Source organism: Artemia sp. Qi Xiang Cuo, chromosome 1, assembly GCF_049724085.1.
Source record: "Artemia sp. Qi Xiang Cuo chromosome 1, ASM4972408v1, whole genome shotgun sequence".
Classification (NCBI taxonomy): Eukaryota; Metazoa; Arthropoda; class Branchiopoda; order Anostraca; family Artemiidae; genus Artemia; species Artemia sp. Qi Xiang Cuo.
This window is the reverse complement of record NC_142794.1, coordinates 79,156,996-79,395,839: the sequence shown is the minus strand read 5'-3', so window position 1 is coordinate 79,395,839 and position 238,844 is coordinate 79,156,996. Positions and strand designations below refer to the sequence as shown.

The 238,844-nt window shown below is 34.2% G+C and overlaps 6 protein-coding genes, 1 non-coding gene and 3 pseudogenes across 14 annotated transcripts; 1 reads left to right on the top strand and 9 right to left on the bottom strand.

Moving 5' to 3' along the window:
* Positions 1 to 21,508: 21,508 nt before the first annotated feature.
* Positions 21,509 to 49,969, top strand: CNPYb (FGF signaling regulator protein canopy b). Its single transcript, XM_089087259.1, has 4 exons — positions 21,509 to 21,620; positions 37,751 to 37,871; positions 43,191 to 43,325; positions 48,893 to 49,969. The coding sequence occupies exons 1-4, from the start codon at positions 21,521 to 21,523 to the stop codon at positions 49,215 to 49,217; spliced, it is 681 nt and encodes a 226-aa protein (XP_088943385.1). The 5' UTR covers positions 21,509 to 21,520; the 3' UTR covers positions 49,218 to 49,969.
* A 2,039-nt stretch (positions 49,970 to 52,008) lies between these two features.
* On the bottom strand, positions 52,009 to 64,072 carry LOC148956769 (uncharacterized). The gene is made up of 2 exons (XM_089087250.1): positions 63,982 to 64,072; positions 52,009 to 53,557 (listed from the first exon to the last, which is right to left on the bottom strand). The coding sequence occupies exons 1-2, from the start codon at positions 63,987 to 63,989 to the stop codon at positions 52,033 to 52,035; spliced, it is 1,533 nt and encodes a 510-aa protein (XP_088943376.1). The 5' UTR covers positions 63,990 to 64,072; the 3' UTR covers positions 52,009 to 52,032.
* Positions 64,073 to 74,476: 10,404 nt separating this feature from the next.
* On the bottom strand, positions 74,477 to 149,531 carry dare (NADPH:adrenodoxin oxidoreductase, mitochondrial). Of its 5 annotated transcripts, none has more exons than XM_089096370.1 (8): positions 149,411 to 149,531; positions 109,346 to 109,545; positions 107,061 to 107,279; positions 101,797 to 102,012; positions 97,591 to 97,783; positions 96,097 to 96,447; positions 87,121 to 87,288; positions 74,481 to 75,760 (listed from the first exon to the last, which is right to left on the bottom strand). In XM_089096370.1, the coding sequence occupies exons 2-8, from the start codon at positions 109,511 to 109,513 to the stop codon at positions 75,615 to 75,617; spliced, it is 1,461 nt and encodes a 486-aa protein (XP_088952496.1). In that variant the 5' UTR covers positions 109,514 to 109,545; positions 149,411 to 149,531; the 3' UTR covers positions 74,481 to 75,614. The 5 variants fall into 5 exon arrangements, with proteins under 5 accessions (XP_088952518.1, XP_088952496.1, XP_088952513.1 ...); XM_089096387.1 differs by having other exon boundaries at positions 149,457 to 149,478; XM_089096376.1 differs by lacking the exon at positions 149,411 to 149,531 and adding an exon at positions 149,182 to 149,291.
* LOC148956768 (uncharacterized) lies at positions 125,162 to 125,599 on the bottom strand. The gene has a single exon (XM_089091930.1). The coding sequence runs from the start codon at positions 125,597 to 125,599 to the stop codon at positions 125,162 to 125,164; it is 438 nt and encodes a 145-aa protein (XP_088948056.1).
* LOC148956767 (uncharacterized) lies at positions 125,812 to 127,599 on the bottom strand. Its single transcript, XM_089091924.1, has one exon. The coding sequence runs from the start codon at positions 127,597 to 127,599 to the stop codon at positions 125,812 to 125,814; it is 1,788 nt and encodes a 595-aa protein (XP_088948050.1).
* Positions 133,988 to 134,567, bottom strand: LOC148956766 (protein transport protein Sec61 subunit gamma pseudogene; annotated as a pseudogene).
* Positions 149,532 to 152,981: 3,450 nt separating the features above from the next.
* Positions 152,982 to 224,704, bottom strand: LOC148956764 (adipocyte plasma membrane-associated protein-like). Of its 4 annotated transcripts, none has more exons than XM_089096341.1 (12): positions 212,383 to 212,491; positions 202,091 to 202,237; positions 201,715 to 201,882; positions 198,114 to 198,237; positions 194,270 to 194,372; positions 192,988 to 193,104; positions 181,390 to 181,555; positions 179,141 to 179,275; positions 177,856 to 177,955; positions 156,809 to 156,994; positions 154,149 to 154,289; positions 152,982 to 153,238 (listed from the first exon to the last, which is right to left on the bottom strand). In XM_089096341.1, the coding sequence occupies exons 3-12, from the start codon at positions 201,813 to 201,815 to the stop codon at positions 153,125 to 153,127; spliced, it is 1,287 nt and encodes a 428-aa protein (XP_088952467.1). In that variant the 5' UTR covers positions 201,816 to 201,882; positions 202,091 to 202,237; positions 212,383 to 212,491; the 3' UTR covers positions 152,982 to 153,124. The 4 variants fall into 4 exon arrangements, with proteins under 4 accessions (XP_088952467.1, XP_088952458.1, XP_088952475.1 ...); XM_089096332.1 differs by lacking the exon at positions 202,091 to 202,237 and adding an exon at positions 209,502 to 209,644 and having other exon boundaries at positions 212,383 to 212,485; XM_089096349.1 differs by lacking the exons at positions 202,091 to 202,237; positions 212,383 to 212,491 and adding an exon at positions 224,681 to 224,704.
* A 7,125-nt stretch (positions 224,705 to 231,829) lies between these two features.
* On the bottom strand, positions 231,830 to 231,988 carry LOC148956763 (U2 spliceosomal RNA; annotated as a pseudogene).
* A 4,447-nt stretch (positions 231,989 to 236,435) lies between these two features.
* On the bottom strand, positions 236,436 to 236,552 carry LOC148956762 (U5 spliceosomal RNA; annotated as a pseudogene).
* Positions 236,553 to 237,636: 1,084 nt separating this feature from the next.
* LOC148956761 (U2 spliceosomal RNA) lies at positions 237,637 to 237,825 on the bottom strand. Its single transcript, XR_016142639.1, has one exon. It is a non-coding gene; the product is annotated as a U2 spliceosomal RNA (small nuclear RNA).
* Between the last annotated feature and the right edge of the window lie 1,019 nt (positions 237,826 to 238,844).

The window sequence follows — 238,844 nt, the reverse complement described above, 5'->3', positions numbered from 1 at the left end:
CCATTTTTCCATACCATCCATAAAACTCAATTCCTCCTAGAATTATTTAAACTAAATAGTTACCACCGCCCTAGAAAGTCCGGAAAAACATGATAGCCTTATTTATAGTGAAGCGTTTCTTAGTCGTATGTTTACCCGAATATTTAACAAGTATCATTTTTCCACACCAGCCACAAAACTCCATTCCTCGTAGAATTATTTAAACTAAATAGTTACCCCCGCCCTAGAAAGTTCGGAAAAACACGATAGCCTTGTTTATAGTGAAGCGTTTCTTAGTCGTATGTTTACCTCGAATATTTAACAAGTACCATTTTTCCATACCATCCGCATTAATTCAAAAACGTTCAAAAATTAAATAAAGAAAAACAAGTTTTTTTTTAACTTAGTAGTAAGGAACGACGTTAAAACCTTAAAACGAACAGAAATTATTCTGTATATGAAAGGGGCTGCCCCCTCCTCAACACCTCGCTTTTTACGCAAAAGTTTGACTTTCTCACGACTCTTTTTTAAAACAATAAAAAACTTTAGCGTAAAGAGCGAGGCGTTGAGGAGGGGACAGCCCCTTTCATATACGGAATAATTTCTGTTCGGTTTAAGTTTTACCGTCGTTCCTTGCTTTAATTTAAAAAAACTTGTTTTTTTTTAATTAATCTACATTATAATTTAAAACAAAATTATTGTTTTAAGTTATTGTAGAAATTATAAACATAACGTAGATAAGAGCATTAGCTTTAGAATGAGCCATTAAACGTCAATCTAAAAGTGCTGGTAGTCCACTAGCCCCAGCTTTTCCACTTGAGACATTGCACCAAAAGTGCCGTTTTTAGTGCCGTTTTGAAGTTGCTGATTGTTGAATTTATAGGAAGAAAGTAGATATTAGTAATATATTTTATAAGAGCGACTAAAAATATTTATATATAACATCGATACCAATAAGCCCAAAAATAATAAGTCCGATAACGATACACTGTGCAGCCCTTTCACCAGGGGACTTGGAGGGTCATAATATCACCAACACCAAATATATTTGACTCTAGCAATGTCTCTTGTAAGCGTCAAATCTATTAAGTATCTGATGTAAGCACCCCATTCTTTAATTACCCGTGAGGCATTCTTAACCATCGCAATACCTTTACGCTAATACCTCTTCGCAAAAAATTCACAAATCTCGTAAACTAAAGAAGTAATTACATCACTGTTGTTAGCTCCAACATTAATCTCCAATAATGTAAATGCACCACTCATTTTTTCCTCTACTAATATCCTTGCAAATAAAAACTATTCTCTTTGAATTCAATTCTCTTACTAATATGAATTGTAAAGAAAACTAAAAAGATACACCGGTTTTTCCGACACGGATCTAACCTAAAAAAAAAACTTGTATATCATGAAATAGAAATTCAGTTAATTGTGTCAGAAAAAACTTGAAACAGAACAGATTATACCCAACCTGTTTGCTATGGGCGAGCACGCACAGTGTATAGCTTCAAGCAAATTCCATATGATATTTCAAATTACTATAGCTTCTATAGAAATGGTGCCTCTTTGCAAATGACCCTGGTAACCCCAATTTGTTTAAAATATACCCGCAAATGCCTCAGGCGTATATTTGCATGTATATTTTTAATATATAGATGCCTTACAGGCGTAAGTTTGAATGTAAGTTTCAAATATATAGATGCCTTATTACTAACATTGGGTAAAGTTCATAACTTTTAGCCCTCCCTCTGGGAACTTCGGGGGATTAAGTCATCCTAAAAGACATATTTATCATTTTTTCGACCATGCTGAACAAAATGGCTATCTCAAAATTTTGATCGGGTGACTTTGGGAAAAAAATAAGCGTGGGAGGTGGCCTAGTTGCCCTCCATTTTTTTGGTAACTTAGAAAGGGCACTAGAAATTTCAATTTAATTTCCAATGAGCGCTCACAGAATATTCTAGGACTACTAGATCAATACGATCCACCCTGGGAAAAAAACAAACAAAAAAACAAATAAACACGCATCCGTCATCTTTTTTCTGCCAAAAGATACAAAATTCCACATTTTTGCATACAGAAGCTTGAAAACTCTTCAGTAGGGTTTTCTTATACGCTGAATATGATGGTGTGATTTTCATTAAGGTTCTATAACTTTTAGGGGGTATTTCCCCCTTTTTTTGAAAATCAGCCAAATTTTCTCAGGCCAATCAGCCAATTTTCTTCAAATTTAATCAGCCAAATTTTCGCGTAACTTTTGATAGGTAGCACTAAACTTGATGAAAGTTATATATTTGAAATCAGCATTGAAATCTGATTCTTTTGATGTATCTATTTGTATCAAAATTCCGTTTTCTAGAGTTTCGGTTACCATTGAGCCGGGTCGCTCCTTACTTACACTTCGTTACCACGAACTGTTTGATTCGTTTCATTTATTTGTGGGTTCTAATTTCATTAATCAAGTATTATATTTTCATCATATTTTGTGATATTTCTTAAGAAATGAGCGTCAAAGAAACAGGTTCTATTTAGCTTCTATATACATGGACGCTATAACAGATAAATACCCTCAATAAATTTGAAAACGAACAAAAATCACTAAAAAAAGAGTTAGGGTCCTGATTCCTTCCCTGACTGTAAAAGTCCTAACTGTAAAATGACTTGCTGCGTCACTGGTGCTTTACTGAAAACTATATGTGTCTTGAACAGTCTTGGAAAGAACTAATAAAATCAAACTGAATAGTTGATATATAATGGACATCAATTGCGTAAAGCTCAGCAGTTCAAGATTTAATTTCACTGTAATTTTTATTTTCCTTTTCAATGCTGTAATAACTGGAAAAGAAAATGTCTGTAGTAAAATTTGTTTTCAGTGAAGCGTCAATCACGCAGTAGGCTTTAGACTTTTACAACTAGGGAAAGGGGCAGTATCGGAACTATTGTTTGTAGTGAAGCTATATTTGTCTTGAACAGTCTTGGAAAAAAACTCAAAAATTAAACTAAATCTTTGATACATAGTTATATTAATTGCTGAAAGGTGATCAGTTCCAAATTTACTTTTACTGTAATTTTTATGTTGCTACTTTTTAATTATACAGAACACACCCAAGATGTGAAATTATGTTAATCCTAATGAAATGTACCAAAAATTGATGAAATTATAATACTTTAGAAACAAAATTATGGAAGCTACGACAAAGAATTATGAAATCTGGCCGCCCAGAACGCATTATATTAAATACCTCCTATTAATGTCTTTATAATAAATATTTAATTAAATTACACGTACATTGTAGTTTCTCTCACTCAGTCTCGAAGCTAATTTTAACCTATAGCAGACAAACAAACGAGTTTTTCTCTGATGAACACAGCAGAACTTCTCGAGTGTGTTTTGGATGATTCACAATTACCTTTGGATTTATTTTCAGTTTTGCACTAAATACGAAAGAAAATATTGGTAGTATATTTCGTTTTCAGTAAAGCGCCAATGACACAGTTGGCTTAAGACTATTGCAGTAGGGAAGGAGGCAGTAGCCAAAGTCTTGTTTATAGTTATTGTTGTTCATTTTAAGCTAAATGTTCATTTTCAGTGTAAGTTTTTCTCGTCAATATTTATTTATTCATTTATATAGGTACCTGTATTCCTACACTCCACGGGTAGAGGCCTCTAAGTTGTGAATTATGTCCATTGTTTACAAATAGTACTTGTTATTGGGAAGTATACAGATATTTTTTTTTTTGGGGGAGGGGGGGTAGTGCTTGGGGCGGATTTTCAATAGGACAATCTTCCTTGGGGAGGGAAGTTTCCGTGGGGGGTTGAGATTCCAGGGGAAATTTTACACTGGGGGAATTTGACAGAATGCCCACACGAAGTTAGTGTTAATTCTATTAAATTATATTTTCCTATTAAACTTTGTAGGTAGATCTATTCCGGAGGAATTATCCGGGGGCTATTTTTTGCGTGTTTTGATTTCCGAAAAAAAAGTCTACGGAAGGGGGCATTTTCGGAGTGATCGAGAAACCAATTAGAGATTGAAGGCTTTTCAAACGAAAGTATGATAAGGACAATCTTTTAGGCTGAATCGTCCGCAAGAAATTTTATACGGAGGGGGAATTTTCAGCGAGGATGAAACTGTCTGGAGGAAACTCGACAGGGAGGCGTGTATTTTACTTTGGATGAAATTTTCACTGAAGTTTCCCGTGACTGGGGGGGGGGGTATATTTCATGGTGGCTGAGCCAGTCTTAGCTGCATTATTTGAAAAACGAAAAGAAATTCAATTTAAAAATCATATTTTTTTAACTGAAAATTAGGAGCACAATAAAACCCAAAACGACCAAAAATGTTCCCTTATGTGAAAGGTTTTCCCCTCCTCAAGATCTTGCTTTTGACGATTAAGTTTGACCGTTTGTCCTAATTTGAATGAACTTCTACTGAAACTCAGGGTCCTTCTAATTAATATGATATTTTATTAAATATAAATACTCCGAAAATAATAAATCCACTGTGATAGTCCCCCAAAGGGTCCTTTGACTTTAATAAGTAATTATATACTAATCACAAAATCAGAGAACAATATACAATTACTTACTGAGAAAAAAAAACCCAAACATCAATAAATAATAAACTAATTAATTTTTATACATATTATTAACAAATAAAAAAGGTTATCTTCATATTCTTATACAATCCAATGGTAACAATAATATTATACATGAAAAAGAAGAAAAGAAAAACAAACAAAAATCGATAACATGAAAAAATATTCCCAAATCTACAAAACACACCAGAAAGCCACGAGAAAGTTTGCGAATAAGGTAAAAAAAAATCTCTCGCACGCTGTAACATACAGAAGATCAAACATAATAATGGAAGAAAATATAGATACATAACAAATCGAAATTAAAGTTTATTCAGGAAAAATTAAAAATAAATTCAGGAAAAAGTAAGGAAAAATTTATCACATGAAAACAAAAAAAAAGTCTTTTGAAGGTGCCAAACAAGTGGTATTCTTAAACCAAATCGGGAAGGGTGCTCCATGTGAACTGGCACGTAACAATAGAATTAAAGTCGGATCTGATTGTTGGTTTATACGGACTTTTGATATTTAGAGAGCTACGGAGCTGAAAATCTGACCAATCAGATACAAAAGAAGACGTAAATATAAAGGACCTGAGAATATCACTATGGAGCCGAAGAAAAGTGAAAGACGCACAGGAAAGAATATAAAGTTTTTCAATATCAAGTAACGGTTTAGTTGCCGAACGATTTACGTCCTGGATAATATTTATAGCTTTATCGTAAGTATTCGAAAGTAGTTTGAGAAAAGATGGGAAAGTAGACATCCATATGACTCAGCAATAGGAAACATAAGAATGAATTTAGCTATGAAATAGTATACTTAGAATTGGTCCATGAAAATTATGTTTGAGTTCTCTTAGAATTAGAATAGGAAGCTTCTTCTAAAGTTATACCATCTTATTAACTGTATCGAAAAAACAAAAAGAATCACCAACTCTACATAATGTCAGAAAAAGGTATTATTTAAATTCACGCACAAAAAACATTAGTTCGTAAACGTCTTCATAATTAGTTATAGCTGTTAAGTCATTGACCGAGTTTGCAAAAACTATGAGTTCAGTGTCATCCTTGCAACAATTACAATATAGGATCTTCATATAAACGCACATTAGTTCCCAGAGAATAAATAATATAAAGGGCCCAGCCCAGGGCCCTGGGGTACACCACCCTTCACTGGAATAGACGAGGAGACTAATTGATTTAAAACGACTTTAAGAGACCTATCGTAAAGATAACTCTGAAACCATCTCAGCCAAAATCCCTTTATTCCAAGACTTCCCATTCGATCAACATTTGGTAGTCAACAGTGTCAAACGCTTTTCTAATGTCAATGAAACTAGACATAGGTGCGTCATCTGAGTTTAATTTATAGCTAACAGTTTAACCCAGGTGCTGTACGGAGTACGGTATGGACTAACCCTTAAGAAATCCACCCTCTGTCTGACTAAAGGCTTATTCATCAGAAAGACATTATGGACCCGTGTATTTACCGCTTTCTTCAGTCATAGGCAGTTCAATAGTGCTGCCTAAGTAAAGAATTATGTTGGCAGAATGTATTATTTATTTATTTTTTTGGCTTGTTTAAGACCAGGGTCGTGGTTAGAATCAATTGAATAGGAGACAAAATTCTACTCAAACGACAGACATAGATGTCAGTGAGCAATCGTTTCCTCTAGAAAAGGTTAGAAAATACATTTTTATTCATGTTTTCATAGAAAAAAATAATAAAATAAAATAAAAAGGCTCTTTCCTGAATTTCGAAATGTACTTAATATCTTCATTAAAAAAAAATCTGTCACATTTTAGTTTTTTCATTGAACAAAACTGAACAAAATTGACATCTGAATCAAACTGACGTCATTATTGAGGGGTTTCTGGCTCTTTGAAATTCCTGCAAATTTGTTTACATAGTAAAAAAAAAAATAATTACCATTTCTAAATCAGCTACAAATTTTAAGCTTTTCTCAATCTACAGTTTTTTTTTAGGACTTCTGTGTTTTCTCAAATGCAAGTAAAGGGCAACAATCAAAATCTAAACGAACAGAAATCATTCCGTATACAAGTGTGCTACCCCCATCTGAACTCACAGCTTAGTGAAAGTAGATTCATAGTATGTTTAAAGCAATTCACATTCAAAGTCCACGCCCCGGGGGTATCATAAGATGTTCTCAAAGAATTTGGACAAAAAGTCAAACTTAGCGTATAGAGCAGAAAATAAGAAATTCTTTACTGTTGGTTGAGGAGAGGGTAGCTCCCCTTATATACGGAATATTTATTGCTCTTTTCCGGTTTTAATGTCGCTCCTTACTTTCATTTGAGAAATCTTGCCTTCTTTATTAGATAGACCTCATTTGACAATGACTACAAGAATTAAACTAACTCAATCAAATTTTTAAACTTGGATTACTAATTGACAAGTGTCTGAATAACAACCTTTACCCATTTGTCCTTTTTTTTCTTGACATCATATTCTGAATCTGATTAAGTTCTCTTCTAGTCTCATAGAGAAACATTCTTGACAAAAAATAAAACTGGCTAAAGAGTTTGCTGTCCACTGCATCAAAACGCACTGTGTATCTTCTGCCAGTCTTTTGCCGCGTCTGCTTTTCACCTTGATTGGGATAAGTTTTGCAGCCTGAGCAAAGCTTGTCTTTCCCCACGTCAACTGACTAGGCTTTTTCATATTTCTTGCCCTTTTTCTTTGCTTCTGAGTACCTTTGCCAATAGTACTGGTAACAACATTAAAAATAATCCCCTCGCCCTCTAAAATTGTTATTTAAACAATAGATGCGTTCTTGAACATTATTTTGTGAGAAGATTTTTCTATGTTTTTTTGTCCTATTTTTATATGATCATTTCATTTTGGTGGCCAGATGTTTAAATTGTCAATTCATCTTACATTTAACTCTTGCAACAACAAGTTGGTATCAAAGATCAATCGAAATCTTACAACTCACAAAATGCAACAGGCAACGGGCGCGTAACCGTCCCTTTGACTAGGGCCACCTCTGATTGGCCAACGGATATCGACGTTTAGTGTCAATCACGTCCTTGACAACTGTTCCAAATTCCTTGCGCATGCGAAACAGTGAGCCAGATGATCGCCAGATGCGGTAATTCGATAGCAATCACGGCCGTGTTACAATTATATTAAACAAAATAGTAGGGGGGGGATGGGAACCGGGATAATGGGGGACAGGCCACACCACAAAAAAGCAGGAGCGGGATCCGGAAGGGTTCAAAAGAGTCGGGGATAGTGGGAGTCAGATGTTGCACAAAAGAGTATTTTATGAGGGAACACGTCCAGGTATCTCTGGGGAGGGGGGCTTCGACAAAACATCGACAGATAGGAGAATTACATAGAAAATATACAAAATTATTCGATGATTATACATAGATCTGAGATTGTGGTGATACCACTTGTCTCCTACTTGAAATCGCCCACACTAGCTTTGGTCCTGGTCCAATCTCTTATCCCGTGGGAACTAATCCAAATTATTGAATTTTATTAAAAATATTTGATTAATCTATTCAGTTAATCTGTTTTTATCAAATTAATTAAATAGTAAATATTTTTAAAATCAAATAACTAATACTAAATAGTAAAATTTAATTTAGTATGTTACATTAGCCAATAAATTATTAATTAAATTTGATTGATTTAATTAATTAAATTAATTAAAAACTCAAAAAGAATAAGTAATAAAAATTTTTTTTAAATATGAAAAATATGGATAACATATTATTTTGTTTAATATTTAAAAATTCCAGGTTTACTGCTGACCCAAATGTCTGTGAATTTTGTGGATTTAAGGCTTTAAAACGAATCCTCATGGTCTATCATCAATACGTTGTTCACCATGTTCCTACGGACGATAGCGTCCACTTTGCTCACTGTTGCCAGTGTGACTATATTGGAGTCAATCAGGGTTGCCAACTTTTGGGTCAATGAATATGTCCCTTGAGCATCCAAAAATGTGTCCTTTTTAGCCAAATTATGTCCATATTTGTCTATAATATGTCCATAGTATGTCCATCTTGAAATCTCAGATGCAAGTTTTTTTTACGACTAGTAAACCTCGTTCAAAGTGATCAGTTAACATCGAATATATGAATGAATGATTTTTATTACCCATCTTTAACAATACAAAAAAAAAGTAAAAATGGAGTAGAGAGAAAATGAAAAGAAAACAACAGCACATCAAACAAACGAGCAACTTAAATTAATACTTCAAAAACCAATGACGAAACTATTTACATAAAAAGACAACCATTACACAGTACTAACTATAGCTACAAACATACTATGCGTTGGGTTTAAAGATTTCAGGAACTTTTCCCTCCTGGTCATGATCACGACGAAGGGGTCATCGAGTCCGTAACGTGCTGAAATCTGGCGGTTTCTTTGCCAGGGGGGAAGGCTAAGCAGATATTTTGCAAACTTATAGAACACTGTACGGATTGTTTTTTTATCATCAACAGTGAACAAAGACCAGAAAGGTGACAAAGCTAAGATATGAAGGGTGGCAAAGGAATTGAACATCCGTGCTAGAATGTGGCGGTTATATAAGCGTTTCCATGACAAAATTATCCAATACGCTTTTCGGATTTTCTGTTTGAAATCATTTATTAGACTGGACCAGGTAGCTTTAAGATTAAACCCAATTGGCAAACCAAAGTAAGTCATTGATGCTGCTGCAGTAACAGTATTACTACCTGGTGCAAATATGACAGGTGCCAACTCTTTCTTACGACAATTAAAGACGACCACCTCGCTTTTGCTGGAGTTGAATTCTAGGCCTATGTTAGCATATTCATTAGACAAAACTCTGAAATTACTCTCTATGCCACTGACGGATCTACTCAGATTTAAAATGTCATCGGCATAATTATCAAGAGACAAATCAATTCCACGAAAAATAAAGCACGTTTTCACCGTCTTCTGAGCCTCGATAATACTGTTATTATAAAGAGGCGGTGATGATAAAACCCCTTGGCGAATGCCTTTTCGTACTGGTATGAGGAAATCAGATACAGTTGGGCTCTGGTTTTTTAGTACCCTTACTCTAACCTTCAACTTAAAATACATGTTCCTATAAGTAGCAATTATAGATCTGTCAAGACAAAAAATATCTGGCACTAGACCACAACTAAAAATCATTTGGAACATAAGTGCTAGATGTACTTTTAACAGTTCACTACCGAGAATCAGGTGCATACCACAGATATTATCTACTCCTTTAGAGTACTTCTTTTTTAGTTTAAGGATAGCCGAACGAACATCCGACACACTCACTGAGGGGCCAAGATCCGGTTCCAAAGATTCTAAACAGAGATCAAGATCTCTCTCAAATTTGCACTTCAATTCAGGATCAGATGCAGCAAACTTGCTCGTGAAATACCTATTCCATTCACTTTCACTAGGGGCGGATTCGTTACTAGGCGCTTTAGCAGATTGATTCTTTTTGATGAACTTCCAAATTTTATTTGGATCGACTCGTAGTGACTCACTATTTTCATCAATCACACGAGAGCGATGCAAGGCGAGACATTTGGAGAACTGCCGCTTTGTATACAATCGAACACTGTTTACAACACCATGTTTAAGAGGACCCGAATCAATCCATACACTATACCACATTTTAGCTTGTTGAAACACATTAACCAAAGCTGGCTTTTCCGACCATCCTGGAACTTCTGACCCAATTCTCACTTTACGAATAGGAACCGCGGTTTTTTCTGCACAGCGCAAGGCGTGAGTTATTTCACTACAGTAGATATTTTGAAGTATTTGTTTCTCATCACATGCAATTGGTGAGCTTTGGAGTAGTAGCTGGAAAGGGACCTTAATCTCTTCCAGGATTCCATCACACACAGACCTGAACATGGCTAAATTATCTTTTTGCCATTCAGTCTTCTGGAACCACTTTTTCTCCTTTGGAGCATCATTTGGGGCATTATTCAGGAGGTAATTAATAATGAAGGTATTAGCCACTGGAAGATGATCAGAAACACAAAAGCCGATATCTACCTCACAGACACCGTGAGTCCTCAAGTCGGGAGAGCAGAGCAGAAAGTCGAGCGAGGACGTGGAACCGGAATTATGCACATACGTGAAGTCTACTCTGTTTCTCAGTACCCTCAGACTTGGGCAGGCGTCGAGCAGGATTTGACCTCTCGGATCATTAGCATCAGAGAGGTTAGAGTTCATATCTCCGGCAATAATACATGAAAGTATTATTGTATTATTATTTTATTATTATATAGTATTATTTCATTATAATAATAATGAAAACGAAAAAGATCCATTTAGTCCATCCATAAAAAATGAACTTGTGTGAAAGCACAAAAGTCATAAAAACATGTAAACAGTAAAAAACTATTAGTGGAGCTCACAGTTTAGCATCCTTTGAAGACTCAGCTTAACAGGTATGGTTAGAATGAGGTTCCGCATTTTCATATCTTGGGTTGACCATGCACAATTCAAATCAATTGTTGTTCTTTTCAAAATATGAATTCCAAAAGTCGATTGAAGCTGCGGAACATGAATTCTGCTGGGTTGCCTTTCAACCGGGGGGATGCTAGCCCCAAAGATGAATCTATTGAACATTTGAAAAATGCGCAACAAAATAGATGCCAACAAATGCTGATTGGATGCTGGCTTTCGGAGCTGATAGGCGCGGGGAGGGGGCGGTTGCCCTCAAGTCACTTTTGACTCCTATAAAGGGCACTAAACTTCAATCAAATGAGTCCCATCTGAATTTTATACGACTACCCTTTCCATAAAATCTTATATGCCCCTGGGGCATAACTTACAACCCTTGCCCCAGGGCTCTAATGGGTTGTGTAAACGCTGAGGACATTGTTATATGTTCCTTGGACCATTTTTAAGAGCATTTATATCTCAAAATTTTTGTGGGATGCATCTAGGGAAAATAATATGTGTGTTGAGGGAGTGGCTCCATCCCTCTCCACCAAGGGTGGAGGGGGGCTTACTCCAAGGGTGGCACGGCCTTTGTGTTTCAAGAATCGTTCTTAAAAAAAAGGTAGACAAAAGGTCAAACATTAGCGTAGAGGGGGGTTATTAAGGAAGGAGTAGCCCCCGTCATGTACGGAATAATTTCTGTATGTTTTAAGTTTTAATGTCACTCCTTACTTCCGGTAGAAAAAAACTAGTTTTTGCCTTTATTTCTGATCATTTTTCAGATAACACCAAAAAATCCACTCCCTCTGTGGAAATTTCCCCATAAAAAATTCCTCTAAATAAAGGTCCACCCATTTGAAATTTATTCGCCGGCAAACTATCCCCGAATAAGCCCATCTCTTCTACGAACCTTTCTCAGAAATTTTTGCTTAAGAGTCTTCCTGAAAAATACTCCTTAACATAGATTCGTTTGAAGAAATACTTGTATTCATTTAGTTTTTAATCCCTTTAGAGGTCATTGGGGAATATCCCTCCTTGGAAAATACCCCCCCCCCCCCCGAAAAGTTTATCCCCTAGAAATTTTTCATGGAGAATTTCTCCGGGTGATAATTCCTCCATAGGATTTTCTCAAGTGGAATATCCCCCCCCCCCCAAAAAAAAAAATCCTAAGTGAATCCCAACTCCACTAAAAACTTCCCCTTTAGAGTTCCCTCAGAGCGTCTCTACATGTACAATGGAATCAACAATGAGAAAAAATAAAAATAAAAAACATACAGTATACAAATTCTGGTAAATTCTCCCCATGTAAAATTTCCTCTGAAAAGTTCACTCCCAGGAACTTCCATCCCAGTCGGAAATTCTCCCCATAGAAAATCCATCCCCAAGAAGATCTCCTTCCTCCCTTGGAAAATGTTGGTATACTTCCCTATAAAAAATACTATATGTAAACAATGGGCAGATTTCATAACTTGCGGCCCTTTCTCTGGTGGTTCTGAGGGATCATGTTATCTCCGAAGACATATCTATTGTACCTTTCAACAATACCGAACAAAATGGCTATCTCAAAATTTTGATCAGACGACTTTCAGGAAAAAAGGCGTGGGACGGTGGCTAGTTGTCCTCCAATTTTTTGGTCACTTGAAAAGGATAGTTTTTAATTTTCGTTTGAACGAGCCCTCTTGCGAAATTATAGTACCATTGGTTCGATATGATCACCCCTGGAAAAAGCAACAACAACAAATAAACACGAATCCGTGATGCTTCTTCTGGCAAACACTATAAAATTTTATTTTTATAGATAGGAGCTTGGAACCTCTACAGTAGGGTTCTCTGATGGCGTGCTCTTCATTAAAATTCTTCGAGTTTTATAGGGTGTTTTTCCCCTTTTTCAAATGTTCGGCTAATTTTTCCAGGCCAGCTAATGGATAACACTATACTTAAAAATTATTATATATTTGGATTCAGCATAATAAGTCAATTTTTTGGTACATCTTTCGATATCAAAATTGATTCCAGATCATCAAGAATCTATTTTTTTTCTTTTGCTAACTTTTCATTTTCAGTTAGTAATACTTGATAAATGCCTGACTATTAATGCCTACTAAGATGTTTTTGCCTGACTATTGGAAGCCGAAAGCGATTGTTAACTAAAAAGGTGCCTTATTGCATATTATCTTGACTGTAGCGTAATAGCAAGGATAAATAAAATCGTTTATAGATGAAAGAACACAAACTTAAGAATTTCGAGAGTATTTGCAAATAGTTGTCTGCGGGAAAGAGCAAGCAACTCCGAAAAATAACAACGTGTGTAAAAAAAATTTGCAGAAAATACTGATTTGGTGAAAAATGACATTTTTTTTACAAAAATATGTATCCAGCGGGGAAATATTCTATTTTATGTCACAGATTTGCAAAATATGTCCCTTTTACGTCCCAAATTTCTAAACTGTATCCCTTTTTTGCCCTATTATGTCATTGTGTCATGGCATACAAGAATATGTCCATTGGACACAAAATATGTCCAGTTGGCAACCCTGTTTGTCAGTACTTGTTCAGTATGTGTTTAAACTTTGATTAAAATCCTACTGGCAGTAGCAACCCTGATGAACTGAGTAAAGTAATGATGATATTTAAGCTTTAGCTTGAGATCAGAATTACCGTCTCTCAAAAGCTATAAGCCTTTCAAGAATTGTTAAATTAAAATTTTGCTGTTTATCACTTTCCAGTTGAGTGAACAATTTATAACTATTTTGATATAACATTATTCTCAAACTAAAATGATTCATAGAAATACTAGTTATCATAAAATACGTTATTAATAATACTGTTGATGAACTTAGTATTGATGAAATGTTGCTCATAATGCAATTTTACATTATTTATCTCAAATATAAATGGAAAGGATATGAAACGAATATTTTGCCAATAAATTAGCTGAAACTAGGAGTTCCATCACACATATTTTGGCTACATAAATATTTAATAACAAGGGACTTCTATATTATTTAGACTCTTTGTGATTACGGTCTAAAGCATATTTAATAAAAGTAAGTTTACCCTCCATAATGATGAAAAGTTTGATTTTTCACTATGGATCCATATCCGATACATATAGGGACATACAAGTCACGATAGGTCATTAGATTAGATAAGTGTCATCGTCTCAATTGAGGGATGTGGAACTTCTTTTGAAACTTGTTTACCTTTTATCATAGGCAGCCCGATAGCGTTGCCTAAGTAAAGAATGATATTAGCTCAATGTATTATTTATTTATTTTTTTTAGACCAGGGCAATACTTATAGATGGAGTTGTCATAGAAACTTCAAAAAGGGCTCATTCAATTGGGAGTTGACAGAACTAACTAGTGCCCTTTAAAATAGTCGAAAGTGATTGGAGGGCAAATAGCCCCCCCCCTTACACCCATCATAATCCCAAACCCATCCAATCCAAATTTTGAGGTAGCCATTTTGTCCAACATAATTAAAAGTCCGAAAATCATGTCTTTGAGGATGAAAACCCCCCATAGCTCTCAGGGCAACGGTTTCAAGTTGTGCCCTTGGGTATAAAAGGTTTCTATAGAAAGAGTGGTCCTATAGACTTCAGAGGGGGATCATTGGATTCGTAATCAGAAGTTACAGTCCCTTTTTAAGAGTCAAAGTGGTACTTGTGCATTATTCAGTACACATTCGAGAATATGAATCAGCAGATTAGACAACAACCGGTGTTTGGCCGGCAAAATCCGAAGAGAATTAGATTAGGCTCAGTTGAAATCTTTGTTGTGAATATGTTTTTATTAAATATTTGATATACGAGAATTAAAAATTTTCGCATATATAATATTAAATAATTTATTATCATATAATAATAATATTATATAACATTTTATTATATAAAATATATAAATATTAAATATTTAATATTGAATAATTAATATGTCTCGTATAGAGATTATATTTTGATTGGGTTATGTTAGTTCAGGCTAAGTTAGGTGTTTAATAAAATGCGTTCTGTGTGTCCCCTCCCCCTAATTATTCTTTGTTGAAGTTTTCATAGTTTTCTTTTACTAAATTATTGTATTTCCATCATATTTCGGTATATTTCATTATGATTAAACAAACTACATTTCCTGAGTGTGTACCGAATAATGCAAAAGCACTTTCAAAGTGATCGGAGGGCAGCAGCACTCATCGTTGTATTTTCTAGAAATGCATCCAATTGAAATTTTTAGATTGCCGTTTTACTCATAATAGTCATCAAAACATCATATAACAAGGCTTTTGGGGTTGAAACAAACCCCAAAGCCTGGGCAGGTGTTGTATTCTCTGTCCAGGGGGTTTTAAGTTTCTTATGGAAGGAATGGTTGTATAAACTTTAGAGACGGCTCATTTGGTTGAAAATCGGGAGTTCTTGTTTTCTTTTAAGCGTCAAAAGTGTTGGAGGGCAGCTAGTCCCCCCCCCCCCACTACCTCTCTTTTCATCAAACGTACCTGATTGAAATTGTGAGATAGCTATTTTTCAAAATCATCTAAAGAACATGGGGCTCATTTGATATCAAAACGGATGTTATAGTGCCCTTTTTAAGAGACAAAGTGATTTGAGAGCAACCAGCCCCCCCACCCTCCCCCGCACGACCATGATTTCCCAAAACAAACATCCACATAAAGTTTTGAGACATCTATATTTTCAGCATTGTTGGAAAGTTCAGTAATCATGCGTTTGGGATCTCACCCTCTGAGGCCTCAGGCTAGTTAGACAATTTGCCGATTGTTTACAAATAGTATATGTTATTGACAAAAGGCATTTATGTTTGACTTCTACTTTCTCAAAATACAAAGGGAATTAAGTCGAGTCTTTCAGGGAATGTTGAGGGGAGTGTTGAACAAAATCAAAACTTTCTTATGTGTACTTGTTGTTGTCGAAAGGGTGTAACCCAGGAATGACTGAGTATATTAACTTTGAACTTTCAGAAAATGATAAGGGAGATGATAAATTTACGAAAAAGGCAATATTTACACGCTAATACTACTACAACAATCACTGCTTCTACTTCTACCACAGCTACTACTACTACTACTGCTACTATCACTAATACTACTAATTCTGTAGCGAGTACTACTAAGGCTAAGGATATTGAAATAACAATCTGAGGAAACGTTAAGAGGGAAGTTGAACTAAGTCAAAACATACAAAGTGTATGCAGATCGCTGATGCAGGCATATCAGCAATATTTTTGGAGAAGTATTAAGAAGAAACTTCAGGGGCATCATAAGTGGGATGTTCAGTTGACCAAAAGGCAAAAAGTACCTGTTACTTTTGCTGTTGTACTGCTGCTATTACTGTTACATTACTACTAATAATACACTATTACTGCTACCAGGGCCGTCAAGTATGGGGGGAGTGGGACGCCCCCCCCCAATATTTTTGGTCACTGTAAAAAAAATTATTCGGTAAAATCGTAGCGCTTTGCGCCGCGATTCTTCCGACGCCATTAAAATTCTTTGCTCGGTTCAATAAAGACCACGAAAATACTGACATGTCATCTACAAAAATTTCAAACTTCGTCGGTAAACGCAGCGGTTTTACCGACTCCTACCGTGATTCTATAGATGGTGCTACAACTTTCCATTTGGTTAACTAAACAGCATGAAAATAGTGGCATGACATGTTACCAAAATCTCAATTTCGGTCGGTAAATGCAGCGGTTTTACGACTTGTGCAGTGATTTTACGTATTGTTCACGAAACGGACGTTATGCTAATTATTTACAAAAACAGTCGGTAAAAATGACCAGCCAGTCAGTAAAATATCTTACCCCCCCCCCCCCCAAGCATTTTGGCTAGTAACGGCACTGATGCTGTTGATGATAAGTAGGCACAAAAAAGTAATAGTTTTATCAAAAAATCCCTAAACTTTCGTATATAGGCTATGGCCAAGACTGGTATTATCAGGGGTGGGGGAGTTGGAAAATAATTTATATATTGTTTAACAATCTAACACAGTTTGTAAACTGTGTTACACAAAATTGTGTAACACATTTGGAAAGAGTATTAAATGGAGAAAGTGAATATATATATTTTTTTTCTGTCTGGTTTCTGTCCTATGAGTCTACAGAGGCCACTACATTATGTTTCTCGTATAAAGTAGAGCCAAATTTTGATTTTTGTGTTTATTGTAATCAGGGCTGGCGTAACCTATCCTGCCACCCAAGGCAAGATATTTTTTGCCCCCTCCCTCCCCCACAATTATATTTTTTGTTTCCATTTTCACCTCAATTGAACCGTTACACAAAATCACAACTTCTTATGCATTTTTTTTTTTTGGCACTTAACGAGACTTAAATTAATTTACACACACAATCACAAATTACATAATGCAAATACAAACAATGTAAAGAATACTTAACAAGGAAAATCTAACCTGTTGGGCTGCTAGTACAACCATAATTATGATAGATAATTATACGTTAAACCCTTAGTGTCAGGGTATTTATTTCATTAGGTACATAATAGTAACTTATCAAAGAAAACCGATAATTTTGCAGAAGATATAACTTTCCTTCTAAAAGTTTACATAGATTATAGAGTAAATTTAAACGTGAAAAGTTAACAGAAAGAAGTTTTAGAGTTCACAATTTAATTTTTATTAATTTCATCTTTGTGAAAGAAGTCACCAGTTCGTTCAAGTCAATGTCTTTTGCCAAGTCTTGTTCAACTGATAGAGTGGATAATCCATGAAGCCTTTCTTGCGTCATGTTAGATCGAATATAACTTTTGAATAGTTTTAATTTTGAAAAACTACGCTCACCACTAGCAACAGGCACAGGCAGTGTCAGTAAAATCCGTAAAACCTCGAGCAAATTTGGGGCACAATCTTTAAGGCCATTGCTTATGATGAAGCTAATGACATCGTCTGGATTTATGCTCTTGGGGACTCTCGTAGCAATAGCCTGAACTTCATTGCAAAGTTCGTGGTCTTCAATATCTTTAGCTGCATTATTTGAGAGGAAATGTTGTAAATTCATACAATCAGGGACTTTGTTGTTGTGGCATTTACCTTGGATATTTTGTAGAGAAATCTAAATATAGAAGTAATCTCGTCTAACTGTTGAAATCTTTCATCCAGAGAAGAAATTGCAGTATCGAGAATGGCAAAATGGAAATTGACTTTGAAGTGTTCTTGACGGGATACCAAAGATTTATCATCTGCTTTGTAATCAAACTGTTTTTTCTTCTTTTTTAACTGAGTTGGCAGGGTTTCTGTTTCAAATGCTGGTTGAATGTTTAACTCCTCTGCCACTTCTCTAGCTTTAACCAGAATACTTCCAAAGCCATCGACACAACGTAACCTTTGTAAGTACAATTTAGTTTAGTTGATCTTTGGCAGCAGCGAAACCAAATTCTTTGGACTGTAACTGCTTACTTGTTATGTTGATTTCAAAAAGCATACTCTGCCATAAAACTACACTTATAACAAAATTGTATTTTTCAATGTTTTTTTGCCAGAGCTAAAGCTTAAACTCGCGATTTGTTACCTGTTGACCCACTTAAAGAGCGATCTTCATAAATGTCCATTAACGCGTTATGAACATCACCCAGCTGAAATCGAAGAGTTACGAGAGCATCTATTTGACTTTCCCATCTGGTTTAACTAAGGGGCGTGAGCGTCAATTTATTTACATGTTTTTAAGAGTATTCCAATGTTGTGTTGAAGCAGAAAAACAAACATAAATTTCTTGAACCAAAGTAAAGAACTTCGTAGCCTTCAAGGCCACGCGGCTACTCTGAGAGTACGTGGAGGTAGCCACGCCCCCTCCCTGCTTCCTAATCCCCGTATATAGCACAGCAACGGCCCGCGCCTCTTCATCTTCTTCAGTGCTCAACCGACACTGTCGACTACTGTCGAGAGTCGTCTGTCACTCACATCTCTCATGCAGTATGAATCAGTAAGTTGACCTGTGAAACGTAAATCAAGCTAATATTCAAGAAGTTTTATTCTGAAATCATTTTTTTCTAATTTTTCCATTTTTGCCGCCCTCCCCAGGTTGCTGCCCTAGGCGGCCGCCTACTTTGCCTAATGGATGCGCCACCACTGATTGTAATACTTTGGCTTTGTTATTTTCGCAAGTGATTGGTATCGCTAACTTTGGCAATTTTTTGGAAGATTTCTGGTCCAAACTGAACACTATAATATTAAAAAAAAATCTTACTTTATTATCACATTCAAAGAGTTAACACTTGTTGAGTGTTCAGATTTGCATCCAGTATACCTCCACCCTAAATAATTCCGAGATATAGCAGTAGACTACGACCTAATTTTTTTTCAGGTGGGTCTTATTTGGTATCTTGAACGAGCTGTCGACCAGAAATAAATAACTTAGAATTTATGTAAAGCTAGCTCGAGTGGTTGCCCACTTAATGAAGCCTGGTGTTCATCCTTGAAGTGCCACGTTTGCCACAAAGCTCTTCCACGCTTCGCACTGTTCTTCTGTGCATGGCGTAAAGGTTCGAGATTGGGCCTGTTCAGAAGCAGACATGCTAGAACAAAAAGTGACACATTTTTATATTTCTAATTTTTGGCTTACTCCCATGATTTTGTTCATGTTTTTGACAATTCATCCACAGACACCATCTAATGGTCTCATATAGCCCTAGGATATACAAAGAAAATAACCCAAAAAATATAGAATTCTTACTTTATAATATATACCAAGCATCGATGAAACATATTTTCTTGTTTTTCTTTATTTTTTTTTTTAGTTAGTTTTTATCAATTATTACTTTACTTCTCTTTACGTAGTACAAGGGTACAAAAGGCCATTGTAGGGGGGGGGGGCTGAGGATGAAGTACAGAAAACGCGAACCAAACCATGAAAGTAGGGGTAAAATTTGCAATCTAAAAATGTCTCTTTTTGTTCCTGCATATCTCCTTTTGAAGAGGCCCAATTCTAAATCTTTACCACTTATGGCACATTCCTTAAATCCGTTGGTGCATTTCCCAACAATTGACACCTTTTTACAAAAACTTAGTTTAAAAATTTTAAATAAAAATTTTTAAATTCCATTCTATTAAATTGCTAGTTTTTTTCTAATAAAAATGTCCCTGTAAAGCGTAAATTTCACCCTTTGTTAACAGAAAACCTCGAATTTCTATTTTGTGAGGAGCTGTTATGTAATATTTTAAAGATACGAACAATTAGCATTATGTTTTTTGATTTGTTGGAGGAAGCATTAATACTTTAAACATATTCCTTGTATTTGAAATAAGTGAATAGAATTGCTATCTTATTATTTGTCTTTAAACCTCTTTTAAAGCGTTGTAAAGTCCCCTTTTGAACAATAGCACTAATTGTTCACAGGTTCAAGAAACTCGCAAGCAAAGGGCCTCGCATTTTGACTTAAAATAAGGGTTACAAACGCCTGTTCCTCGGGCTGATAGCAACCAGAATGAAATTAACCCTGTTTCCCGTATGAACTGTCAACTGAGTTATGAAAACACTTTCTAAAAGTTAAGTTTTTGTAGTAGCTTTTTCACTCCAGTCACATTTGGCACTCAGAGTAGCCTATCCTGGATGATGGCTGTTTTCACGTCATCAGAGCATCTGAGATTTACAGCTGTTTAGCTCGTTATGATGCTACTGAAATGTATCAATAGTGTAGGTTTCTTTATCAAACATTAAACACATGGCTCAACTTACAATCTCCTCAAGAGTTTTAAATATCATCAAATTCTCATTATGGTTAATTTTAAACTTATTTTTTATTTTGAAACTTTGATTGTCTAGCCTAGTCTGTATTATGTAATAAAGTGCAACCAAAAAGTCCTTTTTTGATTTTTAATTTTTTTTTTTTTTTTTTTTTTTTTTTTTTTATTGGGTTTACCAAAATATCGCCAGTAGTCTCTAGAAATTGATTAGTTTGATTGTGTTTTTGCCAATCTTGGCATTTAATTGTATCTTAAGCATCTACATAACTATGATTTTTATGCAATAATTAACCAAAGATATTGTATGTCTTCGGCTTGTGGTTGATATGGACCAGTATAGACTGGTGTATTCATAGAAATAAGCTATCTTAAGTTCTCGAAGCTAATAAAAAGGTTTCACAGCTGTTTAACGATTATGACGCATAAACATATATCAATAAACATATTAAATTTAGCGGATCACGCAAAATGGTGAACCAAGGATAAGCAAGCAAGGTAAAAGTAATGTTATATTATGGAAAAAACTTTATCTGGCTTTACCAGTAGGTGCTACAATTTGTGCCACTTTCATTATGCAATTTCTTCTTTTTTGTCATGGACAAAATATTGAGGACTTTGAAAAAAGGTAGAGAAATTAACAAAAAGTATGGATCGGATTTTTTTTGTATGTGTTCTGAAAGATTTGCGCAAAGTCCGATACAAACATATAACCAGAACCGCCTTTTTCTTTCGAATTTTTTGTTCCTTTCGAAAGATTAGCGCTAAGTTTGAAATAACCGAATAAAAAAACAATTAAGTTTGACAGTTGGGCTAGTCTCGAGCGTCAAATTTTAAATGATGGATCCGAGTTTTATTGTCATCTTATTTTTTTTGCCATTCCTCGTAAATTGCAAGGAAGACGAAGACGGTGTCAAATTTGCCACAAAGTGTGAAGGTTCGGAACCATAGGCTTTTGATCTACATAAGCTAAGATAGCCTAGTGGAAAAATTCTACTTTTGGCTATCTTGGAAAGGGGTTTGGTTAGGAAAATGAAATTTTGGTAAAATTCTACTTTGGTTACTTTTACCTATCTTGGAAAGGGGTGAAGTTAGGAAAATGAAACTTTCAGGGATAGGTCTACAGGCTAAAATATGTCCTGGGAAGGTATTTTGAAGTACTTATCTCCTCTCCTTCTCCCTCTAGAGGATCCTGAAATTTGCCTACATGACAGGTAGACCTATTGGCTAATCTTGACAAAGCAATATTTGACCTTAATGTTAAGTTATATGATTCATTTTCTAGGGCTATAGTTCTGAGAATACAATTCTGTTATTTAAGTAGTATTTTAAGCCATGGCAATGTTTTTTCAAAATTTAGGAAATGCATTTGCATATCTTTAAAACTCTATAAATCAGGATTGAGCAAAGTTGTGAAGCTGAAAACAATTTTGTTCGACTTCATTTCAGGGACTTTCAGGGATGGGTCCACAGGCTGAAGTATGGCCTGGGAAGGTATTTTGAAGTACCTACCTCCACTCCTTCTCTCTCTAGAGGGTCCTTACGTTTGCCTACATGACAGGTCTAAATACCTATTGAAATTTTGACAAGACAACATTTTATCTTAATCTTAATTTTCAGTTACCAAATTCTTTCCCTCTGATTTTTGTTCTGAAAATTCAGTTCCTCTTATTTGAGCAAAATTTGTTTTTTTTCAAAATTTAGCAAATGTAGGCTAGGCTATTTGCAAATCTTTAAGACCTTATAAATTAGGATTGAGCAAAGTTGTGAAGCTGAAAACAATTTTATTTTACTTTATTTAAGCAGAAGATCCATCAAGGTTTCACTTTTATAACACACAGATTTTTAAAGGTCAGGACCCTCTAGATGGAGAAGGAATGGGAGTAGGTGCTTCAAATTAAGGTAAAATTATAGTTTAGCAACTCTTTTCAATCATGGAATTCTAGGGATAGGGCTAGGAATTTCAATCATAGAATTCAGGGATAGATTTTTAGACTAAAGTATGTCCTGGGAAGCTATTTTGAAGTGCATACCTCTACTACTTCTCCTTCTAGAGGTCACTAATCTCTGATGACCTTTAAACATTTGTGTTATAAAAGCAAAACAAGAACTTATCTGTCATAGCTACAATGCTCAAGAAGTGAAGTTAGTTTAATCCTAATGAAATATACCTAAGTATGATGGAAAACAAATAACACCTCACAATTTTGATTATGCTGAAAAGCAACAATTGGACCTAATCTTGGATCCAGGATGTTAAAGGTAGAACAACATATCAGAGGCAATGCTATAGCATTGCCTATAGTAAAGGACATAGGCCTAGGGCTCCAATGTTTTATTATTATTATTTTTTTCCCCAGAGGCAATTCATATGGAAGGGGTTGTCATATAAACTTCAAAAGGGGCTCATTCAATTGGAAATCAAGAGTTCTATTGCCCTTTTAAGGGTCAAAAGTGATTGGAAGGCAACTACCACTCCTTCCTCAACCACCATTTCCCCAAACACATCCAATAAAAATTTTGAAATTGCCATTTTGTTCTACGTAGTCGATTTCAACATAAAAATTATGCTTTTGACGAGGACACTCCCCCATAGCCCTCAGGGAAAGGGTTATATGTTATGTCCTGGGGGCATATAAGCTTTTTATAGAAAGCTTTGTCGTAGGAACTTCAAAAAGGACTCATTTGATTGGAAATTCAAAGGGCTAGTATCCTTTTTAATAGTCAAAAGTGATAGGAGGGCAACTAACCCTCCTCTCATGCCCACCTTTTCCCCAAACACATTCAATCAAAATTTTGACATAGCCATTTTCTTCAACAGAGTTGAAAATTCTGGAAATTAGGTCTTTGAGGATGAAAATCCCTTGCAGCCCTCAGGGCAAGGGTTGTTATGCCCTGGGGGTATGTAAGGTTTTTATAGACAGCATTGTTGTAGAAACTTCAAAAAGGGCCCAATTGATTGGAAATTTAAATGACTAGTGCCCTTTTTAATAGTTAAAAGTGATTGGAAGGCAACTGACTCCCTTCCACACCACCCTTTCCCCAAACATATCCAATCAAAATTTTGAGATAGCCATTTTGTTCAACATAGTTGAAAGTTTTGGAAATTATATATTTGAGCAGGACACTCCCCTCACAGTCTTCAGGGCAAGCATTATAATTTATGTCCTGGGGGCATATATAGTTCTTATTGAAGTAATGCTTGTATAAACTTCAGAGAGGGCTCATTTGATTGGAAATTGAAAGTTCTAGTTCACTTTTTAAGCATCAAAAGTTATCAGTGGGTAACCAGCCCCCCCCCCCCATGCTCCTTTTTCCCGAATGCATCCGATAAAAGTTTTAGATAGCTATTTTGTTAAAAATAGTTTAGAGATCAAATAACAAAACTCTGGTGTTGACACAACCCCCCAGGGCCTGGGGGCAGGTGTTGTAAGCTGTGGCCTGGGGCATATATGGTTTCTATAAAAGGAATGCTTGTCTAAACTGCAGAGAGGGCTCATTTGATTAGAGATTGAAGGTTTGAGCTCACTTTTTAGTCAAAAGAGATCCAAGGGCAACTAGCCTCCCTTACGCCTTCTTCTTTCAAACTTATCCGATGAAAATTTTGAGATAGACATTTTGTTAAAAATAGTTCAAAGGATAGACAAAAAAAACTCTGGCGTCAATACAGCCCCCCAGGACCTGGGGGAAGGCATTCTAAGTTATGCCCTAAAGGCATATATGGTTCTTATGAAAGGTATGCTTGTATAAACTTCATAGAGGGTTGATTTGATTGGAAATTGAAAGTTCTAGTTCACTCTAAGAGTTAAGAGATTTCAGGGCAACTAGCCCCCATGCCCTTTTTTCCCCAAACCCATCCACTACAAATTTTGAAATAGCCAGTTTTTTTAAAACTGTTCAAAATTAGATAACAAAACTCCAGTGTCAACACAACCCCCCAGGGCCTGGGAATATGCCTTGTAAGTGTTGTCTTGGGGGCGTATATGGTTCTTATAAAAGGGGTGCTCATATAAACTTCAGAGAGGGCTCATTTGGTTGAAAATTGAAAGTTGTAATTCACATTTTAAGAGTCAAAAGATATCCAAGGGTAACTAGCACCCCCTCCCCTCACACACACCCTTTTTTCCCCAAGCCCATCCAATAATTTTAATTCTTTAAATAGCCATTTCATTAAGAATAACATACAACAAGTAATAGTATAAATTAATCATATAAATTATATATAATATAAATTAATAAATTAATTAAAGCAAGTAATGCTTAAATTGAATATGAAAACCAAGCTTAAAACAAAAAAACAATATTTTGCTATTGAAGTATAAATGAAACTTAAAACAAACAGAAATTAAATAAACAATCAATGCAAAAAAATAATATAATAGATATTAATGTAAATGAATAAATAAATCTTAAAACAAGTGAAAATTAAATTGAATATACAAATCAAGCTTGAAACAAACAAAAAGAGAGTTGAGAGTCTAGAGAGTTGCTATTCTTAACCTTCATCACCAGAAAGTTTCCAATTCTATGGTTGGTCAATCCCAACTAGCTTAGCACTAACTAGTAATCCCAATTGTTTAAACCTGTATACCTAATGTTCATGATTAAGAGCCTGTTATTTATGTATTGGAAAGATACTTTTTAATAAGATTTTCTATCCAAGACTAGGCACTGGCCAAGTAGGCTACTGTAAGTCTTACTCTACATAGTCTAGGCTAAAAGATAAACAAGGCTAGGGGATGAACCCCAGCTCTTTTCAATGCTGAATCTTAGAAACAATAGTTGATTAAGATTTATCAATCCTTCAACAGAAGTGATCCTGGACAGCTGACTCCTAGTCTGATTTTGGACACAACATCAATGATTTTAATACCAATAGGTTCCCTTAAGATATAACAAACCTCAAGGAGAGTTGTAATTTCCCTGTTCCCCCCTCCACCCACCCCTAGAAAATTACCCTTCAGAAGATTCACTCCATGAGAAATTCCCTCAATCACAAAATAAGTACCTCAAAATGTTGAGCAGATGTCATAAAGGGTAACAGAAGGACCAAATATCAAAACAGCTTTAGGACCAGACATGATAGGTCTGCAATCACTTTCAATTTATAAAAAGCACTAGAATCCTCAGTTTCTGATTGAATAGGCATCCTCTGAAGTTTGTACAACTGTGAGGGGAGGTTGCGGATGAGGAAGGGACAGCCCTGTTCTATATGGAATAAATTCTGCTCATTTTAGGGTCTAATTTTACTCTTTACTTTCATAATAATAGCATAGACCAGAAATATTCTTGGAAATCAAGAGTGATTAAATATCAATTTCTAACTCTAAGCCTAGCCCCGTCCCCTTTCTTAGAACTAATTCTGTTTTTATATGAAATCTCAATGTGTAAGCTTTCCGCTGGATACCCTCAGAAGTTCCTTAGATATTGTTTATATGCCATTTTGATGAGTAGCTTACACACAGTATGTTTTGTTTGTGTTTGGCATTCCTTTCCAAAGCTGGGGGGTGTTATGCTAACCCCACAGGTACAGTTATTTGACCTCTTCACTCTTTTGAACAAGATGGTTATTCCAGAATTTTAATTGAATATTTCTGGATGGAAGGCAGCTAGAGCATAGAAGGGAAACTGGCAGCCCTCAAAACCACACTAAAATACTCCCTTAACATGTCCTGAAAGTTTGAACTTAATGTCCTTAGCCATTTTTAAGATATTGCAGATCAACCTTTTTAATAAACTGGATTTGATATAGTTTAAAATAGCCTTCAAAATTCTCAAAAGTCTTCAATTCCCTTAGTCTTATTGGATGCACCCAGAATCAAAACCTTCCCCTTTTCTTATTGATAGATCGTGTGTGTAAACAATAGATTAATTGCATAATATGCAATTCTTGTCCTGGGGCTGTGAACATGTCATTCCTGGAGGCATGGCTATTGGATTTTTGGACTAGTTTGAACCAAATGACAATTACAATTTCTTTATCATTGTTAAAAAGAGGGGGCATATGTAAGTGACAAGAAGGGGGGCTGGTTGCCCTCCAATCTCTTTTCAACATACATGGAAAGTTTCAACCTAATACCTTCAGCTGTTGTTTAGGTATTGCTCATATTCCCTTTTTGCAACCAGCAAGGACAGAGTGTGTTTTAATTATGTTTGTTTTCCCTCTCAACATTTCTTTAAAGTTTCACCTTGATACTCTAAGCATGTTTTGTGACCCACAATCAAACACACACTCCTTTTGTAATAAAAAACTTATATTTTAACAATAAGCAACTTGCATAACTTACAGCTTTGGCACCAAGGGCTGCAGTAGTAGTGAGGGTTTCAACCCTGGAGCCATAGTTATTTGACCTTAGGACTATTTTGAGTAAAATGCCTATGTCAAAATTATGACTGGACGTATTTGGGTGCCATCCAATCACTTTTTGAATCTTAAAAAGGGCACCAGAACTTTAAGTTTCCCATTGAATAAGCTCCCTCCAAATTTTATACAAGTACCCTTCCCATAAAAATCTTATATCTTAACAATGGGCAACTTGCATAACTTACAGCCCTTGCCCTAATGACTGGAAGGGGGGTTGTCAACCCTATAGGCATATTTATTTGACCTTTGGACTATTATGAACAAAATGACTATCTCAAAATTTTGACTGGATGTGTATGGGGGAAATTGTCATGGGAAGGGCTGGTTGCCCTTTAATCATTTTTGAGTCTTAAGAAAGGCACTAGAACAACACCTTCTGTATGAAGTGTCTGGAAAAAAAAATCAAAAAAATAAATAAATAATAACAAATTTAAGACTTATGGCTGCTGCTATAGGAAATGCTATAGCATTGCCTCTGACTTAGACAGGTGAGTAGAGCTTTCAATTACCCTTCTAATGAACATCCAAAATTATCCGAGGGAAATATGAACAGTGGTGGGAATTTTGCAGGGGAATTAAATTAATAGAGAAATATATTATTGAGACTATATGGGACGCTTGGTGGGATACATTGTCACAAAAGTGACCCAAATGTTTAAAAATATCTTAAAATAAAGAATCTTGGGTTAAATTATGGGTTGAGTGTTTGTGTTCATCTTCTAATGTAGCCTAGTTGAAGATGGGAGGCAAATGAAACTTCCAGCCAGCAATAGATTCAGAGTCTTAATGATTCTCTGGGAAGGTATCTTGAAATAACTTCCTCCACTCTTTCCTCCTCCAAAGGGGACTGAGTTTACAATCTTTGCATCTTAAAAGTGAAACCTTGAGAAATAGATATAGCCTAGGATACTGTTCAAGTGAGTCACAAGAAAAGGGTTTTTAGCCTTGTATCTTTGCTCAATCATGATTTACAAAGTTTTAAGAATTTGCTCTAGTTGAGGAGCTTCTGTTTTCAGTGAATTAAATTTTCAGGAATGAATTCAGGGCTTTAAAATATATCCAGGAAGGTGTTATCAAGCTGCTATCTCTACCATTTTTCGAGGGATTTCATTATATCTAGGGATATAGCCCTTGAGTAGGGTAAAGGTACCAATGAGTTGACTGTTTTGTAAAAAACACTTTTGCTACTCTGGAAGGCTTAATTTTAAAAGCTTTTGGTTTGAAAAGAGTTTCAGTATGTAGGAAAAACCCCTACAAATGTAACTGTTTGATTAGAATTTGAACTTTTATCAGAAAAGGGTACAAAAATCCCATCTTCTTAAATTGGAGCATTTTCACCTACAAATTCGACAGAACAAAAAAGTTACCATACCTGATTTTGACATAATTCAGAACACAATTTGACACATGTCAAGATACTTGGGGAATACCTTCAGGTGAATCCTGGTGCATTTGACATGCCTATCCTCTTTACTTTATTTCTTTGTTTCTCTACAACTTATTGTAGTGTGTAAATGTATAAAACAATATTCAGATAGTGGAAGCAAAAAAAAACTGAAAAAATTGCCTCAAGTATGAGGACAAAATTGGATAATCATATGGAGTGTAATTGTGTGACCTAGCTCTATATAATTTAATGTGTGATATAATAGTGTGATATAGGTCTCTCTATAAACACTATCTGGAATGGCCCACTTCCTCTCAGCTTTAATGGTCCAGCTAAAGATTTCTTTGCTGTTCACATGAAAGCTGTTGTCAACATTTGGCCATTTCAAAGTTAATCTACCATTTTAATCCACTTTAAAAAAAATTAGTTTGGTTGTTCTTTGTCTGGAAAGTCCAGAATTCTTGAAATATACATGTCCTGCTTAAGATTATTAGAATTTATTGACACAAAGGAGTTTAAAATGTTTCATTAGCATTTGGGGCGAAATAGGGTCTAAGAAAATGGGAGTAGATTTCAAGAAGTTTTAAGAAGTTTGTTGTCATTATATTTAGATAGATAGGTAGATTTGTTTCCTTATAACAGTAAAATTTTTACACAACAATTCACAAATCTCCACAAAGGCTCCATGTCCTGTAATTCACTTCACTTACTGGAATTCACTTTCATATGTAAATTCTTAGCTTTATCCAAAACATGGGTGGGATTTTGATGGGGTCATTTTTGATAGTTCTATGAAATACTTCAAGGATCAGAAGTTCATCTACATATTAACACCTTTGAGGGAATCTTACCAATTTCATTAATCAATACTATTTTAAATATATAAAATTCTTTCAGTTTATTGTTTCCCACCCAAAACTAAAAATATGAGAAAATTTGCCTTATTTTTGAAAAAAGGGAAACATCCCCAAAAATCAAGCGATCTTATTGAAAATCCCTTTATAAGATACATCTTATCAGAGAACCCTACCGTCGAGGTTTCTAGCTCCAATATTCAAAACATGGAGTTTTGCTTTGTTTTTCAGAAGAAACATCGTCTGTGCATGTTTATTTGTTTTGCTTTTTCCCAGGGGGGATTGACTGATTGTATCAAACCGAAGGTCCAAGATAATTGGGAGGGGGCTCGCTCAAACGTAAATTTAAAGCTTTTTAAGTGACCAAACAGGTTGGACCAGGGGAATGTCTTGTTTTCTGCCATTTTAGGGCACCAAACTACGACTTTACCCCGAAGATAGGATGAATTTGCAATCAATTTATTTATTCATTTATTTATTGAAAAACCGGTCAAATAATACAACAAGATGGAGCACTTAAAAGAAGAAAGATAAAAAGACACAAACTATAACAAACTGAACCAACAAAGAAAACGAACCACTGATTCACTGAATGAGCAGATGGGACCATTCGTGTAGATTTCGGCGTATTTTTCTATTATGCTTCGCTATTCGTCTAGCGATGGCGACGTCAGGGTCTGCGACTTTAAAATTTTCAATTAAATGCGAATTCCTATACCACGGACGTGGACAAAGCAAATACTTCGCAAAACGAAAATACATTGCTCTGATTATATTCTGGTCAGTTTTAGCGAGAAGTTTCCAAAAGGGTGTGGCATATAAAATATGAGGAAGAGCGATGGCGTTATACAAGCTATCTAGAAGCAGTCGGTTGAATCAGAGTTTGCACGATACAACTGAAGCGCAAGACGCTGAAATTCGTCGTTTAAGCTGTTCGAGGACAAGTTTTCGGGTGTGACGGATAGACGAACCTATGAGGTGATCTACTGGCTGGACAGAGCTAGAACCAAGGGCAATGGTCGGGACACAAAAATCAGTTTTCCAATTGAATAGGACGATTTCCGATTTTGAAGAGTTGAACTGAAGTCCAACTTTAAGATATTTAGCTTCAAGGATTTCGAAGATATCAATTGCACGCTGAAGGGTTCGGCTAAGGTTCAGGATGTCGTCAGCGTAAAATACCAAAGACAAGTTAGCAGATGACAGAATCAGCGAAGTTGGACATTGATCTTGTGCATCAAGGACACAGTTATTGAAAAGTTCGGGAGAGGTGACTGCTCCTTGACGCCCTCCTTTCTTGACTGGAACTAGTCGGGTGCGCGAAATGGGGGTCAAACCCTTGTCAGGAGGTTGCTTCAGTCGGATCCGAAGTCTAGAATACAGATTTCTGAGAGAACGAATGACAGCTAGATTCAACCCACGTTTACCAGCCTTCAAAAGCATCGCAGCATGGATTAGAGAGTCGAATGCATGTCTAATGTCGTGTCCTGTCAAAGAAAGGCTCTCTCCAGAAGATTCGGCATCTATCAAGACATTAGCAATGACTGTTAAGGCATCAGCACGTCCAGTTCCTCGCTTGAAGCCGAACTGATGCGGAGGCGTGTAGCACACTGTTTCAAGTATGAACAGGAACCCCAAGAGCTTGGACAGTGACGTAGCTACAGTTATCGGACGGAATGCTGTATATTAAGTTTCAGATTTTCCCTTTTTTAAAATGGGAGTCAGATCTCCAATGCAGAAAGAGACAGGAACAATCCCTTGAGAGAAAATCATCGGCATAAGCAGAGAGAGATATGCCGTGAGAAGTTTACCTCCGTGTTTCAAGTGGATCGCACTGACTTCGTCAATGCCCGATGAGACTTTCCATCTGAGTCTACAAATGGCATCTTCAACAGAGTGGGTACTGACGATAAAATCTTCATCGGGATGAGAAGATGGAAACTGATCCAAGGCATCCTCGTAAGGTTTTTCGATGGAGGGGTCAGGAGCTGAGAGCTCCAATTCGTAATGGGCATACCATTCATCTTCAGGAATATCGGCTGGGGATGGTGAAGAAGAATTTTTTGCAGAACGAAAGACAAACTTTAAGATCATATTTCTATCTTGTTTGGCACAGGCAGAATAATGATTGACTAGATTTTTCCGATGCCGAGCCAGGGCCTTGGAAAACTTTCGCTTCGTGAAAATCCGTATGCTGTTCACAAGACCCATATTCGGACGTCCACACTCTTTCCATACTGAAAACCTAAATTTCGCTTGACTACATGAAATGACGAGATCTGGATTTGACGACCACTCGAGAATGATTCCTTTATGAATTCGTTGCAAAGGAACTGCTTGTTTTTCTGCGAAGCGGAGTGCATGGCAGATTTCTGCACAATATATATCTAGACGAATCGAAACCTCTTTTTGAGGTAATGGAGTGACTTCTGAAGGAAATGGGATGCTGACTTTATTCAGGACGGAATCTACCGACTCGATGAATAAGGCGTGATCGATTTTCGACCAGTTACGACAGTGTCGAGGTGCTGAAGGAGCAAGAGGTATGGTTTGGTGACCAGAAAATGACATACTAACAGAGAGAAATTCTGAGAATTTCTCAGAATTCTGAGGATTTCTCAGAATTTAATAAAATTTTTGTAGTGCTTTGAAAAATCTTTTTTTTTCAGTTACACATTTTCTTTAAAAATTTTGATTTCGACATTTCGACTCAGAAATTCTCAGAATTTAAAATTCTGAGAATCTAACTGAATTAAAAGTATCAATAACCACATTTTAGGCTTCCCAGTTGCAAAAGAAGTAATGCCACACGTTGGCAGTGTTGGATTCAGCTTAGTTGACTTGCTTGATTTGTAATGTAATTAGGCTACGTTTGGTGATCTGTAATTGCGTATCATCTATAATAAGGGGGAGGAGTGAGTCATTGTTTAGGTGGGGATAGGGTAGATCCTAAAAAGTACATTTTAATGAACAAGCTGCTTACTCTTGATAAGGCTTTAGATAAATATTGAAAGAGTTATGGGGGGAGTGGAAATTAATTAAAACGTTTCTCTATAAAACTAAAATATCACATTCCCAAATCTACCAGCACAGAGGTGGAAAAGGCAAGGCAGGCCATCATCAGCTTCCGTCAGGAAATTTCTTTGGGGTGGCAAGTACTGCTAGGAACCTAGTTTTCAGGAATTTTAAATGTTAATATTTTTCTTCTTCTATTTATATGAAGTACTTTAATGTATTTAAACGAATGTATGTAATGTATCTATCGATAAGAAAATCCTATTGTAAAAGTTGCAAAGATCAAAAGGTGTTATGTAGAAGATCAAAAGTCTCACAGAATTTGCCTCCATGCAAACAATAATACTCATTTTTATCCAACCGAAATTCTTTAGCAGTAATATTAACAAGGACTTTTTACTAAAATTACTATTCATCACCAATTATTTAAGTATTTTCAAATTTTATTCAAAATTGAAATTGCAAATTTAACCATAGGACAGTACTAATCAACTTGCAATTATTGATTTACACATTTTAAAAGAATCTATCCAGGGATTTAAGGGACCAGTACTTCACATTATATCTTGGTTAGGCCTGGGTATAATTTGGAAAACAATCAGAAATTGAATCAAAAAAGAGCTTTTCAACAGAAAAAGAACAGACTTGAAGCCTTTTTTGAACAGATTATTCTTTATATGAAGGGGGTTGTCTCCTTCAATCAATCAACCTTTTATTTTTAAATAAATGAACAAACGAAACAATTAACATGAACATTTCGACTCAAACCAATGCTTGTGCGAGCTTCTTACTCTTTACTCTGAAGTTTGGTTTTTGTCAAAAATAATATTTTAAATGTGTAAATTAAAAAAAAAGATTTTTCAAAGCACTACAAAAATTTTGTTTAATGAACAAGGTGTTGTTCATCAAGTGTTGTGAATAAGGCTTAATGTTTATAAGTTATAAAATTTGCCCATTGTTCACGTATAGTATTTGTTATTGGGAAGTGTGCATACATTTATTGGGCGGGGAGGGGAGGACATTCATTTTAGTGTGAGGATTTTGCATGGGATTAAGGTTCTATGGAGAAGGAATCCTCAAGGGGGTCAACTTTTTCAGGGTAAATTTTATAACGGTGGAATGTTCCAGAATTCCTATGCGAAATTCCTTTATATGTCTTGCTTTCTCTTTACCGATTCACTTAGGCTGATATTTCAGTGGGGTAGGGAGATCTTTCCGTGGAGGTGGAGACAGATTTCCTGGCGTTATTTGAAAAAACGATCCGAAATTAAATTAAAAAAAAAGTTTTTTCAACTTTAAGTTAGGAGTAACATTAAAACTTAAAGCGAACAGAAATTATTACGTATACGAAAGGGGTTGATCCTCCTCGGTACCTTGCTCTTTACGCTTAAGTTTAAATTTCGTCCAAATTCTTTAAAAACAACTCCTGAAACACAAAGGTCGTTTAATTAGAACAATAAGTAACTTTTTTTTAAAGTGCCGAAAAACTTTAACGTGAAGAGCTAGGTGTTGAGGAGAGGGCAAACCCCTTATGTACCTAATAATTTCTGTTCGTTTTAATTTTTAATGTTGCCCCTTAATTTCAGTTGAAAAAACTTGTTTTTTTTTATTTAATGGTGCTTAGAAACAAACATTTTTTAAAGGCCATGGAAAAATATGTCAATTAAAGTAAAAGTATATAAAAGTGAAAAAAGTAAGTAATTACAAAAAAATACACAAAACAATAGCCTACTTAAAAAAAAACTTAGATATAAACTCCCAGCATTCAGTTCTGTTGAGCAATGCCGAAGCGTCGGACGGATGTTTTTTTAACAGTATTGACAGTTTTGAACTTGGTTATCAAACACCAAAATATTTAATGCCTTTAGAGTATTCATTGTTTTATAAAAAGTATACCATTATCAAAGTGGTTTGTTCAAAGTAAAACATTAAAACTAAGATTAAGAAAATCAAATAGAAATTTTTAATTCATTATTTTTAATTTAATTTTGAATACCAAAACCAATATATTTAACACCTTTATACTTCATAACTGTAAAAAATTAAATCTTTTTCAATGTGACAACTTGATAAATACAATCACTTCTGGAAAAAAAATGATAGTAAAACACAAAGAACGTATCCGTTCACGTGTAAAATACAGAAATTTACAGCATTCCGTTCAAGGGAAACATTTCTGATTATAGTGGCTTATATATCAGCTTAGTGGCTAATATATCAGCTCATGGATACTCTTGCAATGCAAGCAAAAGTTGACGGCATATTTTTACTGACATTGCCCCTTATTAAATTGTTTTCTATAAATATGCAAACTTTCTTGCGCAGTGATAACTATACTAATTACTAATAAACAAATACATATTTAATAACATAATAAAAAGCTGATTCTTCGATTGAATGTTATCTTTATTTAGGCTCTTATACTTTCGTTATTGACAAGTATTTTACCATTCATTACTATGAAGAATTTTATATTTTTTATTTATTTTTTTTTGTTGCTCCAACCAAATCATATAAAAAAATTTAAGTGGTAAAATAGCAAGGGATCACTCAGTCACAACTTCTAACTTATATTTATTTTTCCTTATTAAGGGTCAAAATCTATTGGAAGGCGACCAATAATGGGGCAACATACATTTTTTCCATGGTTTTTCCCTATTCTGCTCTCTTACCTTTTTTTTTTATAAAATTACTTTATAGTCCCAAATTTCCAGGGGGGCATGATCCACCTGCCCCTCCCCCCCCCCCTTGCCAGCGCCCATGGGGGGCATTTTCAAAAGGGAGAATTTTCTATTGGGAGGGGAGTTTTCTGACGAGGAATTTTCAAGGGAAAGTTTTACACATGGGAGTTTGCCAGGATCCCTGTACAAAATTATTTTTATTTGTCTTACTTTCTATTTGGCAACTCAATTTTACATGTGGAGGTTTTTTGGGGAAGTTCTCGAAAGGAAGTTTTGATAGGGGTTGGAATTATCTGAGAAGTTTTTCCGTAGGGGAGGGTTTCTGCTGCATGAATCCTTGATGGATGATTTTTTGCAGGAGAAATTCTCCATGGGATTTCTTTGTGAGAGAGATTTTGCATGGTGAAGTTTTCCATTGGAGAAACATTCCATTGGGAATGGAGAGATTTCCAAAACAAATATTCCATGGAGGAGGATTTCCAGCATGGTTTGAAAACGATCAGAAACTCAAAGAAAAAGAAGTATTTTTTCAAATAAAAATAGGCTAAGGAGAACTTTCAGGTGGAATTTTCTTGAGGAGAGGGATTTTATGTGGGAGGAAATATCCATGGAGGAGTTTTTGTTTGATGAATTTTTCATGGCGGGGGCCGGCAATTTACCAGTACTATTTGAGAAACAATCAGAAATTAAATAAAAAACAAGTTTTTTCAAGTGAAAGTAATGAGTAATATTAAAACTTATTCTGTATGTGAAGGGGAATAACCCCTCATCAATACCTCCCTCTTTTTGCCAAAGTTTAACTTTTTGTCCTGATTCTTTGAGAACGAATCCTGAAACACCAGAGCTGTTTAATTAAAATGAGAAGCTTTTTAAAGTACTTAAAAACTCTAGCATGAAGAGCAAGGTTTTGAGGAGTTGGCATCCACCCTTGCATGACATACTGCTTTTTAGCTTGGCTATCTTTATAACAGAAGTTAAGCTTTTTGGTCAAATAACTATTTAGTGCTGATAAAAGGAAATATTTTTTTCTCTATGAATAGAATGATTGATCTTTTGCACAAAATATGTGCAAAGTGCAAAATTTCCAATTATCTAGGAGTAAATAATTTCAGAACTGCATTATGTTTCAAACAGGCAACAAATTCCAGAATTTAAGCTCAACATGTATATTTTTCCCTTGGATTTTTTTCCATCATCTTGAGGCAAAAAATAGCTGGAGGAAGGCAATATACTAAATGAATGAATTAAAAAATCCAATTTTTAAGCAGCTGTTATTGGAGCGTGCTAATGCAGAAACAAGATACACCTGTATTCTTGAATATTTATTTATTTTTTGATTAGAAATACTGGCATCTTTTCCTGAAATAGAGATTAATTTTTTGTATTTTTATTTTTCAAATTTAAGCTAGATGGTTTGGAGACAAAATTTTCATCACCCTCTATGTCATGTCAGCAGTAACTAGAAATTACTCTCGGGATGACAGCTTTTTATACCTATATGGAGGATCAAATTTCACCTGCCTAAAGATTTTTCCAGAAGACTCCTTCCTCAGTGACGTAATTACAGAGAGGGACCTAGGGATCCCCCTCCCCCGAGATTCCCAAAGAATTTAGTTGTATTAATGAAATAGTTTAATGTATTGCTCTCAGCAGTCCCTTTTGATTTTTGTTGTATGCTTAGATGAAATGCTGCACAGTAATAAAATTTCTTTCTTTACAGACCTTTATATATCTGTCTGTGACTAGGTCTTAAGGTTCTCTCGCGTCTTTAGCCGATAATTATTATTCCATTGGTCATTCCATCCCTTTGCTCGAGTCTCTGCCAAGTCTTATTTCATATTCATTGTGATTATGTTTAGTCTGGTAGAAAGCTGTATAAGCTGCATTGCTAATATTTGAATTGACGTAACTCAGTGATATTTAAAAGGAAAGCACAATATATATAGACAGGTATATGAATCGTGAACGAAACTGTATAGTTGCTTTATCGTTTTTTTTCAAAAACATTGTGTTGATGACGATGGTGCTTTGGCTTTCAGTTGATTAGGTAAGAATAGGAGGTACTAGATTAGTCTCATTCCTGGCAAAACCATTCCAGTCGTTTTGCGAGGATTATTAATTAACTACCGCTGTTTTATACACCATTTTCCTTTTTTTTGTGTTTTTAAAGGCCCAAAAAAGATTGAACATTAAAAATGAAACAGATTAGCCCTGTAACAGCATTGAATTTACGCTAATCGTCCAGACCAGTTTTCTATAGAGTGCAGATCTGCAATTATTGTCAACTATGTTTGCCAACATGATGACCTCGTAACAGTTTAAATGCCTTATTTCACTTCCAATTCTAAAAGAATAGTTTACTTGTAAACCCTAACCATAGTAATGCACTAACTTCCTTTAATACCTCAGAAAAATAACGAAATCCTTAAAACTTTTTTTGTAGTTTCAAAGCGGCCGTAATAAGTAAGTAACTCTATCAGAGAAGTTACACTGTGCAGCAGAGAAGTTTTTTTGACAGATTTTTTTATTTACTGAGTAGTTTTAGGAAAAGAAACATATTGATCCTTTATTTTGTCTTTTTCCTTCAAATCCGAAACATAGAGAAAGTGGTGAATTTTAATTTATTGGGAAAGATTGGATGATATGAAGACGGAGGCAAGAACTAGAATTGCAATGGCTGCTTTATAATTACCAACAACAACAAAAAATAATTGCAGCATGATAAGATCCCTAATTTTTAGTGGTTTTAATGCAGTTTTCTTTTAGTTTGTAAGATTACATCATTTGAATTAGAAGAAAAGCTGAAAGAAACAGGAAAAAGTCACCAGGTTATTGAAAGTTGCTATAGTTTGGATGCCTGCAATAAAAAGACGAAGTACAGAGTTTCGTAAGTAAATACGTTACAAATTTGACTTTAAAGTTTACAGTATCTAAATGAAAGTTATCAATGGTAAGTAATTTGTTAAGGCTGTTATTTTGACCCTGATTTCATTGCACTTTCACTCAATTTGGATCATGATCGGTCAAAATGACTAGCTACTCATTGAGACTACCCCACCCCCTCTTTCACTGTTTTGACCAATAACACATCTGATTAGGGAAATAAGCTTTCGAATGTTGAAATGACCCTTTCTACAGTTAAAACTCCTATAATTTATTTTGAAAATGCTCATCGGTAATTCTATCAGTAGGTACTATAATCTTTTATTTTTCTCCCTCCTCCTCCTGCTCTAAATAAATTTGTGTGTGACTCTCGGATCTATTTTTAGTTTTTCGTATTTTTCATATTTTTAGTCTTTATCTTATACCAAGTTACTTAAAATCAATGTTTGTTGCTTTCTCTTTTATGAAATACTGTGCATTTCCAGAGTCGACTGATTTTTTTATAACTCATAATTTCACCTATTCAAATGTGTTTTTTTTCTATATTTTGTTTTCACATCTTTGAATAAAAGAAAGGAAGTTGAAAAATTTTTACTAAAAACGATACTGCTCAAAGGAAAAACATGTAGCAAAAATAAATCCTGAGGGTAAATTCACCTATAATTATGACAACAAAGTTTGACATTTGCTGTGTATTGAAATTGGGTGAAGGCTAATGAATATTGAGAAAAGAATGACATTTCACTTTTTCATCTAATTTTTTTTTTTTTTTTTAGTGTCGGCTCTGAAAGAAAATTGTGAATTTCGTTTGCTATAAGATTTTTTTTTTTTTTTTTTTTTTTTTTTTTTGTATACCAGGAAAGAAAATATCCATAACAAGGTGATATTCAGCCTTGTGTTCCGAGCTTCAAGTCGAAAGGGACTTTATAAAGAAATTCCAGATGCTCACTTCATGAAAAATAGGAAGCCCTTAAATCGTGGGATTTTTCTCTACCATGGAGAGTGCGAAGCTTCAAAAAGCTGCATGTTTAAATTCTTATTTCTCTTTGGCAAGTTTATTCAGGGATGAAATTTTTTTTTTTTTTTTACCCGAACAAGAAAATACCCCTGTGTATTTAAGTATTGATCTGTGATGTCTTTAAACATTGACAGCTTTTATCAAACAGTTCGTGGTAACGAACTGTAAGTAAGGAGCGGCATGGCTCAATGGTAACCGAAACTCTAAAAAACGGCATTTTTATACCAATAGATACATCAAAAGAATTAGATTTTAATGCTGATTTAAAATATATAAGTTTCATCAAGTTTAGTCTTACCCATCAAAAGTTACGCGCCTGAGAAAATTTGGATGATTTTAGAAAAAAGGGGGAAAGACCCCCTAAAAGCTATAGAACCTTAATAAAAATCACACCATTATATTCAGCATATCAGAGAACCCCATTGTAGAGGTTTCAAGCACCTATCTACAAAAATGTGGAACTTTGCTTTTTTGCCAGAAGAAAGATCACGGATGCGTGTTTATTTGTTTTTTTTTTGTTTTTTTGTTTTTCCAGGGGTGATCATATCGACCCAGTGGTCCTAGAATATCGTGGGGGGGCTCATTGGAACGGAAATTAAAAGTTCTAGTGCCCTTTTTAAGTGACCAAAAAAGAGGGCAACTAGGCCCCCTCCCACGCTCATTTTTTTCCAAAGTCACCCGATCAAAATTTTTGAGATAACCATTTTGTTCAGCATGGTCGAAAATATGATAACTATGTCTTTTAGGATGACTTAATCCCCCGAAGTCCCCGGGGGGAGGGCTGAAAGTTGTTAACTTTACCCAATGTTAACGTATAGTACTGGTTACTGGGAAGTATACAGACGTTTTCAGGGGGATTCTTTCTGTTATATTGGGAGGGGGGTCGGGGTTTATATGGGAGGATCTTCCCATGGGGGAAGCGACATTGCTATGAAGGGGGTGCCGGATTTCCCAGCATTATTAAAGAAAAAGATCAGAAATTAAATAATAAAAAAAACAAGTTTTTCAACTGAAAGTAAGGAGCATCATCAAAACTTAAAACAAACAGAAAATATTACGTATATGATTGGGTTCACCCCCTAGTCAATACCTCGCTCTTTAAGCCAAAGATCTTTTAGTACTTTCATAAGAGCTATTTATTCTAATTAACGGCTTCTGTTATTAAGGGGTCATTTTTAAGTATTTTGAAAAAAATTCGAACTTTAGCTTAAAGAGCGAGGTATTGACTAGGGGGCGAACCCCCTAATATATGTATTAAAAGTATATGAATATAAAAGTTCTTTACGTAAGTTAATTTGTAAGTTACGTATATTTATTACTAATAAAAACGTCCGTAAATAAAATTAAACAAGTTTCGAAAAAGCCATTTAACCACATAAAATTAAAATTAACATCCACTTTTTTATTATTATTATTATTATTCATGTACGGTGAGCCAAAATCAAAACCTACATTAATTCAAAAACGTTCAAAAATTAAATAAAAAAAAGTTTTTTTAACTGAAAGTAAGGAGTGACGTTAAGACTTAAACGAACAGAAATTATTCTGTATATGAAAGGGGATGTCCCCTACTCAACGCCTTACTCGTTGCGCTAAAGTTTGACTTTCTCCCAACTCTATTTTTTTTAAACAATAAAAAACTTTAGCGTTAAGAGCGAGGCGTTGAAAAGGGGACAGCCCCTTTCATATACGGAATAATTTCTGTTCGTTTTAAGTTTTACCGTCGTTCCTTACTTTCAGTTTAAAAAACTTGTTTTTTTATTTAATTTTCGTAAGAGAGATAGAGGACGTATCTCCTCTTAGTAAGAGAGATAGGGAACGAGTCGAGAAAGTCTAACGGTTTCTCGCCCAACCCATACCGTATCTGAAACACCTAGCTTACCTCCACAGAATGCCGAGTCCACGTTTGACTTGTTTTTCAGTTCCAATGTAACAAAACTTATTTAATAGATACATACTATATCGTTGAGAAAAATTGATAATACCATTCCATGCCTCTCCTTCACTTTCCAAGAATACAATAGTCCCCTCTAGTCTGACCCAGGATTTACCCACCATGTCAACAAAACAGAATAGGACAGAACTCTTCATCCACACAGTTGAAGATTAATATACTTTATTATAAATAAATCAGCCGAATTTGTGGAAAGTTTAATTGCTATTGCGGAGAGTAAGGACAAGTCACCTTGCTTGCTTTGGAGACCAAAATAAATTGTTTAGACTGTTACATACAATTAATGTACGTTATTATGCAATGTAAAATATATTTTTGTTTATAATAAAGATTTCATATGTAATATTCATTATGAAATATTTAGAAACTAAATAATTTATGTTTTAAAATTGTCTGTGGTTTGCATTTGTTCATTAGCAAACTTTTTACGTAAAACTAGTTAAATTGCCATGAAGTTCCTATAATTCTTTGAAGAATGAGCCTGTTGGTTGCCGTTTGCTCTTTAATGGGTTTCAACAATTTTTGAAGCGCTCTTAAATCATAAGAGTGCGCCCTACCGCATTCAACTTTCCTTATCATGTACTATGTATTCTACAATTTCTTATTTTGATGCAAGAAAGCTTCGAATTTTCAAGAAAAAAAAAGTTGCATAGATTTTATTCATGTATTTAATTTTAGATATCGGATACAGCTTATGGATAAACTGTTCTGTTTTCATTTTTGATCTAAAAAAAATTGAGTCTGATGTGTCATGTCTATTATAGTTTGTCCACTTTTCATATTGCTGTTTATAATAGTGTCTTTATAAGATTAAATTTTTAAAAAAACAAGTTTTTTAACTGAAAGTAAGGAACGACGATAAAACTTAAAATGAACAGAAATTATTCCGTATATGAAAGGGGCTTTCCCCTCCTCAACACCTTGCTCGTTACGCTAAAGTGTTTTATTGTTTAGAAAAAATAGAGTTGTGAGAAAGTCAAACTTTAGTATAAAGAGCGAGGCGGAGACAGGGGACAGCCCCACTCATATACGGAATAATTTCTGTTCGTTTTAAGTTTTAACGTCGTTCCTTACTTTCAGTTAAAAAAACTTGTTTTTTTTTATTTAATCTCTTCAAACTTGATTTAAAGCAAAAGAAAAAAACGGGTTTGCCTTTCTAAAACCCTGGAAGTACAAATATTTATAGTATTTCTTAAAACTGAAGCACTAATAATTGAAACTGAACACTAATATTATATTAAATTTGTTAATAAATAGACTTGTTAATAAATGGGTATAATATATGCCCTAGTGCTATGATTATTAAAATAAGACTAAAGGGTATGCGGTACTTAAATACAAAAGAATAAATTGGAGCATGAAAGCTCAATAATATTTATATGTTGTTCTAATATATTTTTAATATTATTAGTTAGATGCCAGGCCATATCCAGGATTTTGTTCAGGGAGTGGGGGTACCAATACCATATTAAAAACACCTCAAAAATGTGTTTTAACGCATTTTCCTTACGTTTTTATGAGTCTGATAAATATTTCGGGGGGGGGGAAGGTTAAAACTGCCTAGCCTCTCCCTCTGAACATGACCATGGGTAGATGGAATCCGGGTTATATATATGGGGGGAAGTATATGTTGATTTACCTGGATGATGAGTAGGAGGAAGGAATAGAAATGCTGTAAAAGTAAATTTTTCTTCGAAGGGAAGGGGAACGGTCTTGGCAGGAAGAAATAGGAAGCTCCTCACCACTTTTTAAAGCGTGAACCTAACGCTTGCTTTTATTGCTTATTTCTTACCGCACGTCTTTATATATCTCTTACTTTATTTTTCTTTTGTCATTCAATTTGCTTTTGCCAGTTTTTGATTCACTATTAAAGTCAATAAGGCCTAATCATGATGGTATAATCATGATGGTATAATCATGATAAGGCTTAATCATATCATGATGGTGATGATGGATTTTTATTTCTCATTTTGAAAAAATTTTGAAAAAAATTTTGAAAAAAATTTCTCATTTTGAAAAAATATTCCGCTCTAATTGGTTACACTGATCTTGAAGAAGCTCTTGTTATTGTTTTTTCATCTGGACTTGCTCGTATTAGCTAGAGCTCATAAATTGATCGCTCATAAATAAATCATAGTAGATATAAATCATAGTAGATATAAATCATAGAGCTCATAAATAAATCTAGCTCGTATTAGCTAGAGCATCATAAATCATGATGGTATAAATTTTGTCTTGAAAATATCACTGTCGCGAGGATTTTGATTTAAGAAATTTCAATATTGGTTTTTTGTAGACAGATTTACAATAAAAAAAATGCATTTATTTAAAACTGCTTTTGGAATTTACAGGCAGACGAGACTAGAAGATAGTCTAGACGGGCTTTGTGAGAGAATGCTTCAGTACAATATTCACAAGGAGAGGACTGACTCAACTCGATTTGCAAGAGGAATGAGTCAGACATTTGAAACGCTTCATGGTTTAGTGTAAGTATCTCGAGCGTTTAACTGAAGCTTTTCACTTTTCAAAACGATTTCAAAGAAGAACGATATTGTTAGCAGGAATGACTACTGATCTTCTTCTGCAAAGACTTTAACCATAATTAATATTAAAGGACTGTTTCGGCTATGTATCTAGCATCCACCATCAGCGAAGAATAAAATCAAATTAAAAACATTAAATGGGCGGTAATTGAAAATTTTTTTCAGATAAATTAAAAAAAATACTAAATAATGACTGTAATCATGACCAAACAAGTTCAGACAAGTACAGATTGCTCAGCTTCCTTAGGTTACTTCCACTAACGTTTTACTTTTATTATTATTAGGTCCAAATTTAAGTCCATTGCCATCTAGAGAAAAATTTATTGTCTTTGAAGTTGTAACATAGAAAAATAGTTTCTGATGGCGATTCAGGTAGTGTTCTAGTGACTGGACATCTTCCAAAATAATGGTCGAATTGTCAGAAATGAAATGGTGAAAAGTATAGAATGTTGGAAAAGTATTTAAATTACATACCAACTGCCACAGCAGAAGAGTCATAGCCAGCAATATAGTCGTGCAACTGATGATGTTAATATTATCAAAGCAAAGGGTAAACAAGCTCTTGACAATTTCTAAAGCGTATCTCCAGACTTATCATTTTTGTTTAGTAAACTTCTTCAACATGTGGATAAGTAAGCAGTTTGCCCGAAATTTAGTTATTGAAAGAAGCATGAAAACTAGTACAATTGGTTTAGCTAGCTGAAGGTGCCACTTGGATGTACTCTGACCTGAGTTTCGCATGACAGGGTTTTCAGAGTCACGGTTCCGTGGGACTTATTTAATAGATAAAAAAGGGATCAAATAAAATTAAAATTCACTGGTCTTTGATGAAACGCACGTTGAGACCCATAAAAATAAAAGATTCTTCATGCTCTTTGACACACTTAAATGCTTCCTCAATAAATAAAATAGCCTTAACAATGGATTTTTTTTTCATTCTTCTCGGATGTACAACTACCTCAACTAATTATAGTAAAAAAATAATGATATTTGCTGTAAAAAAGAAAAATAGTCTCACCAAAATTGCATTTTATATTTTTTTTTCTAACTTTTGAATGTTTAACTAAATATTTCTTAAACTTTTTTTTTTTGAAAAACTAGGAATATTTACTTTTTGGCTCAGTATCTTCAGCTAGTGAAAAAGTTAAACCAGCCGGAATGGCAATATTTCTGGATATAAAATGCCGCCCGCATGAAATGCTATATGTTAGGCTGGTGCAAACTGAAAGAGTACATACATTCACAACGCGAAGCCTGAATAGTATTTTCAAAGAGCCAAAAAATTCCAAAGCAATTCCAAAGGACAATTAAAGTTACAAAAAGGTTTTCCAGTTTCATAAGACACTTCTGAACTTATTCATATAACATCATTCAAAAACTTGAAAAACAGAAATAGCCTTGCATCTCCTGGTAAAAATGTTTTAAACGGAAGAATAGTGCATAAGTAATATGTTCACCTTTATTGATTTATTGCTGTTTTCATTACATGGCCCATTTACTTTCATGTCCCATGAGAGTATATTCAAGCTCTTTTATTAGGTTTTCAAGTAGTAGATGTCAGCCTGAATCTTATACGTCTTAAATTTATTGTCTAAAAAATGCCATAAATATTATGTTCCATTATGCTATTTTAAATTAAAAAAGAAAACTTTTTTCAAAAGAAATTAAAGAGCAACATTGGAACCTAAAACGAACAGAACTTATACCGTATGTGGGGGTACACCCCCTCCTCAGCCTCCATTCTTTGCACTAAAGTTTTATAATGCTTTACAAATACTTGTTTTTCAATTCAACTGTGTTTGAGAAGGAGTATCCTATCCTCATATACGAAACAATTTCAGGTCTTTTCAGGTTTTAATGTCAGTTTTTACTTCTATTAAAAAAAGCTTTTTTATTTAAATTCTTTTAGTTTTTAATACTATCCAGGATTGTCTTATGGTTGAGGAGCTTTAGCACCCTCCAGAACATGATTTTTCAATCAGAAACTAATTTTTGGAAGGAAATTATTCGCGGAAAAAGCTCATTTAGTGTAATTACTTTCTGAAGTAAAGTATAATTATTAAGGAGAGTTTAATTCCTGTTATTGAAACGGCAATGTTAAAATCAATGCATTTTGCACATTTAGGATCACCATGAGTAATATACTGTATTTTGTTGTTACACATATTGTAATCATAACTTTGTTGCTTTGATTTTCCATTGACATGGGTCACTCCTTAAATGCAGTTTTTTCTACTACGATCTGTTTAATCTAAGGCTCTTCTAAATGTGAAGGAAACTCTTACTCCCTCAATGAACCCTCGTTTTTTGTATTGCTGTTTAATGTTCGTAAAACAATGCTCTCCAGAAAAATCATCTGACGGCACTCATAATATCCCCCCATCCCCCACGTTCCTTATTCTGGACCGGTGAGCCTGCAAATGTAAGTAGAAAAATAACTTTTAGTCCGAATCACTACTGCAGGGAAACCTAGCCCCTCGCAGCAAAGTAGAAAGGTGCTAATGAGTTTTTGCAACCGCTACTAAAATCTGTCAGTTAACACGACAATTTACTACAATTTCTATCAATTCCAAGAAACATTACAATAGCTAGGGATATGTCCTGACGAGATTGCCGCTAGAAACCTATCATTTCTCCCGAGTTTTCTTATGTCTAGTTCTTAAGCCATCTTTCAGGTGCATTGAAACACGTAGATTTCCCCAAGAGTTTTGTTTTCTGCACCTTGAACATGTTCAGACCTGATTTACATCCCTAACCCTGTATGCAGCCTCCGTGCCTGCTTGTTTTGCAATAAACAATAATTCAATAAGATAATAGTTGAAATCTTGATCAATCAAACAGTTCGTGGTAAACCGTAAGTAAGGAGCGACGCGGCTCTATAATGACCGAAACTATAAAAAATGGGATTTCGATACCAATAGATATATCAAAATGGGTTTATTTTTCTGATTCCAAATATTTAAGTTTAGTAAACAGTCAGTTTAGTGTTACCCATCAAAGACTATGAGTCTGAGAAAATTTGCTTGGTTTATAAAAAGGGGGAAACAACCCCTACCGGTCAATAAATCTTAGTGAGAATCATACCTTCAGATTCAGTGTATCAGAGAATCCTATTGTAGAGATTACAAGCTCCTATTTGCAAAAAAAAAATTATTTTGTTTTTTTTTGCCACATAAAAGATCACGGGTGCTTTTTTTCAGGGGTGATCGTATCGACCCAGTGGCCCTATAGTATCGAGAGTGGGCTCATTCGAACGGGAAGCTATAGTGCAATTTTTAAGTGACCAACAAGATTCGAGGCCAACTAGGCCCCCTCTTACGCCCCTTTTTCCCCAAAATTTTGAGCTAGGTATTTTGTTCAGCATAGTTGAAAGACCCAATAACTGTGCCTTTGAAAATTGGCCCGTTGTTTTTGTATAGTATTTGTTAATGGAAAGTATGCATACATTTTTCGGGTGGGGGGAGACAAATTTTCTGCTGTGGGTATTTTCCATGGAGAGGGAAGTTTCCAGGGGGTGAAATTTTCAGGGGAAATTTTTCCCTGGGGGAATTTGCCAGAATTCTTATACGAAATTATTTTTTTGTGTCTTGTTTTCTCTTTGACGACCCAATTTTACGCTTGGAGGTATTAAGGGTAATTGTCCGGGGTAAATTTTCACCGGAATTGAATTGTTTAGATGACATTTCCGTGGGGAAGGGGGATTTTTCTGTCGAGGTGGAGCCAGATTTCTTGGCATTATTTGAAAAACAATCAGAAATTAAATAAAAAACAAGTTTTTGCAACTGAAAATAAGGAGCAACAATAAAACTTAAAAGGAACAGGAATTATTACATATATGAGGTGTGTTGTCCCCTCTTCAACACCTCGCTCTTTACGCTAAAGTTTGAATTTTGTCCCAATTCTTTAAGATCGGCTCCTGAAACACAAGGGTCGTTTAATTTTAACAATAAGGAGCTTTTTAAAAATTTCTATGAAGCTTTAACGTGAAGAGCGTGGTGTTGAGGGAGGATGGGGGGGGGGCAAAACCCCTCATATTCGTAATAACTTCTGTTCGTTTCAAATTTTAATGTTGCTCCTTACTTTCAGTTGAAACAACTTGTTTGTTTTTTTATTTAATCTTACATAAGGAGACCAGATGTATCGATTGCACCTGCATGGTTGGGAGAGGTCTGAATATTCTTAAGGTTGAGGAATCAAAACTGGGGGGGGGGGATCCAGTTGTTTCACTGCACCTAACAGATGGCTTAAAAACTAGACAAATAAAAACTCGTGAGAAATAATAGGTTTCTTGGGCCGATCTTGTCAAGGCGTATTCCTAGCTATTGTGATTTTCTCGGAACTGACAGAAATTGTAGCATTTTGTCGTGTGATGTGATAGATTCTAGTAGCTGTTCCAAAAACTTATTAGCACCATTCTACTTTGCTAATAAGCAAAGGGAAACCTTGTGAGGAAGCTATAGAGAAACCTGTGAGGGAAGCTATAGGGAAACCCTGTGAGGTTTCCCTATAGCTGTGATTTAGAGCAAAAGTCACACTTCTTCTAATTTAATCTTATATGTTATTTAGAAAAAGATTGTCTGTTATAATTGCGGTGCTTTGACCCCGCAACACCCATTTTATAGGTAAATTCTAACAAAATCTTGGGAATCCAAAGGGGATTAAAGATTTGTTCATACACCTTCTGAGGGCTGAAGAAGAGTTAGGAATCTCGTATAAAAGACCCTTTTTGAGGCTGAGGCACAGTCCCATCGCCTCCTCAAACAGCCCCTGGCCCTCTCCCATAACTACTGATGTACTGTCATGCACCGCCATAGGTAATTCTATTTTGCCCTAAATGATCCATGTGAGCTAAATGAAATAAATGTCTGTGTGGGCCTTTTATTTTTTATTGAATTCATGCATCTTTAGAGATGGAAGCGCCAACTTGCGGCCACTTTTTTCAAAAATGGAGTAAATTTTCTCAGGCGCGTAACTTTTGAGTAGCTTTTGGGTAGGACTAAACTTGATGAAACTTATATATTTGAAATCAGTATTAAAATCTGATTCTTTTGATGTATCTATCGGTATCAAAATCCCGTTCTTTTAGAGTTTTGGTTACTATTGAGCCGGGTCGCTCCTTACTTACAGTTCGTTCCCACAAACTGTTTGAAAACTCAAAAGACCCGAAAAGACAAAGATTCCCTTCTATAATCACGACACAAGGATGATTTACGTTGCTGGAAAGGTGAGATAAAAAAGAAGAAGAAAAAAAAGCAGTCCTACTTTCACTACTTTCACTTAGTTGGTCCAGGAAGAAGTGTCATCTTAATGCTTGAAACCATGAAATAATTTAATGAAACAGAAAAATTCTAGATATTCGATTATTCAGATGGATGGAGCAAATGAAATCTTTAAAATGGAGTAAATGAAATCTCTTTAGAGTTTTGATGGCTGTTAGCCTAAGTCGCTTCGTAGTCCATGGCCCCAAAGGCCTGACCTTCAAATGTTTTAATTTTATGTTCATTTTTCAGGGCAAAAGGAGTCAAGGTAGATCTCGGTATACCTTTTGAGCTCTGGAATAATACGTCAGCTGAAATATCCAATTTGAAGTCTCAATGTGAGTCGCTACTGGAAGACCATGAAGAGGATATATCTAACTGGTTTTTTAAGCACCAAGAAACGGTTGACCTTCGAACTTATTTGTGTAAGGACAAATATTTGAAAGATAGCGATGCTACTTGTTTGACAGAGCCGATGGGTCTTCCGCCTCCGCCGGAGCAACGGCCTAAAGAGTCAAAGGCAAAGAGCAAGAAGACTAAACAAAAGAATAAGAACAAGGATGAAGGGGAACTTTAGAAAGTATTAAATCGGGCAAGACTTTCTAATGACCTTTTTTTTTTACAAAAGAGAGTGAGGGGAAGATGGCAACCAATCTAATTTTCAATCTTAGTTTTACTTATTTTGTGTAGATATTTCATCGTTCAATAGCAGAATGCAAATGTGTTTTAAGAAAGGGGAAGACAATTTGAATTCGATATTAATAAATGTATTGCTTGAAAACACAATTTTCAGGTCTTATAATTTCTGTAATGGCCCATTTTATTTTCAAAGAAGTAATACTTTCAAAATAGTGGACGCAACAAGTAACTTGACGTTTTGAATTTAATCATGTTAATAGTAAATTATCCCTATGATAAGCAACTTTTACTTTGTCCTGTGCATTTTAACTCTCTTGATATGAGAGGTACTGTAATTGGAGCCAATGGCTAATTTACAGTTTTGTTGAATTGATTGATACAATTCTCAATGGTCAGAATATGTGGAAAGTGATTTTTTTTTTTTTTTCATTTGGGATTAAAAATGGTTCTATGCTTTGAGTTGCTCTTTTTATGTGTCTATGTGGATGTTTATTTATTTTATTTTTTTAGTTGTTCTAATGGCCTTGCAATTTTGGATTATGGATATTTTTCTTCCATTTACATATTTTTTTTTTTATTGCTCATTATTATTTGTCTTTTTTCATTTTGGCCAATTCCTAGTCCTGACTTCTATTATATTTGAAACTTGGATTTATTTGTTTTTGTCTAATTTATTTGAAATTTGTTTAACACTAACTAAAATTATTTCTAGTTTTTATTCAAATGTACTGTGCTGAAATAAGACCTTGCATTTCATTTCGTGTTGAAAAATCTGTTTTTTTTTCACACCATTCTTATTACTTTGCTCTGCAGACATTCCAGGTGCACCAGGCTCCTCAAGTTTCAGTCTTGACTCTTGATTTAATAATTCAAAAAATGTTTGCTTTAACTCAATATTGATTGTAATCATTGCTCACACAAGTGTAATCCTTTGGGGGGAAGGGAAGAGTGAGCCGGAGCATAGACAGAACAATTTTTTCTCTGCAGTCACATTTCCTGTTGGTTGCAGAAGAAATATGTATTTATAAGGGCGACTATTTGGTCTTTATTTTTTCTGATTGGAGCTGAAACGTTCGCTTCTCCGGCCGGCAAAACTTTTTTTGTAATGACATTCAATGAGTGTTTTTATGGCAATATTTTTTGGAAAACGCGTTTCCCAATCACATTTTGGAGTACAAAAAAAAGGAAAGAAAAAAATAATACATCAAAACATGAAATGGTTTAAAAACACATGAACTAAAATTAACAGAATGAATGATCATTAATCGAATACTAGATATAATCGTTGTTTGATATGATGCATCAAAAAATAAAAATTAACATTAGTAGGCCATGTAAAAAGATTAAAACAAACGAAACTTGTAGAATTTACAAAGAAATGAAAGACGCTAATAAAAACACAAGGAAGGGGATAAAGAAGAGAAGTGGCATAGATAAGAAGGAAGAGAGAAACTATTAGGATGGTTTTCTAATCTTTCCAATAATGTAGGGGACAAAAGTTTATTTTTCATATTTTGAAGTAAGGCCGCACCTTGTGCGCTGGTATTTGAAAAATATGATAGCCAAGCTTTGACAGCGCCATTGGTGGAATTATGTCGGAATTTGCGTTAGAGCTTTCCAAACAAATGGAATAGAGGGGTGCACTGGATACTTCTGATTCGACCTATTGCTTTCTAAATAAGTTAAACTAACTTTGATATCTTTCAATTGAATGACACCCTTTTTTATAATTTAGAAAGCATAATTTTTCCAATCCCTACTTACAGTGTCTAATGTTAATGTTTTTTGTGATAAAGCTCTACACGTTCAAGTCATTAATCTATTTTAACAATGTAACATGTTTAAACGCTTCTTTGTTATATTTCTTAAGACTTACGAATCAATAAAACAGTAAGGTATAGAAATGATCATATTCTGTACTTTAAATATTACTTACGTTTATTTGTTCTACTTGAGCTTCTGTTACATTAAAGTGCAATTAAAAAATTTCTTGGGGTTTGTCTTAGTCTAAGAGTAGAGGTTATGTTGGTAAATGTATGAAATACCCCCTACCACTCAAGTTGTTCATTCATTTACGCATTGCAGAACCGGTTTTTTGTTGGTTTATTTCAGCTTAGAGTGAGACAAGACAAAGAGAAGTGACAGAATAAATGGAAAATATATGATTTGGGCTGTATATTTGTCCATTAATGAGGGTGTGGGGGGGAGTAAAGTGTTTGGACAGTGTGAAGTTAGAAAACAATTCTTACTACATAATATGCAGAATAATTGTACCTAACACATTAGGCATGGAGACCCGTTGTACTTTACCCCCCCTAATGTGCAAACATATAGCCCAAATTTTTTCCTAAAGTATTAAATTTTTATCTTACTTTGGTATATTTCATTAGGATTGAGCGTCAGAAAAAATTATTAGAAGAATATTAGGTAGGAGTTATTTCACACAACTACTGTTTTGTCACTAAGAGATAAGCCGTTTTATCCTATAGGAGACTTGAAATTTGCTTGAGTGATTAAGACTGTTTTGTGACTATTTCTGTGTGTTTTGTTGGATTTTACGACTCAAGTCCGTTGGTGTTGGTGTTGTTGGTGTTGTTTGACTCAAGTCCGGAAAGGATGATTAATTCGGTAAGAGGCCAACCCCCCCCCCGCCATCTCAGTTGAGCTAATGATCCTGCTTGTAAAATAAAGCTACTATTTAGCAACCAATTTATTCACTAATTTTATTATATTTATAGAAAAAAAAAAAACAGTTAGTTGTCTGTAATAAGGCTGGTTTCAGTTGAATCCATGACGTTTGTATTTTCTGGCTCCAGATTTAATGGATATGGTCGGAGCAAAGGTTGTTTCACCTCCTTCTGTGTCAGCTCTTGTACCTGATCTGCCTGGGACTGAGTTTCAGCCAAAGTTATAGGAACAACAATACCTTGGCCCACTGGTTTTGGTTCGATTATATTTGGGACAGGGAATGGTTTTGTTTTTGGAAAATCTATGACTTTAGTTGCTATGGCTTGCTCTTGGTCGTCACTGTCTTTCTCCGTGATTGATTCCTTGTCGGGCTTATCATTTACAAAGATACCTTCTCCAACAGGCTTAGGTTCTATGGAACCAGGAACTGTGAAAGGTTTGGTTTTGGGGAAGTTTTTTATAGGTTCATTAATACCTTCATTGTTTTCACTATTTATGACAGGCTTTAAAGGAGTAATTCCGTCACCCACTGGTTTAGGTTCAATAAAATTAGGTACTGCGAAAGGCTTTGATTTTGGGAATTCTTTAATGATGTCAGATTGCAGTTCGTCCTGTAGAACACTGGACGTATCTCTTTTTAGTATGGGAAATGGTCCAAGAGCAACAGCCTGTGCTGTATTTCCTCTCACAGGAAAAGGTCTAGTCTGAGTTCCGACGGGACGAGGAATTCCTGTATTAGTGCCAGGAACTGGAAAGGGTCTTGTAAGTCTCTGTGGATTTGCCGCCCTTGTGACTATTTTCCCTTCGTGGGCCGCGTTTTCTTGCTCTGCAATCTGTGCGGGAACTAAGATGCCTTCACCCACTGGCCTTGGATGCCCAAATCCTGTCCCAGGTACAGGGAATGGTTTTGTTTTGGGAAAAACTTTTACGGACTCTTCTAAATTATTTTGTTTTTGATTTTCATCTTCCGTGTTCACAAAGTTTATTGGTACTGGTCCTAGAAGAACAGGAGTTGCGATTGGTTTCTTTATTATCACATCATCAGATCCTGCATCGGGATCTTCAACTTGTGGCAAGTTTTCCACTATTGATTCTACTTGTCTTGCTGATATCCGGAATGGCCGGAGGGCTGATTGAACAAAACCAGCATTTGGGTCTTCAACTTGAGGTGCCTGGTTTAGTGGGAACGGTCCACTGCTAACAGGTCTGTTCGCTCCACCACCTATTGGCCTTGGCCTAAAGGGTCTATTAAACTGTGGTACTGGCTGAACAGCAGGTTGAAGTGGGAAGGGACCTCCAGAAACTGGGATATTAGCAGCACCTCCGAACTGTGTCTGTCGCTCTATTCTTCCAGAGCTGTATACTGGGACCATAATTGGTCCTGTTTCTGTTTCCACACCAGCATAATACAAAGGGGTTTCAACAAAGGATCTTTGGTTATAGTAAGGGTGACTCTTGGGGTAGTACTGAATTATTTCAGGAAATGCAGATCTAAATTGAGCTTGTTGTTGGACGAAAGGGTCTTCGTCATTATTTGAGCAAGCGTATCCGAAGTTTGTCAATGAAAACAATGCAACCAAAAGCAAGGACCTGAAAGAAAAGATTTGTTGAAAGTGCATTCTTTGAACAAAGGCACGAAATATTTTTCGTTGCTTTTCTTATTCTGGAAAGGACGAACATTATGCTTTATTATTATGTAAAATGAAATAGAATCTGCCAGATAAACTATCTTTTCGTCTTCTGCTTTGCATGAAAGCAGTTTCTAATAAAGGAGAGCAGGGAAAGAGCAAGCCTTTCTTTAAATAAACATGAATTTCAGTTCATTTAAATATAATGAGTTTTGTTTCAGACTCTAAAAAATAAAATACAGATCTTCTGGTAGTTCAGGTTTCCTGGCATTCTTCCTTGTTAGTCGAGTGTAGCATTTAGTTTCGGATTTTTCTTGGTGGGTGAAAGTCGGACTATAGGTATTTCAGTCTGAGGCCCATTGTGAGTTCCTATTGTCTGATTTCTAAAGAAGTCAAATGATTTAAACTCTCCTCATGAGTAGTGAAGAAAGAACCAAGAATAATTTTTAAGCCCCTGTTTTGAATATTCTCAGTTATAGATGTCTGATCTTTGCTTGAATGATATGTTGAGCTTTCTGTGCTTTCCTGACTTCTCGATTTTCAAGACAAAAAAGGAAGGAATATATGCTCAACATTCCATGCCACAAAGATTTTCACCTCACTATACTGTGTCAATAAGGCGTTCCCTTGGTAAGCTAACTTCGCTTATATGCAGAAGAGGCAGCAGAATATCCAAGGGGAATCTTTGGGGGTTTTAACTCTTCCCAAAATCTAAAACAATATTTAAAAACATGTTTCTTTTATAGCTTTGAAAAAAACCTTTTTACTTAAACGAATCCCATTTCCCGAAGTGAAATCCTGTTTACCCCCCTAGTCAATACCTGTACTGTGACCTGAAATCGTAGTATTTCTTCTTATTCAGGCCTTTGCCTAAGGTTTTTCTGTCACATGGTCATTCTAAAGATCAGGAGGAGGAGGTCCCCAATGCGTCCATAAAATTGTCTCCATGGCAAAACCCGTGCCCATTCTAAGTTTTGTCTTGAACGTGACTCAATCGGTCCATATTTTAAAGATGATGAAATTTTAGTTTTTTCCTTTCTATTTTTTTTTCTAAAGCAGATGACGCAGAGCCTGCTGGGATATGGAAATTTCGACGAGAGACAGGGACGAATATTTCTTCTAAATAAGTGGATAGTGAAACTTTAAATTTGGTTAAGAGTTTATATCACTGTGCAAGTTCTCGGTATGTTATTTTCTTTAGTTCCACGATTTTAACGTTGCAACATAAGACGACAACTTTGCTATCATTTAATAACTGAGATTCAGCTCTATCCATTTATTGAATATTATTTTTGAAGTTTGCTTGGTATTTTTTAAAGATTAAAAAATCCGTTGAAAGTACTCGAGAAAGTGAAAAAAGTAAAACTTTTCGACTTCTCAAGTAGGTTTCGATCTTGTTGTGAGAATAAGTAATATCAGTGAATGGATAGATCTAAACTAATAAATCCAATCACAAGAACAACATGACCATTGGGTACAAATTACATTCATTGGCTTGTCGTAAAAGCAGCGTATTTCACAGGGGACAAGAACTTCATTCAATAAGCAAACAATCACTTTTTAGGAACAATTTTGTTTCAGCACCCGGAATTTTTATTAAAAATAAGATATGAAATAAATTATATACTTTGGTTCTGTAATATTAAAACCTGTTTTAGGTGGTTCGATATGAGAAGATATGAAACATCATTCAGAGATTTAAAGTTCTTAGGAAGACATATTCTTTTATAAAGATACAATTATGATAAAGCTTATAATATAATAACAAAAATTACAATATTTTATTTAAAATTACTATAGAGGATAAACCTTGAAATTCCAAAATCAAAAACATAACTGACAAAAACGAATAATTAAAATTGAGACTCAAAAATCTTAAACGACAACCAAGTAAGACGAAAATCAAAAGAATAAAATGTAAGTTTTCGCTGTAAAAATAGGAGTGTATCTAAAATTTTGCCCATTCTAAGGAATCATAAACCGTATCCAATGATGCCAATAGATGTCGATTGTGATAAACAAAAATATGACTTTGTGGTACAGATTGGATATGAGAAGTAATTTAGCTTTTTGTTTTCGCAATTCATACACATGAATAACAAGCGAAATAAAAGAAATCGATGCATGAGAATTTTCATAAGAAAGCGAATAAAATACAACCTAAGCAAATGTCTTCCAGTATGACTAATTTCAGTTTTCAGCGAAATATAAAACATGTACTGAAACGAAGAAATCAATAAGAATCTAAACCTTCATAGAGAATCACCGGTGGCCAGATAGGACGTTCAGCACGAATTTCTTTTCAAGCGGAACTACAAACTAATAAGAATTCACATCTTTTAAAAGTTATATTTATTTGTATGATGGAAAGGCCTTTTTCATTATTTCTAAATAACACGGTAAGCTAATAGCTGGTATGAGGACAAGAACCTTTTGTTGAGTCTTTACGTTATACCCCTTACTTTACAATGTAATCTTTAGTATTATGTCTGTTTTGTGCTAAGAAAACTTTTAAGCTCATGAAGAGCTTAGTGGCAGTTTTCTTGTGCTTTTCAGATATCCTATAATTGTATTCTACGATATCTTATATATCATATCTTTGTGAAGCAGTAGATTCAAATCGATTGGTGAATTTTGAGTAACTCCCAAGATGTGTCTCTATTTCGCTTTGCCACAATTCAAAATCATTTTCATGTAGCTCAGTAGCTTCCAACTGTAATTGTGGAAATCTGGTTTAGTCGGGGTTGTGTTTTGATTTCGGATGATCCGTATATAAGTGGGGACTTGGTTGCCACAACTTTAACTTATTTGATTTTTAGTGCGGTAGAGAAAACGCGCAATGATGGCCAAGATAGTTTTTTTTAGAAAAAAAAAACAGTTTCTTAAGCTTTTTATACCCTACATAATATGCTTTTTTTGACAAGCCCACATCTAAAAATTGCACCAAAAAAACGAGATACCTATGTCGTAGGATTCACCAGTTTAAGAACTATCCATTCATTAAGCGAGAATTATGATACTACTTATGATTTTTCCTTGAGAATGATCTAAAACTGCTTGAATAGGAAGTTTTCCTTTTCCCAACAAATTTTCAACAGATTTTACCCTAGAAAAAGCCAAACCATATTTTTTAAATGTAATACGACAAATGGACAAAGGGAACTTAGGCCTATAGTTGAATTAATATGATAATGGGATTTTTTTGTAATATTAATTTACTATGTTTCAAGAATACGATTTCATGTAAAAAAAAAAAAAAAAAAAAAAAAAAAAAAAAAAAAAAAACTAAAGAATGAAGGCACAGCATGACCAATTAAGCAGACTTAAATGACGTTAGGTACGTACACAGAATGGAGTACGTACTCTGTTACTCTTTTAACAATTTATTAAGAAATATTTGGCCAATGTTATTGTTTAAAGCAAATGCAAATGAATAAGCTTCCATATAAAATATATATATATAGGGTGTCGGAGCCAGTGTGCATTTAGGAACTGGGAAAATCAGCTTCTACAAATTTTCTCAATTTAATGGGAAAACAACTTTTCGCTATTTTAAAGTATGAATCCAAAAAGTACCAAGGACATCAAAATGAAACCTTTTTTCTCCTGAACCTATCTTAGGTCTATCCATACCGGAACGATTTTCCATACCATTCCATACCGGCCACGATTTTCAAATATTTTTCTGTTCATTGTCTAAAAGTTATGAAGGTACCACATTTTCGTCTGTACTACTACTACGTTAAACCTTCAAAATTCCGATAATGCTCTTCATCCGTGAAAATTCAGCATTAAAACTGTGTTTATTCTCAAAGATAACTACATCTTCAAAGGGCAGCTACACCCTCACAGACTGTTTGGTACAATTTACTTAGCTTATTTTTTGCTGACTTTTCACCAAAAATTTTTTTTTCTTTCTTTTTTTATCTGAAAACTTTCGATATCTGAAATGGAGGCCTTTTTCATTAAGAATCGAATACCCATTTTTTCACTTGTTCATTTCACTTAAGACAAATATGGTTGTCATCGGCGCCGGCAAGGGGGGGGGGACTGCCTGCTGATAGATTTTTACCCTATAATGAAAGTGTAAGAGCCTAACAACACAAGGAAAACGACTTAATAAGGGGCAATTTCGTTAAAAATATGCCTTCAAATTTTGTTTGTGATTACCAGAGTACCCATGAGCTGATATATGAAGCCACTATAATCAGAAATGTTTCCCCTGAACGAAATGCTGGGAATCTTTGTATTTTTCCCCCTGAACGGATAGGTTTTTTGTGTTTTATTGGCATTTATTTTTTTTTGAGGAGTGATTGTATTTATCTAGTTGTCGCTTTGAAAAAGATTTAATTTTTTACAGTTATGAAGTATAAAGGTGTCAAATATATTGGTTTTTGGTGTTCAAAATTCAACTAAAAATATTGAATTAAAAAAAATTATTTTATCTTTTTAATTTTAGTTTTAAAGTTTTACTTTGAACAAACTACTTTGATAATGCGTTGATTTTTATTAAAAAATTGAGTCCAAAAGCATTAAATATTTTAGTGTTTGATAACCAAGTTCAAAGCTGTCGATATTGTTAAAAAATATCCGTCCAACGCTTTGGCATTGCTCAACAGAACTGAATACTTGGAGTTTATATTTTAGTTTTTGTAAGTAGGCTATTGTTTGCTTAATTTTTTAAATTAATTACTTTTTCCATTTGTATATAGTTTTACTTTAATTGGCATACTTTTTTTCATTGCCTTTAGAAAAATGTTTCTCTGTAAGCTTTATTAAATAAAATAAAAATTTTTTCAACTGAAAGCAAGGAACAACGTTAAAAATTAAAAAGTATTACGTATATGAAGGGGGTTGTCCCCTTCCTCAATACCTTACTCTTTATGCTACAGTTTTTCAGCACTTCAAAAAAAAAGTTACTTATTGTTCTAATTAAACGACCCTTGTGTCTCAGTAGTTTTTTTTAAAGAATTGGGACAAAATTTGAACTTTAGCGTAAAGAGTGAGGTGTTGAGAAGGGGGCAACCCCCCTCATATACGTAATAATTTCTTTTGATATCAAAATTGATTCCAGATCATCAAGAATCTATTTTTTTTTTCTTTTGCTAACTTTCTATTTTCTGTTAGTAATGATTGATAGATAAATGTTTTGCCTTATCTATGAAAGCCGAAAGCAATTTTTGACTAAAAAAGTGCCTCATTGCACGTTACCTTAACTATAGCGTAATAGGGAGAATGCATGAAATCGTCTACAGAAGAAAAAATACAAACTTGTAAAGAATTTCAAGGGTATTTCCATATAGTTGTGTGCGGGAAGCAGCAAGCAACTCCGAAAAATAATAACGTTTGTAAAAAGTCAGTAGTTAAGTAAATTTAGTGCTAGACAAGTGGTTTTTTTATTTATTTGGTGAAAAATTAATTTTTTTTTACAAAAATATAAATCAAGCCGGTAAATCTTTTATGTTATTTCATAAATTTGCAAAATATATCCTTTATGTCCCAAATTTCTAAAATGTGTCCCTTTTTTGCCCTATTATGTCATGGCACACAGGAATATGTCCATTGGACATAAAATATGTCCAGCTGGCAACCCTGTTTGTCAGTACTTGTTCAGTATGTGTTTAAACTTTGATTAAAATCCTACTGGCAGTAGCAACCCTGATGAACTGAGTAAAGTAATGAAGATATTTAAGCTTTAGCTTGAGATCAGAATTACCGTCTCTCAAAAGCTATAAGCCTTTCAAGAATTGTTAAATTAAAATTTTGCTGTTTATCACTTTCCAGTTGAGTGAAAAATTTATAACTATTTTTATATAAAATTATTCACAAATTAAAATGATTTATATAAATACTAATTATCACAAAATGCTTTTTAATAATACTGTTGATGAACTTAGTATTAATGAAATGTTGTTCATAATGCAATTTTACATTATTTATCTCAAATATAAATGGAAAGGATATGAAACGAATATTTTGCAAATAAATTAGCTGAAACTAGGAGTTCCATCACACATATTTTGGCTACATAAATATTTAATAACAAGGGATTTCTATATTATTTAGCCTCTTTGTGAATATGGTCTAAAGCATGTTTAATAAAAGTAAGTTTACCCTCCATAATGATGAAAAGTTTGATTTTTCACTCAAGAAAGACGTTTGGATCCATATCCGATACATATAGGGACATACAAGTCACGATAGGTCATTAGATTAGATAAGTGTCATCGTCTCAATTGAGGGATGTGGAACTTCTTTTGAAACTTGTTTACCTTTTATCATAGGCAGCCCGATAGCGTTGCCTAAGTAAAGAATGATATTAGCTCAATGTATTATTTATTTATTTTTTTTAGACCAGGACAATGCTTTTTTTGACAAGCCCACATCTAAAAATTGCACCAAAAAAACGATATACCTATGTCATAGGATTCACCAGTTTAAGAAATATCCATTCATTAAGCCAGAATTATGATACTACTTATGATTTTTCCTTGAGAATGATCTAAAACTGCTTGAATAGGAAGTTTTCCTTTTCCCAACAAATTTTCAACAGATTTTACCTAGAAAAAGGCAAACCATATTTTTTAAATGTAATACGATAAATGGACAAAGGGAACTTAGGCCTATAGTTGAATTAATATGTTAATGGTATTTTTTCGTAATCTTAATTTACTATGTTTCAAGAATACGATTTCATGTAAAAAAAAAAAAAAAAAAAAAACTAAAGAATGAAGGCACAGCATGACCAATTAAACAGACTTAAATGACGTTAGGTACGTACACAGAATGGAGTACGCACTCTGTTACTCTTTTAACAATTTATTAAGAAATATTTGGCCAATGTTATTGTTTAAAGCAAATGCAGATGAATAAGCTTCCATATAAAATATATATATAGGGTGTCGGAGCCAGTGTGCATTTAGGAACTGGGAAAATCAGCTTCTACAAATTTTCTCAATTTAATGGGAAAACAACTTTTCGCTATTTTAAAGTATGAATCCAAAAAGTACCAAGGACATCAAAATGAAACCTTTTTTCTCCTGAACCTATCTTAGGTCTATCCATACCAGAACGATTTTCCATACCATTCCATACCGGCCACGATTTTCAAATATTTTTCTGTTCGTTGTCTAAAAGTTATGAAGGTACCACATTTTCGTCTGTACTACTACTACGTTAAACCGTCAAAATTCCGATAATGCTCTTCATCCGTGAAAATTCAGCATTAAAACTGTGTTTATTCTCAAAGATAACTACATCTTCAAAGGGCAGCTACACCCTCACAGACTGTTTGGTACAATTTACTTAGCTTATTTTTTGCTGACTTTTCACCAAAAATTTTTTTTTCTTTCTTTTTTTATCTGAAAACTTTCGATATCTGAAATGGAGGCCTTTTTCATTAAGAATCGAATACCCATTTTTTCACTTGTTCATTTCACTTAAGACAAATATGGTTATCATCGGCGCCGGCAAGGGGGGGGGACTGCCTGCTGATAGATTTTTACCCTATAATGAAAGTGTAAGAGCCTAACAACACAAGGAAAACGACTTAATAAGGGGCAATTTCGTTAAAAATATGCCTTCAAATTTTGTTTGTGATTACCAGAGTACCCATGAGCTGATATATGAAGGCACTATAATCAGAAACGTTTCCCCTGAACGAAATGCTGGGAATCTTTGTATTTTTCCCCCTGAATGGATAGGTTTTCTGTGTTTTATTGACATTTATTTATTTTTTGAGGAGTGATTGTATTTATCTAGTTGTCGCTTTGAAAAAGATTTAATTTTTTACAATTACGAAGCATAAAGGTGCCAAATATATTGTTTTTTGGTGTTCAAAATTAAACTAAAAATATTGAATTAAAAAAAAATATTTTATTTTTTTAATTTTAGTTTTAAAGTTTTACTTTGAACAAACTACTTTGATAATGCGTTAATTTTTATTAAAAATTTGAGTCCAAAAGCATTAAATATTTTGGTGTTTGATAACCAAGTTCAAAGCTGTCGATATTGTTAAAAAATATCCGTCCAATGCTTCGGCATTGCTCAACAGGACTGAATGCTGGAGTTTATATCTTAGTTTTTGTAAATAGGCTATTGTTTTGCTTAATTTTTTTAATTAATTACTTTTTCCATTTTTATATACTTTTACTTTAATTGACATACTTTTTTTCATTACCTTTAGAAAAATGTTTCTCAGTAAGCTTTATTAAATAAAATAAAAATTTTTTCAACTGAAAGCAAGGAGCAACGTTAAAACTTAAAACGAACAGAAATTATTACGTATATGAGCGGGGTTGCCCTCCTCGTCAACACCTCACTCTTCATGCTACAGTTTTTCAGCACTTCAAAAAGATGTTACTTATTGTTCTAATTAAACAACTCTTGTGTCTCAGTAGTTGTTTTTATAGAGTTGGGACAAAATTTGAAATTAAGCGTAAAGAGTGAGGTCTTGAGAAGGGGACAACCCCTCTCATATACGTAATAATTTCTTTTCGTTTTAATTTTCAATGTCGCTTTCTTACTTTCAGTTGAAAAAACTTGTTTTTTTAAATTTAATATCTGATTGTTTTTTAATAACGCCAGGATACCTGGCTCCACCTCCATGGAAAAATCCCCCTCCCCACAGAAATATCCTCTGGACAATTCAGTTCTGGCGAAAAATTTAACCCGGACAATTGCCCTTAACACCTCCACTCCTAAGATTGGATCGGTAAAGAAAAATCAAGACATAAAGAACTTTCGTATAGGAATTCTGGCAAATGCACTAAGTGTAAAATTTCCTTTGAAAAGTTCAACCCCTGGAAACTTCCCTCTCCATGTAAAATTTTCCCAGTGCAAAATCCTCCCAGCAGAAAATTCTTCCTTTCCTCCCCACCCGAAAAACTTAAAAAACTTTCCCCAATGGTTGTAGGGGGTCATTTTATCTCTAAAGACATAGTTGTCGGGCCCTTAAAGTATGCTGAAGAAAAAACCTAGCTCAAAATTTTGATCGAACGATTTTGGGAAAAAAGTGGCTGTGGGAGGGGCCCTAGTTGCCCTCCAATTATTTTGGTCACTTAAAGAGGGCACTATAACCTTTCATTTCCATCAAAATGAACCGTCTCTCGATGGTCAAGGCCCACTGGGTCGATACGATCACCCCTAGGGAAAAAACAAATAAACACGTATCCGTGATATTTCTTCTGTAAAAATTACAAAATTCCACATTTTTGCAGATGTGAGCTTGAAACCTCTACATTAGGCTTCTTTGATACACTGAACCTGATGGTGTAATTTTCATTCAAATTCTATGACTTTCTATGACTTTGAGGGGGTATTTCCCCTTTTTTTTAGAACATCAGGCAAACTTTCTCAGGCTCGTAGCTTTTGATAGGTTAAACTAAACTTAATTGAAACTTATATATTTTGAATCAGCATAATAAGCTAATTCTTTTGATATATCAATTGGTATCAAAATTCAGTTTTTCAGAGTTTTGGTTACTATTGAGCCCGCTCGCTCCGTACTTATAGATCATTACCACGAACTGTTTGATTGCCCATCAAAATCCAAACAGAGATCATTGAAATATGAAATATTTTGTTTTCTTTTCGCTATTGTATTTTTTTTAAATGTCTGAATATATAAGGGATTTAAGTTCGAGAAGAAGAATTGTCCTGTTGTGAAACACATACATTTTACATGACTGTTATAAAATCAAAATGTGGTATTTGTGCAGGCAGGAGGATTTTTAGAGTATCTCTACTCCTTCTGTAAACTATTCTAAGGTGCGGGAAATTGCATAAAGACAAGTCTACATTTGTTATAATCTACGGAAGCGATCTTTCTGTAATTTTGGTTTGAGTTTGATTTCTTTTAAGACTAAATACATAATAATTAAATATATTATTGATTAAAGAAATTGATCCCTTTGCCAGGAATCCTTGTGGTTTAAAATTTAGTGTGTTTTGTTTCATTTTGCATGTAATTTCATTGCTATTTTTATTTTAGACTTTTTTCTGAAAGTATTTAAAAATAAACTTATTCCAACATAAAAACAATTCCTGAAATATGTTCCCTGTGACTCAATCACCACTGATATTTTGGGATTTGCCCCCCCCCCTGGAAAATTTTCTGCCGGCACCCTTGATGGTTGTGTAAATTCCCGCCAAACCAATTCAAACAGTCAGGGTTCATTTATACTGTCCTTGATACTTTAGTTTGTCCTTGGTAATAAAGAATATATTTTAGAATTTATAGAATTAATAATCAATCAGGTACTAAAACATCGGCAAATGTAAAAAGTAAGGTTTAATCGATTGCGCCTCTGAACGGCTTATGTATAAAAATAATTAGCCTTTGTATGCATGCAAACATAAACGATATTTAATTCAACATTAATGTACCTTAACATCTTTCCAGTTTGATTTTCTCACTTCAGCGTTCAATTGACAACTGGCGTTTTAATGTTTTGCTTCCTTTATAAAGGGCCACAGGAATGACAGTTAGAAAAAACCATGTTTGAATTGTAAATAAGGAAACGTCTTAAGTCTTCATCAATTTTTCCGAGGACCGCCCCAAACTTATTTGTCCGTCCATTGCACTTTAATGACATTGCAGAATTAAATAATAAAAGATGCTTTAAAAGCTTGTTTCTGTAAATTGCGTCAGAAGAAACCATTAGGTTTTTATGACAAACAGTTGTTTTACCAAGAAAAAAACTATTGCCGAGTATAAATGTCCTTTCGTCAATTATGTCAGTTGGTCTAAAACAGAGTTTATTCACTGTATCGTAGCTATTTGTTTGCAATTTATAGATTTAATTAAATCACAATTGCTAGTGGATGAAAAGATACAACCAAAAGAGATGATAAGAGAATTTTAGGTCAGAGACCTTAAAGCTAACGGTGACTTTGCGAATAAGAAAAAGAAAAGAAACTTCAGTCTCTAACGAGAAGTAATATTAGATAATTTATCACTCATTTTTGCGGGTTGGATTATTTGAAGCAAGTCATGACAGCAAAATTTTAAACCAAGAGCTTAAAACCATTTGAGATCTAAAGTGGTTTCTTCATCAAATTAAATTCACTAGTTTAGCAGGAACCAAAACGGCTGAGTTACTGGCATATGTTCTACACATCCAAGCTTTTGAAAGAACTTTAATTAGAATTATTCGAAGGATTTTAGTCTTCAAAAAGACGATGAGTCTACAATAATTGTGGTAAAATAGCATATATTTTTTCATCTATTTCTTGAAATAAGAGCAATATTTTGTTAATTAATTTGAAAAAAAGAGTGATGTTCTTACAGGAAAACTATACGCAATAAAAGGCATATCTTAAATTAAACTGACTAACCAAAATATGCGGTTTAAAAATAATTAAAAATGATTTTGGGACTGAAATCGACCAAAAAAATAAAAAACCGGGTCTGGTTCACCTGTTATAATTTTTTTTGGAAAGTGCGGCTATCAATAGTTCTAGGCATTCAAGCTCCTAGAAAAAATTATATTTCCTTAACAAAGAAAGGGTTTAGCAGCTCAAACATTAGCTAAGTCTTCATTAATGAAAAAACATTCTAACGGCAAAATTTTTTATTGCGAAGCGTTTCTTCATTTTTCAAAAAGTAGAAGGTACGCCCCTCCCCACCCCATTATTTAGGAAGCGATGGAGGAGCTAAAAAATTTTGAATGGTACCCACTTCAGAATATCTTACGTTCAAAAATATCGTAGATTAGAACAAGGAAAAGGAAGTTTATTTGAAGGTTTCAATGAAAAATTTATTTTCACATTAATAAATCCTTTTACCTAAACTCTAAGATGCTCACAAGTTTATATAGATTTCTCTTTTAAGTTGAAGACAAAACTGACTCCTATTTGCATGTAGATGTCCAAAATTGTAACATTTTACAAGATTTACTATCTGAAATTTCAAAGTTATCTACCTTCATCAAGTACCAAGGTTGTAAATGTGCACCCCCTATTTGCAGAAGAATTAGAAAGTTTTCGACTAAGTCCAACTTCTTGATTAATATTTTCATTATTCAATTGATACTTAACCCATTCTCGGTATATAAAGCTTGCTTTCCTTGAATTTCCAAGGTAATTACCCACAGGATCAAAACGATCAAGACCTTTGAAAAGGGCAGCTCTCTTCCCTAATTCTTAAATGCGGGCTACTATTTGAGACTTCAAAATTAACCCCTTCCTCATTGTCCACTCAATAGAGCAAAATGTACCCCAAAGAGCGGAGTTTTATTATTTCTACCTCCTAAACAAACAAAAAAAGAACAACATTAACCTGAAAATAATTTTCTTGGTTTGATACTCGCTTTCCAAAATACTGATGTGCTAAACTAGACTAGTAATCCTGCATAGATCACCTTAGTTTGGTCACTAAAGGTGAAAAAATTCAAACTTAATTGACAGATATTTATGCTCGGAGTTAGCAGAAGCAATTTTTGGTCGTGGCCATGTTTTTTTTATGTCCTGGTCTATTCGTTTTTGTATATGTAAACATTTCTTCTAATCATATACCGTCTCAGTTTTGTTTTACAGTTTCCGCGCTGTGTTGGGATTTTCACTTTAATACTTCATCTTATTTTGTATTTTCTCCATTGCATTGACAGGCTCATGTTAAAGATGCAGATTAACTATTTACGTTTTGCGTTTTTTTTTTTTTTTTTTTTTTTAATTTCACAAGCTTGAAGTCCATGTTTTCACTTCAGTCTGTTCTTAAATTCAGCATTTTAAGCACTAAAATGCCCAGTGAGAGAAAAAAAAGCCAAAAGTAAGCAACACATTCAGAAGAATGCGTCGTCCATGAGTGAAACATAAATAAAATAGTTTAAGCAATCACAGTTTAAAGTTACCATCTAGAACCTACTATTCTTTGAACAGTGATAAAGTAAAAATCAAATACTAAGTGATTTCACAAATATTTCCAATCAATGCAGGAAGGCTAGCCAAAATAGCTTACCCTAATTAAAAAAAAATCAAAGATGTTCTTAGTTTTTTTTCTATACTGGCGTAACAAAAAAGAAACAACAACATCGAAAACTATTCTTTAAACCAGACAGGGACGGATCCAGGATTTTTTTTTTTTAGGGGGGGAGGGCACAAAACAGGTTGATCCGATAAACTTGCGTTAGGAGCAAGTTTAATTAACGCAAACTTGAGTTAATTAAGTAACTTACACTACTTTAGACTACGCTAGGGGGGCACCCCTCTCGCCCCCTGGATCCGCCACTGAAACCAGATGGGAGAACCTCTAGTTTTTTTTGCCAGTTTCATAAATACAAAGACTATTAATGAGTACTGACAGGCTAGGGAGTCTCCTTACCTGCATATTTATCTGCAAAGTTAAACTATCGTGACCTTGACAGTTTCTTAGCAACAAATGAAGGAGAGGATTACTAAAGTACGTATATGAGCATTGAAGTCGGGATAAAGTTTCCTACTAAACAAACGCTTGTGATTGTTTTCACCTTTGACTGAATGCTAAACCAGAAGACTTTTGGGGTCATAAAAGTTGCTTGCATAATTTGAATAGCCGGTCCTGGTCAAAAGCTCATTGACCTTGTCCGAAATTTTCCACCTTCTTTCGAAAATATAGAGCCCTTGGTAAATAGCCATAAGATGATAGCTAAGTCACAGCAACGGGTTTTCAGTATGGTGCAAATTAAAGTAAACATCTAACTAATGTTCCAAAATAAAGTCAAACAAGAATTTCAACTGAATTCCATCTGCGCAGCTTATCGCATTTATTTTTCTTTATTAAAGTGAAGATTACACATCCAAAAATTCAACTTCTGAGAAAAGTGTTTCAATTAGGCACTCTTCCAAAATCATAATAATAAGAGTCATTCTTTTGGGTATTCTCTGTGTCATTCCTTTTCAATATACCAGATGGTCAAAGTTATATTGGGAAAAAGTTTATAAATCTACAGGTTATCGCTTCAAAAAATCACAAGAGAATCCACTATAGCTCAAAATCTTTTTCCACTGATCCTTTACTTAATTCACTACAAGCAAATTATAAGTCTCATTGCCAAAATCATCCTCATTTAATCCATTTCCATTGCAAAATAACAGGATTAAAGTGTTGTTAAACTAGGATTTAATCTTAGGAGTACAACAAAAAGGAAACGCAATAGTAGGTACATGATTATTATGCTTCCTTCCTCACATTGCCTTTTTTTAAATAAAAAAGGTTTATTTATTTTTCTCAGATAGAATTGCATAAGCAAGAAAAATGAGCCACGTAATAAACGCTAAGAATCCAGATTCGTACTTCTAGATTAAACGTATTTGAACACTCTCAGACAAGTTTCTTTCATCCCCGGAAGCACAAGCACCGATTTGCATCTTCTTCCTTTTCAATTGTAGGACTAATTTCGTCGCATCAAAGCAATTTGTAATCGAGATATTTTATTTTCAAATGAATTCTCAGAAATATTGTTGAGACCCAAGGAGATTTTAACGACTTCATTGTATTTGAGCTAGGTAGAATTTGTTAAATGTTATTATTCGCTGAGAAAAAAACAAATTATTTTTCTACTTTAGGAATTGAGACACATAAGCACTTGAACGAGACCTTGACCCTCTCAACTATCCAATCACCTAGGACAAACAGTATAACCAAACACAATCAACCAAAAAGAAAGTCCTAGACATGCAGCATTGTCATTAATAAATGTAAGACATCATAAACTTAAAAGTAAAATACCTCAAATCTAATGAAATATTCCCAAGTGATCATCTTCCACCAGTCTGGCTCTTGGGAGGAATACTCACCTGCCTATATGAATTTTGGCGTATTAGATTCCTGATCCCAGCAAAATTACATAAGTTCAAATAATATTTCTTCCTCAGTATTTACATCAAAGTATTTAGTTTTCCCAAATTTGGGCTATGCATAACCTTGGTCACATTATAACCTTGACCGCTTAGCCGTGGTCACATTATAATCACACTTGTGGATAAAATGAAAATTCAACATAACCACGTCGCCAATTATACATAGTCAGAAGCTTGGAACAGTAGTTTTACTGTTTCTATCATAAATTTGGTAAGAGATATAAATTACAAAGTGCTAGTAAGCAATACTTGGGGAAAAAATTAGCGTTGACAAAAGCTTTACTAACCGATATCTTGCTATCTCAGTTTTCCGCTTCAATAGTACAAATGTGACCGCAAGATCAAGAAAAATACAATTGTTTCTAACTCTAGGAATTTTTAATTTCTAAGAAAACGCATGCCAACCATGTAAATAAGTTATTTTCCTCGTTTTTCAACATGGGAGGGGTCAGGTTTCAAAACGTTAGATTTAGGGCATAGACTATGAAAAATGGATTTGCCATCTTAAAATTTGCATTCTCCGGGATTTTGGGTCTTTTCGGGAAAAAACGCTGTTTTCTGGTACGAATGCCAGAAAACACCACTTTGCTGTGGCACTATCTTTTTCTTTCTTAAAAACGGCACTACATTTAGAATTTCCGTTCAAATGAGCTCTCTATCACTATTCTAGGACTACTGGTTTGGTACTTTCTTATTTCTGGTGTGAACTTCAATATTACTAGAGTGACCTCAAAATGGAAGAAAAAACACATAGCGTGCTTAAATTTTATCCGTTTTTTCAATAGATGCAGCAACAACCTGGCTTACGAATGAGTATTCTCACACAAAATGTTGTCGAACGGTGCCGAAAGAAAGCAAATAAGGCTCCAAGACAAAATATTCTATCGACAAATCTCAGATTTTTTCATTCTCAAGTTTCACAATAATTTAAATGACAGTGGATATTGAAATAAATTTATACATAAAAGGTCATGGTTGCAGCATTAGCTGCAACCTAATAAATAGCAAACCACAGCCCATACTGACCAAAAGTTAAAAAACGCGTTTAGAAAAAAACTGCCTAGTGAAAATTACCAATCTGACAATGATCCATGAATGGTAACTATTATTTCGGTTCGTCTTAAAAGTAGAAGTTTATTATGTAAAGAAATTTATGATTTCGAAAAAAAGCCTCAAACCCCTCGAAAATAGTGTCAGATCAAAATGAATAGTGTACCATTAGAATCAGCAGTCAAAAACCTTTTTTAGGGAAATTGCACTCCCCCGTCTTGAATAACAAGGAAAATCAATTTTTGCATGGTTAGCACTGAACTGTCTCCCGTTTTTTTAGGGCTAGTGGTTTACAAGAAGATCATAGAGAGGTGCTTAATGGCTCATTCAAAATCTCATATCTACGCACTTTTTAATAAATTCGACCATCTGCAAGTGTTATATGGCACTAAAAATGGCACTTTTTGTGCTATTTCTCAAGGGGTGGGGCTACCAAAACGTTGTAGACAGGTTTTTAATAGCTCATATAAAAGGCATTGCTCATATCTTACGTCCTTCCTATAAATTCCACCATCTACAAGTTCTAAATGACACTAAAAATGGAACTTTTGATGCCACGTCTCAAGTGGAAAAGCTGGTGCTAGTGGGCTAAAAAAAGTTTTTAGAGTGATGTTTAATGGCTCCCTTGAAAGCTATTGCTCATATCTACGTGATTTTTATCAATTCTACCATCCATAAGTGCGATATAGCCCTAAGAAAATCTTTAAGTAGACCAGCTTGGAAGTATAAATCGGTATCATTGTAATAATTATGGTCCAAAACCATTAACTGGAGGTTTGAAAGAACACCTCCCGTGTGTTCCTCCTCAAAGCCCCCTTAATAAGCTACATAATTAAAATTAGATTATTTGAGCCGAGGTTCTGTTAGTGTAGCGTTGGACTTCAAATCAGAGTGTCTTGCGTTTTCACTATTCAAAATAGTGAAAAATAATTCACTATTTTTGTAAATGTGATGCACTTATTTTTTAAACTTGTCAAAGATTTTGATTCAGAAGGGAACACAAGTCATCCAGTTCATGGTTTGCAACTACATTCTTAGGGTAGTTGAAACAACGCAATTACGCGGAATTACGCCCAGCCAGTGGCGTACTTTCGTCAAATTCCTGGGGAGGGGGGTGCAAGGTTGGAGCTAATTTTCCCAAATCAAGTGAAAATGACAGAGAAAACTGAAAAATGAGTCATATTCTTGGTTTGGGTTTCTTGGTTTGGGACGCGGGTCAGTGGTGTGACCCTGTAAGCTTAGCCAGAGTCAACCCAGCTCTAAATGGGTACCTGGAGAAATCTGGGGAAGGTAAAACAGGAAGGGTTTGCGAAAGCATAGGTTGGCTGGCCCCCAGCCCCCCATTGCATTTCCTGGCTGAAGGGCCACGAAACGGAGATCAGCACCGCCGGTTTGGACCTTAAGGGTCTAGTGCCGCATCCTTTACCCTTTACCTTTCCAATCGCGCTGCCTAAGTATAGAACGATTTTGGCACAATGTTTTATTTATTTAGACCAGGGCACTTCGTATCGAAGAAGTTGGCATAGAAACTTGGAAAAGGGCTCATTCAATTGGAAACTGGAACGGCTAGAGCCATTTTTAATAGTCGAAAGTGATCGGAAGGCAACTAACACCCCTTCCGCGCCCACCATTTCCCCAAACACATCCAATCACAATTTTGAGATAGCCATTTTGTTCAGCGGAGTTAATTTCCAGATAGAAATTATTTTTTTGAGGAGAACACTCCCCCACAGCCCTCAGGGCAAGGATTTTAAGTTATGCCCTGGGGGCATATAAGGTTTTTATAGAAAGTGTTTCAAAAAGGGCTCATTCGATTGGAAATTCAACGTAGTTGAAAGGTCCAGAAATTATGTCTTTGAGGATGACAACCCCCTCACAATTCGCTAAAAAACCCCTATGCCTTCCCAAGGCCAGAACATAATTTGCACTTTACTAAACAATACAAATGAATGTGCATTGTCAGTTTAATATACATATACTAATATTTAGTAATCAAAATGTTAATATAATTTGATTTATTAAAGTTATAAAAGTAAAAACATTGATAGTTTTTCAGGAAAGTGCAAATTATGTTCTGGCCTTGGAAAGGCATAGGGGTTTTGAGCCCTATTCATATTAATATCTGCTTGTTTTGAGTTTGACTCGGATATTTATTGTAATTTCTCTTCGTTTTGGGTTTCATTTATTTATCGATGCTGATTTGTGGTAGTTTCACGCTTAGTAGATTATTTGCTTTTATTTTTGCTCATTTTTGGTTTTATGGAGTTTTTTATTTTTCTTTGAAAAACTTATTTTGTGGAAAAAGTTTTTTTTAATTAATAATAAAAAAAGGTAGATCTACTAAAAAAAATGACCCGTTTTTGTGAATGCTTGAATTATGCAGGATTATCTTAGTTTGGACAAGATTTTTGGAGAAACTAAATTTCAGCTTCGGGGGGGGGGGCAAACTGGGGTCTGGGGGAGAAAAATGAGGTCTAGGAGGGGCAGTTCACCCCTTTTCCCTATAGAAAATTACGTCCCTGATCCCAATACCTTGTCACCTAGTGTTTGGAGAAGTGTAGTCATGTGGTTTTGGAACTACTCAAATTTGAATAGGTTAAAAAAAGGATTACTTATGGTTATATTTACTTATTGAAATTATTTACTTATTTTTACTATTTAATAGAGAGGATAAAACTATTTGTAATGTATAGGTACTTTTACTTTTAGAAAAATAGATACTTCTACAATAACAAGGAAATCGATGCGCGATACCAATCTTAGAAGTTAATTCTTAGTTTGCAATTCATTTTTAATATAGAAAGGCTTGAGAGCTAGATAGTTTCTTTGAGAGAGAAAGCTGGCATAACTTTTTCAGAGTTGTAAGTCGGTACCGGGCGTATTGGTACCGCGCGTATCGGTGTCAGGCGTATTTGTATGGGGCGTTTTTTTAATCATGATTTTGTGGCTTTTATATGATTTTTTTTTTAATTAAAATTTGTACATTTTTCTATGTTTGTAGGATTATAGAAAACTAGCGCTTTACCGAAAACACAACACAATATAGGAGTTAAGGTACAGTAAAAGTAGACCATTTAAGGACACTTTTAACAGTTTAAAAATAAAGCATTTTAAGATTGTTTGTTATTTTTCTTTGTTTAATTGGCATCACTTCTGCACAATGAGCACAATGAGGTTAAATGTGACAGATAAAAATTTTCAATAAGATACCAAATCTCTTTTACAGCCAATATTTTGAATTTACATACTAAATTTAAAAATCTTAATAGTCGATCACTTTGAAAGACAAAATTAGTGGAATATAGATTTAGCCTTTGATGACGGGGCGATTTCACTTGAATTCTTTTAGTATTATTTTTGAAATTTGCCACGGAGGGGTAGCCTCCTTTGTCCCTCTCCTTCTATATATTATGACATTTTTGGCTTATCTTTTTAACCTTCTTTTCGAGCTCAGCTCTCAGCTCCTTGTTGGCTTTATTTAATTACTTGTGTTTGTTTATTTTGGAAATAAAAATCTTGAATCTTGAATCCATTGATTGACTGTCACTTTGGATCTGGAAAGGATACTTTATTATTATTTTGTAAAGAAGTTTGAAGTGAACCAGTCTTGAAAGCATTAGACTACAGACTTACTTTAGAATTTGTATCATAGCTTGAAATTCTCCGCTGTATGAAAAAAACCGGATTTCCAGAGTTCATATTATGGTTTATTTGTTCTTCATTTCGAGTAATACTAGTAAAACCAATATGTTACCTTATAAATCAATCGATTATCTTTGGTACGCTGTTTAATGACTTTGCAGTTCTGAAGATAATATTTATATTTTGCCTAAGTTTTTAAGGTTATTTTTATTGTACACTGAAAGTTACTGACATTACAGTTCGTGTAATACTATGAAAAGCGCTAGATTAGTTTGTTGTTGTGAGGCTATGTACTCACTTCTGACTCCTAGATCAATATTCTTATTTTTAATATTTGACTTTAGTGTTTTCAGTAAAGCACTAGTTTTCTATAATCCTAAAACATAAGGAAATACCGCCAGTTGGTTTACTTGAGCTAGTTTTATCGATATATATTAGATAGGCTGTGAAGTAAGAATTTTGTTCGTTTTGAGTTTCCATGCCGCTCTTTGCTTCCTTCCAAAAAACTAAATTTTTTAAATTAATGCTAACTCGTTGGAAGATAAAGTGAACCTAATCTCCATTAAATCTTGGATTAAGACTAGTTTTAAAAAGAAGATCAGATCTTCAGCAGCGATCGGAGACCATCTGAAAGTTGGTTCCCACATTTTCCGATCTGTGGGAAGTCGCGGAAAGGACGCATGAAAATGCATTGAAAATCACAGAGATGAAACAGTAAAATCGTAAATATCCTTATTTTATCTTAAAGAAGGTGAGTTGCAATCCATTTGTGGCAACAGAACTTCTACTATAGCTAATTACTGAGCGTGTTTTCTTTTCGAAATTCCCCACCTTTCCTTTTTTTGCGCAAAAAGGTTGGAAAGTTCATCTACAAACCTCAAAATCGCAATGGTTTTCAGAATGTGGGGAATGAAAAAGGTCTCACATTTTCTGGTACAAAATTAAAAAGTGAATCTGGAAAACAAAGGGTTTAAGGGCATTAAGAAGACAGAGAAGCAGAAGGAACATTTGAAAAAATTGAACCAATACATATTGAGCTGATTGTTCAATTTCTCCCCTTTTTCAAAACTGTTACAGTTTAAATTTTTCCCTTTTTTCAACGCTAAGATCTTGCTTTATACAGGTGAAACACTCTTCTTCTCCTCCTTCCTTATTGTTCATTTTCTTCTTTTTCTTCCTCCTACCCATGGACCCTTTGTTTTTTAAGATTTGTTTCTTTGCTAATGCACCAGTTTGCCTTTACATCTTTTATTTTCCTGTACAACTCAGAAATTAGTAGAAACAAACATGAAAAGCAAAACGATACGATAGACTTGAAATGTTTCTTTCTAAGTCTAAGGAAAACGTTACTATGTTTATTAAAATACTTGGACGCTTTGAAACAAAATTAGTTTCTAACTAATATCGACAAGCAGAGTCAATGCCAATTAAAATGAAAAAAAATTCATTCCCTAAAATCACAAGAAAGATCTTCTAGAGGCCAATTTCACCAAGTCAACGTTATGTTTTTCCATGTGGATAAGAATATTTCCCAAAAGTCAGAACTAATACTCAAAACCACCAACAAATCTTTCCCTAAATTTCCCAAAATAACTTTTAAAGACCAATTTGATCAAGTCTATATCTTTTCTTCATATGTCCATAAAGATTTTTTTTTATAAAGTTAAGATTAATACTCAAAATAGCGAAAATTCGTTCGATGAAGTCACAAAAACAGTTTTAAAGGACAATTTGACAAGTTGATTTCTTATCTTTCTATATCTAAAGAACTTTTCCTAAGAGTTAAGGTTGATGCTCAGTAACGAGGAAAAAATCTTTCAGTAAATTCATACAATATATATTCGAAAGACCAAATTAACCCTGTCAATCTCTTATCTTTCTACTTTTATAAGAGTTTTTCCTAAAAGTAGGAATTATTGCTCAAAAACAACGAAAACTCTTTCACTAAAATTACAAATGAGCGCCAAAATAGTTGGCTCCCATTTTTTAGGAACAACTTTGACAAGTTCATATCTCTTATTTCTATACTCGTAAGGTTTTTTTTTCTAAAAAGGAAAAATTACTACTGAAAATGATAAAAAAATTTTCTACTAAAATCGCAAAAAATATAGGTTAGGGGCCAACTTGAATAAATCCATATGTTTTCTTTCCATTTTCGCTGTTTTTTTTTTAAAGTAAGGAATATTACTAAAAATACCAAAAAACACACGAAAATAGCCTTTAGGGGCCAATTTGACCAAGTTTATATGTTTTTTTCTATATTCAAAAGAATTTTCCCTAAAAGCAAGGATTAATGCTGAAAAATTACGAAGAATCTTTCACTAAAATCCCCAAAAAAGTTTTTTAGAGGCCAGTTTGAGAAAATCTATACCAAAAGCTCTTCAAATTTAAGCAGGCTTTGAACTTGCTGGTTTTCGTTACTTGTTACATATAGAACGGACCATAAACCCTAAAAAATGTAATTGAATTATCACCTAAATAAAATTATATTATTTAAATGCATCACTTCGACGTTTCAAAGTTTGAAGCATTTCCTCTACATCTATTATCTTCTCTCTGGGTTTCTTTCCATCAGCTCTTTCTACTTCTTCCTTATCAATTTCCAACCAATCGCGAAAGTCAACCGGATTAACACCTTAAGAAAAAACGCTAAGTTAACAATAACAATAACACGCCATTAATCCAAAACAATATTATATGAGCATGCATATACATCAAAGATTGTCAATAGCACAATTTCATCTCCCTTTTTAAATTTACGAGTCATAGTCAGAACCCATTTTATCAACAAGTTTGGAACAATGACAATAATAACATAACAATGACAATGACAATATTAATAATAACAATAACACACCATTAATCCAAAACAATATTATATGAGCATGCATATACATAAAAGATTGTCAATAACACAATTTTATCTCCCTTTTAAATTTATCAGTCATAGTCAGAACCCATTTTATCAACAAGTTTGGAACAATGACAATATTCAAATTGATATCCGTAAATCAAATCTTTCACAGGAATCCGTGAAATTTCCACGATTTTTTCGTTTGAAAGAATTTATTTCTGAATTCTATTTTAACATCTAGTTGATGATGTTTTAATTATTTTTCTGTTATTGTTGTTACTAGATTATATTCATTTAAATTAAAAATAAATAAATTTGAAGTGAAAGTAAGGAGCAACTTTAAAACTTAAACGAACAGAAAGTATTCCGTATAGAAAGGGCGATGTCCTCTACCTAACTCCTGACTCGTTAAGCTAGATTCTTAGTGCTTTAAAAAAGCTTATTTTTCCAATTCAAAGGTGCTCGTGTTTCAGTAAATTTTCTTATAGAAATCTGGTCAAAAAGTCAAACTTTAGAGTACAGAGCGAAGAGTTGAGGAAGAAAAGTCCCCCTCATATAAAGCATAATTCTTGTTTGTTTTAAGTTTTAAAGTTGCTCCTTACTTTCAGATGAAAAAACTTGTTTTTTTTAAGTTTGATTCTTGATCGTTTTTCAAATCATGCAAAGCTCAACCACTATATGACGTGGGATGCCAGTCCATTAAACACCCGTGTTCTGAAGCCCCTCAGCTTTCGGAAAGCTTCTTCATTTTTCGGCTTAAGAATTAAAATGTTGGATCGTAATATAAATTACAGACACAATTTGAAACAGTTGTTGAATGAGTCCTTAATAATATTTTTACCATAGAATTTTGGGTGTACAAAGTGAGGTATTACAGCTCATTGGGATGGAAATTCCGTGCGACTTCTGATCGTCTATGCGGTTGAAGCCATCACAACCTCTATATTAGTGTTCTCTGATGTTTAAAATCATTATATACAAATGTTTAAATGCATTGAAACATTGTAACCTATATAAATAGCAAAGGGAATTATTGTCATTTAAAATTTCCAAAAACAAAATTCCTAGCAGCTTCCCCCCTCCCCCTCACAAGAAAATTCCTGGCGAGACTCATGATGTCCTGCCTTGTCTTTTCCATCTCTGTACCAAAAGGTATCTAAATGTAATATTTTATTTTAGAAAGAGAAACATTTAATTGCTACAAGGTATTGAATGCATTTAATATGCGTTCAGTATTGAATATACTATAAAGGAGATTTTATATTTAATTCTAATTAAATAAATTAAATTTGATAAGTAGACTTCTTTCTTTTCCAATAAAACTCTTAGTTTTCTGTATCTGTTTATCTTGATATTTTTCTACGAGGTCAAGTTTTATTAAGATTTTGTCTATATATTAATTCCTCTCACTTATCTCAAATCTTTTCTCGCGTCTCATGACTAAACTTGGAAATTGTGACCTTACCCTTGAAATTTGCCTTATATCCCTTACAGTAGTAATATTGACGGAAACTATGCAACGAAACTCAAAATGTATGAGAACCCAAAAGATGCTATCCCCAAAATGACAAAAAAAGTTGTTTCCCGGGACAATTAGTGAGGCCAAGTTATTTATCAATGCATATTTATTTTTGATCCTTGCTCTCCTGTGCTCCAGATCACTTTTTTATTTTATTACTGTAGCATCATCCAGACGCGTTCCGCACTAAACCAGAAGTCTTCAAAGTTTTCCCACGCTTAAGGCCCCGCAGCCATGAAGTAAGCACTAGATATTTTGCATTGGCTGTACAGCAGTGATCTATTAAGGGAGTGGGGGTTCTGAATATCCAGTAATGGCTTGTAACTATTATGCATATTATTTACAACTGAAAATGTCAGAACTTTTGGGATTACGGAGGGTCTTCCATTACGAAGGGGACTTTTTGGATTGGGAACAGGGTCTTACCTCTAAAAAATATTGATCAATTTGAAAGTTAATCCATTTAGACCTAATTATCTACCTAATTTATTAGTAAAGCAACAAAGTAACGCTTCCTTATGCCAACTTGTTTAGTACTTGAAGATTTCACGGCACAATATTACTTTTAAAATTAACTGCATCACTAAAATACATGTCTAAGAAGGACATGCAAGCAATAGTAAAATATTGGTGACATATATTACTAGATTTTCCGCCACTATCCTATCACAAAAATACTATTTTCAAACCTATCTTCTCGTCCGGAATGTACGTTTCAAGCATTTTTTTCATGTTTTTAGTTCATTTTCTTCCTGTCCTCTAAAGGAAACGGGGAAAAGGGAAGGACATCGGGAAAAGCCCCCTCCCTTCACTGAAAGTTCTAAATTCAACTCTTCTGTCCTTTGCAACTCTAGCTCTCTTTGCTGTATTCTCTCTTCTGTTTTTCTCTACTTTGAATAATATTGTATGATTTATTTTCTCTTTCCATTGACGACTCGCAGATGGTAAGCTAATGAGTCATAATGTTGACAATAATCTTTTCACTTCATTTGTTTGTTTAAAAAACGTTTGTTTGTCATTTCTTGTCTGTTTAAAAATGCAAATTTTTCAATTGATTCATCATCGATACAGCTCTTGCTTTTATGAGTGTGTAATAGGTAGACTGATGCCCTCCCCCCAAGTGAGATCCTGGCTATGTCAAAGCTTAGGGACGTAACTAGTTCTCTTTCCTTTTCAAATTGGAGGGAAGGAGGGGACAGCAACTAGATGAACCCCATCTTTCGCAGCTTCTAGATAAATTAGGACCAACAGCACTTACTTCGAACTTGTGGACTGACGAAGGAACTTGAAGCGAAGGAAAATATTGAAGAGGTAGAGGCTTCATATAGCGATGATGTCGACTTCAACACAGTTGAAAGTGACGATCTGGGCGTCGAATTTCAGTGCAGTCAATCAGTAGACCATGAATCAGAAGGCGACGATCACAAAGCAGAGGTATCAGAAATAAATTCATCTTTGGGAATTTTCAGGAGATTATAATTCGGCTTGCGAAAGTTCCATGACATTCCTGATGAGCATAAAATCATTAAAGTTCCTACTCTAAACATATAATTGAAAGACGTTCTCCAAGCCATTTCGACTGATTGTGAGATATTTCGGAACATGATTAGAAAGGAAGCCAACATCTAGAAGCTGTTGGATTCCAAAAATTCTTAACCGTAGATGAAAAGCTCTATCAAGTAGCCCAAAAAGAAATATCGTCAGAAAACGAGGACTTTTCTCACCTCCCTTCCTTACTCAATGCTTTTCTTTAACGGTGGAATATAGTAAAGACGATCATGTCCGTTTTTGACCAAGCGAGACTCTGGCAGTTGTTTGCTGTGATTGGAGGTTTCGATAAAAAGGAGTATTCGTTCATTAAGGAGGCTAAAGATCACAGCACTGCCTAAAAGGACTGTGGTTCAGCCTTCAGATTGAGACGATTCATCTCTTTGTTATAGAGCAACACCTATGTCCTTTAGGCCTCCAGTGTCTATTAAGAGAGTCCAAGAAATTTTACAAAATTTTGAAGGATGGCGTGCTCGACGAGGAAAAGCTGATCGTCAGAGCTCATTTTGGGGCATTCTATTCTGAAAGTCTGTAATGTCAGCAATGGCTGCATGGGATTCAATGTAAACGGAGAGCTGGCATCTGCATATGACCAGCATAAAACATCGACGACTATAAACCCCTGGATTTTTGTCACAACTTTATAGTTGCAAACGGCCTAGATACCAAGGATCCGATTCTTGAGCAGCTGCGTGACATCGCTTCTTTTTCGCCTTACATGAAAGAAAAGTGTAGGCAAGGAGTATGCTTTGGGAAACAATCTGGTAATAATGCAGCTAGCGTCTCCGTGGGGTATCTTCTCAAAATGTTAAATAAGAACCTAAAACAAGATACTAAGCGACTCTTGATTGAGCCACGCAAATTGGGAGCGAACCAAAGACAGGCTACCCTTCATTTTATGAACACGATCCTCCATTACTTGAAAATTTGGAGCTAGAAGACAAGACAACTTGTGAACGACATAAGCCTGATGCCACCAACATCAATAAATATTGGTACCGGTATGTCACCCGGAAAATTCAGTTCTTGCATCGATAGATCCTAAAATGTCGATGGTCTGTATAACTGGTTCACACTTGAGTCATTGGATCCTAAGTTTCTTGAAGCTGAAGAAATAGGACTTTCGGCAGTGAGAATTTTGACAGAGCAAATAATCTAGAAAAAACGTGGAAGTATTTCTTTGCTTAAGAAGGAAGTCACAGCGAAGACTCATCTCTATTAATAGGGACACTTACGACGAGTTCTTTATTCTTTTGCATATAGCCAGCAATCGACACTTGTTCCCAGAAGTATCCCTAAAGCCTGATGCAAAGATTAGAAAATGGAAGGTCCGGGAACTTAACAAATATATCAAAATATTATCAAACCAAATTCTGGACGAGTCAAAATCTGGACGAGTCAGCAAGGATGCTAAAGTGCAGCAAGTAGTAGTTGTCAAAAACAAAACTATGACCTTGATAACATTCGTGATATCACGCTTCTTCCACGTGAGGAACAAAAAATACAGATTGTGGATGAACTTGGATCAGGAAAAGTGGCTACCATCAGAAGCATGATTTTCAAAAAACTCCTTAGGGATAAGTATAGCGTTTATATTTAGCAAGACATATATTTCGCCCACCCTGATAATCTTGATCCTAAGGACTATGGGTTCAAGTCCAATTCTTTGGATTTGGGAGACAACCGAGTAGAAAATCTGCTCTTACTTTAACTTATGAAAAGGTTCAAGATATCAGATGGTTTCAAATTCATTAAACTTCGGATGCCGTATGTCTAATTTAATGGATCTATTGTATCTAAATTAATGGATCTATTGTATCTAATTTAATGGATCTATTGTATCTAAATTAATGGATCTATTGTATCTAATTTAATGGATCTATCGTATCTAATTTAATGGATCTATTGTATCTAATTTAATGGATCTATTGTATCTAAATTAATGGATCTATTGTATCTAATTTAATGGATCTATTGTATCTAAATTAATGGATCTATTGTATCTAATTTAATGGATCTATCGTATCTAATTTAATGGATCTATTGTATCTAATTTAATGGATCTATTGTATCTAAATTAATGGATCTATTGTATCTAATTTAATGGATCTATTGTATCTAATTTAATGGATCTATTGTATCTAATTTAATGGATCTATTGTATCTAAATTAATGGATCTATTGTATCTAATTTAATGGATCTATCGTATCTAATTTAATGGATCTATTGTATCTAATTTAATGGATCTATTGTATCTAAATTAATGGATCTATTGTATCTAATTTAATGGATCTATTGTATCTAATTTAATGGATCTATTGTATCTAATTTAATGGATCTATTGTATCTAATTTAATGGATCTATTGTATCTAAATTAATGGATCTATTGTATCTAATTTAATGGATCTATTGTATCTAATTTAATGGATCTATTGTATCTAATTTAGTGGATCTATTGTATCTAATTTAATGGATCTATTGTATCTAAATTAATGGATCTATTGTATCTAATTTAATGGATCTATTGTATCTAATTTAATGGATCAATTGTATCTAAATTAATGGATCTATTGTATCTAATTTAATGGATCTATTGTACCTAATTTAATGGATCTATTGTATCTAATTTAATGGATCTATTGTATCTAATTTAATGGATCTATTGTATCTAATTTAATGGATCTATTGTATCTAATTTAATGGATCTATTGTATCTAATTTAATGGATCTATTGTATCTAATTTAATGGATCTATTGTATATACAAATATTACGCTGTGTTTGCTTTTTTTTCATGATAAATTTTTTCATTTAAATTTAAAGTTTAAACGATGATTTGGTCTGTAGAGTAGGCTAGTTTGGATACAAAGAGAAACACCGTGGCTGCGCTCGGACCTTTAACTGCAGTGAAGTCAACTTTAGTTCTCACTACAGTTCTGTTAAAGCTATAAATAGGCACAAGCGCTAAAAGTTAATGCATATATATAAGTTTGGCAAAATGTTACCTTTTTGCTCTAAAATCGTGAATTTTTATTAATTATTGATTTACACATGAATGGTTTCTATTTATATTCGACTATTATTTATATTATATTATTATGTTATTATTATATTATTATATTTATACTATTATTTATAAATTGATTATTTACCTTACTATTTAGAATTTCGTTTAAGGATCTGAACACGATCATGTAGTGTGTCCAAATTCACAAGAATGTTACATAAACTGATCAAAAATGTATCAATGACTACAGTTCAAAAAAGAAAAGAGCAAGAAAATCAGAATATAGCTAATTCTTTTTGTTTTATTTCTTTTGTAGAGCCTTGGTAATTTTCAACTATTGCTTTATTTCTGACATCACAAAGGAGTTATGAATTCCAGAAGCCAAATTCCAAGGGACGGGGAACTTTAAAGCAACAATACACCGGCTTTCTCACTCAGCACCGAGTGTCGGGTGGGCATTGTTTTTTTCCGCTGGAAAGCGCCGCAAATTTTTTTCATTTTTCACTAATCAATGTATTATTTCTAGCATTCTTCTTCCTTCATACTCTCGGCTTCCTAACAGAAGGCGGAGAGGTACAATTTTGAATTAGTCTAAAAAAAAAACGGCTTCTGCTTTAATATGTTTCGAATTTCATAATTTCGTGCCTTTACACATATCTGAAGAAAGTCTTAAAATCTCAGTATATGAAAAAGAAAAAAGGCTTCACAATAAAGTTTTAGTTTTCAACGCCAAAGGTGCCCTGTGTTGCTAATAAATTGTTTTGTCAATGTCTCAAAGCTGAATTTTTCCTATTGAAAATTCATCTTTAAGTCTTTTAGTTACGCTGTAAAAAATAATTTGATCCTTAGTCATTTGATCAACCATTGTTTTAGACATTTTCGGTCCGAGAAGCAGGTTCCCCAGATATTAATTTAAAACTGACATCTTCAGAGCCTTGTCTTAATTAACTGTAGCTGGACATATTTAAATCTTTTACCAAACCAAGAATCCTGCAGAAAAAAACTGCGTTTCCTCATTGTTACATTTTTTTTCTCTCTAACTCGAATCCATGCGTTTCATTCGAAATTGAATAGTTTTTCACATCGTTTGCTCATTAAGACCAGCTTCTATAGTAACAAATTATGGGTTTTACCTATAGTTGTAAATTCAAAGTTCAAAACTTTGATATGAAGAGCCGTTGTGTTTACAAAACAATGTGCTCAAACAGATTAAACAACGTTTTTGATCATTCCCCCACCTTCAAAAAAGAGTTTACATCGATTCTGTATAGTAAACCTTAGACTGCATCGTGGCATAGTTTGCATTCTCATGGCCAAATCAATTCGAAGCAAAACATCTGATCGTGATACTCATTCATCTAATATGCTAATACCGCAATTGAAGCTAAACAGAGGTGTGCTTTAGTTCAGTACATCTCTGCATCCCCTTTGCCATCGTAGCGGTAACCGTAGCAATGCGAGGATGGAGTGAAGCCAGAATGTGAAACAAACTATGCAAATGATGTAAAAAACAATTTAATATTATCACTTCAAAGACCGTAAAAATTTAGTCGAGTTGGGGGCAAAATTTTTCCCTCGGTTTTCTCAAATACTTTTTTATTAATCAAAATTTCCCTTGTTCTACGCTAGTGATCACATAAGAGATTAATCCAGGTTAAGTCCCAAAACATTTTTAGCAATGAATAGCCAGAGTACGAACTTGAATTAAAATCAAGGATTCAAGTTTAGCATACAAGCTTTAGAGTGCGTCTACATTCGGTGCTTTCTGAAAAACTGGGAGAGGAAACTGGGAGACAGTTAGCAGTTTATATTTCTAATGTAGTCTGCTACATGTCTCCCTGTTTCCCATTCCCTGGTTTTCTGCCCAGTTCTCCGATCATCACGTTTGTTCTTCCAGATTTCTTTTTTTGAGAAAGTCTCTTCATTTAACCATTTGTGTGAGTTTTTTAAGCATATTTATCTTTTTTGGTAAGTCCCATTGCTCCTTTTTCAAATTTATTGCTTGATAAGGCTCCCAGAAAACGGAACAGTCCGTCTTCACTTTCTGATTTTTGGCATGCCGCCCATTTTCTTTTTGTGCCGTACCCAGAAACAGAAAAATGAAAAGGTAGCAGAAGTCTACACTACCCAGCTTTCTAGTTTTCCGTCCCAGGTTTCCAGAAAATGCCGAATGTAGATGCAGCTTTACAGGACAGTTTATAGTTTCAATTTCAATAATTGACAGTAATACCTTTTCTTGAAGCAGAATACTATCGCATCAGGTTTTAGCGGTTCATCATTTGCCAGTCTTTGCAATTTCTATACAATATTATTTAAGCTTAAGTTACATCACAATACACTAAACATTAGTCTGTTTTCGACAACAACATAGGAGGCCAACCACAGGATCGACATCGTTTTTTACTTAAAAGCCGTTTTATTAGTGTTCGAATAATTTCAGACAGGGATATAATAATAATCTACGAAACTTTACCGAATTTAGGAATAGGATACGCACTTCGTTGTCTAATCGGGATGATTTTTAGTTTGCTTCAATGATACCGATTTCCATTTCATTTACTTCTGATTTTTAGATTTAGGAATTCGTCATCGATATGGATTATTATTTTCAAGATACTTATCTCGATATATCTTATCTTGCCAAGATGTCTTATATCGAGATCTTCGATATCGGTTACTATTTTGACTTTTTTGGGGGGGAGGGGGGGTTGGGACTTCCCTGAATTTCCTGAAGTCACATTTTTATTATAGTTTTTCAAACAGTTCTTGGTAACAAACTGTAAGTACGGAGTTAAGCAGCTGAATAGCAACCGAAACTCTAAAAAACAAAATTTTGACATCAATAGATATATCAAAAGAATCGGCTTATTATGCTGATTCTGAATATGCAAGATTCATCAAGTTTCATCAAAAGCTACGAGTCTGAGAAAATTGCCTGATTTTCGAAGAAGGGAGAAACGCCTCCTAAAAGTAAAGAAATCGTAATGAAAATCCCTCCATCAGATTCAGCATATCAGATAACCCAATTATTGAAGTTTTTTAAGCTCCCATCTGTAAAAATATGGAATTTTGTATTTTTTGCCAGAAGAAAGATCCCAGATGCCTCTTTATTTTTTTCCACGGGTGATCGCATCGAACCAAGAGTCCTAGTATATCGAAAGAGGACTCATTCAAACTAGAATCTGTGCCCTTTTGAAGTGACCAAAAAATTGGAGGGCAAATAGCCCCCCTCCCATCCTCCTTTTTTCCTCACCGTTACCCGAGCAAATTTTGAGATATCAATTTTGTTCAGCCTAGTTGAAAAGTCCAGTAATTATGCCTTTGGAGATAAAATGACCCCCCCCCCAAGCCCCTGGGGAAAGGTCTGTTAGTCATGAAATCTGCCCACTGTTTACGTATAGTATTTGTTATTGGGAAGTATACATTTCTTTTTTTTGGGGGGGGGAATTTTTAATCGGGGTATTTCCACGGGAATAATTTTCCGTGGGGAGGGAAGTCTCCGGGGGTGAACTTTCCAAGGGAAATTTTACACTAGGCGAATTTGCCAGAATTCCTATACAAAATTCTTTTTATTTGAACAACTTTCTCTTTGCCGACTCAATTTTACATGTGGAAAAGTTAAGGGGAATTGTCCGGGGGAGGGTATTTTTACCATGTTGGGATTGTCTAGAGTATTTTCTCCAGGAGTATTCCTACGAGAGAAATTCTTTAGAGAGAACTTTCGAAGGGAGCAACTTTTTGTTAGGGGGCGGGGGAAGGGGTAATACCGGGAAGAATTTTCCACGGAAGGGGGAGGGGGTTCCCAGCAGTATTTTAAAAACAATCAGAAATTAAAGTCTTTTTTGTATGAAAGTGTGCCAAGAAAAATTTTTCAGCTGGGATTGTCCAAAAGAAATTTTCCGGGCGAATTTTCAGCAAGAATGGGATTGTCTAGGGGGGGGGGGTCCCGGTGGGGGTTATTTTATACGGGAAGAAATTTTCACGGAGGTATTTTCCGTGGGAGGCAGGAATTTTCCATTGAGAAGGAGCCGTCTTTCCCGGCATAATTTAAAAACGATCAGAAATTAAATAAAAAACAAACAATCTTTTTTCAACTGGAAGTAAGGAGCAACATCAAAACTTAAACTGAACAGATATTATTACATATATGAGGGGGGTTGCCTTTTCCTCAATTCCTCACTCTTCACGCTAAAGTTTTTTTCTGACCTTTTAAAAATCCTTATTATTCTAATTAAACGACCCTTGTGTTTCAGGAGTCGATATTAATGAATTGGGACAAAAAGTCAAACTTTAGCGTAAAGAGTGAGGTATTGAGGAAAGGGCAACCCCCTTTTATACGTAATAATTTATGTTTGTTTTAGGTTTTGGTGTTGCTCCTTACTTTCAGTTGAAAAAACTTTTTTTTATTTAATTAAGGTTGTACATTTAGATCCGGTAACCCAATTATACTTTTTCAATCCTTTTTACCTCGTTCTCTCTATGTCGTGTCATTCATTTAATTTTCTTCTTTCTTTTAAATTTCTTTTAAACATTTAAACTATGTTTTATCTCTATTGATTTTTATTCAATTTCTTCAAAATACTCCCTTAGACAAATTCTGCTTCTTAGACGGGCTATTGGGCTGTGTATTTGTAATTTGGTAGTAAATTATGCCACTAATACTCTATTCTTCTACAATTTTGGCCAAAATTACCATGTAATTTTTATTCAAGGACTATTCCTGAAAAATTATTAATACTTATTAACAACTTGCTAATACTCTTACAAAAAAAAGTTCTAAGAAGGTTAAATACATACTTCAGACCCAGAGCAGAGAAATAGAAAAAAATTGTTCCACGTTAAACAAACTGGAAACTGGAAGTCTCAATAAAAAAGCTAAAGGCTTAAACCTTAGAACCAGGATTAAGTAAAACAATTAAATATTAGACAGGATATAAACGGGAAATTGGAGAAGACCCCAAAACAGAAACTGTATATCCAGGTTTAAACAGCTCTAGAAATATTTAAGACCTAGAGGCAAGATAAGGAAAAATAATTAAATGCAAATTGAAATAAATTAAAGGAACCTTTATTTTCAAGCAGCTGTCGTATTTTGCTTTGTCCGGTTTTGGATGGATTCGGTTCTTTCTCTTTCAAGTCCGTGACAATCGCGTTTCCAACTGCAAACGAATTATTCATAGTTGTGGCGATAACTCCAACTGAACCAGTTGACACCCAGCCACTGCAATAAACATCTAAAAAAAAGAATTATATAGTTGTAGTTTTTTGAATTCGTTGGCAAATCCAAGGCCAAAGAGATGATGTAGGTCGGATGAACTTATGGCCAGGGTAAAAAATAAATGACTGAATCCCCTATTAAAAAGGATTTGTTCAACAAGCTAACTTAAAACATGAAAATTATGACGAAAAAATGTATTATTCACATTTCATTCCCCTCCCCCTCCCTACCCGAATATTTTAAGGTTGCAATTTTTCAGTGATGATAGTCATTCGCGAAGGACTGTGACAATATTATTAAAATAGAACGGAATGGGGCTGTGGGGCGGAGGGCGGCAGGTGAAAAGGGCACTGAATCCAACAATTCGTAGTAAAAAAAACAACCAATTGAAGAGCGATCTTGTAAAAAGAAACCGAAACTGTCAAAAACTAAAGTTTCGTTTTTAATCAACTTATAATTGCAGGTCGTAAGTGAATAAATCTGTTCCTGCCAAAACATCAAGTCTTGCATCAAAATTCATAATTAACAGAGTACCAGACTTTTTTCTTTGGAAAACATAAAGTTCTTATTATGTCAAATTCAATGTCATTTACATGACATGTAACACAAGTTGTCCATACGGATAAGAAACTAGGCTGCTCAAGAGTGGGCTCTGGAATTCTTTGACGCTAAAATTTTACGCTCTTTGGGCCAAGATCGAATGCGCTTGAGCAGTTTTTATTAAAGGATTTGGATAAAGAATCAATTGAGCGTAAGGAACGGCGATTGAGAGGGGGGTAGCCCCCCTCATATACGGTACAATTTATACTAATGTCACTCTTTATTTTCATTTGTAAAAACATTTACTTTTTTTATTCAATTCCTGTTTGTTTTCAATAATACCTATAGTTATCCAATGTGCGAGAAAGGGTTCCACTCCACTTTAACTCGACTTTTTAAATTATAATTTCTACTCATATGCAGAATGTTTTCTGTTTCCGAACCGTATTCTTACAGAGGTTTGAAAATAAACGGTTGTTAAGGACATGGCTCTTAATAAAATTTATAATCTCAACAACATCCTCAAGCACATATTTCAATTTTGGTGCTATTTTTTTTTTTTTTTATTATTATTATTTTTTTTGCTGCAAGGGCCTCTCGGTGAATAACGTAGGGAGTAAAAGTTATGTTGTCATAATGAGCAGCTTGAAAAAATTATTTTAAACCGTTATTTTTGCCCGTCATCGCTCTTACACCATCTGTTCATATCTCATGTCATTTTTCTCTAATAATACACCAGATTGCAATATGATTTAGCCAAGATTTAAACCGATGAATAAATTCAAAAAATTTCCCACCAGTCACCATCAAAATAAGCTAGTCTGGCGGGAAATAAGCCAACACGACAACACCAAGAAGAGTGTCAAGAATCACTAGTTCACATTACAGTCAGCGTTATCGAATCATTGTCTCGCTGCGCCTGTGCGCGCGCATTCTATTCTTTGTTTGTGTACAGGTCTGTGATGTGCAGATTTTATAAAATCGTGTATCTTTAATATTTGACATAAAATCTCCCGTGACCTCAGAACTTTGCCACCTGACCCAATTTAAGGTCGCGAATCATAGTTTAAGTTAATGGCAATAATATTACCATTTTAGAATCGTTAAAAACAAAGCTTTAGGTAGAACTTGAAAACCCCCCATCCCCTATGAAATTTTCTGGTGACGCTTATGATGTCCCATTCTGTCTTTTCCACCTTTTTGCCCGTACGTATGTGAATGTAATATTTAATGATACATAGAAGAACATTGTCACAATTGGAGGGGCACCATTATCCCCCCCCCCCCAGTTCCAATAATAAAGATATAAACCAAATATGTTCCCTGGAATCAAAAGGGATTCGATATCAATTTCTACTTTCCCCTCCCCCAAACTCATTTCATACTTATCTTAAGGGTCAACGACAGTTAGGACATATGGACATTAAAAAGCAATCTTTGAAATATATGCCCCACCCACCCACCTACAAAAGGAAGCAATGCCCCTCCTTTATAATAGCTGATGCACACTTACACATCACTATAAATAAAATTATTAAATATGAATCAAATCAGTTTAGTTAAATGAAGCTTCAAATAAACGTCGGAAACGTTTTTCTGCTCCCCCCTCCCGCACCATTATTCAGGCTTTGCCTAAATTATATAAATTCTTACAGGGATTAATTTAAAAAAACAAGTTGTTTCAACTGAAAGTAACACGCGACATTAAAACTTAAAACGAACAGAAAGTATTCCGTACATGAGAATCCAGGAGACACAAAATAGTGTATATGATTTTTGAAGGCTGTGTGGAAAAACTAACCCATCAAGAAGTAATAAATAAAATTATTTTTCAATACGCTGATAATGCAAATTAACTTTTTGTTGTTGAATTTTCCAATTTCCTATCTGCCTTTGGTTGTTTTTCTTCTTTTTTTTACAGTCAAGGACTGTAATATTCTATTATGTAATATATTCTACATTGTATGCTTATTGTTTGAGTGCATAAACTGCTTTTAAAATTTTAAAACATGACTTTTAGAATTTTCAGAAAAAAGAATTTTAGGTTAATTTTCTGAAGCTGGCATCATAACATAGTTGAAAATTGGTCAAGATTAGACAGACTAAATAAATTTTTGGGAAAAAGCATTAAGGTTTAGACTAAGTAAATAAATTTTTGGGCTTTGGGGCACAGCTCCCTAGTCTCTCCTGCATTTTACCATGTTGCACTCTTGTTTTTACTGTGAACCCATAATTTGAATCAATGATGACAAAATCAAGAAACAGAAAAACACTCAAGAAATATCCAATTTGGAATATATATTTCAACACAAAGGAGGGAGGAGGGTAAGGTATAGAAGAAGTGCCTTCAAAACATGTTAAAAACATTTTTTTGCATATTATAAACAAAGAATTAGTTTCTTAACATGCCTCCTTCTCGATAGCCCAAATTCTTGGCTAATAGCTTTGGCTCTAACTGTAAAATAATGCCAATTTGAAAAAAAGAACATTCAAAAACATAGCCTTAGGCTTTACCTGTCCTATTTCCAGGGAAGTGAAAATTATATTCTAAAACAATGCTGAATCAGGATATATATTTATAACTTATATTAGGATCACACCCTTTTAGGGGGATTTTAATTCCCACTTTTAAAATTATGCAGTTTTCTTGGTCCTGATAGCTTTTAATGAGCAACTTAAAAATCATAAAAATTTTCATATTCACAATCTGATAGCACTTTGTTGTTGCATATGCTGTAATCAAACGTTTTCGAGTCTCAGTTTCTATTGAAAAGGGTAGATCTTTACTTACAGTTTTTTTACTAGGAGCTGTTTGATCCAAGGCTCGGGTACATACGAAGAAAGGCTACTACTCCCTCTTTCAACCGCCTTTTTTACAATCAGCTTAAATATTCGTAAAAAATTCTTCAAGGATAACAATTTTCCCCTCAAAATTGTATTACTCCAAATATTTCTTAGGAGAGGGTCTGAAACAACTAAACCTTTTTATAGGGATTTAACCATTGGACCCTAGTAGGGGGGGGGGGGTAAAGCCACCTGGGAGACGAGAAGACATTGAACAATATCTGAAATAAAAATGAAAAATATTACCTTCTAAATTTCAATGCAAACAAAGATCTTTATAGCAAATCTCCCGAAAAACTCCCTGGCAGCGTTATAAAAGGTTTGCAATATAAGGGGTGCTATTACCCCCTGCACCAAAACTATGGATACAATCCGAAAATATTACCCGAGAATAAAAAAGGATCAGAGATTTTTACCCTATCCCAAACCTTCTCGTATATTTATCTGAAGGCTCACGAAGCCTCCAAAAATTTGTGCCAAAAGCGCAATTTCCTCCACCAGCACAAACATCCAGTGGCTATCCTCTATAATGGCTAATATAAAATTATTCAGTATATAAAATAATCGAGCCTCAAGCGAATAAACTTGTGTATATTATGTATATTAACCGTTTAATGTGTATATTAACCGTTTATTTTCTTTGTACTTTGTGCATCTTTAGACACTACTGTCTGTTGGGCATTACTGGAAAATTGGTTCGATACGGTTACCCCTGTGGGAACAAAGAAAAAAAGAGCAACCAAGCAAACAAATAAATTTTTATACAAATAAACAAATGTATTCGGGATCATCCTTCTCAGAAAAAAGTTCAAATTGTGGTCCAAATCACCATAAAAAGATAATTCTTTAATTGTAAGTATTGTTAAATTATTGGGAAGGTGCCTGCTGTCAGGGATATGTTAATATTGTGAAGCAAGGAACGAAGTAGATACATCATTATAGCTTTAAGTGTCCTTAGATTTACACCATCAATCCCAGCAGACTTTGATTTAATATTCTCAACAATTTCTAAGCAGGCAGATAAAATCTCATCGTATCAACATATACCAAATAGAGTAGAGGACCAAGCACCGAGCCTTGTGGGACTCCACAAGCCACAGGATATGGGGCAGAAGTGACATCATCTATCACAGAATTAACAAACCTACCATTCAAATAACTTTCAAACCATTTTAAGTATTATCCTTTTATACCTATGCGTTCCAATCTTCGCAATAAAACACTAAGATCTACTGTACCAAAGGCTTTTTTAAAATCAAAGAACGCTGTTAGAGGAATTTCGCCCCTTTCTAGACAATTATTTACGAAATCAACGAGGTGAATAGCGGCATGGTCAAGCAACTTTTATTCAAATTTTAAACATGTACAAATGCTTTAGAACAAAGCTATACGACTTATGGCTGGATACTTGGAAAAGGTCAATGAACCTGAGGTATGATATTATAAACTTAAAATGCTTAATGTCGAGCAGCTTTGTGAGTAACAGGTAGCAACCTTCTTGCATCGGTGTTGGAAGCGTATCAGTCCTGATGTATTTTATGATTTTTACAGATAAAATAAATCACTGCATAGATATAGTACCCGCAATGCTGACAATCTGGTCACTGAATACAGAAGTGAAACTAGAGCAGGTTTTTCTGTCAGGTATATAGGTCCTAAGGTTTGGAATTCTCTTCCAGTAAGCATTCGGGTGGAGCAGCATCTTGGTTTGTTTAAGAGAAAACTGAAAATTTTTTCTTTTGGGTCTTGGTTCATAGACGGCTTTTTTATGATTAGAGATTGGTCATAATTTGGTTGTTTATTTATTATTATTTATTTCCATTTTTTGTTTGTTTTGTTCGTTTGTTAAGAGTATTGTTTGTTAAGTGTTCGTTATATATGTGCTTGTCCAGTATCAAGTGCTTTTATGTCTTTCTTTGGGCAACCACTTGGATTAATGTTATGTGTTGTATCATTTTGTAATTAACAGAATTGAATTGAATTGTTATCAAAACTACTATTTTAGAGTATCGGTAGCTATTTGCACGAGTCAATCCTTACTTACGATTCATTACCATTAATTGTTTAATGCATAAAAAATAAAGATTAAACCAAATATTTCAATTTAAACGTCGATAAAACAAATTTCATGGTAACTTTGACCATTGTATCTCCCTCCATCAAAACATTTCCTATGCTAACTTGTTCTATATACATCGTTCCTTATATCAAATAATTTGGAGCGGATTTGGATGGAGATTTTAAGCCGTTCTGGGATTTTTTTTTTTCAGATAATACGCAAAAAATTTAGGCAAATTAATTATGACCAGACCAATATTTTTTTTCGCTTTTTTCTACCTTGGGTTTTTTTTCTGCCTTGGGAATTTTCATCCGAAAATTCCCCCAGTATTCTCCTATTTCTATAGAATAATATCTTTTGTGACTAGTCATATGACTTAGGCCCAAACACGTGCATTCTTACTCTAGTGTCTCCTTATTTCTTCAACGGTGCTCATGATGACCCCCCCCCTTACGTCTTCAGTCTTTGTGCCAGAAAGCAAATGAACGTAATCTTTCATGCAACAACAAAAAATCTTCAAAAAGATGGGATGTATTGCCCAGCAGCACCCATATTCAGGTTTCGTACACCTGGATTACAATTGACCCCCTCTCCTCAAATCCTCTTATATATCTTATCTGAGAGCCCCTAAAAAAATTTCGCATAAAAATACACTTTTTGAAGTATCAGCCCCCGTCCCCTCCTCCCCCCCCCCAAAAAAAAATAAAGGCTCACCGTCGATCCTCGATAACAGTTGATGTGATTAAACATCAATGTACATAGTTTTATCAAACATTAAGGGAATCAGCTTAGTTAGATGAAGCTTTAAAATAAGTGTCTATAATAACCGTTTATTTTGTAGGGACTATGTACCTCTTTAGGACCGATTGCACCACCAGATAGTGTTACTGTCTCTGAGCCTGGATATACACTTTTTCAGTAATTTTGAATTGATATCTAAATTTTAAAAGTTTTGCACCGCTCAGTTTCGCACGACAACATAGCAGAAAACGTCACTTTGCTGTGACGCAATCTTTGTTAAGTCACTGAGAAAGCGCACTAGAGCTTTGAATTTCCGTTTGCAAGAGACTTTTCTCAATTTTCTAGGACTATTAGTTCGATACGGTCACCCTTTGAAAAAAAAAGAAGAAACAAACATACTTCAGAGATCTTTCTCCTGGGACAAAAAAAAAGGAAAGAAAAATTCCAGTTCTGTAGATAGATGCTACATTCCTCCAATAGAGTTTTCTGATACGCTGAATTTGATGGCGTAACTTTCATTATGTTAAATTACTCTTTTGGGGTTGTTTTGCCCCTTTTTTATTGATTTATACATATTAACAATCACACTAGAAACCCAATTTTTACACATATATACTGTTATCAAAATCAAAATTGCATATTTTTTTTATTTAGACCCTTAAGACCCAGGGCCGTAAACACAAAGCCGTAAAAACGTAAAAAACAAAGAAAAAATAAATTCAAAACTGTACACAAAAAAAGAAAGAAAAGAAGACCGGAGAATACGTTTAAAAATCGTTTTTTCAATTTTAAACCCTTTTAATTTGGAGTGATATACTCTACTGCTTATATTTTACTAGGCTGTTGTCCCACTTTTATGTTAGGATACATATTTTGTTTTCGGAAAAGTAAAAAAGAAGGTCTTAGACATTTTTCTCAAGCGATTACTACTACTTCCCCTTTTCTACCAAGGAAATAAAACCCAAGGATATTTCCAGTTCTATTATGCATCAATGAAAAAAGAACTATCTTATGCAATGGCATCAGTTATTACATTAAGTTTGGAAACAATTTCTAAACTTAAAACATAAGTTTATTTCTAAACTTAAGTTTAGAGCACTGTCGGCTGAACGCCTAAAACTCTCATTTCCGTAATCCTAGGGATATAATGTGTGGCGAAAAAACTAAACTATAAAAATATTAGAAAGATAGCTTTCTAAAGAGATTGAAATTATAGTCCCACAAACTTAAACTTCAAATTGTCAACTAGTCATAAATGCCATGGTGTATCCCAACATGAGACAGTTTCAAATGAGGCATCGCTAATCGCTGCCAAACTTTTATTCCAATTAATTTGGCCGTCAATAATATCTTAAAAAGTCAGATCATAGATTTGAAAGAACGTTCAGATGACCGAAATTAGTGTATTGAAAACCACGCTCACTTATCTTTAACCGTATTCAATTGTCTTTTTGAGACTGGAAAAGAACCAGATTTTATATATGCTTTGAAAAACTTCACAGTAAAAACGACAATCACTCGACAAACAAATGACTTTAACACTAGAAACGAATTTCCAAGTCAGGTTTCATAATTCTATAACAATAAAGTTGGAATCAATAATCAGCTACCTAACAACTTATAATACAATTCAACAGTTTCTGTGCAACACTGGAGTTTTAACTGTAGCCACTTTTTTAATTAATTGGAGTCGGCAGAAAAAAAAACCCTGAAAATAACTATGTGTCCCAGTACAATAATCAGCACTGTTTTCTTGAAACAAGGCGCAGTTCAGGCTTCCCAAGCCAGACAGATGCACTTTTGTCATCAAAAGCTTTGTTTTCAAGTATTTCTATGAACTTTTGCACACGACGTCGTTTTTGCTGAATATCTGCGGTTCGAAATGATACAAAATAAAAATGAGCAAAGTTAAATTCCTATCTTCATTTTCTTTTTTTCGTTTCCACTATGTTTCGAAAAACATGTAATTTTTTTTACCAATTTTATTTCTTAAACTAAATAATTACCTTCATCACGAGGCATTTATTATTCTTGTTTGCCCCAGGGGGTTTTAATTTGCTCCGATTTTTAACATAAAATTTCTATTTTTTGGTGCAAAAGAAGGCATGTTATCAGTAGACCATGCCAAATAATTATTGTTTTTCTTCTTTTTTTTCTCTCTTAATTAGTTATCCAAGTCCTTCGAAAAAAATTTCAACGTTTCATATGAAAGTTAAAGATTAGTTTCTAGAAAAGATGCTAACCTCCAGAGAACAAAAATAGCAAAAAAAAACATCAAAACAAAATACGAAACGTAAAAACAGTCCTTCGAATAAAGTCTTCTTATTTTTCGTTGTCTACGTTAACATTCATTCATTAAATCTTTGGTCGATATAGGGAGTAAGCGATAGTGCAAAAGCTGTTTGCTTCTCTTCAAGCTGCAAAAAACATAATTTTATTGTTGGTTTTAGTGACAGGAAAAGAACTGAACATCAAATTTAAACAAGGCGCTACCGTCCCCTTAAAGTCCCCCACACACATAGACTTGACCAGACCTTTAAGTCGTATTAAAACACAATTTGGCATCATTCAGCCCCAGTTTTTAATTTTAAACTGATACTAACCATACAAAACAAAGGAAAGCCAAAATTAAAAATCTACCTTGCATTCCCCACACACGACCGTTGTCACTTTTTATGACACCTGATTTATAATCAAAAGGCAATTCATCAGCTAAAGGCACGCTTTTATAACCAATACTTTTAATCAGGAGACCACATTCAATTTCTTCCTTGAGACCAGTTGATTCAACTAATTGATTTTCACTCAATTCGCCTTTGGGTGAATTTAATTCAACAACAAGCTTCTCGATGCCTTTTTCATTGCTGCCAATAATTTCTACAGGATTTCTGAAGAACTTAAATTCCATGGTTTTATCAGTGTCTTTATTTGTTGAAGTTCTTGCTGCTTTTAATAATAGGTCTGTAAGTCGCTTCCTTGGCCTCGCCAAACCTGAAATATTAGTAATACAGGAAAAATTACATTAATAGCTTCCTACAGTCAAAGATTGGGGTGGGAGAGGGGTAGGGGATCATATGTTTTATGAAGGCATCGGAACGTCCGGTGCCCAAAAGAGCTTTTTGACACACAAATATCCACATTTTAGCGTATTTTAACAATTTTTTCCATAGAATTTCCTTGAGTCCCTTAGGTACTTCTCAGGTGGAAAGGGGTCCTATTTGTCCCTCCGTATAATATTTATACTTTTAATTAAGCCCTAACAGTAATGTTGGCCTTTTTGAAAAACATCACAAGCTCATCAGAGGTCTGAGCTGCATTGCACGCAGCTCAGACTGTTTCAGACCGTTTTTACATTTCCACCACTGCCACACGCTATAACGAAACTCATTCATTACAAAAAGGAAACAGTGTCGAAACAACAAGGAAATTCAAACTAGCATAATCTGCCGCATTCCCGAAAGCCTAAGTCCACCTTCCCCGGCCGCTTTATGGTTTTGGCAGAATTTTTAAATGAGTTCCTTGCTGGCCACGCAGCTTGAAAGAGAGAAAAACAATACAAAATGAAGACAGTTTAAATTCCAACAGACGTGCTTCAGAAGCTTCCTGCTTCAAAGTTTCTGGCCCTTATTTTACCAGACAGGGTTAGAGGACTCAGTTGAGTGATACAGCTGCTTATACAAATAGAAATGCAGTAGACGTAAAAAGTAGACCCGAAAAGTTTTTTTTTACTGCCCGAAATTTAGAAAGTAAAAAATTTCTGCACAAAAGCTATTTTTAAAGCAAGTCGAATTTGTATGTATCTCACATCATTATCGCCATTTGAAATAAATTCATCAATACACTTAGCCATGAACATTTTCTTCAACATATAGACAATATCCGACGGAATTTTCATTGCAATATCCTTTTTCCCCAAACAGACCCGTAGTTACACGTAGTTCACGTAGACCCGTAGTTGTTTAGAAGGGACTTGTAAACTTACATTTAACTTCCCAAACATAAATTTTCTACAGTTCTAATAAATGGACCTCAACATGCAATCATCATAAGATCATCAAAATGTTCCAAGTTTAAGGTAACTTTAAAAGGGAAACCCCAATTTTCTTGCAATATTTTCATAGTTATTTCACTTGCCTGATAGGATGTCTTCAATTCCTTTAAAGTCCTCTAAATGAAATGCCAACTTCAAGTTACCCATATTTACAATTTCTCGAAGCTCTTTGATTGTGAAAGCTACTTGAAGAGGACCTCTTCTTCCAACTAATATCACTTCCTTTATTTTACTTGTGGATAGTTGATCAAGGGAATGTCGACATATATCAGTTTTCTGAAAATAAAACATTCCCTCATATACAAAAGAGTGTGGGTGCTGGGAGGAACTGCCCCCCGCCTCTCAGACCAATTGTAGCCGAAAAAAGGACATTTGCTGCATCTTAAACACGCATCAAATGATCACAAAAAAGTGCCCTATATAATTGTATAAAAGCATGATTTGGAAAATATTATTTCAAGACCTGGAAAAAATTCAAGGGGGGACAAAACATCACAAACTATCAGAATGATCGAAAAAGAAGAGACAATGGGGTGGGGGGTGGGAGAGAATCAAACGCAAAGCCAGGGAAGTCATAAATGTGCTCAAAATGGGAAAGAAATATTGTTATTGCTAATAATAATAATTCACTGCAAAACCAAGTCGACCGAGGTCACACAACAAAGCACGGTCCTTCTTCGCCCCAATCTATTCCAGTTTTCAGGCATTACTCCCTCCCAAGTTCCAACTTCCTTTAAATCCTTCCGCATGACCTCTTTCCACCTCATTCGAGGACGAATCATCCGTATAGCATGGCCTATCCATCTCAAATTTTCTTTCATTATAGTCGTAGAAATTTAGATCAGATTAAATTTTTCGTAGAGCTTTATTGCTTGACATACGTTCTGTGAAACAAGTACCTAAGGCAACCCTTAGACAATTCCACTGGAAAGCATTTAGCAAATCATCTTCAGCCTTTTAATGCATTTATGATCCAGGGTCATATTTGATCACTGTCATTACCGTAGCTTTCAATATTCTAGTTCTAGTTTGCAAACTTATCTTCCTATTCAATTTTTTTCTCAACTGAGAAAAAATGTACTGTGCTTTGGTTATTCTACTTTTTACAAGGCTATAGTGATCTGATCAACGCCACTAAGACAAGAGTGCATGAACTAGGAGTTTTTTAGACAATTAAATTTTAAAAAAAGGTTTTTTCAACTGAAAGTAAGGAGAAACATTAAAACTTAAAACGAACAGAAATTATTACGTATATGAAGAGGGTTGTAACCTCCTCAACACCTCGCTCTTTACGCTAAAGGTTTTTAGCAATTTTGAAAAAAACTTCTTATTGTTCAAATTAAACGAACATGGTGTTTCAGAAGTCGTTCTTAAAGAATTGGCACAAAATTAAAACTTCAGCATAAAGAGCGAGGTGTTGAGGAGGAGGCAGCACCCCTCATATACGTAATAATTTCTGTTTCCTTTAACATTTAAAGTTGCTCATTACTTTCAGTTGAAAAAACCTGTTTTTGTGTATAGTTTATGATTGTTTTTAAGTAATCCCAGAAAATCTGTCCCCACCTCCACGAACTAATGCCCTCCCCACGGATATATCCTCTAGACAATCCAATCCCGGTGAAAATTTACCCAGGACAGTTACACTTAACAGCTCCACGCATAAAATTGAGACCGAAAAACGAAAGCAAGAAATAAAACAACAATTTTGTATAGGAATTCTGGCAGATTCCCCCAGTGTATAATATCCCCTGGAAACTTCCCTCCCCGTGTAAAATGTCACCAGCAGAAAATTTGCCCACCCCACCCGAAAAAATGTATGCATACTTCCCAATAACAAATACTATATGGTTCATAAATAATGGACACATTTTGTACCTTAAAAACCTTTCCCTAAGGGCTAAGGGGGGTCATGATATCTCCAAAGAGATAGTTATTCAGCCTTTCAAATATGCTGAACAAAATGGCTATATCAAAATCTGATCGGACGATCTTGAGAAAACAGGGACGTGGGAGGGAGCACAGTTGCCCTCTAATTTTTTGGTCACTTAAAAAGGGCACTAGAACTTTAGATTTTCGTTAGAATGAGCCCTCTCCCGATATAATAGGACCACTGAATCGACACGATCACCCCTGGGAAAAAAAACAAAAAAACAAATAAACACGCATCCGTGTTCTTTCTTCTGGCAAAAAAAAGAAAAAAAAATCCACATTTTTGCAGATAAGAGCTTGAAACCTATATAGTAGTGTTCTATTATACGCTGAATCTGACGGTGTGATTTTCATTTAGATTCTATGACCTTAAAGGGGGTTTCTACCTCCCCCTTTTTTTCGAAAATAAGGCAATTTTTCTCAGGCTCGTAACCTTTGACGGTTAAGACTAAACTTATTGAAACTTATATTACTGAAACTGCATAAAAATTCGATTCTTTTGATGGATCTATTGGTATCAAAATTCCGTTTTTAAGAGATTCAGTTACTATTGAGCCAGGTGGCTCCTTACTTACAGTTCGTTCCTACGAACTGTTTGAAACAAATTATTGATTAGTATGGAGTACTAGAAAATGAGATGGAATTTGCATCAAAGCTGAGAAGAAATCCATAATCATTAGGGGATAAGTTGTGATGAGGATAAGTTGTATGAAGTGATGAGTTTAAGTTGTTTGATATTGAAAGACAGGTCAGAGTATATTGCCAATCAAATGAAGCGTAAATATAAATGTACACAATAAATGATTTAGCCTACTGTAAAAATTGCAGAAAATAATGTTCAGTTTTGAGATGTTTTGGTATGAACGGAATGAGCAAGGCAAGATTTAAAGCTTTGACACTCCTAGGCCCAAGCGTTTTTGACGCTACGTTTTTGTGAGATTTTCGGAGAGGTCCCCGAAACTTCGGGAATAGTGGAAGCACTAAATAGAACGCAACTGATGAGCCAAAAATAATTTAAGAGAGAGGTGATACCGAAGTCTCAGCTGTTATTCCTGTGAGACTTCTGACAGTTTATAAGTGGCCACGAAATTCCTGTATTGTTTAAAATCATCCCTATTCTTTTCTGTAAATAGACAGCGCGGCGGTAGAGTACACCTGGCGTTTTGACGACGAATCACATCAGTCCACTTTTAGTTGATTTATTATGCCCCCTAATCCCGGGGCTAGTGGGCCTACTGGTACATCCATACCTGGGAATGGGAGCCTACTATTGCAGGTGAAATGACAAGATCGTCTGACTTATATCTCCTAAGACCAAACGTCTCAATCAGAAACTAAAGCAGAACCTAACGGTTCTACTTTAAAATGCAATGAGAGGAGGTAGCGTATGTTTTATAGACACAATGACACCAAGCGTACCTCTGGAGTTACTGCAAATCATTTCAAAGAAAATTGTATTCAAGGTCTGGAATGGGCAGGTTAAATCTATTTTTAAAAACGACAGCTAAGTTTAAAGCACGAACTTGAGCTTCATTTTGTACTTATGGCCAAAGACGTCATGCATGGGTCGATGAAGAGGTACGCCCTTTACTGTCAGCTAGTTGGTAAAAAGAAAGATTTGCACCTAATTAAACGATTTCTACTGAAATAGTGTTATATTGGAATATTGGAAATATTGAAAAAAAAAACCAGCCAGTCGGTTAAAGTTTCAGCTCACATAAAACCTATTCTGACTTAGTAAACCGTTATTCTGACTTAGTAAAATTTTGCTATTCCTGTGATACACTTCCAATAAAATCCACACAATCTAAGGTCTATAGAACTTAATTATATTTTTAAGAAAATACCTAGGAAATTAAGCACAATTATATGCGAGATATTAAAATACGCATGTGAAAAAAAATTTCAGCTAAAAACATCCATAATTTTTGACGGATGATGTATTAAAAGCGCAAAAGCTACCCATAATCGTTTCCCTCTTTGTATCCTTGAGTCGTAGTTAGGAAACGATAATTTATTTATTTTGAAAAAATTCTATGAATATTAATTCTATTTCTAAAAATAGAATTAATATACCGGTAATTCTAAAAATACTACCGGTTACCAAAGCATCCCTGGCGCTAACAATAGCAGAAATACCAAAAGCAATTGCTTAGAATAAATAATAAAAGTCGACAGAAAAATAAAAAAAGATAAAATGTGCACCGGTAGCAAAAAAGACTGTAGGTCTATAAATACTTTAAACTGTGTACTTTTTTCTACTCATCCTGTTTTAATGTATCATAGGAGGAAATCATGTAGTTGCTGCATAGTTGCAGTTGCTGTAAAGAAATCCGACAATCAAGCAAAGAGAAGCTTACAGCTAGTACATCAATTGGCGTCAGTAAAATTCTCCCGACATCTAACGCAACATTTCCGTTTCCAACGATAACAGCCCGTTCAACAGTGAAATCAACAGTAAGATTTGTATCGTCAGGTAGGCCATTGTACCAGCCAACAAGCCGTCTTGCTGACACCACGTTTGGCAAAGTTTCACCCTGGATTCCCAGCCATTTATCTTGTGCTGCACCATAAGCCTAAAAATTCAGATGAGACTAAAACAGCACTAAAATAACTTTTTATATAACGGTCAGCCAAGCTAGGTCACGATTCAAATACTTTACTTTTAAGATTATCTATCTTCACCATTTAAGATGTCGATTGTTTTTCGTTTTTTTTGTTTTTTTTTATTGGCTGAACTGAAAACACAAAAAGAGCCTTAATAAGAAAAGTAAAAATCAAGTGATTACGATTTTTTACGTCGTTTGTTTATTGGGTTGAATAATCCCAATTTCAAGTCAAAGATACCTTCATACCCAGATTTTTATCCTGTTTGGAATTCTGTGGCGTTAAGCAAAAAGGTCATAAGTCCACTTTTTACGATTTTACAGGAGAGCAAAATGAAATTAAAAACGCACAATGAAAAAGTCTTTCTCACAAATCAGACTTTAATAAAGTTGAAACTTTAAAGGTTGATTCCTAGTGAACTTTTTGATCGTATTTCGCTGGAAATGTTCAAATTGCTGAATTGTTTGTTACTTAGAAAATAAGAGACTTACACTCTTTGTTATGCCCTTTTGGAACAATTTATAACTCGGTCAGAATTGAAGATAAGCCCATTTTCAATTGACCAATCGATAGATCTCTTCGAGCCCTTATAAACCATATGCTTAATTACTTTTGGACTTACATCCATTTTGCTTAACGCCACAGAATTAAGATATTAATTTTACAGCGAGAAGGACAGGATGCCGGTCACTGGACGAGCGCAAAATTTCTAATTCTTTATTTCTAGCAAAAAAAAAACATTTTTGCTAATTTTCTGCTCATATTATGTCATTAAAAAGTAAAAAAATAAGAAAAAGTGCAAATGTGGAAATAAGCAAAAAAGAAAATTTGAAACAGATGAATCAATAAGCCACAAAAGACAGCAGAAACTGAACGTGTTATTTTATTACAAATTTATACTTTCTCTTCACAACCTTTCAAAAATTCCTTTATCTTCCCTGCTTGACATTCTTCTTTGAAAATTGCACATTCTTGTCTTTGGTTATCATGAAACGAAGGATTTTGGTTATCAGGAGACACATTTAGCAGGATAATACTACCTACGCATCCATGGTTAAATACGATAATTTATAAGGATTATTACTGCACCCAGACATTATTTTACACTTGCCTAGTGCTGTGCTGTTACAGGAATCCTCCGAAAAAGTATATCTCGTGACTTGTTGTAGGTCAAAGTAATACTACAATTTTTTTTAGCTAATGTCGTTATTGGGGTCAAATGATGCGGATGGGCGAGGATCGTCTCCCTCATTGTGCGTAATGTTGGACTCCTCTCGGCAAGAAAATACACGAACAACAAAGGGCAACACTCAGCGAAGGGCAACTCTCGGCGAAGGTCGAAGGATGCTGTGTTATCTAGATCGTTGCCCGAAAATCTTTAGTCTGCAGCCCTGCAGGTCACCGTGGAGAGGCAGTGTAGTCTCCTTGTGCGCCATCAGGCGTGGGAAGACCTAAGCCTACGTAAATTGATGTCTAAGCCTAAGTAACCTTGATGTTGTGCTAGTGCATTTGTTCTTAAAACGTTAGGCGTGGAGCGGACTGGTCAAATTCATGTGTTAAGAGCATGGACAAGGGGGGGGGGAGAAGGAGGGACAACCTCCCTCATATATAGTATTTGGTAATTTTGGTTAGTTTTCAGTTTTAGTTTTGGAGGGGGGGGTTGAAGTCTGCGTCTACTGAAACAAATATGACTACTATTTAATCGAAAATTCTATAGACACCCTCGGCCTCATCATATAGGAACAATTCATCAACAGAAAAAATTGCTCAATAATTAACTTTTTTAAATAGTTTGATTATTTATGATTCTTACAAAAATGATTGGTTCCATGGAGCTCTTATTTCCTAATGACATAGATAGACACACTTCCAACTCCTGAAAGTGGAGGATTGAGTAGATTTCCCTGGAGAGGGTCCTTAGCACTAGAAATATCATTTATAGCAGCGGTCACCAAACTTTAGAAGTTCATGGACCACGAAATGTATCATTTTTATTTGGTGGACCACTTATGTTGATTTGGAAAAGGAAGGTGCTGTAAATACATCCATACATGATAATTAGAAAAGTTTTAATATAATTAACAGGAAATAAAGATAATATATATATATATATATATATATATATATATATATATATATATATATATATATATATATATACATATATATATATATAACTGACGTTACGTTTTTAGTGTAATGATCTCTCTTGTATATTTGACATCATGATGTCAAGTTTGGTCAATGATATTACTGCAAGACGAAGAGCTGCATCTATTTCAAGCCAAGAGTGGTACCGAATCTTAATTAATGTTACATATGAAAATTTTTTGTGACACAAATATATAATTGAAATTTTAATCAAAGTTTTCATAGCTTTCTCCCTCAGTAATGTGCAGTCATTTTTTAGAGAGGCCCAAAAATAAGCTCTAGATAAAGAGGACTTCGAATTTAGGCTGTCCTCACAAGAAAGACAAGTCAGGCTTTCTGTTTCCTTTATGCTTAATTTGTCCTCTTCAATGTTATATACAAATCGATCTATTATCTACATATTTACATGTCTGGGATCTTCTTCCCTTGGGTAATACAAATCAAAATATTATATCAGTGACTGAAAGTGCTGTTGAATACTCATGGATACCCCTTGACAGTTGAGATCCTTCTCTCCCATATATTCATCAACATTTGTAGGTCTACATCTGCCAACCGTGTTTATCACAGTGATATTTTCTTTCAAAATGCATCTATCTTTCTTCATAATGTAAACAGGTCCTTAAGTTGTCCTTGCAAAAGTATGTTTAGTTGTTCATTTAACAAAGAAAAAATATCTGCCAGGCATGCCAGCCTGGCTACTCACTCATCATTGGACAAGAGTCCTTGAAATTTCTGATTATTTTGCCTCTTAAGAAAAAAAATCTTCGCAAAGACAAATAGTTGGCTCAGTATTCTGCCCTCAATCCTCAATCGTACCTTAGTATGATGAAAAGGGTGAGTATACTGAGAACCTATTTCTTTCAAACATCTGAGAGTTCAGAGCTTTATGTCTAATAACATCCACAATTTATATTGCACTGGATAATAATTCATTTATTTCTGGGAACATTTTTTTACCACAAGCTGCTCATGATGTATAATGCAATGGGTAGACAAAATGTTTGGGTGACTAACAACTCCTGAACAATGTCCAGTCATTTTACAGCACTGTCTGTACAAATGCCAATACATTTTTTCCACTCAATTTTGTGCTTCATGAAATAACTATCAAGTGCTCTAAAAATATTGAAGCTAGTAACTCTGATCTCCAAATCCAGTGAGCAATGAAGTTCTTCTTGGAATTATCTTTGAAAATCAACCCTTACAACACAAAAGACAACTGCTTTGTTACTGACGTCTATAGATTCGTCAAGTGAAATTGAAAAAAATTGTGCATTTCTTACCATTTTTATAACTTGATTTTTAATATCTTCAGCCATTTCTTCAATTCTGCGCCTAAAAGTGTTAGCAGAAATAGAAATTGACTTCAGTTTTTGGATAGCCTGTTTTCCAAAACCAGCTGCACAGGCTTGTAACATGCAAGGTTTGATTAAGTCTTCTCCTATCATATATGGAGTTTTATTCCGTACAATTTCGAGTGCTATCAAGTAGGAAGCCCTTACTACTACTACTACTAGGAACTCACCGCAGCGCCAAGCCGCCTGACGCCAACAAAGCCACGCACGCTTCTCCTCCATCCCAATCTATTCAAAGCCTCTCTTTTTACACACTCCCACGAAGTTGCCATTTCCTTTAAATCTTTCTTTATGACGTCCTCCCACCCCAGACGAGGACGACCTCCTTTCCGTTTAGCCCTAATAGAGACTTATCTTCAGCAACCGTATTTTTTAAAGCCCCTGTTTGCTTTTTCTCACCTTCATGCGCTCTTTGAAAATATTCAAGTTGTTTGTCAACTAAATCTGAGTGTTTTGATTGCAAGTAAATGTCAAGTTCTGACATTTTCAGGGCAGCATTAAATAAACTTGCATGATAAATAACACAATGAGCTCTTGGGTCCAGTTCACTACCAGGTTCTTGAATAAATCCAAATTTCAGGTAGTCTGAATCTTATTTTCTTGATACTTTGCGTATTTTTCTTTTCACCTCCTTTTTGGATGTTCTTTGTAAAGTTTTCTGACGAGGACTGTGGATGCTCTGTTAAGTCAAATTCACTGGTCAGCTCACGAATGTTACTATTTTCATCACTTGTTTTATCTTCACTGCTTGGAAAGGCAGTGTGATCTTCAAAATTATCTATCCCAAAGAAGTGCAAAATATTCACTTGGCTTTTCTATCTCATTATGGGTCCTTGCTTTTTCTCACTAAATAATTTTAGAAAAGTTCACTAATTAAATAAATTTCAAATGGATAGCTGTGCACTTAATATTTTTCAACTTTTAGAACACTTGCACACATAAGTATTAGTTTACTTTCAAGAAGCTTATGCTGAGGTGCAGAAAATCAGGAACGTATAGTCTCCATAGGAACAAAACTAAATTTATACTGGAGACAGAATAGCAAATTGAAACAGAATGAAACTTTTTTGTGGAAACAGAAATCCAACAGAAATATATCCTGTCGTAGATTATGCTGATTCAAGAATGTACAGCGGCAGAAATTGTTTAATGTGTCAACAAAACCCCCATGCCGATTCTTTTTTTTTAGCCTTTTTCAGGTGCTATAAAGCTATATAATAATAAACTTGACTTTCAAATTTTGAATCTATAAGTTTCCTCCTTTTATTTTATGTTAATGGAACATAAAAAAGGGGCATTGTTTGATAATGGTCCTTTTTCTTCACGGACCACCTAAATATTTTCATGGACCACAGGTTGGCGACCACTAATTTATAGCCCATTAGTTTCGAATATGTCCAGGTAGACCTATAGTACAATCTGAGAAGAGACTAGGACCCCTCCCCCCTCTTACGGTATACAGGCAAGGTCAATGGTATAAAAAACTGAAATAACATATATGTACCTACTAGAACAACAACATCGTAGGCGTTTCGAAGATCAGCCAATGTCACATCAGCACCAATAGCTACATTCCCAAGGAATGTCACTCTACTAGATTGTGCAGTTTGACCAAAAGCATGAATTACGTTTTTCACGTCTGGATGGTCTGGTGCAACACCATATCTAACTAGCCCAAAAGGTGCAGGTAGTCTCTCATAAATGTCAACAGTCGCCTTCGGGTGGTTCTAGAAATAAAAGATTAAGAATACCTAGTTTTGCTGATAAGTTGAAAACTAAATCTTGTCCTGTCCAAGAATTTTTAATTTTCCAGTAGAATTTAATTCTATTATTCAAATTATTTTTTTTTTCTCAATTCTGCTTGAAAACTTCCCCCTGTGTCCCAACACTTTTCACTTTTAATTTTTCTGTAATTATTGCATGTTTTACTTCATATCACTTAATGCAATTCAAAAAACAGAGGCTTAAAGATTAAAATCGAAATCCAGAAGGGGCATGGGTAATATATTCGCACACAGGATAGGGAGGGGGTTTCCTGGCTAACATTATTCCAACATAACCCTCCCAGAAAAAAAAACTGAACTTAACAGAACACTTCAATGTATCAGACTCGCCCCAACCTTCCATCGTATGTAAATACACTTCTGGTTTCACCCCCGCATACACTTTCTGGTATATATATATATATATATATATATATATATATATATATATATATATATATATATATATATATATATATATATATATATATATATATATATATATATATATATATATATATATACAACAACTACCCTGGAAAAATAAGAGTTCTTCCTTAAAGTTGTAATCTATATAGATCGTTTTGAGGCCAGACATATCAGTATGCCAGTTTTTAGATAAAATATGTGGCTTACTTATATTGGTACAGAATTCAGTAACGAAAAGACGGGTTCCATTGCACATCTCTCCTGAAATATCAAAGTTATGAATAAGCAAAACTATTGTATTTTTCTTTACTTTTAAGTCATGGGGAGGCAAATTAGCAGTCTCAACTGAATTGAGCTGTTCTGTAGTGAATTCAACTTCTCCTTCCTGTTTATTCTTCACAGAATCTTAACTTTCACAAAATTTGTATTCTGATAGAAGGTGATCGACAATTTTCGCATTTATTTTACTAGATTCTTTGTTGAGCGAAGATAAAATAATTCATTCCTTCATTACCTCAAAATTTTGATTTCCCAGGCAATACCCAAATACTTACTCAATTAAATTACCATTGGAAATCATATCTTCAGGTAGTTTGAATTCATTGAAGTCATTTTTGCGAACATGTCCATTTCCCAGGTCTAGGATGGCTTTGTTCTTCACTTTCGTTTTTGACTTGTTGTCTTGTTGCCACTTATATTCTAACCTTATATTTCTTTGTTCTTCATTTTTGTTTTTTACTCGTTGCAATTCTCACTGTCAATTTTTATAACAACAAATTTCTTTGTTCTTTATTTCTTTTGATATTCCTTCAGACATTTTTTAATGCCCTTTGTCTTAGCTCCTTGAATTGGTACTGTTACATTTTATGGTCTAGGTAGCTCATTTTCAGCCATTGTGAATTTACATTTTTTGATCTTGTCAAGTTTAATGGTTCCGATGATTGAAAAAAAATCTCTTCTTATTCAAAGAAATTATCCTTTTTAATAAGTGTAAATTTACATTTTGGGTTGTCCTAAAGGCATTTTCTATTGTTTTGCAAAATTAGCAATAACAAAAAGTAGGGATTTATTTATTTTTTTAATTAATGTGGCGGACAAATGAACTGTTTGAATATTTTAGGGGTTTTGGGGATTTTTTTTTTACCACTGCTATTTAAAATGAGTTTTATTTTTAGTCTCCAGACAAAATACTTTCGTTTTCGATTCATTGTGATTCTTACAGTCCCATGTCTGGTCTTGTCAAATTTGATGGTTCAGGTCATCGGAAAAAAATTTCTTCTTGTTCAAATGAGTTATGTTTTTTAATAATTAGAAATTTGTGTTTTCTACTACTAATACTTACAGCTCACCTCAGCACCAAGCCGCCTGAGGCCAACACAGCTATGCACTCTCCTCCTCTATCCTAATATATTCAAAGCCTCCCTCCTTACACCCTTCCAGGAAGTTCCCATTTCCCTTAAATATTTCTTTATAACTTTTAAAACCATGTGATAAATACTTTTGTTGGTGGTGCAAAAATTAGAAAAATAAATAATTAGTTTAAATTCAACAATTGTTTTACCATTATTTACCTTTGAAGCTAATTGAAACCTAAGACTTACTTTCAGTATATACTGTGTAGTGTAAAATCCAGCTGGACCACTCCCAACAACACAGACCTTGTGTGATTGATTATTATTATACCTCCGAGTTTCCACTATGGTTCTAGTAGCAGTTTTGTGATGACTAGAACAGTGATCAGCCAGTAATTTTCTCAGTAGTCTCATCATCAAAAATATTTAATTCAGAATGTCAATATTACCTAGAAACATAAAAATATTTAATTGAAAAAAAAGTATTTAGCTAAAAGATTTCTTATCAAATTCCAAACAGCAAAAAATCTTGACTGAAATCTCTTTAGAATTGCAATTGTTGGTTAGTGTTTCTTTAAGAATTCACAATTGTTAATGCATTGAAACAATTTAAGAACCTATTTATTGAATATACAATAAACATCCCTACACACAGGGAAATTGGGTCAATATGGGAGAACTTCCTACACTTCAAGATTGGTCCAAGACAACCCTTCAGAAATAAATAATAGCCAGCAAACTCACTTTCTGCATTTTCTGCCTGATTTCACTAGGAATAATTCTCTGATACCCCGTCCCTGAGGTTTGAACCTTTGTATACCTGTGATAGCATTAAAACATACAATATTCAGACATTCCAGGATTTATTGTATTTATTGCTGCATGGGAGTATAACTCTAAGGAGGAAGGGGGCATCGGAGGATATTTCTAGAGAGTTCAAAAAAGTGTTTCAGAACTTTTCAAGCCCATACAGCTGTCAGCTCATTGAACTTCCCTAATTGCCCCCAGCTCCTTATATTCATGTAAGATTGTGTAAGTAAAAACATGCACCTCCTTTTTTTCATGGTCCTAAGTAAGTGCTGAGTTTGGTAAATTACCAAAGGAAGGCCAAGTTTGGTAAATTACCCATGGCATTAAAGAATATTGCATGTTGTTTATTTATTTAAGAAATATTTACTCTATATATTTAATCATACATACACACTCCCAATATTATAGGGTAAAGGATTGAACGATTCTGAAACCACAAATGAGCATAGTCCTACTCAAGTAAAGGTCCCAAATTTCCTAGGAATTAACTTCAATAATCTTGAAAGAGAAGGATTGCCTCAATCTTATCTATAAAGGTATGCATCTACCCAGTCTAATTTTCTTTTCAAAAGGAAGGCTAAATTTGGTCATTTGGGCTCATCGGAAACGAAACCTAAAAATAAAGATTCTTAACCTCCTTATACTTATGTTTTCATAGATACTGTTATAAAAATAGTAAATATACAGTAGCAAGAAATATACTCAAATTAAACTTGAACCGCCAACTGTTTTCCAAAACAGTATTTAGGAAAAGAGGAATGGCGTATTCTTAAGCGGCGTTCACAAGCGTGTCTAGCTGGAATCCCATGCCTAGACACGTGTGTAGCCAGAATTCAATGTCTAGGCAACGACCGTTCACAAGTAAAATTCAGTGCTTAGCTAAAACTACAAATTTAGTTTCAAATTGTCATTTTAACCAATCAAGAGAGCTTATTCGGGCAAAACTTTCAAAATTGAACAATTGCCTTAGTATGCTTCACTATTGTGCCTGGTGTTGCATATTTGCCTAAAATGAAAAAAAACAATTAATGAGAAAACAAAAATTAAATTTCAGTTAAAAATGTAAACAAAAATGATGAAAATAGTGGAACTTGACACATTCTGATTGGCTGTAATCGAAAATCCTAGACATTGAGTTCTAGAGTCTAGATCTCAATGTCTAGCCAAGCGCCTTATCTAGTGTGTCTAGCTAAGCGCCGAATTTTACTTGTGAATGGTTGTTGCCTAGACATTGAATTCTGACTAGACACGTGTCAAGACATGGGATTCTAGCTAGACACGCTTGTGAACGCCGCTTTATCAGCATACATCTTGACCTTAGCTTTACAGTGATTTTTCCACAAGAGGTCTAGGAAGATTTTTTTTTTTGTAAAATAATGAGTTTTTACCTAAAATTTCTGAGCTTACTTAGTTCCTCTCACACAGGCTTTCGTATATGGCGACAAATGTGCCTCTCCATGATGACCACTGAACAGTTTTTGGGCGACAAGCCTTCCAAAGATACTCCTGCCAGTGTAGCATCCTTCTATAGGCACAAGCCAAGCATTGTTATCTACCATCCCCACCTTCTATTGCCAGGGAGGGAGGTCAGTACTAAGCATTCATAGGAAAGCTTGCAATTAGCCATACGGACCATGTGCCCCAATAGTGCCATCTAATACTTAGAATCTTCTAGACTATCAGCAGTGGCTTTGATCTTTCACATATGGAGGTTTCTGTAATTCTTTGATCTTTCATGTATGGTGTATTGGGTTTCGGTTTTGTTGGGTCTACCCTGAGCTCCAAAAAACACAAACAACTTTAACAAAAATGCTAGGGTGCCCTTATCTCTCCCTATCTAGAAAATGACTTACCTACAGAATGACCTTAATTTAATAGTGGCTGCAATCCCTAAAGACTGCCTGAAGAAGAGTCACCAAAATTCCAAAGGACCTAAGAATCCTATCCTACAAAGTTGGCTTAAAAAGGGTCAAATTGCCAATACTCTAATGCCAGAAATATTAAGATGATGTGATTCAGGCTTGGAAAATCTTGAACTTTCTACACCCTCCCCCTCTGTTACTACTCTGGGTCAAGGTCGCTCAGAGGAGTTTCAACAGCAAACCAGCTCTACAGGGGTTGTCATAATTTCTTCTCAATTCAATTGATGTCAGCAAGGAATCGCCTACCAAAAGAAAATTTGTTTCTACAGGCAAATTTAAGGAGATGAAGAAAGGGATTAAAAAAGACTGGTCAAAAAGCCATTTCATCTTTTAATCCCAGTGACTCCTGTAAGGAGTCACTGACATAGCAAACATTTTGTGCTAATAGTCCTACTCCTTCATAAGTTACAATGACTTGGAAAAAAAAACCGAATAGGCTTAAAAGCCTCCCCTTTCTATCTAACACTGTTAAGGAGGCTATCAAGAAGAATAGTGAGCATAGAGAAAGCACACAAAATATAAATGCAGCAGCCACCACAATCAATAAGCTGATTGCCAGAAAAACCTGCACAATATATCAAGAAAGGTAATGCAAGACAAACCCTAACCTAAAATTTCAGCATTATCAATCAATCAATAATCTTTCCCATTGATGTGATCCCTAAGCAAAGGAAGCTTGGTGGTTGAATTGTTAAAAGCCAAAAGAAAACTAAAGACTGCATAAATACATACTTTAGCGTCTACTTTGGGTGCTAGACTTCCCATGATGGTTCCTGCAACTCCCTATAATTGCATGTACATGTCCAAGGTCTCAATGCTCTTGATGATGCAATCAAATAATTAACAATTCAGAGCCCAATACAACTGACGGGACTGAAAATAGTCATCCTTCAATCCCAAAATCACCCTTCGATCCCATCCTTCAAACCCTACATATCTCCTATTGTATTTTACAAATTGTCAACATGTATCAGGCCAAACAATCCATGCCTGAAAACTGTAGAAAAGCCATAGTTATCAAACAGTTCGTGGTAACGAACTGTAAGTAAGGAGCGACCCGGCTCAATGGTAACCGAAACTCTAGAAAACGGGTTATTGATACCAATAGATATATCAAAAGAATCAGATTTCAATGCTGATTTCAAATATATAACTTTCATCAAGTTTAGAGCTACCCATCAAAATTTACGCGCCTGAGAAAATTTGGCTGATCTTCAAAAAAAGGGGGATAGACCCCCTAAAAGCTATAGAACCTTAATGAAAATCACACCATCATATTAAGCGTATAAGAGAACCCTACTGTAGAGGTTTCAAGCTCCTATCTACAAAAATGTGGAATTTTGCATTTTTTGCCACAATAAAGGTCACGGATGGGTTTTTATTTTTTTGTTTTTTCTTTTTTTTTTTTTTTTTTTTTGTTTTTTTTTTACCAGGGGCGATCGTCTCGACCCGGTGGTCCTATAATATCGTGGGAGGGCTCATTGGAACGGAAATTAAAAGTTCTAATGCCCTTTTTAAGTGACCAAAAACAATGGAGGGCAACTAGGCCCCCTCCCACGCTTATTTTCTTCTCAAAGTCGCCTGATCAAAATTTTGAGAGAGCCATTTGGATCAACATGGTCGATAATGTGGTAAATATGTCTTTTAGGGTGACAATCCCCCAAAGCTCCCAGAAGGAGGGCTAAAAGTTATGAGCTTAACCAAATTTTAACATATAGTATTGGTTATTGGGAAGCATACAGAAGTTTCCAGGAGGTTTTTTTTTCTGGTAGTGGGAGGGAAGGGTGAGTCGGTGGTTATGTTGGAGGATCTGTTCATGAAGGAAGTTTTCATGGGGGAAGGGAAATTGCCATGAAGGGGGCGCCGGACTTGCCAGCATTATTTATTGGTTATTGGGAAGTATACAACCATTTTCAGGAAGGATTTTTTCTGGAGGGGGGGGGCTAGAGGAGGGAGTTACTCTGGAGAATATTTCCGTGGAGGATGTTTCTTTGGGGTAAGGGACATTTCTCTGAAGGGGGCGCCGGATTTCCAAGCATTATTTAAGAAACGATCAGAAATTAAATAAAAAAAACAAGTTTTTTCAACTGAAATGTAAGAAGGAATATTAGAACTTAAAACGAACAGAAATTATAACGTATGTGAGGGGGTTCTCCCCCAAGTAAGTACCTCGCTCTTTACGCTTAAGTTTTTTTTTAGTGCTTTCAAAAGAGCTATCTATTCTAATTAAACGGCCTTTGTGATTCAGGGTTTTGTTAATAAAAATTTTTTTTAAATTTTAACTTAATGAGGGTTTTATTTACTAAGAGTAGAACCCCTTCATATAAGTAATAACATAAACGTAATAAAAAAAAACAATAAAAAAACAAGCGATACGGCTCAATAGTAATCGAAACTTTTAAAAACGAAATTTTGATGTCAATAAATGTATCAAAAGAATGTGTTTAAAATGCTGATCCTAAATATATAAATTTTATTAAGTTTAGTATTACTCATCAAAGGCTACGAGCCTGAGCAAATTTACTCGATTTTTTAAAGAGGGGGGAAACAACCCCTACAAGTGAAAGAATTTTAATGAAAATCACACCGTCAGATTCAGCTTATCAGAAAACACTATTACATAGGTTTCAAGCTCATATCTGCAAAAATATGCAATTTTCTATTTTTTGCCAGAAGAAAAATATACGAAAGTATAAGTTAGTTACGTAAGTTAATTTGTAAAGACATCCATTTAGTAAAAGAAAAGTAAAATTTTTATGCAAATAAAAGCTGCATTAACTAAAAAACGATCAGAAATTAAATAAAAAAAACAAGTTTTTTAAACTGAAAGTAAGGAGCGACATTAAAACTTAAAACGAACAGAAATTATTTCGTATATGAAAGGGGCTGTCCCCTCCTCAACGCCTCGCTCTTTATGCTAAAGTTTGACTCTGTCTCACAAATTTATTTTTTAAAACTATAAAAAACTTTAGCGTAAAGAGCGAGGCGTTGAGGAGGGGACAGCCCCTTTCATATACGGAATAATTTCTGTTCGTTTTAAGTTTTAATGTCGCTCCTTACTTTCAGTTTAAAAAACTTGTTTGTTTTTTTATACTTATCAGAGGCAAAGCTATAGCGTTGCCTTTAGTAAAGGCCATACAGCTCCAATGTTTTATTTTTTTTTCGCAGAGGCACTTCATATGGAACGAGTCGTCGAATAAACTTCAAAGGGGGCTCATTCGATAGGAAATCGAGAGTTCTAGTGCCCTTTTTATGAGTCCAAAGTGGTCGGAGATCAACTACCCGAAAGAAATAGCAAATAAAAGTAAAACCACTATATAGCATACATTATTAATGTCAATTATCAAATAAACATAATTTGCACTTTACTGAAAAATACAAGTGTTTTACTTTTATAACTTTAATAAATCAAACATTATTAACATTTTGATTACTAAATACCAGTATATGTAAATTAAACTGACAATGCACATTCATTTGTATTTTTTTCAATAAAGCGCAAATTATGTTCTGGCCTTGGGAAGGCATAGGGGTTTTGAGCCCAACTTATGTTAATTTCTGCTCAATTTGAGATTGACTTGGCTATTTATTGTAATTTCTGTTCGTTTTGGGTTTCATTTATTTATCGATGCTGATTTGTGGTAGTTTCACACTTTGTAGATTATTTGATTTTATTTTTGTTTATTTTTTGTTTAATGAAGTTCTTCACTTTTCTTTGAAAAACTTATTTTGTGGAAAAAGTTTTTTTAATTAATTTCTCTTCGTTTTATATTGACATTTCAGGAAAAAAGAAAATAATACTTTAAATCTTTTCGTTTTTTAAGAATTTATAGTTTGGCCTGCTATTTGTATGCTGGAGAAAATTTTTCAGCAATTATTAACGAGTTTCACCCTCTGAAAATCCTGGACTCAAATAGTAGTGGTTAATTTAGTTTTATACCTCCTCTAGTTGACCTAAAATGGTAAACTTGATACCATTCGCAAAAAAACCTGTTTACTTTCTTTGATAGCTTGGATACACTTACGCTATTTTGATTTGGTTAAATTTTAAGAGCAGAAGTAGCCCCGAAAGTTTGAATATAACATCCTCAGTCCTTCTTGGGATACTGCTGAGATGCCTTACTGGCTATTAGCATTAACACAGTGCATTTTGATTTAATCTTAAGGAAACATTTAGTTTTTAAACATAAAGGCAAATGGGAGGGTGGGGGTGGGATTAGTTTTCCTTCCATAAATTTCGACTATTAAAAAGGACATCAACCCTTTCTATTTTCAATCGAATGAGCCCTTTTCGAAGTTCCTACGACAACTCCTTCGATAGGAAGTGCCCTGGTCTAAACAACAGCAACAACAACAAAAAATAATAAATTACACCCACATCGATCTTTACTATAAAAATGTCAAGCCTTCAAATATCTTTCGACTGTTAAAAAGGACACAAAGCCTTCAGTTTCCAATCGAATGAACCTTGTTTGAGTTTCTACGGAAACGTTTTTTTTCAACACCTTATATGCCCCCAGGGCATAAATTACAACCCTTACCCTAAGGGCTGTGATGGTGGTTGTCATCCTTTAAGACCTATTTTCCAGAACTCTCAACTATGTTAAACAAAATGGCTATCTCAAAACTTTGATTGGATGTGTCTGGGAAAATAGTGGGCGTGAAAGAGGCGTTAGTCGCTCTCCAATTACTTTCAACTATTAAAAAAGGCACTAGTCCTTTCAATTTCAAATCAAATGAGCCCTTTTGAAGTTTCTACAACAAAGCTATCTATAAAGATCTTATATACCCCCAGGGCATAGCCTAACGTAAAACCCTTGCCCTGAGGGCTGGGGAGGGGTTTTCATCCTCAATTCAATCAATTCAATTCAATTCAATTTATTCGAATAAAAACATAACACAAACATTAATAACAATAAATATCATATAATATAAATTTTTAAGGACTAATAGAAAAAAAAAATAAAGTGAAACCTAAATAGAAAAAAAAAATATAGAAGAATAAAAAATGGCTAATTAGAGCAAATTTGTTAAAAATGAAAATATTAAATTATACTATAAAGTTTTGTTAAATTTTTATACAACTTGCAGAAACTTGTGGCTAGTTCAACACTGGAGGGAATTTTGTTCCATTGAATAATAGATTTGTAAATGGGAGATTGCTGGGCAGCACTAGAAACGCATTTAGGAATTTTAAAGGCTCTACTGGATGAACGGAGACAGTGGGCTTCCGAATTATTGATATTATAATAGGTTAGTAGTTGAGGTGGAAGATTATTGTGGAAAGCAGAGTAAGCAAGCGGTAAGTTTAGTTTTTGTATAATTCGATCAAGTGGACCTATTCCAAAATCTAAATATAAATCACGGGTTGGATATAGACGGAGAAGCCCAAAAACTGATTTAATGGTACAGTTTTGGGCAAATTTGAGTTTTTTAGTGAAGGACCGTTTTGTATTTCCCCAAACTGATCCGCAATAAGAAAGGTAAGGAAAAATAAAGGAATAATAGAGGGTCACTAGGATGTCAGGAGGAAGAAAATAATTCACACGGTTAATCATAGCTACTTGTCTCAAAATTATTGCTGTTATGTAAGAAATATGATTAGAGAATGACAAGCATGAGTCAATAAATACACCAAGAAACTTGGCAACCTCCACTTGTGGGATGATGTCGGAGGAGTACCTGAGACCAAGAGCAGGTTGAATAACGTCTTTGTTGTAGGGGGTTCTGAATAACACTATTTGACTTTTTTTGTTATTAATGGTCATGTTATTCGTAAGGCACCACGCCTGGACTCTGTTCAGAAGGACTTGGGCAGAGGTTACTGCCAATGGTAGATTGGTGCCAGTGATGAAGAAGTTGCTGTCATCAGCAAATAATACAGGATACACTGAAGGGCCCAGGTCTATAACAAGATCATTGATATACAGGAGAAATAAAATAGGGCCTAGAACGGAGCCTTGCGGGACACCCCTCCGAACAGGTAAGGGCTGAGAGGATACTCCACCTAAGCTCACACTCTGTACCCTTCCAGATATATAAGAATCAAACCAAGAGAGGGGAACACCACGAACACCGTAGCCATTTAATTTACTTATTAAAATACTATGATCGACCGTGTCAGAGGCCTTAGAACAATCCAAAAATAAGCCCAATACAGTTTTTTTAAGGTCAAGTTGTGAGTGTATGAACTGTGTGGCGTCAATTAGAGAATGATAAGTTGAAAATTTCGGCCTTAAGCCATATTGGTGAGGAGAAATCAAGGATACGGAATGCTAACTGTCAAACAGAAAGGGAGACAGACGTCTGAAGATGATTCTCTCGAGCACTTTGGATATAACAGGAAGAATTGAGATTGGACGATAATTACCTATCTCAGTTGGATCGCCCTTTTTAAGAACTGGAATAACAATGGCTGACTTTAGTAAATCAGGGAAAACTCCGTTGGTTAGAGATAGGTTGGCAATATGCTTGATGGGCTCGTAAACAAAAGGAGATATGGTCTTCAGGAGCTTATTACTTAATCCAAGACAGTCAGGAGTAAAACTATTAGGGAGAGAACCGATGATTAGAAGTACCTCATTGCTATCAGTTGGGCAGAAAAACATGGATCTAAAATTGAAGCAAGGGAATACAGCCTGTGAGGAGGAGCGGGAGTCAGTATGAGGAACATTCAAAAAATAATTATTCAATGCATCAGGTGCATGTAAAGGGTCAATTAATCTACCATTTGTGTCTTTAAGGCGAATAGGTATAGACTTTGATTTTCTATTTTTTGAAAGTATATCATTAATGGTGGACCATATCTTTTTCAGATTTCCTTTGCAATTGAGAATTTTTGTATAATAATAATTTTTCTTCGCCTCACGGATGAGTTTAGTGTATAAGTTTTTATAATGTTTATAATTAGATAGGTCAATATCACTACTGGTCTTACAGGCTAACTTATATAATTTGTTTTTACGATATGAGGAGACAATGAGGCTATGTGACATCCAGGGGCATATTGGGATATTTTTCCGGTTAGGTTTACGAATAGGAAAAGTTGAATGGATAATTTCACTTAGCCTTTGCGCAAAACCATTTGTGAAAGAATTTACCTCTTGACAATTTAAGACATCGGACCAGTCAGTGGTTCTTAGGCAATCGATGAAATGGTTTATATTTGCAGAACTGTAGTTTCGAGTAGGTGTTGGGATATTAATTCTATACCGTAGAGGTAGTGGTTGCGAAGGTAGAGACAAGTAAATAGGAAAATGGTCTGACAGATCCGAAAATACTATATTTGAGGACAGGTAATTTCCCAGGTAAATGGATAAAAAAATGTTGTCAATTAATTTTGAAGTTGATCTCACAGGATCGACTCTACTGGGCAAAAAAATTGTGGGTAGAAGACAACTCGCGGTTACTGATTCAAAAAAAGTGTCAGATTCAATATTTTTACCAACATTGAGTAGATTGCAATTAAAGTCCCCAAGAACTATTGCCTTTTTATGGGGTAGGTTAATAAAATTAGAAAAATTATAAAACAGATTACAAAAACATTAGGTCGGTAATGGAGGAGGTTTATAAAATAAGGAGAGTATATAGGAATTTTGGCCGATAACTATGTTAACAATTATTGAATAAATACATCTGAGATTTAGTTGTGTAGAGAAAATAGATTCGCACTCTGATAGCCTGGTAAAATTTACATTTGAACGGATGTAAAGTGAGATACCACCAGAACAGTTAGTCAATCTCCTGGGCATATGGATTATTTGGTAACCAGGGAGTAAAAAATCACTAGTGTCATCATTATCGGAAAGCCATGTCTCTGTTAATCCTATTACATCGAAAGGGCAGACACCATTAATTGAAATTAAATCTTTAAACTTGAGCCACTAATCCCGGATGCTTCTGATGTTGAAACAAAGAACATTAAGGGAATTATTATTTACTAGTTTTGGCTTCACATTAGTAGCAAAATCGAAAATATCAAGGTATTTACACCTAGCATTTGTTAAGGTACCAGGGGGGCTGCTTATAGGGTTGGCATGCTGATTATCATCTATATCGGGATAATTAAAACAATGTTATTGGAAAGGGATAAATTAGTTAAAAACGAAAAGTCACACATTAAATAGTCGTCATGCGTTCTGATTGTGACTCAATCAGCCTATGTTGGCTTAAAACACTCTCAATTTGAATTTCTGCTTCGGAAACTATGGTCTCGTCAAAGTGAGTTTTTGCCAAATTCTTCAGAATAATGCATTTCAACTGATTGGGTAACTCTAATTGGGAGATGAGCATAGAGGTAAATGTAAAGCTGGCTAATTTAAAGTACACGTTTGATTCATCTTCCAAAGCATTTGGAGAAACTGTGTGAAATCTGTGGGGAGTAATTCCAGGTAGCTTTGTCGGTCTTGATGTCTTTCCTTGCGTAGGATTTTCCGAAGGGGGGTTCTTCAGGTTTTTTTGGGGGGCACTTGCTATCTAGGGGAACCATGCATTAGTTTTGTCTCGGATGAGATTATTCTGAAAACTTTCAACACTAGGGGAAGCATTGGGAACTTTTGGTGTCCTGGGGTCTGTTGGGGGCCTGGGGCCGGTGGGTGGTTCAGGGGCTGTTGGTGGCCTGAGGCCTGTTGGGGGACGGGGGACTCTTGGTGTCCTTGGGACTTGCATTGCTACAAAAGGGATTGGAAGTTGTTGCTCTTTTGCTATTCTTAGTATCCCTGCCCTTTGTTTATATTTGGGACAGCTTCCTTTATCTAGGGACTGGTGTTTGCCCTTACAATTAGTACATATTGGGTCAAATTAACAGTTTGACTCATTATGGTCCTTGCCAAGGCAAATCTTACAAATGTTGGAATCCTCTCTACAGTATTTATCTGAGTGACCAAGCTTTAGACATTTAGTACACTGCAATGACTTTTCTTTGTAAGGCTTGAAAGATTTTTGTTGGCCAAAGAGGAACACTTTGTCAATATTAAATTGTCCTTGAAGCTCAAACAACACAGTTTTAAAGTTTGAGGTTTCAGTTGTTTCGCGACCAAGGGTATGGACCACTAGAGACCAGAATGCATTCACCTTTTCCATTCATCAATGCTTCCATCAGGTCCGAGTTTAGAAATGATTTAGGGATATTGTAGAGCACTATCTTTGTTTTTATTGGGCTTGGGGACCACAGGTGGGCTGTGACAACAACATTTTCAACACTTTTTACCTCCATTACCTTTGTCACTGATGTGGGATCGTTCAAAAAGATATCTAGGGATCCTGATCTGTTTATATTCATATTAAAGTTGCAACGAATGGTCTTGAAGAGGGAAACTCGCAACTTTGGTAGATCATGGTTGGTAAACAAGCAATTATCAGATTGAGGAACTAGTTGAATAATTACCGGGGAATCGGCTGGATTTCTTGAAGAGTTGTTCGTGGTATCGGTTAGATGTATTATTGCTGAATCTGGTGGACTTTTTGTTCTCTGTCTTCTACGCTTAGCCGAGTTTACTATCTTAAAGCTTTCTTCATCTTTTTCAGTATCAGTTGTTGAGGGGGATGGACATTGGGTGGTATCCATGTTTAGGGTATGAATACTCTTCAGAGAGGTCGCTGGTACATTCGCAGCTTTAGGGGGGTTCTAGCAAGGGCTTTTGAAGATGGTTGAAATGGTGACTTACTCATATCTCTATCAGGAGGTTGTTTTGGAGGCTCCTTTTTTCCAAACATTTGAGATATTCAAACTTACAAATTCGAACACTAATTAGAAATTGTTTCACAATAAATTCAAAATAATCAACAATAACGAGAAAAGTACCAGTAATCTTGTTTAGTGTTTACTAATCACTTGCCAAAAATTTAAATATTCACTATTTTAACAAAGTTAAATAGATTAATGGGTCACCTTAAGTCAAAGTATCCACAAGTCTTATCCAAGAGAGGAATTATTCACGTTTTGTTCACAGGTTAGGTTGTAAAATTGCTGGTATCCAGATTATAAATAATTCACAAGAGAAGTCTTATCAAAAACATGAATTAATCACGTTTTTGTACACAGGTTAGGTTGCGAAATTACAGGAATCACAGGAGAAGTGTCTCCTCTGAACTCTCAATCAAGACTCTAAAGATCTCCAAAGATCTAATTTCCAGAACTTTCTGTAACGTTGAACAAAATGGCTATCTGAAAATTTTGATTGGATGTGTTTGGGGAAATTGTGGACGTAAGAGGGGGTTAGTTACCCTCCAATCATTTTCAACTATTAAATAGGGCACTAGACCTCAATTAAATGAGCCCCTTTTGTAGTTTTTACGACAACTCTATCTATAAAAAACCTTATATGCCCACAGGAGATAAGTAACAAACTTTGCCCCGGGGACTCTGGAGGTTTTTCATTCTTAGATACATAATTTCCAGAACTTTCAATTATGTTGAACAAAATGGCTATCTCTAAACTTTGATTGAATGTGTTTGGGGAAATGGAGGGCGTGAGATGGGGGTCAATTACTCTCCACTCACTTTCAGCTATTAGAAAGGGAATTTCAATTTCCAATCAAATGAGCCCTTTTTGAAATTTCTACAACAACTTTCTATAAACACCTTATATGCCCCCAGGGCATAAATTACAACCCTTACCCTAAGGGCTGTGATGGTGGTTGTCATCCTTTAAGACCTATTTTCCAGAACTCTCAACTATGTTAAACAAAATGGCTATCTCAAAACTTTGATTGGATGTGTATGGGGAAATGGTGGGCGTGAGAGGGGTGTTAGTCGCTCTCCAATTACTTTCAACTATTAAAAAAGGCACTAGTCCTTTCAATTTCAAATCAAATGAGCCCTTTTGAAGTTTCTACGATAAAGCTTTCAATAAAAACCTTAAATACCCCCAGGGCATAACTTACAACCCTTGCCCTGAGGACTGGGGAGGGGGTTGTCATCCTCAAAGACCTAATTTCCAGAACATTCTGTAACGTTGAACAAAATGACTATCTGAAAATTTTGATTGGATGTGTTTGGGCGAATGGTGGGCGTAAGAGGGGGTTAGTTACCCTCCAATCAATTTCAACTGTTAAAAAGGGCAATAGCCCTCAATTAAATGAGCCCCTTTTGAAGTTTTTACGACAACTCTATCTATAAAAAACCTTATATGCCCCCAGGGCATAGGTTACAACCTTTGCCTTGGGGGCTCTGGGGGGTATATCATTTTTAGATACAAAATTTCTAAAACTTTTAACTTCGTTGAACAAAATGACTACCTATAAATTTTGGTTGAATGTGTTTGGGGAAATGGAGGGCGTGAGATGGGGGTCAATTACTCTCCACTCACTTTCAGCTATTAGAAAGGGCAATTTCAATTTCCAATCAAATGAGCCCTTTTTGAAATTTCTACAACAACTTTCTATACAAACCTTATATGTCCCCAGGGCATAGCTTACAACCCTTTCACTGGGGGCTCTGATGGGGTTATCATCCTAAAAGACCTAATTTCTAGAACTTTCTACTACGTTGAACACAATGGATCTCTAAATATTGATTGGATGTGTTTGGGGAAATGGTGGGCGTGAGGGGTAAGTTAGTTGCCCTTCAATCACTTTCGACTATTAAAAGGGCACTAGCCCTTTCAATTTCCAATTGAATGAGCCATTTTTAAAGTTTATAAAACATCGCTTTCTATAAAAATCTTATATTTGCCCCAAGGGGATAACTTACAACCCTTGCCCTGACGGCTGTGGAAGGGGGTGTTATCCTCTAAGACATAATTTCCAGAAGCTTCAACTATGTTGAACAAAATGGCTATCTTAAAATTTTGATTGGATGTGTTTGGGAAAAGGTGGCCGTGAGGGGGTGGGGGGTTAGTTGCCCTCCAATCACTTTGGACTATTAAAAAGGGCACTAGCCCTTTGAATTTCCAATCGAATGAGGCTGTTTTCAAGTTTCTACAACAACTCTTTCTATAAAAACCTTATATCTCCCAGGGCATAACTTACATCCTTTGCCCTGAGGGCTGTGGGGGAGTATCCTCCTCAAAAACATAATTTCTATCTGGAAATCAACTATGCTGAACAAAATGGGTATCTCAAAATTTTGATTGGATGTGTTTCGAGAAATGGTGGGCGTGAAAGGGGTGTTAGTTGCCTTCCATTCGACTTTCGACTATTAAAATGGGCGAAAGCCACTCCGATTTCCAATTGAATGAGCCCTTTTCGAAGTTTCTACGACAACTTCTTCGATACGAAGTGCCCTGGTCAAAATGAAAAAAATGATAAATAATACATTGTGCCAACATCGTTCTTATATGCCCTCAGGGCATAACTGAAAACCCTTGCCCTGAGGGTTGTGGGGGATTGACCTCCTGAAAAATATATTTTCAATCAGAAAATCAACTACGCTGAACAAAATGGCTATCTCAAAATTTTGATTGGATGTGTTTCGGGAATGGTGGGCATGGAAGGGTTGTTAGTTGCCTTCCAATCACTTTCGACTATTAAAAAGGGCACAAGCTACTCCAATTTCCAATTGAATGAGCCCTTTTTGATGTTTCTATAACAAATTCTTTGATACAAAGTGCCCTGGTCTAAAGGAAAAAAAATAATAAATAATACATTGTGCCAACACTATTTTTATATGCCCCCCGGGCATAAGTTAAAACCCTTGCCTTGAGGGTTGTGGGGGAGTTACGTCCTCAAAAATATATTTTCTATCTGGAAATCAACTACGGGGGGGGGTGGTGCTAGTTGCCCTCCAATCGCTTTCGACTATTAAAAAGGGCACTAGCCACTCCAATTTCCAATCGAATGAGCCCTTTTCGAAGTTTCTACGAAAACTCCTTAGATACGAAGTCGCCTGGTCTAAGACCTTACCCTAGACCTTAGCTCCTCCTGTACCTCCAGAGGCACACAGGGCGTCCGTTAACAGCCTCCAATCATCCCGCAAATGAGCTGCGGCGTAAATGTCCTCCCACTCTGGGATTAAGGATGCGTGAAGGGCTCTCCTGTCCCGCTCATATGTCCTGTGAAGCGTGTTCTTGGGCCTTCCTCACCGACGCGTGCCGTCTGGTTGCCACTGGAGGATCATATTCGGTAGTCTCGATCTTGGCATACGGATAACATGGCCAAGATAGCGCCATCTTCGTTGCTTGACTACATCAGCAACATCAGGTTGGTTTGTGTAGTGGCGAATTTCCATGTTTGTTATCCTATCCTTCCAGTTGATATTCAGGATACGTCGAAGACAGTTGTTTTCATATGCAGTGAGTCGTTTTTACATCTCATCTGTGTGTTTTTAACAATACAACGCCTATTTAAAGATCGAAATGAAGTTTCATATGAAAATGTGAATTTTTATCTGGAGTTAGTACATCGCTGATCTCCAGACTGGTCGAAGTCGTTGAAATGCCGAGCTTGCCAGGACTATTCGTGTTCGCAGTTCTTTTTCGGAGTCGCCACTAAACGAGACGGTGCTGCCAAGATATCGGAAGTCAGTGACTTGCTCTATGCTTTCAGTCCCCAGCTGGATATTCATCGGTGAGTTAGTGGTTGACATCGCTTTGGTTTTGGGGGCGTTGATATGTAACCCAAACTGCTCCGCTCTTTCGGCTAACTTGCATAAAAAGTCTTGAAGTTTGCTTTTGTCTTTCCCCATCAATCCAACATCGTCTGCAAAGTCGAGATCTTGGACTAGTCTGCTTGCAATTTTGATCCCGTATCCATCAATTTGCCTGAATATGTAGTTCACTATGAAAACACAGAGGAATGCAGACAGCACGCGTTTTTGTTTGACGCCTATCATAACTTTAGAATATCTTTTATTTCCTTTGGAGGTTCTCCCGCAGCACTCCGTGTCTTACATTACATTGCGTACATTGTTATGACAAGTCAAACAAGCTTCTCAGGAATACCGTAGAAGATCAGGATCCTCCATAGTATTGAGCAGTCTATTGAGTCGAACGCTTTTTCAAAATCGACGAACAATAGATATAGACGTTGTCTCCACTCCTTTGATTATTCAAGCATGGTGCACAGTGTGAATATCAGATCAGCGCAAGATCTTTTTGGTCGGAAACCATGTTGCTCCTCGCGTAAATGCGGGTCTAAGGCAGTTTGAAGTCTTGTCAGGATGATTATGCAGAAGAGTTTTCCGGGTATCGAGAGGAGGTTGATGCCTCTGTAATTGCCACAGACTGTCGCGTCAGCGCAAGATCTTTTTGGTCGGAAACCATGTTGCTCCTCGCGTAAATGCGGGTCTAAGGCAGCTTGAAGTCTTGTCAGGATGATTATGCAGAAGAGTTTTCCGGGTATCGATAGGAGGTTGATGCCTCTGTAATTGCCACAGACTGTCGCGTCTCCTTTTTCGAACAGTTTAATAATGGTTCCTGCTCTCCAGTCCTTTGGGACTTTTTCTTTTTGCCAGAGGAGGGAAAAGAAGACTAGCCACACTGAAAGAGACCTGCGGATCGATGACTTGACCATTTCTCCAGACATACGGTCACTACCCGGATATTTTCCATTCTTCAGCTTTTTCGAGGCTGAAAGGATCTCGTCCGCCGTTGGCTCGTTTTCATTAATGAGAAGATCCAAAAATGGGCTGTCCGGAATATATGGTGGAACAGAAGGGGACGGGCGATTGAGAAGGTTTTCGAAGTAATCCGCCCATCTATTTTTTCTGTCATCTGGATCGGTTAGCAGTCTTCCGTTTTCCCCTTTTACTGGTCCTTCTTGTACGTTGGTCTTCCCAACGATTTCGTTAGTTAGGCGGTAAACAGCTCTCGTGTCACCACGTCGGGCTGCTTCTTCTGCCATTCTTGCTTTCTCATTGAGGTGCTTTCGTTTGTCTGACCTAGCACTTTTCGCTTCTTTATAAGCTATGTCTTTCATGACATCAGCAGAGGGATCATTACTGAGTGTGCTCTGTTTTATTTTCTTGCGGTCTTCGATCAAGTCCCATGTCTTCTGGGATATCCACTGTTCCTTTATTGACTTTTTAAAGCCAAGAACTTCTTCAGCAGTTTCTGCGTAGTTCTGTTGTACAGTCGTCCAAGCTTCTTCCACATCTTGTGGTATATCAGCAAGTGCCTCGAATCTGTTCGAGAGTTTGATGTTAAATTGTCTCCTAACATTCTTGTCTCTGAGCTTTTCCACATCAAAATTGCTTGGTAGTTTTGTTGGTTGTCGGGATCTGTTGAAGCGGAGTTTCAACTTGAGTGTCGCTACAAGAAGTTCATGATCCGACCCAACGTCCGTACTTCTGTAACTCCACACGTCTTTCAGACTAGTTCTCCACCGTGGTCGGATTAGAAAGTGGTCAATCTGGTTTTTGACAGTTTTGTCTAGGGATGTCCATGTATACTTATGTATATCTTTGTGCTCGAATAATGTACCTCCTATCAACAAGTCATTCGACATGGCAAAGCTGACTAGCCTTGCACCATTTTCGTTGATAGTTCCAAGCCCGTGATGTCCCAACACCTCGGGGCAGTATGATCTGTCCTGACCAACTTTCGCATTTAGGTCGCCTGCCAAGCAAGTGACGTCATGGAGAGGGATGGAGTCTAGGACGGACTGGAGGGTTTCATAAAAATCGTCTTTAGAGGCTTCATCGGCATCATTTGTTGGTGCATAGCAGATGACTAGCGACAGCTTTGCATATTTAGATGCAAATCGTGTATACAGGATTCTCTCGTTAATCGGTTTCCACGAGCAGAGAGACTTTGCTGTATTTGGGTTCAATATAGCTGCGACTCTGGCTGCATGTCTGTCCGTTTTTCCGCTGTACAGAACTGTATAAGTCATGTTGCTTTTTACTGTTTTGAGCTTCTTTTCTCCACAGCCTTTCCATCGTGCTTCGGCCACTGTGAGGATATCTAGCCAAAAGTTTTCGTACCCCTGTAGAACTTGTTCAGTTTTTGAAGGAGCCAAAATGGTCCTTACGTTCCAAAATCCTATTCGTACTTGTTTATTCGCGTTGAGAAATCTGGCCTAGGCGCTTGCATGGGTCGTCATTATATTGGGATTTAATTCAAGGCTTTTCACTGACGTTTCTTTAGCATATTCTTTTTCTACGGGATTGACTTGCGAGGCCACTGCCCAACCGGTTTCCTTGGCTCGGTTAGGGGCAGGGACGCCAATCCCTGACCGTGGGGCCGGAATCCCCGGACCTACCCCAATGGTGGCTAAATGGGTGATGGCGGCAAGCCACTCCTCTCCACCACCTTGCAGAGGCCGTTGTCCGTAAATCTAGATCCTCCGCCCTTTCGCAGTTGTCCTCCTATAGGGGATCCTCCCTCGACGGTGTTCTGCATCACCTTACAATTTAACTCATTGATGGGAGAAGGTTTGCAACTCACAGGACGTGTCCACACGCCGGTGGGCCCTGCTGAATGAACATTTGAGTGGCCTTCTTTTTCCTCCGCCTGTATTTATAGCTGCTGGGCAAGGGTGCCTCAGTTTCAATTAAGGACCCCCAGGGACTGGGTCCCCCCTTGGTCCGCGCCTCCTACTCCATGGAGGTACCCTACATATCTGTAGGGCGGACCCATATCTGCCACCTGGGGACGCGCTGAGTGGCCTGGAGAGGGCCCCTACTGAGAAGGTGACTCAGTAGGTCTAAGACCAAGAAATAAAAAAAAATAGTACATATTGTGCCAACATCGTTCTTTACTTAGGCAGCGCTATTGCGCTGCCTATGATATATGGTAGAACAACGTAAATGAAGACATCTTATTTTGCAAGCCAACAAGCTCTGGAGCTACTGAGGTAATTTACAATACAATTGATTCCCATGTAAAAGAGAAACCTCTACAGTGGAATAGCTGTGTCGGTATATGCACTGACTTTGCGTAAGTTATGTACGGGAAAAATATCAGTGTGTTAACGAGAGTTCTTGATCAAAGTTCGTGTGCTTTGTCCACTCACTGTAGCCTTCATATAGAAGCACTGGCTTCCAAAGCATTGTCCAAAGATTTCAAAAGAGTACTTGATACAGCTGTGAAAATTGTAAATTATATTAAAACAAAATCTACAAGCACATTTATTTAAAATCTGTGAAAAGAAGTGGGTAGCCCCGACGCATCCCTTCTTCTGCATACAGAAGTTTGCTGGTTATCCAAGGGAAAAGTATTGGTTATTCATCTACTCAACGACGAATTCATTCTCAAGCTGACTTATTTGGCGGATATTTTTTCCAAATTAAACAAATTCAATTTTTATTTGTAAGGTTCAACCTTTTGGCAATCTGAATACATTTAATACTATTAGCCTCACTTGCAACAGTGATCAGAATACCAGCAGTAGCAGAAGTATGCACATATTACCGTTTGGTTAGCTAAAAAACCTCCTCAACATGCCCTGACAATTTTCAACTTAATGCTCAAAGTAGTTCCTGTGATATAGTTGGCACATTTGACAATCAACATGCTCATAGTTTGTTTTGATTTAGTTCCATATCCCCCTAAACATTACCTGATGGCTTCACCTCAATACATTTAGCTTCAGCAGCAGCAATACCTGTAGCAGTAGTTGTTGCATTATTAGCAGTATGAACATAGTCGCTTTTTCCAGCACTACCTCAGCAGACACTGAAAGTTTCAACTTAACACCCTAAACAGTTCTTAAGCATTTCTTTTGCGCCCTTTTGACAACCTGCATCCACATCGTACGTTTTGCTTCAGTCGAACAGCCTCTCAACATTACCTAAGGCTTTCACCTTAATACGTTTATCTTTAGTTGTTGTAGTATTAGTAGCAGTAGTAATAGCAGTAGCAGTAGTTGCAATAGCATGCAAATATTGCCTTACTCAATTTCCAGCACAACAAGCCCTGTAAGTTTCAAACTCATACTCTAAGCCGTTCCTAAGGTATAGCTGATACGATCTTTTGACAACCAGTATAGACACAATGTGTTTTGATTTAGTTTAACTCCGCCCCCCCCCCCGATATTCCCTGAAATTTACACCTTTATACCCTTCGCCTTAGTGGTAGTAGTAGTCACAGTAGTAGTCGTAGTAGGAGTATTAGCAGTTCTAGTAACAGCAGTAGTAGTAGCACAATAGCAGTAGCAGTATGCGTAAATTGCCTTTTGGTCAGTTGAACACCCCACTCATTATCCCCTGGAAGTTCCTACTTATTAACCTACGCTACTCCTAAGATATTACTGATACGCCCTTTTGACAATCTGTATGCACCTAGTGTACTTCAGTTTAGTTCACCTTCTCGATCATCATTTCCTTAAATTTTCACCTTAATACCCGTAAACTTAGAAGTGGTCACAATGATCAAACAGTTTGTGGTAGCGAACTGTAAGGAGCGACCCGGTTCAATAGTAGCCGAAATTTGCCGAATTTTGTTACCAATAGATACATCAAAAGAATCAGCTTATTGTGCTGATTTTAAATATATAAGTTTTATTAAGTTTAGTCTTACCGGTTAAAGGCTACGAGCCTGAGTAAATTTGCCTGATTTTCAAAAAAGGGGGAAACACCCCCTCAAATTATTGGAATCTTAATGAAAATCACACCATCAGATTCAGCGTATAAGATGATCTTCCTGTGGTGGTTTCAAGCTCCTATCTGCAAAAATGTGGAATTACGGATGCGTGTTTTATTTTATTTTCTTATTTTAATTTTTTATCCCCGGGGTGATCGTATTGACCCAGTGGTCCTAAAATATCGTTAGAGGGCTCATTCAAACTTAAATCAAAAGTTCTAGTGCCCTTTTCAAGTGACCAAAAAAGATTGGGGGGTAACTTGGCCCCGTTTTTTCCTAAAGTCGCCCGATAAAAAATTTGAGATAGCCATTTTGCTCATCATAGTTGAAAGCCCCAATAACTATGCATTTGGATATAACATGACCCCCCCCTCCACAGGCCCAGGGGAAAGGTTTTTAAGTAATAAAATTTGCCCATTCTTGACACATAGTATTTGTTATTGTGAAGTATGTATACATTTTGGGGGGAGGGGTATTTTTTGCTGGGGGTTTCTCCTCTGGAGTTTTATTTTCCCGGGGGTGAACTTGTCAGGGGAAATTATACACAGGGAGAATTTGCGAGAATTCCTATACAAAATTCTTTTTAAATGTCTTGCTTTCTCTTTTCTGTTCCAACTTTACGCTTAGAGTTGTTAAGGATAATTGTCCGGGGAAATTTTCACCGGGACTGAATTGTCTAGAGGATATTAACTTGGGGAAGGGGATTTCTTCTTGCAAATAGGGCTATATTTCCTGGTATTACTTAAAACGGATCAGAAATTAAATATAAAGAGTTGTTTTTCAAATAAAAGTAAGGAACAACACAAAAACTAAAACGAACAGAAATTATTACGTGTATGAAAAGGATTGCCCCCTCCACAAAGCCTCGCTCTTTACGCTAAAGTATAAATTGTGTCTTTTAAAACGATTCCAATTCTTTTAAAACGACTCCTGAAACACAAGGGGTTTGATAAGAACAATAGAAAGTTTTTTTAAACGTACTAAAAAACTTTAGCGTAAAGAGCAAGGTGTTGAGGAGGGGGCAATCCCTTTTATACACGTAATAATTTCTATTACTTTTAAGTTTTAATATTATTGCTTACTTTCAGTTGAAAAAAAAACTTCTCTTTTTGAATTTAATATATTTACAAAGCCGAACAAAATGTTTCGTAAAGTAAACTAAGAACTTACAAAACAAATCTGACGAAAAATGAAATGCAAGTAGGACTAAACTAGTCAGCCATCCATGGTCCATTATATTTTTTCACTAGGTTCTTAGCCTTCTAAGTGCAGAGAAGAATTTTTTCAGGTTGGTAGTATTGACAGGTGACGTTACAAGGACAGCCAAAAGAAGAAAAATATTTGGGGAAAAAAGGCGGAGTTGCATACGTAAAAAGATGATGCAATCGAAGGAGGCCTTTCTTGCGGCACCAAAGCTCAAGTTCTTGCTTCAAACACTCTGGCTGAGGAAGTGTATACTCATGTGAATCGAGGAAAGACTACTACTTCATAGTTTTGGGATCAATAGATACAATCATCGAAGAGACAAGAATCCTAGGATGAGACAACAGATTCTGGTGAAGTTTAAAGCACTTTTTCAACCCCAGTGTGAAGTGGTCTAGAGAAGGTTATATACAGAAAGGATCTTCAGTGAGCATGCATACAGGATCGATATAGTTCTTTATAAATGGGGATTATGAATGTTTCCTTAGTATCAAGGTTGTATGGATAGCTGGAAGAAAAAAACAGAACAACCAAGAACCAAGGAAAAATAAAGAACAAACCTAGGCATATAGTAAGTAAAAGTTAAGATAATACCCGTATTTTTGGAAAATTTGCTTTTCTGGGGTATTGTGCCATATTTTACTTACTTAGCTGCCTTATTCTATGCGTATACAAAGAAAAAAAAATATCAAAAATAGCAATGACAAGTCAAACTACGAAACAGCATAACTAAACATAAGAAACCATTACTTTGAAACAAAACACCTTCAAAATAAATAAAGAAACCACAGACAAAGCTAGCGCAGACAAGTCATACTTTAAAACAACACATCTAAGAATATCAAAGCATAACTTTCAAACAAGACACCTTCGAAATACACTAAGAAGTCACTGCCAAAAATAGCACAGACGAGTCAATCCACGAAACAGCATAATTAAACCTATCAAAACATAATTTAAAAATTAAGGCACCTTTGAAATAGATAAAAAAAAACAACGCTGACAAAGCTGACATAGACAAGCCTAACAATAAAACAACATAACTAACAATATCAAAGCATAACTTTTATAAGGCACTGCCAAAAAAGACAAAAAAAAAACATCGAAAAAGTTAGGACAGACAAATCAACTTTGAAACAGTATAACTAAAAATTTAAAAGCATAACTTTCAAACAAGGCGCCTTCTTAGTATACAAAGAAACCACTGACCTGAAAAAAATAGCAAATAAAAGTAAAACCACTATATAGCGTAGATAATCAAACCATAACTTTCAAAGAATACACTCAAAATAGAAAAAGAAACCATTGACAAAGCTGGTGCAGACAAGAAAATACTGAAACAGCATAACTAAAAACATCAAAATTCATTTTTCAAACAGAGCACTTTCGAAATACACAAGGAAACCAACAACAAAAATAACACTGACAAGTGTTGCAAGTGTAATAGCACTAGCCTAACCTAACGTAATCTATACCAGCATTGCTTAACCTAACGTAGCCTAACGCAGACTAACGAAACCTAACGTAACTTAACGTAACCTAACCTAACGTAACCTATCCTAACATAACCTACCCTAACCTAACCCTAGCGCAGCCTAACGCAATCGACCAAGGCTAGTTCAAAATAGACATAACTCCACCCAATAACTCCAACAAAAAATTCTGAACAAAAAGTCAGTCATTTTGGCGTAATTCTCTACAATCTCCTCGAATATTTCTCTTCTTTTTTGTAGTTTACACCTCTTCTGTGCGGTGGCACATACACATTGGTAACTACGACTTCGTCTCGGTTGTCGACGATTGATTTTTCCTTAAAACTGTCTTTTTCTCTGACAGCATCTATTTTTACATGGTTCTCTGCATCTGAAGTGTTGGTTCCGCCACCTTTTATAGGAGGAAGGAAGGAGGAAGGAGGATCTTTTTCCGAGTTAGGGTTTGGACCACGCCTCCACCAATTATCTGATGATGAGCCTTGTACAGAATCTTGCGGTCTGTTTGTTGAAACATTTCCTCTTCGTTTTTTTTTTCCACCATTTTTTTTATTGGCCTCATCAGAACTTTCTTTTCCTGGGGCTTCATTTTGTTTTTGCTTACTCATATCGTTCTTGAGACGTTCTATGTCCAAAATTAACTTGTTAACTTCTTCTGTTTGCGAATCACGAAGTGTTGATATTGTCCTCAGAATATTGCCAATCGTGACGTTGAAATTGAGGGAATTTCCAGCAGTCAGTTTCGGGATATTATCTACCTTTTTAGAATCAATCACCTTTTGCTCGGATTGAATAAGGTTTTTTACTGATATACTTTCTTTTTGTTGCATCTTCTCTACATCTTTTTCCAAGTTGACTAAAGTTGAATTCCATTTGGCAATTTCGAAAATTAAAGCTGGATATAATTCCTTTGATGTCACGTTTTCCAATTTGGCTCCTGTATCTTTTTACTTTTTCAGTGAGTGAGTTTGTCAATCTAATAGAATCCATTATCGTTTTTCTGAATCTAAATCTTTTCCTCAGTTCTGGTGATCTATGACTTAACGATAGCATTTCGGCAATTGTGGTTATCTCTTTTTCTAGGTTGTCGAGCGGATCAACCTGCTTATTTCCAACCCGAGCTTCTCTCCTCTTTGCAGATGATGGTTTGGAGAAAGTACGAGCTGAGTTTATGGACTCATCAAACTTTTTTATACTGGCATTATTACGACGAGGCAAGTTTTTTTTTTTTGTCGATTTACCAAAATATTATTAACCAACCATGTTTTATAAAATGTTACGAAGAATAAATCATTCAACACTTGAGACCGGTGCCGGTGTACACGTCAGACTAGGATTACGAACCCACAATGATAGTATTGATTGGAATACAGATAAGCTTGACGATGTAGCCAATGAAGCCCATAATTCCAAATCCAATTGCAGTGGCTAACGCTATTTTCTGGAATTCTCTTCTGTCTGGTTTAGTGCATCTCTTAATGAATCGGTAGCTATCTTTAGTGAACTGCTTCACAGGTTCGGCAAACTGAACAATTTGGTCCATTTCAAAGCAAGTAGGTTACAGAAATGAATGCAGTTAATATACAATTTCTGGAAAACACAATAATAACAAATAAGATAATGCACAGAAAATTGATTAAACAATCTGATCAAATGCAAAATATTGCATTGGTTTTTTTTTGTGTTTAACTTATTTTTGCATCTGTGGATTCTTGCGTAATTTGATTTTAAACCTGTAAAATAAAGATTTTTGCATACATTTTTAGTGTAATATTAATGTTGCAGTGAAATGACGTAATCTTTTATATTGACTAATTTCGTCTTGTTTTCCTTTGGATTGATTATAACGTCACTGATAATTTTCAGTAACGTTATAATGGTCACTCTGTTCTTCTATTATAATTTACTGCCATTTTGTGCACAAAATTAACTTTTCAAACAGTTCTTGGTAATGAACTGTTTCATCACACCAATAGATTCAACGATCAAAGCATAGGTAACGATCCCATCATTAGATTCAGCGTATTGAAGAACTACTGCAAAGCTTTTAAGCTCCTATCTGCAAAAACGCGAAATTCTGTATTTTTGGCAGAAGAAGGATCACGGATGGGTGTTTATTTGCTTGTTGTTTGTTTTCCACAGTGGTGATCGTATCGACCAAGTGGTCCTAGAATATCAGGAAAGGGCTCATTTGAACAGAAATTAAAAGTTCTAGTGCCCTTTGTAAGTGACCAAAAAGATTGGAGGGCAAATGGGCCCCTTACCACGACCATTTTTTCCCAAAATCGACCGATCAAAATTTTGAGATAGCCATTATGTTCAACATAGTTGAAAGCCTCAATAACTATTTCTTTGGAGATTAATTGACCCTCGCTGCCCCTGGGGAAAGGTTTTTAAGCTGTAAAACCTGGCCATTGTTTACGGATAGTATTTGTTTATTGGGAAGTATGAATATAGTTTTCGGGTGAGAGGGGGGTGAAATTTCTGCTGGGGGGATTTTCAACTGGGAGAATTTTTCATGGGGAGGTAAGTTTCTAAAGGGTGAATTTTTCAGGGGAAATTTAACACTGGGGGAATTTGCCAGAACTCCTATACGAAATTATGTTTATAGATCTTGCTTTTTCTTTGCCGACTTGTTTTTACGCATGGAGATGTTAAGGGTTCGGTATAAATTGTCACCGGGATTGAATTATCTCGAGAATATATCCGTGAGATGGGGGATTATACCATTTAGGAGGAGCCAGATTTCCCGTAATTACTTAAGAGACATCAGAAATTAAATAAGAAACAATTTTTTTTTCATCTGAAAATAAGGAGCAACACTAAAAGATAAAATGAACAGAAAGTATTACCTATATGAGGTTGTTTAGCCCCACCTCAACACTTTGTTCTTTACCCTAAAGTTTGAAATTTGCCCCAATTCCTTAAGAACGACTCCTGAAACACAAGGGTTATTTAATTAGAACAGTAAGAAGCTTTTTTAAAGGTAATTAAAAACTTTAGCGTCAAATGTGAGGTATTGAGGAGGGGGCACCACTCCTCATATAGGCTACGTAATAATTTCTGTTTGTTTTAAGTTTTAATGTTGCTCCTTACTTTCAGATGAAGACACTTGTTGATTACTTTTTTTCAGATGTTTTTTAAGTAATTCCAGGAAATCTTACTCCACCTCCACGGTAAAATCTCCCTTCCGACAGATATATCCTCTAGACAATTCCATCCCGGGGGAAATTTATCCCGGACAATTACCCTTAACATCCCCACACGTCGGCAAGGCGAAAACAAGACCTATCAAAACAATTTCGTAAAGGAATTCGGGAAATTCCAGCCATGTGAAATTCCCCTGAAAAGTTCTGTTCGAACTGTTTGAAAGGTTAATTTTGTGAACAAAATGGCAATACACTATAACAGAAGAATAGAAAGACCCTTATGACGTAACTGACACATTTTTTTTTAAACTTCTTTATATTTATTCCAGTGAAGATTTCCTATAAAATTGGGAGAGGATTCTTTCGAAAGGAAATTAAACGTTCCAGTGCCGTTTTAAACTAACAAAAAAATACCTCAGCAAAGTAGTGTTTTCAGCCATTTTGTAGTGCAAAACAGAAATTTTACCCCAAAGAGGACCAAAATGCAACTTATCAAAAATTCTAGAATAGCTGGTTGATTCCAAATTACTGCACAGCTATATAACAAGGTTTGCAGTTTCAGAGGCATTAACACCAGGTGGTGACACAGTTTTTTTAAAGATACATATAATCCATAAAGGAGGGTAAATGGGTCTTTTTGTAGGTAAGAGGGAGATCCTTCAGGTAGATGTAGAATAAGGTGGGGAGGGGAGAAAGTAATCTGTGATATCCCCTCATTCTCAAGAATATTTAGAGACTAGGCCAGTAATGAATGAGCTCCGGGGTGATAGATCTACTCATATTGCAATTTTTTTCTTCGTGTAGCATGCAAGACTGTTTTCATGTGCTAGCAGGGACGTCGTTTGGGGGTAGCAAGGGGGCAGTTGCCCCCCCTCAACAATGTGGAGAAAAAATATTATACACTCCATGCCCATTGACTATCCAGATATGGACCCCTCCCCCCCCCAATAAAAATGTTGGAGATTCGGCCCTGTGGGCTAGTGAGCATAATAGGTGGAGTAGTAGGGCATTATCAGTGTGTTGTAAGAAGATTTCTCAAAACTGGGGAGGGAGTGAACGCCATCAGTAGCGTTGTCTGATGTAAGTGACTACAGGGAGCCTCAGAGAAGCCAGTTAAAACTAATCAAGGCACTTAACCCGCGAAGTGTACTACTGAGCAAGTTAAGAAGGAGAGAGATTCAATTAAATGGTGTCCAAGATATTTGGTACTACTAGTGGAATCAGTCTCTTGGTATAGCCAGGAAGACTTACAAGAGACTACTACTGATGGTTGCTTCTAATGAAGTTTCAGCTGAACAAAAACACATGAAGCTCTCATAACCTGATCATATCATTTATTGGCTAAGAGGGATCATTCAGTCTCAATTATGGTTTTAACTGGGCACCCTGTATCCGCGGGGGATATTTTCCATGGTTATTTTCTGTGGGGGGGGGGATTTTCCACGGTGGTGTTTTCTTCGGGGGCGGGCGGGAGGAATTTTGGGGGTTTTTATTTTCTTGGGGGGGGGGGGTAATCTCTGGAGGGGTAAACGCCTAGAACGAATTTCCTGGGGGGTAAACGCCGGCCACCCACTTACTCTATCGGCGAAGAAATTGGCATCATCCATAAAGGCTTCCGATTTGAGAACTACAGTTGGCAGGACTCTGATACCCGTTAGTCTAGCTTCTATGTGTTTTATTTGCGGGTCGAGATATATCTCGAATAAAAACAACGAGCTTGGGTATCCTTGTCGAAGAGATATTTCGAGGGGAAATTGTTCTGTGAGGCTGCTGTTAACTACCAGTTTTGCTGCTGCATGACAGTACAGATTTTTTTTTAATCCTTTTCGCTACAAAACGAGTACTTATCCGTCATCAATTTCCACGGCAAATCACGGACCACTGAATCGAAAGCTTTGATAAAATCAACACATATTAACACCCATTTGAGAACATTTTCTGATAGGTCTTTTCTTCTAACGAGCAAGTTCCTTAAAATAGCAAGAATATGCCGGACTTTCCGACCCTTTATGCCCCCGTGCGGGGTCTCACCCAGGATCTCTCTTATTAGTTTTTTGAGCCTATTAATTAGGACCTTTGAACATAATCGGGTATCACAGGAGAGCAGAGAGATGGGCTTCCATTTCTCAATATTTTATTTATCTCCCTTTTTCGGCACTAATCTCCAGAGTCTGTTCTGGTGTCGCTCCTGAGATATTTCCAGGAATCATCCACTCGACCGACCCCCAAGATCTATTTTGATAGGCCACGGATGGGCCCGCTTCTTCTTCCCAACCCTGGTCCCCCACGTAGAAAAGTAGTTCTCCTATGCGCAGGAGAATGAAGCCTATACGCCTTGTCATAAACGATAAAAAGAGTGTACTTCTTAGATAGTGTCTTAAATTCAAATTACGAGATTTAATAAAATACGGCGATAAAAACCCCTCCCCAACGAGAAATAAAAGAATAATTTTCTCAAAGTCCCCTAGAATAGGTCTCGTGTTCCCCAGGAAACATCAATAAAAAGTATTACCCCCCATGGTGGACCCCCAATAGAGAACGAAGACGGGGGCTAGGTAATCCCCCTCTTCATCCCTATACTGACAGCTTAGGTTGTGGTTGAAAGAGCACAGGCATACTACGGCGATTCGAGATGAATAGACTCTCGTAAGGAAACAAGAGGCAAGGAATATAAGCACGCTGGGGATCAGCACAGCCAGCTGAAACAAAAAATATCAAAAATAGCAATGACGAAACAGAATAACTAAACATAAGAAACCATTACTTTGAAACAAAACACCTTCAAAATAAATACAGAAACCACAGACAAAGCTAGCGCAGATAAGTCAAACTTTAAAACAACACATCTGAAGACTCTTCTGAAGATTCAATGATTAGGTCCTTTGAGGAGAAACCCGATAGACAAGGGAATTCGAATAGTCTTAGGGAAGATACCAGAATAATGTAGCTCGTGTACGGGAGTATTTTAGACCCCCCCCCCCTCATCCCACGCATATCTTGTACGCCCAATGAATGAATTATCACTCCCCAACACAAAAAGAGGAGGGCCTTGAAGAGAGCGTGAGCAAAGAGGTGAAAATAACAGTAAACCCAAGTCCAGAGAAAATATTATTACCCCCATTTGGCTCAGTGGGGATAATGCATGTTTCTCCAAACGCAGCTAGCCCTGAGAAAAACGAAGTCACGGCTCCTATAATAATAATAAGCAGGAGCAGCCTCTTCCTTCGAATGGGGGAGACAGACAAATTATTAAATAGATTCCAACAGTTACCAGAGTAGAGGAATGGACCAGTGACGAAACAGGAGTGGGGGCCGCCATGGCTGCGGGCAGTCCCGCGGAGAAAGGTAGCTAAGCTCTCATAATGAAAGAAGATACAATAAAGAGAAACACGATTGATAAAGAAAAGTATCTTAAGAATATGTAATACCAGCTTTTAGAGTAAAATATCAGCCCCAATGATCATAAAGTTAGTACATCTCCCACTCGATTTCTTAAAACTGTGACTATACTTCTAGCAGAGGAAACGTAGTTTTTATAAAACATAAATGAAAGATAAGAAGTAATCCCAAACCCGTCCCAACCTAATATTAATTTCAATCCGTATCATGAAAAAGATTCAACTCTGTCAGTAACCAATACAGACATAACTTCATTTTACTATCATTAATTAAAAAACTTTTTCAACAAAATAATTTTTTTTTTTAAAGTAAAGAACTCCATTAAACCAAAATGAAAAAAAAATAGAATCAAATAATCTACCAAGAATACAACTACCACAAATCAGTATCAATAAACAAATGAAACCCGAAATAAACAGAAATTAAAATCATTTTCAACTATTAAAAGGTGCACTAGCCCTTTCAATTTCCAATCGAATGAGCCCTTTTTGAAGTTTTTACGGCAACCCTTTCTATTACAACCTTATATGCCTCCAGGGCAAACCTTAGAACCCTTGCCCTGAGGGTTGTGGGGGGGAGGTCATCCTTAAAGACCTAATTTCCAAAACTTTCAACTGTATTGAACAAAAAGGTCGTCTCAAAATTATGCTTGGATGTGTTTGGGGAAATGGTGGGCATTGAACGGGTGTTAGTTGCGTTCCAATAGCCTTTGACTATTAAAAAGGGCACTAGCCATTTAAATTTCCAATCGAATGAGCCCTTTTTGAAGCTTCTACGACAATGCTTTCTATAAAAAATTACTTCCCTCTAGGGCATAACTTAAAACCCTTGCTCCGAGGACTGTGGAGGGTTTTTACCTTTAAAGGTGTAATTTCCAGAACTTTTAACCATTTTGAAAAAAATGCTTATCTCAGAATTTCTATTGGCAGTGTTTGGGGAAAGGTGGGCGTGAGAGGGGGGTTAGTTGCTATTCAATCACTTTCGACTTTTAAAAAGGGCACTAGCACTTTGAATATCCAACCAAATGAGCCCTTTTTCAAGTTTCTACGACAAAACTTTCAATAAAAACCTTATATGCCCCCAGGGCATAACTTACAACCCATGCCCTGAGGGCTCTGGGGTAGTCTCCTCCTCAAAAACATAATTTTCATCTGAAAATCAACTACGCTGAACAAAATGGTTATCTCTAAATTTTGATTGGATGTGTTTGGGGAAATGGTGGGCGTGGAAGGGGTGTTTGTTGCCTTCCAATCACTTTCAACTATTAAAATGGGCACTAGCCATTCCAATTTCCAATCGAATGAGTCCTTTTTGAAGTTTCTACGACAACTCCTTCGATATGAAGTGCCCTGGTCTAAAGAAAAAAAAAACAATACATTGTGCCACATCGTTCTTTACTTAGGCAGCGCTGTTGCGCTGCCTATGATTAGATTTAGTGACTTGCTTTTTCAGCTCGTTGTCTTTGGAAGGGTGTTAAAATTCCGATTTGGGAGGTTTTGTGGACCAAAATCGGGACAAATTCAAATTTGGTCATCTTCAGACTCTAAGGTGCTATCTAGAATAAGCCTATTTTTCGAACTAAAATCAATACGCCTCCCATAAATTTTGAAAAAGTAAGGTACAAAATTCTCTATACATTACTTTTAAGCAGATTTTTAATAGGCTAATCTTAGGGTTTTTGAGTTGAAAATTTGGCATTAATTTATACACATAGAACGTCATTGTAATTATACTAAATAAAGGAATCAATTTAATAAAATGAAAGAAATAGTACAAATAAGTTCATAACTTTATTAAATTTTAAACCCTCTTAGGAGGGTTGTATTAAATGAGAAAATGATTTTATCTATCCTGGAGCACCAAATCTTCCAGGATAAATATAAATCACTATCTCTCTATGTTATCATAGAAACCCTCCTAAGAGTGTTTAAAATAAGATTCAATACTATATGAATGATATAAATAACGTACATTCACCGCTCTTTTATTATAATAATGAAGGAGCGGAGAATGTACTATACAGAGTACATTAGTATATATTATATATACTAATAATATATTTATACACACGTAAGCTTGGCTTCTGGGCAAGGCCCCTCTCGGACATGTAGGTCTCCACCTATATGTCCGAGAAGGGGGTTGTCTTACTCAGAAGGTAGCCTACGTGTGTTACGTTACTACATAGGTGTACTATTTTAACTCTAACTGGACATTAATCAGGCTTACACATTATATCAAACGTCTTATAATTTAGATAGTCACATACTGGAGGTCCAAGGTTTCTAGGGGTCGGTTTGTTCCCTATTCTTCTTTTGTACTCTATTTTACTATATTTTTTAAAAAAATACATTAAAATAAGTATTTAAATAAATGTCAATGTAGTTTTAAATATTCGTACACAGTAAGAACTGAGTTCTATTTATTCTTTTGCTGCAGTCAGTTTCTATTTAGGTATTATTATTTAAATAATGTAGATATCAATTAAGTAATTAATGTTAATGCTATAAAACTTGATCCTTAGCAGGAGATTAATTATATCATACCTTTTTATATAAATCTTCCTACAACATTGGGGGAAATTTTGCCTGTTAAACACAATTATGGGGATGTGGGTCCACTCCGTACGGCGGCCAGAGAATGGGTTCCGGTCGCTCGCTGGACCAGCTGCTTTTATCTACCCTGCATCTTGACCTTTGGGTAGATCCGGTACATGTACTTAATTCGAAGGTCTCTATTCGCCAGTGAGCAAAACAGGTAACAACCTGCTTATTTTCAATTGATCGGGCCTTTTCCTAAATTGCCGTAGGGTAATTTTAATGATTTGACAACTCTAAGGTCAGAGTAAAAATTTGATTCTGGCTGGACTGTTTACTTTCTCTATGAATCATGTGCAAGACATCTGTTTAGCTGGGGGTGCAGTGATTGATATTATTACCTACTTTTTAGAGATAGCAAACGCGAATATTGGGGGACCACCCTGTGCCAGCATCCGCGGTCATACAAGGCCATAAAGCAAACATTTTGGGTGAAATAGACTAGGGGGGCTTCGATATAAAAATGTTTTACACCAACAAGGGTGAAATCTGTATTTATTTTTAACTTCTTAGTTAGAGCACCTTTATCTGGCCAAACAAATTAACCTGGTAATTAACCTGGGTAGTAGGATTAAAACCTAAAGAATCTGGCGGTTTCTAAACTTACTAGAGGAACCTGCCCCGTAAACAACAATCCACGAAAAACTCGACCCAGGTTTGTCAAACAGCTTATATATCGTCGTTTAGGGCACTAAATAAATAGACCCTCTTAATAGATCAGGCTAAGAAATCAGATCAAGGTGTAGAGGCCTGAGGTAGAGGGAGGGTTACAATGAGAGCTCATGTTAAACCTCTGCATTATCATAGAAGGGGAGGGGGAAGGTGGATTTAGAAGTAAGACTAGATACACTGAAGAAGGCTCTGAGAAATTTACACATCCCCAGTCACTCTCTTGTCCGGAGAGATAAGTCGTAAAAAAGTAGGCGCACTGGAAGGTCCGTCTTGAAAGAGGGGAGAGTTTGAATAACACTAAGAAGATACTTTAGAATGCTCCCTAAACTTAAATTTATAAGACTTATTTAAAACAATATTAACAGAGGCAACGCCTCTGCGTTGCCTATAGCGTTGCCTATAGTACAGGCCATACGGCTCCAATGTTTTATTATTATTAATTTAAAAAAAACCTTTCCAAAAAAAGATTTTCAAAGAAAAGTAAAGCCCATTTTAAACTTAAGCTCAGCAGATACAAATGCCTGTTAAAATTCAAATTCAAAACGACCAGAAATTACTATTATAGAATAAATAAAACCAAAAACGAACAGAAATTAAATAAACAATCATAGAAAAAACATACAACAAGTAATAATATAAATGAATAAGTAGATCTTAAAGCGAGTAAGGCTTAGACTGAATATGAAAATCAAGCTTAAAACGAAAAACAAAAAATATATTGTTATTGAAGTATAAATGAAACTTAAAACGAACAGAAATTAAATAAACAATCAATGCAAACAAACATACAATAGATATTAATGTAAATGAATAAATAAATCTTAAAAAACGAGTGAAACTTAAATTTAACATGCAAATCAAGCTTAAAACGAACAAGAATCACTACAAACAAGAGGCCACTGGGTATCGCCTCCTTTCTCACTGTAAAAGTCTAAAACCTACTGCAGGGCCCTGGGGGTTGTGTCAACACCGGATTTTTTGTTATCTGACCTTTGAACCTTTTTAAAAAATGGCTATCTCAAAATTTATATCGAATGGGTTTGGGAAAAAAGGGTGTGTGGGGGAGGGGCTCGTTGCCCTCGGATGTTTTGACTCTTAAAAAGTGAACTAGAACTTTCAACTTCCAATCAAATGAGCCCTCTCTGAAGTTTATATGAGCATCCCTTTCATATGAACCCTATACGCCCCCAGGATAATAGCCTACTTAAAACGCCTACCCCCCCCGGCCTGAGGGGGAGGGGGGGGGGTGTTGACACCAGATGAAAGAAGGGAACAGGAAACTCTGTCCCAAAGGAAACAATATATGCCCCCAGGGCATAACTTGCAATGCCAGCCTCCCAGCCCTGGGGGGTTGTGTCAACAACGAAGTTTCTTATCTGACCTTTGAACTATTTCTAACAAAATGACTATCGCACAATTTTTATCGGATGCATTTGGGGGCAAAGGGGTGTGGGGGGATGAAAGGATGAAACTGTTTGTCTTCTTTCATCCCAAAGGATGAAAGAAGACAAACAGTGCATTATTGATGCACTGGGCATCACTTGAGTAAGTTTGATTTTTGTCCTAATTTTCTCTTTGAGACTGTATGAGACTGTATCTCTTTGAGTTCTGTATGTTCCTAGTGGGGATTTTCATTAAAATTTATTTACTTCAAATTTAATACAAATTAACAGGAAACCTGGAACTGTTCCTTAACTAATTCTTTAAAATATATATATATATATATATATATATAAATATATATATATATTTATATATATATATATTATATATATATATATAAATATATATATATATTATATATATATATATATTTATATATATATATATATATTTATATATAGTTGCCCTCTCAAAAGAGATGAGAGGGCAACTATCCCCCCACACCCCTTTGCCCCCAAATGCATCCGATAAAAATTGTGCGATAGCCATTTTGTTAGAAATAGTTCAAAGGTCAGATAAGAAACTTCGTTGTTGACACAACCCCCCAGGGCTGGGAGGCTGGCATTGCAAGTTATGCCCTGGGGGCATATATTGTTTTTATAGAAGGGATGCTCGTATAAAACTTCAGAAAGGGCTCATTTGATTGGAAATTGAAAGTTATAGTTCACTCTTAAAGAGTCAAAAGATATCAGAGGGCAATTAGCCCCCCCCCTCCATGCCCTTTTTCCTCAAACCCATCCGAGAAGAACTTTGAGATAGTTATTTTTTAATAATAGTTCAAAGATCATATAATGAAAACTACGGGGTCTACATAACCCTCCAGGGTCCGAGGGCAGGCGTTGTAAGTTATGCTCTGGGGGTATATATGGTTCTTATGGAAGGAATGCACGCAAAAACTTCAGAGAGTGCTCATTTGATTAGAAATTGAAAGTTCTCGTTCAGTTTTTGAGATTCAAAAGAGATTGGAGGGTAACTAGCCCCCACGCCCCCATTTCCCCAAATACATCCGATAATAATTCTAAGATAGCCATTTTGTTAAAAATAGTTTTAAAGTCAGATAACAAGGTCTCGGGTGTCGACACTACCCCCCAGGGCCAGGGGCAGGCGTTGTAAGTTATTAGATCGAATATATAAATCAAGCTTGAAACAAACAAAAATCACTACAAACAAGAGTTTGGGTATTGCCTCCTTCTCTCACTGTAAAAGTCTAAAACATACTGCGTCATTAGTGTTTTACTGATAACTATATGTGTGTTGAACAGTCTTGGAAAATATAAAAAAAAATCAAATTCAATATTTGATATATAATGATGTTAATTGTTGAAAGATCCATCAGTTCAAGAATGTATTTCACTGTAATTTTATTTTCAATGCTGTAAGAACTGGAAAATAAAATATTTGTAATATAATTTGTTTTCAGTGAAGTGCCAATGATGCAGTAGGCATTTGGTTTTTACAGTTAAGGAAGGGGGTAGTATCCAAACTCCTGTTTGTAGTGAAACTATATTCGTCTTGAACAATTTTAGAAAGAACTAATCAATTAAACTGAATATTTGATGTATAATTATATTAATTGCTGAAAGCTCATCAGTTCAAAATTTTACAATAATTTAAATGTTTATTTTCAATATTAAGTACATAAGAAAACATTAGTAATAAAATTGGTTTTCAGTAAAGTGCCAATGATGCAGTAGGTTTTAGACTTTTACAGAGAGAGAAGGAGGCAATACACAAACTCTTGTTTGTAGTGATTTTTGTTTGTTTCAAGCTTGATTTATATATTCAATTTAATTTTCACTCATTTTAAGATTTATTTATTCAGTTACATTAATATCTATTGTATGTTTGTTTGCATTGATTGTTTATTTAATTTCTGTTCGTTTTGAGTTTCATCTTCAATAGCAAAATATTTTTTTTTTAAGCTTGATTTTCATATTTAATCTAAGCATTGCTTGCTTTAAGATCTATTTATTCATTTATATTATTACTTGTTGTATGTTTTTTTGCTATGATTGTTTATTTAATTTCTGTTTGTTCTGGGTGACATTTATTCTTTAATAGTAATTTCTGGTCATTTTGAGTTTGAATTTTAACAGGTATTTGTATCTGCTGATCTTAAGTTTAAAATAGCCTTTACTTTTCTTTGAAAAACTTTTTTCAGAAAATATTTTTTAATTAATCTTTTAAAAAGGGAGACAAGCATAGCCAAGGAAATAACAGACTATTTAGCCTAACTTCCTTTAACAGTAGAGCATCACCAATCACTCATGTGGATCACCAACAAGAATACAAATTTATCAGCAACAACCAGCATGGTTTTCAGAGAGGCACTGCAATTGACATATCATGAATTGATATAACCAGGTAATAAGTACTTTAGACACACATATAACAATTAAAATCATTTGCCCAAATCATTTTCAGCACCAATCTCTATAAAAGCTAAGGTGATAAATTGTGCTGAAATTAAAAGATGTTTAAAATCTTCAAATCATTGAGTGAATTGAACAGTTCTGACAATATCCTTATCTTTCCTTGAATATGAAAGTTAAACATATTCATATTTTTGGTTATGTCTACAAGAAAAGCATGATATGTAGCCAAACTGTATCTTCTATTTCTACATCAGGGAATGACTCAACATGTTGTTTCAAAAATTCCAACAAAATTGGATGAAACTCTGAAATGTTGCTAACCCTGCTAACATGATGCTCCTCAGCAACTTTTTAGAGGCAGTTTCAGAGTCAATGGGCTTTTGACAAACTGAATACATGTCCTGTACTATAGTATGTACTTGAAGTGGCACAACTTCTACTAGCATTTCTAGTACTTAGAAATGACCAAAAACCATTTGTACAAAATTAGCCAAGTGAAGTATATCAAGTATATTTGTTCATTTATTAGGTTACAGGGGAAAAAATTACATTGGTCATGTCAATTTTAGATTGTAAAACTACATTAAAACTCACTGATTTAACTCTTTTCATAACTGTTTCTAAGCAATTGCAAAAAGAATGATATACAGTATTCCAATCCTACTCAATGTTCTTTTCAAAACCATTAATCACTACTGTACCTCTCCCCCCCCACACCAATTGGACTAGATGTAACCTATGCTATATACAAAATTTTGCTGATTTTGTTGAAGTGTTCTTTCAAATTGGCATTGTGAAATGGCTGTTGATGAGAAAAGGGCACAAAATATTGATCACCCAAAAATCAGCAATCTTGTATATATCCAATGCTTCTATTTGGTTTTTGAGCTCTTTTATTAGTTTTTAATCTCTTTTTTGGTTTTTGAGCTTAAACAAAGGTTACCTTTATAGCTTAGCCTATTTAAGTACAATCATTCTTCTTTGCAACACTTATCTGTGATAGAATTTGTGCATGATTGAATCTGCCTGCCTGTGATTGACATACTTTATTCTAAATTTACAGTCCTTCCTAATATTGCACAGTATATTTCAAGGTTAGGCTCAATCTAAAAATGTACATTTATGACTAAGCCTCAATTTTAACTGTCATAGCATTAAAATAGTATGACCAAAGGTTGTAATGGTATTTAGATATTAGTAAAAATAAATATATGACTAAATTATTCCAACTAGGTTAAAACAGCCAGTTGTTGGACCAGACACAAGTCCAGAGCCTTAGTTTGGGAGGGGTAGCAGTGCCAGGAGGGAAAAGTATGACATCTCCTCTCCATCTAGAACTTGTTTGAAATAGGTGAACTAAGGCCAGGTCTACTATCAAAATAACATACCATAATGGGAAGTTAAAACTATTTTTTTTTCAAATGACCAATCAAAACCAACAGATCATATTCCCTGTTCTAATCATTCCTGTTCCCTTGCATAAGTTGCAAGGCAACTTATACAAGGGAACAGGAAACTCTGTCAAGGTCAATATTGCTGCTAACTTTTGGCTAATCAGAGGTGACCTGAGTCAAAGAAAAGGTTATGCACATATTGTCTGTTGGATGTTACATGTTGCAACATTCTTTACTGTTCTATGATGCCATTGTGGTAGGAAAATTTTACAACATAAGATGAATGGACATTCAAAGTTTCTGGACAAAAATATGAAAGGTTCCTCCAGAAATGGAACAAAAAAAAACCTTCTCAAAATAAAATGTCCAAGAACACACCAATTGTTGAATGACGGAGTTGCTCCTGGTATGTCACCACTGGTACTGAAAAGCAAAAAAAAAAAAGAATAAGAGAAAGCAAAGTTTTGGCTGATAAAAAGGAGAAAAGTTTTGATGAGGCTACAAAACTTATCTCAATCAACGTAATAAGCAAACATGCCCAAAGGATGAAAGAAGACAAAGAGTGCATTATTGATGCACTGGGCATCAAACTCTTGAGTAAGTTTGATTTTTGTCCTAAATTTCTCTTTGAGACTGTATGAGACTGTATCTCTTTGAGTTCTGTATGTTCCTAGTGGGGATTTTCATTAAAATTTATTTACTTCAAATTTAATACAAATTAACAGGAAACCTGGACTATATATATATATATATATATATATATATATATATATATATATATATATATATATATATATATATATATATATATATATATATATATATATATATATATATATATATATATATATATATATATATATATATATATATATATATATATATATATATATATATATATATATTTCTATCGGAAATGAATTTCAGCCCCCCCCCCTACATAGGCTATACCTGACCTAACCCTGAATTGGCATATATAGGGGGGAGGGGGGCTGAAATTCATTTCTGATAGAAATGCTTATTATATTCAATCAGCATCAAAAAAGGCATCAAATGGTGTATTCACTTTATTCCTGACTCAATAATATGATTTGGTACTTATTGACCAAAAAGGCATCGAATGGTGTATTCACTTTATTCCTAACTCAATAATATGATTTGGTAGATATTTACCTAAAATTGATGTATATAAATCTAGCCTATACAATTCAGGCTATATGTTTGATCAGTAGGAGGTACACTCTGCTTGCAAAACAAATGAATTTTATATTTGGATTTGAGATGAAATTTTTATTCTAAACGTATGTCTATTTCTTAGCTAGGCCTATCTCAATATGCAGTTGCCAACATATAATTAACCGTGATTTTTATGAATATCACTTTCTAAGGTTTGCAAAATCACCTCATCTATGCACATAACCACAAGATGATTGTGGTGGTGGACTCACTGTCCTCTATTGTCTGGTTATCCTAGGACGTCTTTCTTTGTGACATACCCACGAAACAAAAGCATCCAATCTTTTTAAAAAAAATTGCTTTTGTCAAATTGGACAAACACAGGGTCGCCGCTGAAATAAGATTTTCGTGACGTCAAAACTCATAAAAACGCGACTTTTTATAGGAAAGTCACTTATCAAGGTAGGGTGCCTTTATTTCACTGTCAAGAGCGGCACTTGGAAAGTAGGGGGGGAAGTTTCAGCTATATATTTTAAAACAAATTACGTTGTCTCATTAAAAAATCCCCTTCAAATTTTAAGAGGCACCTTTTTTTTGTATCTTGAAGAAGAGAAAATAAAGTTTGCATTTTTATTTAGCAAAATCTAGATAAAAAAAAAAACTCAAAGGGATAGATTTTTGAATTAATCTAAAACTTACTTTTTGTCTAGATAAAAGTCACAACATATTAGATTCTTATACAGCGAAGCATACATAACCAATTTGGAAACATGTGTAACTTGGCAGTTTACTTTTCCCACTTTTCTTACAAGGATATCTGAAAGTGACTTACTCCGTGTCAACGAAAAATCGTTTAGGAGAACATCCTCAAAATACAAATGAGGACATACTTATTAGAATGCCTGCAAAGAGTTTCTTAGAAGAGTCCAATCGTCCAGAAGACGAAAAAGCAAATTTAATCTTCGAGAGCCCCAGTCGATGGCTTTCGAAGTGTCAGATTTGTTTCAAGATCTTATCCTTTACGATTCCGGCCAACATATTCCTGAAAGAATTTTGGCTTTGGGGCATAGAGATATGTTGTAGTATCTTGAGAGATCATAACTTTTTTTAGGTGATGGAACATTCAAGATTTTGCCCCGGCTTTTTTTCGGCTATAAACAATACATGCAACGTTCATGATTCATATCCACTCTGCGTTTATTTTCTTTTGCCCTATAACGCAGAAAGCAAATATTTAGGCATGCGACAAGCACTTAAAGACTCAATGCCAAGAGCCAATCCCGCTAGAATTCTGACAGATTGTGAAAAAATGCTACAAATGCTTTTCTAGTTGAGTTTCCAAATTCTACAGTATCGGGATATTTCTTTCACTTTTAACAGTCTATGATAAGTTCAATTGATGGGTCACAAGCAAAAATTCAAAAATGACACCAGTTTCTAATATCCTCGTCAAAAATATCCCAGCCTTAGCCTTTGTTCTATTACAAGATATTGAAAGAATGTTTGACAAACTCTGTGGTCATTTCCCCCAAGGTGATCATTACGATTATCTTTTGAGTTACTTTAATAATATCTACATGCGGGGTATGCAATTACCATTCCGGGGGGGGTGCATTGCCAAGATTTTTACCAAGTCCTCAGGAACCAAACTGAAAGTGCATTGAATTGCGTGGCGAAAACTACGAATGCCACGGAGGGTTTCCACAATGTTCTTGAAGTTATGTTCTCTGCGCTCATCCAAGTCTTTTGAAGCTCTTTGACGGACTAAAGCGTGACATTGCTGTTCAACGTCTGGTGGCATCACAGGCTGATCAATAGCAGGGTCAGAAATTTCAAAATATAATATACTTGCTCAGTGAATTTCAAGACCCATTCGAACATACCCCCAGGAAGAAAACAAAATGAAATTCCTGAAAGTAATTGCCCATATGCAAGGGTAAAAAGATGCTTTGCATGTAAAAATGCCTACAAAGACGTATTTTTCCAATAACTTTGTACCAAAAACGAAGAATATTGTTGACATTAGGAATGTATCACCCTTTCTTCCATGTTTGTCTGTCCATAGGTGCTTATGGTCAGAACGAAGCTTAAATAAATCCAGAAGATAAAAACATTTACAGTTGTCTAAGATTTTATGAAAAAATAGCAGAAAATCAACACGAATTGCCCAAACCCATTTTACTCTCTGGGGTCGAATTTACTCGCTTTGATCTTCGGAAAAATAGTACCAATTGCAACTTTTCTTTTGTTGCTTCTTTTTTAAAACAATATATTAAATAAATCCCTCACAGAAGTAAATTTGACATAGATCTGAGTTATGTGGTGGTTGAACTATGGTGGTAAATGAGTTCAGGGTGGTTGAGTTGCTTGGTGTTTGAGTTATGTGGGAACCCTTAAGACTATCCAAATTTTTAGTTATGATTTATAAATCTTTTCAAGCAGAATAAATAAATCTTAAAATGATTTAAAAACTAAATTGAATATTAAAGTAAAATTTCAAACAAACATAATTACTACAAAAAAAGGTTTGGCTACTGCCCGTTTTGCCCTCCTCTAGTCTTAAAATTTCTAAAGCCAATTTCACCATCTGCCCTTTACTGAAAACAGAATATATTATAAACCTTTTTAAATTTATACTATTGAAAGATAAAAAAATAAACTGAAATATAATTTTGAATTGATTATTTTTTTCAGGAAATGTATTCTATTATTATATATTACATATTCAATCTATTTCTATTAGTTCTTCCATACACATACGTGTAGTTTTATACATCTAGATATACTAGATCTGGTATATCTATATATATAGAGATATATAGGCCTACATATAATTTGCAATAAAACGCAAATGACACAATAGGCTTTAGAGCTTTTACGGTTAGGGGAGGGGGAAGGAGCAGTGGCCAAACTCACGTTTGTAGTAATTTCTATTTGTTTTAAGTTTGACCTGAATATTTAATTTTTTCTCGTTTTGAGATCTATTTATTCATCTACATCAGTATCTGTTATCTTCATGTTTGCATGATTATTTTTTTTAATTGCTGTGTGTTTTGGGTTTCTTTTATTATTTGGTGGTAATTCCTGGTTGTTCTGAGTTGGAATTACCATAGAGCTTTAATTCTACTCGTCTTAAGTTTAGAATGGCTCTTTATATTCCTTTGAAAAACTTCATAATAAGAGAAGAAAAACTTTCATTAAGTTTTTTTTTATTAAGTTTTCAGTATTGCTAAGCATCAACAACGTATCCCTAATACTGAGTACCTTTGTGAATTTACAGCATCCATCTTTCACTTTTATTTGCTTTGTATAATTCAAGTCCTTTTATTAGCCATTAAGTTTTGAAGCAAAAAGAAATGATTTTCAACTAATATATTAGCAAAGACATAAACGAATAGCAGGCGTATCATATTCAAATCAGCTAAAAATGTTTTTAAGCAGCTTAAGATTCATAGTAAAGAGACACCGAATCGATCATTTAAAAAACTAAAATAGTCAGCATGTATGAGCATATGTAGAACAGAGTGTTATAGAATGATTAAATAAATACACATTATCAGACATTATAGTTCATCAAGGAATTTACTTGCTTTTTATGCAGAGAAGTACAAGTTTTTGTGCCTTCAACTGGAAATTAGCGTATCTTATCTGCAGTATTTGCTTAGAAATTTATTTGTAGCACATCTACAGCAATATTGTAGACAAACAAAGTACCTCTCAAACTAGTAGTTGGTCTGGGGTGTGTCAAATTTCACTTGATGACTATAGAGTTTACAAACCGTGAAACTTCCTTTAAAAATGGCATGAATGCAATTTATTGGAAACAAACAAGATTACATTACTAGAAAGTTTAGTAACAAAAAAATAGAAAAAAAGGCTATGATTTAATATCACAGTACTCAAAACCTAAGATTGAATTACTGGGAATACTGTGATCTCCTCACAACAGATCAAATGTTACATCTCCTTCACTCCTCAGGAGAACCCTTGGACCCTTCGGGGGAATACGGGACAAAAATGTGTTCCATGGAGAGGCAAGCCACATGGCACCATCCTACAAAAAAAGAAAACTGAATGTGATAGTTTTTTTAATGATTGGAATATAAATTGTGCCTAAATAAATTAGAATAAAAAATCTAAAATAAAAGACATATACAAAATCATACCAAGCAAAGTTGAATAAGGGAAGAGAATTTTCAAAATGCACTTGCACCGTTTGTGATCACTCAACAGGTGAATACTACCAGACTTTCTTAAATAACTATTAGTTTAATGTCACTTCGAATCGAAGCCATTTAACGCTAGTAATTTTTTCTTTCCTTTCAAACTGGCTATTTTCTTCTTGGTTTCATTTTTGTTTATTTTTTAGGAATTTTCTTTCTTTTTGTATGTTTACTACTTAGTTTTTAATCTCCTTTTTAGTTTTATATCCACTCAGTTTGTAGTAAAATACACTTGCACAATATTTTATTATCTGCAAATGCTTTGGATTTTGAGTAATTTTCTTTTAGAGATAAAAAGATAACTTGTAAAAAAAGAGTTCAAACATGTTAAAACTAAATAAAATATTGATAATTAATAGAAAATCAAAGATTGCAGAAACACTGACCAGGTGACAATTCCTTCTCTTACATAAAAAAGTACCCCTATCTCGATTGCTTATCTTAGTCTCACTGGTAAAGCCATCCTCGATGCAAATAGAGCTGCCGCTAAAATGCTGCTTTATTTAGTACCTTAACAACCAGGGGTAGATCAAGTGGGGGGGGGGGGGTACCATTGTGACGCAGGTCCGATATGACATACATTCGTAAGAATCTGTCAAGCCAAAAAGAGGTAATCTAAATCCTACCATACGAATTTGTCATGCACATATTATACATCCCACCCCTGAATCCTGGATTTATCCCTTTCAACAATTTATTTATTTTCTGAGTAAAAAAAAAACCTCGGTTCGAGGTAATTACCTTTGAGAAATAGGCTTCACTTAAACCGGGAGTAGTCCCAGACGGATTATGCCAGGATTTGATTATGTCACCTTCCCAGTCAATTTCAACAATTAAGCCATACCATCCAAACATTAAAGACAATGGCTCCATACTTAATATCTGAAATTAAAAGAAAGAATAGGCTGCAATGATCCATATCCTGAAACAAGAAAATACCAGCACTGTGCTTGAGGGTAACTGGAACTAGCAGTTATCGAGACACATTTGAGCTGCAGCAAATGACCTAACGAATAGCTAAAATACGAAAATAATATGTCATAGCATGTCAATAGTCTTGTTTATAAATAAAAGAAAGAGGAAAAATCCAACTAATATCTCTTACCTTAAAAAGCTTCAAAAAGACGATTCAACAACTTAAATCGCAAGTCACACATCAAAAGTCCACGTTTCTATTGTGAAAAATTTAAAGAACAGTAATCTAAATATATTTTTCTAAACAATTTTCAAGTCTGAGAATTAAGAGGTATGGTTGTGCGTTTTTCTACATATTCCTGTAAAGCCAATTAATCTCTTGGTAAGTGTGCAAGGAGTTTGGGACCTTAAGAGATAACTAAAAGGAAGCATTTTTCTTTCTCTTTTCTTCCTTTATATAAAGAAAAAAGGTTTCTAAACACCCTAACCCAATGCGTAGCAGGTCAAAAGAGCATTTTGTATGTGTTTTTTTTTCAGTCTTCTCCACAAAATCTTGACAAAAACATCGAGTTCAGATATCTCACATAAACAAGGGATATAACCTATTTTCTTGTTCTGCCTGGAAATATAAAATTATTTCAGAACAATTTTTTTAGGTATTTTTTTTTACCTTACTAACGGTTAAAAGACATAATTTTCTTGTTGATTATATTGGATAAGAAGAGCTGCTTTTTTTATAACATAGAGTTAACACACTGTTCATCGCAAACTTTAAAGCAGCGGAAATTTTTAATACAGTCGCACACGATTCAACAATCTTTGACGCGAGTTTTTTTTTATATTTCTCATATTTCGTTGAGGACGGCTATTGATCGTTTAATTTCCACCTAGATTTTATTTTCAAATAGCTGTGTTAGGAAAAGTCGCCATCCTACATAGTTTCCAGTCTATTTCTGTCTGTTTTTTTTTACAAGGTCAAATATGATCAATTTTGATCAGGGTCATTCAGGACAAAAACACAGAAATGCATGAGCACAAATTTGATTAGAATTTCAGATGTCAAATTGATTACATCAGTTTCTTGCATTTGTCCCGTAAGATTCGGTGTCAAAACACGTGGCTGGGCTATTAAATTGGTGCATTGCTAACGCTGTTTTACAAAAAAAAGGATTAATATCACCAAAATTAGAAAAAAAAATACATTTTGGCCACGAATTATTAAACAAATTTATATGAAGTTCTAAACACCTTCCCTATACTCAAAATACCAGCAAACACAAAAAAATCTTTAAAAAATTCCCAAACAGGTGTCACTTACATTAATATTAAAATTAGCAACTAACATTCTTTCTCAATTTACTTCATTGCTTTCATTTACGGACTCTCCTTTTGGATGGATTAAGTGTTAACCATTTAGTAAATTCAGGGCAAAGGAATTTTTATAATATGGAGGGGGCCTGAAACTATAGAAAGTATATTACTTCCTCCAGTTTTACAGACACTGCTTTAGAGTTTCATACATTTCAAACTTCTTCAGAGAGTAAATGGCCTTATATAATTATTAGGGGATATTTCCATCTTCCATTCCCTCCTTACATGTATGCAAACAGAATTATTAATAAACAAAACAAAAATCAGTCATGGCTGAACTGATACTAAGTGCTATTGTTTTTTGTACAAGAAAATGAAAACTGATTAAAAACATTGACAATAATGAGCTGAAAAGAATTCATATGACGGCTTCTTCTACCTTTGGGTCGCACCAGTTGGAGCTTTCGGTAGATAAGAGTTTCAACCACTTTGGTCGTGTTCGGTGTAATAATAATAGCAATCTGTTGCAGATCTTCAAGTGAATTTGAGCTCTGAATGCTATCTAGCAGCTTCTTTAAAGTTCAACTACCCAAATTCGAGAAACTAGATGGCGCTAATGTCACATGTAATGAATGTTGGTCACATAACTGGACAATTTCATTCACTAATTTGATATAAGGATACTAATGAATGCATAGACAGTCCAAACTTGATTGATTGCACGATCAAAGCAGAAGAAGCTGCGTAAAATCACAATTAAAGCTAAACATCAATGAGGCTTCGGCAGTTATTTCAGCACCGACACCACCATAAACATCAAAGTGTTTAGGCACCATATCAGAATGAAGCCAACACCATAAAAAGTTTGGCTTTTCTTAGCACTTTTTTTTTCAAAACTCGAATTTGTGTTTTGCTCCAGAAATTGAGATAAAAAAGAAAAATTTTGCCAATTGCACTAATTAAATTAATGAAGCCTTAATATTCAAAATATTTCAAAAAATGTCAAACACCTAGACGACATTGGGGGTTTTCTAGAACAAAGTCCCAATTTTCACTCTTGCAAGCTACGCTTTCTCTTTTATCTCGGTGAAAAACATGTAGTAAAAAAGCCAGTTCAGTATCCTCAATGACTGTCAAGTTTTGGTGACAATATAGTAAACACAGAAAATACTTACATGGTATGACATCCATAGCGGAAATGTGTTGAGGGGAGGTGGCAAGTACTTGGCACCCATTTCCAGGATCATCCTGGTTAAAGCAAACGGACGAATTCCAATTAGTCGCAACCAAGCATTATTTGTCAGTGTTTCAAAGTCAAGGTACCAAGGGTATTCGCTAAATCGAGGAACGACTATTCCTGCCTAAAAAAGGATGACATAATAGATTAAAATATAGATAAGCAAATAAAAAGAAAGAAAGACAAAAGAAAATAATGAAGAAACATAACAGAAACAATTATTTCCAATAAACAAAGAAAAAAAATATAAAAAACCTAGACATTCGTTAACTCTATAATTTCTAGATCAAACCAAATTGAAATAAAAGAAAGAAAAAGAGGGGCGAATCTTCTTTTGAATTTTCTCTCTTGTTTTTTTTGATTATTTGACTAACAGAAAAAAAAATTCTCGATTCATTTAATATTTTTGTAGTCTTAAATTAAGGTATCCTGTTATATAACATAAATAAAAAGAAAGAAATAAACGACCGAAAAATTTGGGATAATAATATATTTTATTTTATATATTTATTTATTTTTTTATTTTTCTAACAGAAAAAAAAAATTAACTATTATTTTTATAATGTTTTATGTTGAAAATCATGGATCCTTTTCTATAAAATAAACATAAAGAAGGAAATAAAAGAAAGAAAAAGAGTGGTTAATATTATTTTGAATTTTCTCTCTTGTTTTTTTTTTGATTTTATGACTAACAGAAAAAAAAAATTCTCTATTAAATTAATAAATTTTAAGGCTTACAATATGTGGTCCGGGTATATTAATTAAAGAAAATGAAGTTAATAAAATAAAGAAAATTATGGGCTAATCTTCTTTTGAATTTTCTCTATTGCTTTTTTTGATGTTTTGAATAACAGAAAAAAAAAATTCTCGATTCATTTAAGAATTTAGTAGGTTTAAAATAATGGCTCCTTGTATATAAATTAAATAAAAATAAAGAAAAAAAAGAAAGAAAAAGAGGGGCGAATATTATTTTTAATTTTCTATATTTCTTTTTTTTATTATTTTACTAACAGAAAAAAAAAATCTCTATTAATTTAATAATTTATTAGGCGTAAAATAATGGCTCCGTGTCTATAAATTAAAGAAAAATAAAGAAATAAAAGAAATAAAAAGAGGGGTTAATCTTATTTTGAATTTTCTATCTTGCTTTTTTTTATTATTTGACTAACAGAAAAAAAAATTCTCGATTCATTTAAGAATTTAGAATGTGTAAAATAATGGCACCTTGTCTAAAAATTAAAGAAAAAGAAGTAAATAAAAGAAATAAAAAGAGGGGCTAATCTTCTTATGCATTTTCTCTCTTGTTTTTTTTATTATTTGTCTAACAGAAAAAAAAAAATTATCGATTAATTTAAGAATTTAGTATGTTTAAAATAATGGCTACTTGTCAATAAATTAAAGAAAAATAAATAAATAAAAGAAATAAAAAGAGGGGCTAATATTATTTTTCTTTTTATCTCTTGCTTTTTTTTGATTATTTTACTAACAGAAAAAAAAAATTATATATTCATTTATTAATTTTTTCGGTTTAAAATAATGTATCATTGTCTATAAATTATAGAAAAAGAAGGAAATAAAATAAATAAATAGAGGGACTATTATTATTTTTCTTTTTCTCTCTTGCTTTTTTTTGATTATTTTACTAACATAAAAAAAAAATTATATATTATTTTAATTCTTTAGTCGTTGTAAAATACTGGCTCCTTGTATATAAATTAAATAAAAAGAAATAAAAAAAATAAATAAAAATTTGGGCTTATATTATTATTATTTTTATATCTTGCTTTTTTTGAGTATTTTAATAACAGAAAAAAAAAATTCAAGATTCATTTATTAATGTTTTATTTTGAATAAAATTTATACTGGTAAATTAAAAATAGAAAAAGAAGGTAATAACAGCCAGAAAAATTGGGATTAAAATTATTATGATTTTTCTATCTTGCTTTTTTTGATGTTTTTACTAACAGAAAAAAAAAATTCTCGATAAATTTTATAATTTATTATTCGTAAAATAATTGCTCCTTTTGTATTAATTTAATAAAAATAAGGAAATAAAAGAAAGAAAAAGATGGGCGAATCTTCTTTTGAATTTTATCTCTTGTTTTTTTTTTATGATTTGACTAACAGAAAAAAAAATTCTCGATTCATTTAAGAATTTAGTAGGTGTAAAATAATTGCTCCTTGTCTATTAATTAATGAAATAGAAAGAAATAAAAGAAATAAAAAGAGGGGTTAATCTTCTTTTGAATTTTCTCTCTTGTTTTTTTTGATGATTTGACTAACAGAAAAAAAAATTCTCGATTAATTTAATAATTTAGTATGTGTAAAATAATGGAACCATTTCTATCAATTAAACAAAAATAATGAAATAAAAGAAACAAAAAGAGGGGAGAATATTATTTTTCATTTTCTCTCTTGTTTTTTTTGATTATTTGAATAACAGAAAAAAAAATATATAATCATTTAAGAATTTAGTAGGCGTAAAATAAAGGCTCCTTGTCTATAAATTAAATAAAAAGAAAGAAATAAAAGAAAGAAAAAGAGGGATTAATCTTCTGTTGAATTTTCTCTCTTGTTTTTTTTGATTATTTGACTAACAGAAAAAAAAATTCTCGATTCATTTAAGAATTTATTAGGTGTAAAATACTGTCTACTTGTATAAAAATAAAAGAAAAAGAAGGAAAAAAAAGACAGAAAAAGAGGGAATAATATTATATTTATTTTTATATCTTTCTTTTTTTTATTATTTTACTAACAGAAAAAAAAAAATTATCTAGTCTTTTAATTAATTTTTATTTTTAATATAATGTCTCCGTCTATATAAATTAAAGAAAATTAAATAAAAAAAATAAAGAACAATAGGGACGAATCTTCTTTTTCATTTTCTCTCTTGTTTTTTTTTGATGATTTGACTAACAGAAAAAAAATTCTCGATTCATTTAAGAAATCATAAGGTTTAAAATAATTTCTCATTGTAAATAAATAAAAGAAAAAGAAGGACATAAAAGAAAGAAAATGAGTGATTAATCTTATTTTGCATTTCCTCTCTTGTTTTTTTTGTTGATTTTTCTAACAGAAAAAAAAAATTCTATATTATATTAATAATGCATTAGGTGTAAAATAATTGCTCCGTGTATATTAATTAAAGAAAAAGAAGGAAATAAAAGAAAGAAAAAGAGGGGCGAATCTTCTTTTGAGTTTTCTCTCTTGTTTTTTTTTATGATTTGACTAACAGAAAAAAAAAATTATCGATTCATTTAAGAATTTAGTAGGTGTAAAATAATGGCTCCTTGTCTATAAATTACAGAAAAAGAAAGAAATAAAAGAAAGAAAAAGAGGGGCGAATCTTCTTTTGAATTTTCTCTATTGTTTTTTTTGATGATTTGACTAACATAAAAAAAAATTCTCGATTCATTTAAGAATTTAGTAGGTGTAAAATAATGGCTCCTTGTCTATAAATTACAGAAAAAGAAATAAATAAAAGAAAGAAAAAGAGGGATTAATATTATTTTGCATTTCCTCTCTTGTTTTTTTTTATTATTTTAGTAACAGAAAAAAAAATTCTCTATTAATTTAAGAAATAATTTGTTTTAAAATATTGTATCCGTTTATATTAATTAAAGAAAAAGAAGGAAAAAAAAGACATAACCTGTTTTGCTTATATAATTTATATTTGTCTCTCTTGTTTTTTTTGTTGTTTTTTATAACAGAAAAAAAAATTCTAGATTCAATTAATAATTCATAAGGCTTAAAATAAATTCTCCTTGTATATTTATTAAAGAAAAAGAAGGAAATACCATAAAGAAAAAGAGGGATTAATCTTCTTTTGCATTTTCTCTCTTGTTTTTTTTGTTTATTTTAGTAACAGAAAAAAAAAATTCTCTATTAATTTAATAATTTATTAGTTGTAAAATAATTTCAACTTGTATATAAAATAATTAAAAATAAGGAAATAACCGAAAGAAACAGTGTTAATAATATTATATTTAATGTTCTAAATTTTTTTTTTTTTTTTTTTTACTAACAGAAAAAAAAAAATTATATATTAATTTAATAAATTATTTGGGGTAATACATTTGCTCCTTCTCTATAAATTAAAGAAAAATTATGTAAAAAAAGAACTAAATTGTGGGACGACTATTAGTATTAATTTTATATCTTTTTTTTGTTGATGATTTGACTAACAGAAAAAAAAATTCTCGATTCATTTAAGAATTTAGTAGGCGTAAAATAATGGCTCCTTGTCTAGAAATTAAATAAAAAGAAATAAATAAAACAAAGAAAAAGAGGGACTAATCTTCTTTTTAATTTTCTCTCTTGTTTTTTTTGATTATTTTACTAACAGAAAAAAAATATCGATTAATTTAATAATTTATAAGGCGTAAAATAAATTCTCCTTGTCTATAAATTAAAGAAAAAGAAATAAATAAAAGAAAGAAAAAGAGGGGTTAATATTCTTTTGAATTTTCTATCTTTTTTTTTTTTGATGATTTGACTAACAGAAAAAAAAAATCTCGATTCATTTAAGAATTTAGTAGGCGTAAAATAATGGCTCCTTGTCTATAAATTAAATAAAAATAAATAAATAAAAGAAACAAAAAGAGGGGCTAATATTATTTTTCATTTTCTCTCTTGTTTTTTTTGATTATTTTACTAACAGAAAAAAAAATATTGATTCAGTTAAGAATTTAGTAGTCGTAAAATAAATGATCCTTTTCTATAAATTAAATAAAAATAAAGAAATAAATTAAATAAACATAGGTATTAATATAATTATTATTTTTCTCTCTTGTTTTTTTTGTTTTTTTTTGTAACAGAAAAAAAAAATCAATATAATATTATTAATTTATTCTTCGAAAAATAATTGCTCCTTTTATATAAATTAAAGAAAAATAAAGAAATAAAATAAAGAAAAAGAGGGGTTAATATTCTTTTTAATTTTCTCTCTTGTTTTTTTTTTATGATTTGACTAACAGAAAAAAAAAATTCTCGATTCAATTAAGAATTTAGTAGGTGTAAAATAATGGCTCCTTTTATATAAATTAAAGAAAAAGAAGTAAATAAAATAAATAAAAAGAGGGGCGAATCTTCTTTTTAATTTTATATATTGCTTTTTTTTATGATTTTACTTAGAGAATAAAAAAATTCTCTATTCATTTAAGAATTTAGTAGGTGTAAAATAATGGCTCCTTGTCTATAAATTAAAGAAAAATAAAGAAAAAACCTAAAGAAAGAGTGGGGTTATTATTAATATGCATTTCCTCTCTTGTTTTTTTTGTTGTTATTTCTAACAGAAAAAAAAAATTCTATAGTAATGTTTTTCATAATAATTCGTTATATAAATGATAATGGTCTATTAATTATAGAAAAAGAAGGAAATAAAAGAAAGAAAAAGAGGGTCTAATCTTCTTTTGAATTTTCTCTCTTGTTTTTTTTGATGATTTGACTAACAGAAAAAAAAATTCTCGATTCATTTAAGAATTTAGTATGTGTAAAATAATGTCTCCTTGTCTATAAATTAAATAAAAAGAAAGAAATAAAACAAACAAAGAAAAAGTGGGGCGAATATTATTTTGAATTTTCTCTCTTGTTTTTTTTGTTTATTTGTCTAACAGAAAAAAAAATTCTCGATTAATTTAATAATTTAGTAGGTGTAAAATAATGTCTCGTTGTCTATAAATTAAAGAAAAATAAAGAAATAAAATAAAGAAAAAGAGGGGCGAATCTTCTTTTGAATTTTCTCTCTTGTTTTTTTTTTGTTTATTTTACTGAAATAAAAAAAAATTCTCGATTCATTTAAGAATTCAGTAGGTGTAAAATAATGGATCCTTGTCTATTAATTAAAGAAAAAGAAGGAAATAAAAGAAAGAAAAAGAGGGGTTAATCTTCTTTTGAATTTTCTCTCTTGTTTTTTTTGATGATTTGACTAACAGAAAAAAAAATTCTCGATTCATTTAAGAATTTAGTAGGTGTAAAATAATGGCTCCTTGTCTATAAATTAAAGAAAAATAAACAAAAACAACACAGAAAAAGAGGGTCTAATATTATTTTTCATTTTCTCTCTTTTTTTTTTTTATTATTTGACTAACAGAAAAAAAAATCTCTATTCATTTAAGAATTTAGTAGGCTTAATATAAAGGCTCCTTGTCTATCAATTAAAGAAAAAGAAAGAAATAAAAGAAAGAAAAAGAGGGGTGAATATTCTTTTTAATTTTCTCTTTTTTTTTTTTATGATTTGAATAAAATAAAAAAAATTCTAGACTAATTTAATTATTTATAAGGCGTAAAATAATGGCTCCTTGTCTATAAATTAAAGAAAAATAAATAAATAAAACAAAGAAAAAGAGGGTCGAATCTTCTTTTGTTTTTTCTCTCTTGTCTTTTTTTGATTTATTTACTAACAGAAAAAAAAAATTCTATATTAATTTAATAAATTATTCTTGTTTAAACAATGGCTAATTCTAAATATATTAAAGAAAAATAAGTAAATAAAATTAAGAAAAAGAGGGATGACTATTATTATTCATTTTATATATTTCTTTTTTTGATGATTTGACTAACAGAAAAAAAAATTCTCGATTCATTTAAGAATTTAGTAGGTGTAAAATAATGGCTCCTTGTCTATAAATTAAAGAAAAAGAAAGAAATAAAAGAAAGAAAAAGAGGGGCGAATCTTCTTTTGAATTTTCTCTATTGTTTTTTTTTATGATTTGAATAACAGAAAAAAAAATTCTAGATTCATTTAAGAATTTATTATGTGTAAAATAATGGCTCCTTTTCTATAAATTAAATAAAAACAAAGAAATAAAACAAAGAAAAATAGGGGAGAATCTTCTTTTGAATTTTCTATCTTGTTTTTTTTGATGATTTGACTAACAGAAAAAAAAATTTCTCGATTCATTTAAGAATTCAGTAGGTGTAAAATAATGGCTCCTTGTCTATAAATTACAGAAAAAGAAAGAAATAAAAGAAAGAAAAAGAGGGGCGAATCTTCTTTTTCATTTTCTCTCTTTTTTTTTTTTTATGATTTGAATAACAGAAAAAAAAATTCTCGATTAATTTAAGAATTCAGTAGGTGTAAAATAATGGCTCCTTGTCTATAAATTACACAAAAAGAAAGAAATAAAAGAAAGAAAAAGAGGGGCGAATCTTCTTTTGCATTTTCTATCTTGTTTTTTTTTGATGATTTTACTAACAGAAAAAAAAATTCTCTATTCATTTAAGAATTTAGTAGGCTTAAAATAATGGCTCCTTGTCTATAAATTAAATAAAAATAAGGAAATAAAATAAAGAAAAAGAGTTTCGAATATTATTTTTATTTTTCTCTCTTGTTTTTTTTGTTTTATATTCTAACATAAAAAAAAATTCTATATTATATTTAGTATTTTTTTTTTTAAAAAAAATTTCTAATTTTATATTAATTAAAGAAAAAGAAGGGAAAAAAAGAAAGAAACAGAGGGATTAATATTCTTTTGCATTTCCTCTCTTGTTTTTTTTGTTTTTTTTTCTAACAGAAAAAAAAATTCTATATTAATTTAATATTTCGTTTGGTTGAAAATAAATTCAACGTTTATATTATTTAAAGAAAAATTAGCACAAAAAAGCAAGAAAAAGTTGGATTTATATTATTATGAATTTTCTCTCTTGTTTTTTTTGTTTATTTTACTAACAGAAAAAAAAATTCTAGATTATATTATTAATTAATAATGTTTAAAATCAGGTGACAGGGTATTTTAAATTAAGAAAAAGAAAGAAATAACCGATAGAAAAAGAGGGATTAATCTTATTATGCATTTCCTCTCTTGTTTTTTTTTTGATTTTTTTACTAACAGAAAAAAAAATTCTAGATTATATTAATAAATTGTAAGTTTTTAAATATTTTATACTTTTGAAATAAATAAAGAAAAAGAAGTAACTAAATGAACGAAACTGAGTGATTAATATTATTTTGAATTTTCTCTCTTGTTTTTTTTTTGTTGTTTTTTCTAACAGAAAAAAAAATTCATGACTAAATTTTTTTTTTATTATGTGTCAAATAATTGCTGAATGTCTATTAATTAATGAAAAAGAAGGAAATAAAAGAAAGAAAAAGAGGGGCGAATCTTCTTTTGAATTTTCTCTCTTGTTTTTGTTGATGATTTGACTAACAGAAAAAAAATTCTCGATTCATTTAATAATTTATTAGTTGTAAAATCATCGCTCCGTTTATATAAATTACAGAAAAAGAAGGAAATACCAGTAAGAAAAAGATGTGCTACTATTATTTTGAATTTCCTCTCTTGTTTTTTTTGATGATTTTACTAACAGAAAAAAAAAATTCTAGATTAATATAATAATTTATAAGGTGTAAAATAATGTCTCCTTGTCTATTAATTAAATAAAAAGAAAGAAATACAAGAAACAAAAAGAGGGGAGAATCTTCTTTTTCATTTTCTCTCTTGTTTTTTTTTGTTTATTTGACTAACATAAAAAAAAATATTGATTCATTTAAGAATTTAGTAGGCGTAAAATAAATGCTCCTTGTCTATAAATTAAATAAAAAGACAGAAATAAAAGAAATAAAAAGAGGGGTTAATCTTCTTTTTAATTTTCTCTTTTTTTTTTTTATTATTTGACTAACAGAAAAAAAATTCTCGATTCAATTAAGAATTTATAAGGTGTAAAATAATGGCTCCTTGTCTATTAATTAAAGAAAAAGAAAGAAATAAAAGAAAAAAAAAGAGGGGCGAATCTTCTTTTGAATTTTCTCTCTTGTTTTTTTTTGATGATTTGACTAACAGAAAAAAAAAATTCTCGATTCATTTAAGAATTCAGTAGGTGTAAAATAATGGCTCCTTGTATATTAATTACATAAAAAGAAAGAAATAAAACAAATAAAAAGAGGGGCGAATCTTCTTATTCATTTTCTCTCTTGTTTTTTTTTGTTGATTTTAATATAATGAAAAAAAATATCTATTCATTTAAGAATTTTGTAGGTGTAAAATAATGGCTCCTTGTCTATAAATTAAAGAAAAAGAAAGAAATAAAAGAAAGAAAAAGAGGGGCTAATCTTCTTTTGAATTTTCTCTCTTGTTTTTTTTGATGATTTGACTAACATAAAAAAAAATTCTCGATACATTTAATACTTCATTTTGTTTAAAATAAGGGCAAAATTTAAATTAAAAAAAGAAAAAGAAAGACAACACCGCAAGAAAAATAGGGGCTACAATTAATATTCATTTTCTCTCTTGTTTTTTTTTTGATTTTGTTTCGGAAATGAAAAAAAATTCTATTAAAAGTTTTTAATTTATTATGTTTTATAATAATTATACGGTTCAAATAAATATTTAAATTTTAGTTAATAAACTAAAGATAGAGTGGTTTTAATATTCGTATGTATTTTCTCTCTTGTTTTTTTTTTGTTTTTTTTAGTAACAGAAAAAAAATTCTAGTTTCATTTAATAATTTATTTGGCTTAAAATAATTGCTCCTTGTCTATAAATTACAGAAAAAGAAAGAAATAAAAGAAAGAAAAAGAGGGGCGAATCTTCTTATGCATTTTATATCTTTTTTTTTTTTGATGATTTTAATAACAGAAAAAAAAATTCTCTATTAATTTAAGAATTTATTAGGTGTAAAATAATGGCTCCTTGTCTATAAATTAAAGAAAAAGAAAGAAATAAAAGAAAGAAAGAAAAAGAGGGGCGAATCTTCTTTTGAATTTTCTCTCTTGTTTTTTTTGATGATTTGACTAACAGAAAAAAAAATTCTCGATTCATTTAAGAATTTAGTAGGTGTAAAATAATTGCACCGTTTATATAAATTAAATAAAAAGAAGGAAATAAAAGAAAGAAACTGCTTGGCTAATCTTATTTTTAATTTTATATCTTTTTTTTTTTTATTTATTTACTAACAGAAAAAAAAAAATTAAATATAAATTATATATATTATAAGTCTTTAATTTTTTTCAAATGGTCTTAAAAAATTAGAAAATGATGGGAAAACACGAAAGAAACTTTTTTGCTAAAATTATTATTAATTTTCTCTCTTGTTTTTTTTTTTATTTTTTTTAAAAAAGAAAAAAAAATTCTATTTTAATATATTTCTTTTTTATTCTTCAAATTCTTGCTACGTTTATATAAAATAAATAAAATTAAGTAAATAAAATAAAAAAAAGAGGGGCGAATCTTCTTTTGAATTTTCTCTCTTGTTTTTTTTTATGATTTGACTAACAGAAAAAAAAATTTCTCTATTAATTTAAGAATTTAGTATGTGTAAAATATTTGATCCATGTCTATAAATTAAAGAAAAATAAATAAATAAAAGAAAGAAAAAGATGTGCGAATCTTCTTTTGAATTTTCTCTCTTGTTTTTTTTTGATGATTTGACTAACAGAAAAAAAAATCTCGATTCATTTAAGAATTTAGTAGGTGTAAAATAATGGCTCCTTGTCTATAAATTAAAGAAAAAGAAAGAAATAAAAGAAAGAGAAAAAGAGGGGCGAATCTTCTTTTGAATTTTCTCTCTTGTTTTTTTTGATGATTTGACTAACAGAAAAAAAAAATTCTCGATTCATTTAATAATTTATTTGGTTTAAAATAATGTCTCATTTTATATAAAATAAAGAAAAAGAAAGAAATAAAAGAAACAAAAAGAGGGGCGAATCTTCTTTTGAATTTTCTCTCTTGTTTTTTTTGATGATTTGACTAACAGAAAAAAAAATTCTCGATTCATTTAAGAATTTAGTAGGCGTAAAATAATGGCTCCTTGTATATAACTTAAAGAAAAAGAAAGAAATAAAAGAAAGAAAAAGAGGGGTGAATCTTATTTTGAATTTTCTCTTTTTTTTTTTTATTATTTGACTAAAATAAAAAAAATTCTCGACACATTTAATAATTTAGTTTGTTTAAAATAATGGATCATTGTCTATTAATTACACAAAAATAAAGAAATAAAAGAAATAAAAAGAGGGGCGAATCTTCTTTTGCATTTTCTCTCTTTTTTTTTTTTGATGATTTGACTAACAAAAAAAAAAATTCTCGATTCCTTTAATAATTTAGTAGGCTTAAAATAATGGCTACTTGTATATAAATTAAAGAAAAATAAAGAAAAAACATAAATAAATAGATTGGATAATATTATTTTTTATTTTATATATTTTTTTTTTTTATAATTTTTATAACAGAAAAAAAAAAATTATCGATTAATTTAAGACTTATGTAGGTGTAAAATAATTGCTCCTTGTCTATTAATAACAGAAAAACAAACAAATAAAACAAAGAAAAAGAGGGGCGAATCTTCTTATTCATTTTCTATCTTTTTTTTTTTTGATGATTTGACTAACAGAAAAAAAAATTCTCGATTAATTTAATAATTTATTAGGCGTAAAATAATGGCTCATTGTCTATAAATTAAAGAAAAAGAAAGAAATAAAAGAAAGAAAAAGAGGGGCGAATCTTCTTTTGAATTTTCTCTCTTGTTTTTTTTGATGATTTGACTAACAGAAAAAAAATTCTCGATACAATTAAGAATTTAGTAGGGGTAAAATAATGTCTCCTTGTATATAAATTAAATAAAAAGAAAGACAAAACAGAAAGAAAAAGAGGGATTAATATTCTTTTGCATTTTCTCTCTTGTTTTTTTTTTGATGATTTTACTAACAGAAAAAAAAATTCTAGACTAATTTATTAATTTAGAATGCGTAAAATAATGGATCCTTGTCTATAAATTAAATAAAAAGAAAGTAATAAAATAAAGAAAAATAGGGGTGAATCTTCTTTTGAATTTTCTCTCTTTTTTTTTTTTATTATTTTAATAACAGAAAAAAAAATTCTCGATTCATTTAAGAATTTATTAGGTTTAAAATAATGGCTCCTTGTCTATAAATTAAAGAAAAAGAAAGAAATAAAAGAAATAAATAGAGGGTCAAATCTTCTTTTGAATTTCCTCTCTTTTTTTTTTTTATTATTTTACTAACATCAAAAAAAATTCTCGATTCAATTAAGAATTTAGTATTTGTAAAATAATGGCTCCTTTTCTATAAATTAAAGAAAAAGAAATAAATAAAAGAAAGAAAAACAGGGGCGAATCTTCTTTTGAATTTTCTCTCTTGTTTTTTTTTTGATGATTTGACTAACAGAAAAAAAAATTCTCGATTCATTTAAGAATTTAGTAGGTGTAAAATAATGGCTCCTTGTCTATAAATTAAACAAAAAGAAACAAATAAAATAAAGAAAAAGAGGGGCGAATATTATTTTTCTTTTTATATCTTTTTTTTTTTTTATTATTTTAATAACATAAAAAAAAATCTCGATTCATTTAAGAATTTATTAGGTGTAAAATAATGGCTCCTTGTCTATAAATTAAAGAAAAAGAATGAAATAAAAGAAAGAAAAAGAGGGGCGAATCTTCTTTTGAATTTTCTCTCTTTTTTTTTTTTATGATTTGACTAACAACAAAAAAAATCTCTATTCAATTAAGAATTTACTAGGTGTAAAATACTGTCTCCTTGTCTATAAATTAAAGAAAAAGAAGGAAATAAAAGAAAGAAACAGAGGGGCGAATCGTCTTTTGAATTTTCTCTATTTTTTTTTTTTTTTATTTGAATAACATCAAAAAAATTCTCGATTCATTTAATAATTTAGTAGTTGTAAAATAATGGCTCCTTGTCTATAAATTAAAGAAAAAGAAGGAAATAAAAGAAAGAAAAAGAGGGGCGAATCTTCTTTTGAATTTTCTCTCTTGTTTTTTTTGATGATTTGACTAACAGCAAAAAAATTCTCGATTCATTTAAGAATTTAGTAGGTGTAAAATAATGGCTCCTTGTCTATTAATTAAAGAAAAAGAAAGAAATAAAACAAAGAAAAAGAGGGGCTAATATTCTTATTCTTTTTCTATCTTTTTTTTTTTTGATGTTTTTACTATAATGAAAAAAAATATCGATTAATTTAATAATTTAGTAGGCGTAAAATAATTGCTCCTTGTATATAAATTAAATAAAAAGAAAGAAATAAAAGAAAGAAAAAGAGGGGCGAATCTTCTTTTGAATTTTCTCTCTTGTTTTTTTTGATGATTTGACTAACAGAAAAAAAAATTCTCGATTCATTTAAGAATTTAGTAGGTGTAAAATAATGGCTCCTTGTCTATAAATTACATAAAAAGAACGAAATAACAGAAAGAAAAAGAGGGGCGAATATTATTATGAATTTTCTATCTTTTTTTTTTTTGATGATTTGAGTAACAGAAAAAAAAATTCTCGATTCATTTAAGAATTTAGTAGGTGTAAAATAATGTCTCCTTGTCTATAAATTAAAGAAAAAGAAGGAAATAAAAGAAAGAAAAAGAGGGCCGAATCTTCTTTTGCATTTTCTCTCTTTTTTTTTTTTGATTATTTGACTAACAGAAAAAAAAATTCTCGATTAATTTAAGAATTTAGTAGGCGTAAAATAATGGCTCCTTGTCTATAAATTAAACAAAAAGAAGGAAATAAAAGAAAGAAAAAGAGGGGTGAATCTTCTTTTGAATTTTCTCTCTTGTTTTTTTTTATGATTTGACTAACAGAAAAAAAATTATCGATTCATTTAAGAATTTAGTAGGTGTAAAATAATGGCTCCTTGTCTATAAATTACAGAAAAAGAAGGAAATAAAAGAAAGAAAAAGAGGGGCGAATATTATTTTGCATTTTCTCTCTTTTTTTTTTTTGATTATTTGACTAACAGAAAAAAAAATTCTCGATTCATTTAAGAATTCAGTAGGCTTAAAATAATGGCTCCTTGTCTATTAATTAAAGAAAAATAAGTAAATAAAAGAAAGAAAAAGAGGGGCGAATCTTCTTTTGCATTTTCTATCTTGTTTTTTTTTGATGATTTGACTAACAGAAAAAAAAATTCTCGATTCATTTAAGAATTTAGTAGGCGTAAAATAATGGCTCATTGTCTATAAATTAAAGAAAAAGAAACAAATAAAAGAAAGAAAAAGAGGGGTGAATCTTCTTTTGAATTTTCTCTCTTTTTTTTTTTGATTATTTGACTAACATAAAAAAAATTCTAGACTCAATTAAGAATTTAGAAGGTGTAAAATAATGGCTCCTTGTCTATTAATTAAAGAAAAAGAAAGAAATAAAAGAAAGAAAAAGAGGGGCGAATCTTCTTTTGAATTTTCTCTCTTGTTTTTTTTGATGTTTTGACTGACAGAAAAAAAAAATATCGATTAATTTAATAATTAAGTAGGCGTAAAATAATGGCTCATTGTCTATAAATTAAATAAAAACAAAGAAATAAAACAAAGAAAAAGAGGGGTGAATCTTCTTTTGAATTTTCTCTCTTTTTTTTTTTGATGATTTGAATAAAATAAAAAAAATCTCTACTCATTTAAGAATTTAGAAGTCGTAAAATAATGGATCCTTGTATATAAATTATAGAAAAAGAAAGAAATAAAAGAAATAAAAAGAGGGGCGAATCTTCTTTTGAATTTTCTCTATTTTTTTTGTTGATTATTTTAATAAAAGAAAAAAAAATTTCTCGAGTCATTTAATAATTTATTAGGTGTAAAATAATGGCTCATTTTCTATAAATTAAAGAAAAAGAAAGAAATAAAAGAAAAAAAAGAGGGGTGAATATTCTTTTTAATTTTCTCTCTTTTTTTTTTTTATGATTTGAATAATAGAAAAAAAAATTTCTCGATTAATTTAATAATTTATTAGGTGTAAAATAATGGCTCCATGTGTATAAATTAAATAAAAAGAAGGAAATAAAAGAAAGAAAAAGAGGGGTGAATCTTCTTTTGAGTTTTCTCTCTTGTTTTTTTTGATGATTTGACTAACAGAAAAAAAAATTCTCGATTCATTTAAGAATTTAGTAGGTTTAAAATAATGTCTACTTGTATATAAATTACATAAAAATAAATAAATAAAACAAAGAAAAAGTGGGGATAATATTCTTTTTCATTTTCTCTCTTGTTTTTTTTTGATTATTTTAATAACAGAAAAAAAATATCCATTAAATTAAGAATTTAGAATGCGTAAAATAAAGGCTCCTTGTATATAAATTAAATAAAAAGAAACAAATAACAGAAAGAAAAAGAGGGATTAATCTTATTATGCATTTTATATATTGTTTTTTTTTATTTTTTTAATAACAGGAAAAAAAATATAGATTAATTTAATAATTTATTTGGCGTAAAATAATTGCTCCTTTTATATTAATTAAAGAAAAACAAAGAAATAAAAGAAAGAAAAAGAGGGGCGAATCTTCTTTTGCATTTTCTCTCTTGTTTTTTTTTGATGATTTGACTGACAGAAAAAAAAATTCTCGATTCATTTAAGAATTCAGTAGGTGGAAAATAATGGCTCCTTGTCTATAAATTAAAGAAAAAGAAAGAAATAAAAGAAAGAAAAAGAGGGGCGAATATTCTTTTGAATTTTCTCTTGTCTTTTTTGATGATTTGACTAACAGAAAAAAAAAAATTCTCGATTCATTTAAGAATTTAGTCGGTTTAAAATATTGGCACCTTGTATATTAAATACAGAAAAAGAAGGAAATAAAAGAAAGAAAAATAGGGCCTAAAATTATTATTCATTTTATAGCTTTTTTTTTTTTATTTTTTTTCTAACAGAAAAAAAAAATTATATGTTATATAATTAATTTAGGAGGTTTAAAATAATGGCTCGTTTTATATAAATTACAGAAAAATAAGTAAATAAAATAAAGAAAAAGAGGGGCTAATCTTCTTTTGAATTTTCTCTCTTGTTTTTTTTTTGATGATTTGACTAACAGAAAAAAAAATTCTCGATTCATTTAAGAATTTGGTAGGTGTAAAATAATGGCTCCTTAGAAAAAAACATGGCTATAAATTAAAAGCAGTTCCGTTAGATTCCTAATTTCATGCTGGTTTTTCAATATAATAATCTTTACTCATACAGTGCACCCCATCACCCTCCCTTCAATAGACTCAAATATAGCTTGATCCTTTGTATAACGGGTGTCTACTATGTAGAATTTAAGATATCCAAATTAGCCTGTGTGAATGTGTGGAATATTGGATAAAAATACAATTTTAAATGAGTTAAAAGTATGAATAATAATATAAGCAAACAAGATAATCAGATTATTACAAAATGCTGCATATTACAAAGTAAGGATTTCCTTATCTTACCATTATTTATTTTAGTTTGATATATATCCTAAGACTATATATGGGATCATCAGAGGTGCTGGGTGTGAGGATGAATTGTGAAAAACGCAACTTTGAACAAAAGCATAAAAAAAACAAAAAAACAACTTTAAAACTTTGGTCGCATGCTGACCAATGGTCTACGTTCCACAAGTATCGATCTCCTGATTCACTGTCTTCGGTCGGGAGTGAAATAGGTGGATAAAAATTAGCAATCTAAAAATGCCTTTCTTTTTGTTTTACTATATCACCTTCGGGAGAGCCACTATTTTACACAATTACCGAGAGTTCAGGGTCGGGTAGTCACTTATTAGTTGAAATTTTTTTAGGGGGGGGGGGGGGAGGGAGCAATGGAACTTACTTTTGTGATTTTTACTAGGTTTAAAAAAGGGGACAACAAGAGCACATCATTTTATTTTATTTTTAGATTTTATTTATTCTTTCCCATCGATAATGAGGATTCCTGGAGCACCTACTATTTTTCTTTTTCTAAATGTCACTGATATGCGATATTATTTCAAGGTACTAGAACACAGCCTAGGTTAGAATACAGAAAAAGGGGGAAATATTATTCTTATTTTCAATGAAGGTTGTTCAAGAAATCTGATGAAAGATTAAGTTTGACTAGTACATTGTTGTACAAACTTGGAAAAATCTGGGTTAAACCAAGCTAGTTTGTTAGGAAAGTCGACTAAAAAACCCAACCTCTTCCGAGCGTGCCATCACTGGAAACCAGCTCAAATACAAACCAACTTCACTACACTTTTTTCAAATTGCCAAGGACATCAAAATAAAAACGTTCTTCGCTTGGCTATAAATATAATTTTTATAAATATAATTTCAGTAAAATAAAAATATAATTTTTACTTTACTGAAAAAAATTCAAATGAATTTACTGAAAAAAATACACATTGTCAGTTTAATATACATATGCTGATATTTATTCCTTAAAATCTTAATTAATTTTTGATTTTTAAAGTTTTAAAAATGAAAACATTTAATATAATTTTTTTTCAGTAAAGTAAAAATTATGTTCTGGCTTTTAAAATGCATAGGGGTTTAGAACCCTACTCATATTAATTTCTGCTCGTTTTGAGTTTGACTGCTATTTATTTTAATTTCTGTTTGTTTTAGGTTTCAGTAATTTATTGATACCGATTTGTGGTCAAAGTTGATATTTCAGAAATTGTGGATGATATTTGGAAAAGATGATATTTTTGGAAAAAGTTGTTTTTAATTAATTTCTGCTCGTTCTATATTGATATAGTCTTTTCCAGTGAAAAAGACAGAGCCTCTTCTAAAGTTAAACAACCATCCCTTCCATAAAAACCTTAAATACCCCCTGGGCAAAACTTACAACCCTTGCCCCTATTCTCTGTTTTTTTTTTTTAAACCCCAAAAGCCATATTATATGATATTTAGACTATTTTGAATATAATGGCTATCTCAAAATTTCTATTAGATGCATTTCGGGACAATACGACGTGTGTGTGTCTGTAGGGGGGGGGGAGGTAGCTACCCCCTGATCACTTTGAATCTTAAAAGAGCACTAAAGCGGCTGATTACCAATCCAATGGGCCCCCTCCGAAGTTTATATGATCAAGCTTTCTATAAAACCTCATATGCCCAAAGGGCATAACTTACAACCCTTGCCCTGAGGACTGAGGGGATTTGTTATCCTCAAAGACATAATTTCCAGAGCTCTCAAATACGTTGAACAAAATGGCTATCTCAAAATTTTGATTGGAAATGTTTGGGGAAATGATCACTATTATCCTCTGATCACTCTTGACTATTAATAAGGGCACTAGCGCTCTCAATTCCCAATCAAATGAGTCTCTTTTGAAGATTCTACGACAACGCTTTCAAAAAAAATATTATATGCCCTTAGGGCATAACTTACAGCTTTAACCCATACGTCCGTGGGGGGTTGGTCATCCTCAAAGACATAATTTCCAAATATTTCAACTACGTTGAACAAAATGGCTATCTCCAAATTTTGATTATAACCTTTTGAAGTTTCTACAACAACACTTTCTAAAAGAAACTTATATGCCTCCAGGGTATACCTTACAACCCTTACCCTGGGGGCTGTAGGGGGGGGGTTGTCATCCTAAAAGACCTAATTCCCAGAATTTTCAACTATGTTGGAAAAAATGGCTATCTCAAAATTTGGATTGTATGTTTTTTAGGAAATGGTGGGCGTGAGAGGTGAGTTGGTTACCCTCCAATCCCTTTTGACTATTAAAAAGGGCACTAGCCCTTTCAATTTCCAATCGAATGAGCTCTTTTTGAAGTATCTACGACAAATCTTTCTTTAAACGCCTTATATGCCCCCAGAGTATAACTTACAACCCTTACCCAAAGGGCTCTGGGGGGGGGTGTCATCCTCAAAGACCTAATTTCCATAACTTTCAAATACGTTGAACAAAATGGCTACCTCAAAATTTTGATTGGATGTGCTTGGGGAAATGGTGGGCGTGAGAGGGGGCTAGCTGCCCTCCAATCACTTTCGAGTTATAAAAAGGACACTAGCCCTTTCAATTTTCAATTGAATGAGCCCTTTTTGAAGTTTCTACGACAACGCTATCTAAAAAAATCTTATACGCCCCCTGGCTTTAACTTATAACCCTTGCCCTGAGGGGCGTGGGGAGTTTGTCATCCTAAAAGACATGCTTTCCAGAACTTTCAACTATGTTGAACAAAATGACTATCTCAAAATTTTGATTGGATGTGTTTAGGGAAACGGTGGGCGTTAGAGGAGGGTTAGTTCCCCCTACAATCACTTTTGACAATCAAAAAGGGCACTAGCCCTTTCTATTTACAATCGAATGAGCTCTTTTTGAAGTTTCTACAACACTTTCTATAAAAACCTTATATGCCTCCAGGGTATAACTTACAACCCTTATCCTGAGGGTTGGGGGGGGGGGTGTCACCCTCAAAGACCTAATTTCCAGAACTTTATTCTACGTTGAAATAAATGGCTATCTCAAAATTTTGATCGGATGTTTTGGGGAAATGGTGGGCGTGAGAGGGGGGTTAGTTGCACTCCAATCACTTTTGACTGTTAAAAAGGGCAGTAGCCCTTTTAATTTCCAATCGAATCAGCCTTTTTTGAAGTTTCCACAACAACACTTTCTATAAGAACCGTGTATGCCCCTGGGGCATAACTTACAACCCTTGTCCTGAGGGGTGTTGTGGGGGGGGGGGGGGTGTCATCCTCAAAGACATAATTTCCCGAACTTTCAACTACGTTTTAAAAAATGGCTCTTACAATCAATTCTAAACTAATAATCCACTAAAAAAAAATTTTCAGTTAAGTGTAAATTATGTTCTGGTCTTGAGAAGGTATGGGGGTGTCAAAGACATAATTTCCAGACCTTTCAACTACAGTGGACAAAATGGCTATCTCAAAATTTTTATTGGATGTGTTTGGGGAAATGGTGGGCGTGAGAGGGGGCTTAGTTGTCCTCCAATCATTTCCTACTATTAAAAAAGGCACTATCCCTTTCAATTTCCAATCGAATAAGCCCTTTTTGAAGTTTCTACGACAACCCTTCTAAGGTTTTGAATTGTCTGCTTTAAACTTCCTGCTAATTTGAATTTACTAGACTTGTATCAATCGAACTCAGTTTTAGGTAACATAATCACAACAAAAAGATAGAGGGAAAAAAAGAACTACTTTCAGTCTACATTTTTTTTATTTCTTGATCATCCAATCAGAATCCATTTCCGGTAAAAAAAAAATCCTTATATGTTAATCACTCATGTTGTATCAAGGTATGACCTCTGCCAAACGGGAATACATCGATTTTTATTCATAACAGCATTACAACTATTACTAACAACTACTCGCAGCATTAACTCCCATTAAGTTCCAGATTCCATTGATTCTTTCTTTTGTCTCTTCCGACTGCATTGGGATATAACTAATGCCTTTTCTTTTTTATAACTTTTCTTTTATATAACTAACGCTACTTTCTTTTTTATTTGTTGAAATCAGCTACTTTCTTTTTTATTTGTTGCAATCATCTCGTTTTTTATGTGTTTCTGTTATTTCTTGTACGTCTCAGCTGATTAGTCTATTATTATTCGTTGGTAAAGGCGTCCATATGTGAAGCCAAAACATTGAGGCATTTTTAGTATGTTCGTGCACTGTCTTAATCAAAAGTATTACCCGTTATATACATAAATATAAAACAAAATCCTTTGATAGTCCATTATCTGCTAAAGATTATAGAAATAATAATGAAAAGAAATAATAATTTGTACAGAAATACTAATAGATAATCAAATAAAACTGGTGAAATGTGTCTTCTCATAGGTTCATTTCAACCATTGAATGTAAGCGACTTCTGGACCATCAACTTAGCATACTTAAAATAACAAGTTTTAATTTTGTCAATATCTCTCACTGATAAAACATTCTTATAATTCCATTTCATTGTATCTGTAAACAGAAAGGTAGAGAGGTCTAAAAAACGGTCCAACAGTTGTATAGCTAAAAGTTTAGCTGCTGCCTAAACCGTATATTTGCCGCCTTACGACCATTAAGTTTGGGTAACAGAAAGAGAACAATAATTCGTTTACCAATTTGAGGACGATACAGTCGTTGAAAGTGAGTAAACCTCGATATAATTAATCTCGCAGAAAGTAATCACCCTCAAGTCAATAAATCAATCTCTCCAAAAAATCTCATTACCTAATGGCCAAGTAAACTACGCATTGGACTCAGTATAAAGGTTTCCCTTGATATATCAACAACACATTAAAAAAAAAAAATTATATTTATACAATTCTCTTCCCCTCACCCCCCAAGAAAAAGGAAAAACTAACCAGTATGTTTCCACTTGGTGAAAGCTTAAGGTTATCAGGAGAACCTGGTACATTGGCAAAAACTTCTCTCGTACCACCTTTGGGTCCTTTTAGCCAATATCTAAAGTAAAAACCAACAATTACAAGTTTAAAACTATTCTAGGATCACGTATGAAATGAATAAAGCACATTAAAACATTTAGATCACGCTTGGAAGAGAAATGAAAAAAAGAGACATTGGAGGTCTAAAATATTGAAGTAAAAGTCACTTTTCATTCAAACAAAACGATTACGGCTACACTTATAAAGCATCCTTCAACTGATTATCAACGCTATGACGACCGTCATGGATCTGAAAGGACCAGTTTTTGACATTACAGTGACACTCAACACTCTCTAGTAAACCTACTCCGATGGTATGTATAGACAATATTTTGGTCACTCAACACTACATTACAACCGCAAGGGAGTGACTAGAGTGTCACTAGAGAGCGACACCGCTTTTGTAGGAATTTAAATATAGGAATGGTACCTGAGTCTGACTTACAGAGCACTAGATAGAAACTGCTTGGAAATTTTGAGCGTTAAACTGGGATTGTAGGGCTGCAGAAAATGAGGACGGTAAGAATCGATATAGAAAACATTGCGATATTTTTTTATAATGAAGAATTGAAGAAATATTTACTTTGAGTTCAAAGAATCGAATTCTTTCAACTACTTTTTTTTTCCAAAATTATCAAGGCTAGATGCTGAGCTTCTTGTATGTTATCCAGCTCTAAATACCTCAGGGTATTTACTAGAGAATTTTTAGAGAACATACGATAAATACAGAAAATTAAAACAGGTCCTGACAATATGGTAAATTAGTTTTCGAAATAAAGACCAATATTCACGACATTAAAAATAGAAAACTGAAAATCAAAAAGTTTTGTTTAAAGTTAAATTGAAAATGTTAAAAAAATTAGGTACTTTAATAACTACCCCTACAATTCTATGATCTTCTGGCTGGTATGGACCTACAGCCCTGTCCTTCCACTATCCCAATATCTTGTGGGGTCTTTACGAGATTTTCCATAAGAAAATTGGTTTTCTCCCAAATGACTCCAAAAGTAAACGATACCGAAATCAGTGATTTGAATTTTGAGTTAACCGTTATATATTTACGAACGTTAATTTTCGAAGACATTTCAGAGAACCCATTTTTCTTTCGGGTAAATGTAGGGATTCCCCGTAAAATACGAGGATAGTAGAAGCACTGCTACAACTGACAAAAGGAGAATAAAAGTAAATATAAAAAAAGCAAAACCTCGTTAGTCTATGACGGAAGCATTCAGCAACAACAACAAAATCTTCATGAGGAGACAACTGAATACCATTCGCGAAGTGCAAATCTTCCATTAGAACATTGTTTTCACCAGTCACAGGATTGTATCGAATTAGCCTTTGAAAAGAATAGAGTAAGAATATTGAATAATTAGAAAAATTCTTCGAAAATGTCTATATTTAGAGATGAAGAACCGATGAAAAAAAATTACTTAAGAGGGACACAACTGGGAAATGTAAATAGAGAGACCGAAAGAGAGGAGAGGGAGAGACAGAGAGAAGAGAGAGAGAGAGAGAGAGAGAGAGAGAGAGAGAGAGAGAGAGAGAGAGAGAGAGAGAGAGAGAGAGAGAGAGAGAGAGAGAGAGAGAGAGAGAGAGAGAGAGAGAGAGAGAGAGAGAGAGAGAGAGAGCGAGAGAGAGAGAGAGAGAAGGGGAAGAGAGAAAGAGAGAGAGAGAGAGAGAGAGAGAGAGAGAGAGAGAGAGAGAGAGAGAGAGAGAGAGAGAGAGAGAGAGAGAGAGAGAGAGAGAGAGAGAGAGAGAGAGACTGAAGGAGGAGAGAGGGGAAGAGAGGTAAAAAGATTTGACACTACAACAAAAAAGGGGGAAATATGGCTTTTGGTAATATTGAATAGATTAGTGCTTATAAAAATAGAAACCTTTCCCGTTTAATACACAGGTAATGATGAAAGAGCTCACATTTATTTTCACTAGTATTATTTTGTCGATTATCTAACGTCTCTGAAAATATGTCAGCCCTACATGAGCACGAAAATAAGCCAAGTTAGAGCTTTGAAGCAAAGCACAAACCATAAAAGATACCAAGACAAGTGACAATACCACAACCGCTATCACAGCTATTATTTTTATGATTGCTACTTCTAATCATTGTAAAACACCAGCAATTTAGAAGCTTTCCATAGCTGGGGGCCGTGAAAACATTGACCTTATTTACATAAGCCACATTAGTTTTTATTTCCATGTTTGCTACAATATCTTTATTTACATCCTCAATGCTAGACAGATTAATTGAGTAAATCAGTGAAAAAGGTTGGCGTTTTATAATACAATTTCTTTCAGGGAAGAAGACCAAGCTGTTTTACGTTAAACTAGTTTATAGAAAAACAGCAATAACAGCAAAAATATGTATGGGAGAAATAATTCCAGGATAAAAAAAAAACAATAGATTAGACCGACTAAGTAAAAAAAAACTATCCCTCATATTTGGGAACACTCCTATCCAGGTGCGATTTCTCGATTTATATGCTCATGATTACATTTTTGTTGCATCTTTTATAACTAAAATCCTCTCAGAATTCAGACCAAAATTACGAGTTCGATGTGCTGATTAATTTAATTTTTTGTAATACAGTTAAATCACCCACTAAATTCTGATTAATCTTTGTTCTCTACCATTATCAGAATATAATTTTTATTTTTAATAAATTTAGTGCTGAAAGAACCGCGTTAGGCTTAGATGGCATAACGGTATGACTTGCGTTTAGTTGTTCTAATAAATAACATAAAGCAATTTAAAGATGCACTTTCGTGTCTACAATAAAAAGAAAATTAAGTTCATCATAACGCTCCATGAAAGCTGCCTTAGTTAGAAAAACAAATTAACAGTGTGAAACTAATTAATCCTTATCTATTAGTCACTCAAAATAATAGGATCTCCAACTCTCCAAAAAAGGAAATTTATGCAATATAGGAGACTCGAGAATCCAATATGAGTGATTAGCAAAACAAATTCGCCCATTTCTGTTTGGTACTGGTAGTTAAACTTCTTCTTTTTTAGCCCTTACGATGAATAAGTTGAATTCAATGATCCTACTAATTTGAAATTTATGGGACTACCCACAGAGTTGCGAAATAAGACAGAGGCGAGATTCAATAACTTTTTTTTTTACGAGAGCTCATTACCTTCTTTAACCATTCTTTGCTCAATTTGCTTAAATTTCTTAGTTACAATCTGTTAACTACTATCTATTCGTTAGTCGATAGATAAAAAAAAAACTGACTGGATTAAAATAAACAATATGCATCAATAACATCTGGATTCTATGATTTTTTAGAAACTTATTTGCTAACCCTGTAAAGGCATCCTTTTGAAGGTTCACCAACCAGGCCAAATAATATATTAAAATAAGCTTACTTAAAAACCATCACAGCTAACTTTATATTTCAAATCAAAACACCTTCACCAGTCAAATTATTTGAGCGAAACTTCCTCACCGTCCTGTTGCTTGCCCAAAAAGAGCCATAGCCCCAGCGTGCAAAGGATAAATTGAACTATCAGTCCAGTATATAACACCATCAGAAGCCATCTCGACGCTGTTAGGGAGGGCAGGAGGCCGCCCTTCAATTGGTTCTGACGAGTTAACCAAGGTAACTAATTCTCCTAAAGATAGCAGTAATTTACACACATGGCAGTACACTGATTATGCTTTGGTCTAAAAATCGCTAAGCTGGGAATTTGGATTAAATAACTAATAAAGATTTAAACTACAAAAACTACAAAAATAATATGCAAAAAATAATAGGCTTAAACATACTTAGTTATATTTTTGCAAAATATAGCGGGTGAAAAAATTTTCATCTTAACATGTGTCTTTAAAGGCTTACTAGAGGCATCTTGGTCTCTACATAGTGAAAATATAAAAATGCGGTTGTTTTCCAACGTATAGTTGAAGATTATATAATCAGTGATTCATTATAAATTTTTGCATAGATAAGATAAGATTTATTTTCCAAACGCTACCACAAGCTCTAATAGAGCCAAATTCACTTCATATGACAAAAAGAAATTGACAAAGCAAAACAAAGAAACAAATAATACAGCAAGAAAAGAAACACTAATCAAGCATAAAAATTGTCGATAAGAATTTAACAAATGGCTAGAATAGAAACAGAAGAATAGAAGAAGAAGGGGTGGAAGATAAAATAAAATCAGGCTCAAGAAGAAAAACATTGCTGAAACCGTTTTCAAAGTCAAATACATAAAATTAAAAAAAAACAACACTGAAAATCAAGCCAAATTATTTGTCAAAAAAATATTTACAGTCAAAGAAAGGAATACGATTAAAGGAAAAAAGATTTAAAATTTAAGGTCAGAAAAGAAATTTAACATAAATAATTATCAAATCAAAAGTGGAAAAATAAAAAGTGACAAAGATAAAAGAGAAACAAAAAAAATGACTGACATGATTATTGTGAACATACACAACAACTAAAATAAGGGACGGAGGAGTTAATTTTGGTACAGAGCATATTTCAGGGATTATTGAGGTGTACCAAAATACAGGGGATGAAGCTTTTCCGGAACCTCTAAGTAACGGTATGGAGAGGAGACTATGTTGGAATTGCGAAGGAAGCTAGGCAGGGGAGACGGGCTCTAATGGGGTCATGTAAATCACGGAAGATGTCCTCAGTACGAGGAATTGATATTGTGGATTTAGCAAAACGCAAACAAATTTGTAATCTCTTTTCTTTTAACGCGGTAATACATGCATATCTAAGGAGGAATGAGTATGGACTTTTGCTCTCTTTATAGATGATCCTGAGCGAACGCTTTTGCACCGACTCAATTTTGTCCCTAAGCTCGCTTGACAGATGCGAATGCCAGACCGGGCATTCATATTTTAATAACGGCATGATAAATGATAAATAAACACGGAGGGACTGCATCTTAAGGCAATTAAATCTGTTTAAAATTTTTAACATAGATAATAAAACTTTTGCTTTTAGAACAGTATTAGAAACACGCATATTATATCCAAAATTATTTGAACTGCTGGCAACAATAAGTATAACATTTTTCAAAAGCATTTCTGGTGGGCTAGAGTAAAGAAAAGTAGAACTGGGTTTAAAGAAAATTATATTCATTATATTTGATTTGATGGAATTTACTTTCATATTCAGGTTCTTAGCATCATCTGAAATGTGAGTTAGGATTTTAAGGGGGTCACTTTTAGCATTCCTGTGACACACCTCAAGGATCGACAAGTCATCCACGCATTTCCACCTTTGGGGAAAATCCCTACCAATATCGTTAATCATGGCAAGAAATAAAAGTGGTCCCAATAAGGTTCCTTGAGGAGTTCCACAATACATAGGGAGGGGGTAAGAGAAAATATTTTTGTATTTAACAACTTGAGATCTATTCGAAAGAAACGATATAACAATATTTACTAACAGAGGATCAAGTTCAAAGTTAACCAGTAGTGAACGAATTAGGATGGTATGGTCAACCAGGTCAAAAGCTTTTTGGAAATCAACTAAGACAAGGTTCAGCCAAACATTTGGTTTATCAAGGTTACTTACGATGGTATGCATTAAGTGCACAAGGTAATGGGTGGTGGAAGTTTTCCTTAAGTTACCAAACTGCCGGGTGTCAATACGCGTACAAATAACATCCCCAAGTATGGTATCTGTTGGCTCATTAACATGTACCATGGTGGGATGTACTATACAAGATATGTACCTATCTACGTGCACTGGAATAATGAGAGCGAATAAATTAGGAGGCGGGCCATAATAAGAACTTACCATAACAACTTAAGTTTGTTTGTAAGCTTTTAACATCACACGTATCGCTTAAAACTAAAAATAGTTTGAATTAATGGGTATTCCCGCGGCTTTGGTATTATCATATTACATGGGTTAATGTTGTCGCTTTAAAATGGTTCTGTCTGTAGAGATAAAATTTTGCCCAACATCCAAAAAATGTCATTATTTTTGATAAGCCAAAAGTAGCGTAATAGAGCCACCTAAGGAAATATAGGAAAGCGGTCTCTATGGATTTCTTTTCAGTTTTACTTTTTCCTAGTAAAGAAAGAACCAAGTTTAAACTTATTTGTATACGAGGCAAAATCAAATTGCAAGATTGTACAGCAAATTAATAGGCTCAAAGTCGCGGGTGTGTACAAATTTACTAAGTTATTATTTGGATGCAGTGTCAAGAAGACTAAATGCTGATAGTCGGAGCATTATTTATAGCGAAGGACATGAAAGACAGATAATGAATTTATTTGATATTTTATAGTAAAGAACGAACTCTAGCCCATAGTAACCAAAATACTAAAACAAATGCGATTTTCGACAAAAACCTTTTGACAAGATAATATAAGATATATAGATAGATAAACTTTTTTTTCACCAAAATTTTCATGGTACTGCCAAATTTCTTTGGTATAGTCACATTGAAAAGCAAATACATAAAAAACACTAATCAATCTTTCTGATTTTCGTTACACGCTTTTACAAAACAAAGCATAAAAGTTTTCAATAACCGCTGATGGGCACAGCGTACCGGCTGAAGTTTCTCAACAGACACTGCAACCCTGTGCGGGATCCGTTTTGTTGTGGATTGAGGGGGGAAAAGGGTTTTGTGGATTGGGTGGATCAGAGATTTTCTTCCAATGTCCATGCAGAGTTTCTCTCTTGTTTTTTTCAGAGTTTGCATTTTTAACTTTGCCAGCAGCTCTTCATATGACATTTCTGCCTGCTTCGATACTAATATAACCCAAGTATGTTATGAAAAATTGCTCCTCTGTGGCTGGACGTCATATTTGAGTGACTACACTGCCTGATTCCCTGCTGTTCGTTCTTTACTATTCCAACTAAGAAAAAGCCAAAGGCTTCTTGCTGTGTGTAATATATATTATCATACAAAGGAGCTACACACCACTTCCACACACACCCCACATACTACTGCATTGTTCACACATAGACCAAAAATTTATATTTCTTTTATAAGTATTTACATTAATTTCCCATACCATCCTCATTTTCTATGAAAAGTTTGGGGTGTATTTCTTGTTAAACGCAGACAATGAGGATATATTAACAGTTTGATAGTCTGGTGTCAACATGTAATGGTGCCATGAAAGAGAGCTAAACGGAAGAAAAACCAAAAAAAGAATCTGAGCCAAGCAAACAAAATATCTACTGCAAAAAAAAAGAAATACAAAGCTCTACATTAAAAACAGACGAGGAATGCTAGAAAATTTAAGAAACCGATTTAAAAGAAATAAAAAGACCACCGAAAGGAACAGTGCTCAAATGATGAGTAAATACCAGAATGATAAAAGCTATCAAGAAAAAGTTAAGACATTTGCGAGGCTGTATCAAATAACCCATAAAGATAGAGTTAAATGATGTTGAGTGACGGGCTTTTTGGCTCAGAAAAAGGTCATTAAAACCGTACATCATTCAACACAAAAAGATATACCCAGTCGAAGCTCAAGAGTAGAAATAGGTTTCCTATAGAACTATTTTAAAACTGGTCAAACCTAGGCGAAATGAAAATTATTTAATAGCTAGTGGAATAAGAAACTAAAATTCTTGAGACTAAAAAATATTCAAGAGAACATTGAAGAAGACGACCCAGAATATGCAATTATGGGAGAAGTCATTGACAGAGCTGCAGATAGTATGGATGATTCTAACAAGCAAAATCTCTTGTGCCCTTTTAAGTAGTAGAAATGACCGTGTGACGCCGTTTTGTGCTACTCTATACTTCAAAAACAGGACGCAACGCTGAAATTTAATAAAATTAAAAATGCCACAAAAGCAAGTTTTCTAATGAATTAAAAAAATACGAAAAATATCTGAATGATTAGGCTTGTTAATTCCAGTTCTTTTGGAGGAAAAAATTTATTATTAGGAGAGAAAAACTGATTTGACAGATCAACTTCACATGACTTAGCATTCTAAAATCTATTCACCTGATTTCCTGTTTTTTTACAGATAAAAGTAGCTATCCATAAAAAAACAAACAAATAAAACAGAATTTTAGTACAAGTTTGGAACCTGCTCTCACTTGGACGTAAAACTGAAGTTTACTAAAATTTAAACTTCCCCATAGTGTGATTAATGACAAGAAACAATATGCAAAAATTAATCATGTTAAGCACCTTAGAATTCAGACTGATGAAAAGTGTCTAACTATAATATATACAAACGGGGTTTCAATCGAAAGTGTTCTTGCTCCACGTCTTAGAACTCATACGGTGAAAACAAAGGCCATTCAAGTGTGACATATATGTGACCGAGGTTTTAGTGAGAAAGGCAACCTCACTAAACACATGAGAATCCATACCGGTGAAAAGACGTTCAAGTGTGACACATGTAAGCCGATTTCTAATACAAAAAGTATTCCCTTACTGTGCACATAAGAACCCAGGATGGTGAAAAGCTATTCAATTGTGACATTTGTAAGCGGTAGCCAAATTTGTAGTCTTAATACCCACATGAGAATCCACACCGGTGAAAAGCCATACAATTGTGACACAGGTAAGCGGGACTTTAATGCGAAAAATTGTCTTACTGTACAATTGAAAACCCACACTAGTGAAAAGCCATACAAGCGTGACAAATCCAAAAAATTTTTTCACAGAAGGGTAATCTTACTTAACACCAAAGGACGTACAACGGTGAAAAACCATAAGTGTGACATATTGTAACGAGAGTTTCAGCCATGAGGGCAATCGCCCTAGACACATGACAAACCATGCCGGTGAAAGTCATATAAATGTGAAACTTGAAACAGAAAGTTCACAGAAAAAGATAATCAGTCTAAACACCTGATAATCCACACCAGCGGAAAACCACATTTACTTTTCTAAAGCAAGAAGAACTTTTCTCAAAATAGTAAAATCAATAAATACATAAGACATGGTATTTAAGTGTGAAAGAAATAAAAAGAGCTTCAATTCCAAAAATGGCTCAATACTTGACATTTCACCACGAGGAACGGTCATATATAATTGGCATACACAAGGAGAGCTTCAGTCACGATAATAATCGATTTAGTCAAATGAAAACTTTAAGGCCTATGGTGAAAAGCCATACAGTTGTTAATGTAAAGTACGCTGAAAAAAATCCGTCTGAAAATCTGAAAATGTACAGCTACTATTAAAAACTCGCCGCAGCACCAAGTCTTTCGAGGCCAACACAGCTGCGTACACTTCACCTACACCCAAATCTATTCAAATCTTAACACTCCATCCCTCTAAAGAAGTTCCGATTTCCTTTTTGATGCAATTAAACATTTAATTTCTATTTTTTTTTAGATTCTATTTCTTCCTTCACAGTAGTTTCTATTCCTTCGAAGCTTAAATTATTCTACCACTTTTTTTCTGATAGATTTAGATTTTAATCTGGTTCTTTATCTAAAGTTGAGCAATAACAGTAGAGACTTTTTTGTAAGATAATTACATTGATTGGCCTAAGCGGGGGACTACAGGTATAAAACTGACGTTTCTCTGAGTACTGAAAAACCTTGCGAGTACTGAATTATATACATAATTACGGCATTCACTAGAATCACACTAAAATGTGCGGAATATGATGGTTGCAGTAGTCGATGCAACCTAGTAAAGGACAGACAACGGCCAATAGTAAACAAAAAGAAGAAAAAAAGCCTGAACCCCCTAAAAAACAGCATTGGATCAAAACAAAAGTAGACTCTTGGGATGATTTCCTTGGCTAAGAACCTTTCACAGGAAATTTATAGTACCTTGGCTTGAACAACAAGGAAAATTAGTTTTTACATGGGAATCACCATCAATGTCCTCTTTTTTTTCGCAGCTAGCGGGGCACTGGAGCATCATGTTTAAAATGATGTTTATAAGAGAGCTGAAGAGCTGTTTAAGAGCTCATATCAAAGGAAATGGCTGCATCTACACGCTTTTGTAATTAACAAAACATAATATTTGAAATACATGAATTTGTTTACAACAAACAGAATTTTCGTAAACAAGATGATGATACGGTAAATTCTACTTTATCTAATTTTGGCTATCTTGAAAAGGGGTTAGGTTAGAAAAATGAAACTTTCAGGGATGGGTCTATAGCCTAAAGTATATCCTGGGAAGGCATTTTGAGGTACCTACCTCCGCTCCTTCTCCCTCTAGACGGTCCTAACTTTGATGACCTTTACAGATCTGTGTGTTATAAAAGTGAAACCTTGCAAAATCTTCTGCTTAAATGAAGTACAACTAAATTGCTTTTAGCTTCACAACTTTGCTTAATCCCAAGTTATAAGGTTTTAAAGATATGCAAATACATTTCCTAAATTTTGAAAAAATACTGATATGGCTTAAAACTCTACTCAAATAACAGGGATTGAATTTTCAGAACTAAAGCCGGAGAAAGAGAAACTGGTAACTGAAAATTAAGGTAAAATGTTGTTTTGCCAAAAATTCAATAGGTATAACCTGTCACGTAGGCAAATATCAGGACCCTCTAGGGGAGAAGGACTGGAGGTAGGTACTTCCCGGGATATACTTTAGGCTGTAGACTCATCCTTGAAAATTTCATTTTCCTAACCTAACCCTTTTCCAAGATAGCCAAAAGTAGCTAAAGTAGAATTTTACCTGACGATACACTTTAAAGAGTAGCAGCTAGGGTAATAGCGATGACAACGTAGTTGGTTCTTTACTAGTCCCTGCTAAGAAAAACCCCAAGGCTTTTTACTCAGTGTAAATCATTCGGTTTTAATCACATACATAGGTTAGGTAATCATCAATCAATGTTAAGGTCAACAATATTTTCACGAGGCTTATAGAGCCAATCTGAAAGCTAGTCCATCTTTAAAAAATATCAATGACATAGTATCTTATAGAAAAAGTAAGAAGCAAAAATAAGACGAGTAAGAAAAAAAGAAAACAAAATGTATCACAGAATCAATTTGGCGGCACATCGAGCACAAACCATTCAAGGTGATTTTGAGCCACATTTATAGGGCCAAATATGTATCTAGTCTCTTTTAACGAGCAATTCTGTATGCATTTATTAATTTATGTATTTATGGATGTTTTTCTGGAAAACGGCTATATATATATATTTTGTTTAAACTGCCATGTTGACATTTTCTGGCCTCAAAAAACGATCTCGATAGGTCACTAGCTTGGGAAAATTTGTTTACAGCCTTAATTTGGGAAACAAACTTGTTTCCTATAAATGAAATTACATTCATATTCATTTAAAGAACAAAAAAAAGATACATGACAGAAACGAAGAAAATTGTAGAAATAACACCCAGTGCCTTACATGAGCTATTTTCTCAGAAAGTGACTCGATACTTGGCTTGATTACTTGGCTGATACTTGGCTCGATACTTGTCAATGGAGTCACATTGCGAAACATTTGAAGATTCGGAAGCATGTTATTTCCCTATACCTTGAGTTCGAAATCCTTTAGACCGTACTTACGAAGAGATCTTAGATTTGACAGACATACAACTTTGTGAAGTACTTAGACGGCGTCAATCAGCAGAAAAATACCTAAAAGACCATGAATGTCAACTTAAGACGATATTCACCCGCACCCCCTAGATTCCTTGCTATCAATCATGACAGATCATCTTTGTCAAACAAAATAAATGTACGTATAGCAGATTTTGATCCAGATGATGTTTGCCTGAGCAAGACACATGAAAGCAGTGCGACTAAAAGTCAATAGCATGATATTCTCGAGTCATCAGAACAGTACCGAGTATGTTCTGTAGTCATTGATAAAGGATATAATTTTGACTTGGGTCATTATGACGTTTATAGGAGGACCGTAGCAGGAAATTGGTGCTTATATAACGATTCAGTCGTAACTGTGCTAAGTGATACTAAAGAAATTCGTAGACTAGAATAAATGGTTGCAGAGCAAGCTAAAAAAAAAACAAGAACAAGACTTTGCATAGCAAAAGGAAAAAATAGACTTTTACGAGTTTCGACGTTCACCAGAAAGTAAAGAGTTATATCAAAACTTAAAATATGCATTTTTTATAACTCAAAAGATGTTATAAAATGAACATTCCATATGGTACAATAATATAGTTCAATATATGGATTAGCAGATTTTGACTAAAAACTTCGAAATTTAGATTTACCGAACAAGGATATATCCATTAAGAAATTTATATAACTGATACCTCCAATTCGAACGTACTTGTCGAGATTAAGTTTTCTGAGACTGTTTAAAGGGGTAAATATTGAATTAAACTCATAGATTTTTTCGAGTTTATTTACATGTATATAGTCCAACATCCCCCTTAAACGCATCCTGAAAGTTCCACCTTAATACCAGTAGCCTTAGTAGTAACAGATTGTAAATTTGGAGACATTGTAAATTTGGATACAGATTGTAAATTACTGAGGTATGAATTAGGTGAAAATACCACTCGATACCTTTTTTATGTTATTTCCGAACAAAATGATCGTTTTACTAGGAAATTCAATTTTAAGCCCTTTATGAACCTTTAAAGATGATACCTTTTTCTTTTATTTTCGGGTATATAAAAGGGTTAAAAACAACCATTCTTACTTCACAATAAGCAGAATGATTAAAATTAACTTATTTCGACTGTAGATCCACTATACTTTATTCCCGACCCCCCTCCAAATGTACAAATATTTAATCTAAATTATATATTTCCCGTGTATTTTCTGGTTCTCAATTTCGTCACAGTCGGTTCAATTTACAGGTACACGGGTCTAAACAAGAGTAACGCTAACGGCTTAAACTAAACAGGGCAGTCTTTAAACGATTTATAAATTATTTGTTCAATTGGAACATGATGAATCAATGCCGGTGGATTCCATAATTTTTAAAAGAAATGGAATTATAATCAAATAGTAGACTTTTAAGCAATATTTAAACCCTTTTCTTTAGCTCACAATAAGAGAAAAGGTATCATATTTAAGGGTCCATAAAGGGCTCAAAATTGACTTTCCGAATAGAACAACTATTATATTCGGAATGAACATAAAAAATACATCGAGTGGTATGTTCACCTAATCCATACCTCAATAATGAAAAATTGAAAATCTGATGCCCACTATTGCCAAATATTCACGGTAAAAAAGGCGGGAAGGAGAAAGGGGTTTGCAGGGCCCGCGGGACCACTTTATGCTTCCGATCAAATTGACTGAAATTCCTTGCAGTGGTCTTACAGAAATACGTGTATAAATACATATGATGTATTTTTTAATATCTAGGAGGGGAGTTTTTATCCTCGCTGAAAATCCAAAAAAGGCAATTTCGAGACTCCCCCCAAAAAGTATTTTTCAAACCTTGGGGGGAGGGGGGGGGCAAATCTCCCATATCCAGTCCCCATGTCCCAATTTAAACCCCTTAGTCCTTGTGTGATTAACGCCCAAATAAGGCTCCATATGCACACCCTTTTATTAAAAATTATTCAGTTGGAGGGGCAAGTACTGGAGGGACCAGAAGCCTTCTTTGGTCCTACAAACTCTGCATGTTACAAACCCTTGCAGGCTTATGGATCAAATAGGGAGCAACATGTCTACTATTCTGCTACGAAGTTTGAAGTGGAGAAGGATTTTTGGAGGACCCAACATGTTCGTCCATTAATACCAATTGGGAATCCTTGCCAATTACGGTTCAAGCAAGGTAAAACAAACCACACTTAACGCTAAAAAGCAGGGGGTGGGAGTGACAGGGTGCTGTTGGATGGCCTACGAGTCAAATTTATAATTCTGATAGTACAGAATACGAATTCTTACGTGATTCCAGTTTAAGGTCAAACCTGGGGTGTGGTAGGATATAAGAGGCGTCACGGGCTGGTTTTGTGCCTTCAATCACACATATTAAAGCTCTAGCATGATTCCAGTTTAAACAATGCGCAACACGCAAATCCATCAATTAAAGCTTGATAGAGAGAGGGGTGGAGGGCGTGACAAATGGGTCATGTGCTCAATCTGTGCTTTGATCATTGGCATTGAAAATCATTGCACGCTTCCAATTTATACAAGGTGCTACCTGCCCGCATTTCTGATAAAAACTGGAAGTCAGGGAGCGCTTGGATTTTGCGGTATGTGCTTTTACAATAGGGTAGATCACATCAGAGCGAGAGCACAATAAGCTCAATAAGCTTCTTGAAATTGTCAATGAGATGTATCTCGTCAAAAAAAAAAAAAAAAAAAAAAAAAAAAAAAAAAAAAAAACTGAAAAGATGTACGATAGCAGATCATCAAGGATTTTTGTTCAGTCGTAACAAAATAATTGTACCTGTCTCAGAATAAAAGTTGAATTTTTTGCCTCGGACCAAATTTCTGATTTCATTAATAAGAAAGAAGTAAAGGCCAAGCTCTAATTTTGTTGGAAATTATAGAATTGCTAAAGTCTAGGGGGTAAACATAATACGATACCTCTGCTCCTGTCCCAAACACTGAGAATGAAATAACAAACCTATCTGGAATCACAAACAGAAATGGATTATAACAATAGATATAAGCACTTTCAGACCCGCCAAAAAAATGTTTTTTGGATCTCTAAATTTTGTATTTAATAATCAGGAAAGATCATTACCAAAACGGCCAAAGAGCACGGGAGCTGTTGCAAATTTTAAGTGCTTTTTGATTTTAGTCGACTTCAATTTAAAACAGCGGTCTTACTGCTTGCCATTCTTACTGCTTACCTCGGATAGGTCTCTACAACGCATACTATAGAACTTTACTTCAACTCAAACACTTTAACCGCTGGCTCAAGGAAAAAGAAGACTATCTATTTTGTCCTCAGATTAAAACCTCTGAACCAACGCACTACAGTTCTAGCTTGTTGGAGATGAAATCGTATATATCGCCTTATATATCGAAATTTGACCCCATACATCAATTTATCAGTGTAGAACACTTTGCGACAATACAGACGACTGAAAACAATCTAAATGGGATGTTTCCTTCAATACAACAAGCGTGGTAAAATGATTAGAAATCAGTTAACTTTCAACATAACATCGAACGTTTTTTCTCTTTGTTTGCACGAATCGTAATTAAGAGTCACACGGAAAAGATAAATAAAACCTCAAAATACCTGACTTAGGGTCGAGTCTTAATATTCCTTTGTAAGCATCAGCAATTAATATATTTCCTTGTCCATCACTTCTTAGGCCCAGAGGACGGCCACAATTTTTAACGTCCCATTTGTATTCTATAAGAATAAAGCTGAAAGTTTCCTGCTCTATTCATGAGTGTAATCAAAGCAAGATTATTTAATAACAATGGTGACATCTCCCAGGTTTTATAAAAAGAAATAAAATGGCTCAGGTGCCATTAGCATGGCACCTAAACATGATAATCTTTTTCTTCTTTTTTTTTACAGAACTTGGCACGGTAAATTGTATTTCTCAGCACCTTGTGAAGTTATTCAGTCCCCTCTTCCCCTTATCCTGGAGCAATTATGGTTACTTAATAGTATACAGCTACGAAAAATTTAAGAGAGAAAAAAGGAGTTTAATTTAAAATGGAACAAGATAAAAAAAAAACCTTGAAAAAAAAAATCCGAAAAACTTATTCAAGTTCTGTTGTTGTTTTTGGTGTTTTTGTTCCACTACTTTATTTAAATTAAACCCGTTTTTTCTCTCTTCATTTTTTGTAAATGGAAAAGCAATGTGACACAGCTATGAAAAATCTACAAGGTATACAATATAAAACAGTAAAAATTAACTTCATTGGACAGAAATGATTCTTGAACATGAGCAAAGTCGTCGTCATGAAACTTTCTTAGTAACTTATTAAGGTTGAGGCAAGTCTTCAGAAATATCAGTTTCACATAAAATTTTATTAGAAAAGGACTGATCTTCATTCTTTAACCCAAGCAGGATTTGGCATAATTACGTTAATTTATATTTATTCAGAAGAAATGCAACAAAAGTGATGCGACATTCCATAGGTAACGCTTGTTCGAGAAGCCTGTAGCTATAATTAACACTCCTTCAAAATTTTGCTGAGGAAACATCCTTTAATAATGTGAAAAAAAAGGAAAAAACGAAATATTACATAGAAGTCAAATTGTATGTGGGACCTTCTTTTGAAAATTATAACGTAACTTTGCTGGTGTTTGATCAGATTTTTTTGGGATGGCGTCATTAAAAAACCACAAACATCACAAACACCCCTTAAAATCTAACTTATTTTAACCACAACTTCTGCATAGTCGTGTACCTTTTTCTTTAAATACAAACCCTTTCTAATTTGAGAATCCTCAGCAAAATAAATAGACACTACCCGATCCTTTTCAAGGAACCGTATCTTGCAAAGCTGAGGTTGAAGAATACAAATAAAGAATGAAAAAAAAAGCAGAAAAAGACAATTACCACAGTGTCCAGTCCGAGCAACGACTTCGTACTTTCTTCCTCCATCAACTACTTTCAGAATAACACCTCCTTGAATACCCGTATAGACTTCAGATACTCCATGCTGAAAATCAATTTATTCATACAATTTTAGATAATAGAATATAAGTAAAAGAACATTCTTTTAATGTTGATATATATATATATATATATATATATATATATATATATATATATATATATATATATATATATATATATATATATATATATATATATATATACTATATATATATATATATATATATATATATATATATATATATATATATATATATATATATATATATATATATATATATATATATACGATTGCTGGTATCTCAAAAGAAAGGAAAATCAAGTAAAACTTCCCCACGCGCATTAATAATGATCATTATCTTTTAAATTTGAAAGTGTTTGAAAAATTTCCAGTGGAGAGTTCCCCTCCTGCATACAAATCCTCTTCCGCAAAGCCAAGCATCCTTCCCCCAGCTTAAGATTCCCGCCGCGGAAAAAAGTGTAGTAGTGCATACAGGAAATACATTCGATTTTATGTACATAGATATATGTACGAAGTTTAAGTAGGTCCAAGTTCCTGGGGCCTTCTGAAGTAATTAGGCAGGTTACGTCACACAAGATTGTCTATTCCTGCTGATTCGGATTAGAATATTATTAACTTGAAGAGGGAGGGGAGGTATAAATAAGAAACCTGCAGTTTGAGACTCCAATTTTCATCCAAAATAAATTTGGATTAATATATTTTGTGGTAACACGGTGTTGAAGTGGTGACCACATTGCAGAACATTTTGAACAAAAAAGGCAGTTGTTAAATATCGAAGCGCAGGGACAAGAAATCAATATTAAGCATAACAGCAAGGGTTTGGTGGTGGTCACAACTCCTTCTTTCGTTTTTAATAATGACTTGTTCTATTGTGCAGGGAACAAAACACACATTACTGACAAAGTCATGATTCTATGGCATACCAATCATGCTTCCACTAAACATTGCTAATATTTGAGTGTGGCATTGGAAGCATCGTAACTGACCGTTAATATCACACCTTCTTTGAGAGAATCCCAGAAACTGATGAGTCTATTGAAAAAGTAACGGTTTCGTTGGTGTGTTTGTGAAGCGACGTCTTGATGACTTTCTTTGACCTCTTTCTCTTGACTCCTAGCAGAGGTAGTGGTTTACAGCATAAGATGAGAATACGTTTTTTTCTATTATTATTAATTTATGGGCAAAGAAGGTATCTTCTTATTTATATCTATAAAAAATGTTTGGCAGCTTTAGATGACTCAAAACTTTTTGTGTGTTAGGAAATGGAGTTCTCCATCCACTTCTGGGCACGCCTTTGGACTCCTTAACAAGAAGCTTTATCATTTTCATAAAATGGGTGTACCGACCCCAATCTCACGTCTAACTAGAGGCTCGTTTTCATACCCAGCGGGTTCCAACACGGGAAAGACCCATGAATCATAACAAGAGGGCACTTCAATTCAATAATTTGGCTTCAAGGCCAAGACACGAGGTTGGAACTCTCTCTGCTGAAAACACTTTGCGCTGGGAAGGCTGGAAATAGAGCAGAGACTTTTAAAATTGCTTGCCATGAACTAATGTTCAACACCTAAACATACGCATTTGAAATTGACTGAAAAAAGGACTATGTTGCAGTTTACATACTCTCGTATAATTGCTGGAATTGATCAAGAAACGTGTTTGTAAGTACTTCAAGTTTTTACTAATTCTCCATTCATTAATCTTCATTTCAGTCATTCAGTCCTTTCAGTAGTTAATTTATGGTTCATTTTTAATCTGGTCACCAAGAATTGCTGAACCCTGAAGTTGGTGCTTCGACCGGTTTCAGATTCTTTCAGTCACGGCTTTATAAGTAAAGACCAATTTGCATTTTGGACACAAAGGTTCATTTTATGTTCATAGTATTTGGTTGGTTAAAGAAGCAACAGCATTGGCACAGGAATTGAATTTAAGATGATCGTCAAAAAACAATACGCAGATCTCTATTCTCACTGACTATCTCAAGCTAAATACTATTAAGGGTGCATCCAAAGTTTCCAAACCAAAAGTGCACCTAGGTATTCAGTATTTGAGCATTTTGACACTTAGAGTTGCCCAGTCAGTCAGTTGATCGATGTCAGATTGAAAAGTATTGAAATAGATTCACTTGCAACTCCTCCAGTATGTTCAGAATTAGTATATATAGTTAAAGGTTCTGCAGTGTGCATTAATAAACAAGTTTAAAAACCGGTACTGAGCGATTAAAAGTGCGAACGAACTGACATTTAAAAACATTAAGGATTTTTTAATCAGATTCGATAGGCTAATCTCTGTAGTTTTCACTGAAGCACTTGATTCCATAGACATACCCAAATCCCTGGAAAAAATAGAGAAAGGACAGCCTAAAAATGTAATTTTTTCTAATTTTTACCAAGCCCCTAGACACAATGTTTTAAATCCTCCTAATGGTTGCATTTTTTGGCACCTATGAGTTAAGCACTGCTTGCTAAGGGTATACATGGCTTTATGCCTTCAACCCTAGCTCTGGAGTCTCTATCCTAGCATCTTATGTATCTACATGTGCACAACTGTTAGTAAGTTGAAGTGAACAAGCGTACAATAATTTGACTTGTGTGAGTTCAAACCGTAAATTCAATCGTTTAGAAGAAAACATGATCAAGTCAAAAATACAAAAAAAAAAGAAAAAAGGTGTAATTACTGCTTATGCGCCAATCATTCGGTAGGAAAAATGTCAAGAATTTGTTGGTGTTTGCTTGCTTATATGCACGGGTGTTGAAAAACTGTCTTGGGCAGATATTAAAATTAATTTAGTCGAAATGACTTAAAAAAAAAAAAAATCTTAATAGTTTGATGGCAAAAGTCTTTTTTTGTCGTTTTGTAGACTTTTTTTAAATTGTTTTGGACTAACCATTATTGTTAAGGATTATCTTCATGCCTATCAAGTTGGAATGAATCAGGTATTTTGATAGTCAAACCTAAAAAAAAGTGTAAAAAGTAATTAGTCAGGATTGGCTCCAAAAAGGTTCGTTCGGCTCGTTTTTTCCTTTAAGTGGAAAATTTGAGGTAAAAAAAGCTAGTTTTAAATTACAGCCTGGAATATGCTCAATTTTAAATAAAATTCCAAAAAAATAACATTCTTGAAAATAAAACAACATAATCCAAAAGTGAACAGTTGTATTTACCAGATAGTAATCCCACTAGAACTATTACTTGCATCGAAACATGATTTAGGTTGTGCAATAACCAGTACTTTTTCCTACTGGAAATAAAAGTCATCCTAACCCAAAATAACAAAATAATTTTCATACAAATGATTTGTTTTTGTTGTTTTGAAGAAATAACCCCCCCCCCCCTCCCATCCCAAAAAAAAACTTTGTACGTACTTGAATGGGCGTTAACCTATCATTTACTTATAACTATCAATAAAAGTGACTCAAATTAATAAAATTGAAATAAAACATCCGAAGCTATAAATAAATGAAAGTTTTTTCGTTTTGCTTAACTACTTGTTGTTAATTTTCGCTAATCATTTTTTCTTAAGCACCTGAGGCAACTTACACTACTTGATTAATTTGTTCATGCTAAGAAGAAAATGCATACATTTTCAAAAGATATACCTAAGTTGACATTTTTCAGAATGTCTAACAGATGTACAAACGCACCAATCTGCGCATATATGCCAACCGAAAGTGTGATTTCTTGTAAAATTAGGAGGTGGCATGGGATACCCCAGGGTTATCTCTCTAAAAAATTCAACTATGGCGATGGAAAATGCATATTCACCTTTGGGTCTTCAACTTCAACAATAGATTCTGGTCCATGAATTTCTCCAACAAAAAGATTTTGCGCAGACGCTAGAAGATTATTCCTACTCAAATGTCCAGATGCACTAAAAGGCTTTGGAAGTCTAAAATGAAGCAAAACACATACAGCTAAATACGTTATGACAACTGTCTATGCAAGTTTGACAGCATTTTATTTGGCAATCTCTTACCAAATCTTCCTTAAAACTCACTTAACAGTTTCCCCTAGTGATATGGATAAAACAAAAGCAGTCTAGAGAGGAAGAATAATCAGAAATAGCTGCACAGACTCCTTTTGACTATTTTCAGTTGGACAAGATTAAATAAAAAAGATGAAGTTATTCTACGAAAAATAAAAATTTAAAGCTCAAAACGAGCAAACTTAAAGTGGGCTTAAAGTTCACATAAAATGTCAAATCCAAAACAAGCAGAAATTATTATAAAAGAAAGAAACGAAACTGAAAAACACTAGAAATTACAATCAACAATGAGACAGAACTAAAATCAACAGAGAATACCGCAAATAATAGCGATGTTAGAACCCCTTGAAGTTTGAACCCTCACCACAACACCCTCCTTCCCATTAAAAATTGATAGACTATTGATTGGACTTTACTGAAAACTAAATGGATTACTTAAATTGAAGCGTTTGCCAAATAAATGCGATGTTGCCGTACTCAGACATGATTCTCTTTTAGACATTACTGAAAGCTATATAATAGCCTAAATTGAGTGTTTTATTTAGACAACTGATTTTCTATACATCTGAAAGAAATATGTTTAAAAGGAAGTACAGATAGATAAAAATATAAGAGATATCCAGTTAACAAAACTGAATTGATTATTATAAATTTACTAATATCGAAAAGGGAATCATTGGAAGTTTGAAAACTATTATATTTTATGATCTTTAGATGTTAGAATGAAAAAAAAGCAACTATACAAATTATATATTATTTTCAGTAAAGTGCAAATGAAAACTGGTAATTTCCGTTCTTTCTAAGTTCGACCTTCATTGTTGAATTGTAGTGTCTGTATTTTTACCACTATGGACATTTTACAGAAGTCAAACTTCGAAACTTTGTTGTGAGTGGTGTTTACCTAGTGCGCAACATCTCTTGTGGCTTCGTTTAGGCTGGTTTAGAATGATGGGCGACAGTTTTTATTCGAGAATTTTATGTATTTATTTTTACTTTTTTTATGTGTTTATATAAATGTGTAGTTGCATACACTACATAGACAAGCCATAGAGCCTTTCGTGGGCCAAGATGTTTGAATTGTGTTTTTTTTATATTTTGATAATAAATTAAGTGATTGACATCATCTCGAAGAAATTATTTCGTTTATTAAGCACATTTTAGTGGTTATAAGCTCCAAATAAAGAAAGTGCCTCGAAGCTCTATTTTCATAATACCTGATGCTTTTGGCTATGCCTAAACTGAATGGGGACCAACCCTTCACCTTTACTCAATGAAGTCCAATGAAATCTAATCACCATTGTGCTGCTTGTCAGAACTAACAACGACTGGGATCTACCTGCAAATAGCTGAAAAAGAGCTTTGTTTGACCAACTGTTACGACTGGTTATGTACAGTTACGAACTGGTACAACAAAGCAACAGCAAAGATGAGACACTCCCAGGTTAGTGGCAGGTTTTTCGGATCAGATTAGGGGCAGTAACGCACAATCGCCATGACCCTAGGGACAATCGCAAGGAAAACTGACTCATTTTGTTGGCTATCAGGCTTGGTTGTTCCATATAAGTCATGGTTGTTTCATATATCAGCTTAAAAATCACAGGAAAGCTTTATGTTTTTTCCTAACACCAGAAAATCTTTTCTTGTGTATTTTGGGAGTCGGTTGGGTCAGATTGTCAGTCGTTATAATAGAGGTAGCCATGGTAGGAGCAGTACTGGTGATTTTCGCTTTAATGAAAATTTGTAATCAACCTACTTGGTAATTTCGGTGAACATATAAAAAAGAGCGAAAATTGTGTTTAGCTGTTTTGATTTTGGACTTCTGCATTGCAATATTAGCCGTGTATTTGTAATCAACAAGTTCAAATATCCCCATATAACAATTTTGGTGAACATCAAAACCTACTTTCAAACCTGAATTTTAGAAAGCTTTTATTCTGGACTTGAATTTTGCAGCTTGAACATCAGACTCATTATCAACAAACATAGAAGGCCTCAAATATCAACTTTGGTGGAAATGAAACATATTTGAGAAATATGAACTGCCTTAATTTTAGCTTTTGAAGTTCATATTGCAACAATCCTCAGGTTTATAAAAAAAAAAATGTCTGTATTTTTCTCGTGGAAAAGGAGCTTTTGTTAAGCACCAAACACTGAAAAAAAATCTGCTAATTCTCTGAGCTGTGTTCGCGTTATTGTTATGTTTTTCATTAAAATGGAAGATGAAAAACACAGTTCTTGAACAAAAAGCAACATGTAAAAACAGAAAAGATAAAATTGACTTGTATATATAGTCAATCTGTATATACAAGCAAAAATTACCAAACCTAAAAAAAAAAAACCTAAAACAAACAGCAACATCAATAGATAAAACAGTCAAACATAAAAAAAAAAAACAGAAATTAAAAGTAACAAATAAAAGTCATGCATGAATTGAAGAGAAATTAAGACAAATAATGTTTATAAATACTTTTCTTTTTTTTTTTTTTTGAATTAAAAGGTAAGGTGTGAGAGTAACTCAACCCCCTCTGATTCAATCCATTTAACTTAATCCTCATTGAACTCATCCTTTGGTTATTTCAACCCCATTCAACTTAACTGAGTTGAATGGGGCTTGAGTTGCATGGGAATGATATAAACGAGCTTCAATTGCAAGGGAGTTGAGTTGCATGAGGGTTGAGTTGCACGAGGGTTGAGTTGAATGGGGGTTGCGTTGAGCGCGGGTTCAGTAGAAAAGGACTGACTTACGTGGGAACCAAAATTTAGTCTATAAAAGATCATCAACTTAATCTTTATAAAGCTTTTACAACCACCAATCAACCATATTTGAAATCATCTATTGGTTTGAGCTTTTGATTAAAATTAGCATTTTGAAATATTGATCTCTTGCCATGAAGGGCCTTGCAGGCACAAAGGGTAGAAAAATGGCCATTAGACACACTTGATAATTTTGCTACTGAAAATGAACACTAAATCTCACCACTCGGAATTAAAATGTACTGTCTCCCCAACTCCTATGATTGTCAATTCAATAAGACGAGGCTTAAGAAAAAGTGAAACACTATAACAGAGACATGTGCCTGTACTAGTGCACAGACCATGGTACAGTTTAGGATCTACAACAAAAATTTGGAAACAATTTTGGGATGAACATAGATCATTCCTTTTGTAAATCTTGCCCAATTGAAAAATCTTTCTAAGTGCAGAAAAATGACTAGAGAAATTTTCTACACATCATAAAAAAAAGCAGTATATAATAACTGGAAGTATGCTCTGTTGTCTCATGTAATGATGGCCCAAAGTGTATAGTTGAAAAAGAAATGTGATTTTTATCCAAAAAGAATTTGTGGTTGAGTATCTGAATACAATAGCAATTAAACTTACTTGTAAGATGTCAGTTTCTCATATGGAGGAATCCCAGGTAGCACAGCAATTAGACAAAGGACAAGAACTGGGTCAATTAAACGTCTTAATAACCGGAACATAATTATCTTTGACTATAAAATGGCAAAATCAGGTTCTTAAGAAGCTTTTAGGTCAAGAAAACAGAATCTAAAAAAGAAAAAAATTGTAAAATGAAAGGCCAAAATTTATCTTTCTGATTACAGAATAAAGCTCATCATAGGTAGGGTATCTTGTACAACTTTGTTTTCTTTAATTGTAACTTATAACAAGTAGTATTGATTCAGTCATGTGTGTTTTATATATTTTATTCATTCCTAAAAAAAGAAATTCCTTTAACATAAGTTAAAGTAGTCACCTCAAACTTGGGGGCTCCTAAGCTGCAGGACATACTAGTGTACAAGGTAATGTAGCCATGCATACATAAGCATCTATTGTGTTTTCAGTTTCATGCCCCAGTAAAAAGCTTCTACATTTCCAATCCAATAGTCAGAACTCTTTACACCTACAAAATTGGAGGATATATATAATCTCCGAATTTATATAGTCTACAATTTACATACAAATATATGATCTACTTTAATTCATTGATACAATATCAACGATTATAGAGAGTTTCCAGTGGATATATAGCCCCTTAACATTGATGTTTGCAACCTGCTTTAGTATATCAGTGAATTTTCAATAGCAAAATCATTCCCGCCAATTATAGCCCAATTTATCTATGTACAATATTTGATTTTATGCCTTAAAAGGCAATATGAAAGGGCAGTTGTAGAACTATGTGGTGAAAACACAAAAAATACTAACAAATTCCTTGTTTTTGAAGGTAGAATTTATTTTTTAATAGCTGACCTAAAAAAAACATAATATCATTCCCAAAAAATTCTACCCATGCTCTTTGACAACCTGGATACACTTAAACTTTTTTGATTTATTTAAATTCTAAGAGCAGAAGTAGTAATAGGAGTAGCCCCAAAATTTTCAACTTAATACCCCCAGTCGGTCTTGACATATTGCTGAGGTTTCTTATTGGCAACTATAGACACAGTGCCTTTTGATTTAGTTTTAAAGCATTATGGACCAATTACATAATTGTGAGGGGTTGACATATCCAACATCCATAGAGACAAAGTTACTGGACCATTCTACTATGCTGAACAAAATGACTGTCTCAGAGTTTTGACAGGATGTATTTGAAAAATAAATGGGCTTTAAAGGAGGGTTGCTTTTCCTCCAATCTTTTTTACTCTTAAAAAAGGTCCAAAAATTTTTGATTCAATTCAACATCCACCTAAATAATCCTTTAAAGCTTTGCCTTAATACCCTTAGCTTGCATAGTAGCAATGGTTGTAGTAGTGCTAGTAGCAGTCTGCACATAGCACCTTTGCTTTTTTCAACATACACTGAAAGCTTAAAATTAATACCATCAACCATTTCTGATCTGTCCTCTTCACAACCTGTGTTGGCATAGCGTGTTTCAATTTAGTTCAATAAAGTTTCAATATTTCCCAAATGTTTTGTATTAAAACCACTAGTTTGAGCAGCAGCAACAGTACTAGTAGTAGTAGTAGTAGCGATAGAATTAATAGTAGTAGCTATAGCTTTAGTGGCAGTAATAATGATAGTAGCAGTAGCAGTAGTATGAGTAGAAGCAGTAGCAATAAGATGCAAATATTTTCTTTTGGTTAGTTCAATATCACCCAAAACAAGCTCTGTTAGTTTCAACTTCACATCAAACTGCTTCTAAGATATTGTTGTTATGCCCCATTGACAACCTGCATTATGTCCCAACCTGCATTATGTGATTAGGTCCCCCCCCCCCCCTAAAAAAAAAAATCCTTGAAAATTTCCCCTTCATACCTTTAGGCATATTTGAAATAGTAGTCACAGTAGTAGTATTGATATTACTACCAGTAGTATTAATAGTAATAGCAGTAATACTAGTAGCAGCAGTAGTATTGATGCATTGCCTTTACAAGTAGTTACAATAGAAGTAGTAGTAGTAAATGTAGCAGTGATTGTAGTATTAGTAGTAGAATGCACAAATTGCCTTTTCGTCAGATGATCTTCCCCTTTAAGCATTATCTGAAAGGTCCAACTTAGTACCCCAATCAATTCTAGAGATACACTCTTTTGACAATGTACATGCACACAGTACCTTTTGATTTTTTTCAAATTTCCCCTCAATAGTGTAAATGGGGTAGTATGGCGGTAGCAGAAGTAGTGGTGATAGTTTTAGTAGTAATGGTAGCATGCAAATATTCCCTTTTGATCATCTCCCTAATCATTTCTTGAAAGTTTGAAATTAATATATCCAGTCATTCCTGAGTTATGTCCTTTTGAAAATCCATATACACATAATATGCTTTGATTTAGTTCAACACGCTCTGAAAGAACCACCTGAATGCCCTTTGTCTTTTTGGAAAGTAAAGTTCAAAAATGCATACCTTTCTGAATAAAATATACTATGTGAAAACAATGAAGAAATTGCATAACTTACAGCCCTTGCCCTGAAGACTGTGGGGAAGTTGACATCCTCAAAGACATAATTACTGGACCTTTCAACAATGCTTAACAAAATAGCTCTCTTGAAATTTTGATCAGATGTGTTTTGGGGAATGATAGGCTTGGGGACCATCCTTTCCATAAAAACCTTATATGCCCCTGGGGCATAACTTACTACCCTTGCCCTGAGGTCGGGGGGGGGTTGTTATCCTCAAAGACATAATTACTTACAACCCTTGCCCTGAGGTCTCTGGGGGAGGGGGGTTGTTATCCTCAAAGACCTAATTTTATTGGATGTGTTTGGGGAAATGATGGGCATGGGGAGGAGGGCTGGTTGCCCTCTAGTCACTTCCAATTATTGGAAAAGGCACTAGAAGTTTGAATTTCAAATTGAATGAGCTCCTTTAGAAGTTTGTACAACAACTCTTTTTATACAAATTGCCCTGGTCTAAAAATAAAAAAATAATGATAATAAATAATACATTGTGCCCACATGGCTCTTTACTTAGGCAGCACAATTGTGCTGCCTATGAAAAACTGATAAGATTTAAAATATTCTTTTCTTTACCAATGAAAAAGACTATGTCAATTAAAAAAAAACAGAAATTAATTTTGAAAAAGTTTTTCCACAAAAGAAGTTTTTAAAATAAAAGTAAATGGCTATATTAAACCAAAGATGAGCAGAAATAACGTAAAGTTTTTTTTTTCAAGTGTAAAACCTAAAGGAACATAGATTAAAACAAATTAACAAGTTAAACTGAAAACAAGCTAGCAGAAATTAAGAAGAGTAGGACTGACACTCCATCCCTTCTAAAGACCAGAAGACCTTATTAAATTATACTTTAATAAATCTGAAAATAATTAGGACTTTTGGGAATAAATATCAGTATATATATCAAACTGTCAATCAACATCCATTTTTTTCAGTAATCTTGGGTAAGATTGAGTTTTATTCGTTTTTTTTTCTATGCTAGAAAATAAGCATTATCAAACAGTTCATGGTAATCGAAACTCTAAAAAACGGAATTTTGATACCAATAGATACATCAAAAGAATCAGATTTTAATTCTGATTTCAAATATATAAGCTTCATCAAGTTTAATCTTACCCATCAAGAGTTACGTGCCTGAGAATATTTGGCTGATTTTCGAAAAAAGGGCAAAAGACCCCCTAAAAGTAATAGAACCTTAATGAAAATTACACCATCATATTCAGCGTATCAGAGAACCCTACTGTGGAGGTTTCAAGCTCCTATCTACAAAAATGTGGAATTTTCCATTTTTTGCCCAAAGAAAGATCACGGATGCGTGTTTATTTGTTTTTTTTTGTTTTGTTTTTTTCTTTTCCCCAGGGGTAATTGTATTGACCCAGTGGTCATAAAATATCGTAGGAGGGCTCATTGGAACGGAAATTAAAAGTTCTAGTGCCCTTTTTAAGTGACCAAAAAAATGGAGGGCAACAAGGCCCCCTCCCACGCTCATTTATTCCCCAAAGTCACCCAATTAAAATTTTGAGATAGCCATTTTGTTCAGCATAGTCAAAAATCTAATAAATATGTCTTTTAGGATGACTTAATCCCCCACTGTTCCCAGGGGAAGGGCTGCAAGATATAAACTTTGCCCATTGCTTGCATGTTGTATTGGCTATTGGGAAGTACAGAGACATTTTCACGAAGTATTTTTTTCTGGTGGGGGGGGCTGGAGAAGGGGTTACTCGGGATAATATTTCAGTGGAGGATGTTTCTTTGGGGTAAGGGACATTTCTATGAAGGGGGCACCGGATTTCCAAGAATTATTTAAAAAACGATCAGAAATTAAATTAAAAAAAACAAGTTTTTTTAACTGAAAGTAAGAAGCAACATTAGAACTTAAAACGAACAGAAATTATAACGTATATGAGGGGGTTCGCCCCCAAGTCAATACCTCGATCTTTACGCAACAGTTTTTTTTAGTGCTTTCAAAAGAGCTATCTATTCTAATTAAATGGCCTTTGTGATTCAGGGATTTGTGAATTTAAAAAAATTTAATGTTGCTCCTTACTTTCAGTTTAAAAACTTCTTTTTTTTATTTAATTTTCAGTAAAGTGCAAACTATGTTCTGTTCTTTAGAAGGTACAGGGCTGTCAGCACGATTCCTCTATGTTTCTGCTTGCTTTGAGTTTGACTTGATTCTTCATTGTAATTTCCATATGTTTTGGGATTTATTTATTTTTTGATAGTTAATTATTGTAGTCTTACATTTAAAAAATTATTTGAATCTATTCCTTCTCATCTTTGGGTTCATGCAGCTCTTTAATTTTCTTTCACAAACTTTTCTTGTGAAAAATATTTTTAAAAATTAATATTAAGAAATGATAGAGAAATTGGAAGGTTCAGCTGATGAGCCTAGATAAGAACAGAAAAGCCAAAGACAACTCAGAACTAAATAAGGCTTTGGGCCAACAGAACAAGGTCAACGTGCAAACAGAACAAAATAGCAACCACCAACCATTGCTATAGTAGTTGACCAGATGTTTTTGAATGAGCTATAGCCTTGTGATTATGTATATGCAAAGTAATTTAGCCTCCAAAACTGATTTTGATATTCCACCCCCCCTAGAGATAAGATTAGACAAAACTACAAAAAGACACATCAATGAGCACAGCTATTAGTTCTTACCAGGATTGGCTGGGGTGCATCATTTCTTGTAGATATACTTATGAAAAGAACTTAGACCCCATTTCCCTTGCCCCAGGAAGGCTTAATTTAAATTGCAGTTTGGAGCAATCTAAGGATTTCTCCTTGTAGAGCTCCAGAGTTGACAATTTGAGTTGTATTCAGGATTCTTTAGTGACCAGGTGAAATATGCTGTTCCATAGCTTCCCAGTTGAGTTTAAACTCCATGGAGGACCACTCAGTATCCAGTCCTTGTTTGAAGATGTCCACAGATTAAGTAGTAACAGCTTCTTCAGAGTTTATTCGAGCTGTTGAGGATTCTTGAGAAAAAAAAATTGAGCACAGACTCTGGATAGGGTAGGCTCCATAGCAAGTTTCAAATGATGACCTCTAGTTCTTGAGTTAGGACCAGCAGTGGGAAATAATGCTGGGAGTGCATTAGCTTTCATTAACTTATAGATTAAAATGACATCACCTCTATTTCTCCTGCATACAAGTATTGGGAGTTACAGCTTTGCTAGTCTTGCAGGGTAGAAAAGTTCCTGGATGCTGGGTATCACTTTAGTGGCATACCTCTGCACATCTCCAACACTTATGTCTTTTTAAGATAAGTAGAGACTAAAGACATTCCATCTTCAAGCCAGGGTCAAACTAGTCCCTTATACAGAAGACTGATGACTTTAGGAGAACAAGTGGAAAGGGTACACTTAATCAGCCCCATGGTTGAGCAAGCAACAGCAGCAGACTTTTTAGCATGGGTGCTGAATTTTAATTCATTATCAATAGTGGTTCCAAGATCTTGCCCAGTATTTACAGAGGAAAGTGGGTGAACTGAGAAAAAATAAGAGCAACAAGGGTTCATTTTGCCAGAGTGAATGACATGGCACTTGTCAACATTAAACTTAAGAAGCCAAGCCTCAGCCCATTGATCAAGCAGTCCAAGATTATTTTGTTGAAGGGCATTATCTTCACAGGACAAGGCTGGTCCAATGAGCTTCAGGTTGTCAGCATAGAGTGTTAGTTTATTATTGATAGTGGAAGGAGCATCATTGATGAAGATATTAAAAAGTGTAGGACCCAAAGCATTTCCCTGAGGAACTCCACTGAAAATAATGTTTAGACAAAGAAAGAATATGACTACCAGAATCATCAAATAACTGAACACATTGAGATTGTATATAAAGAAAATCAAGGATCCAGAGAAGGGACTTCTCTTCAAATTTGATTTCAAGTTGCTTGTGATAAACTTTGTCAAAAGCTTTAGAAAAGTAAAGCAGAATCATATGATTCAAGGGGATTGGTATCAAAAGATCTTCCAGAATGAAAGCCATTCTGTGAGCTGTGCAAGAGATTCTTTTTTTCAAAATGTCTAATAACTGCAGAATTGATTATTGTTTCAAGAACCTTAACAACTGCTGATGTCATACTAATAGGTAAGTAATTTTCAGAAAGGTCCTTAATACCTTTCTTAAATATTGGAATGATATGGGCTGTTTTCCAATCCAGAGGTAGTATAAAAAGATTTAATGATAACTTGAACAGGAAGGAAAGACACTGACACAATAATGTTCAATATTCATGGAGGATACAAGGATGAATGCAGTCTGGACCAGCAGATTTATTTATTTTGAGGGACATAAGTCCTGTTAGAACTAGGGTAAATTAACCAAACTTTTTGTCCCCAAAATCTGTAACCGGGGACCAAAATTTACAGGTTACTTGAGCAGGCTTCAAAACTATTGATCAGAAATGGTTGTGCATTAGACTGAGGATAGTCTGTATTCGTCCCTACCCTCGTCTGTGGGCCGATATGCCGTGAAACTTCAAGAAGAAAAGATTCTTCAGTTTCCGGGGACACACATGTATTCAAGGTGCCCAACTGAAGTTTAGGATTTTGAAGTGAGTAATCAACAAATATACATATTTTTTTTACTTTTGAACATACACACGAATTGTTGCATTCTGTCTGTTCTAAATTAATTCCTTTTCTTGTTGGCATGCATAGAACAGGCTATGTGTTTCTTTACTTCAATTTTTTACCTAGATTAGCAAGGGACCAAAACAGGTTACTAAGGGACAAATTGTTTGATGGCTTCTATTTAGTTTCTTGAACAGGACTGAAGAAATTTCAATTGTGTTGGTACTCAATTATCACGGAAATTATCAGGAAAACTACGGATTTTCATTTTACCAGGGACAAATTGCAGTAAAAATTTTGTCCCCCTTGTGGCTTGAATGACCAAAGGGACAGAATAATGATATCAGGGCTGAAACTTTCTAACAACATATTTTTAAAGATGAACCATCTAAGAGACAAATTGTTGAAAAGAGGGACTAATTTTGCTGATTTGTTTTGTTTTTGTCCCCAGTATAAAGCTGAAATTTATTTTTGTTTTTTTCTAGAATGCCACCTCCAAGACACATGAAGTGCCTTCAGCCTCAGCTGGCTCTTTTGGAGCAGAGAAAGAAGAAGAAGAAAGAAAAGCATGACAGAAACTAGGAAGATGAAAAGAAAAGGAAGAGGGTGAGCAAAGCCAGTCAAAAGAAAATTCACTGAAAGCAGAAAAGACATGAAAAATATTATGCAAAAAGTGATTCCTCATTTACCAAAGTGGAGTCAGCTTGAGACTACTTTCCAGGAACAGAATTTTCTATATCTTCAAGCAGTACAGGCTCTTCAAATTCCTTGATAGAAACCAGCTGTGACAGTAAAAGCAACTTCAGTGAAGATTCTTCCAGTGACAGAGATTCTGATGAAGGATGAAAAAAAACATAGTGAAAAGTAAAAGACTGGTGAAGAAAAAGCATGAAGACAGAAAAAGTACTGGGACATCTAAGAAAAGCAAGGTCAGGAAAAAGAAGTATAAGGCAACATACATAAAATCTGATCTGGAAAAGGCACTTTCCGAGTACATCCCTGGTGAGCTGGGCTTCAAGGCCATTGACAAAAAGTATGGGATACCAAGTATGACACTTGTTTATGCATACAAACAACATAAGTTGAAAAAAGGAACTGATGACACCCCAAAGAGTTCTGCTTTGGGGCCATCATATTTCAGTGCTGCTGAAGAGGAAGCTGTTGTTGAATTTGTATTTGACTGTCAGAAGAAAGGATTTCTACTAGTACACCAGGACCTAATTGAAACAGTTGAGCTATGTTTGAAACGTGCAGGGAGAAAGATATGTGGGAAGAAACTGACATTTTCTTGGTACTACAAATTCCTGAAAAGAAACCCTGAGGTGACAACCTGTGTCCCAGAAACCATGCATGGCAGACAGTCCAAGGTCACTGAAGCCAAGATTTGGGGATGGTTCCAGAACCACAAAAATTATCTCAAAGAAAAGGGGTACCCAAAGATGGATCAGCTAGATCTGAGACAAATTTGGAACTGTGGCAAGACAAATTTCCTTTTCCTCCCTAGGGGGAAGGTTGTTCTTGCTGAGAGAGGGAGCAAGCAAGTAGTACAAAACATGGGAGGCAATGAGAAAACTGCATGACCATCATGATGTGCATGAATGCTGCAGGAGACAGTTGCATACTGTTTGTTATTTATTTGTACAAATCTGGAAGAGTTCATCCTGATGTTGAAAGAGATTGCCCTGAAAACATCTGTCAGTCCACATCCAAATTGGGATGGATAAGGGCTGAAAACATGTATGAATTTGTCAAGCAGGTGCTGCTGGAAAAGGTAGAGGAGTTGTCTGTACCTTCTCCCATTTTCCTCTTTTTGGATGGTCATGCTTCTCATCTGTCACTTAGCCTGAGCCACTTTGTGAAGAAATAGGAATTGAGATAGTCTGCTTGCCACCAAACAGCACCTTAATTCTTCAACCTCTAGATGTTGTTGTGTTTAAGCCTCTGAAGTCAGGAAGGCAGGAATTCTTTCATAAGAAAAAAAAATCAAGCAAAGCTGAATGGCCAGGAATTTAAAGTAACAAAAAGGAATTTTGCCAGCCTTTTTGGCAAATTCATTGACCCAAAAATGATGAAAGAATTACAGAAAAAGTCATTCAAAGCTTGAGGACTGTTCCTGTGGAATGCTGACAACGTGCACTATGAGAAGCTTGTCAAACAACAAAATGACAAGGAAGACAGTCCAGTGACAAAAGACAGCCATTCAGATGTGGTACTCAAATCACTGGAAAATTTCATTAATGCTGAAACCTTGCAATGCTTTTATTCTGTCTATCCAAGCCCACTTGAAACAGAAGAAGAAGCATCAAATGGTCTTTATGCTTATTGGAGGTCTCTGATGTACCCTGGAGACAACAATGATGTGCATTGGCACACTTCAACAAAAATTGACCTAGGAGTAAGATTTTCACTCACCCCACCTCCTAGTTGGGTAGTGGATGCTGCAGAGCCCCAAAAGACTGTCCAAAGAAGGTTCTTTCAACATCTGTCAAACAAGTTGTATGGGCAAGAAAAGAGCATGGGCACAAAGAAGGATATAAAAAAGCAAACTGTCAAGTCAAAGAAAAAAGATTCCTCAGAAGTACCTGAACCATCAACATCAGCTGGACCTAGCAAGGACACAGAGACAGTAGAAGAAGTAGTACTCCTGGATTGTTACTATGCTGTCTTTTTCAGTGCAAAGAAAAAAGATGTCCCATGGTTTGTTGGCCAGGTCTTGGACTTTCCAGATAAGAATATATGCCAGCTAAAATTTTTTAAATGATGTTCCTTCCCACAATTCACAATGAAGTGGCCAAACAAAGATGATGTATCTGGCATTCTAGAGAGCAGGATTTTTGCAAGACCTCTGAAATTATCTGGCACTGGTCCTTTCATGCTTGGTGATGGGCCTGAAGTTTCCAAGAAGTATTCCAAATTTGCCTAGCCTGCAGACTTTTAAAGATGATTTTATACATACATTTTTATCCTGTGCTTTTATCCCGTGTTTTTATCTAGTCAAAATCAATAAGAAAAGTTTTTTACATAGTTTGTATTTAACTGAAAAAAACATTCAAAAATAAGTTTGGAGTATTTTTTCTAGTTTCTGGGACAGAATCAACATTCCAATCAATTTGTCCTGGGATGGTATTATTTTCAAGGGTTTAAAAAGGGCTTAAAATTGAATTTGCAAGAAAATTAATAATTATATTTGTAAAGAGCCTAAAAAAGGCAACAAGTGTATATACTTTATCTTTATCTGTAAACAATAACTTTATCTGTAGTTCATTAATATGAACTTCAAAATATTTACCTACAAATGTGTTAACCATGAATTTATTAATTCTTAAAGTTCATCAAATGTCAATGGCATCTGGAGGAAGATGCAGTGGAGGTAGTTCCTTAAAATGTTTTCCCAGATGTCCATTAAGGCTCTGGATACATTCTTGATATTTTCATTCACCAAAAACTCAACTACTCTCAGATAGAGCAAAAAGCCCCTAAACTAGAATTTTATCAAATCAGGAATCTAGGCTGATAACTAGCCTACACGTTTCATTCAGAAGAGACCTAACACGATATATTTACCATTACCTGTGATTGAGAATAATAAAACCTGCTCTTGAATTGATAAGCTTTCAGAAACCATAGAATGCTAAGCTAAATAGAAAATAAATCTAAGGAAATTGGCTATACACTATAGAAAATACGGTTCATCAGCAGCAATGTTCTATTCGATTAAGTTAGTTTCTGTTTGAAAATAGACAGCAGGGATGTATGAAAACGATATCCCTGAAAGCCTTCGAAATTTGTGAACAATAACAACTCGTTGCGCTTTAAAACTTGAAACTAATTTTTTTTACCTGTAAATCAATAGTTTTACCTGTAATCAATTTTTTTGTAAATCAATTTTTTTACCTGTAATCCAATATGTGTTGGAATCTTCTAAATCTTTCCTAAATCAATTTCGCAACGATTTATAATTCTTCTTTAGAACGATAGCAAATCAAGAATTAGCGGAAAGGCCTTTTGAATTGCTTATAATATAGCAATTCGAGTGCACAACAGACATAACTCACTATCAATAAGTAAGTGAATCTTAAAACGTGCAAAAATTACTATAAATATTCAAGTTAAACTTAACACCAACATAAGCTACCACAAAAAGGAGTAGGGCTAATGTCCGCTATGTCTCATGAAAACCAGAGCGTCAATTTTGCTTTTTTAAACGGAATTTTTATTGCGAGCTTTCAGTTTTTATTTGTCATAGCATCAGAAAAAAAATCCTCATATTAACTAAGATTAATGAATAAGGTCTAATTAAAGGCACCTTAATATAAATTGATATTCATCACTGAAAGTCTTAGGAATTTTGTGTTAATTAACGTTACAAAAGACAAAAGGTTTAAAATATATTTTGTTTTCAGTCCAACCTCTTTTGCTAGTTGTCCCGATGAGAACAATTCTGTAACCTCTCCTAGAAAATATCAGACTCTGTCTCCCAATATATCCCAAATAGAAAAACCATGTAACTAGCGTTTATTTCCTGGGATCAGACAACCTTTTTTGTGCATATGCTGAGGACAAAATCCTGCGGAATCCAACTCCCCTTACCTACAAAAAAATGTTGTTTTAAAACAACATCAACCTAAAACTTATTAGACCTTAAGTGCCTTTTCAATTTTGTTTTACATAGATACAAAATTTTCAAGAGCCTCGCAAGGCATAAGAGTTTGCCCATCTCTTGTTTGTGGTTGTTCCTGTCCGTTCTTAGTTTAACTTGATTATTTATCGAAATTCCTGTTCGTTTTAGGTTTCAATTATTTATTAATAGTAATTTATGTTCACTTTGCGCTTGAATTACTATTTAAATTTATTTTCGATCGTCTTAGATTTAAGGCAGCTCTTTGCTTTCGTTTGAAAAACTTCTTTTCGGGAAAAACTTTTTAAAATTAATTTCTGTGTAATTTTTGGTTTTTCTCCTTATAAATAAAAATTTTGGCTTACTTTATTTATTGGACAAAATTTTGCAAGAAACTTTGAAAATAATTGTGCTATAGAACTTTAGACGAATTGGTACGTCAAATTTTACTTTGGCACTACAATTAAAATACCAAACAAAGAAATTTGTCAGGAGCAAACATCAGTCGCGTAGTTGCGACAAAATCTTACCACCTGGCCCCTTCGATGCGTCTCAAGAACTTTGTTTGGGCTACATCTGTGACGTCATGAACATAAACAATAGCTGGCCACTGTAAAGTTACGGTAGTGTTGTAGATTCATTTTTTTTCGTCGCCTGATGTTGGGCATTGACCAAATGGAACAGCAAAATTCCGCCACGATTCAGGTGATGGCAAAACCTAGGTAGGTGAATGACTTGACTACTTCAGTAGAGTGCCCTAATACGTTGAATACTGGTGAGTTGGTGGTATTACCTGCCGTGCCAGCTAAAATTACTTTTGCTTTCTACTAGTAGCCCACTCTTAGGACTTCATATAACAATGTATTAAGGGCTTCTACTTGCTCAACTGTTGAACTGCACATCAGGTAAAAATATCATCTGTGATGTTGCGATTGGTAAAAAACTCTACCACCATACTTTGGTCCGAAAGGGAACCGGATTGTCGTTTGTGCCATAACATAATCAATCACCACGTATTTGTTTTGAATATTAGGCTTCGACAACGATTGACTTAGATATTGTTTTTTGTACCAGTCTAGAGTATCTTGAACTGGCAGGAGTGTTTTCAGGGAGACCTGTTCGTTCTAATATCAACCAAAGAGACTCGCGACTGACAGAGTTGAAACTGCTTTAAAGTCAATACAGGCAATGTATACTATATGCTGGATCTTATGGGCTGTTTCGACGAACTGGTAAACAATGAGTATTTGCTCGGTGGTGAGTTTGTTTGCCATGAAGCTTGCCTGCTAAATCTGGTTGCACCCACGGATGAACTGGGTACTTTTGTTGAGTAATATCATGGCAAACAGTTTGCCGGAAACTGACAATAGTATGGTTCCTCTCTATTTCAGGTAATTACTCCAAGTGCCTTTGCGTTTCCATTGAGGTTCGACTATTCTGTCCTACGATTCTTGAGTAATCAGTTTGGCTGTTCAAACAAGGGAGAACAGCATATACAGCCGAAGCAGCATCCTTGATCCTTCTAATTTTTGCAGCTCAACAGTCATACCTCAGGCTCTTGGTAATTTGTCGTATTTTATTCTCCGAAGAAATATTGTGTCTATTCTAGTGAAAGATGATTAGAGTATGTTACATTTTCACGTGTCATTTGCTGAGCGGACGCTGTTAGGTTGGGTCGACGACAATTTCGATGTTTAGCAACTTTGCAAAAGGTTTTCTTCAAACGTTCTAGCTTTGCGGTTTTGTCTTCGAGCATTACATTGTTGATGGACTCAATTGTGAATACCAATGGAAGTTCTAAGGGTTAAGTATTAGTAGAACAGGGCTAGCGAATGCTAGTGAAACAAAGAGTAAGAAGAAAGGCAAAAACTATCATGACATAATAGCCTATTATACTAGAAATTGTTGCAGGAGATTTGCATTGTTTTTTCCTTACTGATTAAATAGTCTGTATTTTCAAAATCAAACTTAAAAAAAATCAAATATTCATCAAATTATCAAAACTGATATCAAAGTGAAAAAATGGGTTTGTGTCAACCTCAGACTTATTATTATCTGATGTTTGAACTATTTTTAACAAAATTACCATCTCAAAATTTTTATCGGATGGGTTTGGGGAAAAAGGGCGTGGGGGGACTAGATTAAGCTTTGGTCTTTTTTGACTCTTTAAAAATGAACTAGAACTTTCTATTTTCTATCAAATGAGCCATCCCTGAAGTTTATACGAGTATTCCTTCTATAAAAACCATATATATCCCCAGAGTATAACGTATAACGCCTGTCCCTGGGCCCTGGGGGGTTGTGTCGACCCTGGAGTTTTAACATCTGATGGTTGAACTATTTTTAATAAAATGGTCACCTGAAATTTTATCGGATGGGTTTGTCCATCCGATACACCCAAAGGCATCGAGGGTGGGAAGGGGTAGTCGCCCTCCGATCTTTTTTCACTCTGAAAAAATGAACTACAACTTTTAATTTCCATTCAAATGAACCCTCTCTGAAGTTTATACGAGCATACCTTCCATAACAACCATATATGCCCCCAGAGCAATACTTAGAATGCCTGCCCCGGCCCTGGGAGGGTGTCGACAGAGGAGTTTTCTTATCTGACCTTCGAACTATTTTTAACGAAATGAGCATACGTAAAGGAGTTTTCGTTATATGATCTTTAGACTATTTTTAACAAAATGGCTACCTCAAATTGGGGAGCCCAGTTGCCCTCTGATCCCTTTTGACCCTTAAAAAGGGCACTAGAATTCTCGATTTCCAATCGAATGAGCCCCCTTTGAAGTTTATACGACGACCCCTTCTATATGAAGTGCCTCTGGGAAAAAATAAATGAAGTGTGGGGGGAGGCTAGCTGCCCTCCAATCACTTTTGACTCTTAGAAAGTGAATTACAACTTTCAATTTCCAATCAAATGAGCCCTCTAAGAAGTTTATACGAGCAACCCTTCCATAACAACCATATATGCCCCCTGGGCATAACTTACAACGCCTACCCCCGGGCCCTGGGGGGCTGTGTCGACACCGGAGTTTTTTGTTATCAGAACTTTTTTTTTTAACAAAATGTCTAACTAAAAATTTTTATCTGATGCATTTAGGGCGTGGAGGAGTGGGGGGGCTAGTTGCCCTCCGGTCTCTTTTGTCTCATAAAAAGTGAACAAGAACTTTCAATTTCCAATCAAATGAGCCCTCTCTGAAGTTTTACGAGAATCCCTTCCATAAGAACTATATATGCCCCTAGAGCATTACTCATAACACCTGCCTCTGGGCCCTGGCGGGTTCCGTCGACACAGAAATTTTTCTTATCTGACCTTTGAACTATTTTTAATGAAATGGGTATTATAACGATTTTATCGGATGGGCTTGGGAAAAAAAAGGGTGTGTGGGGGGGGGGGAGGGCTAGTTGCCCTCGGAAATCTTTTGACTCTTAAAAATTGAACTAGAACTTCCAATTTCCAATCAAATGAGCCCCTCTGAAGTTTATACGAGCATCCCTTTCATAAGAACCATATACGCCCCCAGGAAAATACTTACAAAACCTATCCCCCGGGATCTGGGGGGGGGGGCGTTTTTGTTATCTAAATTTTGAAAAAATTTCAAAACACTGGCTATCTCAAAATTTGTAGCGGACGAGTTTTGGGAAAAAAGAGCGTGGGTTGGGGGCTAGTTTAACTCTCTTGACTCTTAAAAAGTGAACTAGAAATTTCAATTTCCAATTAAATGAGCCCTCTATGAAGTTTATACGAGCATCTCTTTCATAAGAATCATACATGCCCTTAGGGGATAACTTAAAACGCCCTCCCTTGTGCCCTGGGGGTTCTATTGACACCGGATTTTTTCTTATCGGACCTTTCAACTATTTTTAACAAAATGTCTCTCTCAAAATTTTCATCAGATGGGTTTTGAAAAAGAAGGCGAGGGGGGGGGGATAGCTGCCCTCAGATCTAGTTTGACAATTAAAAAATGAGCTCGAACGTTAAATATCCAATCAAATGAGCCATCTCTGAAGTTTATACGAGCATATTTTTCATACGAACAATATATGCCCCAGGGCATAACTTACAACGCCTGCTCCCGGGCCCTGGGGGGTTGTGACGACACCTGAGTTTTTGTTATCTGACTTTTGAGCAATTTTTAACTTAATGACTATCTCAAATTTTTTATTGGATGCATTTGGGGAAAAGGGGGCGTGGGGGGCTAGTTGTCATCCAATCTATTTTGACTCTAAAAAACTGAACTAGAACTTTCAATTTCCAATCAAATGAGCCATCTTTGAATTTTTTACGAGCATCCCTTCAATGAGAACCATATATTCCCCCAAAGCACAACTTACAACACCTGCCCTCGGGCCTGGGGGGCTGTATTGACCCCTGAGTTTTCGTTATATGGTCTTTGAACTATTTAAAAAAAGCTATCTCAAAGTTCTTATCCGATGGGTTTGATAGAAAAAGGGTGTAGAGAGGGGGGGGCTAGGTGCTCTCCAATCTCTATTGACTCTTAAAAAGTGAACTAGAGCTTTCAATTTCCAATCAAATGATCCCTTTTTGAAGTTAATACGAGCATCCCTTCTATATGACACATATATGCCCCCAGGGCAAAAGTTACAACGCTTGCCCCCGGGCCCTGGTGGGTTGTGTCGACATCGGAATTTTTTTAAATGATCTTTGAACTATTTTTAACAAAATACCTATCTTAAAATTTTTATTGGATGCATTTAGGAAAAAGGGTTTGGGAGAGGGGGAAGCTGGTTACCTTCCAATATCTTTTGACGCTTAAAAAGTGAACTAGAACTTTCAATTTTCAATCAAATGAGCCCTCTGCGAAGTTTATGCGTGCATTCGTTCCATTAGATTGATTTATGACCCCAGGGCATAACTTATAAACCTTGCCCCAAAGACGCTGGGGGGAGTGTCCTGCGCTAATATATAATTTCCAGAACATTCAACTATGTTGAACAAAATGGCTATATCAAAAATTTTGATTGAATGTGTTTGGCGAAATGTTGGGAGTGGAAGGGGTTTTAGTTACCGTAGAATCACATTCGACTATTAAAAAAGGAATAAGACGTTAATATTTCAAATCTAATGAGCTCTTTCTGAATTTTTTACGACTATGTTGTCTATACAAAACCTTATATGCCTCCAGGGCATTACATACAACCCTTGCCCTGAGGGCTGTGGGGGAGTTGTCTTCCTAAAGGACCTAAATTTCAGGACTTAAAACTACGTTTAATAAAATGGCTATCCCAAAATTTTGATTGAATTTGTTGGGGGAAAAGGTGGGCATGAGACGGGGATTAGTTGCTGTCCAATCTCTTTTGGCTATTTAATAGGGCACTAACCTGCCAAATTTCCCATTAAATAAGCCTTTCTTGTAGTTTCTATGACAAAGCCTTCTATAAAACCTTATATGCCCCCAGGGTATAACTTAAAATCCTTGCCCTGAGGGTAGTGGGGGATTGTCCTCCTCAAAAACATATTTTCTATCTGGAAATCAACTACGCTAAACAAAATAGCTACCTCAAAATTTTGATTGGATGTGTTTGGGGGAATGATGGGCATAGGGGGGGACTAGTTGCCCTCCAATCACTGTCGACTATTAAAAAGGGCACTAGCCCTTTGAATTTCCAATCAAATGAGCCTTTCTTGAAGTTTCTACGACAATGATTTCTATAAAGCCTTATATGCCCCCAGGGCATAACTAAAAGCCCTTGCCCTGAGGGTTGCAAGGAAATGTCTTCCTCAAAAATATATTTTCTATCTGGAAATCAATTACGCTGAACAAAATGGCTATCTCAAATTTTGATTGGATGTGTTTGGGGGAATGATGGGCGTAGGAAGGGGGGCTTGTTGCCCTCCAATCACTTTCGACTATTAAAAAGGGCACTAACCCTTTGAATTTCAAATCGAATGAGCCTTTTTAGAAGTTTCTATGACAACACCTTCTATAAAAACCTTATATGCCCCCAGGGCATAACTTAAAACCCTTGCCCTAAGGGTTGTGGGGGAGTGTGCTCCTTAAATACATATTTTTTGTATGGAAATCAACTACGCTGAACAAAATGGTTATCTCAAAATTTGGATTGGATGTGTTTGGGGGAATGATTGGCGAGGGGGGGGGGCTAGTTGCCCTACAATCACTTTCGACTATTAAAAAGGCCACTAGTCCTTTGAATTTCCAATCGAATGAGGCTGTTTTGAAGTTTATATGACAACACCTTCTATAAAAACTTGATTGGATGTGTTTAAGTAAATGATAGGCGAGGGGTTGAGGCGCTAGTCGCCCTCCAATCACTTTCGACTATTAAAAAGGGCACTAGAACTCTCGATTTCCAATCCAATGAGCCCCATTTGAAGTTTCTAGGACGACCCCTTCCATATGAAGTGCCTCTGGGAAAAAAAATAATAAAAAATAAAACATTTGAGCCGTATGGCCTTTACCATCAGAGGTTTAGCGCTCTAGCGTTGCCTCTAATGAAGAGTTTCTATTGTGATTAAATAAAAAAAAACAAGTATTTTTTTAAACTGAAAGTAAGGAGAGACATTAAAACGAACAAAAATTATTCCTTATGTGTAAGGGGCTGTCCCCTCCTCAACGCCCCGCTATTTACGCTAAAGTAGATTCTTTCTCACAACTCTACTTTATAAAACAATAAAAAACTTTAGCGTGAAGAGCGGGGCGTATAGGAAGGGACAGCCCCTTTTATATACGGAATAATTTCTGTTCGTTTTAAGTTTTAATGTCCCTTCTTGCTTTCAGTTAAAAAACTTGTTTTTTATTTAAGTTCTGAACGTTTTTGAGTTAATGCAGGTTTTGAATTTTTCTCACCGTACATGAATAATTAAAACGCAATTTGCATATTAATTTTACTTTTCTTTAAACTAATAATAACCTAAGTTTGATTTTTGTTCCAGTTGTTTAAGAATGACTCCTGAATCACAAAGGCTGTTTAATTAGAATAATAATCTCCTTTAAAAGTTAAAAAAGAAAATTTAGCATAAGAGCGAGCTATTGAGGAGAGGCAACCCATCTCATATACGTAATATTTTCTGTTCGTTTTAATTTTTAATATTACTTCTTACTTTCAGTTGAAAAAACTTGATTTTTATTTAATTGCTAATCGTTTTTTAAATATGTCGGAAAATCCAGCTCCCCCTCCATGGAAAATCCCCTCCCCCCCCCCGCGAGAAATTTCTCCATGGAAAGATTCTCCCCGCACGTAACTTAAATTAGTGATATTTACGGAAATAATTTTGTAAGGCATTGTAACGAAATGACGAAAGAGGTCGAAACTATTTTTATGAAAATGAAAGTTGAGCAATTCTCAAATGACTTAAATGACTTAAAAAAAAGATTTTTTAAATATATATGCAATTATGTATGGTTTATTTAAATTTAATACTTAGAAATTATTGTTAGTCTAAATTAACTTGTTTTTTTTTATTTCAAAACAACCACAAGGCGAAGACATACAATATCTTTGATGTATTATCACAAAAAATAATAGTTATTTAACTACTTAAGGTAAAATCAAATACTAAGATTGGCCGGAAAATAACACAAACTAGTTATTGCTTATATCGGCCATTATTTAACAAAATTCGAACTTTAGCGTAAAGAGCGAGGTATTGACAAGGGGGTGAACTTCCTCATATACTTATTATGAGGGGGTTTGCCCCTCGTCAATACCTCATTCTTTACACTAAATGTCAAAGTTTTTTACAATTCTTTAAGAATGAACCCTGAATCACAAATGCCGTTTAATTAGAATAAATAGCTCTTTTGAAATTATTAAAAATACTTTAGCGTAAAGAGCAAGGTATTGACGAGGGAGCGAACCCGCTCATATACGTAATATTTTCTGCTTGTTTTAAGTTTTAATGTTACTCCCTACTTTCAGTTGAAAAAACTTGTTTTTTATTTAATTTCTGTTTGTTCTTTTTTTATTAATGCTGGGAAATCCAGCTATGGATATATGCTCTTTGCTTGGCGATCGAATATAGCTACTGTGATGATTCGAAGAGGTTAACTGTAGGTACGTAAGATTTCCATCAAGTGAGTCAGGTGTTAAAAGAAGAGGATGCTTGCCCGGTAAATTTTTGCAAATCATATTATTGACTTAAGAATAAAGTGAATATATCACTCGATGCCTTTTTTATGCTCTTTACGAATATAATAATCCCTTCTATTGGAAATTCAAATTTAAGCTCTTTTTGAGCTCTTGAAAATGACAAAAATATAAAAATATATAGGGTGTAAAAAGGTTTAAAACATCTCTTTTAAACTTACTGTTTAATTATAAATCCTTTTTTTAATCCACAAGCACTGACTTTCCACAATTAAGTTGGATATAATGAAAATTGTAACTATTTAATTTTTCAGGTACTCCTTCGATATACCCACTCTTTTATATATCTCAAACTGAAGACTAAATAAAAAACCCGTTTTGACGGGATGATGCAAGACACCGCTGTAGAGAAATACAATGTATAGCGTGGTTTTAATAGCGTATACGATATTTAAAGTGTTATTGTTTTTTTTTTTGGGGGGGGGGCGGGGGAAGGAACCGAGGTGAGGTTAGGTTTTTATATTTTTGTCATTTTCAAGAGCTAGGCTTAAATTTGAATTTCCGATAGAAGGGATTATTATATTCGTACAGTGCATAACAAAAGGTATCGAGTGATATATTCACTTTATTCGTAAGTCAATAATATGATTTGCGAAAAATTTACCGCTTGCCCCCCCCCCATTCTGAGATTTGAATAGCCTCTTCGGTAAAGGCCTAAAATAGCGGTTCTTCTAAAGGAGACACGCTAGAACAAAAGAGGACACTGTTAGATTGCAGATTTTAATGGCTTTGTTTACGTTATTGACAATTCATTCCCAGCCCCCGCTTAATAATCTCATATAGGCCTAGGCTATGTAAAAAAAAACAACACACACAAATATGATGAAAACAGATCAGAATGAGAAAAACAAGAAAATAGGATTTATTGATCCTATTTACTGCATAGCCTATAATAAAGTAAGAATTCCATAATATTTTTTTGGTTATCTTCTATATATCCTTGGGATATGTGAGACCATTAGAGGGGAGGCTGGGTTGAACTGTAAAACTCGCAAAAAAAACCATAAAATTAGCCATCTATTTTTGTATGTCTCCATCTGAAGAGCGGCTATTCCTTAGGCTAGACCTATACCGGTTCTTCTATATTCTGTTTCATTAGTTTTTTTTCAAATTTGTGTTGCGCAGTTGTTTTTTCTAAATTCTAATAGGTACAACCTGTTATGTAAGGAAATTGCTAACGCTTATAAATCAGAAGAGGGTTGGCATAGTAGCTTGGCAATACCTTATCAGGGTATGTTTTTGGCCCTGGATTCATAACTGAAGGTTTCATTTTCCTAACCTAACCCTTTCCAAGATAGCCAAAAGTAGCTTGTCTAGAATTTTACCATAGGCCTGTACAATAACAAAGAGTAAGGCTAGTGTCATTCATTACTTATTTTATACTTTTTTTAAATATTATGGTCGTCTTTCTGCCAATGCACCGCCCCCCCCACCGCGGTGGGTCACGATATATTCTTAGGACTTGTGCAAAACTAGAATAAAGCAATAGGCTCCGCATTATGTTCATGGAAGTTCTAGTCCCCCATGGAAAGATCCTCCGACGTAACCCAAAGGAAATTCACGTAAAATTCTAAGATGGGGAGGAGTTTTAATAAGGTGAATTATAGGGGAAGTATAAAAAGTAAGGTACTTCCTTGTTAGCTAGCACACACTCAAGAATTGAAGTTACGTTAATCATAATAAAATATACCTAAGTATGATAAAAATATAATACTTTAGAAAAAAATTGGGCTATATGTTTGCCCATTAGGGGGGGGGGCTGGGGGTAAGTTATAGCAGGTTTGCATGCCTAGTGTGTTAAGTACAATTATTCTGCATATTATGAAGTAAGGGTTGTTGGACCAACTATACTTTAACCCCACCCCCTAATATGCAAATGTATAGCCCAAATTTGTTTCTAACGTATTCACATTTAATTGAAATATAGCTACAATGTAGTTTTCCACCGAGCCTAAGCTAATTGCATGGTATAAAGACCGTGAAAACCAGTTATTGCATGATCTTGGTGATACAAATTCTCGAGTGTGTACTAGCTAACAAGGAAGTACCAAAAATAATCGTAGGAATCTTAAGATCACGGGGAGAAAGGGTTCAAAAGCCTCTTTCCTGCGTCTGCCTCACTGGCCTCTCCCTTTGCCTATGTGCCTTTTTAAGAATCATTTCTTATAAATTCCAAATACTTAAAGAGCCGAAAGACATAAAAAGTGTCCGAAATTTATTTAGTTTCCTTTTTTATTTCGCTGTGACGAAAGAAAAGATCAGTATAAAGCTTCCACATGCAACTTAAGCAAGTCAAAGACACATGGTTTGGATACATACCATACATACCTTTATAAGAATATCATCAGAAATATGCTGGAAAATTTTAAAACGTTTAGTTGAAGCACTTTTTTCAATATAAAGTCTCCTGTCAACCGAGTTTTGACTAAAACTAGCTTTCCATCAATTTCGAAACATCTCTCTAAAGTGCTGCAGCCTCTCTCAAAAGCTGAAAAAAATAATCACAAGGAAAGCCTTCAATGAGCCTTTCCATTTTTGACTGATTAGTATCATTGGTGAGGAAAAAAAAAAATTGTACATCCTGCTTTGGCAGTTAGCCAGTGAAATTTCACTATTGCCAAGTTTATCCATTGAGAGCCTCTAAGTGAGTAAACTTTCTAAAATGATTGATTAAATACAAAATGACTTGGAAGAGGCAAGTCAACCATGAACACCAATTCTTATTTTTTGAAAAAGGAAGAGAGTTCATTATTTTGAACCTGGTTAGGTCTTAATACTATATAATTAGAAATATATCTGGGGTGACTTCTGCTTCGCCACTCAGTCAGGTAATGTTTAGGGGGGAAATAAAGCTATATACCAACGTGATTACTTATCAAAATGAAGAAGCTGATATTTCTTTCTTTTTTCCCCACTATTTTAGAAAGATGTTCCCAAGTATTTAACAAGGTTTTTTCTACTTTTCAAAACAATATGGAACTTTTGATGAAAGGAATTGTGAAAATTAGCCAAAACCTTTGGGGAAACTGCCGCAAATAAAGTGTAAAATTAAGTTTTACGTCATCAAATTCGCCAACTTGGAACTTGTCACTAAAAGTTTTATTGAAAATAGTTTACCAGTAAATCCTGCCGGGCATCGACAAGCAAAGGTATTGACTGGATAAATAGGTCTAAATAGAACTGTATCACTTGCTATAAAATATGAAGCATTTCCAAATTTCAGCACTGAGACGCAATCTTCATACTTCAGGCATGGTTCCCTAACGCAGAGCGTATCGTCAAATGAAAGTACCTAAAAATAACAGTCAATGAAGGTTACACAAAGTACCCTCATTTTCAACAGCAATGACTGTTGAAAACGATCAGAAGATAGACATCTAGTAGCAGAGCAAGGTTTTGAATCTTCCTCTTGATTCTTGCGCCAGAATATAATTTGTACTTTACTGAAAAAAAATTCAAATGAATTTACTGAAAAAAATCTTTATTGTCAGTTTAATATACATATGCTGATATTTATTCCTTAAAATCTTAATTGATTTTTGATTTCTTAAACTTAGAAAAGTGAAAACATTTAAAGGAATCTTTTTCAGTAAAGTACAAATTATATTGTGGCTTTTAGAAAGCTTGGGGTGTAGGACCCTACTCATATTAATTTTTGCTCGTGTTGAGTCTGACTCTTATTTATTTTAATATAAGTTTGTTTTGGGTTTCATTTATTTATTGATACTGATTTGTGGTAGTTGTATTCTTGGTATATTATTTGATTCTATTGTTGTTCATTTTGGTTTAATGGATTTCTTTACTGTTTTTTTTTAAACTTATTTTGTTGAAAAATTTTTCTTAATTAATTTCTGTTCGTTTCATATTGACGTCATTATGATGTCATTTCATATTCTTTTTCTTGGAAAAAGACTGACCCTCTTCTAAAGTTAAACAAACATCCCTTCCATAAAAACCTTAAATACCCTCTGGGCATAGCTTACAACCCTTGTCCCTAATCCCTGGGAATTGTTTCAATCCCAAAGGCATTGTTATATGATATTTAGACCATTTTGAACAGAATAGCCATCTCAAAATTTTCATTAGATGCATTTCGGGACAATACGACGTACGTGTGTGTGTGTGTGTGTGTGTATGTGTGTGTGTGTGTGTGTGTGTGTGAGGGGGGGGGGTCGCTGCCCTTCCATTATTCTGACTCTTAAAAAGAAAATTAAATTTACTGATTACCAATCCAATGAGCCCCCTATAAAGCTGTTATGACCACGCTTTCTATAAAAAACCTTATGTGTCCCCAGGGCATAACTTACAACCCTTACCTTGAGGGCTGGGGTTTTTGTTATCCTCAGACATAATTTCCAGACCGTTCCGACGCGCTGAACACAACGGCTATCACAGAATTTTGATTGGAAGTGTTTGGGGAAATTATGGGCGTGGGGGGGGATTCTCCCTCTGAATACTTTCGACTAATAAAAAGGGCAATAGCCCTTTCAATTTCCAATAGAATGAGCCCTTTTTAAAAGTTTTACGACAACACTTTCAATAAAAACATTTTACGCCCCCAGGGAATAACTTACACCCTTAGCCCTGAGGGCTGTGGGGGGGGGGTTCATCCTAAAAAACTTAATTTCTAGAATCTCAAAATTTTGATTGTATGTGTTTGGGAAAATGGTGGGCGTGAAACGGGATTAGTTTCCCTCGAGTCATTTTCAACTATTAAAAATGGCATTACCCATTTGAACCTATACCTAATTGAGCCGTTTTTAAAGTTTCTACGAAAACACTTTCTATAAAAACCTGATATGCCCCCAGGGCCAAACGTACAGTCCTTGCCCTGAGCACTGTGGGGGCGGGGGGTTTTCATCCTCAAAGACCTAATTTCCAAAATTTTCAACGACGTTGAACAAAATGGCTATCTAAAAATTTGATTGGATGTGTTTGGGGAAAAGGTGGGCGTGAGAGGGGGGTAAGTTGCCCTCCAAACACTTTTGACAATTAAAAGGGCACTAGCCATTTGAATTTCCAATCGAATGAGCCCTTTTTTAAGTTTCTGTGACAAAGCTTTTAAAAAACCTGATTGGCCCCCAGGACATAACTTATAACCCTTGCTCCGAAGACTGTGAGGGGAGTGTCCTGCTCTAAGACATAATTTACGGAACTTTCAACTGCATTGAGGTCACTAGCCATTTCAATTTTCAATTGAATGATCCTTTTTTGAAGCTTCTATGACAACTCTTTCTATAAAAACTCTTTCTTAATAATGTACTTTTTAGTCGTGTTGTTCTCTTACTATCACTTTTTGTAGCGGAGAGGAGATACTCATATATAGTATGTTCCGTAGTATATTGCAAATACAGCATTAGTTATAAAATTGGAATTTAACTCCCTCGATAAGGAGTTCTGTCTTACCAATATCGAAAAAAATACAAATTTTCTTACTTTTTTTAAAGAAGAATTGTCAAGCGAGTCACCCTTTAAGTTTATAGTTCAAGATTGTCAAAAGAAGGTTCATTCTAACGAATACTTGTAGATTTAGTACGCTTTTAAAGGAATTAATTTTATAAAATCAAAGTGTTTTCAAATAAATTCCATCAGAAGAACATGCTTCGCCCTTTTTTCTATTAGAAAAACGTTCCATTTTACTTTAACATTAGCTAGAATGAATGAAGCAACCACTGCTCTCAGTGGCTCGAAAGGGGGGGAGGTCAAACAGCTCCCCTGGATTCCGAAACTATGTATTTGTATATCCGTTAAAAATACTCATTTTCTTCGTATCTCTGTTGAGAAAATAAACTAAGTTAACATAAATATTGACAAAACAAAATTTTTGTCTCTTAAATTTTTAAAATTATACATTTTAGTAGAACCCCTCCCCTCGTAGGTTTTATTTAAAATGAGGTTAGATTGTAATAGCTGCATTGACAAGTTAGTTTTAATTAAAATACCAGGGGGTATTCACTTCAAACATGATAAGAATCTCATGATAAGGACCTAAAACATAATTTGAAAATGATTTGCAGTTAAAATTTTGACAGATTTATATACTTGCTGTACAATATATTACAAACAATTTTTGATTATTTTGTAAGTTAGTAATAAAGATTTTATAAATAAATTAAATGTTCAATAATGTAAATAAACCGACTTAGTTGGAATAAATAAATTGTTGTGTAAGGTTCATTTTTCATAGAAATGTTTTTGAGAAAAAGTAATAAGACAGGACAAGTTTTTAGATTAATTGAAGAATTGTATGAACATCTTTCTGCATAAACAATTTTTGAAGAGCTCCTGATTTGGATCTGGCTAACGCCAATATCCTATCCTGGAGCTCGGAAGTAGTTCAAATCGCGGTGTCCTGGTTTCTGGTTGTCTTATGATAGAAGCTCTGGCTCTTCGCAATGGGTTATGCTCATAGTCCTGAGTTTCGTAGATAGAGCTCTGTGAACGAACAGAATTAACATCCCCTATGACGTATGCCGTCGTAAAATTGACTAGTGACAGGGTTGCCACCGTCAGTAGCATTTTACTAGATCTAGTAAAAAAAAATATCCAATAAATTCCCCAAAAACTAGTAAAAAGTCATGATTTATAGTAAACAAAACTTTTTTTTGTATTTTCCGTGAATTCAGGGACAAAAATTATTGTAAACTTATGACAATTTTTGCTTGTCTGTTTTAAAATTTACAATTTTGCTCGTCTGTCTCAGAGGCAGACAAGCAGTCACCTATTTTAATAAACAGACACTTCGCTTCCGGCATCTTAAGGTCGACAAAATCAACTTTCTGTGTATCAATTCTTACCAACTAAAAATAAAGCTATAATGACACTTGAATTTGTGATGATTGGGAATCTATTGGAATCAAAACAAAAGCCAACCACCCAAGGTGATTAGGCGAATCTTCTCAGTTTGAAAATTTTTATTGAGGAAAAAGGAGCCTGCTGAGAGAAATTAAAAGTAAGTAAAAATGTAACATTATATATATATATATATATATATATCCAAAAAAAGGATTTTTGAACTTGTAGGTTTCCGGAATTTTCAATCATACTATGAAAACGAAAGAAAAGAGGAAAAGAGAAAAAAAAGAACAAAAAAGAAAAAAATATTGTGAAAATCGTATTGATTATCCTCTTATACTAAAAATCGATGCTTGATGGTGCGCCTGCGGCGTAGCCGCACGCGCAAAAATTTTTTTTGAGCCTTATTAAAAACAGATGCGATCTAGTAAATTTTTCCTCTCCGATTTAGTAAATTCTTCCGGGTCAGGGTGGCAACCCTGAGTTCAACCCAGCTTCCCCCTAATGGTCTCACATATCTCCAGGATATATAGAAGATAACCAAAAAAAAAAAATTATGGAATTCTTACTTTATAATAGGCTATGCAGCAAATAGGATCAATAAATCATATTTTCTTGTTTTTCCTATTTTGATCTGTTTTCATCATAGTTGTGTTTTTGTTTTTTTTTACATAGCCTAGGCCTATATGAGATTATTAAGTGGGGGCTGGGAATGAATTCTCAAAAAAGTAAACAAAGCCATTAAAATCTGCAATCTAACAGTGTTTCTTTTGTTCTAGCGTGTCTCCTTTAGAAGAACCGCTATTTTAGGCCTTTACCGAAGAGGCTATTCAAATCTCAGAATGGGGGGGGGGGCAAGCGGTAAATTTTTCGCAAATCATATTATTGACTTACGAATAAAGTGAATATACCACTCGATGCCCTTTTTATTCTCTTTACGAATATAATAATCCCTTCTATCGGAAATTCAAATTTAAGCCCTTTTTGAGCTATTGAAAATTAAAAAAATATAAAAACCTAACCTCCCCTAGGCACCTTCCCCCCCCCCCAAAAAAAAACAAAAAAAAAAAAAAACTTGAAATATCGTGTACGCTATTAAAACCACGCTATACATTGTATTTCTCTACAGCGGTGTCTTGCATCATCCCGTCAAAACGGTTTTTTATTTAGTCTTCAGTTTGAGATATATAAAAGAGTGGGTATATCGAAGGAGTACCTGAAAAATTAAATAGTTAAAATTTTCATTATGTCCAACTTAATTGTGGAAAGTCAGTGCTTGTGGATTAAAAAAAGGATTCATAATTAAACAGTAAGTTTAAAAGAGATATTTTAAGCCTTTTTACATCCTAGATATTTTTATTTATTTCTCATTTTCAAGAGCTCAAAAAGGGCTTAAATTTGAATTTCCAATAGAAGGGATTATTGTATTTGTAAAGAGCATCAAAAAGGCATCGAGTGATATATTCACTTTATTCTTAAGTCAATAATATGATTTGTGAAAAATTTACCGGGCAAGCATCCTCTTCTTTTAACACCTGACTCACTTGATGCAAATCTTAAGTACCTACAGTTAACCTCTTCGAATCATCACAATAGCCATATTCAATCGCCAAGCAAAGAGCTTCTAATTAAACAGCCTTTGTGATTCAGGAGTCATTCTTAAACAACTGGAACAAAAATCAAACTTAGGTTATTATTAGTTTAAAGAAAAGTAAAATTAATATGCAAATTGTGTTTTAATTATTCATGTACTGTGAGCCAAATTCAAAACCTGCATTAACTCAAAAACGTTCAGAACTTAAATAAAAAATAAGTTTTTTAACTGAAAGCAGGAGGGGACATTAAAACTTAAAACGAACAGAAATTATTCCGTATATGAAAGGGGCTGTCCCTTCTTATACGCCCCGCTCTTCACGCTAAAGTTTTTTATTGTTTTATAAAGTAGAGTTGTGAGAAAGAATCTACTTTAGCGTAAATAGCGGGGCGTTGAGGAGGGGACAGCCCCTTACACATAAGGAATAATTTTTGTTCGTTTTAATGTCTCTCCTTACTTTCAGTTAAAAAAACTTTTTTTTTTATTTAATCACAATAGAAACTCTTCATCAGAAGCAACGCTATAGCGCTAAACCTCTGATGGTAAAGGCCATACGGCTCCAATGTTTTATTATTTATTTTTTCCCAGAGGCACTTCATATGGAAGGGGTCGTCCTAAAAACTTCAAATGGGGCTCATTGGATTGGAAATCGAGAGTTCTAGTGCCCTTTTTAATAGTCGAAAGTGATTGGAGGGCAAATAGCGCCTCCCCCCTCGCCTATCATTTACCCAAACACATCCAATCAAGTTTTTATAGAAGGTGTTGTCGTAAAAACTTCAAAACAGGCTCATTCGATTGGAAATTCAAAGGACTAGTGCCCTTTTTAAGAGTCTAAAGTGATTGTAGGGCAACTAGCCCCCCTCGCCAATCATTCCCCCAAACACATCCAATCAAAATTTTGAGATAACCACTTTGTTCAGCGTAGTTGATTTCCATATAGAAAATATGTTTTTGAGGATGACACTCCCCCACAACCCTTAGGGCAAGGGTTTTAAGTTATGCCCTGGGTGCATATAAGGTTTTTATAGAAGGCGTTGTCATAGAAACTTCAAAAAAGGCTCATTCGATTGGAAATTCAAAGGGTTAGTGCCCTTTTTAATAGTCGAAAGTGAATGAAGGGCAACAAGACCCCCTCCCTACGCCTATCATTCCCCCAAACACATCCAATCAAAATTTTGAGATAGCCATTTTGTTCAGCGTAGTTGATTTCCAAATAGAAAATATGTTTTTGAGGAAGACATTTCCTCGCAACCCCCAGGGCAAGGGTTTTAAGTTATGCCCTGGGGGCATATAAGGTTTTTATAGAAAGCGTTGTCGTAGAAACTTCAAGAAAGGCTCATTTGATTGGAAATTCAAAGGGCTAGTGCCCTTTTTAATAGTTGAAAGTGATTGGAGGGCAACTAGCCCCCTCCCCACGCCCATCATTCCCCCAAACACATCCAATCAAAATTTTGAGATAGCCATTTTGTTCAGCGTAGTTGATTTCCAGATGAAAAATATGTTTTTGAGGAGGACACTTTCCCACAACCCTCAGGGCAAGGGTTATAAGTTATGCCCTGGGAGCATATAAGGTTTTTATAGAAGGTGTTGTCGTAAAAACTTCAAAAAAGGCTCATTCGATTAGAAATTCAAAGGGCTAGTGCCCCTTTTAAAAGTCGAAGGTGATTGGAGGGCTAATAGTCCCCCCCCCTACGCCCAACATTCCCCCAAACACATCCAATCAAAATTTTGAGATTGCCATTTTGTTCGGCGGAGCAAGCCCCGACCTCCCTCCGGTTTCCAAAAATCAGTTAAATATTCTGGGCGCCAAGTAGGGACCGTATCAGATATTAAGCTGATACGAGCATATACTTCACCAGGGTTGCCACCCTGACCCGGAAGAATTTACTAAATCGGAGAGAAGGGCCCGACATCCTTCCGGTTTCCAAAATTCAGTTTAATATTCTGGGCCCCAAGCCCAAGGGGACCGTATCAGATATTAAGCTGATAAGAACTGATACTACACTTTGATCTTAGTCAAAAGGCCTAGAAGCGATACTTTAACAAGGATTGTCAAAGACTATATAAGAATACAAGTAAGAAACTTTGTCACAAATTTAATTTCGGTTGCAATACTCTAATAACATTCAATGTACTTATCACTTTCTTTTTAGATTTTTATAAACAGTATAAAAAATTTCACATAACATCACAATTTATCTCAAAATTTTAATGGTAAATGAAAAGTTTTCCAATCAAGACTTGGACAAAATTGTCATTCAAAAAGACAAAATCAGACAAAGATTTAGGCTACTAAAAAAACAAAACTGACCTGTTTATCTGGATCCTTGAATTATGCAGGCTTATTTTAGGTTTAACATGATATTTTGCAGAAACTAAAGTTCAGCTGGGGGGGGGACAAAATGAGGTCTGAGAGGGGGTCAAGCTTTAGTCTGGAGGGGGTAGTCCCCCCTGCCCCATAGCAAATTGTGGCCCTGGAGTACCTCCTTCATGATCAAGGCAGCTCAAAAGCCAAATAAGTATGATTTGATAAATTCAAATGTTGTAAAACATTTTCACATTAACAAATCAAGGTTCTAGATAATTTTTTTAGATAGTAAAAACATGCTTTCTTTCTGATAAAAACGTCCTAATCGCCGCCGAGCACATTTAGCTTTTCGAAAATAAATCATAGTAAATTCATATGAGTATTTTTTTAACAGGATTTGAAACTAATCAGGAATAAAATGACTATTTGCCAGGAATTTTGGGAAATTTTTGAAAAACGTGAAACGAAAAACATATTCTTTGTTTTAATGACTCAGTATATCAAAAATTTATAATTATCAGAAAACTCTAAATTACAGAAAACAAGTCCTTTTTCAATAAAATACAACGAAAAGATATTTTATCTATCAGGGTAGAAGTGTACAGATCCTGAAGGACCCCCCCCCCTCCCAAAAAGAAAATTAAACAATTTGAAAATAGTGTATTTTGATTTAGTCCAATTTCCCATTGAACATGTCGTGACAATTTCAACGTAGTACCCTTAGCCGTTCTTGAGGTATCGCTCTTTGTACAAAACTGAAAGCATGAAGCGTCTCTTGTTTAGTTTAAAATCCCCCCCCCCAAAAAAAATACCCTGATATTCGATATTAACTTCTAATTTTAATTTTAAATTTTTATATTAAAATTTTGTTTAACGTTATATGTTGGCCATGCCACGAACATCTTGACGTAGAAAAAACATCTTCAAAAAACATAAGATTGCATCGATTTGTAACATCAGAAGCAAATTTAATTTTAAAGGATTTTATCTTTGTTGTAAAAAAAAAAAAAAATATTCAAGCCTCCATACGATTTATCCGGCATTAATTTCACCTGTAAGCATAAGCAACTGCGCTAGGAGGCGTTGAATTAAATATTGCATTATATGGCAATTAGTAAGCTACATTAACCTTGTTGATTTTAATGTTTTATGTACCAAAGGAGTTGCAACATTTAGGTGATTATTTTTGCTTACTGTTCGTCACGGTTTAACACTATCCTACGAAATTTGTTGAATACAAGCAATGATTTGGGACAATCCAAATATAAAAGGATTTTCCCAAATATAGGGGAAACGTAACAAGGGAAAGATAGGACACGGTACAGTACCTAAATAACGTGCTGCCTTTGTTAAGAAATGCTATTACAAAAGTCCTACTTAGTTACATCACGTGCCAAATAATGTTATTTATTTAGTAAAGATTTCTGTCATTTATAAAATAACAATTTCTGACAGTTTTTATTTCACATATTCTTTTTCATTGGTTAAGAAAATAATATTTTGATCTTTTCCGTTTCTCTCTATAAGAATTTAAATTTTGGCTTTCTATTTATATGTTTGACAAATGTTGCAACAATTTTTGGTACTCTTGCATTATGCAGGCCTCTTGGGTTAACTACTATAGAGTAGGCAATGATAAAACCCGTTTTCGACATGTTACCCGCTATAGACTAGGCAATGATAGCGTGGTTTTTGTTGCGTATACTATATTAGACTGTGGAATTATGGGGTTTAGGGGGGGGAGGTACCTAGGTTAGGTTAGGTGACGTGTTTAATATATGGTATGATTTACCCACCACCCCTAGTGTGAAAATATATAGCCCAAATTTGTTTCTAAACTATTATATATTCATCCTATTTTATTTTATTTCATTAGCATTAACCAAACTTGACTTTTCAGAAAGGCCCGCACAATGCAAAAGTAACCAATTTCTTAACAAAAGTTGTACTATAATGCTTTCGATTGATGGGTAGGGGGAGAAATATTCACATATAAATAAGTTGAAAATCTGCATAATCTTTTGGTTTCTATAGGGTTGAAGGGATTCCAGCCCCTCTTATGTTACAACCTTGCCTATAGACAAATAGTACGCAACTATTACCCTCCACATACCCTGAAAGTTTCCACTTAACTCCCTTATCTTTTCCGTAAATATCACATATACACCCTTTTGACGCTGATATATCCTACTTGACAATAATGCAAGTTATGTTTTGATGTTATTAAATTTGCTCAGAAATAAAACACAAAAACTGGATTCAAAATGAGCCGAGCAGATATTACAAGAAAAATGTCCCCTCTTCCCCAACGACACCACTGGTGATAATCAATGGTGTCAATTCACGAAAATTATAGAGGCTAAGTAATATCTAGTCCCCCCCCCCCGATATTTTTGTCTGATACGTTAAAACGAAACGCAATGCATTTAAAAAGATTTTTCGATGAGTTTTTTTTACCATTTTATACCCCCCTCCTCCAAAGAGAAATTTTGGACACGGCCCTAGGGATGGGAAGAGTATTCCTTATAATCCAGGGAGGGAAAGTTCGTTGTTTTTCCAATTTCTTTAACAAAATACAAAAAAAACCAAGCCCCTTTTCAATAATAATCCACAATAAGACTTTCTTGAATTTGGGCGGGGGAATGATACAAAAACATTGCAGACAAATACCCCCCCCCCATTGTAGCTACTGGTATTCACTCACGCTATTTGGTAATAATATAAGTTATAATGTGACATTATTAAATTTAATACAAAGATGGACATAAAAGCTGAATTTTTAATCACCCAAGGAAATTAAACAGAAACAATACAGTAAGACTTCATCAGGTAAATGATTACTTACTTTATTTTTATTAGTATTTATCCTTTTTGTTTGTCATTTACTAGATTAATTTTATAATTCCATCTTGTTACTAACAATGTAGCCAGAACACTGAATTGAAAAATAGATAGCCATCAAGTATGATTCCACTTTTATAGTAGAATTTGAGTACAAACTTACTAAAGAACCCTAAGCTTTGAACCGTAGAAAAGCAATAGAAAATGAAGCAAAAGTCCTATAAGATGGACTCGAGCTTGAAAGACTTAGTAGAAACAAAGTAGTACGAGGGAAGCTGCATTCCAAGATGGTAGTATCTTTTGATTTTTCAAGTGCAAAAGGTCAATGTCTTATGGATTAATATCCCGTATGGATTTGTGCTATTTCTGTTCGGATTTCTTGAGCCATGCTTTGCTCTTTACTTTTTAGCCTAAATAAATTACAGGGTACTGGTGAATTATGCGGGCATTGCTATATACTATATCAAAGAAAGCAGTCACAAAACCCGTCAAACTGCTATTTCATTAGCAGACAACGGGTGATTTGCTAGATAAATTGATGCCAAAGCGTGATTTCTCAATATTTAAACGATTGTTTTTTTTTGGGTTTAGGAGGGAGAGAGGTACCTAGGTTAGGTTACGTATTTAATGTATGCTATGCTTTACCCCCCACCCTCCCTAATATGCAAATATATAGCCCAAATTTGTTTCTAAACAATTATATATTCATCCAATTTTATTTCTTTTCATTTATCCTATTTCATTCTAGAAAAACCTCCTAAACTGGAATGGAAATACTGTTACTAGACAAAGGAGGAATGAGGGTCCTAAGAGAATGGGGACTCAAGAGCGCGTAGGACTTTGTTCGTTATAGCACCGAGCCAGGAGTGACTTGGAGCATTCCTTACCCGCTTAAAATTAGCTACCCCGGATGTAATCTGCAAAAGATAACAACAAATACTTAACCGGTTACTTGTCAACTGAAAAGCTGCATGCAACTAGGCAAATAGCAACACTAATCATGTCTACTTCACTATAAACATGGCTTATTAAGAAACCCCTGGAAAGTGTGCCACATTTCACAATTACTGTCCCTTTTTACTATCTGCCCATAATTTCACAATGTGTTTTAATTTTTGAAAAGATTGAATTTTTGTTCATATATGACTTCAATTGTCCTGCATTTTCCAGGGTTACTTGTCTGACCACAAATCAAGACCGTTTCCTCAAGTAGTAGTCCTACTGACCTCTCATTTCATTTACGTCTCGTCAAACGCTAAGGGCTTGTCGTCAGATAAGTAATCGGGCTTGTCAGATAAGTGATCTTGGAATATTAGAACATGCAGCAAGAGTATAGGCTAGTCTGCCTTTCGGCATTTAAAAATTTGTTAAGACTCATCAAGTAACCCTCCCCACGGTAGTCTTTAGTAAAAGGCAAAACATTAACTCTATATGAGGAGAGGCTATAGCTATGAAAATTGCTAGAGATCAATCGAGTATATAGAGACAAATTCTGGTAAATCCTTATCGGTTTTTTTTAATAAGGTTCGAAAGTAACAAGGAATTCAATGTTCAATCAAGTAAATATGGGCAAAAAATTTATATGACGAGAAAACATATTCAATGATAAGCAATTCATGGGCAACTTTAATGACATGGTACAAAAACTACATCACAGAAAATAACATAAATATTCAGTAACCAGGCTCAAAAATAATTGTAATGTAACTGAGTGGTCGATCAATGGCTGTCGCCAAGGGCCCCCCCCCTATTTAAATATTCCAAGAAGCTTGGCGGTAGTAAAGGAATTTTTAGTTTGATATGTTGCCAACGCAATTGACTTGATGAAATGTGGGGGGACCAAGGGCATTTCACTTTTTTAAGACTAGCCTTTGTGACTTAATCTAAATTTCAGCAATTTGATTCGATTCCTAGTTCAATTTAAAAATCAGTATTTAATAATTACAGAGTATTTTCAAAAACAAAATGCATTAGGAATCTATAGAGCATACCCCCAACTCTCTCATATGCTTTGGATTTTAGGCAAAATTCTTCCGTGATATTTCAAACATGTATATTTATCAAAAAATTCATTTTTTCAAAAGGGCCTGAAAAGTCGAAACTTTTATTTCTGAGAACCCAGTGGCCGTTCTTCTTGTTAACAACCAAAGGGGGCTTTAGTCATTACTACTACTACTACCAACTCACAACAGAACCCAGCCCTCTGAGGCCAAAAACAATAAATTCAGCAATTCTCGTCGAATCTAGGTTAAATTTAAATTTCAGCATTTAATAATTGCATGTTATTTTCGAAAAAGATGAAAGGGGACGTCTATCCAGGTTGGGAATTTTTATTTAATTACGGAGAGTAGTCATTGGCTTTTTCACCATTAAATTTTTTAAATTATTAACAGTTTTTCGTTTTTTTCAGATCAAAAAAAAAAATTAATTCAATATATTCAACGGCTAGGAAACTACAGGTATGGTTTCTATAATGTATAAGGAAGCGTATAAGACGTCAGTGTTTAGAGTTCATGAACTTTGATTTCCCCTCGGGAGGAATGCGCCGATCCCGGAGGTACTGCAACACCGGGCCAACGCGTGAAGGGAGCGGAGCAAGCCCCGACATCCCTCTGGTTTCCAAAAATCAGTTTAATATTCTGGGCCCAAGTAGGGACCGTATCAGATATTAAGCTGATAAGAGCAGATACTACACCAGGGTTGCCACCCTGACCCGGAAGAATTTACTAAATCGGAGAGGAAAAATTTACTAGATCGCATCTGTTTTTACTAAATGCTCAAAAAAAAATTTTTGCGCGTGCGGCTACGCCGTAGGCGCACCATCAAGAATCGATTTTTACTATAAGAGGATAATCAATACGATTTTCACAATCTTTTTTTCTTTTTTGTTCTTTTTTTCTCTTTTCCTCTTTTCTTTCGTTTTCATAGTATGATTGAAAATTCCGAAAACCTACATGTTCAAAAATCCTTTTTTTGGATATATATATATATATATATATATATATATATATATATATATATATATATATATATATATATATATATATATATATATATATATATATATATATATATATATATATATATATATATATATATATATATATATATATAGTAAATATATATATATATATATATATATATATATATATATATATATATATATATATATATATATATATATATATATATATATATATACATATATAACATTATATATATATAATTTTACATTTCTACTTACTTTTAATTTCTCTCAGCAGGCTTTTTTTTCCTCAATAAAAATTTTCAAACTGAGAAGATTCGCCTAATCACCTTGGGTGGTTGGCTTTTGTTTTGATTCCAATAGATTCCTAATCATCACAAATCAAAGTGTCATTATAGCTTCATTTTTAGTTGGTAAGATTTGATACACAGAAAGTTGATTTTGTCGACCTTTAGACGCCGGAAGCGAAGTGTCTGTTTATGAAAATAGGTGACTGCTTGTCTGTCTCTGAGACAGACAAGCAAAATTCTAGATTGTAAAACAGACAAGCAAAAATTGTAAATTGTCATAAGTTTACGATAATTTTTTTCCCTGAATTCATGGAAAATAAAATAAAGTTCTGTTTGCTATAAATCATGACTTTTTACTAGTTTTTGGGAAATTTACTAGATCCTCTAAATTTACTAGATTTTCTTTTTTTACAAGATCTAGTAAAATCCTACTGACGGTGGCAACCCTGGTTGAACTGTAAAACACA

Bases quoted from the DNA above. Each gene is read 5' to 3' on its own strand.
- CNPYb (XM_089087259.1), top strand. From the start codon at position 21,521: ATGATGGATCCGAGTTTTATTGTCATCTTATTTTTTTTGCCATTCCTC. The intron at 37,872-43,190 runs GTAAGTAAATAC...TGGAATTTACAG, and splicing joins AAGACGAAGTACAGAGTTTC to GCAGACGAGACTAGAAGATA. The intron at 43,326-48,892 runs GTAAGTATCTCG...TTCATTTTTCAG, and splicing joins GAAACGCTTCATGGTTTAGT to GGCAAAAGGAGTCAAGGTAG.
- dare (XM_089096370.1), bottom strand. From the start codon at position 109,513: ATGATGAGACTACTGAGAAAATTACTGGCTGATCACTGTTCTAGTCAT. The intron at 102,013-107,060 runs GTAGGTACATAT...CTGAATTTTTAG, and splicing joins CCTACGATGTTGTTGTTCTA to GCTTATGGTGCAGCACAAGA. The intron at 87,289-96,096 runs GTAGATTTTTAA...TCTTTTTTTTAG, and splicing joins TCGTGTGTGGGGAATGCAAG to ATGTTTATTGCAGTGGCTGG.
- LOC148956768 (XM_089091930.1), bottom strand. From the start codon at position 125,599: ATGATAGGCGTCAAACAAAAACGCGTGCTGTCTGCATTCCTCTGTGTT.
- LOC148956767 (XM_089091924.1), bottom strand. From the start codon at position 127,599: ATGACTTATACAGTTCTGTACAGCGGAAAAACGGACAGACATGCAGCC.
- LOC148956764 (XM_089096349.1), bottom strand. From the start codon at position 201,815: ATGTTCCGGTTATTAAGACGTTTAATTGACCCAGTTCTTGTCCTTTGT. The intron at 156,995-177,855 runs GTTAGTTTTTCC...ATCCTTTTTTAG, and splicing joins CACCAAGTGGAAACATACTG to GCAGGAATAGTCGTTCCTCG. The intron at 154,290-156,808 runs GTAAGTATTTTC...TTTTAATTTCAG, and splicing joins CGCTATGGATGTCATACCAT to ATATTAAGTATGGAGCCATT.